This window comes from Pan troglodytes, chromosome 16 (assembly GCF_028858775.2).
Source record: "Pan troglodytes isolate AG18354 chromosome 16, NHGRI_mPanTro3-v2.0_pri, whole genome shotgun sequence".
NCBI classification, from domain to species: Eukaryota; Metazoa; Chordata; class Mammalia; order Primates; family Hominidae; genus Pan; species Pan troglodytes.
The window spans coordinates 43107047-43334267 of NC_072414.2; the positions used below are offsets into that span (position 1 = coordinate 43107047).

A 227221-nucleotide genomic window follows, 5' to 3' on the forward strand; every position below is an offset into this window, starting at 1 on the left:
ACCCAGATTCTGTTGAGCCATTTAGTTTACAGTCACAGTGGCTCTCAAGTGTGCTGTATACCTATTTAGACTATTCATCTAGTGTTTGGCACCAAAAAGATACCCTTTAAGGATCAAGGATCTGTCAATTCTTATCAAAGGCTTTATTGCAAGATATAGTATGTATAAGTGATTGCATAGAGGATGTTGTAGAAAATTCTGTTTTCCAAAGATGGTGGCAACCATATCTCCCATCCACATGCTTTTTTATAATGTGATGACATGCCTTCTACCAAGAAGTGGGGTCTACGTCCCCTTTCTTTGAATCTGGTTGGGCTTGTGACTTGCTTTGCAACCAACCAAATTCAGTGAAAGGGACTTTGGATAACTTCTGAGGGTAGGCCAGAAAATACTATCCAGCTTTTGTCTGGCTCTCTGGGACATTCACATTTGGAGCGCTTAGCTGCTACAGAAGAATTCTGATTACTGTCAACCTCCATGCAGTGAGGCAGCCTGGGTCATGTGGACAAGCCATGTGTGAGTGCCCCTGTCCCAGCCAACAGCCAGCACCAGCCGTCAGCTGTGTAAGTAAAGATGCTTCCAGATTCTGGCTTTCACATTGCCGCTATGTGAACACCAAACATCGTGGAACAGAGCAAGCTTTCCTTGTTGTTCCCTGTCCACATTACTCTTGCTCAAAATTGTAAGCAAACTAAAATAATAATTTTAAGCTACTAGGTTTTGGGGTAATTTGTTATGCACCTATAGTAACTGGAACAAATGTACATCTCACTGATTCCTCTTGCCAGGAAGATCCCACCCCTGAATCACACTAGTCCAGCAGAAACCTACCTTGCTTAGATCTTGTCTTCAGCTGCTCTTGGGTGTGGTGCCCTGGTTTGTACCAAAAGGCAGGATCAGAGGCAGCTATTCTGTAGAGATACTGTTGAGGATGGAACAGAGTTCATTTAGGCCTTACTGCAAGAAAAACTGCTTTCTTGAAGCAACTGGCATCTTGCAAATACTGTGAATCTTATCATTGCTCAGTTTTCCCTCTTTGCTTTGGCTTCTCTGATGCTTGGGACCAATTTTGGAACCAGCTTGTAATAATCTTATCTCGTTGTATCCTGCTATATTTATTTTTGTAGCCCCCTCAAAATACTTCTGGAACAACATGAGGTAAATGGATTAATGAAGGGAACAAATGTCCCTCAAATCACTATAATGTTTGAGATTATTATTAGACTGAGCTAGTTCCAACATATAACTTTATTACAACTAAAAACCAAACATAATCTATACTCTCTAAAACAAAAATGCAAGAAGCTAAAAGGGGTAGTCTAAGCCAGATGTTAAAAGAAATAATCATCACTACAAGGCAACACAATATCATGTAGTAAGCAAAATAATGAGATCCTTAGACAGGAAAAATAATATTTCTTGAGCACACACTGACTCCCAGGCACAGATTTTCTAGGTCCTTTAGGTACACAATTTTATTTAATCCTGAGAAAACAGCTCCATGGGCTTGCAGCTATCTTATTTTGCTGAAGGCATAGATCAGATCCTGTTCATGTGAACATCATGCAGATGTGATTTTCGTGGAGAGGGGGTTTCATTGTAATTAGTCATGGCCCAGAAGAAATTCAGTGCCCTGGTAGGGAAGGTGTAGTCACAAGAAGGAATAGTGACATTCCTGCAAGGGACAGTCTCTTACACAACCATTACTTTCTGAGCTCATGCTTTCAGAACAGGATGTTTCATTTTCTTTCTCCTCTTCCACATTATCACCACTGCGCCCTGACCTCCTCTGGAAAATAACACTGCTTCTTCAACGAGGCTCCCTGGAAACATCTCAGATGTCGGCTAGACTGTGGGTGAGGCTTCTGTCATTCCCAACTCTGAGAGCCTGCTTGTTTCTGGGCACTGACACACAGAGGCATGCCATTTCTCCCCACATATGGACGGGAACTGGGAAATGTGTTCTTGGTACCAAAATAATTCCTCTCAATGGATTCAGTCATGAGCAGATCAGGCAAGCATCATGACCATGGGCTTCTGGGTGGGGCTTGGACATTCTTGCATTTTGTGTCATGAATTGTTCACTGTAATGATACCCTGCTTGCTGCCTTCTTGGTGAGGCAGTGATTTTAAGCACCAGAAAGGAGAAACCCTGACCTGTGGGCAAGAATTCCATCCAAGACCTAACCACAAGCTGCTGTTTATCTGGGTAATACTGCTGAAACTATGACTTAAATTCTCAAATTTCTCTAATGGCTTGTCTGTGTAAATGATCTTTTGGTTACTACTGGAGTTATAAGTAGGTATGAAGTGACTCAAGTGGTGATTTGGGTGAGCCAAACAGCTGGACACCTTCTCCCTGCTGGCCATGGCGCCTGAAGTTCTGTCATCAGTGGTTCACATCACTGAATCAAAAGGAATTTTTCAGTGTCCAAGAGTTCCCTAATAAAAATTTTCCTGGATTGATACTTGAAGCAGGTAGATGGGAGTCAAGGTAGGCTACTGCCCTCTGTAAACTCAGCCCTCTCCTCCCCAATTCCCAACCTACTAGCAACTAGTACCTGTGACCTTCGTAAGGTCTTGGTTTTGTCCTGGCCAGTTCTGTACCAGTTCAGGATGTTAGTGTCCTTCACATGCCAGCAGATAGGGTTTGGCAGTTCACTCCTCATTATTAAGTCAGCAAATAGTTATTGGGCAGGTCCATCTCAGGGATCAGGCATTTTGGCCAGACTCTGGGCATACTGGAGTGAACAAAGTCCCTGCCTTCATGGAGCACACATTATAGTGTAGGAAGTAGAGAACAACAAGTTCACCGGTAATATACATTGGTGATATGGTGGCAAGTACTGGGGAGACAATGAGGTGGGGCTGGAGAGTGAAAGGGATGGGGAAAGATGCGAATGATATTGTATATGGCAGACAGAGAGGTTCTCTTGGCTGAGGTGACAACTGGGCAGAGAGCTATAAGCAATGAGTGAGCTATTGGGACCAGCATGCCAGGACAGGGAGTGGCTGGGACAGGGAGTGGCTGGGGCAGAGCCCCTGAGTGGGAGCCTGCTTGGTGGGGCTGAGGAACAGCAGGAGGCCCAGGTGGTTGGGTGGAGGCATGGAAAGGGTGGTAGTGAGGAAGTCAGAGAGGTGGGGTGACAGGAGCAGTTACTCCTGATTCCCCAGTTTGAGTGCCTAGAAGGTGTGGAGTAAGCCCTGGTAGAGCATTCACTCGGGGGCTCCATCCTGAGCCCTGGTGACCTGGATGAGGCCGTGGAAACTGCCTGTCGACTCTCTTAGGGCTATAATCCCATCCTTCTCTTCTGTATCAGCAAATATCATCCTGGCTACAGGGTGCTTTCCAGGGCCCTCCCTGGGATGACCTCTATAGCCTTTGATTGGCCACTTCCCACCTGCCCTGCACAAGCAGTGGGGGCAGGCATCTCGCAGGTGGCTCCCCTTTGCCCCAGCCCTATACTGTCCCAGCTTCTGTGCTACCCCATAACCGTCCCCCACAACCATCCTCCCATCCCTTTACTGAGCTTGGACCTGTTTGCGTGAAATTATCAAGAGCTGTGAGAGCAGTTGTGGGCAAACACCTTCCACCTAGCCCGCCCTGGCTAAGCCTCTCCTGCCCTGGGGAAATGTACTGAGTGCTTGCTATGTGCCAGGAACTGTGCTTTTCATATGTCAAGATTTCATTTAATCTACCCCACTTCTCAATGAGGTAATACTACTAAGTTTTAGCCCAATTTTACAGATGAGGAAATGGCTAAGTAATTTGGCCAAGGTCACACAGCTGGTAAGTGGTGAAGTTTTGGTTGAAACCTAAACCTGTCTTCCCCAGAGTCCTTCTTATTGAATGTGTGCAGGAAGAGGTTCTGAATGGAGAATGATAACAGGGACAGTTCTATTGCTCTAGGCATCAAGGAGCTGATCTATGCATCCTGCTCACATTGTTCGCCCACCAGGAATGAAGATCCTGGAAACTCTCCCATCATCCTCCACCAGTGACAGCTCTACTATTCCAGCAACAAAAACGGCTCTGCTTATCTGGCCTGGAGTTCCCTGATTCCAAAAAGAAAAAATTCTGCATTTGTAGTATTTTCCCTGATGTATAAATATTCTTTTTCCTGGCCCTAATGCCTAGCCTCCTACATCCAACTTTCATTGAATGCCTGGTGGGTAGCAAGGGCTGGGAACACAAAGCCAGTTACAGCCTGGCCCCTGCCATCATGGGGCACCCAGAGCAGAGGACCAAGTGACCTCTCGAGGTGGCTGCCCCATGACCCTGTTTTCCTGATGGAAAAACCACACTGCTGTCTTCCCCCACAATTCCCCTCAGATCTGCAGGTTCTCACTGAGCAACTATTACCTGTCAGGTATGGTCTTGGGCCTGCTGAGGACACAGTGAAAAATGAGACCCTTCCAGTCTTAAGGAGTTAATAGCTGGATTTTGGGGGACAGGAGGCAATGCAGAGCAGGTGCAAGACAAGTACCCCAAACCCTCTGCCGGCAGGCAGAATATAAGGCGTCTTGTTGCTGAGCTATGTGTTTAAAAACAAAACAAAAAGTAAATAAAGACAATGCCATTTCAACAAGATGAACCTGAAATGAGAATGGAAAAATATTTTAAAATTTTCATGACATTCAAACTGAAAATTATTTTGAATTAAACTGGTGTTTTGAAAAAGTTCCACATTTATCTCACGTGGCTTTTTGAGAGCTTTCTAGTAGATTAGGAAGCTCCTGTGCAACTGGTTAGTTCTGTTTTCACTCAGCCTCCAGATGTAGAACTCATAGGGAAAATCAACCCTGTTTCCAGGAGGAATTACAAAAACATAGATTTGAAGGCAACTTTCTTTGGCTCAGAAAGTATCATTTGTTTTCTGTTGTGGTTTCATTTGGGTCTCCTCATTCCTCAGGGAGAGCCAGGAGAAGGCCCAGTGTCCCCAGAGCTGTGAGCTACTGGGCACTGTTGGGAGATCACTTGGCACTCTGAAGTGCCAAATGTCCTCTCTGCCACCAGGCGTGTTCCTCATAATCTGCTACAGTGCCTAAAATTCTACCATGAGAGGTTTGCTGATTTATTTGACAATGTTTTCATCACACTACCTCTGGAGGCATCATCTCCAAGCAGCAAAACTTTTTTTGCAGGGGGATGATGGTAATGCAATGGAGCTTTCTGCAAATGAACTCTTGTACCAAAGGCGCTGGCATACGTAATTCAGATGCGAATTAGGGATCTCCCTCTCATTGCATTCTAGGTGAGATTCTCTAGACATCTCTCTCTCCCCAACTCTACCTACTTCCACAGGCTGATGAAGCCCCGGGGTGTGACAATCTTGTGGTCCCCTCAGCTTCTGGCTTCTGCGTCCCATTTTCTTTTCTTTCTTTCTTTTTTTTTTTTTCGAGATGGAGACTCACCTTGTCGCCCCGGCTGGAGTGCAATGGCATGATCTCAGCTCACTGCAACCTTCGCCTCCTCGGTTCAAGAGATTCTCCCATGTTCAAGAGATTCTCCCACCTCAGTCTCCTGGGATTACAGGCATGCACCACCACACCTGGCTAATTTTTTGTATCTTTAGTAGAGATGGGATTTCACCATGTTGGCCAGGCTGGTCTCGAAATCCTGATCTTGTGATCCGCCCGCCTCGGCCTCCCAAAGTGCTGGGATTACAGGCGTGAGCCACCGCGCCCGGCCCCCATTTTCTTATACATCCCCCTGATGCAGAGCTCAGGCACACTACAGTTTCCTGGGCACACATTGTGGTGAGTGTTTTGTGAGTTTTGTGGAGATCCCTGAAGATTTCAGGGATATCTCAGGAGAGTTCATTCTGTTGCCAGGCTCATCCTTTTGTCCTTTGACTTCTCACACCCAGATTCTCTTGGGGCTCCAAATTTCTCTCTCTGCACTTGGACTACCTAACTTCACCTGGCCCGAGTGAATCCCTCTTCCCCGCCAAGAAACACACTCCCTCGCCAACATCCACTCACTGCTCAAGCCTGGGACCGGTCATCCTTCTTTCCTTCTCTCTCTCTGTGTGTCTCATGTCCAAATACCAAGTCATATCTACCCTAAATACCTCTATTTCTTCAAGCTGGATACCGAATTTCAACATGGGAGTGCTCAAAGAATATCTGCTGCTGGGAGGGTTACAGGGCTGGGGGCTCATTTCCTAGCTGTAGGAGCATAGCTAAACACTGCTTTGAATTTAACTTTCTGTTTATTGAGGTGACTTTCGGAGGTGCTTTGATCGAGATTATGGGAAGTGGTTAAAGACCCCTAACCTCTCTGCCATCACTGTTCCTTCTCTCAGTCCCTGCCACCACCATACCCCTGAGGGAGGCAGGGCAACTGCACAGCCTCCCACACAGAGTCCCTGCCTTCCTGCTTCTTCTGACCCATTCTCCACACAGCCCCCAGGACTGGCTTTCTGCAAGTTGAATCCAATCCTGCTGTTTCTCAGCTTCAGTGGTCCTTGTGGCCCTTCAGCTAAAAACCCAAATCCATTACACGACCTGCAGGGCCCACCAGTCTGGGCCCACCTCTCCAGCATCAGTCCAGCCTCCCTCAGATCAGCCACGCCAACCTGTTTTCAGTGCCATGGGTGCCCCTGTGGTGTTTGCACAAACTGTTACCTCTGCCTGTAACACTCTACACTCCCCGCTACCTGGTGAAACCCTTTGGATCTCTGCTTACCCACCCAGCTAGACATCACTCCCTCTGGGATATATTCCTGATGCCCTAGGCTACCGCATAGGGTGCTGGCATGGAAAATTTTTGCTGAAGTTAATAATAATAATGGTCCCTAAGTCGAGGGCTTCCCTCGCTGACTGTATTGCCAGCCCTGCTTTCCAGACAAGCCATTTTGCCCAAAGTTCTATCCCAAGTCTCTGACACAAGCCTGGCAGATCATAGGTGCCCAGTAATTATGTGCTGAATAAATGAGTGAATGAATGAATGAACAGAATGCCAAAGGGATGTTTCCATGTGAAAACAGATCTCACGATGTTTCATCTGGAAAAGAGACAACATGCAGGGGCAGGGAGGCTGTGCATGATCACTACCTGAGGTTGCTATGAGAGATGCTGGAGGATTAGAAATGAGGTGCACAAAGCCTGGGACCCAGTAAGCTTTCATGGAAGAACACTTCCCCACCCCCGTACCCATCTCCTCATTCCTTCTCCCACTACCCTCCCTGAGTGCATTGAATGAGGGGCAGGAAACACAGAGGTCAGAGAAGCAGGTTTCTGGCCCTGAAAGAAGTTTTGAACAGACCGTTCTGGAAATGAAACTGGATCCTTGTGATGGTGACATCCCTGCCCTGCATCATATGATGTTGAAACAGGGGTGCCACGTGCCGGAAGAAGTGGGCAAGGGAAAAGACCAGATGGCCCTTAGGTTTCCTTCTCTCTCCAAGAAGATGATTCAATTATGTCATCTTTTCATAAAAATCTTCTTTTGTTGCCTTGATTTAAAATAGGTGTAGGGATGCTGCAAATTTAAATGTGAGAGAAATCTCAGGAAAATTACGTTACTAGGAAACCAAAAAGGTTTGGCATTCTTTCAAGAGGAATTTCTATTCTGTCACCATATATTGTTCCTGAGGTCCTGCCAAACCGAATTCTTTATATGCGGCAAAGTCTTCTTTGGGCTGGATTCCCTCCAAAAATGGCCAAGGCTCACATCTCTGAGCGCCAAAAGCTACTTGTTGGTTATGGCCTTTCTTGCCCTTTTAGGAATTAAAGCCTAAGGCAGGGTTTTAAAGTAAGCTTCTTATTCCAAGCAAGAGTGTGGATTTATTCTGGACATTTGGGCTCTGTCAATAAAACATATAAAATTTCTCCACGTTGGCACTATGGCATTTTGGGGCAGGTGGTTCTTTGTTGTTGGGAGCTGCCCTTTGCATTGTATGATGTTGTGGCAGCATGTTTGGCCTCTACCAACTAGATACCAGTAGTACCTCCCCACTTGTGACAACGCAAAATGTCTCCATATATTGCCAAATGTCTCCTGGGGAAGCAAAATCAACCCTGATTGGGAGCCACTGATCTAAATAAAAAGAATGGAATAAGTTGTGTAGATGTTCAGTTAGTCTAGGTAACTAACCAAATCGTACCTGGAACCCAGCTTTTCTGACCTCATAACTTGGGCCTAGGAGGTAGGACCTTGATGTGATTAAGATCAAGGACCCAAAGTCAAATGACCTGCATGCATATCCTGGGCTTACTATCTCAAATTCTCAATCTTTGTGAGCTTTAGCTTCTTCATCTGTGAGATGGGCCGATAATTGTACTTATCCTACTGGGTGGTCAAGAGAATTAAATGAGATGCTGTTTGCAAAGACTTCTCATACCACCTTAGTAAGGCTACAAGTCTTATGACCTATTATTGTTTGTGACAAAAACTCTGTAGGCCAAAAAGGATAATCTATTCTTTGACAAATAACTTAAATACCTGCATGCATTCCATATTGGACAGCATAGGCTAACTGCTATAACAAACAACCCTGATGTTTAAGCGGCTGAACACAATAAAAGTTTATTTTTCACCCACCCACTAGTCCATCACAGGTGTTTCTCATAGGGCTGCTCTCTGGGAGGCTCAGTCCCAAAAAGTGAGTCAGGAGTCCAGGCTCCTTCCATCTTGTGGCCCTGTCTCCTTTAGGATCTTTCCTAAAGCATGAATGTTCTGTGCAAATTGAAAGAATTCTGAAGTCAAATAAATTTGAGAAATAATACGCTAATGAACTCTTTCTTGGAAATTCGAAGTGCCATTAGCATATGAAGGACTCTGATAAGTTCTGCAGTAAAGAAATCTGTTGGGCTTTGTTTAACCCAGTGTTTATTAAAAAGTTAAACTTCTGGGCCAGATGTAGTGGCTCACACCTGTAATCTCAGCACTTTGGGAGGTCGAGGGGGGTGGATCATTTGAGGTCAGGAGTTCAAGACTAATTTGCCCAACATGGTGAGACCCTGTCTCTACTAAAAATACAAAAATTAGCTGGACATGGTGGCGTGCACCTGTAATCCCAGCTACTCGGGAGGTTGAGATAGGACAATCGCTTGAACCTGGGAGGTGGAGGTTGCGGTGAACCGAGATCGCGCCACCACTCCCTCCAGCCTGGGCAACAGAGTGAGACTCCATCTCAAAAAAAAAAAAAAAAAAAAAAGTTAAACTTCTGTGGGTATTGACTTCCCCTGCTAATTAAAAATGCTGTCCTATCGGCTATTAACATCTCCATGGGACAAGCACCCTGTGGGAAATCTGCATGTTGGTTTTGAGCAGAGGAATGACATGGTCAGACCTGTGTTTCAGGAAGGGAATTTCAGAGACAAATATAAAGTAGCTTGTAAAGACAAGTAATTGGACCCAGAAGGTGGCTTCTGTCACAATCTAAGCAAGTGATGGCCTGGCTGGTTCAGTACCTTTTGCACCCTGCTTTTTAAATCTTATTCTGCGCACTTTTTCATATCTATTCATATGATTAGACATCATCATTTTAATGGCTTCATGGCATTCCATTTTATGGGTATATTATAAAGAGACTAATACAGAATTATGTTCCTTACAATACATGATTTTTAAAGTTTTAAAAGCTAACTGGGGTTACATGCCCTCAGGACAAGACACATAAACACATTTTGTAGACAGAAAAAAAAAAGAAAAGAAAGCAGCTCCATGTTCTGGTGTCGTCTTGGAAAATAACTCCATTGTTCAGTTGTTTCTACTATGGTTCCTTTAGGAGCTGTTTGTTCTCCTTTTTATATCTGAACATACTTTCTGCAGAATCATTCTCTGAAAAAACACCCTGTATAATTTACTTTCAAATAAAAATACGCTTCCTCCTGATATGAGACATTGAGAAGAACCCAATGGCATTACTATGTGATGCTAAAAGGGCATAATCGGAATCTAATGATGATGAAACATCAGAGAAAGCCAAATCTGGGATATTCTACAAAATAACTAGTTATTCTTGCAACTTTTCTATAAGTCTGAAATTATGCCTAAGATAAAATAAATTTTAATGAGAATACAAACATAAACTCTTTCATTTTTATTCCTCTCAGAAGACCTAGACATGCAGCTTGAAGTGTTTGGATGTGGTTGACTGGTGACTCATTAACCTTGAGAAAAATCACAGAAATTTAGCTTTCCTTGTCAGTATTGCCAATAATTCACCATCTTTGGTGTCAGCCCTGATGACACACAATCTTTCAGCTCACCATTCTCTCATGCTTGCCCTCCTCTCACTGAACCTGTCCATCCAGCCATTGGCTCCCAGTCATAAAACACTGCGTCATGCCCATATCTACCTGACTATGGTTTTGCATGTACCTGTCTAGGATTCTGTCTGTGTTGATCGTAACAGTCAGGATTTTGGAGAATACTCAACATCTCTGGGTCAGATCAATAATTGTAGACATTTTCTTAAGACCCTATTTTTTCCTCATACCCCATCTTACAGTGATGAGATAAAATATATTTAGACTTGAATATTCCCTTCTCTCCTTTTGATTAGGAGAATGTTGTCTTTATACCTCAACTCTTGCTCCCTATATCCCATCCCTTCCCCGACTCCCCAACCCCAATTAGGAGTGCTTTCATTTGTCTGAAGGGTTCCAGGACTTTTGCGACACAGAAAGGTTGGAACAGAGAGGTTAGAGTGGAAGGGGAACAGCTTAGCCCAAAAATTGAAGTTGATTTTTAGAATAAAGTGCAGGAAGAGAGGAGAAAACGAAAGAAATGAAGGAGGCGATTAGGCATATAGCAAATAAAAGATTATGGAGTAGTGTGTTTGGAGGAGGAGGGGGAAAAACAGGGATTGAAGAAGAATTGCTGGGAGCTATGCGTTGGAGAGACGGAAGTAAAAGATAGGAATTTTTCTTCTTTTTGGTTAATTTTCACTGTTTGGATTGTGCTTTTTTATTGTAACTCCATATAAAGCCTGGACACATGGATCTGGGATTTATAGTGGTTATGTTATTCCCAATCTTTCAGTAGCTTCCTATTGCCTATAAAATAACTTGCAAGCTCTTTAATCTTGTCATTCAAGCCCCGTACTCCATGTCCAATCTGGCTCTTTGCAACCTTCCATTTCTTGTAGGAACCCTTTCCTCCAACGAAATTGGCTGACTTCCCATACTCCCAATATGCCATGTGGTGTGCTCACTCTGTGCCTCTGCTCACCTTCCCCCCATTTGCAGTCTGGCTTAGAAGTCTTTCTTCTCCTTAAAAACTCCCTTCCCTGGAAGCCTAGGCCTTTCCGGTGTCTCATTCCTTTGTACTTCTAAAGCACTTCTTGTACATCTCGCTCTGTAGTTCTCATTCCACCATCTCTTCTCATTAGTCACCTTTTCTTTGTGTGTGACTGGCCTCCCACTGGCTTGATAAGCTCCCTGAGGGCAGAAATGCCTCCCCTGTAGTGTCTAGCTCAGTGGCTGTGGCTGGTAGGCTGCAAACCCTTCTGTGATCTTAGTGGCTATGCCGTCTGACTAAACCACTTCCCACACCCTGACTTTGGTAGCCAGAGGCTTTCTTAGCTCTATTCTCCCTCTTGAGTGAGCCAAGCACTACCTACACGGCAGCCCCTTCCAGTCCTTTGATTTAGTTTAGGAAATTCTAGCAGATATTTGTAAGCAAATTCTGCTCCTCTCCCACATAGTTGTGCCATTGGCCGAGAATTTCACTCATTTTATTTGCAGATTCCACCTTTAAGAAGGTTAATATCATCTCTTCCCATGTATTAGATATGCTGGACCCAGACCACAGGGCTTCAAACACATGATCTGTACTCTAAGGCATTGTGTGCTTGAGATCTGCTTCTATTCATGACGTCTTCGGTCCTTATTTATAAATATTCTTCTTTATTAAGGCATTTGAGGTCTATTAAGTACTCCCTATATTTAAAGATAATATTTTATAGCAACTTTAAAAAAAATCAATATGTCAATATGTTGCTGTGTTATAAATTCCTCCTTCACCTCCTGGAGTCACAGCTATTCCTCGATGTCTTATTCTCCATCTTTGGGCTACTTAGCTTTAAGATTTTTCTGGACTACTTATTTCCCTGCACCAGAAGCTTCAAATGGTTTCCAAGTCAACAAAGGAAAAGTCTTAACTTTGCTTATCTCTCTCCATATCATCCCTCCCTGTTACTCCTGCCTGCCCTTCTCTTTATAATAGGAAAGAGGACAAAGTTGGTTTTTTTTGTTTGTTTGTTTTGTTTTTTTCAGAATGTATCTGTGCTGAGAACAGAACAGACTCATCCAGCTAGGATCTTTCCAATCCTGGGATATTTTCTCAGTGAATTTAGTTCCCTCCCTCCCTCCCTAACTTTTCGAGAAGCAGCCCTTCAGTTAACATGGATCCATCACCTCTATCGGCTTTGTGACCAAAACCCTTTGAGCTGCCCTCTCCTCATTGGTAAGACAGGGACACCACCTTCTTCCCTAGGTAGCTCTAAAGATTAAATGAGATATGATATAATCTAATAATCTAAACTATATAGTCAAATGCCTAGTATGGTGCTTGACATAAGGAAGGAGTTGAAGAGATGTGAGGTCTTTTCTCTGTAGGGAAGAAGAAATTTCTTTCCTCATCCATCAATAGGTTCATGCCTGAGAGCTTTATAACAAAAGGCAGATTAACAAAAGAAAAGCATACACATTTATTTAATATGAGTTTCATGTGACACTGGAGCCTTCAGAAATAAAGACTCAAAGAAACAGAGGAAACTATATTTTTATGGACAGTCATGCAGAAGTATGATTGGAGGACAGAAGCGTGTGATTTACTGGTAATAAACTGGGGGGAACTTACCATGGCCTGTTTGTTCAGATGCTTCTCTATGTCTCTGTGTGACATTTCTTTCCTCCGGGTATAAGGAGGATGTCTCTGGAATGAGGCTTTTATGACCTACTTTTAGAAGATTAGAGAATTCTTTCATGGCCTGCATCAGGAGAGGAGGGTGGGAGAAGGCCAGGGAGACCTTCCTGCCACTGCTGTTTTCTCAAATGCCAAGGTGCCATATCTTGGGGTAGTATGTCCTGAACCCCATCATCCCCCTCGTTCTACCTACACAATACCTTAGAACAGTGGCCCTTAAACTAGGGTTACAAGAAACAAATGGGGTCCTTGAACAAAATCAGATTCCAGGGTCCCATACCTAGAGAGTCTGACTTAGTGGATCTGAATGAGGCCAAGGAATCTGGCTTGTTCGTCAGGCCATGATTCTAACACAGGTGGTTAGTAGATCACGCTGTGAGAGACCCTGCTTTAGAATCATAAAAGTATACAAAGATAGAGCTGGAAGAGACTCTAAAGTATTTCATCCTACACCTACTCCCCATTCTGCTGAAGACAGACTGAGGTTAGGTGACTCACCCAAGGTCACAGAGGGAGGCAGTGCAGGGCTAAAACAGGAACTCATGTTCCCTGACTCACAGGGTGACTTGGACTACACCAGGCGATCACCTCTTCTTTATCAGGAAACAGTGCCTCTCCTGGCTCAAGCTGAGGTTGCCCTGAGCAACTCCTTGGCAGTGGCTTAAGCTCTCAGCCTTCTTAGTCAAAAGTCCTTCTAGAAACTGTTTTCTGTAAGGATTACTCCTGTATAGCAGCCTACACATCCTTTCCATAGCCTTGTTGAGTGTGTCTTCAGATTAGGAAAAAATTTCTTCAATTATTTCTTTGATTATAGTGGATACTTTTCTGCTCTTTAATATTTTCTTCCAGCATCCTTATTAATTGAAGATTGAAATAATTTTTAATGGCAAAACATTTCTTTGTTCAATTTCAATTGTTTTATTATAAAACACAAATATAGAAAATGTAACACAAAAGAAATGATAGCTTAGAGGATTGTTATAAGGCAAACATCATTCTAACCTCCTCCCAAGTGAAAAAACAGAATTCTGCCAGCTACCCTAGAAGCCCTTTCATGGGCCCTATTCCAATGATGACCTCCTCCATCCCTCCAAAAGTAACCATGATCTTGACTTTTATGGTAACCACTTCCTTGCATATCTTTACAGTTTTATCACTCCAATTGTGCATCCCTAGACACTCAAGTTTAATTTTGCTCCTTAAAGAAATCTGATATGTCTTTTAAATCTCTTTCAAACTGCAGATTCCCCTCCATCTCTTTCTTCTGACAGTTTATCTTTTGAAAAACCTGTTCCATTTGACACATGGAGATTTTCATAGTCATGGTTTTGCAAATTGCATTCTTGTGGTGAAATTCAATGTTTCTCCATCCTGTATATTTCCTACAGATTGGCAGCTGTATCCAGAAGTTTGATCAAACCTATATTTGATCCCTTTAACTGGATTGTTAGTGGTGTGTGTTTTTTCATTAGGAGGCTCATAATGTCTGTTTTTCACTTTTTTATCTTATATTAGCAGCCATTGGTGTTCGATGTCTAGATCCAGTAATTCACTGGAGGGTTGTAAGATGGTGATATACTTTTATGTCTTTTTCACTTATTTACTGGAATAATTTTATACAAAAAGACCCCCTCCTCCATCTACTATTAAGATACCTAGCAGTATAGTTTATATAAGAAAGGTAAAACAAATTCTTTAGTCTTTTATGTACCCAGTTTTCAAAATGACAAGCAGGCTCTCTGTCATCCTCTGAAGATGAGTATTATTTTTTCTTAATGTAATTAATTATGAACCATATTTGATTGGTTTCAGTCCATCGTAATGTTTATCCTTATTGAAACTCAAAATGCCCATATTTGGCCAAAGATGTTTCCTCAGTCCTTTGACATGAACCTCATAGACTTTGATAGCTTCCTTGCTGTCTGGCATGACAAGGTGTCTGGCATGACAAGGCCTTGTAAGGCTTATTGTGTATATTTTCTGCCCCAGAACAAAAACAGACCATTTCTCCAAGAAATTGGAGATGATACTTCAAGTCCGCAATTTTGGGGGCTAGATTGGCCATTGGGTCATTATTTATGTCTTTACAGTAGGCAGAGGTAGAAAAATGCACACACGCACACACACACACACACACACACTTATTTAAAGATAAAACAGCTTGTGATTTCATTTGATGTTCCAAATTCAAAACAAATTAAAGAAAAATTTAAACACATTTTTGTTTTAGGATAATTTTAGATTTATAAAAAAGTTGCAAATGTACTCTGTATGCTTATGGAATAAAATGTTGAAATGTTTGATAATAATCAGGTTTTCTTTTCCTTATAAGTCATTTGCTCTTTTGCCTAGATGCCAAAGCATTGTTTTCCTTTTTTAAAAATTAGAGTCCAGTCATTTTACTATGGTATTCTCTTCCTTTGCTTTAGTTTTTATCTTTAGGCACTTCTATTATCAATTTGTTGGATCTTCTTTGATATCTTCAATATTTGTTTTTTTCCTGTCAAATTCTTTTTGTCTGTTTTTTTAATTTAATAATTATTTTTTTCTTTTCTCCATCTATTTTTCTTGAGGAATTATTTATTGTGTCTGTTTGCTCTGGTGGTACTTGAATATATAAAAATATATTTATATAGATATGAAACCTTTCACTTTTATTTATTTATTTTAAATTTTATTTCATTTTATTTTAAGTTCTGGGATACATGTGCAGGACGTGCAGGTTGTTACACAGGTAAATGTGTGCCATGGTGGTTTGCTTCACTTATCAATCTGTCACCTGGGTATTAAGCCTAGCATGCATTAGCTATTTATCCTGATGTTCTTCCTCCTCCTGCCCCCCTGACAGGCCCCAGTGTGTGTTGTTCCCCTCCCCGTGTCCATGTGTTCTCATTGTTCAGCTCCCACTTATAAGTGAGAACATGTGGTATGTGGTTTTCTGTTCCTGTGTTAGTTTGCTGAAGATAATGGCTTCCAGCCCCATCCATGTCCCTCCGAAGCACATGAACTCATTTCTTTTTATGACTGCATAGTATTCCATAGTGCATATGTACCACATTTTCTTTATCCAGTCTATCATTGATGGGCATTTTACATATAAAATATATTTTATATTACATAACTTATGTAATATAATTATATAAATAAATACAATTACATATTTTACATATAAAATATATTATATATACAAATATTTATCCATAAATATATACTGTATAAATATGAAATGTTTTTCTTATTTTAAAAATTCTTTTACATCTGTCACTTCTTTCTTTTTTTAGAGCCAGGGTCTCACTCTCTCCCCAAGCTGGAGTTCAGTGGCACAATCATAGCTCACTACAGCTCAAACTCCTGGGCTCAAGCGATCATCCTGCCTTGGCCTCCTAAAGTGCTGGGATTACAGGTGTGAGCCTGCACTTGGCCTTAAAATTCTTATTCATGTTATTCTTTCATATCTTGTATCATTTTCTTAATGTTCCTAGTCTTGTTTTGAAATTGTATATAACAGCTCAGATATTTAAAGTACATTTTTCTGGTATGCTTTTATTTTCTAGAAAGAAGCCATTTTGCTCATCTTTTTAATATAGTATCCGTGGATGGGATTTGACATTGATACTTATCTGTTGCCCATTTTTATATGAATTTAGTTTGTCTGAACTTTGAGAAGGAGACTTGGTTCAGATAGCTTGTCTAATTTGCTTTTCTAACTTCTTTGTTTTCAGGTGGTTTTAAAACATATGGCAGCCTGCTTTCTGAGATTTACTAGCTGTGTTCCCTTCCTTGCATCTATCTGAGCTGCTCTTCAACTCTTTTGACCCTGTCCTGCTTTATTTTTACTCTACTACAAGCAGTTTCTTTTCAGTGTGGAACTGAGTTATTTTGTCCTGGAAGGAAACCCTGGCTGTCAATTTAGAGCATTCCCAGGGCCTCTGGCTGCTCCAGCCTCTTTAGTCCTTACCCCAATATATGATTGGGCACAGCCTCTCCCAATTTTTGCCTCAGTTGACCCACCAGGCTTCCCAGTGAATATCTGTTGGCTCTCTGGGGGTTCTCTCAGGTCCATCAGAAGCCCTGATGCTGCCCTCTGCTTCTTCTCTGCACATATCCATAACTCACAGATCTGTGGTTGTTGGTGGCTTGTTTCATCTGCTTATGTTTTGGGCTTCCTTGGGACCCCTTGCCACTTAGTTTTGTTGGAAATGTTGTTTATGGGTTTCAGTTTTGTTATCTATTTGCTCTATATTATGCAAGGGTTCAGGAAGATCCCCAGCCTGCCAGCCTGCCACTGCTGTTGCCAACTTTCCAGAATCTGTTAACTGGTTTTGAAGTTTGTTTTCTTGGTTCTGAAATTTCTCATATTTAAATATGTGGTGGAACCAGAATTAGCACTAATATCACTTATTAATAGACTCAGTTTCAGTTTTCTCACTTGTAAAATACATGTGTTTATAACCCTTCCCAATTTACTTCATCCATTAATTCACTTGTTCAGTCAGTGACCTTTAGTGAGCATCTAGATGCTGGTGAATGAGATAGAATGTGCCTCAAAGGAGTTCACTCGGTGGGGATTAATAATAATATTTAATATTTATAGAGTGTTTACCAGATTCTGGGTTTTATGTGAAGCATCTTGCATATATTATTTATTTATTTATTTATTTTGGAAACAGGGTCTTACTCTGTTGCCCAGGCTGGACTGCAGTGGCATGATCTCGGCTCACTGCAACCTCCACCTCCTGGGTTCAAGCAATTCTGCCTCAGCCTCCCGAGTAGCTGGGATTACAGGTGTGCACCACCATGCCTGGTTAACTTTTGTATTTTTTGGTAGAGACGAGGTTTCACTGTGTTGGCCAGGCTGGTCTTGAACTCCTGGCCTCAAGTGATCCTCCTGCCTCAGCCTCCCAAAGTGCTGGGATTACAGGCATGAGCCATTGCACCTGGTCTGCATATATTATTTAATGTAATCCTCACAACAACTCTCTAAGATAGGTACTATTATTATGTCCATTTATCAGATGGGGAAACAGAGGAGTAATTTGACTGCTCTGTCAAATATACTCAGCACATGTTCATTAAGGCATATGCATATAGTTCTGAGCAAAAATATACAAAGGTTTTGCCCATATATTTCTTATCATTTAGTTGGGGAAATAGACATAAATCCTCAAATCACTCAATTAATATGTAATCACAATAATGATAATTGCCTCATCTATTCACTTTCATTTTCTTGGTAGCACAATCCTACTTTTTAGTTGTCATTTGAGTGAAAGACACATTCTCAGCATCTCTTGCAGCTAGTTACAGGCATGTGACTAAGTTCTGGTCCATGAGCCAGAGGAATGGAACAATCGGAGTGTCTCTTTAAAGGAGAGGAGTTTTGTCTGATCTTCCTTCCTGGGGCTTAGAATGCTAATAATATGTTGGTTGGGATTTCCACAGGCATTGAGCCATAAGTGATTCTGGAAGCCTCCTGTTAGGATGGTGGAGTGGGGAGTAAGAAGGAGCCTGGCCTGGGTTTCCTACTTCTGGACTTCTGGTTATGTGAGAGGAATATACACTTCTTTCTGTTTAAACCACTGTAGGTGGGTTTCTATTAAATGCAGCCAAACCTAATCTTGACTGAGTACCCTTCACTGATACCATTGAAGAGGTGCCAGGGGAGCAGCAGTTAGGGAGAATTACCTGACCAGGTCAGAGAAAGTTTTTCTGAAGAAGTGATGGCCAAGCTGCATCTTAAGGAAGATCAGGAGGTAACTGTTTGAGTGGGAGCCTGGGATGGTGTAAAAAACCTTTTGACAAAGGAATGATTTGTACAGGGTTTTGTGGTGGGAGGGAGGGAGTGTGGCAAATTGAAAGAACTCCAAAAAGGTCAAAGAGTAGCTGGATCTCGACTGAGAGAGAGGGTGGTACTCACGGTGGCCGGAGAAATGAGTTTTATCTTTTTCCTAAGAGCAATGGAAAGCCATGAAGTATGTTGAGGAGGGATGAGAACCAATCATCCCTTGTTAAAAAAAGACTTCATTTTTGACAATGTCATTGTGGCTGCTGTGTGGAGAAAAATTGGTGGGGCAAGAATGTGTGTGGGGAGGCCAGTAGTCCAGGTGAGAGATGATAAACTAGGTTGGCAGGATGGAGCTGGAGAGAAGCGGGCAGGTTGCGGAAATATTTAGAAGACACAGTAATGTCTTCTAAAATAATGAACTGGAAATGGGGATAGGAGGGAGAGGAAGTTGCCTGCACTGCTTGTGGGTTTCTGTCTGGTGTAACAGGATGAAGGTTGTGCTAAAATCAGGGGAGAGGCTGGTTTGGATGATGAGATCATGAAATCAGATTTGGTCTTAATGGGCATGAGGTATTAGTATTCGTTTGCTCAGCCTGCTGTGACTAAGTACTACAAACAGAGTGACTTCAAACAACAGAAGTTTATTCTCTCACAGTTCTGGAGGCTAGAAGTTTGAAATCAAATGTCTGTAGGGCCGTGCTCCCTCTGAAGGCTCTAGAGGAGGACTCTTCTTTGCCTCTTCCTGGCTTTTGGCGGCTGGTGGGAATCCTTGGCATTCCTTGGCTGGCAGCTGTGTCGCTCCACTCTCAGCCTCTTTCACCACACGGTGTTCTCCCTGTGTGTTGGTGTCTTCTCCTCTTTTTATAAGGACATTGGCCCTGTTAGATTTAGGTCCCACCCTAATGAGTATGATTTCATATTCACTCGTTAGAACTACAAAGACCCTATTTCCAATTAAGGTCACATTCACAGGGACCTGAGGTTAGTACTTCAACATATCTTTTTGGGAGGCATAATTCAAGCCACAACAGTGCCTTTGCACTGTCTAAGTGGAGTGGCAAGTGGTCAGTAGTCTGTATGGAACAGTAGAGACAGGGCTATGGAGAGAAGGGAAGACAGCAAGAAACAAATGGTGACAATGCAGTGTGGAAGATGCTGAGATAGGTATATAAAGAAAATGTAAGTGGAGGACTAGGATGCGGGGCTGTGGGGGAGAGGATAGAGGGGAGCCACACATAAGATGTTCACATCAAATCCCCTGCTGAGTAGGATCCTCCCAGGAAGACAAGGAGCAATGCAGGCCTGAGCATGAAGACTTGAGCATCGTGGGTAGGCAGGGGACAGTACAGTCTCCAGTGTGGCCAGAGCATAGGGTGTGGAGTGGCAGTGGAGGGGCCCTGGGTCTTGAGGGATTTGGGGTTTGTGCTAAAGGCTCCACATGTAACCCTAAAGGCAAAGGTGAGCTGCTGAGTGGTTCCAGTGGGATCCATGAGAACAGATCTAGATTTTAAACAAAGGAGAACAGATCTGGATTTTAAACAAAGGCTAGCCAGCTCGTGTTGCAAATGGCTGATGAGGTTTTGGCAGAGGTTTGGTGTGTATGGAAGGGCACCTTATCCCACACGTTCCTGACTCTGATTCCTGACACTCACGCTCACCTCAGGCTTGCTGACCATTTGGCCTGGAGGCCATACAAGAGTTTTGGCTTTGTTTATCCATCTCACCCCTCCCCTTAGGAGGCAGAGGGTTTTCCACAGTCATGGGGTGGTGGTGGAAGTGGAAGAGGGGCCAGACATGAACAAGGTGATTCGCATGAAAGCACTCTTTAAACCAGAAGCCTTTCATTCAAATCTGGTTGTAGAGTCAGCTAGACCTGGGTGCACTTTTGTTTTTTAAAGCAGCTTTATTGATATCATTTCCATACCATAAAGTTCAGCTGTTTAAAGTGTGTAATTCAGTGGTTTTTTTGTATGCCCACATTGCACAAGCATAACCGTAAACTAATTTTAGAACATTTTCATCATCTTCAATGAAACCCCATACCTGGAGGCACATTCTGCCTCCACCCTTCCACAACTTTGTAACTATGGGCAGCTTAGCCTCTCTGAGCCTCAGTTTCCTTGTCTTGTAGGAACAAGATGTTACTGGGAACAGTATCATACAATTTTATGGGCTTATTTAAAGATTGAATGAGAGAGCAAATAATACTTTTAACACAGTGCCTGGCACGGGGTAGGCCCTCAATACACTTCATTTTCCTAAATTAATGTTGGCAGTTGCTTTTCTGTGGATTAGTCAGGAATCCCCCTGAGCAGTTATTCATGAGTCACTGTCACTGCATCCAAACCTCATCTGGAGAGCTCATAGTCCTTATGCATTTACACACACACACAGACACACATGCTAACACACCACACCTCACACATGCATGCACAAAAATGTTAATACAAGACAGATAACTAAGCAAGCTTTGAGAGAAGTTCTGGAATTATCCTATGCTTGTAAAGCTAACTGCTCTTTAAATATATCTATCTGTATCTGTATCTATATATCTCATGTAATGAATGTCTATAATTTGCATTTTGAAGTGAAAGGGCTTAGTGTCTGATGGCATCCAGCAGAGCTATCACAGGCAAAATTGTAAATTAGGCAAGGTTGTATTTTAGGTTAATATATATTTAGGGTAATATTTAGTTAAATAGTTCAAGGTTATGTTATTATCCTTGAGTTAATAATTTCTTGGGCCAGTCCCATGCACCAGGTTTAGGATGAAATATTTACATGTATCTTTATCTTTGCCTTGACCCTGAAAGCTAGGTAGGTATTCCTATCACAATGCAGGAATTATTATCACTTCCATTTTGTAGGAGAGGGGAAAGGAGGCCTAGAGAAATTAAGTTACTTACCCCAGGGCACACCTGAGGAAGTGGAGAAGACTGGGTATGGGCTCAGAACCTCCCACACAATACTGGGCTAACCCAGCTTCAGTTTAGGCTATTTCCAGGTGTCGCTAGGAATCTACTTTTAGGAGGCAGGTTAGGTTACTCCCAGAGTTGCTTCCATTGTGGCAGGGGCTGCCACTTTAATATCCTAAGCAATACTCTCCAATCCTGGGATGCAGCAGAATAACCCCAGGGAGCTTTAATAAGATCGAGATTTCCTGGCTCCACTCCAGACTGCTTGCAGCAGAATTTTCTAGGGTGGATCTTAGAATCTGTACTTGTAAACAGCTCCCCAGAAACCATTTTAGACGGAAAATATAGAGGCTATAAAATGCAGGCGTACAAGAAAATATAAACATTTTACAATTTAAATTTTACTGCAAGCACAGTCATTACACAAATGATAGTTGGCGGAAACAGTTGTAACACATATGGCAGGTGGTGGGTGTGTTACTTAGATTGGCTCTGTTGTACATATAAACCCATTACACCCTATGGTTTAGCACAATAGAATTGAATTTCTCACTCATATCAAGTCCATGATGGGTGATCCTGTTTGGCAGGCAGCCCTCCTCCAGGCAGAGATTCAGGAACCTGGGCTCTTTCTATTGTGTGCACCGCCATCTTTAATATGTGGCTTCCAAGATCCTTGTGGAAGGGAAATTAGTAGGTAGGTTCACAAGTGGGTAGTTTTGTGGGCCAGGCCTGGAAGGGTAATACTCCACTTCCACCCATGCTTCACTGACTAGAACTGAGACTATGGATATGCACAAGCGTAAGAGAGGCTGGGACATGTGGTCTGGCTGCTCCTATGAGGACAAAGAAACAGTTTAGGTCAACCACTAGCCAGTCTCTACCCCTCAAAAGTTAACATCTTACAAACTGATAAGAAAAAGGCAAAAAATTCAATTGAAAATGGGCAAAGGATAAGGGCAGGCCTCTCAAAGAAGCACAAATTCAAATGACGAATGAACATTAAAAGTTGCTCAAGTTCATTGGTAGGGAAATGCAAGAAAAGTAATAATGGGCTATCAATTTCCACCTGTCAGGTTGACAGAAGTTAAAGGATGATAACACCTACTACTGGTGGGAGGCAGGAGAGAGTTTACTTATGCACTATTGGTAGAAATGGAGATTGCTACCACATTGTGGAAAGCCATCTGGCATTAGCAATTGAAATTAAAAATGCATGTTCTTTCAACCTGGCAATTCCATTCCAGGGAATCTCTCTGATGGAATAAAAGCAGTATGTATGGATAAATAGGTCCTCAGATAGTTATTGCAACATTATGCATAGTGACAAAAATAGAACCTAAAGTTCCCTTCAAAAGGGGAATAATGTAGTGAATTGTAATTATCACCATTATGGAATATTTTAGTTTTTAAAAAGGTGACTAAGAAGTATTCCCATGAGATATTATTAAATGAGGAAATCAGGAGCCAGAGAAATGTATATTATTCCTTTTTTGAAAATGATAAATCAAGGGGTAATCTCTATTGTCTTTTTAAACTTTTGTCATCATCATCTTCATCATCATCATTCGTCTATATCTGTCTATATATCTATGTATGTTGATAAGCGTACAGAAGGTTGTTAACACTGGTGACCTGGACCAAGTTGTGTGGATGAAAGGAAACAGAGGAGGAACAAGACAGTAACCAAGGTCGCCTTCCCACCAATACTGTTTTTAAAGAGGAAACAATGAAAAAAACAGCTTGTGTGATAAGACATCATAAAAGCTATATATATATATATACACATATATATATATATACCCATGTGACCTTGGACCTGTTACTTCACCTGGCTGGGCCTGTTGCAAGGAAAGGAGATGATTCCTGTGGATGATATATATATATATATATATATATATATATATATATATATATATATATATATAAAATACATACATATATAAATATATATTATATATGAATATATAAAATATATACTCATAATGAAATACATGGATTTAGGTCATTAATGTATCAATAATGGTAATCTCAGGGTAGGATTTCAGGTGATTTTTTTCTTCCTTTTCTCTTTATATATTGTTTAAATTTTAGAATAAATATAAACAGATGGAAAAACAGTGAGTTTTTCATGATATAAAAAAAATTAAAAGCTTCCTGAATGATTCTGATAGCAACCAGGCTTCATCACCGGGGTTTGACTTAGGAAGTTCAAAAAATGGAATTTCAAGCATTGGATAGCAGAGTGGTAGAAAACCATTTCTGAGTGAGGGTTCTTGCTGGGAGCCCAGAAGCCACTCTTCATGAATCACTTCCTGCAGGGGACTGGGAAACGTGAGGAATGATTCCTAAGAGGTATCAGTTAGTTTGGGCTTCAGGTGCCGACTCTTAGCATCTGAAAGTTCTAGGTTGGGGATGGCATCTGGTGGAGAAGTTGGTGGGAGGAAAGCAGTGATGCTTGAGGGGTGGGGCAGGAGTTGAATCTGGGCTCTGCCACTCACTACCCATGTGACCTTGGACCCATTACCTCACCTGCCTGGGCCTGTTGCAAGGAGGGGAGATGATGCCTGTGGATGCTAGGGGTGGCCCGGTCAGCTTTGTGTGTTTATCAGCTTGTTGGAAATATCAGGGTCATAGTCCTGGTGAAAGCCGTTGCTCAGCTCAGTGGGCAATTGGAGGAGCAAGAAGCATCATCAAGGTGAGAAGTGGGGGCTGTCTCTTGAGGAGAGGGGCTGGGGCAAGCCTGGGCTTGAGAGGCCCTAGTCTCCCATCTCTCTTGACCTCTAGACCCAGCTTCTTGTCCTTTTCCTCCCCCATGCTTTTGGTAAATTCTTGTGAGTTGGCATTAGCTGAGTGTTATCAACTGAATGTTTATGTCTTCCTCAAATTCATATATTGAAGCCCTGGGTCACAGTGTAGTTGCATTTGGAGATGGAGTCTCTGAGGAGGTAATTAAAGTTAAATGAGGTCATAAGGGTTGGACCCTGATCCAATAGGATTACCGTCCTTGTAAGAAGAGACAGCAGAGAGTTGCCTCTCTCTGTGTGCACACACCAAGGAAAGGCCATGTGAAGATGTAGTGAGAAGGAAGCCCTCTGTAAACCAGGAAGAGAGCCCTCACCAGAAACTAAGCCCTGTTGGACCTTGATCTGGGACTTTCCAGCCTCCAGAACTGTGAGAAGTAAATTTCTGTTGTTTAAGCCATGCCATTTTTTTATGGCAGCCTGAGCAGACTAATACAGTGACGCGTTCATTGTAAATAGTAAAATTCCTTTATTTCATTGACTACCAACAATCTGCTGCTCAAGACAGGCATAGAACCCATGACCCTCAAAATGCTCTGCGTCCAGCAGGGAGACAGATGAGTAAACAGAAATGAATGCTCTGCCGGACAGAGGAAGTACAGGATGGTCCCGGAGAAAAGAGAATGGGTTAGACACCCAGTGCATGTGACTCAAGATTTGCTAACTAGGGCTCCTGAGTATGTTTTCTTTGGCCCCAGCAGTGTTTAAATAATTGGGAAACAGAACATAAAAATCTAGGTTTCTATTTTTGTTTGAAAAATCAGTTTCTGGTTGCACTGGGCCTGCATTGCCACATGGAAGCCACTGGATGGCGCAAAGGAGCAGCTGCCACCTTCAGAGACACTGTGAGCTCTCAGTTCAGCAGTGTTCCCACTGCTCCCTAATGTTTCCTTGCTCAGCCTGATGCCCTCACTTATGCCACCTGCCATTTGAGATTCCTGATGTAAACTGTTGCTTTTTTTTAAAGAGCTCGCATATGTGCCCAATTAATTGTAGATTTCCTTCCCTATGTTAGTCAGTGAACCAGGTTAACTCAAAGTACGTCCAAAGCTATGATGCCGACACTATGAAGGTCATTTGGCACCATGTTGTACCAGAGACTCTGGAAATTTCAGAGCTGGGAGGGACTTTGGGAATCACACAGTCTAAGCATCTCATTTCCCAGTGTGGAAACAGAAACCCAGAGAGGTGAATTCTCCTGCCCCAGGCCACACATCTGGATAGTGGGTAGCAGAGCCAGGAGAAGAACTCTAGTTCTCTGAACCTTGTCTGCTGCTTTCTGCTCTGAAAAATTGCTTTTTTCCTCCTATTATCTTTGTAGAAAAAGAAAAGTAGCAGTTTGCCACGTAGATTTGGGAAAATGTTGTCATGTGATATTTAATCCATGTTCAGGCACTTTTCTTCACACTGTCAGAGGAATTATCAAAAGAAAATTATTGGAAAGTATTAGTCGTGTATTATGGTTTCCAAGCTCGCAAGCACAGATGTCCACTGGCAAAATTGAAATGAAATTGGAATAAATTAAAACTCATTTTGTTTTCCAGCCCCTGGTAATAAAAAATTCTTGCTGCAGATGAGTGATCGAGCCCAGTCTCCTCCCCCTTATTATTAAGCAAAAGCAGAACACAATAAAAATAGAAACGAATGCAGAAATCTGCTCCGGTTTCCTCTTTTGTGTACCAATGTTTTTGTTGGTCAAATCACATTATGAAGCGTCCATTACAATGGCTTATCTTTAGAGGCCCCAAAGTAACTAGTGAGGATGTGAAAGATGGTCTGTTGTAAAGCAGGATTATATGATAGCCCCATCTCTTTGGGTCGCTTCATCCTCAAATTTGTGGTGGGAAGATTAATTAAGCATGAAATCCACTAAAGAATCAACAAGATGAGAAGCTGTGTCATGTGGTGGGTAAAACTATGGGTTTGACGCCAGACTTTCTGGGTTCAAATCCCAGCTCTGTTATTGGCTGGCAGTCTGACTTTGGGCAAGGTACTTAACTTGTTGGTTCCTCATTGGTGAAGTAAAGATGATGATCCTGGTCCTTGCCTTCCAGAGTATTTTGAGGACTCAGAACACCAAGTCCCAGTGTCTGGCTTCATAACTGTTATCTGGACCTTCGTGGCAAGTGACAAAAACTCTCCCTTTGACCAGACTTTAGTGAGGCTCCTATGAGCCTCTTCTCAACTAGGCCTTGACCTTGGACTTCTGTGTCTGTGTCTGTCCTTGCCCAGTCAAGTTTTAGTAAGAATCCTGCCAAGTCAGTTTAGGGAGAATCCCCCATGCTTGATATCTGATCACATTAGTTTGTGTTTAGCAAGAATCCTGTTAAGTTGATTTCACAAGAATCTCCTATCCTTGATGTCTTCTCTTAGCAACTTTCCATATCCACTAACCCTCTCACTCTGTTCTTGGCTGACAATCCCACTTGTCCTTGAATTTGAAGTTGAACCTGATCTCTCACACCTATTGCAATACTCCATTGCAATAGTCCTGAATAAAGTCTTCCTTATTGTTTTAGCAAGTGTTAGAATATGATTTTCTTTAACACAGAGAAGAGGGTCTTGTTGAGACTGAGGACCCAGGTGAGTTTGGGGGAGTTACTGAGGACCTGGTGGGAATTTTGTTTTTAGTATGATGAGAGTGAGCAGAAAACAGATGTGAGCAATTGGGGCTGACTGCTGGCTGTCCCTCACAGGATATCTGCAACCTGGTTGGGGTCACTGTGGGCCCAGAGTCTCACCCCATTTTCACACATTCAGAAGTTTGATTCATCAGAGTACTCAGGAGTCAAGGAGGTGTTAGAGTGCAGTGTATGAATCTCACAAAAATCCCTGTTTCACATACACTTGAATTCTGAGTATTCTTCTTAGTAGCTATGGGAGCTTGGCCAGTTCATTTAATTTCTAACTCTCAATTTTTCTATCTCTAAATTAGAAATAACAAAATCTTCCTTTCAGGCGTTCTGATGATTTACCACAACATGGGTTGAAAGCCTCAAATAGCTAAGCAGCTAATAAATAGTCATTATTCATTGGGCTCTGGATAACCTCATCTAATCATTAAACTCACAAGCTAAACTATGATGTGAATTAGTTAATTCACAGAAAGTGAAACACTGTCCAGGTACCAGAGACCTTGTGACTGCATTCCACCCAGGCTTTTGCTTTTCTCATCACATATCTTGGGATGCTGGATCACCAATCCAAGGCTGCACACTGAGCTGGGAGCACATGCAGCAAGGTGACCACAGTGTGGGCATCTTGCCCACACCCCACGCTCACTGTACATGCCTAAGGGCTGCCTACTGCAAATACCTGCGACTCTGCCCTGGAGCTTCTTTCTGGCCATGGGAACACCCTCTGCCCACACAAGGAACAATCTGGAAGCACCTTAGAGTTATTGCCCTTAGAGGCGGCCCCCAACCAACTAACCAATTAACCCCCTAGGTTAGCATAACTCTGAGCTTCAGTTGTCCACTGTAACTTGCTTGATAACAAGCCCCTTATTGACTTCTTTCCCCTCCCTGTCCCTTTCTCCTCCCTATTTCCCCATGCCCCTATCTATGTTGTCTGAGGTCATCTCCCAAATAAAGTACTTGCACTTGAATCCTTGCCTCAAGGACTGCTTCAGCCTAACACAAAGGGTGATGATCCTATAGGTGTTCCAAGTCGTGGTGCAACGTCTGCGGTGGGCCTGAGAGGCACATACCTACACTTCCTTTGGTATGACATCATACCAGCTTCATGTAAGAGGGTAATGACGGTCTCCTTGAAGGAGACTCAGCAGATATCCATGTGCTGTCTCCAAGGCATGGGCTGTGCAGCCGTCAACGATGTGTTCCATCTTCTACCTGCTGCGTCAAGCTTGCCTGTCAGCACTTTCTCCCATTGTCCTGAGGTTCTCTTTCAAGGGGTTCATGGCTCTTGCATTAATGAGCACAGATTTCCTGAACTTGGAAGGGGCTAACCTGGGGGATTTGGGACCTGAGGGTGTTTGAGTCAAGGAAAAGTTACTGAGGACTTTACTTGACTGGACACGCAAGGGAATCTTTGAGAATTGTGTTGAGGTAAGAAATCCAGCATGAGAGTGGAAAGGTGATCTTTGCTTCCTAAAAAGAGTGTTGAGCTGTGGAGAGCTGAGGCAAGAAAGGGAATTTATTTTGTTGAACCCAGGCAGTGTTCGGGTCTCCACCTTCACTTGCATTTAATTTTCACACAGAGCCTGTGGGCGGGCGTTAGTTCCCAATTTCACGAATGAAGGACTGGAGTCAGATGGTTAAATGACTGTCCATGGCCAACTGGCTCGTCTGTGCTGAAGCTGGGGTTGGGGCCTGGAGCCTGTTCCCTTCCCCTCTGAACTCCTGGATTCAAATGATCCTCCTGCCTCGGCCTCCCAAAGTGCTGGGATTACTGTCAGGAGCCACTGTGCCCAGCCTGAGTGACCTCTCCTGCTTGTATTCTGTGATGTCTTGGGGCTTGCTCTCAGCTGGCTGCCAGCCAAATTACCCAGGCGGCGGGGCTGCATGTCAGCTTGGTGTGGTCAGAAGGGCAGCCTGGCTGCAGAGCTGAGGAGGTCAGCCTTACTCTCATCTGTGCAGGCCCCCTTCTCCGAGGTCAGAACACAGGTGCACTGAGGCTTAGAGGAGTAGGGGCTCAGGTGGAGAACCATGAAAGGGTGCTGCATGGGGTCGGTAGCCCGAGTGCCATCAGACGTTGAAGCTGCTTTAGGGAAGCCTGGGGCTCACCCAGCAGGCCCTCCAGAGGCTAGAAGTCCCTCCTGCTTATCCCAACCAGGCCACCTGGACTTGCCTGTACCCTCTTCTCACACTGTCCCTATAGCCATTCCTCTAAGGACCAGCCTTCTTCATTCTCCCACAGGACCCACATCTCCTGCTCACTTTGCCCATTTATGAAAATGAAAGTACAGTGTCACCTGAGAGTGACACGTGAGCCCTCTCCAGGTTTCAGCACAGCCCTAGGACCAGGGGGCTCTGTCACATGCCAATAACATGAGTGTGTGGGTAATAGTGTCTTTGCCTGTTGTTGCCAAATGCATATTCCTTCATACCCACATATCTGCTTTGATGAGGTCTCCAAAAATGTTTGCATCCTATATTTTAGGATGCAGGGAACCTGTGTGTGGGGGCAGTGTTGGGGGAAGGCCACTCCTTGGTTTTCCCTGTGGAGCTATAAGATGTGAGCCCCTCTAGACTCCAGGATTGGCCATAGCCCAGGCTCTAATTTCAAGAAGATACTGGGCTTCAGACCCATCTGTAGGATAGCCCCACTGGATACCCCTGAAAACATGTTCCTTAACACCTTAAAGCTTATTTCTCTTAGCTTTGAATCCTTATGATCCCTCTTCGTAACCAGTGTCGAGCAGAGTATTTGGCATGTAGTAGGAGCTTAATAAGTGTATGTGGAACAAATGAGGTTTGGATGACTGTTAAATGTTTCAGTCATGTTTACCATAATGTAAAGGAGTATTCAATTTATTCCAGAAAATATGCAGGTGGCAAGGCTGGACAGGGTGACCGAAGAGAACCCCTGTCAGTTTGGGAGTTGGTCTGTGTCAGACTCTACTTACCCCTCCAATCAGGGATGCCAGCTGCACATGACTTAGCTTTTAGCTAGTGTCAGGAGCCCATACAAGACAGCCATAAGTGGCCCAGCTCAGAAGTTCAGGGGAGAAGGAGGTCCCCACCCTGCTGGTCTCTCAGTCACTCTGGGATCTTCTGAGGAGTCTGTACATAGTCCAGGCATCACTTTCCAGGTCGCTGCTGCTTCCCCTCCTGTAAGCAGCCTCAGAAATGGGATGGCTGCTGTCACTGGCCTCACAGGGCCTCCCAGGAAACTGGAAGGTCTGTGGATGTTTCCCTGGTGATGTGACACAATCTCCAAGACGGGAAAAATGGTTATTGGGGAACATGAATGTCCCCTGCAGAATCTTGGGTGGCAAAGAGAGGAAGGAGAGCGAGTAGGAGCTTGTTTCACTCTGCCTAAGGAATTTCTTTCTCTCTGTCTTAGAAAGAATGAGGCAAAGGCCGACAATCCCATTAGCTTCAGAAGCTGCAGGGAAAAGATTGCCGTAAAGACCACACTGCTCAGCATGAAGTGGGAATTTGGCAGATGAGGCTGTCAGACACGGAGACCATCAGACCTTGAAGGGACCCTAGAGAGCATCTGTACTGGCCTCCTCATTTCAGATGTGTGTTGCTCAATTTCCAAACAGTTGGGGATTTTCTTATCTTTTTTTTAAAAAACCATTTATTAAGATATAATTCACATAGCATACCATTTACCCATCTAAAATGTACAATTCAATGGTTTTGATGTATTACATTAATTTTTAAAAACTGTGGTAGAATATGTATAGCAAAATTTTCCATTTTAACTATTTTAAGTGTACAATTCAGTAGCATTAATTATATTCCCATTGTTGTACAACAATTACCACTATTTCCAAAACCTTTTCATCATCCCAAGCAGAAACTCTTTAACAATTAAACAATAATACCCCACGTCCCCTTCTCTCCAACTCCTGGTAACATCTATTCTACTTTCTGTCTCTACGAAATTTTTTATTTTAAGAATCTCATATAAGTGGAATCATACAATTATTTGTCCTTTGTGTCTGCCTTCTTTCACTTACCGTATTGTTTCAAAGTTCATCCATGTTGTAACATGAATCAGAACTTCATTCCTTTTTATGGCTGAGTAATATCCCATTCTATATATATGCCAGATTTTGTTTATCCACTCACCTGCTGATGAACACCTGAGTTGTTCCATCTTTTGCCTATTGTGAATAATGCTGCAATGAATATTCTCATACAAGTATCTATTTGAGTCCCTGCTTTCAATTCCTTTGAGTACATATATACCTAGGAGTAAAATTGCAGGTCAAGTGCTAATTCTGTTTAGTTTTTTGAGGAACTGTCAAACTGTTTTCCACAGCAGCTGCACCATTTTACATTCCCACAGTAATGCACAAGAATTTCAGTTTTCCACATCCTGGACAACACTTGTTGGAAACATGGAAAATAGCCATGTTTTTGGCTATGGCCATCTTAGTAGGTGGAAAGTGGTATTTCATTGTGGTTTTGGTTTTCATTTTCCTAATGATGAATGATGTTGAACATCTTTTCTTTTTTTTTTCACTGAATTCAATGTTTTTATTTTTTAATTTTTTTTTAAATTTTATTTTAAGTTCCAGGATACATGTGCAGGACATGCAAGTTTGTTACATAGGTAAACATGTACCATGGTGGTTTATTGCACCTATTAACCCATCACCTAGGTATTTAAGCCCTGCATGCATTAGCTATTTATCCTGATGCTCTCCCTCCTTCCACCCCCCAACAGGCTCCAGTGTGTGTTTTTCCCCTCCCTGTGTCCATGTGTTCTCATTGTTCAGCTCTCACTTATAAGTGAGAACATACAGTGTTTGGTTTTCCGTTCCTGTGTTAGTTTGCTGAGGATAATGGCTTCCAGCTCCATCCATATTCTTGCAAAGGACATGATCTCGTTCCTTTCTATGGCTGCATAGTATTCCATGGTGTATATGTACCACATTTTCTTTATCCAGTCCATCATTGATGGGCATTTCGGTTGATTCCATGACTTTGCTATGGTGAATAGGGCTGCAATGAACATACATGTGCATGTATCTTTATATCTTTTTAACAGAATGAGTTATATTCCTCTGGGTATATACCCAGTAATGGGATTGCTGGGTCAAATGGTATTTCTGGTTCTAGCTCCTTGAGGAATTACCACACTGTCTTCCACAATGGTTGAACTAATTTACATTTCCACCAACAGTGTAAAAGCATTCCTATTTCTACACAGCCTCACCAGCATCTATTGTTTCTTGATTTTTTAATAATTGCCATTCTCACTGGTGTGAGATGGTATCTCATTGTGGTTTTGATTTGCATTTCTCTAATGATCAGTGATGTTGAACTTTTTTTCATATGTTTGTTGGCTGCAAACAATGGACACAAACAAATGGAAAAAAGTTCCATGCTTGTGGATAGGAAGAGTCAATATTGTGAAAATGGCCATACTGCTCAAAGTAATTTATAGATTAAATGATATTCCCATTAAATTACCATTGACATTCTTCACAGAGTTAGAAAAAACTACTTTAAAATTCATATGGAACCAAAAAAGAGCCCGTATAGCCAAGACAAAGTCAAAGCAATCTTAAGCAAAAAGAACAAAGCTGGAAGCATCACCCTACCAGACTTCAAACTATGTTACAAAGCTACAGTAACCAAAACAGCATGGTACCAACAGATAGACCAATGGAACAGAGTAGAGATCTCAGAAATGAGACCACACATCTATGTCCATCTGCTCTTCAACAAACCTGACAAAGACAAGCAATGGGGAAAGAATTCCCTGTTTAATAAATGGTGCTGGGAAAATTGGCTAGCCATATGCAGAAAATTGAAACTGGACCCCTTCCTTACACCTTATACAAAAATTAACTCAAGATGGATTAAAGACTTAAATGTAAAACCCAAAACTATAAAAGCCCTAGAAGAAAATCTAGGCAATACCATTCAGGACATAGGCATGGGCAAAGATTTCATGACAAAAACATCAAAAGCAATTGCAACAAAAGCAAAAATTTACAAATGGGACCCAATTAAACTAAAGAGATTCTGCACAGCAAAATAAACTATCATTAGAGTGATGATAGTGTTTGGAATAGTTTCAGAAGGAATGGTACCAGCTCCTTCAGAAGGAATGCCAGCTGGTTATTTGTACCTCTGGTAGAATTCAGCTGTAAATCCATCTGGTCCTGGGCTTTTTTTTGGTTAATAGGCTATTTATTACTACAGGCTATTTATTACTGCCTCAATCTCAGAACTTGTTTTCGGGCAATTCAGGGACTCAACTTCTTCCTGGCCTAGGCTTGGGAGGGTGTACGTGTTCAGGAATTTATCCATTTCTTCTAGATTTTCTGGTTTATTTGTGTAGAGGTGTTTATAGTATTCTCTGGTGGTTGTTTGTATTTCTGTGGGGTTAGTGGTGATATCCCCTTTATCATTTTTTATTGTGTCTATTTGATCTCTGATTCTTCTCTCTTTTCTTCATTAGTCTAGCTAGTGGTATATCTATTTTATTAATTTTTTCAAAAAACTAGCTCCTGGATTCATTGATTTTTTGAAGGATTTTTCGTGTCTCCTTCGGTTCCACTTTCATCTTAGTTATTTCTTGTCTTCTGCTAGCTTTTGGATTTGTTTATTCTTGCTTCTCTAGTTCTTTTAGGTGTGATGTTAGGGTGTCGATTTGAGATCTTTCTAGCTTTATGATGTGGGCATTTACTGCTATAAATTTTCCTTGTAACCCTGCTTAAGCTGCGTCCCAGAGATTTTGGTACATTGTCTCTTTGTTCTCATTGGTTTCAAAGAACTTCTTGATTTCTGCCTTAATTTTATTATTTACCCAGGAGTCATTTAGGAGCAGGTTGTTCAATTTCTGTGTAGTTGTTTGGTTTTGAGTGAGTTTCTTAATCTTAGTTCTAATTTGATTGCACTGTGGTCTGAGAGACTGTTACGATTTCAGTTCTTTTATATTTGCTGAGGAGTGTTTTACTTCCAATTATGTGATAGATTTTAGAGTAAGTGCCATGTGGCACTGAAAAGCTTGTATATTCTGTTGTTTTGGGGTGGAGAGTTCTGTAGATATCTATCAGGTCCACTTGATTCAGAGCTGAGTTCAAGTCCTGAATATCTTTGTTAATTTTCTGTCTCGATGATCTGTCTAATATTGACAATGAAGTGTTAAAGTCTTCCACTACTATTGCATGGGAGTCTAAGTCTTTTTGTAGGTCTCTAAGAACTTGTGTGATTAGTCTGGGTGCTCCTGTATTGGGTGCATATATATTTAGGATTGTTAACTCTTCTTGTCGAATTAATCCCTTTACCATTATGTAATGCTCTTCTTTGTCCTTTTTTATCTTTGTTGGTTTAATGTCTGTTTTGTCAGAAACTAGGATTGCAACTGCTGCTTTTTTCTGCTTTCCATTTGCTTGGTAAATTTTTCTCCATCCCTTTATTTTGAGCCTATGTATGTCTTTGCACGTGAGATGGGTCTCCTGAATATAGCACACCTATAGGTCTTGATTCTTTATCCAGTTTGCCAGTCCGTGTCTTTTAATTGGGGCATTTAGCCCATTTACATTTAAGGTTAATATTATTACTAGTGAGTTTGATCCTGTCATCGTGATGCCAGCTGGTTATTTTGCAGACTAGTTGATGCAGTTTCTTCATAGTGTCATTGGTCTGTGTACTTCAGTGTGTTTTTGCAGTGGCTGGTATTCAGCATCTTTTCATGTGCTTATTGGACTTTTGTATATCTTCTTTGAAGAGACATCTGTTCAAGACCTTTTGCCTGTTTTTAAAATTTAATTTTTAAATTGGCAAATACAAATTGTATATAATATCATATGCAATGTAATGTTTTGAAATATGTACACATTGTGGAATGGCTAAATTGAGCTAATTAACATATGCATTACTTCACATACTTTTTTTTGTGATGAGAATACTTACAATCTTACTCTCAGCAATTTTCAAGAATACAGGTGAGGCTGAGGCAGGAGGATTGCTTGAGCCTAGAAGATCGAGGCTGCAGTGAGCCATGTTCACACCACTGCACACCAGCCTGGGCAACTGAGTGAAACTTTGTCTCAAAAAAAAAAAAAAATTACAGTACATTGTTATTAACTATAGTCACTCTGTTGTACAATGGATCTCTTAAACTTATCTTGTTATCTTTTTGTTTCTGATGCTAGCTTAATCCTACTGTACATGGTCAGAGCATGTACACTATATGATTTCAGTCCTTTGAATTGTGTTGAGACTTGCTTTATGGCCCCATGTACAATCAATTTTAGTAAATATAAAAGTTCGGAAAAACAGGAAAAAGTGTATATCATATAGTTGTTGAATGCAAATTCTTTATAAGTTAATTGGGTCAAGTTTATATATTGTAGTGTTTAAATCTTAGATATTTTTGTGATTTTTTTCTATCAATTATTGAGAGAAGCATGTTAAATCTTCCAATATGACTATTGATTGTTTATTTCTCTCTAATTCTGTCTAGTTTTGCTTCATATGTTTGAAATTGTTATTAGTTGCAGTCAAATTTAGAATTATCATGGCTTCCTGGTGGATTGGATTTTATCATTATGAATTGTTCCTCTTTATCTCTAGTAATGCTTCTTCCTCTAAGTCTACTTTGTCTGATATTAGTTCAGTTCTAGAGTTTTCCTTAGGTTTGTGTTTATATAATACATCTTTTTCCTTCCTTTACTTGACCTTCCTGCATTGTGATATTTAGATGTGTCTTTTATAAGCAGCGTATAATTGGGTTTTATGAAAATTTCTGTCTTTTGTTTGATATATTAGGGCCATTTACATTTAATGTAAATTATTGATGCACTGGATTTAATTCTACCATCTTGCTTTTACTATTTTTTTTTTTTTTTTGGTCCCATCTGTTGTGTATTTCTTTTCCTCTTTTTTTGTTGCCTTCTTTTGGAGAAATCAAGTATTTTTAACATTATTATATTTTTTATTTTTGTTGAAGTGAAATTCATCTAACATAAAATTAACCATTTTAAAGTGAACAACCCATGGCACTTCACAATGTTGTATGACCAACTCGTCTATCTAATTTCAAGACATTTTCGTCATTCCAAAAGGAAATCCCATATCCGTTAAGCAGTTGCTCCACAATTTTCCCTTTCCCCTGTCCCCAGTAACCACAAATCTGCATTTTGTCTTTTTGGATTATGGACAAATCAAGTATTTTAATAATTCCATTTCCTCCTCTAACCACTTGTTAGTCATACATTATTTTACTGTTCTTTTAGTGATTACCTCAGAAATTACAACACACATTCATGATTTCACTGTAAGTTAGTACTTTTATTGCTTCTAGGGCAAAGAAAGCATTTAGCACACACTCCAATTTTTGTCTCCTCAATTCTGTGCAGCTGCTGACAGCTAAGGTGAGCTTCCTAAACTCTGAAATACCATCCATCCACTTACAGCCAACTGCTTATGAGTCAGCAAGCACTTTGTTGGGGAAAGTGCTGGCAGATTGTTGAACTCACGTCAGTCTGGTTCCCTTCCCCCAAGGTCCTATCTCCTCAAGTCCTGGCTGACAAGGCATATCTCCAATACTTTTTGTGTGTGTGCGTGGCCTTTTGTATCGTCTAGTTTTTTAAGACATTCTCAGTGGGAGGTTGGTCTTCAACAAGCTGCTCTGCTGTTATTTTTTTATTTTGTACGTTTTATTTTTTGAGACGGAGTCTCACTCTGTCGCCCAGGCTGGAGTGCAGTGTCACGATTTCGGCTCACTGCAACCTCCGCCTCCTGGATTCAAGCGATTCTCCTACGTCAGCCTCCCAAGTAGCTGGGATTACAGGTGCATGCCACCAGGCCTGGATAATTTTTGTATTTTTAGTAGAGATGGGGTCTCATCATGTTGGCCAAGCTAGTCTTGAACTCCTGACCTCAAATTATCTGCCCAACTTGGCCTCCCAAAGTGCTGGGATTACAGGAGTGAGCCACCGTGCCCAACTGCTCTGCCATTATCAAGGGCAGAAATCTGGCTTCCTCATTTTATAGCAAGGAAACAAAGTTCTGGAGGGGAGAAGGGGCCCATCTAATTTTAGCCTGCTAATTAAGGCATAGCTGGACTTAGCACTTAGGTCTCCTGATGCCCATTCCAGTGCTGTCTACCATAGCATGCTTCACAACAATGCAATCTTAGTCTATCAAATACTCATCCAAACCATCACTTATTTACTCAAAAAATATTTCTCAAGGACCTGTTCTATGCCAAGCACTGGGCATATAAATTTGTCTTTTTTTATTTTTTTCTGACCGCTTTCAAGATTTTTCTCTTTGTCTTGGTTTTCAGCAGTTTTATTATGATGTGTGTATTATGGTTTTCTTTGTATTTATCCTGCTTTAGTTCCTACAGCTTCTTGAATCTATGGCTTGATAATTTTTTTGGTCAGTTTTGAAAAATTCTCAGTGATTGTGTTTTTAATTATTCCTTCTGCCTCACACTCTTCATTCTGTTATTTGGACATTTCAATTACATGCATGTAATACCTTCAAGAATTATACAACCTCCAGGTGGGGATCAGAGGTAGGCAAGTATATTATTTAAGAAATAGGTTTAGCTGCATGTTACAGAGACACAGAATAACAGTTGCTTAAATAAAGTGGTTTCTTTCTCTTTTACTTAACGACTACAGCTAGGCTTCCAGGGAATAGTATGGAAGCTCTTCTCCATTGGATGTTGCCCTCAGCTGCTTGAACCAACATGGTTCACCACCACCTCTCTGGTCTCCTCACAAGGATGGAGAGAGTGAAAAGATAATAAGCTTCCCCTTCAAAGTTTCTCCCTAGAAGTTGTATGCCTCACCTTCTTTCTATTCACATCCGATTGAATGAAAGTTGATCACATGGCCACAGTGAACTAGAAGGGAGACTGGAAAATTGAATCTTTCTTTTTTTTTTTAGAGATGGCCTCACTCTGTTGCCCAGGCTGCAGTACAGTGGTGCAATCACAGCTTATCACAGCCTTGAACTTTTGGGCTCAAGTGATTTTCTCACCTCAGCCTCCAGAGGAGCTGGGTCTACAGGCACAAGCCACAATACCTAACTCATTTTTAAAAAATTTTGTAGAGATGGGGTCTCACTATTTTGCCCAGGCTGGGGAAATGTAGTCTTTTTTTTTTTTTTTTTTTGAGACGGAGTCTCTGTCTCCCAGGCTGGAGTGCAGTGGCGGGATCTCTGCTCACTGCAAGCTCCGCCTCCCGGGTTCACGCCATTCTCCTGCCTCAGCCTCCCGAGTAGCTGGGACTACAGGCACCCACCACCACACCCAGCTAATTTTTTGTATTTTTAGTAGAGACGGGGTTTCACCATGTTAGCCAGGATGGTCTCGATCTCCTGACCTCGTGATCCACCCACCTCAGCCTCCCAAAGTGCTGGGATTACAGGCGTGAACCACCGCACCTGGCCGAAATGTAGTCTTTATTCTGGGAGATCACTTGTTGGGCTAAAATTTAGGGAGTCTACTGTTATGGGAGAAAAAATATAATAAATATTGGGGGACAATTAGGAGCCTCTTCCACAGCAAATAAACACAATACAAGGCAACAGTTGTTAAGCTGAGGCCTCAGAGGAAGAAGCTGGAAAAAGTGTCACAAAATAAGTCACATTTGACTGGGCATTGAAGGGTGAATAGCAGTTTATTGAGGGAAAAATCATCAAAGGCCATTCCAAACAGGAAGACTGGCATGAGCAGTTGACTCCTGAGTGCAAAGCTACCATATTGTCATCTATTTAACCCCAGTTCCTGGCACATACTATGCTACTATATAGATGTTGTCAAATAGAATCATTTTTGAGGGCAGAAGGAAAGGGAGGGTTTTACTCTGGGGGTTGGACGTCTAGAGGAATCTGAAAGGCAGTTAATAAGTGTCACTTGTGGGGCTGGGGAGAGGATTCATGCCATTGTAGACGCAATGAAATTTAAGGTGAAAATGGGCAGGCCAAGTTGAAATTGCTGTACGGGCAGTGGGGAGACAGCCTGAGCAGAAGTGGGGATTGGAAATGTGGGCTTGGGTGGGAGCTGCCTATGAAGCATGACCATTGAGGCTGTTAGAGAGGGTACTTTCTTCTAAGAGAACATATATTGAGAGTAAAGAGGATTGAACCTTCTCAAAGGAAGAAAAGAAAGCAGAAAGGACTGCCACATGGGGCAAGCTGTCCCCAGAGGGCTTTCTGAGGCCTCTTTCCTCTCTGAAGGGCTCCCCAACACTTCCCAACTTTATCCTCTCCCCTACACCTGGCCACACCTCCCTTCTTGTGTCTTGATCTTCCCTGGATCCTTGCTAGCCTTCTATTAATAAGTAATTTAATATCATGCTCATTAAACTTTGATTGGTTAGGTAATTTAACTTCATTCATAAAAGGATTTGAAGCAATATTGTGGTTTGATTTTTATTTTATTTTATTTTTTTTTGAGACAGGGTCTCACGGTCTCACTCAGTCTCCTGGGCTGGAGTGCAGTGGTGCTATCAAGGCTCCCTGCAGCCTTGACCTCCGGAGCTCAGGCGATCCTCCTGCCTTAGCCTCCTGAGTAGCTGGGACCACAGGTATGCACTACCATGCCCAGCCAATTTTAAAACTTTTTATAGTTATGGGTCCCCCCATGTTGTCCAGGCTAGTCTCAAACTCCTGGGCTCAAGCAATTCTCTCACCTTGGCCTCCAAAAGTGTTGGGATTACAGACGTGAGCCACTGCACCTGCCTTCTCACTTAATTTTTATTATAAACATAATACATATTCATTTTTTAAAATATCAGAAAATATGGTCAAACAAAATAAATAACATTAAAATCACTTATAATCTCTCTCCCAAGATTGTTAACATTTTAATACTGATGTGTCCATACTTTATGCTCTTTCTCTCTCTGAAAAAATTAATATCAACAATTGCTATTTATGAGCTCTTGCTATGTGCCAGACACTGTTCCAAGTTTTATATCTGTATTTCGTTATTGGAACCTTGTAGCAATCTACAAGGTAGTTGCTACTATTATCCCAATTTTCAGACAAGGAAACTGAAGCTCAGAGAAGGTTGGAAACTTACCTAGCGTCACTCAAATGGTGTTATTCTAACCTTTACATACATAGTGATTTGTTTTTTAACTTTTGATTATGAAAATTTTTCAAATTTATACAAAAATAGAAAGAAAAGAAAAAAATGGTGAAGTTTTGTGCAGCCAACAACCCAGCTTCAACAAGCATCAACTCATGGTTGATCTTGTTTTATCCATTCTCCTAACCAGCCCTCATCCCAATTATTCTAAAGCAAATCCCATACATTATACCACTTCATCTACAACACATGTGCCTACATAGATGAGGCCTGTTTTTAAATGTAACCACAATGCTGTTATCGCCACCTGTCCAAATGAAAAATTCCCTAAAGTCATCTTTCTACCAGTGTTCAAATCTCCCCAATTGTCTCATCAATGTTTCCCCACAGTTTGTTTGAATCAGGACCACACATGCTCTTTTATGGAGTTGGGGCTGTAATTCATACCCAGATTGGTCTTGCCCCAAACCCATGCTCTTTCCAAACACCCAGCTCACATTATGGATGGAAGAATCTGTATGCTTTATATAACAATTAACTTGATAACATATGTGTGTATGCAACCATTTATAAGTTTTAGGTATTGACTTAGGAAGTAAAACCAAGGTATTAATTTGTAATTTTTCTTCCCTAAGGAACTAGTAAAAACCATTAGTATAGTCTCTCTAATCTCTGGTGCAAATCTCTTCTTATGACCTGCAGGAATCTTTTTATTTTTTATCGCAAATGAGTTTCTATTCTATTTTTGTCCCACAGTAGATTGTTCTGAGGTTGTTATTTCCTTATATCAAGGTCTTTATTATTATTTTCATTAATCCACACAGTCATCCAACAAATCAATTGAGCATCTATTATTTGCCAGAGAGTGTAATTGACAGATAGGGTCCCTATTCCTGTGGACTTACATTTTATGGGTGAGACAAAAAATAAGTGGACAATAATTAGAATAACTTCAAATTGTGATAAATACCATATGAAAGCAAACCAGGAGTGAATGTAGAAAAATAATGGTGGAAACAACTTTCAAAGGCATTTCAAAATGATCTGCTTTTACTTGCTGGAAGTTCTTTTTAAAAGCAGCCTCCATCATTGGTATTTAAAAGATATTGCATCTTTCAATATGCTTTTTGCTAACTGCTTGCTACTAACTACTTATTACTCCCCAGTGGCTTCCCTTTCTTTATTTGTGACACTGCAGTTTTGCTCTACAGCTCTTTAATTTGAACACTCAATATTATAACTCCAACATGGCAGTGGTGGGGCCTTCATCCTTGATTTCTTTGGTTAAAAGAGTAACTTCCATATTGAGTCCAAGCAGAATGCAGATCTCCCATGAGGCAAAACATGGTTACCACAATGCTTATTGAGTCATTCCTTTTGGTGATGGTTGTTCAATTTGTGAAAATATTTTTAATTGAGTTGGTACATAGTCATTGAAAAATGCAAACAATATAAAGGTTTATACATGAAATAAAGTCCCTATCAAGCCCCCCTTCTTCCACTCCTAATCCCCAAGTGAAACCCTTAATGGCATTTCAGTGTGCCTTTTCCATCTTCTCCTATGTGTATGAGGTCAGCTAGAATAGATTGTCCAACAGGGCCACCACCAACAGATATGTCTGGATGGAGGGTGTCTGGAGGCTAGACTTATTTTGAGAACCTTCTGTGCTGAGTATCCAGAGTCTTCATGGTTATCACACTCCAGGGCACTGTGAGCTTCATTGGTGTTGGCCTACACTGTTAATGTTCTTTGGGAAGTTTGCCTTTTGAGCTGAATACAACTTAGTACAAGCTTAATCCTTGGCAATTTGGGGAGATAAAAATATAATGAAGTGTGTTTATGACCATTTTGTTACTGTAGGACTTCTGGCTATTATCCAGATTGAAATAAACCATGAAAGGAGAGGATCTGACACCAAGTCATCAAGTCTGACAAAACAGGCCATCATTGGAAGCCAATTTTAAAAGAGATGTTCAAATAATATTTCAGCAGGCACTAAAAGTGCTAGAATAATATGAACATGCAAAGGTAAATACATTGAAGAATATTAACAATGTAATTACCAATTATTAAATAAAATATATTTAATTCACTACTCCCTAAATGCTTTGATCTCATTTTGGGTATATGTGGATTTATACATAATGTTCTGCAACTTTCTGTTTTCACTCAAGAATATCCATATTCAAAACAGTCCTATCTCATTTATTGATAGAAAGCATAGTATCACATAATATGAATATTCTGTACTGTATATAACCATTCCTCTATTGGTAGACATTGAAGATGCCTCTAACTGTGCACTATTATCAATAATGCTGCAAGAAATATCTATGTACAAATATCCTTGAATGTGTGTGTATTCCCAAAGGGTAGATTCCTAAAAGTGAGTTTCTGGGTCAAAGCGTAGATGAAATGTTAATAGACTTGATCAGATTGTATTCTGAAGACATTCAGACAAAGCACAACATATGGGAATGTTCTTTTCAGCTAGAAAAGTCAAAGCAATCTTAAGCAAAAAGAACCAAGCTGGAGGCATCACATTGCCTGACTTCAAATTATACTAGAAGGCTACAGTAACCAAAACAGCATGGTACTGGTACAAAAACAAACACATAGACCAATGGAACAGAATAGAGAGCCCAGAAATAAAGCCGTACACCTACAGCCATCTAATCTTCAACAAAGCTGACAAAAATAAGTAATGGGGAAAGGACTCCCTATTCAATAAATGGTGCTGGGATAGCTGGCTAGCCATATGCAGAAGAAGGAAACTGGGCCCCTACCTTTCACCATATATAAAAATTAATGCAAGGTGGATTAAAGATTTAAATGTAAGACCTCAAAGTACAAGAATCCTAGAAGAAAACCTAGGAAACACCACTCTGGACATGGGCCTTGGGAAAGAATTTATGACTAAGTCCTCAAAAGCAATTGCAACAAAAACAAAAATTGACAAGTGGGACTGAATTAAGCTATAGAGCTTCTGCACAGCAAAATAAACTATCAAGAGTACACAGACAACCTACAGAATGGAAGAGAATATTTGCAAACTATGTATCTGACAAAGGTCTAATGTCCAGAATCTATAAGGAACTTAAACAATTGAACAAACAAACAAAAAATAACCCCATTAAAAATGGGCAAAAGTCATGAACAGATACTTCTCAAAAGAAGACATAAAAGTGGCCAACAAACATATTAAAAAAGCATTTATCATCACTAATCATCAGAGAAGTGCAAATTAAACCCACAGTGAGAAACCATCTCACACCAGTTAGAATGGCTATTATTAAAAAGTCAAAAAGCAACAACAGATGTTGGCAAGGCTGCAGAGAAAAAGGAAATGCTTATACACTTTTGGTGATAATGTAAATTAGTTCAGCCACTGTGGAAAGCAGGTGAAAATCTCTCACAGAACTTAAGATAGAGCTACCATTCGACCCAAAAGAAAATGAATCACTTGACCAAAAGGACACATGAACAGATATGTTCATTGGAGCAGTATTCACAATAGCAAAGTCATGGAGTCAACCTAGGTGCCCATTAATGGTGGATTAGATAAAGAAAATGTGGTACATATACACCATGGAGTGCTACACAGCCATAAAAAAGAGTGAAATCATGTCCTTTGCAACAACATGGATACAGCTGGAGACCATTATCCTAAGTGAACTGACACAAGAACAGAAAACCAGATATCATGTGTTCTCACTTATAGGTGAGAGCTAAACATCAGGTACTCATGGACATTAAAGATGGCAACAATAGACACTAAGAACTACTAGAGGGAGGAGGGAGGGGGATAGGTTTGAAAAACTATTGGGTACTATGCTTGTTACCTGGATGATGGGCTCATTCATACCCCAAACTTCAGCATCATGCAATATACTCATGTAACAAATCTGCACATGTACCCCCTGCATCTAAAATAAAAGTTGAAAAAGAAAAAAAAGTGCTCTTTTCTTTCAATGCTTCCACCATTGGATATTATCAGGCCTTTCATATTCCCAATATGAGGGGTCTAACATAGCACTGTGTTTTAATTTAAATTTCTCTGATAACGACTCTGATATCATCTTTTCACATGTGTATTAGCTATTTGCATTTCTTCCTCTGAAATTTTCTTGTCTATATCTTTTGTGCATTTTTCTGTTGAGCTGTTTGTTTATTTTCATATAGATTTGTAGAAGCTCTTTTTGTATGGTAGGGACACTAACTTCTATATTGTAAACATTTTCCAACTGCTTTTGTTTTCAAGTGTTGTTTAATTGTGCATTTTGCTATAAAGAAAAAAACCTTTTCATTTTAAGGAGTCAAAAGTTAAGTCTGTTTCTGGCTTCTGGCTTCTGTTTTTCCCAAGGTTAACCATCTTCCTTGGCTGTAGCTGCACCAGTGCCTCCTATTTTTCTACTTCATGCACATTAAGAGATGGGCTACAGCCAGAGATGGGAGAAATGAAGTGGGGTGGGGGAGGGGAAAGAGGAAGAAGGAAGAAGAAGGAAGAGGGAACCCAAGCCAAAGACTCTCAGCAGAACTTGCTAGAGCTCCCTTTCCTGGCGCTAACCTTTGAATGGCTTTTGTTTTCCTGGCAGATCTCAGGAAAGCTAATGGGAAGGATGGGAGAAGTTGCACTTGATCAGACTCCATTCCCTGCCACCCTGGGGGCCCTGTTTGTTGCAACCTCCCTAGAAATGCTCCAGATTTGCTTCTCAACCACAACCCCCATTTCTCAGGGCTCCTCTGGGGTGGAGGTTTGGGCTCTTTTTACAAAAACAAGACAAGCCCTGATTCTCTACCAGAGAATTTCTTTACCGAAGGACATGTTACGCTGCTGGTGTGGAGGTCATTTTAAGTGGTTCATCAACCCAATATATAATAACTTTGAATTGCAGGGTGAGAAAGTTACGCCCTTTCTAAATTGTTTCCTAATCTTTCTGATTGTATCAAGGAGTATTTATCATGGTGGTAATGTTCTCCACACCTCCCTAACTCAAGCTAGAGTCTCTTTTTAACAGACAGAAAATATGCCTCAGGCTCACATTTTTTTGGCAGACAACTATTTAGTTAGAATTTAACAACATGCTATTGTTCTCATTGTATTTATTTTCTACAGTTATATTCTATTTTTGGCAAATGATTCTGGTAGGGATTTAGAATGGATATATAAAGTTTCCTTTTAAAATATATTTAGTTTTAGAAAAACAGTCAGTAGTGGTGCAGATGGCACTTGAATATAACAAAAGTCATGCTGGCGATTCTCCTCGAGTTGGGGCTTGGGAAACCTAAATCCAAGTCTACTCGGCCTCCCAACAGCTCTAGTCTCCCTTACTGCCCCCCTTACCTAGAGGCCTCCACTGCCTTCTCTTTGCTCCCTGGATGCCTCATTCTCTCCTGGCCTCCACCCTCCCGCCCCCAGTCATATCTATACTGACCTAGTCTTGGAGCTCCCCACCTTTTTTTTTTCTTTTTTTCTTTCTTTCTTTCTTTCTTTTTTTTTTTGAGATGGAGTCTTACTCTGTTGCCCAGGCTGGAGTGCAATGTTGTAGACATGGCTCACTGCAGCCTCGACCTCCTGGAGTTCCTTTCCTAAAAAATTTTATGCTTGGGTGTTAATGGGTGCTACCTGTTCCTAGTCATGATAGGCTCATTTTAATAATGACCTTGGGGAGAGGGTTTCTTAACATGAGAGAGATAGTGGTAAGAGCATATGAGTTCAGTGCTCAGAGAGATCACAGTCTACCTCCTGCTTTAACCAAATATTAGCTGTGACCTTGGGTAAGACGATGAACCCAAAAGAGGAAGGTTAGCATTCCAGGAAATTGGGGCTCTCTATTAGAAGAGAGATGGATTGTGGCAGGATGATCCAATGCCACCCCACGAATGATACCAAATGGGACAGCTCTTCCTAGAATCTTTCAGAAGACTCCATGGTCCCAACTTTCATTGTCCTTCTAACCTGCAGGGAGGAAGACAGCTTTGTGAGGACACAGGCAGAGCCCTTAGAAAGTCTTCCCTGCATAATAGCATTATTTTTAATAGCCCAAACTGAAACAACTCACATGTCCATCAGTGGGAGGGTGGATAAATAAGAGGTACCTGTATGAGGCTGTTCTTGCATCATGGTAAAGAAGTACTCAAGACTGAGTAATTTATAAAGAAAAAAGATTTCACTGGCTCTTGGTTCTGCAGGCTGTACAGGAAACATGGTGTGGGCATCTGCTCTACTTCTGGGGAGACCTCAGGGAGCTTTTATTCATGGTAGAAGGTGAAACAGGAGCAGTCAGGTCACATGGCAAAAACAGGAGCAAGAGAGTGGAGGAGGAGGTACCACACTTTATGACAACCAGATCTTGCGAGAACTCACTCACTAAGGGGAGGACAGCACCAAGCCATGAGGGGTCCACCCATGTGACCCAAACACCTCCCACCAGGCCCCACCTCCAACATTGGGGATTACAATTCATGACATTTGGCACGGACATAGAGTCAAGCCATATCAGTACCCTAGTTTAGCAATGGAATACTATATAACAATGAGGGTGAAGAACTACAACTGCAAGAAACAGGATGGGTGAAATTCACAAGCATAATGTTGAGTGCAAGCCAGGAACAAATGAATTCTCACTGTATGACTCCTCTGAAGTACAGCATAAAACAGGCTAATGAATCGGTGCTGTTAGAAGTCAGGATAGCACTCCCCGTTGGTGGGAAGATAGTGCCTGGAAGAGGCCATGGTGGACTTCTGGAAGCTACTCACACTCTATTTCTTGACCTGGGAGCTTGTTTCACAAGGGCGTTCACTTTGTGGAAGTTCACTGAGCTGAACACATGTGATATATATACTTTTCTGGATGTCAGTTATTCTTCATTAAAAAGTTTTAAAGAATGTTATTATTATAAAAAATAAGCCCTTCTCACTATATGTGGCCACAGCTCCTTTTGGTGACAGCAAAATGGGGAAGGATTATCCTCTCAAGTCATAAAAGGGAGAGGAAAATGGATTGGGAAAAAGTGGGGGATAGTGAAGAGCAGGGCACAGAGGAGACAGCTGAGGGGCCCGCCTGGTTTGGGACTTGCTCTTAGGAGGGGTTTCCCTCATGGCTCTGGCAGACAGTAAGGTCTAGGGGTCCCCGTGAAACGGAAGTGTGACTGTTTTTCGTGGAACTGGTGCCTGCCATGGTTCCTCCTCACCTTCCTCCTCATTCCTGCGGTCCCACTTTCTCAAGGAGGATTGAGATCCAGGTGCACCAGCCAGGAATTTAAAGGTCAGTGAGTCAGAGTCCAAACACCAGAAGCTCAAGTGAAATTGCCGTGGCAGAGTGGAAATTGGCCCACGTTGGATTTCCAGGGAGCCTCTGGGTTAATTCTTCCTATGAGATTTGAAAGAATATTCGTGGCTGCTCTAGGCATCTGCTTTGTTATTTATTTTTGCTGTTGTCTCTGTGGTCTGGCAGCGCTGAGAAGCCTGAGGGCTCCCACAAAGAAGGCAAGGGTGTGCGGACTGGGGGGCCGGTTGGGCCAGGCTGGTTTTGGAGGGAGAGATGTTTGGGTCCCAAGAGGCAAGGAGTGAAAGAGCTGAGGCCGGGAGGGGAACAGGAGTGTGGGTCCTAGGGTAGGGCCGGGAAGAACAGGGTGGAGGGCCCCCTGCCAGGTTGGCTGGCCTGAAGGATGTTGTATTTCTGTCCCCAGGTGCTTTTGTTTAAAAAACAATTTAAAAAAAATTATGAAGTTTACACTGCCCCCAATATACATGCCTTACAGCCAAGCCTGTACCTCTCTCATTTGTCACTTGGCTTTGGAACCCCTTGCCTGCCTTCCATTTTAAAGAAATCAAACAGATGGACAAGTCAAGGCCCCACCACTCCCTTCCTCTCTCTGTGAGGTGGCTGATCTCCAGAACTCCATGCTCAGCCTTGCAGGATATGTTTTTAAATGTTTTCTGCATCCTCCACTGGCATCTCTGGTGGGTGTTTCCATAACCAGAGAGTCCTTTGTGCTGCAGGAGTGATGGTTTGGGCACACAGGCAGAAACAGGAGCTTCTGGGAAGGAGGGGTTGCTCAGGACCAGGCAGCTGTTGGAGGCATCAAGTGCCTGGGGAAACAAGGAGGAAGCAGACAGGTCATGAGGGCTGCAGAACAGCTGCGGGTGATGGCTGTGCAAGGACGGACATTCCCAAGGAAATGCGTGAGCCCTGTGGTGTGGTCCCTCCTGGTGACCCCATGAACCAAAGAAAGTGAAGTGCCTGGTGTGATGGATGGATTTCTCAGGGGAGCCAGTGAAGACTCTGTAGTGTGCCTATGCTGGCGGCTGTGGGGGGCACAGGGGGTGCAGGGGCACGGCTGGCTGCTTGTTACCCTTAAAATGCTGCTCTTAGCACAGGAATGTGTGCACCTGGGGCTCTCTCCCTCTTCTCCTTGTCTACAATGCTGGAACTGAAATGTAGAGGGTAGAGACTCGTACTTATCTGGAATAATTTGATAATTACTTAATGATTCCATTCATTGATCCAACAACACTCATCCAATGCTGTATCAGGCACTGGGGAGTGCATAGAGATGACCAGGATGATGTTCTTCCCTCTTCTCCTTTGGGGAGACAGGCCTGTGTTACAAACCCCAGCAAGAGGCCTGCTATGGGAGAGAGGTCCAGGCTAGCATGGAGGGACCACAGAAGTGTGATAGGCTCCCATGGATGGGATGGGAAGAACTTCCTAAAGGAGAGGGACCGTGAGAGGGGAGGATGTCTCTGGGTACAAAGGAGCTTTGAAGCTGACAGTCAGTAGGAGCGAGGGCAGGAGGGGATGAAATACACCTGGAGTAGGGGGCAGGGAGGGATGAACCAGAAGGGGAGTGAGGCCTTATTGCACACTTGGGGCTTGGCTATCATGCCAAGAAGTGTGAATGTTACCTGTGGGTATTTCTGAAGTGATGTGATTCAATCAATTGTCCCCGCCAAATTCATATGTTGAAGCCCTAACTCCCCATGTGATGATATTTGGAGATGGAGCCTTTGGGAGGTAGTTAGGTTTAGATATGGTCTCAAGGATGGAGCCTGCATGATGAGATCAGTGGCCTAATAAGAAAAAACAGCAGAGAGCTTGGTCTCTCTCCCCACCACATGAGGCCACAGTGAGAAGGCAGCTGTCTGCAAGCCAGGAAGAGAGTCCTCACCAGGACTTGACCATGCTGACACCCTGATCTTGGATTTCCAAGAACTGTGAGAAAATAAATTTCTGTTGCTTAAGCCACCCAGTTGTGTTTGGGGGGAGTCAAGTGAAGAAGCTGTTGTAATCTTGCAAGTGGGTTGCATGAGGGACTAGATAGGGAGAACGTTGGGGATTATCCAGAGCAGCCACTGCTTTGCATGTTTACCAAGGGCTCCTTGCATGCCAGGGGCAGTGCAGAGTTCTTTACTCGAGCCTTCTTATTCACTCCTCCATAGAAGGGATTGCCGTTCTGGCCATTTTACAGATGAGGAAATGCAGGCTTAGAGAGGTGTAGTAACCTGTGTGAGGGACCAGATGGGTAAGTGGCCAAACCAGGATTGGAAGGCAGATCAGGCTCCACATCCTGCTTTAACTACTCTGCCATTCTAATCTGTGCTGAATTCAGACCTCCCAAGATTCCAGCTCTCCTTGAGGAAGGAACATTCCCCAGTCTCCTAAAGGGTCAACAAAATCACAAATGTCTACCACTAGGGATCTGCATGAAGTATGTTCCCTCAAATCACAGCACCCTTTGTCATCATTGCAGGAAAATATGACCTGTGTGTCCAGGACAAAGTGGGAGGCAGGGCTGGGGCTGGCTGGGGGAGGGGTGGCAGGGTGGGTGCTCTGGGGAAAGCAGCTCGGTGAGGGCTCCTGGCTGACTCGGAAGGGAGGTGCCTGGGCGTTGGGAACCACAGACAGGTGCACTTCATTTTGAAAGGCACTGTGATCAGTGAGAGGGGGCAGGAAAGGAGGTATCAGTCCACACTCAGGAGAGCCTCCAAGGCCAGAAGCCAGCAGAGAAAGGGCTTCATGACGGTGATGGCCGACTGCCTGTCATTTGACCAGAACATCTTTGAGCCCCCACTCTTAGGGACCTCTTTGGGCTTCCTCATGGCAGAGTGTATGGGGGCAACTGCAGCCTCAGTGGCCTGAGGGAATCCATGAAACCCATTAATGGGAACTCCTGGATCTTACTACCTTGTTAGCCTCCTCCTGCTTGAGCACAGTCTTAGCAATCCTGTTAGAGTTCCTGCTTCCCTCATGGATTTCTGGACATTTTAGTAGTGTCTGATGTGGTCCTAGGCCTCTGTTGCTTCAAAATAAGGATCTCTCCCCACCTCCCACTGACTCCCAGTTTGCCCCTAGGAGTTGGAATCCTAATTAAATGCATGATTAAAATGTTTTCTCCTAAGGTTCTTAAGCTCCATGTATAACAGGCGATACAACGATGTTTGGATGTGTCACCTAACACCATGCATGAGAAGTGTATAGATCTGAATGTTGTCCCCACTGGGACCACTGACATGGAGTAAGAAATGGAGAAAGAAGGGTGTGGCACCTGCCATAATGGCAAGTCTCTTCTGGGCAGCTTAGGCATCTTGCCGATGTAGTCCAACTCTTGAGGTAGATATTAGTAGCCTCATTTTGTACATAAGGAAACTAAGGCAAAGTTTGCACAACTGGAAGGCAGCAGACCTGGCCAGGGGCACTGACTTCCTGGTCTGGAAGTCCCTTCTATCACGCCCTCTTGTCCCTCTTTTCCCCCCACCTTCTTATGCTGTAAAGAAGGAAGTACCGCCAGGAATATGGTCACCGGATTTATAGGCTGAGATTGGCATCTGGGGAGTTGGGTTGTCTAACAGGAGACCTTAGTTCTTGTTGCGACTCTACACATCCCTCTGGGCCTCAGGTCTGTCATCTGTCAAATGGGAGGGTTGCTCTACTCATCTCCAAGGTCCTTCCAGGAGTGACAACATGACATCCAAGGCCTATGGAAGGTGCAAGGACAAAGCAGCTTGCTTGACCCATTCCTCCTTGGGACTATGAGGCCTGATTTGTGGCTCTGCACCCCCTATCCTTGCCAAGGATGATGCCATCTCCAGATGGGTGAGCCTATACCATAGGCAGGTGCCCTTCACACCCTGGAGTGCCACGTACTATGCCTGAGCCCGGGAGGGAGGGCGATACTGGGGGGTCTTCTCGGGTGGGCCTAGGCTGCTTCCCTAGAAAGAGGAATCAGCAGGGGTGGCTGGAGAGTCTGGGGCTGGTAAAGGGATCTGCCCTCAGGTGTTTTCACCTTGTTCTTTGATAAAGGGGACATATTTTCTTCTTTTTATCCTGTATATAGCCGGCTTCCTAGTAGAAAGTAAACAAGCACACAACAATTAGACAAATAGATATGGTATGGTTCTGATTAGCCAAAGCAGGACGAAGCTAAATTCTAAGGACACTAGGCAGCCACTGACCAGCTGAGAGACCATAGACATGTCATTTTACCTCCGTAGGTCTCAGCTTCCTCATTTGTTCAGGATGTGTCTGGATTGGGTGATGTCTGGATTGGGTGCCTGGCATTCCTTGGCTTCATGAATGAAATGGTGAAGTTGAGTAGCAGCAGGGCTGACTTCCTGGGCGTGCAACCCTGGCAGTCACACAGGGTCTCATACTTAGAAGAGTCCTGTGCTTGGTCTAATGCTTTGCTGCCACCACTTTGAAATGCATATTTTTTGAGCAAAGGGCCTCGCATTTTAATTTTGCACCAGACCCTGCAAATTATGTAGCCGGTCCTGGGAAGCAGTGCCCACTCTCTGCTCTTAGACACTGGAGGCTGAGTGAATGTCAGGCCTGCCCCTGGCCAAGTTGTAAGGTAGAGACACTTGTCCCTGGCCCTTCGTCTGGCCTTTCTGAGTCTTCACCCATCATTTCTTGGAGCTAAGGGCTCCTGCAGACACTGGGTGCTTCTCCAGAGTGTGCCACCATATCCTCCTAGGTGTGCCTGCCTCTGGCGTCACACCATGTACCACCAAGACTTTCCCAATTCTTTGTAGTGAACCTACCTCTGTGCTTGTCCATGCTAGGGGCTTAACATTTATTCACTAAGGTGATTGACTAAATATGTGATCAAATAATAATATGCGATGAAAGCAGCTCGACAGAGTGTCCGGTGCCAAGGGCACTGGCCTAGGAATCCAGTCTGGGCTCTGATCACCTCACTTCCCTGGACCTCCTTTTCCCATGTAGTAAAAGAGGTGCTTGGTGAGATGGCTGGAGGTCTCCCCCAGCGCTCGCTCTCAGACACACCTTGCTGGTGCCTCTGAAGTGACATTGCCAGGTTCATCTCAGCTGACACGTAAGCCCTGGGTAAGATGTCTCAGCTGATCAAGTGGACCAGAGGGCACATGTGTTCTCCCTGATAGACCTCTGAGGACCCACCCTTCAGAGGGGGGCAGGGATATGGTGTGGGGGCTGAGAAGATGGATTAGGGAGGAGATAAAAGTGGTGTAGGGATGGGAGCAAGTTTCTAAATTCCATTTGAAGTCAATTTGCAAAAGCAGAGACTTGAGGAGCACTCCCCACCCAGAGAAACACCTAGACTGTGAGAGACACTAAAAGTCTATCTAGAATTCCACATTTACAGTGGAGCCCAAAGGAACCAGCTGGGCTCCTGGCCCCTGCCCTCGGGGACTGGCAGCTGCGTGGATGCCCTCCCATGGCACTGAGCCAGCTGGGCGGACACGAGTTTGACTGGCTCTTTTGTCTATAATATGTATCACTTTGCTGTTGAGGCTTTCAAGTGAAGTCATAGAGCAGTTACGGGCAATACCATCTCCTTTATTCCGAGGGGCTATTTATAGAAATTCTTGCTCTTAAGTATATTGGCAATATCTCCTCACAGGAGGGCCTTCATCTCGGCTCACCCCCGGGAGAGCTCTCAATTCCCTTAGTTGTCTTGCTTGTGAAAAAGCAATTTTAATTTCCCAAACAAATTTCCCAAACCTCTAGGGGAAAAGAAATCTATTTCCTAGTAGATTTTAACTGAGCAAGGGCTAAACTGGGGTAAACAGAATTGTTTTTCAGTTTCCTCTGAGTGAGGTCTCTGGGTCTATGTCCATCCTGTAGGATCTTGTTTGAATGGGAACCAGGCTTCTTAAGCTATCTGTTGTGAATCATTCCCTGAAAAGCAGACTCTGAGGCAGATTTGTGTGTGGAAGTTTGACTGGAGTATGCCCTTGGGATCAACATTGGGAAGACAGAGTTGGGCCGTGATGCAAATGTGACAAAGGTTTCAGCCAATCCCACTGGGGGTCTGGATCTAGGATGGTCCCTCAGAGTTTTGCTGTACGAAAACCAGGGGTCCAGGCCTTGCCCCCTGCATCTACCCATCTATTAGATGTGGATTGTCTATGGGAAGGGGTTATCTGTTGGAAGGGGACATATCTTTCGGTGAGGCAGCTCTCTGTAACTGAGAGCAAGTTGAAAGAGAGCAAGATGAAAACTCATCTAAGCCATCAGCTGCCAATGCCACAGCTGGGAAATCAATGCCTCAGTCCCACAACTCACACTGTTCAGTCCACACAGTGACTTGTAGATATGAGCCTTGCTTCCAGAGTCGGAGATGATGACAATGGCTGGGCCCAGACAACCCCAGCCAGATCAGTGCAGCGGCAGGGGAAATGAGACCCAAAGTGACTGCATGGGATTGTATTCATTTGAAACCTCATTATTAGTTCTTGTTGCCTCAGGGAACCTCAGGAATGTTAAACCCACATGATGGGGATGAACATATGGCCATCACATCCAGTGTTGTGGTTGGAATCTGGGTCATTATTGCCCTAGCTGTGCACCTCCTTTCCTGGGTGTGCAGAAGGACCAATGTCCCTGACCCCTAACTCTTCCATAACTCTGTGCTTTTTCACTTGCCATTCCCTCTGCCCAGAATGCTCTCTGCTTCACATTTCCTTCCCCCTCCTCTTGCTGATAAACTTCTATTCATCTTTCAGCATCTAGTATGAATGTCACCTTCTCTTGGGAACCTCCCCTGGCCAGCCTCTCCCTGCTGCCCAGCCGAATTGGTCTCACCCTCTCTGGCTCCCCAGACACTCATTAGCCCAGCCTTAGGCAGCTGTCTCCACACCCTGGGTCTGCTGGTCTGTCTTCTTCATGCTGAGCAATTTAAGGTCAGGAACTGAATCCCACCCCTGTTTGTATCTCTGAGCACAGGATAATGCAGACTCCTTGGATGAGCTGCATGGATGCAGGAGGGAACTTTGAAGGATTTTGAGTCAAGGAATAAAGGAGAGAAGTCAGGTTGAGGAGGCATGGTGGATTGAACTGGAAAGAGATCATGCTGCTCAAGCCCAGCGAAGAAACTATTTCTTCTTCTCCACCTGGGCTGCCTATTTAAAGCCATCTGTAAAGATGTCCTCTCCTGATTCCACTGGCCATACTGGCCTCTTCTCTCTACAGTGCTGCAGCTGCAAATAACAGCAGTCAGTGTCCAGTCAAAACGTGTCGAATAAATGAACGAATCCAGAATTCAGGCCATAAAGGTCAGGGCGTGGCCCCAGGAGGAAAAGGGGTGAAAAATATTTTTTTGGCTTTCTAGACAGGCCTAGATGACAGGCCTTAGTAGCTGGAGAAGTAGCATGGTGGCATGTCATAGGTGAAGGCAGGGTTGGAAAGCCAGAAGAAAGAACCAGTTTCAGGTTGGGACCTAGAATATGGTCAGCTCAAATGGTCCATATACTGGATTGAATGTTGAAGTCAACAAAGCAGGACTGTGGTTAAGGGGAATATATGAAAATAATGTTGGAGAACAGACAGGGATCAGGACACATGGACCAGGTGAGACCACACCTGGTCTTAATTTGTGATGCTTCACTCTAGGTACAAATGCTAAAAGCAATGTTTGAAGATCTTTTAAATGAGATGTGCTTCTAATCAGAAATGACACGCAATTGTGGGTTGGCCTGCTAAGACTGCTTTGGCCCCTCAGTGGCTGTCACATATCTGTCCTTGGTGCAATGTGACTGGGGGCTCCAAGTGCCTATGGGGAGCCTTCTCCGCTGGCTCCCATTTAGCAATGTCCACTAGGTGGCGACAGAGACTCACTTGCCTCCCCTGCAGAGAGCCTGCTTTTTTGAGATACAAAATTAGCCTCACAATATTCCAGCTCTATAAAAATAGATTCCTCTTTGAAAAAAAAAAAAATCCCATAAAACTTCATTATATAAAACAGTGGAAATCTTAGCAAAGATATCGTCAAAGAGTGGAGAAGCCATTTAGGATAAATATACAAACAAAAGATCTAATTATCTCTTTTATCTAAGCAGGCACTATGCAGCCTGATTTTCCGTTTAAGAGCTCATGACTCATTGGGTTCTGGCAGTTTCTCTTTCGGAGTTCTGTCAATCTGTCTCAGCTTCTCTCCTGTGGTTTCATGGAGTTTATTTCTGCCTTTTCCTGAGGTTTGGGACACTACACCGTTTGTCTCTTTCCTCCTACCTAGATTTCCACACAAAACAGAAGCAAAGCCTTGCTCTGCAGGTTGCTTTATCAAGCATTGGAAGATGGACAGAGGTTTTTTTAAGCTGCGTGAACAGAAGCAGACAATTTTACTTTGTTTTTTTCCCCTGTGCTACCCAGATAGCAGCAGCCACCCTGTAGGTGGCCACCCCCAGGGGCCACAGCCAATTATAGACGTTTCTGTCTCCCAGCTGTGGAACCTCAGGCAAGCCTTTGAACCTCCTTGATCTCAGCTTTCTCACCTGTAAACTAAGGATTAGCATAACACCTCCCTCTTGAAGTTATTTTAAGACTGGATAAGGAGAGGGCAAGGGAGACCGAAAATTGCAAATCACTTTACAAATGTTGTACATCAATAGATCTCTTTTAAAAAGGGGCCGCTCTTGAAGAAAAAGTTGATTAATTTTTAAAAGCATGCTAGCTTTGGAGGGTTCTTGTGGCAAATGCGACATTTGAGGAGGATCCATCTTTGCTTACTGAGTGTGGAGGGGCATGCTCTAGCCCCTCCTATGGAGTCAGGAAGCACCCCCAGTGGCCATTCTGTGAAGAAGCCAACGCGGTGCCCTGAGTGCCTTGTGCCCAGGATTATGTGCCCAACAGCTGCTTCACTGGGAGGAGGCCATTATGAAATCAGTGGTTTCCTGAAGCTGGTCATGTCCATAATTAAAGAATGTTAAAACTCCGTAGTTGATTTTCCACTTCTGTCTCTGGTGGAAAGCAGGCTATTAATTGTCCCGTTAAACCGGGGTGGTGATGGTCAGCCTAGAGTCCAGAGCTGGCTGAGGCTGGAGTCTACATGGCTTGTGCTGGGCACTACCTTAGCATGGAGAGCACTTTTCACTGCTGTGGGCTGCTGGGGTCTGCCACACAGCATGGCGGTCCAAAGTGCTGAGATTACAGGTGTGAGGCACTGTGCCTGGCCAAAAAAAGAGTTTTTTTAAGGCAGTGCAACGATTGCAAAGGCCACACCCCAAGTGGATGTATGGTTATAACTTTTGACAAGTACTGCAAAATCTTCTTCCATATGTCACCCCTCTATCTCTCTATCTCATCACTAGTATTAACTGGGGCTGATACAGTTAATACAAGTGGAAGCTGTTTTTATTTTTTCTAAGATTTACTTATTGAATAGTTATATGTACAGTCTAAAAGCCAATTTGCTGAATGTTCTATTAATATTTCATTCTATCAAGAAAAGAAAAAAGAACTGCCTGAAGTTCTTTTTGGTATGTAGCCTGAGATTCATTTTCTACCATTATGGTTGGTGATTGTTGTAAGAAAGAAATTAAATTCTCTTCCTCCCATTAAGTAATATGCTTAGAGAACCTATGAACCCATTTAACTATATACAAATAGCAATCAGGCAGAAGACAAGATTGGAGAAAAGAATCCATTTGTAATAGCGATGAAACAGATAAAATACCCCCCAAATAAATTTGTCTGCTAATGGCCACGGCTCTCTGAGGAATGGTATTGAGTTTCTCAGCATCACCAGAAGTATTGTTTTCTACTTGAAATTTGAAAGTGTAGGTGCAATAGTACATTGCTACTTTTTTTTTTTTTTTTTGAGACGAAGTTTTGCTCTTGTTGCTCAGGTTGGAGTGCAATGGTGCAATCTCAGCTCACTGCAACCTCCGCCTGCTGAGTTAAAGCGATTCTCCTGCCTCAGCCTCCCAAGTAGCTGGAATTACAGGCGCCTGACACCACGCCTGGCTGATTTTTTGTATTTTTAGTATAGATGGAGTTTCACCATGTTGGCCAGGCTGGTTGCGAACTACTGACCTCAGGTGATCCGCCTGGCTCAACCTCCCAAAGTGCTGGGATTACAGGCGTGAGCCACTGTGTCTAGCCCACATTACTATATTTTAATGAAACTTTAGTATACTCATCCTAAAACTCCACATCCATGTTGCTTTATTGTAAAAAAAAAAGTCTAGAAATGGCAACAAATGGGGGCTGGCTCTTACAGGACAGGGCAAGAAGACACAGTGGTCAGCTCTTGTGAAAAACATATTAAAATGCTCTTTTAAGCTACGCAAAGAAAGGAGACACAAAAGAAGCCTTAAGCAATGGAAAGGTCTACTGTTTGAACGTTCATACTTGGGAAGATTCAATATCATGAAGATGTCAAGTCTCCTTAAATTAGTCCAGAAGTTTTTAGGCATGTCAACTGAATCTAAAGTTCACGTGGACAAACAAGCAAGCATATTCTTGGACAGAAAAATTGTGAGAAAAAAAGAGTAATGAGGAGGGAAACATCCTACCAGATATTGAAACATATTATAAATCTATAGTAATTAGAACAATGTGGTACAAATGCATGATTAAATCAATAATACAGACTAGAAAGTCAAACCAAATACATATGGGAATTTAGTATACGATATAAACTACACCCTTAGGGAAAATGCGGACTATTCATTTAATGATATTGAGACAAGTGGATCATCTTATTAAAAAAAAGCTGGATCTCACGTCTTACACCAAAATAAATTTTAGGTAGATTAAATATATAAACATGAAAATGAAATCATACAAGTAGTATATAAAAATGGGAGATTTAACTAATAATATCAGAATGGGGAAGGCTCTTCTAAGAAACCACACCCACACACAAATTAGTAAATTCGACAAAACAGAAACAACAAAAAATTTTGTGTTAAAAGTAACACTAAATCAAAATGAAAAGATAAAAGGCAAACACAAAATTGACAAGGATGCTTGCAACTTGTGTAACTGATAAAGGGCTATTTTCCTGAATATATTTCTCTATTCTATAATTACTTTCTTTAATATATTTTAAAAACTTCTGTAAGTATGAAATAGACAAATGATAAGAACAGTTATCAGAAAATGAAATACAAAAAATGATTCAAACATGAAAAGATGCTCGAGCTCAGTCTATAATAATAGACCCTTAAAAGTATAATGAAATATCTTTTTTTAAAACCCCTATCTGATGAGCAAAGACCAGCAAGCTGGAAAAACAGAGGGCTTTTTCAAAGATCAAGCTTGTGAGCCAAACTAAAGGATTCTGTGCTTTCAAGAATTACACTGTTTAGAGTTTGGACTTTTTGAAAAAATGTACATGTCTATGAAATAAATTGGCCTTTTAAAAAAGAGTTTGCAACAATGCTGAAAGTAGTGGCCAAAAGCATGATCAAGAGATAGGATATTCATCTAATCTCAAACCGTCTCCCTACAAGCTATTTATCAATTACAAAGTGAAAAATACTAACTGCACAGTGGTGAATCCAGGTAGCCACCATCCTATCAGGAAGCCCAAACCAGCCACCTGGGGAAGGACTGGGGTTCTCGGCCACACACAACACCCAGTGCTGTCATGTGGGTAAAGGAGTCTTCAGATGATTCCAGCGTTTAGCCTTTGAGTTTTTCAACTAAGGCCCCTGACATCATGGAGCAGAGACAAGCCATCCTTGATGTTCTCTATACAAATTCCTGATCTCTAGAATCCACAAGCATAATAAATGGCTGTTTAATGGTGCTGAGTTTGGGGGTAATTTGTTATGTAGACAAAGCAAATGGAACAGGAAGTGTCTGCCAAATTTCTCCACCATGTTACCATTTTCCCTTTTGTAAGTAATAAGTAATTTGAGGGGAGATGCATTGAGACTGTAAATATTCTGTTTCTCATCAACTTTCACCATTATCAAACTAGTTTTGGCAACCACTGATGATTTTCTAATTCTATCATCCCTTCTATATTTATTAGTTGGCTTTTTTTGTTTGTTTGTTTGTTTTTTTAGACAGAGTCTCATTCTCACTGTCACCCAGGCTGGAGTGCAGTGGTGCAATCTCAGCTCACTGCAACCTCTGCCTCCCAGATTCAAGCGACTCTCCTGCCTCAGCTACCCGGTTAGCTGGGATTACAGACATGCGCCACCATGCATGGCTAATTTTTTTGTATTTTTAATGGGGACAGGGTTTCACCATGTTGGCCAGGGTGGTCTTGAACTCCTGACCTCAAGGGATCCGTGTGCCTCAGCCTCCCAAACTGCTGGGATTACAGGTGTGAGCCATGGCACCCCGCCTAGTTGGCATTTTTCTATCAGTGTGCTCTCAGGGATTCCTATTTTATTCAGTGAAATAGAATACATTATTATAATTGATGCTTAAATTGTCCCAGATATAGAAGAGTCCCTTCAGTGGCCCATGGAAGTTCCTTCAAGCTAATCCTGGGTCCTATTGAATGTTCCCCATTTCTCACTGAGCATCTTCTTAGGTTCTTGTGAAATAAGATATCCTAAACTCATCTTGTGTTTCCACACCCCAGTCCTGGAATCCAAGACTTTTCTTCAAGGACTCTTCGTTCGTTTTAGTGGAGAATGGTATTTAGAAACCAAGATCTAAGTGCTAGATGTACTCACTGCTGCAGGTGTGTCATTGCTCCCAGACACTTTTGGTGGACAGAGCTAGGAAATATATTTATCTATTCATCTATGTATCAAAAAACATAAGTTCATACTGGTACCTCTAATTCCAATCCATAACCTCAGAGAACACTCTAATTTTCCCCTTTTTACATATTTGTAACTCTTTTTTCTGACAGAAACATGGCTCCTATTTTCCTCAATGTATTTATTCATTTGCTCAAGCATAAGATACACAGAAATTAATTTCAGAATTGCTAACCCACACTGCTGAGAAAAGCAAGCCTACTAGTAGAGTACAAAATTTATATATAGTAAAATACACAAATCTTAATGTATAATCTGATATGTTAAAAAAATTTTAAGTTGACAAATAATAATTGCATTTATTTCTAGGGTACATAGGAATGTTTTGATACATGTAATGTATAGTGACCAAATCAGGGTATCAGTGTATCCATCATCTCAAACATTTACATTTCTTTGTGTTGGGACTATTCAATATCCTTCTTCTAGCTCTTTGAAACTAATAATATGTTATTATTACAGTCATCCTACAGTGGCATAGAACACTAGAACTTCTAAGGAACACATGCTCACTCCTGTTAAGGCATAAAACATTTCTACCATCCAGAAAGTTTCTTTCTCAGTCTATCCCCCCAGAGCCAACCACTTTTCTGGTTTTGTTTCACTATAGATAGTTTTGTCTTGTGTAGAACTTCATATAAATAGATTCATATAATATGCACTTTTTCATAATTGGCTTCTTTTGCTCAGCATAATGTCTATGAGACTCATCTATTACATAGAAGCAGATTTTTCCCGTTTGTTGCTAAGTAGTATTCCATATTATAAATGTACCACAGTTTGTTTATCCTTTTCCCTGGATTTGAGTTGTCTCCAGTTTGACTGTTATAAATAAAGCTGCTATAAATATTCCTGTACAAGTCTTTTTGTGGATATACATTCTCATTTCTCTTGGGTAAAAACTTAGAATTTAAGTGCTGAGTCATTGGGTAGGTCCATGTTTAACTGTAGAAGAAACAAATCTTTCCAAAATTGTTTTACCATTTTACACTCCCACCAGCAATGGATGAACATTCTGGTTGTTTCACATCCTTACCAACATTTGGTGTTTTCAGTCCTTTTATTTTTAGCCATTCTAGTAGATTTAATTTTTATTTCTTTGATGACCAGTGACTTTGAGCATTGGTCCAAGTGAAGTTTTTTAAGCATGGGCATCTCCAAGGCGTGGGTTTGGTTCTACTCTGTTCTCTCTCTTCAGTTGGATTTACTTCAGGGAGTGGGAGTAGTGCTATGGTTCTTAAGATTTTTAGAATGAAGCTTGAAGAAATGGATCAAAAAGTTCAAGAATGTTCTTTACATTCTTAATTCAGATTTATATAAGTTTTTGTTAGTAAGACAAAAATTTTGTAATTAATCACGTGCATATAATTTACTTGGGTTTGTTCTGTTTTGTAAGCTGATTTCAATTATAGATATTTATAAAGAAAATGAATATCTGGCATTGTTTACATGCTAACACTTCCAGAGTTTTTATGAAAATTATACAAGTAGAAAGATGAATTTTCATAAAATTTTCTTAGCAGCCTTTTTTATTTTTAGAAAGTAATACAAACTGTTCAAGGCTAGCATCAACATATTTCCAGACTAATTGTACTTGGTGTTTTCATACTTTTCTTTTGTGCATTCATTTATTATGCCCACCACATCCCTATTTGGTATTATCTGCATTTTACAGATGGAGAAATGGGAGTCTCAGAGAGGTGAAGCAATTTTTGCCTAAGGTCTCACAGTTGGTAGCAGATCAGGAATTAAAATGAACAGGTCTGGGTCCATGCTGATTTTATTAGGAGTTGTCTGGGTCTCCTCATGAGCCCAGTGTGTTCTTTGACCTTATGAAAGCAGCTTGTTTGTTGGCTTCCTTTAAGTAGCACCATGAAACAGCCTAGGGGGCCAGATCCAGCCAGGGATAGGGAAGGTCTACATTTGGTTACACGGAGGAGTGGAGGACCCAGAACTTTCAGGAAGGGGCAGATGTCTCTGTTGGCTTTTCATGGAGAGGGACTCTTCTACAGAGCATCAGAGGAGATCAGCAATGAGAACTGGGCCTCCTTGACTCTCCTTGGAGAAACAATTGCAGGACTGGGGGCTGGAGGAGGTCCTCTTTTATTCCCAGGTCTCAGGAATCTCTGTCAGCATGGCTAAGGTCTGGGTTGCAATGTCCCAATGGGCTGAATCTATCCTCTGCTTCTGGATGCAGCATTAACAACGTATTGACGGTCTCTTACGTGGTTCTCTGGTCAGATAATTTCAGCTCATTTCAAGGCAATTTCAGTCCATAGTTCTAGGCCCTTCACCTGGGTCCACATCCTGGTAGTAACACTCTTATTCAGCTTTTTCATTCCTTGTTTCCAATTAAAAGGGACAGCTCAGGGAACACCCTCCAGCTACAATTTGCAAATTATTTGCCCAAAGGAAATTGATATTGGTATGTCTAATAATATACTTGTCCAGTATAGGTGTTTCTCAGACCATGGAACAACTTTGACTGGAATTATAGCACAGAGAGACAAAATAATTTGTGAGGAAAAACTCTAGAAAGTATTGCAAAGAGATGTGACTATATCATTTGTTAGTACAGACTTTTGTAAAATATAAATCTAAGGATAGCTGCATGGATATCATTAAAATACAGTATCATTTGATGATGTAAATTAGTCTGCACTTATAGGCATGAAGTATAAGAGCAGTTATGCTGAAGTACATAAGAAATTGTTAAAGAGAATTTGGCTACAAATTGAGAATAAAAATGAAAACACTTAAAAATTATTTTGTTAGAAATGAAATCCCACTTTGTACAGTAAAATCTCAGTTATGTGACAAATATAACCCTGAAAAACATAATACTTGAAAGCATTTTCTTAGACACATAAAGTCTATGGGAAGTTGGGAAATGGAAGTGTGATTTGATGCTTGTCTTTCATGTGTTGGAAGTCTGAGTAGTGTAGTGAAGCCAACAGTGATACTAACACCTTCGTTGGTAGATGCAAAAGGGCGTCTCAGGCAGTGGGAGTTACTGGTCTTAGAGACCAGATAGAAATAAGGGCCAGGATGAGGTTTGGACCTAAGAAGTCCGGAGGGACAGGGTGGGGCAGTCTCAGGCCTGGGGCTTCGATAGGGAGAGAGAGGGAGCAGAGCTATTGTGGAAGTCAGCATTCTGGGCAGACAGGCCTGGGTACAAATACCAGTGTGGGGACCCTAGCACAGTATGGGAGCTCTGGAGCTTGGGGGCTAGTGAAGGAAGCCTGGAAGCAGGAGCTGGGACAGGGAGGCCTGTCTCACCTCTCTCCTGCTCCTCCTTTCCTTCCTCCTCTGGAGCTGGTTGTTTAAACATCACAGGGAAATTTGCACAGCCTGGTGGGTTCTCCCTACAAAGTTTCCAGCTTACAGACTTAGTACAGACAGAAACAGCTCCATGATGTTGAGCCTGTTGCTTGTCACAGAATGGGACTTAGTACACTGGTGACTATGATTAAAAGGGAAAGAGCTTTAAAAGGAACCCTGTAAGAGGGTTTGTTCTGTCCTGGGCAGTGTCGTCTCTGTGACCCCAGCGTGGGTGTTGGGAAACATGCCATTCAAAATGAATAGCGGTGAGCTACTTAGCAGGATTACAATCAATACACACAGGGCTGTTTGCTCTCCTTTCTTGTCTGAGACAAGCCTCAGAGCATCAGGAGGAGGCATTTGCCAAGGGTGAGGACCCAGGTGGGCAGAGCCAGTGGCTGTCATGGTGGACCACTGTCGTCCTGGCCTATTCAGAGCACCCTCACCCCACCCATGGCTTCCACTGGGGATTTGCTCACCCTTGCCCCAAACATGCAGTACTCACGGGGTACCACATAGAGCCTATCTCCCTGCCGTTCCCCAGCTCCAAGAGATCTGGTCTAGAACTGAGATAGAGAATCTTTCCTGGGGCCAGGACTTTAAAGGGAAAGACTTTCTTAGAGCCAGAGGAGACTATTTGCAGCAGGGTCTTCTCAAATATGCCCCTGTGCTATTGGTTTTGGTAAGATCTAGTAGGTCACATCAGTAGTCAGAGAGCTAATGGTGTTTACACATTTTGATCTTCCCTCAGCCAGGGCTAAAGGACTACTAATAGCTACAGGATGTCAAATCCTGCTAGAATAAGAATGTGGATAGTAGAAAGGGAAATTTTAACTGCCGTTAGAATCGTAAAATTTAATCAAGTCCAGAAATTAAACAGCTGAGAGAAGGCCAAGTTTGGGGAAGTGGAATACAGTGAGTTATTCTCCTCACCTGGCCTCTGAAGACACAAGATCAGAGAGTGTTAGTGGAGGCACTGGCAAAGTCTAAGAGAGAGTTAAGGAAAATATGTGGAATGTGGTTGAGTTCCTCTCTCCCTCCCTCCCTTCGGGGAAAGGAAATGAAAGTTGGCAGCAGGGTGTATATATTTTTGTACTACTTGAATTCTTTATCATGCCAGAGTGCTGGTTTTCTATAAATAAAAAGTAACGCTGTAACAGTAACATTCAGTATGACTGAGTTGGGCTGAGATAGCCTTTCTTAAATATTGGCAAACAATGCTAGAAAGTAATTTGGCAACATGTTTCAAAAGCCATAAAAAATACATATCCCTTTACTCTGGTTTTACTTTTAGGAATTTATCATAAGGAAATCATCCTTGCAGGATTTTTCTAAATGGAAAAATTGAAAACCACTTTGGAAATATCCAACAATAGGGAAATGAAAAATCAGATCAGATACCAAAATGTGAATGTTGGTCATCTTTGCATGTGGTACAGGACCACAACCTCTAACTTAAGACTTTTTGGGCATCCTGGCTAACATGGTGAAACCCTGTCTCTACCAAAAATACAAAAAAATTAGCCGGGCATGTTGGTGGGCGCCTGTAGTCCCAGCTATTCGGGAGGCTGAGGCAGGCGAATGGCGTGAACCCGGGAGGCGGAGCTTGCAGTGAGCAGAGATCGTGCCAGTGCACTCCAGCCTGGAGCCTGGGCGGCAGAATGAGACTCCATCCAAAAAAAAAAATAAATAAAAATAAAAGACTTTTTGGGTCAGATGGTGTTAGAATCCAGAATCTTTTGGAGTTCAGAAAGGTTAACATAGACCACTGGGGCTAGGAGAAGTGCCCTGTTTTCAAACTCATTAATAGTTCTGCCTTAAAATATAGGATATTCACACTAAGTGGAATAAATGAAAGCTATGAACATTTTCCATCAGTTCAGCTCAAGTTTCGTCACCAAATTTTCCATCTTCAGAGTTCTCACATTTCCCACTTCTGCATAGAGAGTGCCCCAAGGCAAGGCTACCTTCAAGGGGCTGGTGGCCACTGAGCACCCCAGAGGCTCCTCTGCTAGTGAGCAGGTGAACCAGGGACTGTGGCTGTGTTCTGCAGACCTGCCTTTCAGGTTTAAGGGAGCCATGTGACGGGGAAGTAGAAAACCATTTTATTTCACATTTAGCATTTTCTCTGTGCAAACAGCTCTCTTAGCAGCAAACTCCAGAGGGGAGAATCTGGGCATCCATCCTAAACTCTCAACAGACCTTTGAGTTAATATTTTATCAAGGCACATGTTGGATATTTGCCCAATATAAGTTGTTGGTCTTTTCATCAGATCACTGTCTGAAAACACCAGCTCTCTTGCGCCTTCTCTTGTTTATGTACACGTTGGCTCTAGCGTCACTGTTACAATCTCTCTTTATTGTCCTTTCTTCACTAGGTCACACTGCCCTGCATGTGCTCCCCTGCTGCATATACACATTGTGACTAAATATCATTTAGTCTTGTTTTCACATCTGTCTTAAATGTCTAAATCCCCAACTTAACTCTTTCTCATTTAACCTTTTTATAGGTAGAATTGTTTCCAGTATAGAGTTCACTTTTCTTCTCTAGGGGAAGGTAACTTTTTTGAGCTTCCTATTTATAGTCATTAAGGTTCAAAATTTATAGCATTAGATGCTAGCTTGCAGAAAAACGGAAGGGAGGTGAATGATTTTTGCCTGGTTGAAGTGAAAATGCTTCTGTCTGGTAGAGGAGGGAACCCCAAGAGTGATGGTTTTATTGCTATGTAGGGCATTAACTAGTTTCGTATCTAATTTAGCAATCTCATTCCCCTGTTCTCTTTTTATCACTGACTCTCTCTATATATCATTTCCTTGTGTCATCCTTTGAGCCAGTTTTTTTCATCCTGCCTTCTCTCATTAATGAATTATGTAAATCTTTTGACACATGCTCCTTATATATTTATATGAAAGTTACATTTTTAGCATTTTGAAATTATACTTTGACACCCCCAAATGTGACTGAGATTGAGTTTCTCACCACTCCGGAGAGTCATCAAAGCTGGATTATTTTGAGTTAGAAAAATGAAGTAGTCTGGAATTCTTGCTCCTGAGTGTGGTGGTTTAAGGACCTGTTTTAAGAGTGGGAAATTATCGGGCCAGGGAGCAGCCCCTAAATCTCTCTCAAGGGCAATGTTTAAAGCTTAAAAAAATAAAATGGAGTGGGTGGGATGGTGTTCCACTGTGCAGTGCATATTACATATTTATTCATTTATCCAATCAATTTACTCACCCATCACACATTTATTGAGCATCTACTATTTGCTAGGCACCGTTCTAGAATCTAAACGATGGTTTTGGGAAGACAGAAGTGAAAGTTCTGTTCTCCAGAAATCCCCAGAGTAATGTGGTGGGTAGAGGCCTAAGAGGTCAGTGATGTAAGCATGGTGGTCAGTGCATAGAGGGTTATGAGAACAACATGGTGTGGGTGAGAGCATGGGGATCATGGGAGCCTGCAGCACTGGCTCCTGACACATCCTGAGAGGTGGCTCCAACTGAGTCTTAATGTAGGAGTAGGACTTAGCCACATATGAAACTGAGAAAAGACCATTCTGGGCAGAAAAGCATTGAAGAAAGGACGGAAGAGAAAACATCTTTGGATGTGTGGATGTGTACGGAGGTCCTTGTCCCCAGAGCATCAGGTGTGATCAAGGAGTGGCATGTGCTCCATAAATAAGCTTTTATTTATGGTTAATTTTAGGTGTCAACTTGACAGGGCCTGGAATGCCCAGATAGCCAGTTAAACATTATTTCTGGGTGTGTTTTGAGAGTGTTTTCAGATGAGAGTAACATCTGAATTGGTGGGCTGAATAAAGCAGATCATACTTCCCAAGGTGGGTGGGCCTTATCCAACCCCTTGAAGGCCTAAGTAGAACAGAATGGCAGAGGAAGGTCGCATTCTTTCTCTTTGCCTAACTGCTGAGCTGACACATTTGTCTTCTCCTACCCTTAGGCTGGGACTTGCACCATCAGAGTGGCTGGTTCTCAGGTCTTTTGACTAAAGTTTACACCCTTGGCTTTCCTGGGTAAGGAGGAAAACTTGCAGATGGCAGACCATGGAACTTCTTAGTCTTTATCATCATGTGAACCAATTCCTTATAATAAATCTCATTTGAGAATCTATCTATCTATCCTCCTTCCTATTGGTTCTGTTTCTTTGGAGAACTCCAACTAATACAACTTGTATTCTTAATTGATGTTCTCCTCTACCTCTACCATGTGCTCTTTTTTTTTTTTCCTTCTATCTTGTGGACATTCCTCTCTGCCAATGGAAGGGAGGGAATGAGAACAATTCTTCTCTTTTCTAATGGCAATTAGGGAAGAGTTAGCATCTTGTTTGAGGGAAAAGAATCAGAGAACAAGCAGCAGCACATTTCTGGTTTCACCTTCAAAGGTCTCTTACACAGAAGAAGAGTTTTCAAGGATTACATGAGCATATTTCCCAGCCCCTCATATTGGAAATAATTTTCATGACTTTGGGGAAAATAACTTGAGTTTCCAGCTCAATTCTCTAGTTCCAGAAATCACAAGGGAACCAGTTTCAATTAACATGTCTAGTTGTCTACTGAGGAGGCCAATGAGGACTGCCGCCAAGAGGCAGTTGGCTGCAGGGACTCCGTTCCCCCAAACTTGGCTCAGCATCCAGCTGACACCCATGGACAACCCACTTTCAATGGCCCAGAACTCTGGAGGCCCACTATATAACAGATGGTGGGGCTGGGGTGGTGAGGGGTGAGGTGGTGTGAGGCTGAGAACTCCTGCACCTGGGCAAGTTGGGAGGAGAAAGAGCCGGCTGAGATCACTCAAGTGGAATAGGATGGACTGACTTCTTTGATTACAGCTAGCACCAGTGTCTGCAGTCTACAGGAAGGGTGCTGCATGTCTCCCACATGTCCAGACGGAGGCAGTGAGAGGAGGAGGGAAGCTGTGCCTCTCTGGATGGGATTTCAGCAGGTTGGAGAGTGCAGGTCTTTTGGGTGTCGTGTGTGGTCATTCCAAGTTGCCTCTTTAGGTTCCGTATCAGTTGGGAATTGAGTATGTCTATGTATTAGTTATTTATGACTGTATAATAAATTTAGTGCCTTAAAACAACAATAAACATTTATTATCTCACACAGTTATTATGAATCAAAAGTTTGGGAGCAGCTTACTTGGTGGTTCTAACTCGAGGTCTCCAGTGGGATTGTGCTCAAGATGTTACTGGGGTTTCAGTTGTCTGAGAGCTTCATGAGCCAGGGGCTCTGCTTCCAAGTGTTCATTCACAGTGCTGGCAAGTTGATGCTGACTATTGGCAGGAGGCCTTGATTCTTGGCCATGTGGACTTTTCTGTAGGGCTGCTTGCGTGTCCTCATGACCTGGCAGTTGCCTTCCCCTAGAGTGAGTGATCCAGGAGAAAGCAAGGCAGAACCCACCATGTCTTTTATGACCTAGAAATCACAAATTGTCATTTTCTTAATATCCTATTGGTTACACAGGTCAGTTCTATTCAACATATGGAAGGGCTATACAAGAGCACAAATCCTCCCAGTGGTCCCAGTGAGGACCACTGGGAGCCACCTTGGAGGCTGGCTACCAAACTCCCCTAATAACAGGCCTGAAACAAGTGATAGGGCTTTATTTTTCTCCTACATAAAATAAGTCTGGAGGTGGAGATCACCACCACAGGCACCTTTTATCTCTCTGTGCTCTCATCCTTAGGGTTGCCTCATGCCTCCAAGATGGCCTCAGCAGCTCCTGTCCTCATGTCTGAGTTCCAATTAGCAAAGGAAGGAGGAAATGCAAAAGGGCTTCCCAGATGAATCTGCTGTTTCTTTAAGGAGCTTTCCCAAATGCCTCATTCAATAGCTTATGCCTATGTATTATTGGCCAGAATTTAGTTCTGTGGCCATCCTTATCTATAGGGTAGGCTGCAGAATATAGTTTTTCTTCTGGTCACATTGAAACCCTGAGTACCAGGCTTTTGTTGGTGAGGAAGAAAGGGAAAATGGATTTGGGGAAGGCTCCCATTCTGCTCCCACCCCTTATCTAGGTCTTAAGACATCATGAGTCCCCTCCCACTGACATCCCTCCCACCCTTACGGTCCCTGCTACAGACTTGGAGCCCAAAAATGCTCACTCAGCTCCCTACGTTCATTCAGCTGGCTATGGTTTGGTTGTGACCTGGCAAGGAGGTTGTCTTCTAGAATCATCTATGGTTAGGCTTCTAAGCTGTAAAACCTGGGGGTTAGAAGTTACATCATTTAATCCTCATGACATCTCCATAATGTAGGTAGTATTATCCTCATTCTCCAAATTAGGAAAGAGATCCACAACTGGTAAGTATGAACCAGGGCTTGAACCCGGTCCTGTCTGGCTCCAGAATAAGTGCTGTTTCCACGACAGTACTTCCCATGGACTGGGAGGGCTATTTCAGGCGAGGTAATGGCAGTAATAAAAGGACCTTAACAAGCTGTTGATAAAGGGTGTGGTGTTCTTGTTCAGAGTGGAGTTCATCAGTTAAGTAGACTTTTACGATAGTCTATTTTTCCAGGATGTAATATATTTATACTAGGCTTTTGCACAGATTCCCCTTGCTCCTTCTTTAAGGGAAATCCATTGGTTTGCTCTGATTATGTTGCAGGCCCATAAAACAAGGTAGATTCACGTGATAGACCGAGATCAAACCCTGATGGCACAGTCATGATCAGTGTGGCGAGTGGATTCCAGAGGTAGCCTTGTTGTTGTCGGGGCTTCAGGGCAGAAGGCAGTACTATATTATTTATCATTCAGTCATCCATCAAAATGTGGGATTTGCTCTGTGTGTTGTGTGCATGGAGGACGGAGCAAAAGAAGAGAAGTTGTATTTCTGGAATAAATACATGAAAAATTAATGGTTTTTTATAATTTAACCAATATAAATTAGTTGATATGTGGATTGGAAATGGTTCCTGGCCTCAAGGAGCTCATGGTGGCATATCTTCCACCCTCTGGGTGCTCACTGGTGGTCCAGGCTCCTCTCGGTGCTTCTCAGCTCCAGGGAGGTGTATATCAGCATATCCTTGGAGGGAAGCTCTTCCATACTGTCCCCCCGCAACATCTTTATCTATTTTCACTCTTTCCTCAAAGAAGCCACCCACTCTGGAGTTTGCTTACAAAGTGTTGCTTCCCAGCTGTGCATGGTCATCCTGTTGTCTGAAAAGTGTGGAGGGGAAAGGGCATGGTATTATTGAATAACATTCAGATCGATGCTTTAGAAACATGAATTCCAATGGAGGACGCTCTAGGACCCGTCCCCGGGGGCACTTACATTGCTCTTTCAGAAGCTTCCTTAGCCTCTGAGTTTCGGCACTGACGTTGGCACATCCAGCTGTGTGCATACCTCGCTGCCCAGCTCCTGCACCTCCTCCCAGCTAAGTCGGGAAGGCCCAGCCTGGTGAGGACACTCGGTATGAAACAGAGATGGCTTTGCTGTGGTCTTAACCTCCTTTCTCCTCGGATAGCCTCAACTTATGTAAAATCTCTTTCTCATGACTTTGTGGTCAATAAACCTGCACATGCCAGGTCTGCTCCAAGGCTCGCAGAGTTTTTCCTCTGGCTCCTGCATCCGTGTCATGCTGAGTGGGCTACTCCCCTGGAAAGTCCTCCTGATGGCAGCCGGGCCTTCTGGTAACTTTCCCCATGCTTTCTGGCTGTCCTCGCCATCCACTCCATGGCCTGCACACGACTCTTTTCCTTAATATCATTAGTTCTCTAATGTGAAATCTCAGTTGGGTTCTCTAACAGTCATCCCGGGTTCTCAGACCCGCAGTTGGAATCATGTTAACAGCTCCTAAAACTTACAACTGTGGAAACAGCTGTTATTAGTCCATACTTGCTTACAGTGTTATAAACCACAGTCGAATGCCCACAGTGGTAATAAGAGTTGCCGTTTATAGAGAGCTGATGATGTGTCCGGCACTAGCATTTTATATGCTTTTAAACTTCAAGATAACCCTGTGAAGTAGGAGCTACTATTTACAGTTGGAGAGACTGAAGGTCAGGGAGGTTAAGTACACTCCTGAGTGTCACACAGTTAAGTGTCTGTCTGAGTGTGGGGCTCAATACTCCCTGACTGCTGCCAGGGCAGCCATGCTGCATAATATCCCCCTGCTGCAGCAGCTGTGACCTGTTGCCGTCTTCTGAGCACGCCACACCCAGAATGGCTGTGGGTGGAGGGTGGGGGTCCAGCTAAGATCAGTCCAGGTAAAATTAATGTTAAGACTCCTCCTCACAGGACCCAGAACACCAGTCCTGACTTGAGCATCTTTTCACACTGCCATCTTTTTTCTCCCATGTTGGCTATTAGGAGAAGGAATGGCAGGGAGGAAGTCATGGCCAGGAGTTACTTGTGACTGAAAGTTGGCATATTGCTGAAGGTTTTCAACCCTTGGTATAGGCAAAATCATGGTGTGTTTGATGGTGGAGTCGGGGAGAGGGGAAAGCAGTTTGGTTTTCTTGATTTCCTCAAGGGCAGGAGGTGATGTTTGTCTCAGCCTCAGAAACAGCCGCTATCTTTCTTGTTTTCATATCAGCCTGGCTTTGCAGCCAGTCAGTGGCTAAGGGTGTTGCTAAGGCTCTTGAGAACATAAGAAAGAACGTTATCTGTCCAAATAAGATATGGGCCAACTGTAAGGCATTATTGCAAGAGAAACTTGCCTGTGCTTTATAATTCAACATATATGGTAATTCTAGTAGCTGTTGTTCTGTCCTAGGAGGAAGAGGAAGGTTTGTCAAACTTTCTCAAGAAGTGAATTGCAGCACAGAATTCTGTTGACCTGTGTTCAGTTCTCTCTTGAAAATTCTAGGCTGTCAAAAGCAGACAGCTTTTCCAACACAGCTGCATTATCCACAACAGCAAGACAACAATAACTCCCGCTGCCCTGGCTATATTGCTTGGGGAGTTTGTGTGTGTGTGTGTTTCTTATTCTATTTTTCCATCTGGTGACTTTTGTTTTCTTATAAACGGTGCTGTTTAAATGCTTTCCACAAATGCAATCTTGAAAATAAACACATTGAGTGAACAAGAACAAAAGAAGATCCATTCTCGATGCTGATCACTGCTGAGAGGTTTCCTCAGATGCAGGGAGATAGGAGATGAGCGGATGAGCAGATCATCAGTGTGAAATGCTGCTCACGGGTGCTGTTGGGATTGGATCCAATCAGAATGGCATTAATGGTGCCCTGGCCCCTGTACATACAGAAGGCTCAACAACTGGGTACCCGTGAGCTACCAGCGGGCCTTGAAAATTTAGGAGGCTCATCTCCCAGTTGGCAAGTCAAAAAAAGCCCTGGTTTCATGACTTCTGGAGCTTCCTAGTAAAAGAACCCTGTGGCTCGATTGTCACTTCATCCTGCAGAGATTTTCGTCAATCTTTTCCCATCTTGTTCAACCAACCACCTCCTTTTGATCACTGCCTTAGTTTGGGCCCCCCCGGAAGTAGATGCTGAGACAGATTTGAGCATAGGCAATTTATCTGGGAGGGGCAGAGAATGTCAGTAGGGGAGGGGGAAATGGGGAAGTGATTCAGGAAGGAAGGCAGCCAACAAAGGATGCAGTTCCACCAGCTCTCATAGCAGGCAGATGGAGCTTAGTCCTGTGGGGAAGCTCTGGAAACCAATATCAAACACACACCTCAGAATATTACCACCCGAGGGAGAGGACGGGGGTGTTTATACAGCAGCTTCCAGGTGCATTGGTAGAAGTCTGCTCCCTAGGGGTGTTAATTCTCCCCCACTTCTGGCTTTCGTTGCATGTGAGTTGAGGGGTTTTCCACAGTTTTGGAAAAAGTCCCAGGCACAGGCATAGAGACACACAGTTTGAAGTTGGCTGAAGTCCACTGAAAGGTCTGAGGGATGTGTCTGGGACACTAACAGCCTCTTTTTTCACCATACGCACGGCTTCAGGTGAGCAACTCCCTGGGAGTTAGAGTGATGGGGCCATGTCTGAACGGTTTTCTCCTCCTAGTATTTTCCATTTTTTTGTTTCACCACCATCAAGTTACCACACATCAGAACTACTCCCCACACACCCCCACCTCCATTCCCTGGGTGTGAGTTCTTGAGAACTGCAAAGAATTGATTCCTTGCCTTTATGGGGGAAGATGCCGAGAATCATGTCTTGACAGCTCATGCATGAACCACCATAGGGACCCCTGATCCCAGCTGCCCCAGGAAGCAGCAGCTATCTGCTGGCAGCAGGACATCAGTTGTTGTGGGTGGTGATGCTCCAACCCTGGCTTCTTTCTCCGGAGTATGCAGCCCACCAGAGACGTGGCAGATCAAGAGTGCTGTATCAGTTATGCTGCCTTTAGCGGCAATAACAGAAAACCCCAACTTGAACTGGTTTAAGCAATACAGAAAATGTATTTGATTTCACCAAACAGGAAATTTGAGGTAGAGTGCCCCAGGTTAATTCAGGGCCCCTAGTACTTTCCACCTCCTCATCTTGCTATCTGCAGCATGGCAACTTTGTTTTCTGGTATCTCCATTGTTTGCCAGGTGGCTGCTGCAGGGTCAGGTCTCATGCACATAACACAGGCCTTCCAGACCCAGCTACTGTGGCGTGGAGGAAGCCCACACCACCCTATACAAGGAGACCATAGGGAGAGGCCAAGTGTAGATGTTCTGCCCAGTAGCCAGCTGAGATCCCAGCCGACAGCCAGAACGTGAGCAAGGACAGCTCCAGGTGATGCCAGCCCCTGTCATCCGTCAGTCACCCCCAGCCATTGAGCTTTCCCAGTGGAGGGTCCAGACATAATGGGGCAGAGACAAGCCACCCCCATGGTACCCTCTCAGAGTTACTGACCCACAGAATCTGAGAGCTTAAGAACATAGTGCTTTATGTCGTAAAGTTTTACGGTGTTTTTAAAGCAACAATAGAAACTGGAACATTGCTCCTGGTGGCATTTGCTTTGTTTCTGAGGAAAATCTGAGGGGAAGTTAAGGGGCTTTCGATGTTCATTACCTGCCACTGTTCATGTCTTAGAGAGGGGCCCAGAATCACTGGCGGATAGAGAAAAAGCTGGCCCGGTGCCCAGACACGTGGTAGGGGCCAGAAAGGCTTCTTTTTCATGGGTAATGTGTTCCATTATCCTGGAGACACCAGGAGAGGGCTTTCCAAGAAAGGTTATTGGGATCAGGCCACATGTTGGAATACCCCTCAAAGGATAGTCTCAAAGGTTTCTGAAGACTCCCAAATCCCAGAATCTCATTACTTCTCCCGAAGCCCTTGCCATTCTGTTCCAACTACCACCGTCTCCTGTCTGAGCTACTGTAAGTGGCTGCTGAGTGATTTCCTGCGTCACCCCTGCCCCACTAGACTTCATTGTCCATGAAGTGACCAGAATAGTTCTTTTACCTAAGCCAGCCCATGTATTTGGTCTGCTCAGGACCACCCTCGAGTCACTCAGCATAGAAGGCCCCTCTGGGTCTGCACCTCCTGCCTCTCTCCAACACGTCTCTAACATGCGTGCCCTCATCCACTTTGGTCCAGCCACAATGGCTTCCTGTTGCTCCTCAAACATGCCAAGTGTCCTCTCACCTTAGGGCCTTTGCACCGCTGTTCCCGCCATCCAGAATGTTCTTCTCCCAAAGAGCTGCATGGCTTATTCCCTCACCTCCTTCAGGTTTTACACAAATGCCCCTAAATGAGGCCTTCCCCGACCACCCTAAGTACACTTGCACACTCTACCCCCACCCCTGGCTCTCTGTATCCTTTCTGTCTTTAATTTTCTCCACCAATCTTATCCCTAGCTAACATACTATATGTTTTACTTATTTATGATGTTTAGTATCTAAATGCTCCGCTGAAATTATAGCCCTATGGAAGCAGGGATTTTTGCCTGTTTTATTCAGCCTAGAACAGTGCCTGACACATAATAGGCCCTCCATTAATATATGCTAAATGAATAACATGTCTGACCTCTCCTTAGCATCAGTCCTACATTTCAACTTCTGGCTGGACAGTGCTGCCTGAGCTCCTGCCAGCATGTCAGATCCACCCTCACATCCTAGCATCTAGGATCAGGCCTCTCAGCCTCCTCCACACACAGTGGGGCTGATTGGCTTAGCCTGGGTTTAAATCCAGCTCCTTGTCACTTCCCAACTAGAAAGACGCAGTAACATGCACCCCCTCATGCGGTTGCCTTTAGCATGTGATAAATGAGGAATGAAACGACAGGACACGCTGCTCCCTGAGCATCCTGCCTGGCAGAGAACAAATGCTTAATAAATGCCAGCCATTACGACTGCCATCACTAGCTACTTTTTCTCTTAAAAGAAATTCCTGTGCAGGAATGGTGGCTCACACCTGTAATCTCAGCACTTTGGGAGGCCAAGGTGGGCGGATTGCTTTAGCCCAGGAGTTCACAACCAGCCTGGTCAACATAGAGAAACCCTGCCTCTACAAAAAATACAAAATTAGCTGGGCCTGCTGGTCCCAGCTACTGAGGAGGCTGAGGTGGGAGAATTGCTTGAGCCCAGGGGGTGGAGGTTGCAGTGAGCCAAGATCATGCCACTGTATTCCAGCCTGGGTGACAGAGAGAGACCCTGTCTCAAAAAAAAAAAAAAAAAAAAGAAAGAAAGAAAGAGATTCCTTATGCATCTTTGTTCCTGTGGTTAAGAATTGTAAAATACTTACTTTTTGCTTTGGTAAATTAATGATAACTTGACTTATTTTTAGTTTTGTTCTATACTTCACCTTGGGAGGGTTACAATGTGTTTTTTAGGTCATGGGAAAATAATAATGATGAATAGTGCTCTGTAGATCAAAAAACCCAAGAGCCACAAGCACTTACTCAATGCACCCTCCACCAGAAGCTGCAGTCTCTCGTGGGCAATAACAATGAAAATAGCTGCCATTTATCACGTGTTCAGGGCAGAGGTGGTACCAAGAGCCTCACGTATATCACCTTGCTTAATTTTCACACTGCCCTTTCCCAACCCAGGAAATAGGTACTGTGGTATCATTGACATTTTAAAGAGGAAGAAATGAAACTTGGGGAATTTGTTAATTTGCCCAGACCACAGAACTAGAAAAGGGACCTAGTTCCCTTTCCTAGGAGAACCTCTATTAATATATGCTAAATGAATAACATATTTGACCTCTCCTTAGCATCAGCCCTACGTTTCAACTTCTGGCTGGACAGTACTGCCTGGAGGTCCTGCCAGCACGTCAGATCCACCCTCACATCCTAGCATCTAGGATCAGGCCTCTCAGCCTGCTCCACACACAGTGGGGCTGATTGGCTTAGCCTGGGTTTAAATCCCAGCTCCTTGTCACTTCCCAGCTAGAAAGAGGCAGTAACATGCACCCCCTCATACGGTTGCCTTTAGCATGTGATAAATGAGGAATGAAATGACAGGACATGCTGCTCCCTGGGCATCCTGCCTGGCAAAGAACAAATGCTTAATAAATGCCAGCCATTACAACTGCCATCACTAGCTACTTCTTCTCTTAAAAGAAATTCCTGTACAGGCGTGGTGGGACAGGGAAAGAAGAACCTAAACCTCAGTCCTTCAGGATCCTGTGTTTGCGCCTCCCCAGTTAGCCACATTGTTTTCTTTTTTTGCACCACCAAATTCCAGCAATCCAGTTTGGTCCCTCAGCCCCTGGGCAGCCCATGATGGGGCCCGCAGCTCTGGCCTTGCCACAATCCTTCCCTGCTCACTGTTTATTGCCTTTGGGCCAGGCAGAGCTCCTTCCAAAATCCACTCTGCCTTCCGCTGTCCATGCCAACCCTAGCCAGGAAGTGGAGGACAAGGCCAACCTGGGCCCTGGCCTCACACCTGCCCTATGAGGTCCACTGGGCCTCCTGCCAGCAGATCATGGTACAGTGAAGAGGGGGCCTTCCTCAGGAAACCCAGGGGCCACGCATCTGAACCTGACCTCTTCCCATGTGATAGAGGATAGTCTTTTTAAATAAGTAAAATCATGGTTCTCATGGAAATGTACAATGAACACATATCAAAGATTTTATTTAACTCCCTAGTTGAACGAGGGAACTGGTAAGATGTTACAACTGGTTCAAAGAAGTCAAAACAACTGCAAGTTTATATGGCGTAAAGAAATGTTGGAACAATTTTATGTATATATTTGAAACTTGCTTTATTACTGGGAGGGGGCACAGAAACCAAAACGTTCTGCTGTGAGATTCAGCCACATTGTTGTATGTAGTTGAAGTTTGTCATTCTCATTGCTGTCTCAAAATACAATGTATTCACCCATTCTGCAATTGGCAGACATTGGGGGCAGTTTCCAATGTATGGTTCCAGCACATACCTTTTGGCCCACAGAGGTGCACATTTTTATGGGGTCTTCTTAGTCTTTAAAAGAAAAGTGGTGAGTTGTTTGGCCAAGACATTTTCTTGACCCAGGCTTAACAGATGAATCAGCCTGTTTTCTCCTTTGCCATAATCAGCAATTTTTCTTTTGTACTTTCTCTTCCTTGAAGTGCACCATTCCATCTGCAGGATTCTTCAACATTGCTGAGCAAGGCCAGTGGCTGTCCTGTTATATTTTTAACATATGCAGGTGACTTATTTACATCCTGGCTACAGACTGGCTCAGGGGTGAGGGGACGAAAGCAGCTGCCCGAGCTGGCCGGTGAACCTGGACACTCAGCTGTCCAGCCAGCTGACGCTGTGACTTTCTCCCTTCAGACACTCAGTTGTGTTTTTCCACTCCGGAAACAGTGATTTCTACCTCCTGCCCTTCTCTGTCTCTTGATGGGAAATCTATCGCTAGTTGGCCTCGCTGTCCCTTGCTCTGCTCCTGAAATGGATACTAAAAGCAACTTATTTCTGAACCTGTGCTTTTCAGCTCACACTTCCACATCGTCCCTTTCTTTTGTCCCTTTCTTTTCTTCTCTGCCCGCATGATGGGCTGGCCCTTGGCAAGGTCTTTACTTTCACTGTGTTTTCTTTCTTTCCCCAGAGTCTCCGATCCTGTCTTTCTCAGAGGTGTTTTCATTGTTGCTGTTTCTCCTCCGTCTCTCATCCCCTCAGGCCTCGTTAGTCACTTCCTTACCTGTAAATATATATATATATATTTTTTGCCAGTGGTTGGGGGGGAGGTGGGGGAGGGGGGTTAGTGGCCTTCCTTTCCCCAAAGTGCTCCGCTCTGACTCCCATCAGTAAGGCAGCAAGCCCAGACCCTGGCATGGAGCAGGTCAGGCAAGAGATGTATGCAGTGACTTAATAAATAAAATAGAATGGAATACGAGAACCAACAGAAAAGAAGCATGTAGAGCCGCTGGTCCTGAGGATCAAAAGAGCAGCAAAGATAGGCCTTCAGCTTTGGTGCTGAGCTTCCTCATAACAGGGGCAATCAAAGAAATAAGAGATTACAGTGTTGATAATAGATAAATGATAGAAAATAATTGTAACATTTTTGAAGGAGCGTCTTATTAATTTTTCTGTCTTCTAAACGCTTGTTTGGGTCAGGGCCTTAAGCATAGTAGATGCTCAATAAATACTTATTTAAAGGATGAGTTAATAAAGTAAAATCACATATTATTGCTGGCTAATATGTATTGAGTACTTACTACATAGCAGGAAATTTCTAATTTGTTTCACCCAACAACCCCAGTAGGTGGGCACTCTGGTTCTCCGCTTTTTCAAATGTGGAAACCACAGAGTAACTTCCCCAAGGTCACAGCTCTTCAGCGACCAGGTTATGATGTAAACTCAAGTGCCCGGATTGGAGCCAGCCACTAGGGAATCTGAAATGATGGAGCAAATGAGCATTTAGGGGTATTTTCATTTTACCAGACAGTAATACCAACCTGACTGGCTTTTTACTGCTGGCCCCTGGCAGGCAGCCCAGTTCAGTGAGCAGCCCTGCTAGAAACCAAGGGAGGCAGGCTCCCCTCTACTGGGAGCTGCCCGGCTTCAAAGCCGGTAAACCTTTTCCCTATCTGCCCCCTGCTGGCGGATGTGAGCATAGCAGGGCTCTCTCCCGACTCCTTCCAAGAGCACCCTGGAAAAGAGAGCGAGGCTGAGTGAAACCCCGGCTGCTGCTTGGGCTTCCGTAATTGTAGGGGATTGGTGAATTGCCATAACCCCAAACTGGGACCTGGGCTCTGACATATAGGAATGTCTTAGGATGGGCTGGTTAAAATTGGTTGCTCTCCTGGCAAAGCTAGTTTGTGTAGTCACTGGATGTGGGGTGGAAACAGTGGGGCTTGGGGAAGGACGGTGGGGAATTAGAGATCATCTTTAAAAGCATTGGAACACCATTCAGGGGGCTCTGGGTTCTTGTCCAAGGGTCACCTACTCCAGCGGCAGGTATCCTGTCTGAAGCTGTGTCCTAATTTGTAAAAGGAGGCATTAGACTACATGACGTCTAATGGTCCTTCGATCTGAAATCTCTACCTGTAAGCTCTTTAAAGATTCCTCTAAGCAGGTCTCCTCGCTGCATCTCACATTCTCTCCCCAAAGGTCTTCCCCAGTGCCCATACTACATCTCCAGCCCTGCTCACCTGCATCCCCCTGTGGTCAGACAACTTGCTAACTCCAGCTGCCCACCCTGACCCCCAACCTGAGCCAGCTTTGTATGAGGTCCCCAGGCCCTGTTCACTAAGAATGGGAATCTTATGGTTCAGAAAGAAACTAGCCTGTGCTTCTTGGTCTTGAGGCCAGTTTGCCTCTCACTTCCTGACAAGTCCAAACCCAGGACAGCTGAGACAGCGAGAGCTATCAAGAAATGAGGGGAAGGGAGCTGCCGGCACTTTCTGTTGAGCAAATGGCTGAAGTTCCCAGAAAAGCTGGAGCGGAGGAACTCTGGGGAGGCACATAAAGTTGTTGCGGTCCAGGAATGGATGCCTGAGGAGCCCAGAAATTCCCAAGGGAAATGTTGTAGGGGTCGGAGTTCCTGTGCCAGCAGGGGTGGGAGGTACAGCCAGCCGTACGTGGCTATTGCTATTAATGTGACCTCATGTTCAACCCTGGTGTTTTCTAAAGAAACAAGACTTTCCAGAGAATTTTTGTATTTATTTTGGAGCACCCATATATACACATATATTGAGCCTCAGCAGAGCCTAAGGCAGGGTTCCTGGGGTGAAGGACAAATTATTTTTCTTAGTTTTCAACCCATAGGGACTGACACTTTAAAAAATGCGATAAAACTAAATTATTAGAAAATGAAATGAAGACCACCAAAACTAGTCTCCACTCTTCCTTCCCTTCCCTTTTTCTTTCTTTCTTTCTTTTTCTTTCTTTCTTTCTTTCTCTTTCTTTCTTTCTTTTCTTTCCTTCTTTCTTTCTTTTCTCTCTCTGTTTTTCTCTTTCTTTCCCTTTCTCTCTCTCTTTCTTTCTCTTTCTTTCTTTCTTTCTTTTTCTTTCTTTCTCTCTCTCTCTTTTCTTTTCTTTTTTCTTTCTTTTCGACAGAGTCTTGTTCTGTCACCCAGGCTAGAGTGCAGTGGTGTGATCTCAGCTCACTACAACCTTCACCTCCCAGGTGCAAGCGATTCTCCTGCCTCAGCCTCCCAAGTAACTGGGATTACAGGCGTATGCCACCAGTCCAGCTAAATTTTGTACTTTTAGTAGGGTTGGGACTTCACCATGTTGGCTAGGATGGTCTCAAACTCCTGACCTCAAGTGATCCACCCCTGGCTTGGCCTCCCAAAGTGCTGGGATTAGAGGTGTGAGCCACCATGCCCAGCCTCTACTCTTTTTCATGAGGCAAATCCTCTGGTGATGTGCTTAATGATGTGGCTGTTGTCAAATTGCTGTAAATTTTCTAGACACCGATTTCGTATCTATGTTTATCTCACCAGGAACCCTCAAACAGTTTGCAGACTAGCCCCAGCCTATGGGTACACTTTGAGAAGACCTGGTCTAAGCCACTCTTACTTCTGTATTCTCTGGAGATGAAGGACATCAGTGGGGATAATAATTTTTAACAAATAGACAGTTTCCACAAAGAGGAGAGGAGTATTCATAGCACTTCGTCAACTTTACAAATTACACAGTCACATTAAAGATACATTTTGTGTGCAGATGACCATGGCATTCTGAGGAATAATTGAGTTTCTCGGCATCACTAGGACTATTGTTTTCCTACTTTAAACTTGAACATGCTTCATGCTTAGGATACCAGACAGTAAAAAGTACGGGAACAATAGCACATTACAAAATTTTTATAAAACTGTACTTTACTCACCCTAAAAGCCCACATCCATGTTACTTTATTGAGAAAAACATGTCCAGAAATGGCCACAAACAGGGGCTGGCTCTTATGGGACAGTAGTCAACTCATCACCTATCTTTCCTATTTTCCACTTATTTTCAGCTTTGAATTTTGATAACTGCGTTTCATCCGTTTCTGTTTTGATTTCAGCTACAAAGTGAATTACATTTTTTAAATTAGAAAATAAGGATTTCACATTATATGTAATGTTTTAGGTACATTAGCAATCTGGCTTCAAAATGATCCTCTTGTTTGGAAACACCCTGAAAATATGAAGGAAAAGACAGTCCTAACCCCCTGAATGAAGTGTGATTTTAATGGAATAATATTGATTTTCAGTAGACATACCAGAACTTCTACATTAAATTTAGGGATCATACTTTATTCTAATGATGCTGCCACTGCTTGAAAGAATTTTGGAATGGCTTTTTTTTTGGAATTGCCTTCAGTGGACAATTTTGAAGAGAGATGAATAAGAAATAGTGTTGGGCTGTGCACGGCAGAGGCCACTGGCCTAAAGGGCTCCATGTGAGCCAATGATTTCCTAACTTCCTGTGTTCACAGTGCACTTCATGCTACTACTGCCTTTATTAAAGTAATCAAGGACCCCAAACACGGCTAAAGACAGTGAAAGTTATGATGAAATTAAAGTGTAGTCACAGTGTAGTTACAACTACATGATGAGGTTGTCTCAGAGGGTTTCCAAAGGCACACATAGTTGTGGCTCTATTCATTTAGTCACCTGGGTCACAATTTGAAAAGAGTCCTTGCTGTCCTGATCAGGCTCGCTTTTTTTTTTTTTAATCAAAGACGAAGTTCCTGCATGTCCCCTGGGTGTCCTTGGCATAGCTGCCCTGTGTTCCTGCCCCTTCCTCTTAGGAGTCACAACCCCTAAACACTATACCACATCACACCTCGCACTTAGCTCAACTCCAAAATCATATGTAATAAAATTCATTTCACACGTGGGTCACATGTGGATCAAGTGTGATTGCACCACGGCGAGGGATTTGCGGTACCAGTAGCTGCAGCATAGGAACTGAGCAGCACTAGTCCCAGGTAGCTGGAGACACAGCCTTAGATAGGAGTCTTCCTCAGCATAGCGAACAGGGACACACGTTTCTTTATTGTAAAGCACCAAAATTATAGATACCAGCCAAGCATTAGAGGATTAACTACAACAGAGATATCATCAAGGTACCATGTCCAGCACCCTGGGAAGACAATAATCAACTCCTGAAAGAATGTGAGGCCGGGTAGCTGGTGGTGGGAACCTTTGATATACATTAATAAACTTTATCATTACAGTGATATGTAATGATCATATTACATTAATGATTACATTTAATCATTTGAGACTTACGGAAAGAATTGTAGTGGAATCTTTTAGATATGTGTAAACTAACAACATAATTTTAGGATTATACTATGTCAATTCAGGTGTAGGTAAGACAGCCAGTGAAAAATTATGTGAAGCAAATAATTGGAAAACTTTATATATATGTTTCAAAATCTAGCTGAGACCTCCAAGGATAACTGGGCTCCTAAATAATGCCATTTTGCCTTTGATGTTGGGGCAGCCCTGTGGTTTAGGATCTGGCATCCATGGGTTTGTCTGTGTCGTGCAGACGATCCAGTGGTCTAGAAGTTCTGGCCAACATGCCAAGTCTCTGGCACACATGCTTCAGAGGGTCCTGGTGTGAATCTACTTTAGTTTCTTGTCCCTCCTCTGTCCCATCATGTAACCCACTTTCTTCCTCTCGCCTGCTTTCCCTATGTGACATGCCCTCCAGGTTCTTCAGCCCACATCCTCCAGCTTCATCCAGCCATTTTCCCCACCTTGGTCATTCCACATCTGCTGCCCTGTCTAAACCATGGGAAGAGACAAATCTGGAGGAGAGGTAAGGGATGATGGAGGCACAGATCACAGATCTAGGAACTGGGGGTAGAGAGGGGAGAGCCAGTGGCAGAGGGGCCAGAGACAGGAACGGGCAAGAGTGTGAGCTGGGCACTTGAAACAGGGCTTCCTCTCACTTTATAATCTTCCCTGTGCTTCCCAGGGTCTATGCATTTGCACCTGCACCTGCATTTGTGGCCAGGTTCAGGGCACCTTTCCTAATCCATCCCTCAATCACAGCAAAACACCCTCAACTGTTGGCTCCACTTTGTCTCTATAAATGGTACCTCAGTAATATAAACTGAAACAAGTTATTTAAGACCATGGGTTAACGAATAAAGGGTTTTAGCCAGATGATAACAAAATTACTTTGCAGACATATTCCATTTTCCAAGAAACCACACAATATATGTACACCACTCATAAAGAATTTCTTACTTAAAATAAATGTAAATGAACTTGGCTTCTGGGACAATAAACTATTTAGAGCTGTGGTTAATCCCCAGCGTTTAAAGGATGTGGGGTAAAAGATGGAGTCCTGACAGTGGCTGTGGGAAGTAGCTTTTCAAGCCCAAGTTGAGGCTACAGGATCAGTTGTTTGGACAAGAGAGACAGAAGCCAGGCTGTGTAGCCAGGTCTGAGGAGTCCAGCTAAGGAAGGCAAGGGTTTGGCTATAACAGGGACATCTCATCAGCTTCTTGCCTAGTCTGGCTGCTGGGCATAGCTACCACTATCTAGATCAGCCTGGGCAACAGGAGACACTGTCTGTACAATTTTTTTTTAAATTAGCTGGACATGGTGACTCGTACCTGTATTTCTAGCTACTTTGGAGGCTGAGGTGGGAGAATAGCTTGAGCCCAGGAGTTTGTGGCTGCAGTGAACTATGACTGCACCACTGCAGTCCAGACTGAGTGTCAGAGCGAGCCCTCGTCTCTTAAAAAAAGAAAAAAGTCAGTTTTCAACCACCTCACACCCATCAGGCTGGCTACTATTTAAGAAAACAAAAACAAACAGAAAATTGCACTGTTGGTGGGAATATAAATTGGTATAGCCATTATGGAAAACAGTATGGTAGTTCCTCAAAAAAAAATGAAAAAGAGAATTAGCGTATGATCTAGCAATTCCACTTCTGGCTATATATCTAAAATAACTGAAAGCAGGGACTTGAAGAGATGTTTGTACATGAATGTTTGTAGCAGCATTATTCACAATATCCCAAGTGCCTATAGACAGATCAATGGATAATAAAATGTAGTATATGTATACAATGAAACATTATTCAGCCTTAAAAAGAAAGGCTATTTGGACACATGTCACAACATGGATGAAACTTGAGGACATTGTGCTAAGTGAAATAAGCCAATAAGGACAAATCCTATGTGATTATACTTACGTGAGGTATCTGGAGTCATGAAATTCATAGAGACAGAAAATAGAATGGTGGTTGTCAGGGGTTTGGGAGGAAGGAAAAATGAAAATGTTTGCTGGGTACAGAATTTTAGTTTTGCAAGATGAAAAAGTTCTGCTGTGAGTGGTATACAACAAGGTGAATGTACAAGTACCACTGAGCTGTATAAAAAATGGTTAAGATGGTACATTTTATGTTATGTATATTTTATCACAATTAAAAAGTTTTTAGAAAGGGAAAAAAAAAGAGGGTTACGTCTTCCCATCTGTGCATCTCACGACTGTGTTATTACTGAGAGCTCGATGCCAGTCCCTTAGAAACACAAGGATGACTTGAAAACTTATGTACCAATTCATTTCCTCCAATTTCCCCCCTAATGAATAGAACCATAGTTCATCAGGAAAAAAAAAAAAGTAACTTTAATATAGGCCAACTAGACCAAGGCTGGCCCACGTCCAGACCTCAGAGGAGGGAAGTGCTAAAAAAATCAGCTTCATTCATCAATGGGCAAGGCATCTTTTGCCATTTCTGCCTTGCCTTGCACAGGCAGGCTGAGATATGGTCTTGCTTTATGGTTCAGGAGAGAGGGCCAGAACCAGGCTGGCAGGGCCCTCTGCTGGGAGGCGGCCTCCAGGGCTGAACTGAGATTTAAACTCCATCCCTGGGGTGGTGGCACCACTGCAGAGGCAGCAAACAGCCCTACAGCTGGCAGCCAGTAGCCTGAGCTTCCTGGCAGGGAAAGCTAGACTTTACTGAGCACAGCCTGGACTGAGAATAGGGAGGCCGAGCTTCCAGTCCTTCCAGCTATTGCCCTAAATAGCTGTGTGGCCATACACAAAACGTTCTTAACTTCTAATACCTCAGGGTTTGTAGATGGTGGATTGTGCCCACTCTAGCCAGAAATTTCCATTAAGCTATGAACGTAGTAAAATCATATAAAGAATTTCCCCGAGACCCTGAGATACGATTAATTTCCAACAAGAAAAGGTGCCGTTCTTTCATCCTAAAGAAATTTAGTCATTTTTATTTCCAGAATCTGTATGAGGGTCTTTGAGGCTCTGACTCATTTGAGACATTCAGATGTGAAGTCTGGTCTGATGGTAATTTTAAGTGAGGAAGAAAGCTGGTTATAGAGCAAAAGTTTAAAGAGGAAAAGAATACTAAGTGCGGGCATCAGTTATGTCTGTCTTGAGTGATAGTAAAATAAACACAGGACTTCAAGTCAGAAAAGCTTTGTTCAAGTCTCTCTTATTGCCCCTCCCACACCCGCCCCAGCTGTCCTCTCATCCTCCAGGAGCCATTCTCCGTGCAGCAGCCAGAGGGATTATTTTAAAACATATTAGGTCATAACATCCTCCGGCTTAAACCCTCTAGTGAGTTCCGACTGCACTTAAATGGCACATACACCAGTGGTGTTCTGGTAAGTATTTAACAACTGGCTCTCTTGGAGGAGAGATCTGGGAGAAGAAACTGGGTGTGTTGTATTTGCCAATTATCATGGTGTAAATACTCCCACTATGGCCAATTTCAAGCTATCAATTTGACATTAATCAGCTCTTAAAACCCTGAAAACTTAACAAGTGGCTCTCATGAGCTAGAATGAGCCAGATCCAGCAACTCTTTCTATTTAAAATCCAGCTTCCTTCTGAGACCCTCACGACCCAGTGTGGTTGTCCATCTTGCCAGCTTCACCTTGTTTCATGTTCCCTCTGATCATGACACTGCAGCCACTCTGCCTGTGTCAAATATTCTGTCTCAAATATACACCCTCAAATATTCCAAGCTTGATCTCACATGAGAGCCTTCTCACTTGCTGTTCCCTCCACCTGGAACTTTCTTCTCTAGATCTTGACTGGTTATTCTTTGTCAGTTTGATCTTAACTTCAATATGTCAGGGAGGCCTTACCTGAGCATCTAATTCCAAAATAGAGCCCCGTCCCCCATTACTATCTCATTACCCAGTTTATTTGCTTCATAGCCCTTGCCACTATCTGAAATGATGTGTTTCATTATTTGTTACCTTATTTGTTAGTTCTGTTTTGACATATAGAGTGCAAAGTTATAGGCACTAAGAACAAGGTCCAGCACATAGTATGTGGCAATAAATGTTTGTTGAAGAAATAAATGATTAATAGGTCAAAAATAAATTATTTCTGATATAAGATGGAGTTATTTAAGCAGTAGAAAATTCCCAAATTCATTCTGACAATTTATAAAACTGGTTTCAAAGTTGTTTTTTTTTTTTCAGTTGACATAGTTTTCTTTTGATGTGGAGAAAAGTATACACGCACTTTTAAAGACCAGATCAGGGACAGTCTTCTCTTCAAAATGAATGATTTGAAAGACCTCTAGGCCAGGGAGAAGGAGGAGGAGGAAGAAAACAAAAATATGTAATTGGCGTATTCATTTTCCTAAGAGCCATGTGAAGAGAAGAGGACCAAAGGAAGAGCAAAGAAAGGAAACAGACATTCTCTGAACATCGTTGCTGCCCCTTACATGCTGGGTTCTAATACTCAAGATCTGCCTAATGGAAGAATCCTGTGGGGCATGTGTTTCACAGATGAGTAAAACTAGGCTGTAGGAGGTTAAGCAACTTGCCCCAGGACACACAGCTGGTAAACAGTAGAATTTAATTCTAAGTTGACCAAGTTCAAACTTTTCCTGATTATGTATCTCCTATATAATAGGAGGTAGGGTGGCAGGAGGGTCTCCTCCAGAGGAAATTCTATGAACAAAGAAACCACATGAGTAATGATGTCAGATACCTAACAGAAGATTTTAATTATGGTAATATCCATTCTTAATTCACTGGGATGAAAGAAGAGACACATTTTCATAGTTTGAATCCTTATGAGTAAAGAGTTTGATGGGAACTTCAGAAGAGTGGAAAAAGCACTTTTTTTTTTTTTTGAGACAGAGTCTCACCCAGGCTGGAGTGTGGTGGTGCGATCACAGCTCACTGCAACCTCTGCCTCCCAGGTTCAAGCAATTCTCCTGCCTCAGCCTCCCGTGTAGCTGGGATTACAGGCACCTGCCACCACATCCAGCTAATTTTTGTATTTTTAGTAGAGATGGGGTTTCACCGTGTTGGCCAGGCTGGTCTTGAACTGCTGACCTCAGGTGATCTGCCCGCTTCGGCCTCCCAAAGTGCTGGGATTATAGGCGCGAGCCACCATGCCCGGCTGGAAAAAGCACTTTTAGTTGATCACTGTATCAAAAAAAAAAAAAAAAAAAAAAAAAAAAACCAGGATTACAGTGATAATTTTCTAGTGATTTGTTTGAGCAGGATAAAATCCTGTTTGGTAGCTTCCATATTTGTCACAGCTGTTGTGGCTTGATGGACTTAACAGTCTTGGGACACATGGCTACTTGGGTTGGGGTGTAGGTTGGGGACATTTATGCAATAGAACAGTGTGCAAGGGAAGACATTAATTGTCTTCCAAGTGCTTCCACTTAGGGGCACAGAGGAGTTATAATCTGTGCAGGGCTGCAGAAGACCTGCTCCAATGAGGCTGAAGACTCCACGAAGATAGGGTGCAGAATGTGATCAAGAGGGGTCTTGGGTATAAAGCATGAAGATAAAAAAACCTTCTAGACTAGATCAGCGCTTCTCAGCCTTTAACATGCAACCAGAGCGCGTGAGGATCTTGTTGCAGTGCAGATTTGGACTCAGCAGGTCCAGGTGGGGCCTGGGCATTCCTATTACAACAAACTCCCAGGCGGTGCTGCTGCGACTGCTCTGGGGATCACACAGCTACACATTTTGGCTCACCTTGCTACTCAAAATGTGGGCCACCTACCTCAGCATCAGTATGACCTGGGAGCTTGTTAGAAATGCAGAACCTCAGGCGCTACTCACACCCAGAGTCAGAACTTGAATTGTATCAAAATCACTAGGTGATTCACACATTAATGCTTAGACATTACTGCTCTAAAAATTGAGAAGTGCCAGTCTATTCTGGGGGTGCAGTGGGTCAAATGGGGGCCCCCAAAAGATAAGTTCACATCCAAATCCTTGAACCCATGAATCTGACCTGATTTGGACAAAAGGATCTTTGCAGATGTAGATTAAAAGCCTTGAGATAAAATCATCCTAGAATACTTGGGTGGGCCCTATATCAAATGCTGTGTCCTTAGGAGAGAAGGTGGAGGGAAATTTGAGACAGAAGAGGGAAAGATACAGACAGAAGAGGAGGAGGCAATGTGACCACAGAGGCAGAGATTAGAGTGATGCAGCCACAAGCCAAGGAAGCCAAAGATGGCCTACAGCCACCAGAAGCTCAAAGAGGCAAGGAAGGATTCTCCCACCGAATTCCTCTCCAAGGGAGCGTGGCCATGCCGACACCTTGATTTCAGGCTTCTGGCTTTCAGAATTATAAGAGAATACATTTCTGCTGTTTGAAGCCACCCAGTTTGTGGTAATTTGTTGCAGCAGTTTTAGGAAACAAATATAAGGAGGAAGGACTATATGTCATCCACACAAAACTTTGTCGTGATAAAAGGACGGTGGCTGCCTCCACTTCACCAGCTCAGAATAAAAGGGTGACCTCAGCCTGAGCAATTCAGGATGGTGAGTGCAGATGGTAAGAGAAAGGGGAAGTGGATAACAGGAGGCTCAGGAGGGAATGAGGGAAATATGCAAGATGGATCCGCAGAGGTAGAAGAAAGAGAAGGACAAAAAGCAAACACACCCCAGGTTTGCTGGGGTGGCATTCAACAACAGGGGAAAGATGGCAAGCCTGGGGCTGGGAGACAGGCTGGGGTTTCCCCAGAGCACAGTCCTCAGAGCTGGTCCTGAGACAGGCTGAGGGGAACTGCAGAAGGAAAGAACTACTGAGAGGATTCATTATGCAAGGAGCCGCAAAAGACCTGCGAGAAGTAGAAATACAGGCTGTTGAGAGAGGTTAGAATGAGACTCAAGAAGGAGAACCAGGAACAATTGCATTAAAATAGGATGAAATGTGCTTTTTTGATTCATTTGGAAATGAGTTAGTCTTGTAAATAGGCATAGTGTTACCTATCCTGGCAACCAATGGGCATCAAATGTGATTATTAAACACAAAATACCATATATTTGTGATCCTTATGAGTATCAGCTGATTATTAAGCTAAGAGAGATTCTTCTGAAAGATGTCCCCTTTGAGACTATGTGTTCCCAAAAGCCAGCTTTTTGGCTTAACTTAGAAAATGTGTAAATCCTCACCAGTTGGTTGTAGAGAGGGGCACAAACCCATGGACTTGTGGAATCTTCAGTTGCAGGAATCCTAAAGTTCATCTCCTCCAATTTCGCAATGAGCGGGAATATCTACCCCCAACTGCTAGTACCCCTGACCAAGATGTATCTGGCTTCCCCCACCTGGCCATGTTTTTCTTGCTTAAGTGTGTAGATTGATCATTCACTGTCTTTCAGTGGCACTTAGTAGACTGCAAAGGCCGCATTTTAGAATGTGTACATGTGGTGCCTATTCTTAGGAATTTAATAGTACTAACTTCTCTTACTGGTTTAAAGATTCACTCTCTCATTCAACAGAAATGTACTGAGAGCATGCTGTGTGCCAGACATGGAGATGAGTAAAACGTGGATGACTAGAGAACACATATGGATCACTTTACTTTGGTTGCTTAATATAGCTGAATCAATAGAATTGGTTTGACTCACCCCTAGCTGTTGGTTGGAAAGACAGGGCAAAGTCTCAAGTCACTGTTCTTGGACTTATTCCCATGGTAGAGTGGCTGGTGTGAGTTATGATAGGAGCCAGAATTCCCTAGTTTCCTCAATACCTCAATTCCTCCAATATTAATACCTAAATTGTTGACCAATTAAACCCTACACACATTTATTGTTATACTATATTTGATTTCCAAAAGGACAAAAGCACACTTTTAGTGTAGCATACAGGAAAGATTATCATAGACTTTGGAATAAGCCAAGAAGTTAAAATTCCTAGCTGAGTGAGTGTAGGCAAGTTACTCTGGGAATCAGTTTTATCAGCTGCAAAATGGGAAATAATCCATACTTTGCATAATTGTTGTGAGGTTTAAATAAGATAACATGGTCTATGGTCTGACTGATTTATAATAATTCTTTCCCCTTCACACTTGCCCCAGGATCACACGCAAAGATGTGTCAACCATTCCTGCATCATCATGGGCAGGTATTTCTCTGAAGCAAGAGTTCATTTCTCCTTGCCTGTTTTTTGGTTGTTTTTGGAGCCACATGAGTAGTAAAAGCAGCTGCTGCATTATGAGAAGGTGTAAGCATGCCAGAGGCATTGGTGCCCAGAGAAAGTGGTCATTTCAGCAGGGAAGGGAGGTATTATTGAGCTCTTAGTGCTTCAGTTGGTTTGAGTATAAAACCAATGCCACTTAGAAAAAAATTATTTGCTTCAGCAAACCCGTTGGCTTGCTCAAAAGTTGCAATAGGAATAAAGTAATTATTTGTGAGTGAAATGTGTTCCATCAACATCTCCATCCCCCTGCAGCAGCAAGTTAGGGATACATGCAGACATACTAGTGTTTGGGGGCTTGCAGTCAGCCAGCTGGTGCACACTGGATGCCCAAATCATCCTTTCAATGGCCAAATTGCATGCTTGACCTGAGAGTGCCGTATATACTCAATTTGCTATTAGGGCTTAGATACAAAGTGGAAAAGATGCTATTATGTTTATGAAGCAAAATAGTAACTTAACTTAATGAAGGCATCGGAAACGACTGTAGAGCTCCTCTGGTGTAATCCATATTTACAGAGATAGCTACTGATATTCAAATTGGTGAAAGGGCATTGAAATCATCGTGAGAACGTGCACAGCTATGAAGGGAAGTCAGCCAGGTGAAATCAAACAGCCCTGGACTTGGAGCTGGGATCCCCAGAGGAGTCCTGGATCTGTCGCTTAGTGGGTGGCTTTGGACAAACCACTTGGGCTCTCTGGTCTTTAGTTTTCACTTCAGTGAAATGGGACTTCTCTGCCTTTCTCACTAGGTGAAGACAGGGTGCAAACAAAATGTTGGATATGAACAGGAATGATGTTAAAGACCTTAAACCATGGGCCCAATCCAGCTCACAGATGAGTTTGGTTTGGCTGGCACTGTGTTTGGTTTGGCTGGGACTGGCATTCAGCAACACGGAACCTGAATGCCTTTAGGTGAGGCATGTTCCTTGTCTCCCACAGGCTCTACTTATAGCTGGTCTGATTGTCCAATTTATGTTGCCTGCCTGGCTCCTATAGGCATTCTGATTTGGGAACCCTTGCAACCTAAACACCACATTATAGTGGACCAGCTTCATGTGTGGGTGAAGTAGGTAGTATCATTTTAGGGCTATCTGGAAAGTACCATCTCCTTTCCCTCCTCCTCTCCTCTCACAAGCCCAGCTTGCAGATGCCTATCAAGCTTTTGTGCAATTCCCTAGAAAACCAAAAGCTTCTACTGTAAGGGAGGATGACATTTTGAAACTTAGCTATGCTTTATAACTTAGGTAGACACATTTAGCAATTTATTTATTTATTTATTTATTTATTTTTATTTTTTGAGATAGGGTCTCGCTTTGTCACCCAGGCTGGAGTGCAGTGGTACTATCACAGCTCACTTTGATCTCGAACTTCTGAGCTCAACCAATCCTCCCACCTCAGCCTCTCAAGGAGTTTTTAAAAAATGTTTTGGGAGTAGTTTTTGATCATAGAACCTGAGACACTGGCCATATGTGTTAGGGTATATGTGGGTAGGGGAGGGAAACTCTACCAAGCAGGTAGCAAAGGAATAAAAATGGATGGATTGGGGGGAATAATAACCACCTCACAGTATTGTTGAGAGAAGTAAATGACATGACTGTTAAAAGGGCTTAATGTAGTAAGAAAGTACCTACAGTTACTGTTTTCCTGGCCTGAAAGAATGAATGCACTTTCACAACCCTTAGTTCTTCATCTATCCAGGCTTAACTAGGCTAGAAGAGGAAGACTTTGTGCACATGTGTCTGGCTTTGCCTCCTCCACACCAAACCCCTAGCTTATCTCCATTGGAAATAACTATGTGAGGGACTGAATATTTCAATCATATATGGAAACCTTGCCCGAAGAAGAAATTGCATAATAGCTGTCAATCATAATAGACTTATTAGCATTTGCCAATTTGGCCAAAATGTAGGCAATTATATGGCCATGATGCAGTCTGCCTTGCACACTATGTGTTTATAGAAAATGACTATTTTTTAAATCCACTCCTTATTTTTTAATGCAGTGACAAATCTGAAATGAACTGAAATTGTGCGAAGCTAGAAATGTTCCTGATGGTCAGGTAATGGCCAAATGGAATCTGATAATTTCCTATTGAGGCAACTGTTGGAATACACTCATTAGTACTACTACCACTTTATACTAACTAAACTTTTACAGCACTTTCCCCTATCTCTTTTGAGAAAGCACCTTGAAACACATTTGGGAAGTAGGGAAGGCAGGTAAAATCATCCATATTTCATAGATGAAGAAACTGAGATATTCCTTGCTTCAAATTCCTTGGGCAATGAGATGGGGAATGAGCAGCCCTTAAAAGGAGTTTACCCAGCATCACAATGGCAAGAGAGCTGGGGAAGTGGAATGAGACTCCTCAGCCTCTCAGCAGGTTAGTCCTGCTGCAAAAAGGTGGCGTGAGAGAGGGGACAAGGGCTTTGGAATGAGAGGTGGACTCAAATCCAGGTTGCTCCTTTACTAGCTGAGTGCTTGGGTGCAAGTCCCCAAACCTCCTGGGACTCCGTCTTATCAATAGGCTGCAGGGATTACTGAGGCATTCATACTGATGGGAAAGTTGTCGTGAAACCTAATATGAGATAATAGAAGCATCTGGCACATCATCTCCTGCCGCCCTCTACTGCACAAGAAGAGGTTTGAGGAGATCATGATTCAGCCTAATTACTGAACTTGTCATTATCATGCCCTATGCTCAGTGAGAGGCTGCTGTGTACCAGCACTGTGCTAAAGGGCTTCACAGAAATTTCTTGCAATCTTCACAGCAATGCTTATGAGATAATTATTATCCCCATTGGATTGATGAGAAAACTGTGATATGGAGAGATGAAACAGCTTGTCCAAAGCATATTCTTACAAAAAGGCAGGGCTCCACTGCCTCCCTATTCATGGAGTCGCAGAGCTGAAAGGAACTTTAAAAATTACCTGGACTACAGGCACTCAGCTGCCATGCCTTGTAATTAAGACCTTCTTTGCAAGAAATGTTTTGCTAACAAATTAAAATACTGAGGTTTGTGAAACATTTGCTTTTGGTTATAAATCACAGTGGATTCAAAGTTATTCTTATGATAATTATCATTTTCTTATGACTCTCATTTGTTTTGCACTTCGAAATGTTTTCTTGATGGGAGAGAGCGGGGTGTACTTAATGGGCTGGACTTGATGAATGGGGGTTGCCCTGTCTAAATACATTCCATTGTCTTGTTGACCTGGTAGAAACAGGGTTATGGCCATTGACTTCCTAGAATAGGCCAATACCTGCTAAAAGCTGCAGAAAGGAAATGAGGAAGTTGAAACAGGTAAGCCCTGACAGGATTGATCCCTGAAGGGTTAATCCCTTGACTTTGTTCTTTGAGCTAAGAGCAACTGAAAACATCATACACTCCATTTGACTTACTACTTTGACAAGGTTTAATTAGTATGTCTTTCTGCAAGAATAGGTGATTCAGTCCCAGAGCCCAGCTGATATAGATTGAAAAGGGTCCCTCTATCCTTCAGTGGGCCAATGGCACATGCTTTTGTGGAATATTAGCATCATGAACAGTGAAAGGTGCTGCTTAGGAATAAAAAGTGGCAATTTCCAAATGGTATTTCTCAATAATGAGAGAGCTTGCTGGATGTGATTATTTTCCACTTGAGAGGGGGAAAATGGGATCTCAATGAAGGCATGGGGGTGTCTAGCATGCCCAAAGATATAGAAGGGTACAATTGTCCTTACAATTTGATAATGATAGAGCCCTTATATGCATGCATTTCACTGATAATTTACACATTGCAGTTCTTTCAGAACTGATGAAAATGGAATCCACAGCACATTGCACATTCAAGAGTGACAGTTAAGCACTTAACAATGGGGCAAAATTCTGAAGATAATAGAATTTTCAAATATATGTTCATCAGCCTACTGAAAAGCCAATGGTATTCCAGAATTCCAAGGCCAAGCCTCTACAAACATATGGGGTTTGTCTATACAGGCTAAGCAGAGTGAAAAGTTGAACAACTACCCAGGTAATTTGATTCTGGGAGAGTTTGCTTGGATCGTTCAAACCAACACTTCTCCTCTTCCTGTCCCTCCCCCATGTCCCTCACTCCCACCCCCCACCCTTCCACTCCCAGTTTTCCCCCAGGATATTTTTGTACCTGCAAAATAGATATCTATGTACAGCTATATCAAACATGCATTTCACTTTGACTGTGTAGACATAGACATTGGCTTCATATATACAGATAAAATACACATAAATGTCCCAAGAGTATTGGATGGGTGAAGTACATGGATCCAAAGTTGGGCTTCTTCCACCATGCAGCTCCAGCCAGAGGCAACGTAAACAGAGTGTTACTAATTTTCAAGTGAATTAATTGGGACACATTAAATTGCAAATCTTGGCCTTGCTTTTAGGGGTCTAAGTTATTTGGATGATTGTCTTGACCTGACTACATACGTATTCAGGTACACAGGCATAGTCCATATATTTTTAGGCCATATAGATGATCCAAATAATTCCAAGCTCAAATAAATGTTTTATTCTTTACTAATGTCCATTCTTGAATTCTTGGAATACCTACCTCTTTATTTGGTTTCTGCATCAGTTGGGAGTATCTCTGAGCAGGAATGTCTATTCAGAACTGAGCTTGGGAGTGAATACAGGGAGACAGGACAGGGAAATGGGGATGGAAATAGATTACAAAAGAAAGAAAGTAGCTCCTGCTTTCAGGGAGATTACACTGTCATCTTATACTCAGCTTATTACTAGACAGTAGGATGAAAAGAACAGTCAAATGGGATGGCAATGGATTCAATGACAAATATTTACCTATTTGTAAATAAGTTTAATTTTTTAGTTTTTCAATGACATTCAGTAGAGATAGTTATATTGGCTATATAACACAAGTAAAGTGGTGTTTGGAAAGTTCTCCATTCATTTGATTTCCTTTAGAAAGCGAATTCCAAGGTGTGCAATTTATCCATGACCACATACAATGATTCAATGAACTAGATAATGTTAAATCTCTCAGGTAACTGTTAAATTTTGAGGTAGGATTAAAAAATACTTCAGGGGTTCTACTCTGACCACGTTCTTTACTGATCTGTTGCCCTTGGCTTTGGGGTCATGGGAAGAAAGAGGGAGAAAATGTCGAGGGAGAAGGATAAGGGGATGAGAGGCGTACCCCTTAGAAGTTTGAGCCCATTGGGTTGGGACTTTTCCTCCCCCAATCACTGAAGCTGTAGTAAGAGCAAATCAATGTCACATTTACAGTTATCTCTTGGTTAGCCACACTAATTGAGCTAAGCAAAAATGGGAACATGCCAAAAGGATTTTTATTTGAATTTGAAGTGCATCATGTGAATTTTTTTTTCTACAGCAGACACAGGGCCCTAATAATACTTAACCCAGGCTATTACTAAATTAGTTTGTATTACTTGATGATTATATATAGTTTGTATTACCTGAATCTACAGGTAATACAATGAATTGTAGCACAGGCAAGTGGCTGAGGCATAAATCGACAGACTGGGAAAGAATTTCCTCTGATTAAACTTTTGCCACAGACAGATCATATGTGGACAAACAGGAATTAATTGGGCTTAATTCACAGCAAGGGTCAAATGCTGAATTTCTAAGCATTTCTCCAAAGACTATGAATGTTGCTTTTCCACCTCCACAGAAAACAAAATTAAAGTACTTTAATTCACACTAGCAGGTGGGTTTGGCCCCAGGTACCCTGACATTGGCCTGGTCTTTCTAATCAACTTGAGTGTTTCTGCCCCAGACATAAAAATCCCCTTGGGTTGAGGCAGTAGAGCTCTACTGGGGAACCAGACATACATTTTGTTAATGAAGGCCTATCCTTCTCAAAGCACATTTGGTGGAATCAGGTCTTTATGGATACGGTTTCTTCACCGACTATTTCTCCCTCAAACTCTTGGCCTCTGCTTTTTCTCTTGTAGCCTGGTTCTCTGGTGTGAACAGGAGCAGATGACCAATAGCACCTAGCTTGGTGACAACCCATAGGAGGTATGCCTATAAAATGCCATGGGCCACTGAGTGTTCACTGTGAGGATGACACTATTGGCAAGGATGGATGATTTGTATGTGAACTACTGATGAGAAATGCTCCAGAGTGGGTACTGACCAGCCTTCTCTAGTGTTCCAGACACCTGTCTGAGTTTCTTGGGGTAAAGATCATTTCCAGCATGTTTTTAGTCTCATCTGGGTGCAAGGACAAGTCGTGTATCTTCTGTATGCTCTCAACACACTGTCCTTGCAATGTCTTCACGTGGAATCGTCTCAGAAGTGTAACGAGGATGGCTTTCATCATCACCATGGCGATGTACTTTCCTGCACAGCCACGGGGCCCAAAGCCAAATGGCTGAAAGTACCTATAAGGAACCTATGAAAATGATCAGACAGTTAGCCAGAATATTAAAGGCTAGAGTCACTCAGTCTCTGTTTGATTCATTCTGAAAACATGGGTCAGTCAGAACACTGTTTTGGGGTTATCGGCTACAATGCCCTCCATCCCCTCAGATGAACAACTGGAACTCAAGCCCTTTCTATGTCCTATTTCACTCACCCCTTGTGATCTGACCCAACCTCAGAGAGTCCCCAGTTTTGCCTTTCATGTGCTGGGGTAAAGCAATGCAAACCAAATCTTATTACAGCAAGTGTTAGTATAATCAGGTAGCTCTGTGGAATAGCCACAGATTTACTATTGTTTTATAAGTCACTAAGGCAAAGATTATTTTTGTGTGACACCATATAAGAGATAAAGGCAAGCAAGGATGTAGATTCCTGGCCTATTCAGTGCCAAGCATCTAACTATTTTTAGTTATGCAGAAAATTAATGAGGACCACAGCTGTCTTGTCCACATCTGGACTTAGTGCCTGGCATATAGTAGATGTTCAATAAATTTTTGTTGATCAGTTGACTGATTTACATAGCATTATCTGGATTGCCCGTGTAGAAACAAAATGAATTAGAGTACTGAATTATTTAGCATCATGTTTCTACACCATATGCAAATTGAAAAAAGGGCACTTAGGGAACTGTGTACGTAATTCAGATTGAAAAACATATTGCCTAAAATTTGACATAATGAAGGTGGAATCTGTAGTACACATCAATTATAAAAAAAGAAAAACTGTCTCTCTTCTAATTATTAAGTCCTATTTAGAATGGGACCTACTGCTCATGGGGCAATTTGATGAGCCAAAGGCACTTTGCAAAAACCAAATCTTTTGGTCTCATTTGATTTTCATCTGAAGCATTAGTGGACTTTCCTTTGCTCAGATGGTGCTATAGCTGAATGTGATGACATGATGACAAAGTTTAAATGGAAAAGTAGGTTGGTTGGGTTAAACAAAAATCACTTCATTTTAGCCAAATGAAGGGCCCAGCTTTTTCACATTTTGACCTATTTTGTGGCCACCATGTAGATACTTCTTAGAGCTGGAGACCCAACATCCTTGAAGGCTTGAGGATGAATACGGGAGCCCTGCTCCAAGCTAGGGGACATGTGTGCTCCTGGTGAGGTGGCAGAGGGAATGAGTAAGAAAAATGAAGTATTTATGGTGCAAACACAAAGAACCAGAGAGGATTTAACAGTTGACATTTTCAAGAGTGGCACACTCAGTTTTAAGGAAGGGCTCTTACATTCTTTGCAAAATTTTCAAGAGTAAATTCATTGGGTTTGGGGAAAAACTCGAGTCTGTGCATCCTTCCAATATTCAGGATAATGTTTGTCCCCTTTTTCACTGGGTAGCCATCGATTACATCATCTTCTAAGGCTTTGCGCATGACCAAGTCCACGACAGGCTGGTACCGCATGCTCTCATAAATGAAGTTTTCCATCACTTTTAATTTTTGTATATCATCAATCTTTATGTCTCTCTCACCTGTGGAAACAGATAAAAGGGACAAAGAAGGTAATGTTAGTTTCCATCTGTGATTGGTATTAAAGCTTCTATTTTTTTCCACAGAACCGTTTGCTCTTGGTTGAAAAAAATTGTGGCTCTAATTCTAACGCACACCAGCAACCAGGGCCAAATATGTTATGCTTGGGCCACAGAGTGTTTTATAAAAATTCAGATATGAAGCCAATTACCTTAAAAACTGGTGGAGTTTATAGAAAAGTCTGAATGTCCAGAAAATTTGGTGATGCTGAACTTACATTCCCACAAAGCAATAATGGGCTGATGCTGAGTGGCCAATTACCTGTTTAGAGGGGGCATACATCATACAGTTCCATCTAGACCACACCCAATCTGCTTCAAACATTCATCTCATGTGCCTGCTTTCTGAAATCTTTGAGTTTTTGTTCCTTACTCTAAATTGTAGGGGACATTCATTTCCTCTCTTCACTTACGAGCAAACTGGCACCACAACCATCCCAGAGATGATGCACAGGCTGCTGCAGAGTCAAAGTGAGATGGCAGATTTGATCTATTTCAATGAAATTTTCTCTTCTGGCTACCTGTGCAGTCATCTGCCCATACATGTCACTGATAGTCCCTCTGCATCTCATCAAGAAAGACCTGCAGTAGAGTGACAAGGATGTTCTCCCCACCACGACAAAATAGGTGCCTCAGATCAGCCCTGGGTGAGCTGGGGATAGATGGACACCCTCACTGTCTCAGATTAGCCTGACACTGGTCAAAGAGGCTTAGATTATTCCCAGACATGGTAAAGCTTCAGAGATGCCACTTTTGCAGGATGAAAAATAGCCCAGGGTCCTGAGGCAGCCCTGTCTCATATACAACGAAGCCACTGAGGAAAGGTCTAGTTTGGTCAGAGTCTTCTCATGGCCCTTCCTCTTACATACTGCCCTTGGCACACTCAAGGGTCTAATGGGGCCTGTATAGCTGGGGTTGGGAGGTAGAAAAGAAGATGATGGAGAAGGTGACCAAAGGTGCTCACTAGGAAGTAGTTAGCGAGTCTGTGTGTGGCACACAGGAGGGAGCATGGACGCTTGCAAATGGCTCTGCTGCTTTTCCATCTTTGCAGAGGCCTTTTGAAGTGTCAGGGGAACATTAACATGTACACGTACATTTCACCTCTCAAATAAATGGTATTCAATATGTATTAAAGGCTTATGGTTTCCCTGAATGCCCTCCTTCGGTCTCTCTTTACTGTATTGAGCTTGCTTTCTTTTTCCCACCAGACCATGAGCCCCGTGAGTGCAGGGGTGGTGTTGGCTTGTTCAAGGCTGTAGCCCTGCACCTGGCACAGAACCTGAGAACCTGCTAGGAGGCACTCAAGAAAACATGCTGGAATTTGGATTCCAGATGTTATTCTGTATCCTTGCTATCTACCTTGCCTGGAAACTTCCCACCTGTGTGAGGCATCTGCAGATCCTTTCTCTCCCATATTTAACCCTTCGATGAAATTTTCCCTTACGTTTAACTATTTCAAGGAGCACTCCAATGGTTTGAAAAAGATGGTGCCCTTCTACCACGAAATAACTTGTTTTGCAGGGTCTGTGTAAAGTCAAGAGAGGGAAGTCCACATTCTGTGATATCTCTTCACATCTGTAAGAAATGTGTTCCTAAAAGATTACTTATGTGAAGGAAGTGTCAAATGAGGAATTCTGCTTTCTCCCAGAAAGCAAGTTTGATTTCTTTCAAAGATGGCCTTGTTTCTGTAGAAGAGTGGAGCAGGATGAAATTGAAGCGGAGACAGAGTAGTGAGGCGGTAGAGTTGGAGAAGACCTGAGTGTGGACCTGGAAGCTCCCCTGCAGAGGGCAGGGGAGAGGAAGGGGCTAGCATCACTGGATTGGAGTGGAGAGGGAAATGTATCACCCCCCTGTCTTTGCTGTCATCCTCTCCTCTTCCTTCTGCCACAAACTGGAAGTTCATTTGTGAAGGGGCTGCTTGAAGCCCAGAAACAGTGCTATAAATAATAGACGATCACTTCCCTGGGACGATAATTTCCCTGGGAGAGTCCACAAAAGTCTTTTGTAACTGACAAGGTAGGCAGAACATTGTATATGATCCCATGTTTTTGTAAAATGGACAAATCCAACCATAAATATGTGTTTGTGGGCAAATAGAAAAAGATTTTAGCAAATACACAGCAAACTATTAACAATGGTTGCCACTGGAGAGGGGAGATGAGGCTGGAGAGGAGAGCGGAAAGGATTGGGGGATGTCACTTACTGCTTTACACATCATTCTGTGATTTAAATTCCTCCCAATGAGCATGCATCATTTTTATGATTAAGAACACAGAAAGAGCTATCTTTTCAGTCTATCTGGTGTAATCAAATGTGACAGAATGTCTTGCTTTATTGTTTGGAGCAAATTATTAAAAAATTTCATGTTTGATATCAGATTCTTAGGACATAAGAAATGGACATTCAGAAGAAATTGTTTTTAAGATGTATTATTTATTTGATAAATTCTTACCAATAACAGTCTGGATTTCCTTTATTATTGCCTCTTCAACATTAGGGTGCTTTGCAATGAGAAATAGCATGAAGAACAAAGAGACAGACATGGTGTCAGGAGCTGCGATCAGCATTTCCAATATGCACTGGTTCACATTCTCTCTTGTCAGGTCACCACGTTTCTGAACAATTGGAAGATGGGAAACATTTGGAAAAGTGAATCAAAGTTTCAAAAAATGAGGGGAGGTGACACTCAAGGATCAACAACCTCAACAAAATGAAATCATAGAAACCACATGTCTCTGTGATTGACTGTGGACATTTTACATGACAATCTTTAGCTGAAAGATGAACAATTAGGCCGACTGTCTATGTATATGTAGTGTCTTTGGCCTCCTCCAACTTGTTTTCATATTTTATACTGTTACACAGAAGAGTCACAATCTTAGCAGTCAGTCTTACTAGAATGTTCCAATCTTAAAAGCCTTACTGAAATATCTAATGTGTGGGCTATTTGGATTGGGATTACAGAACTGCTAGAGAAAGTATTTAAAAGCAGAAATATGCAACAGTTACAAAAGGGGATCTTTACACACCTCTACACAATCATAACATATGTGGCATGGGAATTACAGTTAGTTCAGGTCAGTACCTCTGCTAAAATCAACTCAGTGGCAAAGTCCATACATTCTTCCAGTTTCTCTTCTGTGGAAATCCTGCGTCTTTTTTCTGCTATCAGAACTTCCATGGCATCTTTCAAATCCTTGCTGGAAAAAAAGTCAAAATATTGTCTATTTTTACTCAGTTTAGACATCTAGCGAAACAGATTTATTTGCCATGTATTTAGGTAAAATGATCTGCTTTAATTGAAACCATTGGTGCTTATGAGTAAGTGAATTACTATTTTATTTCTTCATAAATACCCTTAAATTACATAGACCCTATACTTCATGTTAAGGTGCCAGAGTTAGCTAAGATTTCTGGATACTGGTAGCGAAATCAAGCCTGTGACTTCTAGTTAAGGGTTAAAAATTGATATCAAAAGGCAAAATCTAACAATGTTTTCCAATTTCTGATTTGGCAGGCACAATGTTTAAATTAAAAAAACAAAAACAAAAAAACCTGTGAGTGCTGTCAGGTGCTCTTCAGTTTGCCACAGAAACCTCCATTCCCTTGTCTTACATTCCCATAGCCTGCTTTTTCTTTTTTTCTTTTAATTGAGACAAAGTCTCAATCTGTCACCCAGGCTGTAGTGCAGTGGCATGATCTCAGCCCACTGCAGCCTCTGCCTCCTGGGTTCAAGCCATTCTCCTGCCTCAGCCTCCCGAGTAGTTGGGATTACAGGCACCTGCCACCACGCCCAGCTAATTTTTTGTATTTTTAGTAAAGACAGAGTTTCACCATGTTGGTCAGGTTGGTCTCAAACTCCTGACCTCAGGTGATCCGCCCGCCTCGGCCTCCCAAAGTGCTGGGATTGCAGGCATGAGCCATTGCACCTGGCCCCCATAGTCTGCTTTTATTTGCCTAGTCCTGAAGACAGTTGAGTTTGAGATTCCTGTTCTAAACAGTAAACTCCAGTGACTAGGTATCATTCTTGATATTTATTTTCATGCCTTGTTAGTTTCTGCCACATTGTAAACACTAATATGTGTTGAATGAATTACCAGCTGCATAAATATGTATAGGCATTTTGGCAGTGTGGTTGAAAGAACACTTGGACGGGGTGGGGTCAGGTCCTAGTTCAGGTTGTTCTCTTTCTATGTAAGATACTTTAAGTCTCTGGGCCCTACATCCTTTTAAAGTGAAGGGATCAGACTGGATGAAAAATAAAGTCACCTTAATCTAAATTCAATTTTTCTTATCTCTGTCCTTAAGTGTACGTGTTCTTTGTAAGTGTATTGTTCCCTTATCTCAGGGAACAATGTTCTGTATTACGTTAAATGTACAATAAATTCATCTTCCAAATTCTAATTGACATGTTCACCTATATACTTAAATACCCTCCTGATCCACGCATTCATCAAATGTTTGCTGAGCATCTCTTATATACAAAGAACAGATATTCACTCAGCTGGGCTGTGGTGCCCTCTTCCTAGTAGGCTGAGAATGCTGATAGCATTCCCATCTGGGCACTAGCCCCAAATGGTCTGGGAGGTGTTGGAATGCCCCAGCCTCTAAATTCATAGAGAGCTCCTTGAGGGAACTGCAGAAACCTAAGAGAATCCATTATACAGACTCATACAATAAATTTCTATGGGTCCAATGGCCAAGACCAAGGCTAAACTAATGACTGAGAACTATGTAATGAACTCTTCAGACCACCACTACTGCCAACAACTCTGATCACAGGGAAGAGATGAATCTTTTATCTATTTGTTTTCAAGTCACAATAAGCTCTAGTGGAAATGAAATGTATAAAGAACCAAGAGTCTAAAACATTCACCTAGTACTTATCAACCATGAGAGAATAAACAAAACAACATCAAGTCGGCTTCTCCTCTAGAAACTAATATTATCGAATTTCAAAATCCACAGGTAGAATAAAGTCAGGTCTTCAGACAAGCTTGGGGACATTTAGAGATGGAGAACTTGAGATGGTTAGGAACATCTGAGGAAGATATGAACACAGGAAAGGGAGAAACTAACATATTTAGTACCATCTATGTGCCATGCTCTATGCTAATTGCCTTACTTATATGATCTCATTAACCTATGCCCCTACTCTAGAAGATAGGTTATATCTTATTTTAAATAACTTCCCAAGGCCATTAGAAACAGGACACAAAACAGGAGTTCCTGTTTCTAGATTCCACAGGCTTTCCACTGGTGGTTAGAGGTAGCAGTGTTTAGTGACTGGCTACCTGTACTCTACAAGCCCATTGATTAGCCTGTAGGCCACTGGGCATTTGTCCAGTTTTCTGCTGGACGATTCTAAGACCAAAACAAAGTCATTTAATGACAATTTCAGGACCCCCAAAACACAAGATACATAATTTCAAAAACCCACACACATTTTATTGAAGTTAATTGTACTCATTAAGAAAAAATTCTATTGAGACTATTGTCAGTTCTTACAAGTTGAATTATGTTAAATTCATTCAAAAACAACACAACTATAAATTGATTCTGTAGTTCCAGTTTTTTAGTTGTGCAAAGATAATTTTGACAGATATTAATGACAGGATCAGTCGACCCTTCTCTTCAACTCAAAATACACTAGTGTCCTAGTTCCCAAGCTGAAGCTCCCAGACCACACACTCAGCCCCCTTGCCGAGAAGCTGCCCAGCCAAAGGCTTCATTTACTCTCTGGTCTGGCCAAATGCAGCCAAATTGCTGTAAAAAGTGTTTCATCAGCAACTTAATCAACAGCTCCCTTGTGGGCTCTAGAGAGCAGAAAAGTTACCTGAGAGGCCAAGAAAAACAGCAAAGACACAAGGGAAAAAAACCAATCCAATTGTACTCATAAATCTTCCAAAGTTGTATTACTTACACAGACTTCTCATACTTTTTGTATAGCCAAGAAATCTTAAAGAAGATGTCTGGTTTGATGAGGAGAGCTTGCCATGCATCAAAATAACCTTGGATTTTAACCACGATAGCACTTTCTGTAGGAAAAAAAAACACACATACACAAGAAAGAGCAGTTGAGCAAAATGTGAGCCTAAGAAGGTTGCTCTGAGCAGAAAACATTCCCTGCAGATTCTCCTAACAGTCTGGGGGTTCTAAGCTCAGCAAGATTCCATCTTCAGTAGGAGTTTTAGCCACGTGAATACCACTAGACAAATCAAGCACTGACTTGTTCTCCTTGCCATCCAAATTGGCCTACTTAACCAGTGAGTTGCCAGTTTTCAAGTTTGTGTTTTCAAGTTTTCAGCCTAGAATTTCACATATTCTCCTTGGGCTGAGCTTTCAACTAGCTCCTGTTTCTCTGTACAAATGGAACTAGTAATTATGGCTGTTATGGCCTTCACTCTGGTACCCGGGAGTGTAAAAAGCAGAGCCTGTTAGGTGGCTAACAACCACATTTTAACTTAATTTGGTGCTGGGTAAGCAGAGCCATGAAGTGGACAGTTTATCTGGATTATACACTTAATAGCTTCTAATCATGTTCTCATGGTGCTTTATTCATTTTTCCCCCATAACACTCATCACATAGCTTTCATAGTTATTTATATTCAGTCCAGAGTGTAGAATTCATCTTGTGTTCTTTAATGCCTTGTCCTAAGCCTCACATACAATCAGCTCTTAATAAATGCTCTTTAATTAAATTGAATACTAGAGGAAATAAACCCTTATTTTTTCAAATTATACCAGATAATATACAAAAGGGAAGAGAACAGACATATATTTCCAACTGCTAAATACCAGTCACCATGCTAGGCGCTTTGTGAAAGAGATTTTTAATTTCATCTTCATATTCTTGCCATGGGCGTTGTGGTGTCATCCTTTTGCAGTTGAAGAAATTGCAATTCATAGAAATTCGGAAGCTTGCCCAAAACCATACAGCCAGTGTGGCTGACAGGCAGGCCCTGAGGCTGGAGCTGCTTCTGTCTGACCTCAGGACCATGTCCTTTTCTCTTTTCTTGCACTGGGTCCCTTAGGCAAATTGAAAGTTTAACAAGGACCCCTGTGAAAAGGGATTATGTAACTCTGTGGGTTGCACAGGTTTGCCAGCATCATAGTCTGCATCCAAAAATGAATGGAGAGATTTACAATTCCTTTTATATGATCCTTCCTAATGAGGCAAGGCTACAGGGGGACCTGGAAGCCTAGACTTTTAAAATACCCGCCTGTTTCACTTTAGAAGTGATGTCTGTAGAACAGGCACCCTGGGAGTGGCATCCCTGCCTGAAAAGAGATCAGGTGAGAAAGTGTGACTAAAACTTCTTCAAGTGATTGTGGGCTCCCATCCAAATGGCCATCAGATGAAGTGTCTCCAGCTCTTGTATGGAGTAGCTGGAGTAGGGGAGATGCGGCAATAGGGAGGGCTTACAGCTTGTCTATGTGCCCAAGTGTGGTATACCAGGTAGCATGTGTTCCAGTTCAGCTGGTTGGGGCAAGTGTTAAAAGTACGCATTGTTCCTCCGCCTGGAGTGTTCTTCCCCCATATCTGCCTGTGGCTTGTGGCCTCACTAAATTCGAGCTATGGTCAAACGTCTTCTCTGCAGAGGCCTTTTCTAACCACCCTCTCCATGACATCTGTGCCCACACCCACTGTTGCCCTCCTTCACTTCCTGTCCTCTTGCCCTGCTTCATTTTGCCTTCAAGGCACTTATTATTGCCTAATATTTTATTAGATATCTATTTCTTTTCCTGTCCACATCACTCACTGGAATGTAAGCCCCTTGAAGGCAAGAATTTTATCTGTCTTGCTCACTGTTATGTCCCCAGAACCTAGAACAGTGCCTGGCATAAAATAGGCAATCAATAAATGTTTGATGAATGAATGTATGAATCAATGAACACTGGTGTAAGTTAATTCAGGAAAAGTCACATTGAGTTGTACATACTTAATGCCAACAGTAGAATGGAATTAATCCAAATGATTAATTTTCTATTGATACATAATGGATATACATATTTAGGGGTACCTGTAATATTTTGATAGATTTGTATAATGTGTAATAACCAAATCAGGGTAATGAGGATATTCATCACCTTAAACATTTATCTTTTCTTTATGCTGAGAACATTCAAATTTTCTCTACTAGCTACTTGGTTGTACATAGATTATTATTTATTTTCTTCACTACACTGATTTTTTGAACACTAGGTCTTGTTTCTTCTATCTGCCTGTATTTTTGTACCCATTAATCAACTTCTCTTCATCTCTTCTCTCCCCACTACCCTTCCCATCCTCTGGTAACCACCAAACTACTCAAATGATTAATGTTTGTTTTTTGGTGGTGGTAGAGTTGCATGCACGTGTTTTTTTTTTCATCAGTAGAGTGATTTGGGGGGATTTATAGGTTTTTAGGGTATATTCACTACTAGGGTTACAAAATGTATGAAGTCACAATATGAGTTATGGATTTAAGAATCCTATTTAATAATAAATTCTGTTCCTCTTGAGGCAATATAAGGCCAATGCTTATGGATAAGAAGTAAAAACAAAACAAATTCTATTATTCAAGGGCATAATAAGCATTATGTCAACTGTATAAATATTTAGTGGTAAATAATGTTCTAAAAGACACCTGAATGGGCTTGTGAATTTTTCTTTGTGTACATGTATTACTACCTTATGCACAGACTACTAAAATGGAGACTAAAACATTCTTTAAGAGTAATACATAATATAAATGACTGTAAGAAGAAAACAAAAAGGGTGTGTCAGAAAGAATGCCAATTCTTTAATTCCTATACTTTCCAGGTTAGTGTGTGGATAAAGGTCACAATGGCAATAAAAAATGTAACCCATAGAAAACAGTGTAAAACAATTAGATACAAGTCCAGTGAATTCCATTCCTGTCAGGTGTTTGATCATTAGGTTAAAAAGTTATCAAATAATTCAAGGACTTTTGCACAATGGCACAACTTTTCAAGAACTAGCTGAAATATTGGCAGTTGTACTCAAGTTGCAAATTGGTTTAATCCTGCCAAAATAAAATCAAGTTCTATGAGTTTGACATGAGCATGCACATGTTTTAATATTCATTTCTGTATCATAGTGCGGAAAGTAGCCTTATGAGTGAGACATCTTGTTAAGGTTATAAATAATAAATGGCAAACATGTATATACAGCAATTTTTAATATTGTTTGGCACACATTAGATACTACGTTAATGGCAGCTAATATCGTCATTTCCATCAGCATCAGTATCACCAGCAATATTGACATTTTTATCATATAGGCACAATGTTTTCATGTTTAGTAGCTTTGAGGGAGGAGTGTGTGTATATATGTGTGGGTATGTATGTATATATGTATGTATATATCATGCCCAAAAGAACAATTGGAAATGGTTAAATATATAAAGTTGATTGGTGGTAGGATATGTTAATAACCAAACGAACTAATCACATTTGTTAAGTTTCAACTGTGGGTAGAATTCTATTTCCTAGAGTAATGAGGAAAGATACAAAAGGCTAGTAGATGCTGGCCCCTACTTTATGGAAATTTATATTTTATAAGTGAACAAAGCAGAAACACTAGGGAAAAAAACGAGGAGTACTTAGAAATGTTTAAACAAGAGCAATGTAGAAAATGGCATGTGATTCCTTTGGTCTGTTATCCCTCCTAGCTCCTTGTTCAATAAAGGACAGATGGTCAAGATGTGAGAGTGAAAATTTCAGTACCGTCCAAAGGGATCCTCAAGAAGAGCGTGTTAGAGGTGTCCAGCATGACACGACGCAGAAGGGTCAACACGTCCACATAGCCCGATTCATTGGTCACCTCCTCCAACCTGTCCAGATGTGTTTTGAGGGATTCAGCACAGACTGTGACCATACGAACAAGGCCGGGGCCTGACAGAGCTGCAGAGTACACATCAGAGAATCAGCCATCACGAACTCCAGGGCACACACACAATCATGTCATTTTGGCTTTTTATGTTGGAGCTTAATTGTCCACAATTTTTAATTTAATAATTGGGTGGAAGTTTTCATAATATTTTCCTATGCTCTTCTGTGGTCTCCTAATTTTACATAAGCATGTACTATCCTATGGTTAAGAATGAATGAACGGAAGGAGATAGGGACAAATATTATTTTAAACAAACTATTAAAAATTAAACTTTTTTTCATGCTCTAGCCAGCCATTTATGAGATTGCAAATGAAACATTTAGTACTTGTGGTCATAAATCACAAATCAGTGATTTTTTCATATTTATTGCATACATTTCCCTCCAAAGATGATTTGGATTTGCCTAGGGTCATATTTATTTTGCGTTTCAACAGGTGGCAGGATATTATTGGAAAACTGGTCAAATTGGATCCTATTTGATCTAAGGTGCTTCCTGTTTAAGTGTAAAAGGCTAATTGTAAAAATCCCCCAAAGTGCCCTTCTCTTAATTTTGATTTCTCTTCAAACTACTTCCAGGTTTATTTTACTCAGCCAATGGCATGACAGCTAAGCAATTCCTTGCTTGCTTACCAGTCTTCCCTCACTGAACTGAGAGCTCTTTAAGGACAGTGACAGCCGCTCATTAGCATTGCACTTCAAGCTGATGGTCCATGGGGGCCTTCATACATATTTTTTCAATAGAGGAATGAATGAATGAATGAATGAAAATAGAGTAAACTGGCTTTGATCTTACTCTTGCCCTGTTCATATCTGAGCAGTGGCTGGTGGGTCCTGATGGTAGGTGGCCTACACAGGAGGGTTTAACCCTTAAAATGCCCCTTTCTCTCTTTGTGTTACGTTTCTTTAAGCATCTTTTAGGAGTAATCTCTTTTTAAGTCTTTTATTATTCAGGTTTGCTGTTAACATCAGAGTCTTTGAAATGAGATGAAAAATATTGGGAAACTTTGTAGACGTAACTCCAGAAGGAGACTATCCTCTCTCTCTCTCTCTCTTGCTCTCTCTCTCTCTCTCTCACACACACACACACACACACACACACACACACACACACACACTGGGTTAAGCTGCGGAATCCCCATGCCTAAAGGTATACTTTGCAAATAAGAAAGGAGGCCTGAGGACTGGTCCTAGACTTTTGAGATTTCCATACATCTTGGAAGGAAGGTTGAGGAAGGAGCAGGCTTTCTGACCATAGGAAGGACTTGGCAGATATGAAAGGCCAGGATGTTGTTCTCTGGGTGACTGCCACTTCAGCAAGCAGGACAAATGACTCAACCCTTTGTGTGGAAGGGTTGGCTTAGAATGTCACTTGTGGTTTTCTCCCAGGCCGATGCATGATTTGCCTCTGTGTTTAAAGAGCTTGAAGCCACATGCCAAATTTATGGGCAAAAATGTAATAACATGGCTTATAGGCAGTGGTATGATGTAGATATGATTTAATTTTTAAAATGTGCTAAAAAGTATTGACTCTATCTAGTGAAAAGAAAATTGGGCAACAATCAGCAAATACCATCAATATGGACACATTTCTTGGCAGTTTTGGGAAACACATGCTATTTCTTCACCCCTTGCCACCACCCTTCCCTACCTCCCAAGATGGGTCATTGCCTAAGTTGCACTTAACTATTTCTCTACAGACTCACCCAGTAAGTCAATACTTTCATTAATGTTACTGATTTAGATACTAAAACTTGTGCCAAACTTTCCACTATATCAGGAAAACCAATAGGGAGTCTAACTCCAAAAGAGATTCACTGAAAAATGCTTAGGACCCTCATTGATTATAGAAATGTCAGACACCACAGTGAACTTTCCAATAAGCAATTATCCCCCTATTTCCTGAGATTATGAATTTGGGTCCAGTTATGTAGCACTTTTTGTAGAAACCTTGATCTTGCCTATAGAAGGCTGTCTAAAAAAAAATCACAAAGATGTTTTGCTTAATTTCCAAGTACTATAGGCTCTACTACTGTAGGGTCTACCCTTTTGACATCTCTTGAAACCACAGCCTCCCCTCCACCCTTCCTGCATCACTGCAGTAGCTCCTAAATGTTCTCACTGCTCACAATCCTGCTTCCTTCCAATTAGTCATTCTCTCTGCTACCAGAGGGATTTTTATAAAATACAAATATGTTTATGTTATTCTGCTTAAAATCTTTAGTGATTCTCCATAGTTTTTGAGATAAGCTCAATTCCTTGCCTTAACTGAGAGGTCTTTGGTGATCTGGCCCTGCCCTCCCCTTGGCCACGTCCCTGCACGTATCTGCACCAGGCACAAGGACTTACCGACAGGGCCCTGGATGCATCATGTCTATCTATTCGTCTGTGCCTTTGGTTATCCTATTCTTTACTCCTAGAATATTTGTCTTTTGTTTTCTTAATTAGCTTCTACCTTCATTTAAAACTCATTATAAGCATCCATTCCTCTGAAAAGTCTCCCCTGCCCCTCAATGTGCTTTAGATGGCCTGTTCATCTGTACTTGGCATCACTCTGGGCACACCGCCAGCATTACCATCACCTAGGGTAGTATTTGGTGATGTGCTGGGCTGCCCCTTCCTAATTCAAACCTCTCTCCCCCTTTATAAGTTCCTGGAGGGCAGGAACCACATCTTGTTTGTCATTGTATCTTGGTACCTAGTTCAAAGATGAGAACGGTGGGGTGTTAAACAAATGGATGAACTTAGAGATTCTTTTAATTAGCTCTTGCATGTCAGGGTAGAGGATATTGGTATGTGAAAGTTAACTACTACTAAATACTAGTTCACATATTCCTAATACACCTGAGCCAAATGAAAAAGTCAAATGTACATTTCTACGGGATCTTACAGCATTATTTCATTTGTTCTTCACAACAGCCCTAGAGTGCAAGTTTCATAACATTTATCACCTTTTGTGGATAGGGGAACTGAAGCTCAGAAAGGCGAAGTGACTTGCCTAAGGTCAGATAGGTAGCAAGTGGCAGTGCTGGGACGCAAACCCACAACCTGTAATACTAAGTCCTATACGTTTTCCATTAATTCATTCCATAGTTTTATAAGGTATAAGGAGATTTATCTCCCCCAACATGAGTGATAGGCAGAATAATAGCATCCTAAATTTGTCTGGGTCATAATCCCCAGAACCTACTAACATGTTACTTTACATGAAAAGGGGGACTTAGCAGATATGACTAAGGTTAAGGACCTTGAGATGGGGTGGGCCAAACCTAATCATGAGTTCTTAAAGGCAAAGATTATAGGCTGATGTCTGTGATCCCAGCACTTTGGGAGGCTGAGGTGGGCAAATCACGAGGTCAGGAGATTGAGACCATCCTGGCTAACACGGTGAAACCCCATCTCTACTAAAAATACAAAAAATTAGCTGGGCGTGGTGGTGGGCACCTGTGGTCCCAGCTACTCAGGAGGCTGACACAGGAGAATGGTGTGAACCCAGGAGGTGGAGCTTGCAGTGAGCCAAGATGGGGCCACTGCACTCCAGCCTGGGTGACAGAGCAAGACTCTGTCTCAGAAAAAAAAAAAAAAAAAAAAAGCAAAGAACCTTTCCAAGCCGAGGTCAAAGCCAGAGAGAGATGGGATGACAGAAGGTGGGTCAGAGAGATGTAATGTACAAAGGACTCAACCCACTGTTGATGGCTTTGAAGCTGGAAGAAAGGGCCACAAGCCAAGGAATGTGGCTGGCCTCTAGAGCTGGAAAAGACAAAGAAAGAGAGTCTCTCCTAGAGCCCCCAGAAAGGCACATAGCCTTGCCTATGCCTTGGTTTTCAGCTCATTGAGATCCATGTCAGACTTCTGACCTACAGAACTGTGAGATAAATGTGTTCTTTTAAGCCACTTAGTTTGTGGCAATTTGTTACAGCAGCAATAGGAAAGTGATACACTGGGGTCTACAGCAAGAGTTGTGCTGAGTCCTGGTGAGGGAGGGCAGCTCTGAAGGCTGGGCTCAACACCCAGTGGGCAGAGGTACTGGCATAGCTCCCCCCATCTTAGCAGGCACATGGAAGGCGGCTACCTAGGTTCACAGCACGGGCTGCTGGAGGGAAGGCTGTGAATAGACAGGGCCAGACCTAAAATCATCTAGCCCCAGATTCCACCACTGACAAGGTTTCCAGGGTATGATTATCTTTCTTTATGCTTGATAGTAATGTCAAGGGTTAGTCCTGTGTATTCCCCAACAGTTTCATTTCCAGCATGATGAGGTTAAGGGGGAAAACCACTGGATAAGGAAGCTTGCAACTGGGTCTCAGCTCATTCATTACTCCCTATTTTGCCTGGGTGAAAATCATAGCTTCGTTGGAACTTTATTTCCTCAACTGTTAAAATCAGAGGCTAGATGACAGATATGGTCCCTCTCAGTTCTAAAATTATCTAATTTCATTCACAAATTGCTTCCTGCTAAATCATCTGGGCTGTCAGTCAAGCACTCAGCAAACACATTGTTTGGCCATGTTTAAATCAAACATATGGGTGACATGCTAAATTCTTAACTGAAATGACTCTAAATATATAGCTACATCTCTTCTTTTGCCTATAAAATTGCTTTGCACATCAATAAGAAGAAAAGAATTTGTGGTGATTAAGAAATATAGGCTTCAGGGCTATATTCCGGGCTATCATTTACTAATGTTTGGACCTTGGGCGAGTTACTTAACCTCATTTTCTGTGAATTGTAGGTGATAACAACATTTACCACATGGGGCTGCCATTCAAGTGTTTAGAACAATGGCTACAACAGAGTAAAGGTATAATGAATGTTAGCTCTTCCTCCTTTATTGCAGTGGAATTCAAAATATGATTTCAGACTAGGAATGATAGCTCATGCCTGTAATCCCAGAACTTTGGGAGGCCGAGGCAGGTCAATCGTTTGACTCCGTGAGTTTGAGCCCAGCCTGGTCTCAAATATGGCGAAACCCCATCGCTACAAAAAATACAAAAATTAGCCAGGCATGGTGGTGCACATCTGTAGTCCCAGCTACTCGCGAGGCTGAGGTGGGAGAATCGCCTGAGCCTGGGAGGCAGAGGTTACAGTGAGCCAAGGTTGTGAGCCAAGGTCACTCCTGCCTGGGTGATAGAGTCAGAGCCTGTCTCAATAAATAAATAAATAAATAAATAAAATATTTTAAAAATATGATTTCAAAAAAGGCACATTCATAGACAAAAAAGAAGATTGTAGCTAACTAAGTACCTGCTTACCTTTCATAAAGAAGGGTCGAGTTGTTTTCCAGAGCTCTGGATTGTTGTTAAATATGATGCCTTTCTCATGCATACCGATGCACTGCAGCCCAAGTTTGCTGCCGAATCGAGAGCTGTAATGATTGTGCTTCATTATGTGGAACATACTTGAGGACCTGAAAAGACAGGAAACTTTGGTGTCAATTTTTAAGGGTCAGGAGAACTCCTGGTGGTACATTTTGACTAGGAGGTAGCTCTCTTAGCAAATGCATGTTGCTCCAAATGCAATGTGCGTGATTTCTAGTATTCGGGTTGAATAAGCACTTCTGTTAGCATGAGGACATCCTTCTCCAGTTGAATCATTTCTACCTACTGACTCCCTGTTTCAACATCACCAAAGATAGAAAACACACACACACACCCATATACCATTCCTTACTTCTCTTTCTTCTCTAACCTCACCAAAATACTACCCACTACTGGAGTCAGAGCTGCAAGGCTGTTAAGAAGCTGAACCCTCCATACCACCAGAGCCAGAAGAACCTCCAGCCTCCCAGGTATCATCCAGCCTCACTCCACAAAGTGCCACCCACTACAAGAGTGAGCCACAGAATCAGAAGTTTGTGGAATTACTAAAGTCTTGTTTTCCTATTTTGGAACCAGCAGTTTTGCCTAGTACCACCCAACTCCAGTCTCTAATCAGGCCTGCCCCCTCCAGTGGAGTATCAGTCAGGGCTTGAAAAATATCTCCTTGGGCACTTCTTCTAGCCCTGAGCTTGGCCAGCGCCTGGCTGGACTGGCATGCAAAGTTCACTGTGGTAGTAAAGGAAGCTATTTTGGGGCTCTGCATTCCATCATGACTCATCAAAGTCTCCAGGGTCACAGAGTTCTCCCACGACACAGGATGTGATGAGTCATGAGATAGGGCAATTTGCATGATGCTCAATTATGCAAATTCAAGATGCATTAGATGTCATTGGTATTATCTTGATTTTAGATGTTGTTGTTACTTTCTTGGTGAACTTAATATTTATACAAAATTTCATGTATTAATTGCAACTTTGGTCCTCCCTCTCCTCTGGTCTCCCGAAATTTTGTTTCACAGCCGCAAATTCTCCCACTATGGAGGTTTTCAGAACAAATAACCCTCAAAGATTGCAAGTGGTTACTATAATATCTGCAATTGGTTCTCAGGTTGGAGAGACTCTTGCTCCTCCATCTCCTAGTTGACACTTGGCTCCTAAAAGGATACTTTTGCCTTAATGAGGTTGTTCAGTTAATGCCTGTTGAAATACGTTCCTAGAGGACTCTAGACCAAAAAAGCGCTGCTCTGGTTCAATGTATTAGGTTGTGGGCTAAGTATTAATCCAGCTCTCACAACTGCGATGTGTTCCATAGTCCTATTTAAGCTTTAAAAGTAAGCCCCTGAAATAATGGTAGTGTCAAGAAATTAGAAGAGGATTATTATTGTATAATAATATATAATATATAAGGTGTGGTAGTGTGTGCCTGTAGTCCCAACTACTTGGTGGGCTGAGGCAGTAGGATAGCTCGAGCCCTGGAGGTTGAGGCTGCAGTGAGCCATGATCATGCCATTGCACTCCAACCTGGGTGACAGAGCAAGATCCTATCTCAAAAAAAAAAAAAAGCAGAGTTATTATATAAATAACTTATTAATATTTATTTCAGGAAAAACCACCCATTTTCAAATAAAAACACTATTAAATATTCTCTTGATCTGATTCCAGATAATATTCATCAAATAATCCTAAGTTTTGGACATGTTTGCCTCTCCCTAGCAAAAATAAATAAATAAATAAATAAATAAAAATCCAGATGCTTCCGTTTGTATTCTGGGGAATTACTTTGTCTGACGTTTCAAATTTTGTCATATATAGAAAAATTATGCTATAGGAAGGAATGAAATTCTTACTAATTAAAATATTTGAAAACTCTAGCTTTACTTACCTTCCCCTCCATCATTCTATAATTAAAGCAGAAATTAAGTAATTTATATATTCTTTATTCACAAACTAATATTTAAAAATTTTAAGCACTTAAAGGACAAACACTATTTTTCTGCTCTGACCCTGGGGCTTTTGCATACTGCATTAATCATATTGGCCTGTCCATTTCATTTAAGAACTTGCTAATCAGTTTTAAAAAGAGAGTAAGAAACTCCAAACATAAAACAAACCCAATGAAATATTTGCTAGTTATTAGTAATAAAGAGCCAACCTTTAAAATTCTTGTGTCCTTTAGGGGGCACCAACATCTCAGCTATTTTGAATCCAAAGCTCAGGCTTGTCAGGGACAAAGCTAATCAGGCCGATGTGATAAAGCAAGGGATGTGTGACTGTCCACAGATGAGCAATTTAAAACAAGGTCACTTACTAAAAGTAGGCTGGATTTATCTAACCAGAGTAAATCAGAAAAGTGAAGAGAAGGTCAGTGATGAACTAAGGACCAGCCCAGAGCTCCTCCTGGCAGTCAAGACAGGCCTGGCTCTGGCTTGTGGGCCAGCCTGCAATACTGCCAGAGGCAAGTGTTATACTGATTATTTGGGAGAGTGAGGATTTCTTAGCACTGAGGAGAGTCCAGCTGAGTCCCCAGCCTCAGCAGGGACAGTGCACAGCGTTGGGTGTCTGATCACTAGGGTTATTATCCCTCATTAAGCATGATTGAAGATAAAAGACATCTCCAAAGATGGCAAACCTATTGTCTGTTCAAAATGAAAAGTAGTCAGGGAGTAAGCTCTTAGGTGATGAGAAGAAAGCCACCTGAGTTCTGGGATTAAACAATTCACACACTTGTGGGCAGATTCAACAGTGATGAGGAGGCAATTAATGGAATAATTGGTGCCTTCTTTTTTTTTTTTTTTTTTTTTTTGAGACAGAGTCTCACTCTATCGCCCAGGCTGGAGTGCAGTGGCGCAATCTCAGCTAATTGCAAACTCCACCTCCCAGGTTCAAGCAATTCTCATGCCACAGCCCCCTGAGTAGCTGGGATTACAGGCACCCGCCACCACACCCGGCTAATTTTTTGTGCATTTTTAGTAGAGACAGGGTTTCACCATGTTGGCCAGGCTGGTCTCAAACTCTTGACTTCAAGTAATACACCCACCTTCACCTCCCAAAGTGCTGGCATTACAGGTGTGAGCCACTGCACCCGGCAGGTAACAAACATTTAAAAACACTTGCCTCATGTAGATCTGTTCCATCAATCCTATCACCTTTTCACTGTCCTTCACTTCTCTAATATCCTCACTTACCCAGCTTAAATTCTAGGTGACTACAAGAGATAAACAATCTTTATAACAGAGGAATCTCACTGTAACCACCTAACCAGTGATCAAATTTAACATCAGTGCTAGTGGGACAACCTGTTACTCATCTTCTGATGTGATGTGATATGAAGTTCCTAGTACTACTGAAGTGTTATTGCAAAAATGTGCAACCTTAATCTAATTGAGCCTTTAGACCCAATTTTCAGTTTATAAGAAATACAGAGAATAGATGAATATAGTAAATGACACCCTGATGAAACAGTGAGAGAAATTCAGAATGTGGGATATGTTATAGCTGACCTGGTCTCTTCAAAATGTCAATGTCACAGGGGGAAAAGTGTGGCAGGGGGATGGCTCTTTCAATTTTCCTACTCATTTGACAATTTTCTTAACAGAAAGTTGGGAAAAAATTACTGTCAATCATTAAAATTAAAATACCCTTCCCTGAATCCTCAACTCCCTTGACCCTCTTCTTACTTTGTCATGGTTGTCTGATAAGACCACACTCTAGCTAAATCCAACTCTTAGCTTATTCTGTGCTTGCACCTGGCAGTTGAAGTGGGCTGGGAAAAAAAGAAAAACCACACATGTGCACACATGTGTGCGCATGTGTGTACGTTAGCGCACACGTGCCTGCTGTCAGGTCTCGGTTAAATTCAAGTGGGCCCTTAGTGTCGCTGGCAATGCTACTGCATGTCCCCAGCCCATTCACTCTCTCACTCTTCTAGATGACTATTATATTCTCCCTACTCAGCCCCAGCTGAAGACTTTATTTCCAATTTTCCCAAGAAAGTGGAAGCAACTACAAGAGAATTTCCACAATCCCCAATGACCCGGACCTGTGCCCATATATTCCACCTTCCCTCCTATTACTATGGAAATTCCATGTCCCTATTCAAGGCCAACCCATCCACTTGTCCCCAGGGACCTCTTCACATCTCACCTAGCACACTCTTTCTTTCTCTTCCATCAACAATCATTTGATTTTCCTCCATAACTGACCAGTCCCCCTACAACTCACATGCTGTAATTTCTCCTATTTTAAAAATCAAAATTCCTTTGCCCGCACATCTCACTCATCTACTGGCCCATTTCCTGCCTTCTTTATGGCAAACTCCTTGGAAGACTTGTCTACACTTGCTGCCTCTGATTCTTCTCCCCCGATTCTCTTCTCTGGTCAGACTTTTGCCCCCACTAGTCCATTGAAACTGCTCTTGTCAAGGTCACCTGTGACCTCCCTGTTGCTAAATGCAGTACTGAAATCTCCATGCATTCCCTTGCCCCATCAGTGGTATTTGACATGGTTCACAATTTTCTACTCCCTGATATGGATTCTTCACCTGGTTTTCAGACATTACACTTTCCTGGTTTTCTCTTCTCGGTCTAGCTGCTCCTTCTCAGTCTCTGTTGCTAGTTTCTGACCTATTTACACTATAGGGTCTCAAGGTTCAGTTCTCTCTACTCAATCATCCCACTCAGATGTCAACTGGGCATGTCAAATCTAACATGTCTGGAATGGAACCCTAATCTCTCCCCTTCCCAAACTTGCTCCACCTATCTCAGGACACGATGTCCCCATTCAATGCAAAACTGGACAGCACTTTGACTCTTTTTTTTTCTCTCACACCCTACATCCAATCTGTCAGCAAGTCTGTTGGCTTTGCCTTCAAAATATGTCCAGAATTTTCCCTCATCTCTTATCACCTCTACTGCTACCACCTGGACCAGCCACCATCACCTCTTGCCTAACTGGTCTGTCTGTCCCCATCCCTTGTCCTCTTGCACCTATTCTCAACAGAGCAGCCAGAATGATTCTGCTGAAACATAAATGAGTCATATGTGTCAGTCCTCTCTCAAATTCTTCAGTGGCTTCCTTTCTTGCAGGGGGTAAAAGCCGGAATTGTTACAATGGCCTGCAAGGCCTGACGTGATTTGGTACCCTATTGCCTCTCTCATCTCCTGTATTCTTCCACTCAGGTTCTCGCCTTAGAATATTGGCACTTGCTGTTCCTTCTGTCTAGAATGCTTTCCCGCCAGGTCTCTTCATGGGCTACTTGCTCATTTCCTTTAGGTCTTTATTTAAATGCTGTCTTCTCAGTGACGGCTGCCTGAACCACCTGTTTACAATCACACCTGCGTCTCTACAACTGGTCCTCCCCCATCCTCCTTCCCTATTCTTTTTCTATGTAACACCTATCTGCCTGATAACAGTGTGACCAACTATCCTGGTTTGCCTGGGACTATGCCAGTTTCAGCACTGAAAGTCCCACATCCTGGGAAAGGCCCTGGTCCCAGGCAAACTGAAACAATTGGTCACTCTACTGATACACTATATATTTTACTTGTTTATTGTTGACCTAGTGACGACATATTGCTCCATGAGGTAAAGGAATTTTGGCTGGTTTGTCCACTGCTGTATTCCCAGAGTTTAGAACAATACCTGCTGCTATACATAGTAAGTTTTCAAGAAATATTTAATGGATGAAGAGCCAATAATGACTATTACAACTTAGAATCATTCAGTGCTTAGTATATAATAAATTCTCAGTAAATGTATATTCACAGAATAAATGAAGGAAGCCCCTGTAAATGATGTGTAAATTTGCACATCATTAAGACAGATGTAAAAATATAACCCTAATTAGTATGTTAATTGCTAACAGATATGCAAATATAACCCAAATTAGCATGCTAATTGCTAATTTCCCTTTATGAGTGCTACATAAATTTTTTTTGTATTCATGACAAAAACTAATCTAGGGACATATAATGGACATATAGTGTCATACGCAGCACCTACAGACCTTCATTAATTTAGAGTACAGCTGCCTGGGTAGCTGCCTGGGGAACGGTGCACACATCATCTACAGCTCACCAGATGGACCGTGCCTCCACGCCCCCAGTGGCACACGCGGCATCTCAGCAGCGCACATGCCTGACTTCTCCCCTCAAGTTCTGCAGCCCCTACTACTTTGGGACGAAGCTGGTTGGAAAAGTTGGACCATAATTTCTACACAGTTGTAATGACTACAGACCTCAAACTTTTCAAAAGAAAAAAAAAATCTGGCAAACTATTCAAATAAAAATAAAAATCTTTCTGAGGTCCAATGGGGTCTTTTCAAGAGGTACGGGGAGTGCTGGAAGGGACTTGAAGAGCAGGCAAGGAAAGGAGATGGGGACAAACATGTCCTATTCCCGCGGGGAGCTCAGCCTTTAACAACAAAATTGAACTGCTCTGAGGCAATTAAAGAGAACACAAAGACTCCAACAAGTGAAAAGCCTGAGAGGGCAGGAAAAGGAAAGAACTGGGAGAGCTGGGGGTAGTGTGGGTGGGTTGTGGCTGCGTCTCAGCGTGCACCAGCGCCTCAGTCGGTCGGGGTTGTTGGAGTCAGTTTCCTAGTTAAGACTAGCGGAGTGGTCAGATGCCACCCCCACTGTAACGAGCAAGCACTTCAGGAATTGTCTTTGGAAATTCACGGAGTTTTTCTGGAGATTTAAGAATCTAGCATCGAAATATCTAGTATCTCAGAATGATTTCTGTCCTGGTACTGTGGTCCTTTCTCAAGTCTCTCATTCTTTACTCCAGTTCTAGTCTTAAACCTCCACCACCTTAGCATAAGACAAAACCAGTCCTGCATCGCTGTTTCCTGTAACCCCGGGGAGAGGCCCTCCTGCCCCAGGAGCTTCCTCCTCCACCCCCTCTCTAGATGGAATGTTCTCAAACTCCCAGGGGAGTATTAAACACCACTGATGCCTGAGTCCTACCCCCAGAGGTTCTGATCTAAAAGTGGGGGTGTGGCCTGGGCAGTGGGGCTTTGAAAAGCTCCCTGGGTGACTCTAAGGTACAGCTAGGGTGAGAGGCACGGCACTGTGCTAGATCCTGGGCAGCAGGTAGATATCCTTCTAGATAAATATCCTGGGGGTCACTTCACCTGTCTGCTGAGGGAAAGAGGTGGTGGGGAAGGCAGACCCTGGGCTGGGTAGAGCTGAAAGGCAGGTGGCTGTGCGGGGAAATGAAAGAGCAGCAGCAAATGTCCCTACCCCCAAACCCAAACACCAGTGCTTCCAGGATATTTGTGAGACCATAGCCAGTTGTAAAAGTGACTCAAGTACTGATTTTTAAAATGAGAACATATCAAGAACGTATCATAGTCACTTAAATTTGGCTGACTAGAGCCTAATAGACCAGGAGAATTAAAATAAAAAAGTAATTATGATCTAGTTCTTAGAGCAGTGGTTCTCAAACTCAAGTGTGCAGCAGAATCACCTGCAGGCTTTGTTAAAACACGGATTGCGGGTCCTACCCCAGACTGTCTCATTTAGTAGGTCAGGGTGGGGCCCAAGAACGTGCATTGCTAACAAGTTCCCAGGCTTGTTGATGCTGCTTGTTGAAGGACCACACTTTGAAAACTACTGCATTAGAGTACTTCACAATGAACCCAATGAAATGATGTTTCCACCTGAAGCCATTTCTGTTTAGTTGTGTGAGGTCTGCCTCAGCTACTCTTAAAAGTGCTACAACACAAAACTGAATGAAACAAACAAACAAAAATCCCAGGTCAAAAAAATTCTTTTTGGATAGTTTGAAATATTTAGAAGTATTAAAATAATACCAATTTCTCCCCTGCTCCCTTCTTTCAATATCTGCTTCAAATATTTGGGCTTTGAGGATACCGTGGTATTTTATGAGATGATGTATGTAATCTTGACCTGAAAAAATTATGTAGTTTAGAAAAGCTTCACTTACTTTTGAGCTATAGTCTTTGTATCTGAATGAATAATTCTAACAAATTGGTAAAACACCCTGGTCAGCTTTAATTTGTGGGTAAAGCGCTATCAGGGATTACGAATATAAACATGTGTTAATGAGACAATGTTTGCAGATAGCTTTGCTAAAAGTCTACTAAAGCTGGCTGAAAGTCTAGGGAAATACGCCATCTTTGAAATTCTCCATTTTCTAAGATCAATAAACAAGAAAACAAGTATTTCACCAAACTAGTTCCTTATAGTCAATTCCTATTTAGTTAACCATAGAGCTAATTCAATCTGCTAGTTATCCACAAAATATAATAATGCAGAGAGGGAGGACACTATTTTTTTAAATGGGTAATATTGTTCCTGATTTATGTAAGATCACTCCACCGGGATACTCGCATAAAGTCATAAATGGGAAAGCAGCATGTGAATTACTTCTTTTTCTACTGTCTTGTTCTTTTATTTTCTTTATTCTTTACTTTAATCGGATTCAGCCAAGGTCGGCTTACCATCTGCTCTTTTAGAGGTGCTCAGTTGCTTGGCAGGAGAATAAATTAGCAAATTGCTAATCAGATACCTCTGCCTCAGGTTTGTTTTATTTTTTAAAAGACAGGGTCTTGCTCTGTCACCCAGACTATAGTGCAGTGATGTCTCGGGTTTTATTTTTGTTTTCTGTGGGTTTTTTCTTTGTTTGTTTGGCTTGGTTCTTTTTAATGTTTATTTGTCGTTAAGACCAAAAAACTTGGGAAAGCAGAAAAGATAACACCTCTCCCTAAAGTATGTTTTGTCAAAATCAAATTATCTGGCTTCTAAGTTTCCACATTCACTGCTCACAGAGATTGTAAATAATTTCCCAACTTTCCAGAGTTAGTTATTTATGTACTGCTGGCTTCAATTCAAGCAAAACCCAATTATTCTGTTTGCAATGTTAGATTTCTGGGGATTGCTCACTTCATTTCAGTGGTAAAAATATAGCGTTAGAAACAAAGACATCAAGATTCAAAATAAAGTTGTCTTAAGTGGAAAAAACTCCAGCCTCGATTTAAAAAGTATGTCTTCGATTATGAACAGACTCACTTGCTGATAATGAGTGTTTCCTCTCCAGAGATCCAGACTCGCATGAATTCTCCATACACCCGGTTGTAGTAGTTGCAGGCACTGCCAATCCCCATCCACAGGAATCTGCCGTGGGAGATGAGGGGTCCAATTCCCATGCAGTAGCCAGGACCTAGGACAGGTGTCAGAGCATAAGCAACATCTTAGTTACACCAAAAATTGCAACTGTTTTGTGTTACTCCTGTTTTAGTTCTTTTATAGCTAAGTGTTCTTTACATGTGATGTATATCTGTGAATCACGAATAAAGTGATTTGAAACAAAACAAAACAAAAGCCTCACGCTTAACATGAGGCTCTTCACTTCTCCATGAGTAAAAAGGAGTTCAGTATCCACACCACACTAGTTTTATTTGGTCTCAATCATTTCAGTCTGAATGAACTGGGGTGTGTGTGCTAATTTCTTCCCAGGTTAACTGGTATCAGTGAGTTTCTAATACAAGTCAATTGGTGCATTTGGTAGCAAACATGGAAACGCTGATGAGTGACGATCTGGCAGATCTGTTTGGCGCCTAGTTTTTTCTGGAAACTTTTGGTTTGAGTGCCCCGGTTGACACAATGGGTGGGTTAAAACTGGTCTGTAGTTTTGTAGGAAATCTTTCAACTGAAAGAAACAAGATCTACAAGGAGAATGTCCAATCCAAGAACATCTATTTCTTTTGTTACCCTCAAAAAAGACTCCGTTTAAGAAAAGGCTCTTAAGCTAAATCTAATTAGGCAAAATAAAGCTAAGAGATGAGGAGTCAGGCAATGGGTCTTTGAGTCTCTAGATTGGAGTTTGAGTCCCATGATCTGGTTTTAGCCGAGAGTAGTGGCTGCTTACAATCTTGCTTATGCAGAGGATGGCAGAATTGTAAAGAACATGCGTCCAGGGAACAACTGGGGAATTTGGTGCTGCTTATATCAGAGAACAACCTTGGTAGCTTGATTTTACTGGTGTTGGTAAAACGTTAGATTAAAAAGTTTTAGAATGTTTTCAGGAGTTGACAAGTAGCAGTTTTTCTAAATCTTTCTCCTTTAATTCCATTCTGTCAGTGAAATCATTCTGAAGCCAAAACATGCCTAACTACGTGAGACAGCATTCTCACCTTATGGGCAAAAGTTGTGTAATAATATACATAGTGTAAGCTTTTGCTTGAATCATCTGAATTGGATGTTTAATCCCAAACACAGCAAACAGTGTTTAGTCTTTTACTTTGTAATAGCTGAGTTAATATGAGCAAGACTGTCAACTCTTTTTTCCCTTTAAATAAAAGATCTTTGTTAATACCTATAGAACCAAAATATGGTCTAAGGTTATTAATCTTGTGATTATTTTAGTAACACTACATTATACAGTAGATGACTGACTTTGTATTAAAATAATTTCATTAAGCTCTTTAAAAGATTTCCATAGCAGATTTGATTGAATATGTATTTCCTTAAACTGTCATTAGATATATTAACTTTTAATCAATTAATATATGCATAATATAATATCTCACTGGATATTTATAGCTTGGCACATTGTAGATGCTCAACGAATGTTTCCTGAATAAATTTTAAAAATTAATTAGGCATGTGTATCTAATATAAAGGATGAAGTTTTAAATGCCATCCTTTTTTTTGAGACAGAGTCTCGCTCTGTTGCCCAGGCTGTAGTGCAGGGACATGATCTCAGCTCACTGCAGCCTCCACCTCCCGGGTTCAAGCGATTCTTTTGCCTCAGCCTCCCGAGTAGCTGGGATTACAGGCTTGTGCCACCACACCCAGCCCGCCATGTAAAAATCTTAATATTTGGGACCTGCCATTCAAATGTAAGCTGTGACGCAGGAGAGATGCATCTACTGAAAAAGGGAGATTGAACCTCGTGCTTAGATTAAGAACCTGAGTGTTCTAACCAGAAGAGAACCAGAGTTTTGAGTCCCTAGCGATCAATTGTATATCAGCTTAATTCATCCAACAAACAATTACTGGTATAGATACTACTGGTATAGACACTAAAATTAGGGACTGGAGATGTTATAAGCATAATGGTCCCCATCAGAGTCTAGGGGCAAGAGAGGAGAGTATGTGAAAAATAATTACTAAATAAAAGAATGTTAACACAGTGTGACCTTTTCATTTACGTGTATATCTTAGGCCTTCTACCCACCCTCCAGCTGGAGAGAAGAATGCTGGAGGAAGGTAGAAACTTTGGCAAAATATTAGGGAAATATTCTGGTTGTAGCCACATTAAGCTGATCGTTGCTTCTCAGATTTGGGAATGCTTATCTAGGCATGCAATGATGGTGGGAGCCTCTTTCACACCCTAAAAGAAGCAGTGAATACTTTGCTGCATTTTTGTACAGAGACAGCCTCCTTGGAGCCAACAGCTGGGACCTCTCCCCAGCTGTCCTAATCAACAAGCTGTTGCTTTCCACGCCTTACAGATGTACACCATAGAGAAACCTGTGTGCACATATACATTCAGAACAGCCCTGTTCACAATAGCCCCAAACTAAAGACACCTCAAGTGTCCCTCAACAGTGGAACTGGCAGTTAAACCATGAGATATTTATATAACTCAATACCCTATGGCAATGAAAATGAACTACACCTGCATGCCACGATGTGGATGGATCTTAGAAACATACTATTGAGCAAAAGAAGCAAGATAGAAGAATACATAATGTATGAATTGACTGCTAAAACCTTTAAAACAAGGCAAAATTAACCTGTATTCTCTGGGATGTGAAATTATGTGGTAAAATGATAAAAAAAAAAAAAAAAAAAGCAAGGGAGTGACTGTCACAAAATCAAAGACAGTGTTTTGCTCTGGAGTGAGAGAGAGAGAGTGATTGCAAAGGCACACGAGGAGCTTCTGGAACAAGGGTAACATCCGCTTTGTCAGGCTGCATTGTGCTGGCAAATTTGTCACCGCACTGTCCAGTTTTCTGTGAAATATTATCTTAACAAGAAAAAGAGGAATGTCAGTTGCCATGCTTTTTTCCCCCCTAGTTCCCTTCTCTGGGATGTGGTACCCAGGGCAGAGCATGGCATCTGGAGGGAGAGGACCCTTGTTTAGAGCTGGGGATGGCTATACGTCCTGGGGGAAGGGAGAGCAGCCAGTGCCAGGTGACTGTGAGTCCTGACCCAGATCAATGGTCTGGGAGCAATTTTTCAGAACTGAAGCTTCCAACCCCGCCCCCCTCCCCCGGCCACTCCCCCTCCTCCGCAAGAATGACCCTTTCCTCAGGACTTTCATAGCCCCTACCTGGCACTAAGTCAACCACCTATGTGTGTGCCCCTGACTGTCTTTACTACTTTTATATAATCCCCTCGGGGCAGAAACCACATCTCTTTAATCTTTTCACACATCCTCCTGCCCCTAAGCAGGAAAACAGGGCAGCCTGTTTACTTAGCAGTAAATACGGCTAGAATAAGCTTACATATGAGCCCCAGTTTCATCATTACTAGTTGTGTGACTCTTTGAGTCTCAGTTTTGCCAACTACAAAACAGACACAAACACACCAACCTCACCAGAGAAAATGGGCACGAAACTGCCTTGTAAATTATAACTCATTTAAGGGCTTTAAATCATTATAAGTCCCTCCAGCTTTTACTGTTCCTGAGCTTTCCTGACTCTGTGCTTCCCCTAAACCTCTAAAACCAAGAACCTAGAGAGCCACTGATTAAAGGGAGCTGGCAGGAGCTCAGGAGTATTGATCAGCAAAAGCCACCCCAAACAAGGCCAATTTTCTTATCTTCCCTCCCCCAACCAGAAACCATAGGATCTCACAGTCTATGCTACTAGTGGATTCTAACTAGACCTTCTGCTTTCAAAAGGAAAGTGTGAAACTAGAAACTACCTGTCTAGCAAAATGATCATCAACCTGGGCTTTAGGACTTCCTGGTGGTCCCCCTACATTCCCACTTTCTGTCCAGCTGGGGAGATGACAAGCCATTTCCCTTCTCTGGGCTTTAACCATTCACTTGTAAAATGACGAGTTTGAACTCCATGGCTTCTCATGCTTGTCATAGCATTTTGTCTGGGCAAGGCAGATTAACTCCCTGGGTCTCAGTTTCCCCTTCTGTCAAATGAAGGAGTTAGGCTCATATTTGTGGCTCTCAACCTTGGCTGCTCATAAAAAATCAGGAAGGGAGATTTTTTAAAAAATAGCAACCCCAAACTAGCTGAGCTCCTACCTCAGACAGTGCTGAGAATCACTGTGCTACTTGATCTGACTGTCAGTGGATCAGCATGATGGCCCTGGCCCAGAAATGGTGGACAGAGTGAGGTGCTGCCTACTCTCCCACTGATCCAGAGCTTCAGGGCTGCTGGTTCTCAGGCTTGTCCTAACAGGCTGACCTCCTTGGTCAAGGGTCCAAGGAAATTCCACCAGTGCTGATTAACATAAGCATCTGGGGGGACTTTTTAAAAATGCATGTTTCTAGGCCTGAAGAGTCTGAGTCAAAAAGTCAGGAGCAGGGTCCAGGAACAGAAATGTTAGCAAGCTCCTACCTGCTGGGTGTTCTTACATAGACTTAAAAGCTTGAGAACCTGTGGCTCACTGGATGGGCAATGCTGCGTGGGCAGTGCTGGACTCTCCTGGCCTGATTGTCTGCTAACACAGACAAATTGGAATTTAGCACCTGAGCCTATGAAGGGAAGAAGAGGAAAAAAAGGCTTTCCACCCCCACCACTTACTCACCCCACCCCGACCATTCACTGACCCTGACCTAGAAGCCCCCATGGGAGAGGAGAAATCCAGTGAGGAAGGGCCACAGTGGGGAACAGAGTTCAAGTTAAAGACCATGAAACAGTTGTCCCTTAGCTCTGAGCCTCTCTTCTCTAGAATTGACCCTGTCAGGGAGCAGAGAACAAAATTAACTAAATGTTCCTTTAAACTGGGCATTAAAGTAATCTAAAATATCAGGCTGAATCAGGCAGAGAGACAGGCAATTATCTGGAATGTTAAAAAGAATCCAGACACAGAGCATTTTGTGCCAGCCCCATGCTCCCACTTCTGATCCTACTGAGACGAGGCCCACCACACTTACCAGTGTGTAACTATGCTCTTAAAGTCTCATTGGATATCTTATGGAATTGGGAACAGATGTGCCTGCAATGAAGCATTTTCACTGAAACCTAAAGAAGCAGTCTGAAATTTCAAGTCATTCTGAATTAATCTGATATCTGATCATTGCGGCTTTAAGGGTGGAAGGGTGGGGTTTTCTATTGGGATTATCTGAATAATTATATTATTCTCTGCTTTTGATTGACCCACAGATCTTGTTGAAGATTCTCTCGGGGTATGATGTTCCAAGAGCACTGGAGTGGTCCCCATTTTTCTCCCACTACCAGGCTCCCATAAGGGTCGAATGGGATCCAGACAGTGGGAGGAAAATGGGGACCACTATCACCACATTCCCAAGAATAAGAGAAAATGATGAGTGGAATAAAGAGAAGGGATAAATACAAGACAAAGAGGGGGCATGGAGGAAACAAAGTGAAAGGGAGAAGAAAAGCAGTGAAGAAGGTGTTCCAGAGACATTTTCACCTTCAGAGCAAAATTGCAATCTATTTTTTAAAAGTTAACCAGAAAACCCTGGAATTTTACTTTACTCCACCCCATCTTGAGCTTGTTTAAAGGGTACTTGTGCCAAGTCTACTTTACGAAAGCACAGCACAGAGTGGAAGCGTTTATCTAAGATATTTTTTAAGTGCTTTCATTTAAAATGTGCAGATAATTGGTCTGAAAATTTTCTCCCAAGTCCTCATTTGCTAACGCAGACATAGTCTTCAGAGATCTTTCCAGGTTTGCTTTTTGTCCTTTTGCAAAATTTTCTTTACCATCATGGACCAAAATCCCAAGTAAATAATCTCCTTAGATACAGAAATAAATGACTGACTTACCTGGTATTGAGGATGTGCCCTCATAATTCCACACCAAGAGAAAAAGGCCAGTGAGGAGCAGGACTGGCATGGTGGCAGCAGGCATGGCTTCAGGCACGATGCTGGTGATGTTATAATGTATCGGGTTCAGCATTTCCAAAACCATCTTGTGTTCCTTGACCTCAGAGGGGGCAATTTAGAGTCCTGTGGAAATCAAAGGGACAGAAAAATTACAGAATCCCCTAAAAGGTTCATCTATAGCTCCTGTTGCTTCAGAGGGTGCTGTACAGTACAGATTCACTTACTGTTTTATAATGTGATCAGACATTTAGGCAAGACTAATTTATGGTTACAAGTCAAAACAAGGAAGCCCAAGAAAGATCTTTTGGCTTGAATTGCAGCATTTCTGACCTTGGTAGAGTCTCAGGTTCCTTTAGACGCTTGGTCTGATAGAACCTTATCATCTTGCCCTTGAGTGGGTAGAGTGACGTGCATTCCCAATTGAAAGCCAAATTTCTTGCCAAATTATAAGAAAATAAAGCTCATTCCAGAGGTGGAGTCATTTTGTGACTTCATCAGCAGGTTTTGTTTAGGCAATCTTCTTCCCTTGAAGCCAAATCAATTTAAAAACAAAAAAAGCAATCCCCCAACTCCCCTTTTTGACCAAAATGACTTTTTTGATCAAAATAGTAAGTTTCTACAGTAAGAACACATTTCTTGGGCATCGTTGAGGTCTTCTCAGAGCCTTCCATCAGTTTGTCTATTGAATTCAAAGTGACTCACTCAGGCCATCTCTAGTGACTTCAATGAAGATCTAAAATCTCTTGTACCATGGGCCAGATTAAACAGTGTCCCTAGGGACCGGCCAACGGTAGTGTGGAAAAAAAGAATTGCAGAGGAAGAATAAGGGAGAAGAGAAAGAAAGGAATGGGGAAGGAGGAAGAAAGAGAGAACAGGCAGAATAGGATGCCACCAGCAATAGGCTCAGGTGCCACTCAGGAACCTCATTCGAAGAGCAGCTAACATCTTGTGCAAGACAATCAATTTACAGTTTGATGTGCTGGTTCTGCTGTGTTTTTCAACATGCCATTGAATCTGTCTTTTCAGCCAGGTTTTGTAATCCCTTTACTCTCAGAACAGAGTTTCAGGGATGGTAGGTAGTCTGTAGCTGAAGAGGTGTAGGTTGAACAAACTTGTATAGTGAGGAAAGAGTGAGTCATCACTAAATGCATTTTCAGTGGCAGATGACATACTCCAAGGTTTGCCTTTACTTAGACAGGGCCTAGAGTTTCTGTGACTTGCAATGGCTCTCAATCAGACTTGTGCTGGGTTTCACCTGTAATAAAATTCTGGATTCACAGCCAGGGCTTCTAACTGGATATTGGGGGCTCTGTGTATTCCTTGAAACACTGCATAAAATATTGTATCGGCTCATGTGCACATTCTAATGGAGAAAGGCCATAACTTTCATCAGATTCTTAAGGAGTATGTCATTATATTTCTCCTCTGATCTATATGAGATCTTAAAGTCCAAAGACTGATTTCTGTCAACTACAAAATTTTTACAACATAGTTGAATTTATCCAGTTGCTTCATCATTTTATGTTATTCTACCATTTAAATAATCATTAATGCTTGGGTGCAGGGCACTGAAAATGCACTGGAAAGGTCCTTTGAGATTCTCTCCTGAAAGCACATTGTGCTTATGTTGAGCAGTTTTGTGGTTGTTTTTTTTTTAATATATATAAGTCGAAACTAAAAAGTCAGCCTTGTGTCTGTTATCATCTGGTTCCTTTGTTGATGACAAGCTATTTTTAACAGGGTGAGGTTTTAAATTTCTAGAGTGGAATTTGACATCATTCTGAGTAAGTTCTATGTGACTTTCTGACAGTTGGGACCCTTGAAGTTTCGATTTATATTGATGAAACCTGAAACCATTGTTCAAAGCATAAATGAGGAAAGTGGTTGCAACAAAAAGGATGAAGATGTCCCACAGGAGGTGATCCCAGCAAAAAACTTCACATTATAGGAACTTTCAGAGGTATTTCACAACATTGAAAGCAAAGAGATAAGATGTTGCAAGCTGATGCAAATTTATAAAGGACTATGGCAATTCACTGGCATAGAAAAGATGTTCCCTCAGTATCGTAAGTTATGCAAAGAGAAGAAGGCAAGCACTTTTAAAAAACCTCTTAGTAAGTTTATTTTCACAAAGAAAGAAAACACTTAAAATGTTGCATTGTTTCTAATGTTTCAAATTACTGTGTCCTAAAATATTTTACTATTTTTGTTTGTTTGTTCCCCTACACACTTATAACCTATGGTAAGAGTTTCTAATGCTTTGACAACAAATTTTAAAGGTCACAGAACAGTTGTAATTTTTCTCTTGATTTTTAGGATTGCTTTGCACGGTTTTAGCTTGCATGGTCATTTTTACAGCCCCATACTGCCATGCAAAGTGAGGACTGTTTGTGTGTCTAAAATGTTTAACAGAGTTAAGAAGCCTGGTTTCTCATCTTCCTCAAAAGTATGTCATAAAGATCCCCGACAAGAGCATCACTTAAAAATCCAGCAGGGTAAGAATATATTTTATTTTATTTTATTTTATTTTTATTATTATACTTTAAGTTTTAGGGTACATGTGCACATTGTGCAGGTTAGTTACATACGTATACATGTGCCATGCTGGTGTGCTGCACCCACTAACTCGTCATCTGCATGGGCAAGGACTTCATGTCTAAAACACCAAAAGCAATGGCAACAAAAGACAAAATTGACAAATGGGATCTAATTAAACTAAAGAGCTTCTGCACAGCAAAAGAAACTACCATCAGAGTGAACAGGCAACCTACAAAATGGGAGAAAATTTTCGCAACCTACTCATCTGACAAAGGGCTAATATCCAGAATCTACAATGAACTCAAATTTACAAGAAAAAAACAAACAACCCCATCAAAAAGAATATTTTTTAACACCTAGAAAACATGTGCTATGTGTCAGATATTGGTCTAAGCACTTTAGAAATATTAAGCCATTCATCTTCATGACAAGCCTGAGAGCTAAGTCTAATTATCCCCATTTTACAGATGGAGAAACTGAGGCCTGGGGCAGTTAAGCAGCTTGCCCTAGGGCACCCAGCTCATATGTGACAGAGCTGGAATTGGGGCCTAGGTGGTCTGTCTCCAGAGCCCATGCTCTTTATCATGCCATTTTGCTACCTATTATGGGATTCAGTCCCCACATTCATGGACTTTTCATTCATTTATGTTCACTCCTGGGCTATTTAGAATGATTCCTTTTAAAGGATTAAGCTTTATGGACCTCTGAATGCCACAGCTGGAAAGGTCCTTTGAGATTCTCTCCTAAATGCACATTGGTTTTCCTGTTCAGTGGAACATTCTAATGGGCCACGTGGGTAGGTTAAACAGAAGCCTTCAAATAGTGGTACAGGAATATAGGAAGGTCCTAGAACTTGCACAGAGGTTGTTTACATGTCCCCTCGGCCAGTAATACCCTCCCCTCACCCCCAAACATACACGTACATGCCCATGGCCCTCAGGTGCTATGCATTTGCCAGGCCGTCTCAAATGCCTGGGTCTCCACTGCCCTCTCAGGGTCATTTTCTTGGGTCGCACCATTGTTATTTGCAGAGTGGTCTCTGCCTGCTCAGCATCCCACGTTGGCCTGGCACCAAGCAGGGACTCTGGCCACTTGATGCACTAGGCCTGTGTGCCTGTGCTACGTGGAGCCTACTAACAACTTCATTCAACGCCCCACCAACCTCTGCGTAAGAAAACGCGAGTCCTACACCCAAAGTCCTCAGCCTGAGTCAGGGCAAAAACCTCTGGGGACACAGCAGAGCCCAGGTGTCCTGGTGACCTGGGGGTCTGAACACATTCAGGGTCCCACAGTGCCACGAAGGACTCCCAGATCCCCTAGTACAGCTATAGCTCTAACCCTAGCCTGCCACAGGGAGGGGAGGCAGGCCCTGGCCTTGTGGAAGTTCTGCCTAGCATGACCAGACCCTGCTAAATCCTTTTAGCATGGGGGCTACTGGCCCAGCAGGGAAACAGACCCAGCCACGCTGGATCTGAGGGCTGGGTGCCAAGCTTGCACTCCCTCTTATTCTCTCCAGCAAACCTGGCCCATCCCTCTTTCACACCCCAGCTCCTGGAGAAATGCATTTTTTTCTCTATCCATTTCCTCATCTCCTGACTTCTGCCTGATCGCACCAAAACCTGTCTCTGAGAGCTGACACGTGACCTTACTACTGCCTGATCTGTACCTCTTCCCTGTCTATGTTTGTTCTTGATCTCATTCTGTGGCGTTGGACCCATTTGGCCATTCCTCCTTCTTGTATCTGTTCTCCAGTGATGGTTGTGGCAGGCTTCTCTCATTGTTTCTATTCCTCTACAGCTGTTCTTATTCCTCCGTCAGCCGCCATGCCCATGAGAGATCATGAGCATCTCTCCAGCCTAAAGCGTTTGCCCTCTCTGCTTTATTCTCCTTTTGAGAACTCATTATTTTCCTCTCTTAAGCTCTTACTTCTGTGAAGGCACCTCCCCCTATTCCCTTCTTGCCTCTGTCTTCCCCATGTCTGAAGCACTGACTGCCTAGTGAACTCCACTATGCAGATATTTCACCATTACTCCATAGTTACGTCTAAAACCCAATCTGTCAACCTCCTCCTGACCTTCTCCCCTTGTCCTTACTTTTTTATTTTTATTTTTATTTATTTATTTATTGAGACAGAGTCTTGCTCTGTTGCCCAGGCTGACATGCAGTGGTGACACAATCTCAGCTCACTGCAACGTCTTCCTCCCAGGTTCCAGCGATTCTCTTGCCTCAGTTCCCAAGTAGCTAGGATTATAGGTATGCACCACCATGCCCAGTTAATTTTTGTATTTTTAGTAGGGAGGATAGGGTTTCACCATGTTGATCAGGCTAGTCTGGAACTCCTGACCTCAAGTGATCCGAGTCCTAACCTTCTTATACATCATTACCCCATCATCCAGCTTCAAAATATTGGTGTTTTGTACTTCCCTTTTCCCTTTACTTTCCTACCATATCCCTTCCCATCCCAGCCTAACCATATCCAGTCACAAAGTTCTAGGCATAGTCCCTAATAATGTCGTGTCCCTGTATCTCAAGATACGTCCCTGTATTTTTTAATCTTCTGGCTTATATGTTAATTTTTATAATGGGCCTTAACCCTACCCTCTGCTCTATTCAAGATCAAAGCATATCTCAGTGGTCAGTTGAAGGCAAATTCCTGGCTTCCTTCTTTGCCAAAAATTACCCTACCTCAAACTCTCTAAGATTAATTGCTCTCAAAAGCCTCTGTTGTGAAAAATCTACTGAGAATTCCTGGTGGACCTTCAATCCTCTCTTGGCAGTCCCAAGCTCTAGTGTCTTCAAGGGCAACACAGGTGACATGAATGTGGAGGGTGGGGAATGGACTGCAGCACAGCCCTCCTCTCAAAGGACCAGGCATGATGTCAAACAAACCATCTCTCCATGAGCCCAGTGGAGACTCCAGCCCATTTGCCGCCATTACTTAGTATCTGAACCAACTGTCACAACCTTCACGGAGCTACACACTGGGAGCTAGTCACTTGTGTTCTTTTTGCAACTACCTTTGTCTAGCCATGCTTTGGTGCCAGGCCATAAGCTACCTCTGAGTGACTTTGTAATGTCAGCCATAGGGAACTCACCATTTTATCTAGTGAAAGGATGTTGTCAAAGACAATAGGTAAAATCACTTATTTTTATTATTCTGAGTGGATGTATGTTTGTAAATTTCCTCACACCTCTTACAGAGTAAAATGAGGCATTAATTCTTGAAAAGTCAAATTCTTCCATCTGTTTCCTCTCCTTCTAGAAGGTGAATTCCCAAAGGACAGGGATCTGTGTCTCTCTCTTTCAGAACTGTATTCCACTTCTAGAACAGTGTCCAGGCCTTCATACGTGCTTGTTACAAACCTGTTGCCTGAGTTTGCACTGTCTCCAGCTTTGTCCGGCTTTTATTTCCCATTGTAAACTCTCCAAGACCCTCCTTCTCAGACCTTCTCTTTCACTCTGTTCTGCACATTGCTGCCAGATTTGCTTTTTGACTCAGCTTACATCACGTCAATCCTCTGCTAAAAACCCTTCTTTGCTTCCAGTTGTCTGCAAGACTTTCAAATTCATCTTTTTTTTTTTTTTTTTTTGGACAGAGTCTTGCTCTCTCACCCAGGCTGGAGTGCTGGAGTGCAGTGATGCGATCTTGACTCACTGCAACCTCCGCCTCCCAGGTTCAAACGATTCTCCTGCCTTGGCCTCCCGAGTAGCTGGGATTACAGGCACCCACTACCATGCCCGTCTAATTTTTGTATTTTTAGTAGAGACAGAGTTATCATCATGTTGGCCAAGCTGGTCTTGAACTCCTGACCTCAGGTGATTCACCTGCCATGGCCTCCCAAAGAGCTGGGATTACAGGTGTGAGCCACCATGTCCGACCCCAAATTCATCTTGACCCAGCCTTATTTCTTGGTTCTCTCCACTCAAAGTCTGACTCCTGCTTTACCACAACATCTTACCTGCTGAGTTCTTCCTCCTCCATGTTTCCCTGCTCATCCAGTTCTGCCCCACTGGTTTCCCGAGACAAGCCTGCTTCTTCTTCTCCTTGCCTGAGCCATCTCTTACCTGGTATAAATACTCCTCCTCTTTTTCTCTCCGACATGGGTCTTGGACTACTACTGATTTTGACTGCCAAGGCACTATATAAATCAGAGCCTTGGAGGGTTTCATTAAATAAACATTTATTAGGAAGCTTGTCTGAGCAGGGTACTACATTCAGACATTCAGTTTTCTTTCTAGACGTGGGAGGCAGTAAGACAAGCAAACTGAAGGTGCTGCTAGCTAGGACATCTTATGAGAATCACAGTTCTCTAGGAAGACATGTAGAGCTGCCCATGAACTTCTACATCAAGGAGACACAGAGTATCAGGACTGGAAAGAAATGCTGTGATCTTCTAATAATACAGTTCTCTTCCTTTAAAAATGAACCACTTACATGAGATCCAGGGAAGGTCACTTGTCAATAGTTACTTAAAAGCAGGGAAGGTTCACCCAAGTGCACATTCAGTGATATGATTTCCATCCCCTGGCACTGGGGTCATGACACTTGAGGTTCCAGTTATTCTTCCTAGCAAGCTTCCAGTGATTCCCTGGGACATTCTTCTTCTGGAGCAGGAGCAAGACAATAGGAACCAACAGGAAAAATGCAGCTAGATACACATGGTGTGGACTACCTTCAGGGAAAATGCCTTGTCCACCCTATAGTTCCCATCCCTGCTGTGGTCTCTGACTGACCATTTGTGTGGAATGAGCAAAAAGCCCTGAAGGCACCAATGGGAGACCTCAGCCCCTAGGGTTTTACCCACATAGGGAAGACTATTGACGGTGTATGAAGGGTACCTGCTGCTAAAACCCACATTTCACATGTGTGTGCAGACCCAAGGCTCTTGGGCATCCATCAGGCAGGACCATGGCTTTCTCACTCACCTCTGAGGTTCCGTGACTTCTAGCACAACACCTCCCCAGGAGGTGCTCCATGTGGGTTTGTAGAATCACTCCTTTCTTCACAATGACTTATTGGCTGACTACCAGCAAGCCTGGGACTTGGGAACATTGGCAGTCAAAAGCAATAGTAGTCCAAGAGTGCCCTTATCTCAGCTAGCCTACTTGCCTGTCTGATGGTGCTTCTGGTTCCTCAGATACCTAATCTATTGTCTTCCCAGTGGGCTGCATCTGATAGAGTCTCCCAGAGAAGTTTTTTTGAAACACAGTGAGAAATGACTGTTTTAAAAGACTTCTTGATTATCTAAGGCATTTCAGGCCATGAGACAAAGTGGGGGCAGTATTTGGGGAGCCTATTGAATTGGGGTTGATCCCCCAGATCCTATTGCATTGGGGTTGCCTGACACCCAAACCATAGTTTTTCTCACGAGGAGTCTGACCTCGCCTTATGGAGGAAGCAGAAAGGGCCAGTTGGGGATTGTTCCAGGAACAGCAGTCATTTTTCTAAGAGGTTTCCCATGACTTCACTTTTCAATTCAATTTTGTAAGACCTAACAGGTTACCTGGCCCCAGAGTAGATAAGGTAGTGGAATTTTCCAGCCAAAATTGGGCTTTTAACCTGAGGAAGGAAAAGGCAGAAGTGACAACAGCACAAGAGCAGGCTTTAGGGTCAGATGAGCTGAGTACAAGACCCAGAGACCACATCACAAGAACAGGCTTTGGGGCCAGATGAGCTGAGTACGAGTCTCAGAGACCTGTTCACTTCCCAGGCCTGCCACGCCCGGGCTGAGGGGGAGCACTGAAACTGCCTCAGGACACTGAGATGAGGGCGAAAGGGAAGCCTCCGGAGCCAAGTGCCAGTGGTGGTGTTTGTCGTTCCTCCGGCTTTAAGGTCTCTGTGGCACATGGAGTTGTGGGATTCCTTGCCTCTGGTAGCAAAGACGGAAAGTCCCCAAGTGGATACACAATCCTTAGGGCAGCCCAGGTGCCGCCAGCCAGAGAGGCCCCCTGAACCTCTTTCTGTGGTGAGATCCAGAGCCATGCCTGAGTCTTGGCATCCAAGATTTGTCACACTGCGGTCCCAAGTGGCCTTGCTTCCTTCTGCGCATCTACCTGGATATGATAAGTTCTTGTAACGGCAGAAACAGGGAATGTCTGTCAATATTTCCACAACATAAGTTCCTCCAGAGCAAGGACTCACACCTCGCTTTTCTATCTAGCTCCCGGGGGCTACCACAAGTGCTTCACACCCAGTAAGTGCTCAGTAAATGTTTGTGAAGTGAAGTGAACCAATGGTTAGCCTCTTAAGCCTTTTAGGCCTGGGGTCATCAAAGAATGATACATTCACATATCCTCAGAGGGATGTTTGCCTTCTGCACATCTTAGCAGTGATTCCAAATGCCAAGTCCCAGCAACTCAGTGGCCCATAGCTACCACCCAAACAGTCAGATAGCAGCAGCACTGCTGGCCTTTCCTTGAGAGCTTATCTGTTGTTTAATGAACAGACTGTGAGGCCATAGAGATGTCCTAGAGCAGGGACACTCTGGCAAGGAAGCCCCTAGCTGACCCCAGAGTGCTGGGGCCACCTAGCCTCTCTGGACGTCCATTTCCTTATCTATAAAATGAGGGGGTTGAGCCACAGGGCCCCTCTTATCTCTGTATCTCTGTGTCTGCTGCCCAGCATTCTTACCCTTTGTCTTAGCTGCCCCTCCCCAGCCCTTCCCTGTGCCTTTGCCCTGCCGCCTTCCTTGGTTCTTTTCTTCCACGTTGTCTTAGGCCGGCCAGTGGTGCCTGTAGGCCCAGGTATGCAGAGATACACTGAGACGTCAGGGAGGCTGGGGTGCATGTGGCCCACTTTGGCCAACTTCTCTAGCTCTTCTCATTTCTTTTAGAGTCCCAGACCCATTCTAAGGATCCAGTGAACGTGGTGGAATCTTGCTCTGGAAAAACACACTCGGGAATCAACATGCAAAGTTTCAGTACAATTCTGGGATCCCAGACCCCCTAAAGCTCAATCCAAAGACCTCAAATGAACAACTCCTGGGCCCAGTTCCTTTCTCAACCTTCTGCCTCAGGTGTCCAATGTCCCAGAGGCTCTTTCCTGATTAAAACCACCTTCACTGACTGATAGAAAGTTGTTTCCAGGTTATAAGTGAATACAATTTCTCTTGAAGATTTTTCATTTTAACTAGACCCCAAATTACAGTTGATAATGGGGTGTTACATTTTTCGGTCCACAGAATCAGTGAGAAATGTTTAAGGGGAAAGTGAGGGGCACAATTGGTACCCTGATATCCCATCTGTGGGCCCTCAGACTGACAGACTCACACTGTGGCCCTGAAGAGGGCATCAAGGCTCATGGAATCTCCAGGGTTCTGCCAAGGAGGGTTCCAGTGCATGGAGGGCACACGGAGTGTGCGCCTGTGGAGGCCACTGTCTTCACCTCCAACACTGAGTAAATCTACAATATCCTAGCCACTGTTTTAGGCTCTAGGCTGTAGGAATATGGGGAAATGAGGTTGTTGCTCTTACGGAGTTAATCTGGGGAAGACAGATTGCACAAGTGTTCAACCAGAGGCATAAACAGCTATGAAAAGAGAGGAGAAAGTGACTACCCTAGGAAGGTCACGTATGGCTTTATGAGCAGGTCTTGAAAGAAAAGCATTACTCTGCAAGATACCAAGCTGAGGAAGGGCATTGCAGGTAAAGAGAATGAGAAACGAATTGGCTGGGGAAACTCAAAGCTGCTTCTGCATTCCTCCCCACACCATTCACATTCCTGTGTCCAGGGGGACCCTCTATCACTATGTCCACTCCTAGATCTCTACCTTAGTTTCTTCATTAGAAAAAAATGGGGGAAATAGTGGTATTTCTTGATGTGGTTACTAGGAGGAAGAAATGAGATAAAGCCTGTTAGGGCCTTATCAGGTGTCTAGCATATAGCAAAACCTCGATAAACTTATTATGATTCAGTCTCCAGCAACAGCAGAAATAATAATGGACAGTCCCTGGGGTAGCTGGAAGGAACAGTTTGGACTGGAGTTGTGCCCTCAGGGGTCCCTAAAGAGCTGTATGCCTTTGAAAAGGTTACTATATCTGTCTTGAGAACATGGAGCAGGGTGGGGAGTGGGGTAGTCGTGTAGCTCCCAATACATCCCTCTTGTCACGGCTATATTAGGGGATCATGTGAGAGCCACGAGGTCACTGAACACACTTGTGGGATTCTCAACATTTGCCTCCAGTGCCCCTTCCCACCCACACTTCCTTTTATGTGTCATTTCCCCACATTTTCTATCCACCTACTATCCTCTGCCCAGTCAGAGGATATTACCTCATCAAAATAATTCATATCCAGGGGCTAATCCTTCAACTTGTTCTCCCTCCTGGGATATTTTCATTGTAACATGTACCTGGAGAAGTTCCTAATTATCATTAAGAAAATGTTTGGCACACTCTCAGCTCTAGGGAAGCCTGCAGTCTACTATTGGGAGAGAAAACTAAGAAGCTTGGTACTGTTGACAAGTACAAAGAGATATTAGCATACAGACGAAAGGAGGCTTCACGTGAATGATGGGACTTGTTCTGGACCTTGAAATGTGGTTGACATTTTGATGGCAAGTAGAGGAGAGGTATTTGCAATGCTGGAGGTAGGAGTGCATAAAGCAGTTGGGGGATAACAAAAATGAAGAGGCTAGATTTGTGTTAGGAAGCAATAATATCTATTGTGGAAATATAAGTAGAAAGGCAGTTGATGAGGGACAATACAGGAGAGGCAGTGCTCTCTTAGTCGACCCCGGTTTCTAATTTGTTCATTACCTCCCATTCAGTGATACAAGGAAAGTAAAGGAGGTTTTGAGAAAAACAGAGCAAACTCAACTAGCTAAACTGCCTGTGGGTGCTGATAGCAGAGGCCAGGCATCTTCAGAAGTCTATTATGAGCCTTGCAAATAATTTTAAAAATTTTCATCTAATTTAACTTACGTCTCATAGTCGACAAGAACTAGGTTTGATTATCCATCTTTTCTACCACACTTGGTTGCAAATGACCTTTGACTGCTTCCAAAATTAAGTCTATCTTCAGTGATTGATTGAAGGATTGGCCCCAGTGAGATATCTGTATGTGACTTTTTACTTCTGAGACTTCAAGCAGTCTTCAGTTCTTCCTTAATATTTGACTGTGGCCCCATCCCCCTCCATTTTTGCCATTTTTGCTTCTTAGAATACCAATTAGACAAACATTCAGTCTCATGGATCCATCCTTCATATTTCTTGCCTGGTTTCTCATATTTTTCATCTCTTTTCTCTTTGTGCTACATTCTGGGATAATTCCTTGATTGACTCTCTCAATCCAGTTTGTCATCTGTTTGTCCTTTCGGGTCGTCCATTCACATTTTTATTTCAAAAACTAAAATATTAATGTCCACTATCTGTTTATGTTTTTATGGATGCAATATCTGTTTGTGTCTCTGATGCTAACAATTCAATATATACTTGAATATATTGAATGTTTTGAATGATCAGTAAGTCTCCTCAGGTATAAACTCTGTTTACAACTTGCGGCTTCCTTTCAAGGTGTTGGCATTCCTCAAATGTACAGTGATTACTTAATATGTGCTCATTCGTGGCTGAAATTTCCTGTTAGTTGGCTAACAGGAAAAATGAGATGAGATGGATCGAAGGGAGCTGTGGGGTCCTATGGGAGGATGTAACAGAAAACCTTCCAGAACCTCAAACAGGGTCATGGGCTCCCTTAAGCTGAGTCTTAAGGGTGAGTGAGTGTTTGCCAGGAGAAGAAATGGCCAAGGGGTGACTTATTCCAGGGAGAGAGAACAGTGTGTTCAAAGGCCCTGATGGTGAGGGAGGCAATGTTCTTACCCAAAGTAGGAAATCTCCCTCTTTCCAAATTATGTAGGCATTATTCAGTAATTGGGGGCAAACGCTATTTGTTCTAAGGGTCTCTGGAACAGCTGATCAGTAAATTCCCACATGGTTTCTACCCAACAGGGTATGGGGAGTTGAAGGGAGGGTAGCCCCAGTGCAGGTGGGCTTGCCCTAATTGATGTTTTCACCATTTCTCATTAAAGTCATTTATGACATGGGAAACAGAGAACGGTCCCTTGTCTCTACAAAAACCCAGTTAAAGTAATTAAAAGGAATCTTTACTCAACAGAATATTTGAAAGCAGATTACATTTTCAGTTTGTTATGCTTACAAGTGGCTGAGGAGGGGAGGCTCTCTGATGTTCCACTCTTCAGAACTGGGATCGGCACCACTGTTGAAAGTCAGGAAGCCCTTAACTCCTGGAATGGAAACTGTCCATGATGCCCAAGTTCAGTGGAGACAAAATCCATGGCTTGCTTGATATTAATCCCAATTTCCACATGAAAGCTGTTATCAGCGGTCCTGAGAAATCAGCAGGTGGGGCAGGTGGGGAACTCAGGGAGCTTTTCCACATGCTAGAATATGATTTAAGTAATGAGATTACTTCTGAACAAGCACCCTGGAGGTGACAAGCTTTTTAAGGATGGATAAATAATGTGTTTGCTAAAGAGCTCTCTTTTCACACTCTTGACAGTACTATAGGAAGCAGTCATTTTCTCACACTGTGGGAACTATCCTGAAAATGATGGCCCCAGAAGTGACAAAGTTGCCCAAACAGTTCAGCTGAATTCAGAGTATCATTGCCCAATTTTATGGGAGCCCTAGCTTTGCTCACATAGAACCAGACATTTATTTAAAGGTAATGTTTTCCACCAACAAATGCTTAATGGGAAAGGCAGAGTATCTCTATCACCACAGCAGAATCAGAAGTGCACATTCCTGGAAGAAGTGTGTCTGTACAGCTTATTAATAAACAGCATTGGCTCTAGAGATCCTGCTCTTCAACACCACCCCCTCTACCTAACCTTGGGAATATCTGAAATGGAAAAAATAAGGACGAATTCTTCAGCAGGCTTAGCTGTACAATCTTTAGGTCTTATGGAAACTATACAAGATTCCTTTTACAAAGAAACTCAAACCAGGTTTAACAGCCTATATTTAAGAAGCTTCCATTTCTGCAGAAATCTGAGGGCAGCCAATGGTTATTCAGCCCACTGCTATGACCTGAGAATTGGGGAATTGGTGGATGTATGACAGGAAGATATACACCCTGACACCTACCCCATGAGTGTAGCAGGGGAGAGGTGGGAGTGGGGGTCCTGCACAAGTCATTCTGGGGTCACCGCTAAACATTCTGATCCGCAAAGGCCAATAAAATGCTGTTAAAATGGCAAGTGGTAAATACCAAATATACCATTTAATAGACCTGTAACCTTGGCTGGGCAAGTGACTTAACCTCCCTAAGCCTCACATTCTATAACCGGGTAATGGAAGTAGCACCTGCCTCCCAAGTTTGCTGCAAGGATTTTAGAGCTCATTTCCATAAAACACCTAACACAAAGGCAAACACATGTTTGCTCCTCAGTAAGTGATAGCTAATGTTAATGGCAGAATCATATCCTTCAAAAACAAAGCGATCATACCCTTCAAAAAACAAAGCGATCAGGAAGAAGAAAAATATCCCACTGAGATCTATGCTTTGAAGAAAGAGGTGTAGTCAGATGATGGGTGGGCAGCGGGTAAGGAATCATGGGCAAGTCTGCCTAAGACTGTCCCAATTTATGCCTGTTGTCCTGGCACCATTATTAATTGCACCCCCTCCAATCTTAAGTGTCTCCTTTTGGATAATAAATTGTATGGTCACCTAATTACATGTGAGTGGCAAGGGTGCTTTAGGCAGCAGCCTCCCCCTTTCTCTCTGCCTGCAGCATCAATACTGCCCTCGTTGCTGCTAGTAAGAATGAGCACAGCTACCTTTTATTGAGTGCCAAACTTCACCTTATTACATCTAAACCTCACAATCAGACCCATGAAGGAGATTCTGTTCTCATATCCACTTTACAGATGTGGCTTGGCAATATTAGGTAACTTGCCCAAGAGTTCATATTCCACCAAGTAACCAAGTGTAAACCTTGTGGTCATGGCCCCAATTCGCTACACTTCTGGGTTGGAAGTAATAGCAGGCCTAGGTAGGCCCTCCAGGCTGGGGCAGGACACAGGAAGGTGAAGGGTAGTGATTCGGTAAGGACAAGAAGAGCCATTCTGGGATTTTCCCTTAGCAATCAAACTGGTCTCCCACAGCCTCGAGGGCCCAGACCACAAACAGCCCTAGGAAGGGTGAAGCTCACAGGACTGTGAGCTCTTGGGTTGGCAGCCAAGAGGAGCTTTGCCTCCATGTCATGGCGTAAGGAATCCAAACAGGCCTTGGCTTCCTGGACATTGTGCTCCAGCGCCTGAGCCCAGGTCTCCAGGATCAATCCCACACAGCGCTGCTTCCATTGCAATGCTTTCCTCCAAATGTTATTTCAAAGCGCTGAGCCACTTAAAAACAGCAACAACACATGAAGGTCAAGTTTTTTTTTTCCCCTAACTTTTCAAGGTGGCCTGTGAAATATAATAACTTTTAATTTTTGGATCCTAGTGCTACTTGCAGATCACAATGGGCATTTTGTGTGTGCAAATGTGTACATACTGGTAAATGTACATGCATGCATATACTTCTATGCATGTATTATCACAATAACAGCTAACACTTATTAAGTGCTTACTCTGTGCTAGGCACTATTCTAAGCACCTTTTAGCCAATAGTCTTATTTAATCCTCGTATTGACTCTGTGAGTTAGCTGTTACCAATGAAGTCCAGAATAGAAGCAACTTGCTCAAGGTCATCCAGGGATTGAGTGGTAAAACAGGACTCAGAACTAGGCTCTGTCCCTTTGACTGCCTCTTGCTTTCTTTTCTCCCCTCTCCTTTGTGCTGGGCAGATAACATTATATTTATACCCTACCTACTTGCAAAGGACCAGAGGCAGTAGGTAGGACTCTGGGATGCTGCCAGTGGCTGTAACCATTTTCTCTCCTTTTAGTTTGGGTTGCACACTTTCAAATCACAGTTCCTAGCCCACAGCGCTTGTCGTTCTCTCCAGCCTGCCGACACCTCTCCTACCATTGCTCTCCTTCATTGTATATGACTACATTTGGCATTTGGTATATATCCTTGGTGACATTTCTAGCATATCTTTATTCCAACAAAGCCCAAGTGCTTGTTTAATTTTAATGCATGCGACTTGACTCTCCTATAAACTATCCTGTATGTGCCTCAGCCTCGTTCCAGCAGGACTCCTACTAGCCAATGCTGCACATTTATGTGTTCTAGAAGAGCCTCTGCCTTCAGGAGGATCCACTTTGGAAAAGGCCCTCCTTCAGCAGAGCTTGGACTGGAGTCTAGGCCCCCTGCTCCACATTCCTTCCCCCATCTATTCCCTCCCATCTCCAACCCCTGCGCCAGTCTCTGGAAGAACTAACAGAGGTGTACGATATGTACCTATTGCCTGGAATTCTAAGGTAAGGTCTGTTGAAATTATTACAAAGATTTACAAAAATGAAGGAGTCTTTTAGAGAAGACTTTTCTTTTAAAATGTAAATCTGATTTATTTAATTTGAAGAGTTTAAATCCAAAAAAATGGGGAGCCAGCATAAGTGGATGACTAAATATCCAAGGAACCAAAGTTGACCAAAGTGAATGCCACTCATGACACATTCGACAAAAGCTTGAGAAAGTGGGAAAGTCTTAGGAAGCTGGAGGTTCAGTGTTGCCCCCATCCCTCCATCATCATTGACAAACTGTGGCAGTTTAGGCAAATCAGGAAATCTCTCTCCCAGTCCCAGAATGAGCATGTGTAAAATGAGACTAATGATCCTTGCCCTCCCGCCATTCAGGATATGATACGTCATTACAGGAGACAACAAGTAGGAAAGCACTGAGAGAATTGTGAAGTACTGGGTAGAGTTGGGACTTACTGTGATTATTATCACCAAGGACATCTGTCTAGTAATCATCAAAGCCCAAAATATTTTTTTTCCTTGAAAAATAATGGTGTATCCGTTACACACAGTGATCAGTTCCTGGCATACACTACATTTATAAATAATTGTAACAACCACATTATTCTGTCTATATGCAAGAAAACATGGTATAATGAAAGAACCCAGAGAGAAACCAGATTGTTTTCGATTCTCCAGTTTCAAGGGGGATTTGGGGGAGTGAATCGGACACTGCACCTAGCTTCCTTTGGCTCCAAGTCAACCAGCTCTTTTGCCAAGGAAGACTTTGTAAGCTTTTCTTGTTGAGTTGCCATAGGTTGGATGAGGTGGCTAAGGACGGGTCAGGGGAAGGGAGGGTGAAGATGGCATAGTCTTATCAGGGCTGAAGAAACCAGGCATGGTAAGACAGTTCTCTAAATGCAAACGGTAAACCTTGGAGCTAGCCTTCCTCAACATCTTTAACAATGAGTCCAAAGAAGGTGCTAGGGCTGCACCAGACTGATATTCTTCAGAGGTAGAGAGAAATGCTAGACAGATGGGGAGAAGCCACAGAAAGCCAGTATGAGTGGGCAGAGAAAAGACAAAGATAGGTGACACATTTTGTGAAAAAATTGCCCCAAATTACATTTATGATTCATCCATTTACCAGCTTTCCTAGAACCCTGAACACCAAAAAAGTGCAATGCATGGTGTTAGGATTCCAGTATTGGGGAGAGAAGGACAGGTAAGAAGAACACTAAATGAATATTGTTTTTGCCTTTAATGATACATCTAGAGAGAAAGACACGAACACAGATAAAAACAGCAAAGCTTTATGTGATAAAATGCCGCAGGAAAGGCATATGCCAATTATCAAAGTAGAACAGTGAAGGGCAACAGGAATCAGCAACTGTCTCGCAGTGAGGCAATCTTTCTTGTCTGGTGGAATCACTAGGATTTTGCTGAAACTAGATGGTGGCATGCTCTAGGTGATGATATACGACACAGATTCAGATGTATTTTGAGTGTTTTCCCAGAAATACTGGTCCTAAAGGGCTGCTGAAGCCTTAGTGATGTTGGGAAATTTTTGGAAAAGCATTAAATGTGAAGTCAGGGGAAAGCATTAAATATAAGAAAGCCTATAGAAGCTAACCCACAGCATATCTGAGGTAAACCATGCTATCATATGCATCCATTGTGACTAAAAACGTCTGGTTCCTTTTAAAAGGCTAAAGCAGGCCCACACAGATAGCTTGGAAAGAGGTTAATTGGAACCAGCTGAGACGGACTGAGATTACCACGGGTTTTCAGGATATTGAGTCATTTAGAAGTCAGAGGTGGTGTCTCAGGCTATCCCAAAGTTAAGAGATTGTTTACTTCAAAATCAAAGGAAGTGAGAGACAGAACTAGATGGATTTCCTAGGCTGACTAAGAATTCCTAAGCCTAGCTGGGGAAGGTGACCGCACCTACCTTTAAACACAGGGCTTGTAACTCAGCTCACACCCGGCCAATCAGGTAGTAAAGAGGGCTCACTAAAATACAAATTGGGCTAAAAGCAGGAGGTAAAGAAATAGTCAAATCATATATTGCCTGAGAGCACAGAGGGAGGGACAATGATCAGGCTATAAACCCCAGGCATTCGAGCCAGGTGTGGGCAACCCTGTTTGGGTCCTCTCTCCTTGTATGGGAGCCCTGTTTTCACTCTATTAAATCTTGCAACTGCACACTCTTCTGGTCCGTGTTTGTTCTGGCTCGAGCTGAGCTTTCATTCACAGTCCACCACTGCTGAATGCCACCATCACAGACCCACCATTGACTCCCACCTCTCCAGATCCAGCAGGGTGTCCACTGACCTTCTGATCCAGCGAGGTGCCCATCGCCACTCCCGATCGGGCTAGAGGCTCGCCATTGTTCCTGCATGGCTAAGTGCTCAGGTTCAGCCTAATCGAGCTGAACACTAGTTGCTGGGTTCCACGGTTCTCTTCCATGACCCACGGCTTCTAATAGAGCTACAACACTCACCGCATGGCCCAAGGTTCCATTCCTTGGAATCTGTGAGGCCAAGAACCCCAGGTCAGAGAACAAAAGGCTTGCCACCATCTTGGGAGTGGCCCACGACCATCTTGGGAGTGGCCCACGACCATCTTGGGAGTGGCCAACCACCATCTTGGGAGCTCTAAGAACAAAGACCCACCCGTAACAGAAGGAGTAGGCCAATGTCATCCAAGACCTTGGAGTTCTATAATCTTATCAGAGAAATGAGTAATGGGTATTATTAACACGACCTACCAAAACTTCATAAAAAAGCAAAAAGAGGAAGATAATGCTTTTGGTCAGTTAATACTAACTGCAAGTCAAGGAAATAAAGAAAGCAAGTGTGTTTCTTCAAATGTATGGGTTTTTTAGCCATTTCATTACAGATGGCACAATGCCTTGATATAGCTAACTGCACAAGCACTCGTGTTGCATACAACTGGAAATAAAACTGACCACTTGACAAGTGCTGTGGGGGTAAAGAGGACAGAAAGAGTTACTTTCGCGGGGTAGTCAAGGAGAGTTTCAGAGAGGTCATGGTGGAGGAATAGAATTCCAAGGAGAGAAGTGTGGGGCAGGTCCTCCCAGGGAGTAAGAATAGCATGCAAGTGAGGGCCCATTGGAGAGGACGATGGGTGAAGCAGTAGAGTCTTCAGGTTCTGGGCCACTTCTCACTGCCCACCATCTCTCCCCCAATCAATTGTTATTTCATCTCTGAAAGTCTCTCCTTTCCCCTTTCCTCTCTGTTGGGAACAGGCCCCCAAATCTGGCCATAAACTGGCCCCAAAACTGGCCATAAACAAAATCTCTGCAGCATTGTGACATGTTGGTCATGGCCATAATGCCCATGCTGAAGGTTGTGGGTTTACTGAAATGAGGGCAAGGAACACCTGGCCCACCCAGGGCAGAAAACCACTTAAAGGCGTTCCTAAGCCACAAACAATAGCTGAGCAATCTGTGCCTTAAGGACATGTTCCTGCTGCAGATAACTAGCCAGAGCCCATCCCTTTGTTTCTGTAAGGAATACTTTTAGTAAATCTATATTCTATAGAAACAATACTTATCACTGGCTTGCTGTCAATAAATATGTGGGTAAATCTCTGTTCAGGGCTCTCAGCTCTGAAGGCTGTGAGACCCCTGATTTCCCACTCCACATGCTATATTTCTGTGTGTGTGTCTTTAATTCCTCTAGCGCACTGGGTTAGGGTTTCCCCAGCTGAGGTGGTCTCAGCACTCTCTATTCTCAAGGCTTTCCATGAGCAAAGGCTTTCATCAGCCCTCTCTTGAAACAGAATCACAACAAATAACCCTGCCCCTATTCTCTCCTCCTACCAATTTTTCTTCCTTACTGCTGACAGTTAGTCTTCCAAAATCTATAGAGTTTGCCATGTCATGCCTGGACTCACAGACTTGAGGCCTCCTCACTCCCCCAGTGCTAGGGTTATTAATATAAGATTTCCCCATTTCTGGCAAAAGAAACTACTTGACTTCCTGTTCTGCAATAAAGAAAATATAGTTGCACACTTAAATTTGGAGAAAAGGCTGCAGTGACATGTCCTAGCTCTTAGAAAATTTCATGATACTTGCTTTGGCCTTTGGCAGACAGAGCATGAACCCATTGGGTAGGAATTGACATTGAAGCTGACTCAATGGATTATGGAAGTGGTGAATAAAAAAAAGACATTGCTTGCACTCCTGGAGCCTATAGTCTAGGAGGGGAGACAAGCAAAATATAGATAATCACCCAAATAAGTACTTAATTTCAGTTCTGTAATGGAAAAGTTAAGATTTCAAGAAAGATTAAACCAGGGACCTAAATTTGGCCACTGTAGAGATGGTATTTAAGGTCTTGAGAGAAGCTGAAATTGCAAGGCAGAATATGTTGTGATATGAACTCCCAAAGAACTCAAGAATTTAGAATTTGGTAGGAAAAGGAACAGACAAAAAAAAAATCCTCAGAAAGAACTGTCATAAGGTGTAAATAAAACAAACAAAAAACCCCTATTTTATCACTGAAGCAGAAGAGAGAGTGTTTCAAGAAGGAAGATATGGTTAACTGTATAAAGGGCTGCTGAGTGGTCAAGTCAGATGCAGGCAGAACATTGACATTGGATAAACTGGTGACCACGACAAGAGCAGTTTCTGCAATGTGGTGAAGCAGGAAGCCAGAATGGAAAGGAGAGGAGGAGATAAAGTAGAGGCAGTGCCTATGCATAATGGTCAAAAAGCGTGGCTGTAAAAGGAGAATAGACAGAATGGGTGATAACTTGACAGAGGTGTGGAGTTAGGGAAGTTTTCACTTGCTTGGCTTTGTTTGTGAGGGTGGATTCTTGCATATATTTGAGTGCTGAAGGGAAAAATCCAGTAGTGAGGAAGAGGTCAAAGATTTGGAAAAGAGAGGGTATAGCTGACAGAACAAGAGCCCTGACCAGGGAGGAAGGCATGAGATCCAGGCACCTGTGGAGGGACTGTACTTTGCTGGAGGCAGTGATGAAAGGAGAGGACAGGAGCAAATCCAATGGACCCATCCAATCCTCCAAGGCTGCTGCTCTGGGAATAAAGGGGTTGCAAGCATTCCAACTCTGAGAGGAAGAAATGAAATTGTGATTGTGAACATGGAGGGAGCTTCTAGAAAAGCACAGTAAACCTGCTAGGCAGTGTGGAGGTCCCAGCTGAGTTTGGAGAGCATGAAGTTGGAGCCATGCCAAAATGCCCAGTTGTGTCACATTCTCCAGTAATTCTGATCTGTTCAGGCAACAGGCATGAGTAAATCTGGGAACAACTGAGAGGTCAACAAAGGATTTAGTGGTATTTTTAGGACACTGTAGGAAGAACCATGGCCTCTGAGCTAGATACAAAAGAAAATGAAGATAGCAGGAGATTTATGGACATAGGCAAAGTGGAGGGACCATTGGCTTGGAAATCTCATTGAGGCTGGAGAACTGCTGTAGAGAAGGGACTTGAGCAAGGGAGCTGGAGGGTGGTGGCAAGAGAATGAGATTTCAGAGGAGGCACAGTTTCTGATGATGACAGGTTCACCGCTGTGGCCATGTGAGTGTGCTGAGGTGAAAGGGCAAATAACATCACTGAAGGTGCAGTCATCATGGAACTGGGCAGTCAGGGCATTGGTTGGATCAGCCACAAGGACATTCAGTTACTTAGAATGATGGCAGGAGTCCGGGGGGAGGGTAAGACCCCGAGAAAGATACCAAAGCCTTTGGTTAGTAGGGGAGACAAGGTGAATTGGTGGATAGTGTGAAGTGAACCTTACAGGAGATTTCAGTCTTTTAGAAGGAAAGAGTAACGGTCAAGGGACAGCAGTGAGTTGCCTGGAAGACACTAACACCAGCTCCTAGCACTGAAATTATAGAATTTATTATTGAAAACGCAGGGCAGCAGGAAAAAATGGAGTCTTCAGGGGCCAGCCCCAATATAGTGAAGAGAAAGAGTTGGAAGGATCACCGGGGAACAAGAAGAGTTGGATGCAGCTGGGGAAACAGGGAATAGGAACTGGGGTGGGGTGCAGGCAGAAAGTAGTAGCAGTCCCTTGGTTACAGCCGTGGCACACCTCTCAGTGAAGTCTGATGTTATTTGATATCCTCAAATGAGTCCAATCAGTATCAGTTTGGATACTTCATAGAGATCAAGACCACCCCCAAATTAGGATAGATGTGGTTTCCAGGTCATGGTTTCTGACACTCTGAAGGTTCTTCAATGTATGTCACTTCAAAGTGCACAGATGTTAAATTATACAAAACCAATGTAGGGTTGGGTCACCAGCTTTACAAAAATAACACATAAGTAATCGGACATTTGAGCCAATTACACTTTCTTATGTTACATAAATCCTATTTCATCCACTTTTCCAGTCTCATCCCCTGCCACTTGCCCTGCGCTCCACGCAGCTCTATCAAACTGGGCCTAACTTCCCAAGCACACTGCCCCGTTTGGGCCTCCAAGGCTATGTGTGTGGCATTCCTCTACCCAGTATAGCCTGCCATCCTGGATCCCACCTCCCCTGGGCTGCGGGCAGGTCAGACAGCGTTCCATGTCCTCCCTTCCCTCTGAGATGTTGACCTGTTTGCCCTTTACTCCCTCCCCACATTAAGTCAGCTGAGCATTTTTCATTGCCTAAGGGAAGCAGAAAGCAGATGGAAAAAATAAATATTTTGAGTTTCAAAATCCAGATCCCATAAAAGTTAGGCAAGGATTGGCCACAATATTGGCTTGAACCAAAGGGATGGGGACAGATAGAAAGTCTCCTCAGCCCGGAGGGAGGAAGACAGGCTGAGGGAGGCGGGGTGCTCCTGTTAGGGCTCTCGGTGGGAACCCAGGCAAAAGTGCATTGCTCTCAGATTTCCCAGTCCTGACTGCAGTTTCCTATCATTCATTCACCCACTCGACCTGCTCACCTGTCTTCTTTTGGCTTATACTGAGTTTTACATTTGCTTTCGTTGTCTTTATTTAAAATTTTGGATATCTTAAAGTCCAGATTACAGGCCTCTTTTAAGAAAAAAATCAGATCTGGCTCTAGAGGAATCACATTACCTTGTAGCAACAACCAGCTGTCCCTAAGCAAGGACTGCCCTCTTTCCACAGGGCAGGGGCTCTCCGCTCTCCTCAGTGCCAACGGTTCCCCCACAGTTTATTATACTCTGGTCGTTATCTGCCTGCCCTTTTTAGCTGTTTGAGCTTCATTCGGATCCCTGGATGCCCACTGAGCCAGTCAGGCTACAGGCTAGAGGATATGCCTGGTCTGGATAAATCTAGTGATAGCTCCAGAAACATAGCAAATCTAGCTTCCGCCAACCTTGAGGGAAATGGCTGGCTTCCTTTGCACAAAGGTAAAAGAAGCTTCTGTTCTCTCCCAAAGTCTCCCCAGCTGTGCAGCCCAGAGCCAACTGAGGAAAGATTTTGCTCTCACCTCACAAAAAGCTTCCAGATCCAATCAACCCTACTCTGCCAGGCTGGGAGAAGAGCAAAGAGAAATGAACACATGAGGATGTGTGCCTACAAATCACATTATGTACATGACACATTCCTCTCCTTGCAAGGCACTTGCATCTCCACGGACAGAGCAGGGCAAGCACTGGAGCATCCTAAGAGGTTAAACTATGTACCCAAGGTCCCACAGCTAATTAGTGACAGAGTTTGGAGCCCAGGCCACCTGTCTCTCATTCCAACCAGTGCCCCCTAAAGATGCGATTGCTTCGTCCTGCCTATGGAAGGAGGACTGAGTGGGAAGCCTCCCCTGTGGCAGGAAGAGAAGCACCTCCCTCCTCGTCTAGACGAAGGTGGACAAGCTTCTGCCAGTCCTTCTTCAAACCTCGGAGTCAAGGATTCCTGCACAATTTCTATCAGGCCCTAAGCCTTTTAGTGGAACTTTCCAAGTTTATTTTTATTTTGAAATTCCATGTGTTTACTTCATTTGTAGCACATGTTTCCTAAAAACAGCTCATCTCTGCTCTTGCCCTTTTAGTATAAGCTCTCGAAAGCAGCCCCGGACCGTGTGAGAAAGCTGGAGGCAAAGAGCTGACAAATCACGGAGGTCCCCTAATCTGTGGAAGGCCCCAGGGCAGGGCACGGAAAGCCTTCCCTGGTCTGGTCTTCCCTTCCGCTCTTTTGGTGCCGTTGAGTCGTTGTCTGACTAGAGGAGCTTTCAATCTGGAAGGGAAGGCATTGCCAGTGAGCTTTACACATTTTACTATGCTCTCCACGATGTGACTGTTGTCATGGTTACTTTTTTCACCAAATTGAGACCCTCAGCCTTATTCCACACTGGAGAGGAAGTCAAAGAACAGGGCAGTCTACATCCAGAAGAAAATCTGAGGTGGGCAGGAACTTTCCCTGCTTCTACCCAGACACATTCCCTGCTCTGGAGAGCAAAGCTGCCCTCCCGTTTCCGGCTTTTCATGACAAAGATTGGGTCTCTGTCACTCCCAAGCAGGGCGAATCGAGCCAGATTTTTGTTGGACGCTTTCAGGAGCAAAACCAGCTCCTCGTATTGTGTCCCATTCACAGCTGGAGCAGCTCGGGCACTAGGCGAGGCAGGGGGTGCGGCGAGCGGTCTCCAGCCGGCTGCCTGCGGTCGGTGCCGCCCACAGAATCTGCGCGGCCCAGTGCAAAATAAAAACGCGTTCAAAAAGCAGGAAAAAGCCTTTCCCTTTCTCCCGTGGTCTTTCTGTCCACCTGTCTCGTCAGGGTTTATTTGCTAGTTAAGTTGCGCTGGCTTGAGCACAGGGACGCTGGCGGGCCAAAGGCCGACCCTCACAGGCGACCCAGCGTGGCGGCGAGGTCCCTTGGCTATACGCCGAGGTCTGCGCCGCCCCCACGTCCGTGGCCGGCCGCTGCCCAGGGCGGAGGGCAGCGGTGTTCGCCGGGTGGGGGCCCAGAACCTGTCCCAGGAAGACGCAGGAGACGCGACCGGGGTGAGACAAGAGTCCAAGCTCTCAAGCATCCACTGTGTTATTGCACTTCACTTACAATACACGAATTTGAAGAAAAAATGATTAAGAATTTCATATGGTGACTGCAGAGCATTCATTAGATTCCAAGCGGGACCCCTTCTGAGCGCGGGACCCTATGGCGGATTGCCATTGAAACCAGCCCTGCCGGCTCCCCATGCCCCGGGGAAGGGTCTTCCCTGTGCCCACCCCAGCTTAGCAGGCGAGAGCACTGGAAGGAGCCTGAACGCCACAACTGGTTGGCACTAGGCATTGCTCCGCCTTCGCCCCTCCCCACCCTGGGGAAGAAGCAGATACTAAGTAGATAAATATGAAAGCAAAGTACCATATCACTTTCCCCTAGGTTTCCTCCAGAGCACATGTCAAATCTTTTTACTGTAGAGGTGGGGTTGCTTTCCTTCCATCAGACCCACCCTCCCCCATCCCATTTAAAGGACTTCGCCAAAGCATAAGTAACATGCAATAAACCTCAAATATTTAAAGTGTACTATTTTATGAGCTCTAACATATACACATGCACTTGTGAAACCATTACAAAATCAAGGTGGCATTTAATTTCCATCACCCACTTGTCACCCTTCCTTCCTCCACACCCATCCCCTGATAACCACTGATTTGCTCCCTGTCATTATTGATCAGTTCGTGCTTTCTGGAATTCTATTGTCATAATCAAACAGTCTGTACTCTTTTTCGTCTGGCTTCTTTTACTTAGCATATTGATTTTGAGTTTCATTCTTATTGTTCATATCAATAGTTTGTTCCTTAACATTGCTGAGCAGTACTCAAGTGCATAGCTATGCCACAGTTTACCCATTCACTTCTTAAGGAGCATTTCCATCGTTTCCTTCCCCGCCCCCCCTTTTTTTTTGGCTGTTTCAAGCAAGGCTATGATGGATGTCAGTGCACAAGTCTTTGTGTGGACATATATTTCACTTCTCTTGAGTAAAAATCTAACAGTGGCTGTATAGCAGGTGTATATTTAACTTTTTAAGAAACTGCCAAATTATCTTCCGAGGTTCCACTGCATTCCCATCAGCAGTATATGAGAGTTACAGTTGCTTCACATTCTCAGTCTTTGAATTTTAGCCATTCTAGAGGTATCTGATTGCGATCTTAATTTGCATTTTCCTGATTATTAATAATTTTGAGCATTTTCAAATGAACTTACTGGCCATTCATATATCTTTTATGAAGCATCTGGCCAAATCTTTTTTCCCATTTAAAAAAATGGGGTTGTCTTATTGACTTTTTAAATATATATATATTCTGGATTCGAGTTGTCTGATACGTGTGTTTTGAATACTTTATCTTAGTCTGTGCTCTGCTTTATTTTCTTTGTGTCTATTGAGGATTAAGTTTTAAATTTTTGATCAAGTTTGTCAAGTGTCTTTATGGCTCCTACTTTTTTTGTGTTCTGAGAGACCTTTGTCTACTCCAAGGTCACCTCCTCTTTTCTTCTGTAAGTGTAATAGTTTTAGGTTTTATATGTAGGTCTATGATCCATTTTGAGTTAAATTTTGTATATGGTATGAGGTAAGGGTTAATAGGGTTATTATTTTTTCTTTCTTATGGATATATCCAGCACCATTTTTTGAAAAGGCCCTTTTTTCCCCCTCAAATTGAATTGTCTTAGTACTTTTATTAAAAATTGGCAATATATGCATGGGTCTATTTCTGGATTTTCTGTTCTGTTCCATTAATCTATATGTTTATTTTTTGCCAACACAAAACTGTTTTGATTACTATAGCTATAGTAGGTCTTGAAATATAAAAGCAAGATTAGTAAATTGGAGGATGAGCTCTCCAACTTGGTTCTTTTTTTTTTTTGATTACTTTATGGGGTTGCCATGGAGGTGCACTGCTCAAATCTCCTTAAAACAACAACAACTACCACTACTACTACTATTTGGAGCATAGTTGACAGTTCCACCCTATGGATTCACCACCATGTTCACAGAAAGGCCATATTTCTCTGGGTAGCTCCTAAACAATGACAAGCATGCTAAGGGTACTAGTGGTAGCCCATTCCAGCCAAGGCAGGACTCTTCCAACAGGCAATCTTTGCTTGGGGGTTCCCTACTGCTGACTAAAACTGTCTCAGAGCTATACTGTGGTCTGAAGCCCTTTTCACACAACTCGCCCTTCCCTCTCTTCTTTCACAGATTCCAGACTACACTGGGGACTGAAAGCTTTTTGGCCTACTCCCGCTCCCTCCCTTTTTATCTTTCCCAGTCATTTGCCCCTGTAAACCTCTTGTATGTTTAATGCAGTCTTGCCACCTGCTTCTTAAAGGTTCCTAACAAACACACACATTGGTTATTCTAGGTCTTTGGCATTTCTGTACACATTTTAGAAATCAGCTTCTGAAATTCTACCCCAAAAAGTCTGCTGAAATTTTAAATGGAAGTTTACTGGCTCTATAGATCAATACAGCCAATTATCCACGAACGTGATATATCTCACCATATATTTAGGTCCTTTACAATTTCTCTCAGTAATGTTTTGTAATTTCTGGTGTAGAGGTCTTAGACATCTTTCTTTAGATTTATTCCTAAGTATTCTTTGGTTTTTTTTTTTGGTACTACTGTGTTGAAATTGTTTTAAATTTTTTATGTTCCAATTGACTGCTGAGAGTATATAAGAATACAATTGGATTTTGTATGCTAACCTTGTATCCTGAACTGAAACCTCGCTGAATTCATTACTAGTCCCAGTAGTTTGGTCTCTGCTTCCTCCCCTACCGCCTTAAGCAAAAGCTTTTGGGGGATCCCGGTGCTCTGGTAAGACTGGGATGTGGGTAGCTGGAGCTCCTCCAATCAGTATCCCTATCGCTACCTGGAACCCCTTCACCCTAAAAACAGCTTCTAGAAGTTGCTGAAGAAATCTCATACTCCAAGTAACACAGTATAACCAGCCACTGTTCTAGGGAAATTGGTATTTACTGAACACCTCCCCCATATTTTATAGGCATCTTATCTCATTTGAGTCTTTAAAATTAAAAAAGGAAACCACTGTGTGAGATAAGTAGAAGTAGCTCCATTTTAAAGATGAAGAAGTAGAGATTAAATCTCTTTGACAGGGTCTCAACAGTTGGTTTCTTTCTGAGGAAAGACCAAAATCCATCCGTCTGACTCTAGAGTTCATGCTCTTTCCTCCCACCGCAAGCTGACTATCCCCAGGCTACACAGGCAGACAGATTCCAAAATGGGTCTCTGCTGAGGCCCAAGTCTTTAGACCGACTGTCTTGTGTTCATTCAGCACGTGGCCCTGTGGGTCTGGAGGCCTGACTAGGCTCTGGGATTCCACCCCCACAACTGCCACCCAGTCTGGTTTCCTAGGTTCCTGTTCCTCCCAAATTGCTTTCTGAGGGTATCAGTGGCCTCCCTCTCACCCTGTCTGATGAACTATGTGCAAGTCTAAGCATTTTTTTTTTTTTTACTTCTCTGCTGCCTTTGCAGAGAACGTCTCCTTGGAACCACGTGGCTCAGTTTGTTTCTGGTTCTCTTCTCACATCTCTGTTCACTTCTTCTTTTTTTTTTTTTTTTTTTTTTTTGAGACGGAGTCTCGCTCTGTCGCCCAGGCTGGAGTGCAGTGGCGCGATCTCGGCTCACTGCAAGCTCCGCCTCCCGGGTTCACGCCATTCTCCTGCCTCAGCCTCCCGAGTAGCTGGGACTACAGGCGCCCGCTACCACGCCCGGCTAATTTTTTGTATTTTTAGTAGAGACGGGGTTTCACCGTGTTAGCCAGGATGGTCTCGATCTCCTGACCTCGTGATCCGCCCGCCTCGGCCTCCCAAAGTGCTGGGATTACAGGCGTGAGCCACCGCGCCCGGCCTCTGTTCACTTCTTATTCATACTCTGTCCTGATTCTTTTTTATCGCCCTCTTCTTAATCACCCAGGTCATACAGTCTGTGGTCTCCAGATCTTCTGTTCTGTCCCTCTCTCATTCTTAGAGATGCTCTTTCAAGCACCTGTAGGAGCAAGATCCCTCTAACCAGGCCTGCGAGTCACCTAAAGTTCTGACTACCCAGTTAACCCTAATGTACCCATAAAAAATTATAACACCTTGAAATTTCTAATAGTTTAGCATCCAAATGATGTTTTCCAGATCGTTCCCCTGTCTTCCTGTACTCTCAGAAGAGTACATCTTTTCTGAGACCCAACGTGTCTTGATTTATAGTTTGGGTGACATATTTAACATCTCCAAGGAATACTCTCACTTGGGTGGACAATTTACAAGATCTAAACCTTGTTGACAAACTAGCTCCACCACAGTTCTACCCAACCAGGTAGCTAAGCCTTAGACTTCTCTTTAGTTCTAGGGATCCCACCATCCTTTTGGTTTTCTTTCCTTCTTCTCTTCTCCCATATCTACTCACTGAGTCAAGCCCATTGTTTTCTCTGAATTAGTCTGAGGTCAGGCTGTATCCTCTGTGGCTACTGCCACTCTTTGATTGATTAGTCCAAGGATTTCCAAAGACTGATCTTCTAGTTCATATTATCCCCCCATCAGGGTCAATGTTACTTTGACAAAAATCTTTTCCTCTGGCACTTTTTACATAATAGGTGTTCACAATCTGGTGATATTAAAAAGCCAGCAGTGTTTGCATCAGCAGATTTTGTACCAGTTCTTTGTTATCTGTTCACTACATCCAAACTCCTTTGCTTGGTTTTTAGGATTTTCTACTATTGTCCTATATCACCAAGTTCATTGTTTATATTGTGCCTCAATGTGGAACTCCTTCATCCAAGAGAGAAACACCAGGCTGGCTGACACTTTTGCACAACCCAGCACTCTCTCATCCATGCTTGTGCCCATTGTATTCTACACACCGTGAGTGCCAACTTTCTGTCCATCTTCGATTTTTCCCTTCAGTTTTAACCTCAGCCATATCTTTTCCTATCCTCGTATTTCTTCTCCAACCCTTCCCAACCTTCAAGATACGTGTTCCTGAGTAAATCTCTTATGTGCTATTAGACTGGCCCCAAAGAGCAGAAGTTCCCAAATGTAACTGGAAATGAGCTTCATTAGGCTATGAGCTTCTTCAAGACAAGGATCATGTCTTATTTAACTTTATAGCACCAGCATCTAGACCAGTGCCAGGTACATCATTTGAGTGCAATAAAATATACATTTTATAAACAAACACCACTCTGTGGTGTTGGCCTCATTGGCAGAAGAGTTTGAGCTTCCTCATCTGGAAAATGGTGCTCAGAATATCGACATCATAGGTAGTGAACACTAAATAAGAAAAGCTACATGAAGGTCTTAGCACAGAACCTGGCACAGAGAACTGTATATTAATGAGTTCGTACCTTCACATTATGTTTTTAGAACTGTCATCAGAATTGCAGAGTTCCTATAATTGCTCCTCTACAGCAGGGTAGTTTTGCTAGAGCCTCCTCTAGAGTAGTACCAAACTCATGTATGAAGTTTGTAATTATTATAGGGGAAAAAACTGGCCCAGCAGGAGAAAAATCCACAAGGACCACTGCTTACAATGCCCCTGGTTATGATTTTTGGTGTGGAGTTTGGCTGTGACAGTTGAGATAGACAGATATGCAGATATACACTGATTCGTCTTTTTCAGGGATTCCATAAATGCATACTTGGTTAGGACAACAGGCTTCATAATGGGAGGGACCATTTTTCCATTCCTTTCCTCACTTTTTTTTTGAGATGGAGTTTCACTCTTTCGCCCAGGCTAGAGTGCAGTGGCGTGATCTCGGCTCACTGCAACCTCCGCCCTTCCGGTTTCAAGCAGTTCTCCTGCCTCAGCCTCCTGAGTAGCTGGGACTACAGGTGCACGTTACCACACCCAGCTAATTTTTGTAGAGACAGGGTTTCACCATGTTGGCCAGGCTGGTCTCGAACTCTGGACCTCCTGATCCACCCACCTCGGCCTCCCAAAATGCTGGGATTACAAGCATGAGCCACCTCACCCGACCCCCTTCCTCACTTTTTATACAGGAGAGAAACTATGTGATCAACAGGCAGAATAGTGTTTGGACACTCTGATGTGTTCATTTTAACACTGAACCTTGCATGTTTATATTCAGCAGGCAAAATAAAAATTTTTAATCCAGGGAAGCAGTTAGTTAAATCACTCTCATAGATTTAATAACTTTCATAGTTTTGGAGTTGCAGTTATCCCTAATCTAACTATGCCTTTAGTTTTTCTATCTGTAAAGTAAGGGTAATAGTCTACTCTCACCCTCTTCTTAGGAATAGCAACTATTATGGTACAGAGGAAAGAGCACTGGAATGGGAGTCAAGAGAACTGAGCTCTATCCCACCTTTGCCTAGCTGCACAGCCCTTGGGAAAATCACTTCAACTCAGGCCCCTCACCTCCGAGAAGTCCAAACTAAGCAACCTCTAAGTCAGTTCCCAGAGTAAGAATGCTATGCTTTTTAAAAAATGACAGCCGGCTGCAATGGCTCATGCCTGTAATCCCAGCACTTTGGGAGGCCAAGGTGGGTGGATCACCTGAGGTCAGGAATTTGAGAATAGCCTGGCCAACATAGCGAAACCCCATCTCTATTAAAAATACAAAAAATTAGCCGGGCATGGTGGCAGGCGCCTGTAATCCCTGCTACTTGGGAGGCTGAGGCTGGAGAATTGCTTGAACCCGAGAGATGGAGGTTGCAGTAAGCCAAGATCATGCCATTGCACTCCAGCCTGGGCCACAGAGTGAAACTTTGTCACACACACACACAAAAAAAGACATAAGTGGCCCTCTTCTTCTACCCAGAATTGCCAGATAAAAGGAGACTTCCTTTGCACCAGGTAGAGAGTGGGACTGGGCAAGTGCTGTCCACGGCAGGTGTGTGGTGTCAATGTGCCAGCCATATACATCAATAGTACCACACACCAGGCAGGAACTCAAGCAGGGTGAACATGTCTGTTTGGAGACAAGGACCCTAGGGAAGTAGAGGCATGAAGATTACTTGCACAAGGATTATTACCGATTTTTGTACAAAAGTTGAACCTATTACTGGGCATTCTTTTCAGACTTCCTGAGCTGCCCATCAGCCCTCTGGCTCATGACTAGAGGAATTACCCATAGATATCCCTGAGTGGGGAGGGAATGGAAAAAGAAATGGGAGGTTGCCTCTTATGCCTCTTGGGAGCATTATTCCCTCCTCTGGGGATGAACTGAAGTGTAACAGGTGAAGAGCTCTCTTCCTATTCACTTAATGGTCATGCCAAATGCAAGGCAGACCACCTCAGAATCTGTATCTGCCTACAAATACCATCATATTTCCCAGTTGTATGAAAGAGCCACAGTGTTTCTAGCCAAAAGACTTGAGTTTAAATCCCACCTACATGAACTGTCTGGCTTTAGGCACGATGCTCCAGGTGTCTGAGTGATGGAAGGATCACAAGAAATAGAGATGCACAGAGTGTTTATTCTAGGACTGGCTACAGTCTCCCTGGCCCTCGCTCCTGTATACATCATCTCCTGCCCAAATACTATTTAGAAGAAGATTTTTTTTTTTAAATAAACTCTCTAAGATTGATCCCTTTGTCAGGGGTATTTGAAGAAGAAAGAAGGGGAAACACCATAAGCCAGAGGGGACAGCATACCGAAATCCTGCAACGCTGGGGAGAAAGCTCTGCTTTCTCTATTGTCATCTCACCCCCACTCTCAGGCCTGCCCCAGCCACACCTGGGCTCTCCCTCCTTCACCTTAACTTGGTGACATGTCACTTGGCCCATTCTGGATTTGGCTTCCGCTCCGCTTGTGGTTTGGCTTCCACTCTGCTTGTGCAATCCCTAACTGTTGTGGCCCGTGTCAGGGTGGGAGGGGACATCCAGGAAGCCCTGTTCTCAGAACTGTTCACACAGAAAGGGAACCTCAAAGAGTCCTACCCCACTTCACTTGGGATGTGCATCATGGCAAGAAATGGTTCCATGGCCTGTGGCCACCACGGCCACAGCCTAACTGAGCACCCACCTCTGGCTCATAGCCAATGGCAGCCTTGAAAACACAGGACCTGAGTCACTCCAACCAACAGAACCAGTGGTTAAGGAGTCTCTTCTGTGAAAAGATGCCTAAATCTTCACCTCCAGCCCTACTCAGAGCTTTTGCTTTACTAAGACCAGAGGGACTATTTAGTGTCAGTTTTAAATTGCTACTTGTGCCATTCTGACACAAGGAAAATGCACAGGCTTGGGAGTCAGACTGTCCTGGGTTGAAATCCCAACTTTGCCATTTACTGTTTAGGTAACATCTGGCAAACTGCTGGATCTGGCTTAGGCATGTGTGAAATGGGGACACGGAGACTTCTGGACAGTTGCTGTAAAGGTTAAGCAAAACTGCACGTTGTAAATTGCCCAGTCCTCGTCAAGCACCTAACTCAAGAGTGACTGCTCACATTTTTTTTTCTTGTTTCCTTCTCACCAGAGAAAGACTAAATTATCCCAAGTATGGTTTATTTATAAGAGTTCAAAAATTCTGCTGAAAGGCCAACCATGTAGTTATTGAACAAGTTCCTGCCTGATTGTTTCCGTTCAGGTAGTAAAGTGTCCAAAGTAAATGGATTCATTCGTAACATAGATCGCCCCTACAGCAGGACTGCTTGACAGTGTGCCTGCTAGCTGCTGTGTCCCCCCGGCCCGCCCCACACCAGATTCCAGCCTGAGGTTTGAAGGAAAAGGGCCGTCAAGTTTGTCTAGGACTTTTAGACGCTAAATGAAGATTATGATGGAAACTGTCCTTCACAAAATTAAAACTATCCTTTTTCCTAGGAAGCTCTCACTGATAGAGAGGCTTGTTTTGATTTCCAGATTTATATTGAGACCATTTATATGCACGCATGTGTGTGAATGTAAGTGTGTGTCTCAGAAATAACTAATCCTAACACAGCAGAATGATTTGGCTTAGTCTATAGCAGCCAGTCTAATCAGAGTATTTCATAGTCTATCTCATATCTTGCAGGAGTTTGTCCATCTTCATCAGACGGCTCATTATGCCAGCCAAAATGACAAGCTCTACAGGCCCACTGACCGCCTTGTTTCCTCATGTATAGATAAAACTCAGAACACATGAACTCGAAAGACACAGTGACTCGATTTGCAAAGTCCCAAAGAACCACTGCAAAAACTTAGCTGCCACTTGCAATATAAATGTTACCATACCTTTGCTTTCATGTTAACTACCCTTCATATTTTAGGAAACTACAGTACAGTTAAAACTGAAAACATATCCAGACATAGCAAACACAAGTTACATCTTGTAATTATTTATGCAAGTTCCTTAACTTTAAAGCCACAAACCATTTCTACAGTAATTACCACACTGCAAGTACATACAATTTTAGTTCTGAAGGACAAACCTATATGCTTCTCTGTGATTTCATAGTGCATTGCTTTAAAAAATTTCTGCAATTCAATCTAAAACACCCAACTTTCTAACTTCAAGCCAAGTCACCACAAAAATGAATTCTTCCTGCCTGAAGTCGGTAGCAGTAACAGAAATACAAGTCATAAACAGCTTTTAAAATCAAATGTAATCATAATGTGCTATTGAGGTGCCTTTGCTTAGAGGAGCAACTGTAAGTCCCAAAATTTGTGGGATTGTGTTGGTTTTGAATGCCCTGACCCATTACCAAGCTTTGTATTCAGACAAAGCATCCCATTTTCTGGTTCCAAGAGAATGTCAGCATACAGTTCAATTTAAAGAGGTATTTGCACCTCTGAAAGGGCACAAAAAAAAAGAGAGAGAGAGAGAGAAAGAGAAAGAAAGAAAAAAGAAATAAAGAAAAAGTGGTACAAGCAGTTCTTATAAAAAATAAAACGATGTGTCACTATTTCAACTTGTCTTTATTGAAACTGCAATTTTCTAGTCTGTTTTCTTAGATCTGCAGTATCTCTGTGTAACACTGTTTCCAAGCTCAATTAGGAGGATTTTTATTTCATCCCCATAAAATATCTCCTTTTTTATGCCCTTTGAGTGCCCCAAGTGGGTTTATAATTACACAATCTTTATTGAAGGAGTACAGATGAAGTAACAATTCTCATTTCTAATTCCAATTTTCTGGAAAGACATTTAAGTCTTCAATCCCTGGGTACCTGAAAAAAGCAAACAAGGTACAGATGCCTGTAATTTTTCCTATTTTTAGTTTTGGAACGAATCTTTTCTTACGGCAATGAAAGCAAATGAAAAAACCAGTCCTTGAACACTTGCAACAAAAGACTATCACTTTCTACTGGAATTGACATTGGATTAAAAAGCTAAAGTTTGAAAGTAAAATTATTTTGCTACTCTTTAAATATTTAAGCAGTTTGAAAATAAATTAGAAAATAAATACGCGTATTTCCCTAATAGTGCACACCACTTGGGTGACATTCTGTATACTCCTATTTTTGCCATGATGTGGATTTTTTTCCTATCAAATGAAAACCTACAGAAATAAATTCTGAAACAGATAGATTGTTCCCCTCCTTCCATTCTCATGCCAATGAAATATTTCAAGTGAACTGTTTTCTGATCACAAATATCATGTTTTTTTAAAAAAATAAAAAAGCAGTTATTTAAAAGAATACATACTATTATTAAAAGTTAGTCAAGACCAACTAATAAGACCTCAAAAATGAACATATTTCAAAGAATTTTGTTCTCTTCAATAGTTGCATGAGTTTTTTTTTTTTTTTTTTTTCCAGGAAAATGTGCAAATATCAAGGTTACCTGGGTCTGCTGGTCACTTCTAGTTTTTGGACTCTTGAAGATGGTGAGTTTTGCTAATGATGCGCGGCTGTTTAAGAACCGGGTGGCTTTTCTGGCAATCACTCTTCGTGTGCCATCTTTTATAAAGGTGCTTCTTGTTGCTAAGAGATCAGTTGCTTAGAGACCAAACCATTAAAAAAATATATATGTCAGGGGCCAACATAAATTATAGCCAAATTTTGTCATTTCAGCTCGTCCCCTGAATGTTTGGCTTTTGTAATAGATCGTAGCGTACCAAGAGAAGCTAATTACTAATCACAAATAGAAAACTGACCATGAGGAGGAGAAAAGATCTGTGCGTACGCTCCTGTGAACAGAGAGTAATATCATGCATCCCTTCCATGGAGTTACATAGTTGCTGGGCTCTCTGAAACTTTGGCTCCTCGTGGGGGGTCCTAGACATATGCCGTAAAAATAGATTCATGCACACACATAGATACCTGTCCCAGGAAAACTTGAATGCAGGGTGGAGTATGAAGATGTGGGAATTGTGGAGCTACTTTACAGTCTTTTTCTAAGGAAAATTAAAGAAAAATGCACTGCTTAGGAAAATGTATGTCGGAAATCCGAAGTGATCTTAGCCTTTCGCCAGATGTTTTATGTGTGAACATGATTGTCACTGCATCAGGTTCAGTTGTGTACACCTGGGGGTCAGGGGGTGCTTGGGTAAAAGTCTCTCTACCTTTTATTTTCTCTCCTGTACTGAGATATGGCATCCTCTGAGGGAGGAAATACAATCGGTTAAGTAAGGTAAGGTTTGACTTGGGGAGAGGAGCCTTTCTCTCTTTTCCTGGTGACACTGCTCCTTGAGACCCTCCTCTCAAATTTACTGTCGGCTAAATACTGTCCCACATAGGGACATTTACATTTTAGGAACACATTTTTAAATGAAAGACTCAAGTTCCTTTAAGATTTAATGGAATAGTGGCATTCCAAGCTTCTTAACAGGTAGGATGCAAGATCTTTGGAGGCAAAATAAAGCTGGATGTGAGCCTCCACTGGATAACTCCATAACACACCTCCTTCCTGCATTTCTCCTTTTTCTACCTCCTCCATTCTTCAAGGTCTCTGTGACTCTGTCCTGGGTGAGAAGAAAGCAAGCAAGTAAGAGACCAAAGACTTGGATTAAAAGCAAGATGAGAAGTAAAAAGAGTACCTAGTGATTTAAAGATTTGTTCCCTTCCTAGCCTCCAAAGTGCTTGCCATCCAAGAAGCCTTCATGCCCTCAGCTTTATTGGGAGGGCATCCTGGAATGAACCCCACTGTGCAGGAGAGGCAAGGTGAGGCCTGGGGGCTGGGATGGGAGCCCAATGGGAAGATGAGAAGGTTCCCATTCCACTCTGTAGTGCTGGTCACTGTCAGATTGGCATCAACCCCCACATCTCCATCTACAAAGTAGGTGGAAGACCCACAACCAACTTGAATTTGAAGTAGAGATATATGCCAGAAAAAAAGAAAAGAATGAAGACCTGGGCAAGTGGGATGTGGCTAAGGCTCAGAAGAAATTTCCTCAGCAAGAGGAAAAAAACACTGACTTCCCCCAAACCAAGCTATGAGTGAAAACTGACACATGCACCGATGACATATACATTTCCTTAAAGTCTCTTCCTTCTAATTCCCCAAATTTCTCTTTGTGGCTTATATTTTGGGATAGAAATGGAAGCAGAAAGGGCTAAGAGGGAATTAAAGGTGGAAAAGGCAAGAGAAATAATAATGTCTGGGTATACAGTTGCTGCCTAGCACCTGCTAGGTGAAGGAATGAGAGAGAGAAGAGGAGGCTGAAAGAGAAAGAGGCTGTGAACTCACTTTATGTTCCTTGAGGGCAGAAACTGTTGTATTCTCCTCTTTTCCCAATTCCAAGTGTTTGCATGGGGCTTTTGCATTTAGAATGCGATTAAATGTTTTTGTTAACTTCGAAGTCAAAGGAGAAACAGAGAGAGAAGGGATGGGTCTAAGGGGGTTGAACTGTTACTCCATCCTAGACCCCATGTGACTGGCTCCCTCCATAAGAGCCCGCTCTGCTCACATTTGTACTTTGGACTTAGATCTAAAACTAAAAGCCTGCCCTTCTTCTTTTTTTTTTTTTTGAGACGGAGTCTCGCTCTGTCGCCCAGGCTGGAGTGCAGTGGCACGATCTCGGCTCACTGCAACCTCTGCCTCTGCCTCCAGAGTAGCTGGGACTACAGGCGCCCGCCACCACGCCCGGCTAATTTTTTTTGTATTTTTTAGTAGAGACGGGGTTTCACAGTCTTAGCCAGGATGGTCTTGATCTCCTGACCTCGTGATCCACCCCCCCTCGGCCTCCCAAAGTGCTGGGATTACAGGTGTGAGCCACCACGCCCAGCCAAAGCCTGCCCTTCTTCTTATCTATCCATCCTGGTCTCCCCATTTTAGGGGGGCTCTGGTTTGGCTCTTTCTGCCTTGTGGCCATTTGCCTTGGACTCTTAGCTTTGACCTCTAGGACATGAGGTCCTACACCTCATTTTGGCCACTTCCTACCTATCAGGAGGTGACTTGGGCACCATTCTGGACACTAGTCCTTGGCAGGCTCCAGGTTCTCATCTACATGGGTGGAGGTGGGGAGATGCTGTGGTCTGTAATGAGCCACTGCCCTCACTCAGTGTGGTGTGGTGAAGAAAATAGGCTTGGACCCATGAGGGCTTGGCTTACAAATGTTCCAACTTGAACCTTGGAAAAAAAATTTTGGTACAGCTTTAACTGTGTCAAGGAATGTAGTCCAGTGTCATTTTGGGTCTTGCAGTGTGGCAGGTCACTTGTCCACAGGTACCTGGACCACAGCGCTCTCACATCCTGACCAACCACTGTTGGGAAGCTGCCCAGCCCACATGAGCTCCATATTCCAGTCTCAGGAATGGGAAGACAGCACAGTGAGAGATGCCAAGCTCCGGGGCATCCTCTGTGGAATTGACTGCCACTGCAGGCCCAGGCGCCCGTTACTGGGGAAACCAGTGTTCCCTGATGCCACCCCCACTGAGCATCCAGAGACCCTGATGCTATCTATTGCCTACTGCCCAGCTGCTGCTAACTCCACCAGGACTTGCTCTTTCCCAGTGGAAAATTCAGCAGACAACATTTCTAGAAATGCTCACACAGCCCCCTTGCTACACAGCCCCTTCTATTTTAGAAAGGACCCACTCCTACCCCAGGAAGACTCCAGTGTAGTGACCACAACTCTATTCTATTTCTCCAGGAAACTGTTCTTAGAAGAGGCCTGAAGAGAAACATGACTGACTAGGTAAGATTAGAGGCTATACCAGATGTTTGGGGCACTCTCTGGAGGTTCCTGGGGCAGCAAGTAGAAGCTCAGCCAGTACTACGCAAGGGGGCTTTTTCCAAGCCCTTTCAGGGGCCATGTCCTGGACAGAAACCTACCCTGAGGAGCCAGAGCCCTGCGGGCAGGAGAGGAGGACCTGCCTGGAGAAGTCACATCCAGACATACAGCCCGGCAGCTCCTATGGAAAAGCAGGACTTGAGCAACAGGGGGCAGCAAAGCACAACCGCCTTCTTCAGTTGAGCCCTAGGGCAGCCTTGGGAGGCAGGCAGTGAAGGGCAGGAGAGTTGGCCCCCCTCTCAGGGGACAGCTGCTTGGCTGGCCAGAGGTAATGGCCAAGTTTGAATCTGAAGTAGAGATATATGCCAGAAAAAAAAAAGAAAAGAATAATGCCCTGTGCAAGTGGGATGTGGCTAAGGCTCAGAAGAAATTTCCTCAGCAAGAGTAAAGGGTACACTGACTTCCCCCAACCCAAGTTATGACTGAAAACTGACACATACACCAATGACATATACATTTTCCCTTAAGTCTCTTCCTTCTAATTCCCCAAATTTCTCTTTGTGGCTCATATTTTGGGATAGAAATGGAAGCAGAAAGGGAAGGGCTAAGAAGGAATTAGAGGTGGAAAAGGCAAGAAAAATAATAATGAGAATAAACCAAATAAAGAGAAATAAACCAAGCTTGCCCCTTGTTGGTTCCCTCTCTGAATTCTGAAAAATCTTTGTCACAGTCCACAGGGACCTCTGGAATGAGAAGAACTGAGACAGAGAGGCTGGAGTAAAGGAGCAGCAGACCTCCAGACACATGATGATAGTTACCCTTGCTGATTTCACCCCTTTCTCCGGTCTTACTTCATCCTTGTAGATGGAGCCCCTAAGATACAACACTTCATCTTCTTGTTGGGAAAAAGCTGAGTGTTGGGAAAAAAGCTGAGGCAGGGCTTGCATGTCTGACATAATGTCCAGGGCTCAGTGCATAAAACCCCTCGTGGCCTCTGGAATGAGTCTAGACTTGCTGGCTCCTTGCTTCTAGCTTAAACTGGAAGAACATGCTCCCTATTATCTCAAGTAGCAGAATATGTTCCATATGCTTCAAAGGAAATGCTAAACTATCACAGCTGTAGATCATGTGCTTGCCCTTTTGACCCACACATTCTCACCACCTGTTTCTTTGTTTGACCACCAATAAATAGTCTGGGCTTCCAGCGCTCAGGGCCTTCACAGCCTCCATACTTGCATTGGCCACCTGGACCCACTTTCTCTCTCAAACTGTCTTTTCTCTTTCCTTTGACTCTGCCAGACTTCCTTGCCCCAAGGCCTGGTGTTGGATCTGATCACCCCAACATTCCTGGCTGCCCAACGTGGGGCGACAAAGGCCCTGGTGAAGGAACACTAGAGCATGTGAAAGCAGGGGATGCATTGTCAAAGGACACCCAAGGATGACTAAAGGAAGCTTGGTGGGAAAGCTGAGGGCTCGGAAGAACCAGGGTAACAACAGGACAAAGTGAAAGCAAATATTCTGCTTATTTAAGTTTCTTAAGGCATTTATTATGAAGAGCGGGGGTGAAAGTTAGTACTCAGAATTTGTTATCACTCTTTAGTACGGTAAAGGAGTTTTGCCCATGGTTCCTGGAACAAGGGACTATGGAGTTGGATGAATGGGAGAGAACTGGCAGAGATTTTTAAAAGGCATATAAAGATGGAGCAAAAATTCCAGTTTTTTTTTGTCAATGTGGGTGATAATAAAGGCAGCTTTTGAGCCATTTCAAACAGATGATGAGGTAGATTCAGATGAGGAAGAGGAGGACGAGTGTAAAGAACTAATTTCAGATTCTGAATGTGAGGAACAGAAAACAGAGGAAATTAAAGAAAAGAAAGGGAAACTGAAAGAAGTATGTTTTACTAGCCCGTTGGCTCCACCTGCTGAATTAAGTGAATGGCCACCTCTTCTCTCTCCCATTAATGGGCGAGAAAATGAATTAGCTGAAAAACACCGCTCCTGTAGTTGCAACATTAAAACCTGGAGCAATTGGTGGTGCTATACAAAATTCTATTCAAAAAGCTAGAGCCGAGGGAGACCTTGAAGTATGGCAATTTCCCATTACTATAATCCAGCAAGGAGGAAAGGAATTCAAGCAAGCCATTACTCTGAATACGTTAAGGCTTGCGATGGCATTGGAGGTAACTTACATAAGGCTACTCTTTCAGCTCAGGCTATGGCTGGATTAAGAGTAGGAAAGAATATGCCCCATTTCTCAGGCTCTTGTTCCAATTGTCAGCAATTTGGACACAAAAAAGGAATGGAGAAAAGGAAATCAAAAGGCAAGAACTGCTACTGTCAATCAACAGAAAAGCCTTGGTGTATGCCCCCATTGTAAAAAAGGCAATCACTGGGCAAATCAGTGTCGTTCTAAAGATGGACAACCTCTTTCAGGAAATGGGAAGAGTGGCCCACCTCAGGCCCCTCAACAAACCGAGGCATACCCAGCACAGCCAGTGCCCTCACAAGCGTACAACAATTGTCCCCTGCCACAGCAGGCAGTGTTGCCATAGACCTTTGCAGCACAATTACCATCTCCCTATTTCCTGGGGAGCTGCCAAAAAAGCTCCCTACGGGAGTTAGAGGACGCTTACCCTCAGGAACAGTTGATCTATTACTTGGAAGGTCTAGTCTAAATTTGAAAGGTGTTGCTGTGCATACAGGAATAATTGACTCTGATTATACCAGAGAAATTCAATTAGTTATTAGTTCCTCAACTCTGTGGTCTGCCTCCCCAGGAGAAAGAATTGCTCAGTTGCTGCTGCTACCCTAAACAAAACTAGGAAGCCGCACAGTGAAAGAACAGGCGGCTTTGGTAGTACTAATCCTGCAGGAAAGGCTGTATATTGGGTTAATCAAGTGTCTGACAAAAGACCTATTTGCATAGTGACTATTTAGGGAAAGGATTTTGAAGGACTAGTAGATACTGGAGCTGATGTCTCTATTATTGCTCTAAATCAATGACCCCGACACTGGCCCAAACAAAAAGCTTCCATGGGTATCATTGGCGTAGGAACCGCCTCAGAGGTTTTTCACAGTTCCTTGATTTTACCATGTCAAGGGCTGGATGGCTAGGAAGGGACAATTCAGTCTATTATTACACCTATTCCTGTCAATTTATGGGGAAGAGACTTATTGCAACAATGGGATGCTGAAATATCTATTCCTATGGATCAATATAGTAATAATAGTAGACAAATGATGAGAAATATGGGATATCGACTTGGAGAAGGACCAGGAATATAAGACACTGCATATGTAATTGCATTTAGCTTTATTAACATTAAAATTTTTAAATTTACAAAAAGATCAACCCATAACTGCAGTGAAACAACACCTAACAGGACAAAAGGAAAATAAAAAGGCTGGACAAGATATATGGTGGAGGAATGCACATACAAAGAGCTGGGAAAAAGGAAAGATAATTATATGGGGAAGAAGATTTGCTTGTGTCTCTCCAGGTGACAATCAGGTGCGTGTGTGGGTGCCCACCAAACATCTGAAGATCTATCATGAGCCACAGCATCTAGCGGACCCACCTGTACAGTGCAAATTGAAGGTTTGAGAAGCCTCCATTTGCTTTCTCTGTGCCTTCTATTAGAAGGGGCCTGTTTCTCATTATCAGTGGAAAGTTCTACCTCATGGAGATGAACGAACCGTGTGGGTGCAATCCCCATAACATGGGGACAGATCAAGAAAACCGCACAGGAAGCTGAGAAACTGCTGGAGCGCCAGGGTTTTACCTACAGATGCTTAATGGACCAATGCTTTCTGACTGAGTGCCTCTCTACCCTGAATACAAGAGACCCTAATAGTTAGGCAGGAGTATCATTGCCCCCATTCAGCATGGACCTTCATCCTGAAACCCCTAGGATTAAGGGTCCTCTTGTAAAAGGGAAAGGGGAGATACGTGGGAAGCATTCAAACCAGAGCGACTCCATTTTGAATAAGGGCTAAGAACAATGAAGTTGGATCACCAACTGGCAATCAAAGGCTGCACAGCCTGCAATTGCCTTGCTCAATTAATTAAAAACAAAAAGAGCCACCTTTTATGCTAGTAATAATGATAGCTGTGGCGGTTTTACAAAAAGAGAAGGGGGAAATGTTGGGAAAAAGCTGAGTGTTGGGAAAAAAGCTGAGGCAGGGTTTGCATGTCTGACATAATGTCCAGGGCTCGGCGCATAAAACCCCTCGTGGCCTCTGGAATGGGTCTAGACTTGCTGGCTCCTTGCTTCTAGCTTAAACTGGAAGAACATGCTCCCCATTATCTCAAGTAGGAGAATATATTCCATATGCTTCAAAGGAAATGCTAAACTTTCACAGCTGTAGATCATGCACTTGCCCTTTCGACCCCCACATTCTCACCACCTGTTTCTTTGATCGCCAATAAATAGTCTGGGCTTCCAGAGCTCAGGGCCTTCACAGCCTCCATACTTGCGTTAGCCCACTTGATCCATTTTCTCTCTCAAACCGTCTTTTCTCATTCCTTTGACTCCGCCAGACTTCATCACCACCAAGGCCTGGTGTTGGATCTGATCACCCCAACATTCTTTTTTTGGCACCAGTCACCACAGTCTCACTCCTAAACACCTTACTTGCCCCCCCGTCCAGACGGCACCAGCTTTGTCAGGCATCTGCATCTCCACATGCATACCCACCAGTTCTCCAATAACCACCTAAAGGGAAGGCCAGACCCATTCTACCACTTGGGTTCTTGGGAAAGATTTGCCCTCTCACCCGCAATGGGCCTGATCCAACTCTCCAGGAGAAGTCATCTATAACAACTCTACTCCTCTCTCCTGCTGGATCACCCCTTCTCTCCCTTGCTCTCCCTTTTTACCCCTGCCACAGAAAACCTGGCTTCCTTCCTCACCCAAATCCCCAGAGTTCTGGTCAACACCTCTTATTTGCATATAAATATTCTCTCTTCTACCTCTCCACACATCATAGCTCAAATCTGGGACAGATGCACATCTTTAGATGAGGGGGGCTAAAATAAAAGCCAGGAAGCACTCAATTAAATTTCTGTCTTCAGGCACTTGTTTGTCTGTTTCGTTTGTTTGTTCTTTTTCCCTGGAAGGTTGATTCCTATCTGACCCACAGTATGGTACCATCAGCCAGTATGGTACAAAGTGCTTATTCCACTTAGCTCGTTGCATTTCAAAGCCAAGTGTGCCCTGACTACCAAGCATGTCCAAAGCCCATGGTGTAAGGAAGTCTCCTTGGATAGCAAAAAGGGAATCCTCCCCAAGAAAAACGAAGACCCTTCCACCATGAGTACCCCCTTAAGAAGATACCACCACCTCCTCCATTCTACTCTCACCCCACTCAGGGTTCCCCAGCTGTTTTCATTCTGCAGATCTGTTGCTTTGTACCTGTGCAGCAAGGCAATCAGATGAAAATCACCCATAAGGAAATAAAAGGCAGGGACCCAAGCATAGGAGGATACATTGGCTGAAGTACAGGTGAGAAGTTGACCCCTGACCCAGGAGATCTTGAGAGAAGTGAGCCACAGCAGATTCAGAATATACCTCTAGATGGCCTCTAGAGGGGACAGGAGGTCACTCTAGTCTTGCTGAGGCTGATTCTAAAAGAAAGAGCTTTTGGCTGAACCTACCCAGCACATTCATCTGTGAGGTGGGTGGCATCAATAGAGGGCAGGGTTGGCAAGAGTGGAGCCGCCACCAGGTGTCCCACCTGGACATGACTTATCCAATGACAACTAGTGCACATAGTGATGAGCTCAAGATCTAAAAATCTAATCTAAAAATAGGACTTTAGGAATGAGCAAGAAAATTTATTAGTCCTTCCCTTCTTGCCTATCTTGTTCTTCCCAGCACCCCTGGACAAGCCCAGTCAAAACAGTGGAAAATATATCCTTTAAGAAAAAACAACCGAGGCTCCTCAGTCAAGGGAGAAGAAAGCTAAACATTGCTGCGGGGTTCACCCTATTGTCTCCCACAGGCATTACTAACGCAATGCGAACCTTGATACCTGTGTTCTCTGGCATATCAGGCAGGTCTGTTTGGAATTGGCCCGGAAACAGAGCCCACTTGAATTTGGGGCTTCTTCACACCAGGCTGTCTCACATGCTACAAGTGCCACTTCTGAAGCTGTGTGGGCCTCGTCGGCACTCCTGGGCAGCCATAGCTCAGACATTGGTATCGCTGCTGTGCAGAAGGCAGCCTCTCCCATGCAGGCTTTGTCTCCTGGGCCCAAATACCTTTCCCCCTCACTCTGCCCTGGCCAGGTCTCCATCCTACCCTCAAAAGCCCTCACCTTCCCTCATGCCCTCCAACCAGTTGTTCAGTTAAGACCCCCAAAGTAATTATTCAACTGAGTCCTGGTTTTCTTCAATGGTCTGGGGCTAACACTATAAAATGAAACAGAACTACCACCTCCTTGGTGTCTGACCTGAAGCAGTCCCAGGACGCCAGCCAATTTTATTGGCAACTAAAGTCTATGTGCATCTTACAGCTGAGTTGAAGGTGGAATGTTCAAAAGCTCAATGCCTCAGTGGAAAAATCAATGGGTAAATAAATCTGATATGCATAAGCTAAGGAGTATTACTGGAGTAAAATATGAGAACAGAGAGCTGCTTTTGTCTAATACTTTCAAAGCACCATGAGTTTGACTAAATTTCTTAAGACACTAGAGTCTCTATTTTCCCCAGTCTAGACCTCCTACAGCAATCACAAACCTCTCAAGAGTAAGGACCATGTCTTACTCATCTTCCTATCCCTGGCCTGCTGGTGTTGGTAGCGCTCAGCAGTTGTGCAGTGATTTTTGAATGAATGAAACCACTTACCCTTTGCCTCCTGTCCCCAGCCCCTACCATCCCTGGCCCTCATCAGGTCCTGACAGCTGAGTTACCTGTGTGCTCAATCCTGCCATACTCCCAGCCCAATCTGGAGACAGGAATTCTTGTTCAAGCTGCCACCGCTCTGCCCACTGTCCAAAGCAACTCACCGCCCACCCCCCATAGTCCACCCCTGGGTTGGCCACTAGTGTTCCACAGCTGCTACTTGAGTCACAGCTTCTCCACCATCCCACACCCTTTGGGGGATGCTGAAACCTGGAGTCTTGCACCTCAGGTTTCACCACTGCGTTCCTGCTTTATCTAAGGGAGTTTCCTCATTTCAGATAAGCAGTCTGGTAAGTGCTCCATCCTCTCACCCTTTGGCATGCTCCTGTGGCCCACTACAGAGAAACTCTCCTCTCAGCCTCCTCCTTTGTTCTTGTCCCCACTCACTCTCCCATCCTTGCTTTTTCCTAAAAATCAGAGTCCAGATCTGACCTTCTGGCCCCACAAGCCTGCTCCTTGTTAAACGCAGACTGTTCTCAGGCATGACAGCTGTGATCTGGGCTCTGCCTTGCTCCTCTGGTGAGACACCCTTCCCCCATATCCTACTGTCCATTACAGAATTGCATGGGGGATGGCTGTGCCCTTTGCCCTCCCAGCCGGCCCCACCCATAGCGGCTAAACCAACACCGATGAGAGAGCTCTGCCGTCTCCCAGCCTAACTTGCCAAGCTTCATTATGAGCAAAAGATCTGCAATGTGGCAGTGACCTCCCCGCAACATAACTGCATTCTGACCTCCTTCTTGCAGTGCCAAGAGAAATGATGGTGAACTAAGTGCGGGGTGTGGGGTCGTTCTCAAATGCGGTCATTGCTACAGAACTAGGGTTTTTGGTTAGTTACATTCTTTGTGGAAGGACAGGGTGGTGGGTACAGGTCCCTGACAAGCAGACATGCGGAATTGTTTGAGACAGTCCTACTCCCTGTGGTACTCTCTCTATGTATATATTTCAATGAAGCTAATTTACCTCATGCTTTCCTAAATACATAAATCTTTACATTTCAAATGCCTTGTTAGACTGTACTCAAGATTCCAGAGACATTTTAAAATAATTGATTTTCAAATCATAAATTTGGGAAAAGGGGGCCTGGGATAAGCAAGTTGACTGGGCCACTGCTTATGCCATTCCCTGCACAATTCTGGGCATGGAGCAGCTCTCCTAGAGCCCCTGCCCCTGACTCCCGCTCCAGGCTTCACATTCCCAGACCCACACTCTCATCCACAGGGACGTGAACTTGGCTCTGCTTGTCATCATTCTGGGTTTCTTCCCATGGGAGGCTTTTAAACCAACCTGTCTCACATTGGCTGGGTCCTTTGGGGCCTTCTGCAATGCTACAATGGCAGGTGTTTGCCTGCAGCTTCCCACTGTGCCCCCTTTTCTCCCCACTCTCCAGCTAGCCAGGGTTCCTGGGCATCCTCTCCCCACCCCTTGCCAAATAATTTGAGGCAACCTTGTTAACCTTCTCTACAGCTATTTGCATTTGAAGCCTGTTTGGAGTGAATCAAGGACTGAAAGCTCACCCCGTGAAGGGAATTTTTAATATTTAACCTTGAAGGGTGGGGAGATGAGAGGGGAATGGGATAGAGAGGGAGGGGCTGTGGAAGAGTCTTCTTCCAGCTCCCCAGCATCCTACACAGCATTCATGCTACCAGTCCCAGCAGAGGCTGGTGAGGGCCAAGCCTGAACAGCACCCCCAACTTCCCACCATGCCTCTGTCCCCCACTAAATGCCAAGCCTACTACTGAGTGAGTGGAAGTGATATAGCAGGCCTGAAACTGAGGTTGAGTTGCAAAACCATCTTTTGAGTGTGGTCTCCCCTGGGGTCGCAGCCCCAGTGAGCCCTCACTTCCCTAACTCCTTAGAGTTTCTATTTAAGATTCTGTTCAGTTTCCCAGGAACTACCTGGGACTGAGGCATTGTGTTTCCCTTTGCACAGTGCCTGGCATATAGTAAGCACTCAGTAAATGTTAGCTATTAATAATAAAAAGAAGAAACCCTGGATAGCATCCATGGGGTGCTTGCATAGATGCTGTTAGGAGCAGCCATGGTGGTGAACAGCAAAGTTCGCAGCACATGGTGGGCCATTCATTTACTGTTTCTGAACTGGAGGAAGTTTTGGTTCTTTAAAGTGGAAAAAGAATGCCTTCTGACCACATGATAACAGTAAGAGTCTTTTTTTATTCCTAAGTCTTCAGAAGAGTGAAAAAGGTCTTCCATGAACTGGCTACACATCCTGTTCAATGCCTAAGATGGAGATTGACAACCAAACCTCACCTGTTTTCTGCCTTGGCTGTGAAAATTCCAATTGGCCAGGTGATATAGGGAGCTTTCAGAGGACCTGGCACTTTGTATGGAAAGGGGTAAGTGTAGGGAGGTGTGTCAAATCAATTAAGCAAGTGCTATTTGCAAGATACATGCCTAAAGCCAGGGAAGAGAAAGATGAAGAGTTGCGGGGCCACCCTCAGAATTAACGTAGAAGCCCAGGACCACTGCATTGCCTTCTTCCTTCCCTCCGAGCGTCATGTTGCTCTATACATAGGGGTTGAGATTTTGCCTCCTTTTCCCAAGACTCTGGACTTCCAACTGGTCCTCTAGTGCTGCCCTGGCTTTTAAGCAGCTTGGCTGGGGCCCAGTCATTGATCCTCTTGCCTAGGATCTTTGCCCTGAGGACCAGAGCCCAACGCCCAAGTACAGGTGAAGCCCCATTTCACGTTGAGCATCATTATGGCCCTAAAGCATTGCCCCAACCTCCAGATTGGAGGCTTTGGGATAGACACGGGCTACCCTGGTTACCCCATCCCATTGGATTCTGTCACTGAGGTCCCAGCATGCCATGTGATTGAGCCATCCTAAGTTTGGCAGAAAACTAGGTTTGAGGCAGATCATTAAAAACCTTGAAAGTAAAGGTATGGAACTGAGAGTGGGGGCACTGGCAGTTTTTGGGTGGGAATATGATCTGAAACATGCTTCAGGCAGTAGTGGCGGGCAGAGAGGATCGGGTAGGCAGAGACACTGGTTGCATGGGCCCAGATGACATCCCTTAATATTGAAAGGAGAGGACCAACGTGAGAGGTGTTTCCAGAGAAATGGGCTTGCGGAGGTGTAGAGGAGGAGAACGTACATTATTACAATGAAAAACTAGATGATTCCAAGCCCACTAGAGAGGGGAAATGTTCATGCTAATAAAAAATGGGGAAGGAGACCAGCATTTGACAAGTGCTTATTGTATAATGAGCATTGGTAGCATTCACAGAACATGAGAAAAAAGGACTTCATTTCAAAGGCCACACAGAAAAGTGTACAACTAGGATTCCAACCTAGGTGTATGACTCCAAAGTCTTGATAATTTCTCTAAAGAAGCCGCAGCAAGACTGATGTAGAGAGGGAAGATGACAGCCTTGAACATGTTGAAATGTGGGCATTGAGGACTGGACATAGATGAGACTGGCTGAGATGACTCTGGGAGTCTGTTGCAGAGTCGTTATCATGGAAACCCCACGAGTGGGTCAAATCTCCAACACAGAAGATAATCAGGGAAAAAAGCTCAGGCTAGAACCATGAGCAATACACTCAGCTTAGGCACTAATGAAGAAGCAGAAAAGCAGCCACGAGGGTAGAGGTAACTTGGAGAGGGTCATTTAACTGGAGTCCAAGGAAGAAAGTAGAAAAAAAGGAAAGAGAAGCCATCAGCTTAGAACACTTTACACTGACAAATAGGGTGGGAAAACAAGAAAAGGCTGGCTACTTTAGCAGTCCAACACACTGTGACCTCTCGTCAGTCAGTCACTCAGTCAGTCAGATGCAAGGCAGAGAAAAGAAGCTATTGAGACAGCAAGTCTGGACTCTTCTTTCAAGAAATTTGGCAGTAAAAGAAAGAGGAGAGACCCAATAAAGGTGGATGAAGGTGAAGGAACTCTCCTTTGGACCACCCTAGCAATCAAATTGGACAGGCAGAGTCACTCGGCTCTCAACCCTGGTGATAGTCAAAGAGAGAAATCATCTCCAACTAGGGTTAATTATTGGCCCTGAACAGACTACACTTTAGTGGCAACCGTTTTATAATGTTTCTCCTTTCAGCCCCAACTCCTTGCTGGTAGTGAGTTTATAACCACCACCAGCCTGCAGAATAATTTATTTCAACACAGTGCTAGGCTCCTGGCCATCATCCAGTCCAGTCCTCCACTCCCCACTGCAATGGGATTGACCCAGCATGTGACGACAAGGTGCCTTGTGGATCCCAAATTTATGGAAAGCTTTCAGCATTTTCGCAAACTGGCAATCATCTCTGTCACAGGTTTAGTCTGTCCCTTGGCATATGCTTTTCAACGGTCTTGAGCCTTTGAATTGGGAAGGCAGCTGTCTGGGGAGAACAATGTCAAATAAACCTCAGGGGAAAGCTTCCTTCACTTGCACGGGGGCCAAGGGAGCTGAAATCCTGCCCCTGCTTTCCTGCCAAGCTTTGTATCCATCCAGATGGGCCACCTTTTCCTCAACTGCACAAAGGAGCACAGGGTAGTGGGGGTCCTGCCTATACATTTACACTGGGGGAAGGTCAGGGTCCTTCTTCATGGGCAGAAAGTAGCTTTTTTTTTTTTTTTTCAAGAGATGCCATTTCCTTTGACTGGGGTCCTTTAGTGGACACAGGTCTGGTCCCCAAACACCAGGTGCTCTGATTCTCTGCTTGGCATTGAGAGGCATGTCTGGGAGAATATGGATTGAGTGCTCCACTGCCCATGGTGTCTTGGGTAGAAAAGGCCAGCCTCCAGAGGAAGTGACTAAATAAAGCAGGGGAAAGGACCAACACAATTGGCCGAGCTGTGGGAACAAGGAACAAGGCTTAAGAGTTCAGTGCCTTATAATGGACTTTGGGGATTTGGGGGAAAGGGTGGGAGGGGATGAGGGACAAAATAAAACACATTGGGTACGGTGCACACTGCTTGGGTGATAGGTGCGCCAAAATATCAGAAATCACCACTAAAGAACTTGTTCATGTAACCAAACACCACCTGTTCCCCAAAAACCTATTAAAATATTAATAAGTAAAAGAGTTCAATGCCTGGTAAACAATATTGCCAACTGTAGAATTTGCACAATTGTAAACAAAATATTAGCAAGTGTGAGCTAAGAACTCCCTGGAATGAGCCAGTTGAGACCAGACTACAAGAGGTTAACTCTTATTTTTAAATGGAACTACATTTAGTCAAGAACCACTTGTGTAGGGTATGTCTTCAAATCAGACACTGTTGCCATTTGCCAGAGAAAATGTGCTTTAATTCCTTGACGCCAAAGAATGCCTGATATGCTCTTGCTCTCCCTCTCCCTCTCCCCACGGTCTCCCTCTCCCTCTCTTTCCATGGTCTCCCTCTGATGCCGAGCCAAAGCTGGACTGTACTGCTGCCATCTCGGCTCACTGCAACCTCCCTGCCTGATTCTCCTGCCTCAGCCTGCCGAGTGCCTGCGACTGCAGGCGCGCGCCGCCACGCCTGACTGTTTTTCGTATTTTTTTGGTGGAGACGGGGTTTCGCTGTGTTGGCCGGGCTGGTCTCCAGCTCCTAACCGCGAGTGATCCACCAGCCTTGGCCTCACGAGGTGCCGGGATTGCAGACGGAGTCTCGTTCACTTAGTGCTCAATGGTGCCCAGGCTGGGGTGCAGTGGCGTAATCTCGGCTCGCTACAACCTCCACCTCCCAGCCGCCTGCCTTGGCCTCCCAATGTGCCAAGACTGCAGCCTCTGCCCGGCCGCCACCCCGTCTGGGAAGTGAGGAGCGTCTCTGCCTGGCCGCCCATCGTCTGGGATGTGAGGAGCCCCTCTGCCTGGCTGCCCAGTCTGGAAAGTGAGGAGCGTCTCTGCCCGGCCGCCATCCTGTCTAGGAAGTGAGGAGCGTCTCTGCCCGGCTGCCCATCGTCTGGGATGTGAGGAGCCCCTCTGCCTGGCTGCCCAGTCTGGAAAGTGAGGAGCGTCTCTGCCCGGCCGCCATCCCATCTAGGAAGTGATGAGCGCCTCTTCCCGGGCACCATCCCATCTAGGAAGTGAGGAGCGTCTCTGCCTGGCCGCCCATCATCTGGGATGTGAGGAGCGCCTCTGCCCGGCCGCGACCCCATCTGGGAGGTGAGGAGCGCCTCTGCCCAGCCGTGACCCCATCTGGGAGGTGAGGAGTGTCTCTGCCCGGCCGCCCCGTCTGAGAAGTAAGGAGCCCCCTCCGCCCAGCAGCTGCCCCGTCTGAGAAGTGAGGAGCCCCTCCGCCCGGCAGCCGCCACGTCTGGGAAATGAGGAGTGTCTCCGCCCGGCAGCCACCCCGTCCGGGAGGGAGGTGGGGGGGTCAGCCCCCCACCCAGCCAGCCGCCCCGTCTGGGAGGTGAGGGGCGCCTCTGCCCGGCTGCCCCTACTGGGAAGTGAGGAGCCCCTCTGCCTGGCCACCACCCCGTCTGGGAGGTGTACCCAACAGCTCATTGAGAACGGGCCATGATGACAATGGCGGTTTTGTGGAATAGAAAAGGGGGAAAGGTGGGGAAAAGATTGAGAAATCGGATGGTTGCTGTGTCTGTGTAGAAAGAGGTAGACATGGGAGACTTTTCATTTTGTTCTGTACTAAGAAAAATTCTTCTGCCTTGGGGAAAAAAAAAAAAAGAATGCCTGATACATTGTATAATGAAACCAGAATAATTGAGCTACTTGTTCATTACAAATATCTCTAGCTGAATACTCAAAATTCTTCAGCAGCTGAGTGGGCTTGGAGCGAATTAACAACGTGGTTTTTTTTTTTTTTTAATTAATTTGAGGTAGGACACAAAATTTACAATAGAATTTTTTGTGAAGCACTGCTGAAGGCTTTTTACTCCAAGAAGGATCATACATTATTCTTTGTTGACAATGCCAGGGTGATTCAGAAGGACAAGTAAAATGTTAGCCAAGGCAATGCACAGGAGCGCAGACCAGCCCCACTCCAGCCCCTCTTCTCTCAGTTTCCTTAGGATCCTCTATTACCCGCTCCCCTCCATTCCTAGGCCCAGCCTGTCATTCCTCTCTATGGAGTTACTGCCAGATTGCCTTGCCTCACTGTAACTGGAACATCAATTTTCCCCATGAATCTGTGAGCCCTGCAAAGTCAGAGACTGTGCCTTGCTAACACCCTAGTCCTCAAATGCACACAACAGAGTACTTGACACCCAGGAGGCTCTCAGGAGGCATTGCTGTTGAGTATAGAAAGCTAGAGTTAGGTAAGACATTGTGGAATATCATGGAAAAATCAGTTGAATGGAATATAATGGAAAAACCAAGTCTAAACTCAGAAAGACAGATGCGGGACAGCACTGAAGCATGGTCTCAGCATCTTCCCATCTCCTGGGCAGATAAAAGGACATTCAAGTTGAGCTGGGTCCCTCGGGTCCAGTTCTGGATGGCTTCGGGGAGCCAGCCAAGCCCTTCCGTTAGGAAGTCCTGGCAGCACGGAGGTCTGTGGAGGGCAGAGAAGAGTGAGAAAAGAGAGAAGTGACACAGTCAAATGTGGCCAGACCAGGAAAGGCAGACAAAAAGAATGTTTCTGGGAGCACATGAACGTTCTCAAGAACACAGACAGGTTGAAGATGACCATGACCAAGGACAGACTCCTGGATTTCCAGAAGCTGCTTGATGATTCTTCCATAGATTCCAGAGAGGGGAGGCTAGAAGCTGGATGGCAGGGAGGCCAGAGAGGCTGGGGCCTGGGAAAAAGATTGCATCTTTCTAGAGCCAGCATGAAGGGGAATAGGCAGGGACAGCAGCAAGCAGAGGCAGGCAAGTCAGTTGGGGGCCAGGGAAGGGGACAGACATGGGAGCTTTATTTTAGCAGTAACCCTCTGGGCAGGGGTTTTTGTAGAAGAGGCCTTGAGAGAAAGAGTGCGGGGAGAAGAGAAAAGTTCCCTGAGACCTGAGGGAAAGAGAAAGAAATGGATGTCGATTTGACATGCTTTTGTGAGTGTCCCTCTCCCAAGTCAAGGTGGCCGGTGGGGGCATGACAGGGTTGGAGACCTTCACAATCACTTCTCTGCAGTGTGGGCCCGTCTCTAAAAAGAACAGACAGGCAGTCATATGGATCCATGGGCCTTTGTCAGAAGGCACTGGCACCTCTAAACTGGTGATCCCCAGCGCCTATCCATGGGGCCAGTGTACATCCGCGGGAAACTCGCTAAAATTACAGAAAATGAGGTACATTTTTCATAGTGCTAAATTCAGTTTAAAAAGTTGTTCCTTTATGCTGAGATTTATTCTCCTCACTTTTTTTGGTATTAAAATGCTTCATGTTTGCTGAACATTAAACAATGATGGTAGATCAGAGTTTGAGTTTTTTCCCTCAATGTCCTTACTTATCAAAATTTAAAAATGGTGTTCTTAGTGGGTCCTTCCTCCTACCACCATTTATTTTTCATATTCCTGTTTGTAAAATAAATTATTGGGGAGCAATTGTTCTAAAACTAATGTTTACAGACCTTTACAGTTTTAAAAAGACAATTTTAAGAAAAATGAAATATTTTTGAACACCCAAGGGTAGAAGTTTCTGGTTTGCTTTCCCAGATAGGATTTACAACCTCATGCCAGTGTACCAGTTGGATTGCGAACTGTTTTCTGTGAGGCCCTGGTTAAAAATGAGCAGGAGGCCAAGACTTTTTGACTCAACTGTTTCCAAAAGGGCCAAGTGACGACTTTTGTGTCCATCTCTCTCCAGAGACACCAATGAACAGGTTTGAGGTGGGAACAGGTTCGCGCAGCCCTAGGATCCCAGACCTTTAGACCTGGAAGAACATGAGAATTTATCTTGCCCACATTATTCTGATGGAGCAGATTTACTCAAAGCCATGCAACCAACTAGTGGCAGAGCTGAGACAGGCCCAGACTCCAAACAGCCCGGCCAGCCCTCTCCCTCATCTCCACATGCCCCCATGCTTAGGTTTACACCAGCCTCCTCTTTAACAGATGAGCCTCAAGCCAAACGATAGCTGCTTTTGCCCAGCATGCTAGGTCCACCGGGGGAGACAGAGTCCCATGGAGTAAAGTGCATTTTCTCCTTTGTCATAATGGCTGTTTGCCTCAAGCGTTCAATGCCTCAGAGCTGCTTGCTGCAGCCTCTCATTCCCCTCCAAGAGGGGCTTCTCTTTCAATGACCCAGGGGTCAGTTCTAAGACCCAGGCTCCCATAAGCTACCTCAGCTTCCATGATTTCAATAAGGCTTTCCTGCAGACACCCCCAGTGCTCTGCTCTGCTCCCTCCCCTGTCTCCCTCCCTGCTCAATGCCTACTGCAGTAGGGGTATCTTGTTTCTAGTAAACTCTACCTGGTGTGGGTCCCAAATCTCCTATATTGGCAATAAAATTCTCATTGTAGTCTCCTTGTAGTCAAACCTGTTCATTGGTGTTTCTGGAGAGATTCACTGTAGGCATCACACACACACACACACACACACACACACACACACACACACAAAACTCTAGGCCTGATGGGGGCCTAACACAGTAACCTTACAATGTGACTGTAGGGGTATTATAAAGAGGGGCATTAGGAGAGGATTTAGGCTACTCTGAGGAATGGGGGAAGATGTAGGAAGGCTTCACAGAGAAGACGTTGGAGCTGGGTGTTGAAGCAGGAGTTAGATGTGGGGAGAGGACCTTCCAAGTCTGGCTCCCTGCCCCTGGATATTGAATTAACCCCAGAGAGCAAAGCAGCAGCTGAAGGGGAGTACTGCATCAAGAGGCCAGGAAGACTCACCAGCTGGAATGCCGCCACTGTTCAGGTGGCATAAAAACCAAATGGTCCTTCCTTACTGATTTGGATATGCCACCAGCTGATATTTCAGAGTTATCTGTCCACTGACTATAAACTGAGATTTAGCACCCTGATGTCATTTAAGTTACTCTGCGTCTGGTGCTTGTTTAATTAACTTATTTAGATTTTGTACAATAATTTAGTTTTATGGAGCCCATGCTAAGAAAAATAAAGTGTGATAATCGAAGCTCATTGAAACAAGGAAATCCAGAAACATTCTACTGATCTTTGTGGAAAGAGCATTCACATAGGAATCAGGAAGAGTTGGCTTCCACCTCTAGATCAGCTAAGTGCCTCAGCCCTAAACCATCATCCACTTTACTTTCTCATCTGTAGAAATTTTCTAGGGAGGGAAAAAGCAGACTAGATGGTTTCTAAGGACTCTTCTAGCTTGGCCATTTTTAGGATTAAATTCAAGGGATTCCTTTTGTGAACAGCAGTCCAAAACATTCCCTTCCATGCCCATCAATCATGTTTAGCATTTGCTTCTGAGGCTCCGAATTCCCTGGCTTTCTGAGGAACTCTTAGCATTGGTAGTTTGTTGACTTAAAAATAGCTCAACTGCTGCTGATCATCATCCCACATTAGCTACTGCTGAGGAGAAGCCAGCAGGGCTGAAGGAAGTTAGAAAAAAGGAGCTGCGTCTGGGGCAAAGAATCACCCCTGGGATAATGGGATCACTGCTTTTCCTTAAATGAGCAAAGCAGGCCTGAGCTCATTGCTAATGTGAGCTTGCCCACATGGCTAGTGGGAAGTTGGGAGAGGAGTGGCTGGGACCAGGCACCCCATCTGCCACCCCCACGCTCCATGAAGTTTTGCTGGAACCGGCAAGGCCTTTTTCTGCCCCAGAGGGCTTCACAAAGAGGTGAGGGGCCTTCCGCCAAGACAGAGGACCCTTCCTTCCAAGGTCCTGTGTACTCCTTTCCACTGTTGATGGGCATCTTCTGTCTGAAGGGCTACTGGGCTTCTTGCCACCACCAGAGCTTCCATCTGATCCCAGGTTTACATGGCTTTCTGTTGAGCAAATAAATTCACACTCATCCCCGCCTCCAACAAGACAAAGGCGATTCATTCACAGGAGCTGCTGCTCAGCTGACAGATGTTTTGGCCTTCTGGTCCTGAAGTCAGACATGCTGCTGACCCCAAAGGTGAAAGGCTCTGTCACCCATTCTCATCCCCCTTGGCCAGTTGCTACCCAGGATCATCCAATAATTTTGACATTTGTCTTTCCTCCTCTACTCCTGCCTCCACAGCTCTTAGTGGCTCTTAGAGCTGTTTCCAGCGTGGCCTTTGGTCAGGACAGCTGGAGAATGGAAAAGATGGGCCATGTGATCAGGGCTGCTTTGCCACAGCTGCTCAAATTCTGTGTTTGCAGACCTAACTGTGCCTTTGCAAATAAAAGGCCATGAGGAGTGTTTTCATGCAGTTCCCCACACACAGAATGAGCACCCTCAATGAGAAGTTCCTTTACAGGAATTTAATGGCAGCTGAAAAAACAAGTGCCACCTTTCTGGCTTATCCTAGCTTCGATGCTCAGCAACCTTCTACTCACTTGTTCACAGCCCAGCAGGGGAGATAAGACCTTTGCTAAACACCCTCATTTTAGAGTGTAGGGGAGCACCCAACCAAATGGTTGTTGAGTCCAGAAGAGGGAACACTGACCTCCCACTGGACACTCATTGAAGGTTCTACAGAGGAGGCGACATTTGAGCTGAGCCAAGAGGAGAGGTAGGATTTCACTGGGCAGAAATGGGGATGGGAGTGCTTTCATTCATGCAGTTACATTTGTTTGAAAGCAAGAGAATGCACAGCCAATCTGAGCAACAGGAAGAGTGAAACGGCAACCGGTAGGCAGGACCAAACCATTGTCAGTGTGCTTCCACAGCGTGTCTATCAGCTCCCCTCAGAGTCCTGAGCCACCAGGAAGTACTGACCCCAGTTTGAGTAAAACTCTTATTTAGATGATTTTCTTCATAGAAATCCATTAAAAGGGTTTTGAGGAGGAAGTGACTCCTAAGGAGCCTTTAAAAAGAGAAGGCAGATCCATGATATCAACTTCTTGTCTAGGCTCTGTGGAGTCTTTCAACATTTTTCTACACAATTTACTGGGTTTTATGCTCATGACCTAAGCTACAACTCACGAGAGGGCCGCACGCAGCCTATTAGCTTCTCAGTGAGGAATAAGACTCTCAAGAAATCACTTTGGTGCATTTCAACTGCTTTCATAGGAGAGATCATCTCTGGGGCAGATGATTGGGTGTGATAGAGGTTTGAGTCACCTATAGGAGAATTGAGTGAAACTGACCCCTTGTTCCCCAATCAGTTGTCAAGGCAGAGAGTTTCAAAAAGAAGACCACAGAGGTGCTGCTCCTCCCACCACGCCTGCCAGGCCTGGAGCTCCAGAACCCCCTGTGCCAGCAGCCTGAATGCAGCATGTGAGCAGTACCAGCAGCAGCTCCTCCTCCAACCCTATACTGGGAACCAGCCTCTCCGCTGCCTTTCCCTCCTACGGCAAACACGCTTGCCCCCAAATTACACCGCCATTCTATGCCTTTCTTATTGTATCAAATGCTTGAGGATCCTTGTTCATGCAAACTATTTAGTTTAAAAATATATGGTAATGAGGACATTCCTCAAAGAAAATTGTTACCCACAGAGACATAAAACGGTGGTAGGCCCCAAACTGAATTCGGACACCAATATTATTGAAGGCCAGCAAAATGTTTTAGGAGAAACAGCAGGAAGGAAAAAGAGGCCAACAGAAGTGAATAGGAGGCTAAGAAAGGGAACTACTTTTCCAGGGAAGACAATGGAACCAGTTCACAGGGTGGTGAACTGTCAGAAGGGAAGTCAGATCCAAAGGTGACTGCCACATTAAGCATTAAAGAGGTATTTCGCTGGGGCTTGGAATGATCAAAGGAAAACTGGGCTTTTGAGGCAACCTACTGGGGGCAGACAGAAGCTGGAGAGACCAGCTGAAAGAACAGCTATATGAAGAAATCCCCAGAAGGCAGGTTTCTCATACTGGACTTGGCTATGTTGCCTCCTCTCTCTGATACCCTGAGATTCTTTGTTCTCCTGTGTGGCTGTTCTTGCCCCTCAAAGGCAGACATTGAGCATAAAACTGAGATAGCACAAAGCTTCCTTTCCAAGTTAGATCGACTTAGCCTTTCTGGTCCTAACTTGACCAGAGGCAGGCTTCATCTCATTTGGGATGCCGGGGCTACACCTCCAAGACCAAGGCTCCTTCTGCCAAGGCAAGTACATAAAAAGTGAAGTAGAAAATGAATGCTTTTCCCCTCCCAAGGGGTCTTAGGATTGGAGGCCAGAGCCCTGCATACTGACCCCTATTTGGGCTGACCCCCCGCATGCCTTCCTTCCCTACTTTTTCTGGCCATCCAAGACGTGCTAGTGCTCTCTCTGGCCTGGGTCTTCTGCTCGTCATCCTTTGATTGACTAGACCTGATTTGTCTGTCAGCTTCTATTTTATCAAATATCACTGGTTGCTTTGTCTTTGCAAGGCTAGGGTTACTGCTGGCTAAATTCAGCCCACTGGGAATGATTAGAATCCTTGGAAAATACTGGTTATGCTGGGATTTAAAAACAAAAGTCCAAAGCATGTGGTGCCACCAAAGATAAAACAAAACTTATTCTTGAAATTTGCACAAATATTATAAAAGTTAAGATTTTCATAATTATTTCCCTGTCAGAGAAAAAATATTCACAAGATTCCTTCTGTAACCTCCACAAAATGTAGAGCTGCAATTCTAAAATAGCAACAGTGGGGAAAAAAAGAACTGGGTATAATAAAGTGTAGGCTTCTTAATCTCCCCCTTTATCACTCAGTTACCCCTTCTTGATCATTTTTGGGGGGTTCTCATCAAGTACCTCACTGTCATGTTCTTGCCATCTAAAGTCACATTCAGTCTTTTTTTTCACCTCTACCTGCCATCATACTCTTCAAAGTATGTGTCCATTCAGGCTCTGCTGACAGGCATGAGCTAGTCAATAATCTGGAACTATTGTAAATTCAATTGAGCAGTCCTGGGCATATTCACTTTTTGGGGTTTTTCCATCTGCCATTCTCCTGTGAAGGAGCATTATTCCCCTGAGGGAATTCGCTGACCAAGAGGCCTTGCCTAGTCCCAAAGGTGTGTCATTGGCTCCACCTGTGAATCACAGACTCATAGAATCATGGGGCTGAGAGTTGGTTTAACTGCCCTCAGAGGGCCCTTATCAAATCCAAGTCTGAGTTCTCAACTTTTAGCTAATTCAAAACAGCGGCCTATTTTCATCAGGGCAATGGTAGGCAAGATGTTAAAGCAGGCAAAGCATGATCCTTGGTGTCCTCTTACTAGAGAAGGTGGCCAGGGTTTCCTCAGCCTTTTACCCTTCTCTGGCTTTCCTCTCTCCCCACTGTCCTCACAGATCACAGCCTCAAACTAAAGATGTCTGGCTTCATAACTAGCACCACCTCCAATCTCTGCCTGTGGAAAGTCCCCTGCCATCTTTTGAGGTCCAGCTCAAATGCGACCTCCTCTGGCAGGCCTTCTTTGATGTCCAGCCCACATCTTTCTCTCTTCTGAAGTCCCACAACCCTTGAAATTGCCCTGGGTTGAAACTGTACTCGGCACTTTTTGCCAGTAGACAGTAAGCTCCTCAAAGGCAGGATCCATGTCTGATTCATCTCTGGGTCCCTTGTAGGGCTATGCCCTGTAAACCCTCAAGGAGGCTTGCAGGCATGACTTGGGGAGGAGTAGGCTGTGAGGAGCTCAGGCTGGGAGTCTGCTTCTTCCTGAGGCTAGTAATTTCCCTTCCCTCTTGGTCTCCCAACCCTGAAGGACCGCTCTTTCTCTTTCACAGTCTTCAGCCAACTGTCACTGGGGGGCAGAATCCTTTGGAAGGCTTCAGCTGTTAACAGTTTAGAATGTCGCTGTTCCCAGGAGCCTTTGCACTGAATAGTGGAGATGGGGTGGGCAGATGTGGAGGGGTGAAAGAGGTGAGGTTGAGAATCTTCACTCCCCAGTGACCTGCACTCTGATTAGAGAATTTAGGCAGGACAGGCTGGGCCAGGGAGGCCTTTTGAGGGTGAGAGAGCTAGTTCTTGACACCCTTCCAATCATAGCCCCTTAGTACTCTGAACTGCTTTTCCTCTCCTTCTGCCTATGCCCTTTAAAAAAAAAAAAGATATATGTCCTGGAACATGCTAGTCCTTAAATAAGTAGTAATTAGTATTGTCATCACTATAAAGTCAAGAATGAAAACAACATAAACATGTGAAAATACACACAGCCCAGGCTAAACACACAAGTGCTTAGAGATGCCAAGTAGGAGATGTAGGTGGGTTTTTTTTTTAGGCAGAGCTTCTGAAAGGCAGTGTCCATCTGGGTTTTGAGGCATCTGCCTTCCTAGTGGAAAAAACTGTCTGAGCAAATACAAGGAAGTGAAAACCAGCAGGTTGTGTGTACACAAGAATGGCTAATAACTGAAGAGATGGTCCCTCTAAGGGGCAGATAAGTAGAGCTGATTAGATGGCAGGAGGCAGTGAGAGGGCAGAGAGGAGCCAAGTTGAAGGAACACCTGACAACCAATTCACCTTTGGCTGCAATTGCACGTGTCCATGCCTCAGTAAGAGGAAATGTCTTCTAGGAGCCTGAAAATCCCGGACTGAGGATGATACATGGGACCTCATCCAAAGCAGCAAGTATAAAGGAAGAGGCAAGGTGCAGGATGCAGCAGGGTGTTCAAATGCAGAGAGGAGGGCAGTAATAGTGGTGATAATAGTGGTTTCAGCCTTTGACGCTCAACAATTGCAGCAAAAAAGTTCAGAAAGATAAGACCAGGGAGAAAAATAGACGATCAGGGAGGAGGAAGTCATTAGAAACAACTGTGCTCTCAGGGCAATTTGGTTTAAAATATTGACCTTGTATTTAGTATTTTGCTAGTGATTTCAAAAATTAACATTTTTATTGTTTTTCTGGGTTGGAAGGTATACTGAGGGCTTGACAAATGTTGAGTTGAAGTTCTGGGCTGGCCCCACTCCCTGGTGCTAAATTTGCACAAGTGATACCCCTTATCTTGGGGGTGTTGTGGAAACCATTGCTTCCACCCTACTCATCTCTTTTTAGCCCCTAGCTAGTCAGTAAATCTTGACAAATTAAGTCCTCTTTACATGGCTTGTGCTTCTCCCTACAGTGTCACTAAGCTAATACGTGCTGTAAAGTGTGGAAGGGAGCCAGCAATGCTTTCCAGAGATAAAACTCTCTCCCTATTTTTTTCCAACCCAAGCCCACTCCCATGTCAAGTTAACCATGGTTTTCAGTGGATGGTAAGATTATGGGAAATGTTTATTTCCTTTAAGCTTTCTTCATTTTCCAAATATTAATTCCATAGCTAACTTTGTCTGTTTCAATGAAAGAAAAGTAGGTTGCAGATTATTGGAGATTATTGAAGTTATTCTTAGAAAGTCTTCTGAGAGAATCCTCCTAAGTCATGAAATTCCCAGTGACTTGACCATGTCTCTGTGTCTCTTTCAAGAGAAAATCCTCAGCCTAATATTCAAGGTTTTTAATTTATTTTTTTAAATGATGCATGACAAGAAACCCTACAAGGTGAGCTTTAAAAATGCGTTTCTAAATAGAACATTTGCCATTCATCCCTCAGGTAATTGTGTCTCTTCCTTTTTTTTTTTTTTTTTTTTTTGAGACAGGGTTTCACTCTTGTCACCCAGGCTGGAGTGCAGTGGCACGATCTCGGCTTACTGGAACCTCCGCCTTCCAGGTTCAAGCGATTCTCCTGCCTCAGCCTCCCGAGCAGCTGGCATTACAGGCGCCTGCCACCACACCCAGCTAATTTTTATATTTTTAGTAGAGACAGGGTTTCACCATATTGGCCAGGCTAGTCTCAAACTCCTGACCTCAAGTTATCCGCCCACCTTGGCCTCCCAAAGTGCTGGGATCACAGGTGTGATCCATCGCGCCCGGCCACGTCTCTTCCTTTCAATGTAGGATGTCACTCATGAGCATCAATTCTTCACTGCATTAAGGAATGTGTGATTTTAGAAAGTGCCTGAGTATAGAATTGTGAGGGTGTGGCCTATGTCTTAGGCCTTGGAGAAACTCAGCTAGCAGAGAAGAATGGAGAAAGTGGTCATAACGTTATGATTGTCTCAAAACTGAATGCAGATAATATGACCTTGAGCTGTGAAGCACAAGATGCCACAGAGACAGGGATGTGGGATGATGGCAGTGATAGACAGGGACACAGGATGAAAAGGGCTTTGGGCCTAGTGAGACCCTGAGCAGAGGAGCCAGCTGGTACCATGAGATAATAAATTTGTGTGTGTGTTTTCGTTTGTTTGTTTTGAGACAGAGTCGCACTCTGTCGCCCAGGATGGAGTGCAATGGTGCAATCTTGGCTTACTGCAACCTCTGCCTCCTGGGTTCAAGCAATTCTCCTGCCTCAGCCTCCTGAGTAGCTGGAACTACAGGCATGCATCACCACACTGGGCTAATTTTTGTATTTTTAGTAGAAACGGGGTTTCACTATGTTGGCCAGGCTGGTCTCGAACTCCTGACCTCAGGTGATCCGCCCTCCTTGGTCTCCCAAAGTGTTGGGGTTACAAGCATAAGCCACTGCGTGCCACCTTGTATTGCTTTAAATTAATAAGCTTTGGTAATTACATAGCAACAGAAAACTAATACAGTGAGTAAAGAGGGAAGTAAATGTTGAGGACCGAAAGGATGCTACATCTGCGGCGCTATGAGAAGCTGGGAAGCAAAAAAGCACCCTGGCTGGCTGGAGTCATTCTGTCAGAGGTGTTGAAATATAGTCAAGCAAAGAAAACCTGCTCTCCTCCTTAGGAGAGCAGCACTTGAATCCCCCTGGCAGGGATTAAACCCAAAGTCTCCTTTATGAGAGGAGTGCTCAGGTGACTGGTGCTGGATATGGCTCCATGACTTCTACCCAAGAAAAGCTTGGTAGGGAGAGTGGACTCAAGACAGAGGTGAGGTGTACACACTCGGGTACACACAAGCACTGCCATTTTGTGGTGCATTCCCAGTTCTTTCAGAATATTGGAGAAATAAAAGCACAGCCAGTTTATTTTTCCTCCAAAAGAGCCAATATTTGGGTTTTCTTTCTTCTTTTTTACATTTTTGGCAGGGTGACAGCAGTTTTTGTTTTTTGTTTTTTGTTTTTTTCTAAAAACTAGTGAATCATTTTAATGTTTAAATCATAAAGGATTCAGAGGGACTATTTCTTTAACGTTGGAAATAATTGGAAGTTATGTAATTTGCACAGGAAGAACAAATAGCTTAAAAAAAACCCTTTATCTCCTTTTCTTGCACCATCTCAAGGGCCCTAAATCCCCACTGGAAACATTTTTAATGACAAAGTTATCTTTATGAAATTGCAAAGTTCTAGTAAATTAAATAATAGAATATTAAGTACCTATTCTGTGAAAAACACGGCACTGTGCCATGATGATGTCTATAACACAGAAGCAAGTTACAGACATAGAAAGACAATTAACAATACAGGATAATTGTACATGGCACAAGGAGTCCAGACAATCAAAGGTGGAATTGCTAGGGAGGAGGGAAATTATCTAGAGTCCAGGCAACCAGACTTAAGCCCTTCTTGGAAGGAAGGATGACTGTCCATCAGTGGTGAGGAATGAGAAGAAGAGAACTGAAAAGGCACGGGTAAAGTTGGGAAGATCAGAAGGGTCTAGACATATTGATGTACCAATAATAAGTAAACCAGATAATGGCAAGCCAGAGATAATAAGTAAACCAGGTGGTATTCACAACAGGAAGTAGGGGAGATGTTTGGAAAAGCAATCAGTGGTGGAAGTTTTGATCGCTGAGTCTAGACCTTTCCAATCTGCAATGGAAAGCCACTGGAGGCTTTTGGAGCCAACGAAAGAAAACGTGCCATGAAGATCCATGACTAGTAGTGTTTGGTTTTGTTTGGATTGGTGGCAGGGAGCCTGGTGAGAGTTTATGGCACTGATGAGGACCTAGCCAGGGCAGTGGCAATGGAAAGGAGAGGAGAAGGTGGCATTCGAACTACTATATACAGAAAAATCAAAAGGACATGATGCCACCCTAGAAAATCTATTGATGTCACAAGGCTTCAAAGATTTTGGCTGAGACCTTGCTTCTTTGAGGGGGGACAAGTGGTCTCAGGTAATCTTCTTTCTCTTTGCAGAAGAATATAATTTTAGTGTGCTTACTCTAACATTCTTACAGAATTAGCTCATGACTAATTGAGAATGTCAGAGATTTAAAAAATTAGTCATGTCTGACACAGAGCATGGTAGTGGTGTGAAAGAGCTGCCCGGAGCAAGTATGTGACAACTTTTAAAGATGCTCTTTGGGTGCAGGTTGGTGCCAAAAGTGCTGCTCGAGCTGTGAGATTCCATGGGCTCCCGTATATCATCATCTTTGGTTCCCAGCTAAGCTGTCAGCTTCTGGGTTTGCCTCAATTTCCTTCTCATGGAAATAGGGCCTCAAAAGAGGAGCACCCTGAGAAATGTATGTGATTAGCCCTAATGCCAGTTTCATTTTCCCCCACCCAACCACTTGACATTGTTCTTTCCTCCTCTCTGCAGCAGTTGTGAAACTGAGCCATCAACTGTGCCTAGAGATCACTGAAGTGAAGGACCGGAGACACTAAAGCTAAGAGTTAACGTTTATTGAGCATCTACAGTATACCAAGCCCTCTTCTAGAAACAAATGAACACAAAGTTCTTGGCACAGTGCCTGGCACAGTCAGGCTCCATCAAGTTTCATTTCCTTTCTCCCTGCTATTAAATGAGAAAGAGGGCATGAGGAGGTGGGAGTAAAGGAGCCAGAAAGGGAAGGTAGGAGACTGGCAAGAAGAAGCTCTGGCTGCTCTGGGATGCAACATGCAGGTTCCCCCAACCCTCCTGGAGTAGGAGGAGAAGCTGCCCCTCACTGACCACTCAGGAAGGAGAGAAGCTTCCCATGTCAACGCCCCCAGCTCTCGTCTGGGTCAGAGCCAGCAATGAGGACAGGTGGGAGAGTAGAAGGAATGACTCTTCTCCCTTGGGCTGCCTCTGATCCCCACCAAGTCGGTCCTCTGTCCCCAACTTACCCTCCTGGTCAGAGGAAAATGTCCTGGGAAATAATCCCTGCCTTCTCTTGTTTTTTCTTCCTTTGTTTCATAGTTAGTTTCTGCATCATTTTAGTTTTTTTAAAGAGGGGAATAAGCACTTGATTGAATTATACCCCAGGGAGGTATAGGTCTGAAGAACCTGAGATCTGGCTTCCCAGTGGGCATCTTCCTCTCTTATGAGCCCCCAGACTCTGCTGTCGGTGGTAAGGTCTCCTTTCCCCAAACTCCTCCCCAGTATGGCTCACATGTCACTTAGAAGACTGCTGGGGCTCTAGTGGTATGAAGAGGTACATATTCAGACCCCAAAGTCTTAGAGGCCGGCGCAGTAGGTAAACTAGATAAACAGAACCCACACTCAGGAGACCTGGATTCTAGTCTACAATTTGCCAGCTAATACCTTGAGAAAAATCACGTCACTTCTGAGTCTCAGTCTCCTCGTCTACCACACAGGAAACACAACACTTATCACACAGGCCTGCTGGATTGCTGTAAGGGTGGTAAAATAACTCATGCACAGGGTACCCTTGCTGACACATGGCACCTACTTGTGCTCGCTAAATGGCTGAACCCTGATTCTTCCCTCCCACCTTTACTTCCTTTCCCAGATCCAATCCCCTGGCATTACATCAATGCAGAAAGAGAAGGTAAGTGCTTTCAAAGAGAAAAGGCAGCAGAGGTGGGCTGGGGGAGTGTTATGGACTGAGTGTTTGTGTTCCCCCAAAATTCACATGTTGAAATTGAATCCCCAGTGTGATGGTATTATGTGGTGGGACCTTTTGAGGTGATTAGGTCATGAGGGTGGAGCCCACATGAATTGGATTGGTGCCTCTGTAAGAAGAGGTACCAGACGGCTTTTTAGCTCTCTTTCTGCTATGTGAGAATACAGCAAAAGTTGGCAAAGACCCTTGCCAGAACCTGTCTCTGCTAGCACCCTGATCTCAGATTTCTAGCCTCCAGAACAATGAGAAATAAATGTTTGTTGGTTAAGCTACCCAGTCTATGGTAATTTGTTATAGTGATTTGAACTAAGACAAAGATATGGTTAATCTGCTTTATGAAGGATTATCTCCTTGGCAGATGGCCCCCAACTCCCCCACTCTTTATTTTTAAATATCAGATTCTATCTACTAAAAGTGCTATCTGAACACTCTCCATTGTCTTCACTTCCCTTTTGAGTTCTGGAGCCCCAAAACAGACTGTGTTCTCTAAGTCTATGTTTAGTAGGCAAGAAGACTGTTAAAAACAGGTAATCTAGGCATTTGTAGAGTTCACAAAACAAAAGGAGCATTTTATATACTGTTTTTTAATATATAGTGCTTTACTGTTGGTTCCGCTCAGAGGAGAGAAACAATGATAGAAGTTTCTAGAAGGGCAAAGCTCCAGAATCAGGCTAGAAATTGCTCTCTGACAAGGTGTTGTGGTTCTCAGATTCACAAGATGTCTTGGGAAAGAAGCTTTCAAGCTTGGATCTTAAATTTTTACTGAAAATCCCTTTATTCCACTCGCCCATGAGCTACTTGAGGGTGGGCACTATGTCTTAGTCATTTTTGTGTCTCCAGGATATAGCATATGGTGGGCACCCACTACGTCTTTGTTGAATGAGCATTGTTTTAAGTGTCTACCCAAATAAGGTAGAAAACTTGGAGCCATAGACTCCTGGGACCTGCCACCACCAGGCCAGGGAATATAGGATTCCCAAATACAGGTTCTATTTTGGGATTCTGTCCGTGAAAGTCCTGGGGGAAGCACTAACCAAAAAAGATGAATTCCAACTGTGTTGCTCAACTTCTAGTTCCAACCAAATGGAAGGCATGCATTGCACACTATCTCCCTCACTGATTACAACCAAACACTCTTAACAAAATACAAAAAAAAAAAACAATTAACTGAGGTCTCTGAAAAGTCCTCTAAAAGCAGCTAGATTGCGAAAAGAAGTCAAAATTTGCTGAATGACCAATATGGTGATGGTGAATTTCCTGGAATTTGTTTTCTCCTGGCTTTGGCCCAAGGGTGAGCTGAATCATGAGACCTCCCAGCAGTCATAGACAGCAACAACCCCAAGAAATGGCCCATCTTTCTGGATAGATAATCTGGAAAAGGGGCCTCTGCAAGACAAAAAGTGTGGGGAAAATCTTTGTCTTTTTTTCTCTCTCAGCTTGGACACACAGTCAGATGCAGCCCCCAAACTGTACCGCCATCACCTTGGCAGCAGCTTGAGCACTAAAATCTCAAGAGAAAACCTGTCCCTTTGGGTACAGAAATTCAGAAAAGGGGTCCCTGTTATGTCAAAAGTATCAGGGGAGTCCTCACTTTTTTCCCCTTGCACTTTGCTCTAAGGTCTGACCAAGTGGCATGAAACTTTGTGACATCATCAGCGGCTCCAGCTCTGAGAGAAATCCATCCTTCTAGCCAGAGGACCAGGAAAAGGAGCTGGTCCTTTTCCGGCAAGACGGAACTGTTGCAGAGGAAAGAGGGGGAGAAAGGGATTCCATGTAGGAGCCAGCACAAGTCCTGACCTCACCTCCAAGATGTGCATGTGTGGAACACAAACAGCATTAACAAAGGCTTTGAAAACTGAGCTGACGTTGAGACCACTGCCTACACAAGATGAGACAGAGCTTGCTGTTGAACTTAACGGGGTTGATTACCTGCTAAAACAAAACAAAACTCAACATGCTTTATGATTTTAACAGGACCCAGAGTCTCATAGTATACTATATGAAATGTCCAGGAAACAATTTAAAACTACCCAAAGTGATAAGGACCAGGAAAACATGACCAGTTCTCAAGGGAAAACATAAGACAATGTTGGAACTGGAAAAAAAAAAAAAAAACTCCGAAGCATCTATTATAATCATCCTGCGTGACATAAAGGTGAATGCTCTTACAATTAATGGAAAAATAGAAATTCTCAGTCAAGCAATAGAAATTATATAAAAGAAGAACCAAATGGCATATATTAGAACTGAGAAACGCAATATCTGAAATAAATTCACTGGATGGGCCCAATAGCAGAATGCAAATGACAGAGGTAATGTCAGTAGACTGGAAGGTAGATCATCAGAAATTATCCAATCTGAAAGATAGAAAAGTGTTTGAAAAATAATGAATAAAGCCTCGAGGATCTGTGGGACAATACCAAATGGTCTAATGTTCATGTCATTGGAATCCGTAAAGGCAAGGAGAAAGAGATTGTTATAGAAAAAAATATTTGAAAAAACAATGGCTGAAAACTTCCCAGATTTGATGACTGACATAAATTTAAGATTCAAGTAGCTCGTTAAACCTCTAACAGGATAAATATAAACAAAACTGAACGTCCCACAACTCCCTACCTTCCTACCCGCCAATGCCCTCCTCCTCACTTATCTGGACTCTGAAAGCATCTGAGCTTTTGACCCTGGGGTAAGGGAAGTAGCACATGAATAGGAGTCAGACCTCTGGGGATTTTAACCCTGGCTCACTGACATGTGTGAGAGCTGGAGAAAACCAGTCTTTCTGCCTGGGCCTCAGTTCCTCGCCTGAAAAAAATCTCAGGGTTGAACTAGACAGTCTTCTAAGCCCCTTCAGCTCTAAAATACCACCCTTTATGAACTCTTATGTGAAATTTTTCTGTTCAAAAATATTATATATCAAACCCTAATGCTATGAAACAAAAAACTGCTTTTCTGCCAAGAGTCTTTTCAATCCTTATAATGGTGCAAGTGACTGAAATGAAGATGGTCACAGAACAGAACCAAAAATGGAGTTCATAGCAACCAGAATGGAAGTCAGCTTTCCCAGCAGCTTCCGGCAGAGCCCTGCAAGCACCATGGGAAGCCTGGAATTCATTGGAAAGGACAGGAAGCTCTGTAGAAAACTTTTCATTTTCAATAAATGCATTTCCAATTTCATCATGTTTTCCAGATGCTAAGGCACAGAATATAATGCCCCATTGCCTTGGACTCTGAGTTTGGCGTCCAGTCTGTCAGACTATGTTAACTCACCCATATATGTAAACACATTGACAAGCACTGTTTGCATAGCATTTTACAGTTTACAGAGCAGCTCCAGATGCATTACATCATTTCATCCTCCCAACCTCTGAGGTTGCAATCATCTGTTTCCTCAGAAAAAACAGTCTGAGAGAAGTGGAGGTTTTCCTCCAGACCATCCAGCCCTAGCTTCTCTGGCTTCCAAATTTGTCCTCTTCCCCATCACCAAGAACCAAAGTCCTGGGTAATGCCAGAGCCACGCTGTGAGCACCAGCCTTTGGGCCAGGGGCCGATTATCCCACATTTGCAGAACAGACTGGAGAAGATTCAGATCTTCTCAGCTCATTTCTCCAGATAGAAACATGTTGCTGAGAGCTGGCTCCAAACCCTTCTCTCCCGCTTCCATTCCCTCCTTTGCCCTGAGGCAGATGGCTTGGCTTGGAGAGGCTCTCTGGTGTTAGACGCAGCAAGTTTTTCTTTCCCACACCCCATATATGATGGCTCTTTTGAAAATATCTTTCCTCCCCTCCCTCCAGCTGCTTGTGAGGGTGCAGGGCTTTAACTCAAGCAGACTTGGGGATGGATGGGACTCCTTCAGGTTTCACCGTTGACTGGCCTTGAAGAGCTTTGTGGCTTGGCCCCCACTTGCTCTCCTCTCTGCCAAGGCGTTGTGGTTCCCTCCCACTCTTGCACCTTCATGTGGCCCCCACTCTGCCCTGGTGTGCTGGAGGTCATCTTCCCTCCCTTCATGAGCCATTTTCAGCTCATTTTTTGGGCATATTGTCTCTTCATTTGCAAGAAAAAATACAAAGTAGTCTCTGTGAGTGTGATGATTCTGAGTCATTGCATACTGTCATCATTCTAGAACAAAAAGATGTCAAAAGGTGGGTGGATTGATTTCATCTGCAAGGGAATAGGCCTTCTCTTCTTTGTTTTATTCTCTTCTTTGTTTTACCCTTGATGACTCATTCAACCTGAATCAAAGCTGAGTAGTCTTGGCCTTCAAATAGGAGGCTGGGGTGGTGGGGAGCAGAGCAGAGGCACCACCTAAACTGGGGCCATAGCCTGAACCTTAGGAGCCATGTTCTTATGGCATGGAGCCTGCAGAAGGGGCTGAGAAAATAGAGAGGTAGCATGCAGAGCCCTTGCTCACGTTTGGACCTCGGTTTTCCCATCTATAAAAAACTTAAGGCCAGGCACAGTGGCTCATGCCTGTAATCCCAGCACTTTGGGAGGCTGAGGTGGGGGGATCACTTGAGGTCAGGAGTTCAAGACCAGCCTGGCCAACATGGTGAAATCCCATCTCTACTAAAAATACAAAAATTAGCTGGGCATGGTGGCGGGCATCTATAATCCCAGCTACTCAGGAGGCTGAGGCAGGAGAATCACTTGAACCTGGGAGGCAGAGGTTGCAGTGAGCTGAGATCATACCACTGCAGTCCAGCCTGGGCGACAGAGTGAGACTCTATCTCAAAACAAACAAAAAACCTCAAAAGGATCACACAAGAGCAGGTTGGGAAAGGGCTGGGGTGCGTGGTCTCAGTGTAAATATTTCCCTGACTCACTGTGCTTTCCTACCTTGGAATTGGAACCTTGATTCAAGAAAGGTTCAACGCTCATCTGGCTTAGGAACCTGGAGAGATGGAGAGAACAGGCTTTGCTGTCAGACAGACTTAGGTTTGGATACTCCCTCTCCTCCTTCCTCGCTGTGTGACCCTAGAATAATTACCCAACATCTCTGAGTCTCGGTTTTGAGAGGGTAATTATTCTAGGGTCACACAGCCAGGAGGGAGCAGAGGGAATATCCAAACCTAAGTCTTCCACGGCCTTGGATTCATGTAGTCTCCCTGATGGGTTTGCTGGCCTCACTCACCAGTGCGGCCTATGAGGCAGGACTCTGCAGGAGCCTAGAAGTAGTGAAGCAACACCCTGGGACAGCAGCTCTCAACATGGGGACTGGACCACAGCAGGAGGCCTATGAGAATAAAAGTATTGATTTTGGGAAAGAGGGACTTTTTGCCTTTATCATGGTGGAAGCCAGTATCTGTGGAGTCTCAGGCATGTTGGGCTTTTAGTGGTCCACAGACCCACTGAGGTTCCTACATAGGTGGCCCGGGGGTCCATGAAAAGCTCTGTGCCATTCTGGGAGAGTGATGAGATTCATCTCTGTAGTCCCTCCTTTCAATAAGAGTTTTAGTAACACCCCCTGGAGAATCAGTTCTTTGGGACTCTCCCAAGAAAACCATGACCAAATCATGCTAAACAAATCACACACTGTTCTGCCTTAGAACTCTAACTTGCATCATTGTTTAGCCTGGAATGTCCTCTCTACCCACCAAAATCCTACCCATGTCGGAGACCCAGCTCCAATTCTAACTCTTCTAGAAAGTCCTTCAAAATCTCTCTAGCCCATTGCAATTTTTCCTTACTCAAAACACATGGTCATGCCACCATTTTCTTCCTGGAGAATGGCTATTGCTTTTGTTTGTCAGCCTCTGTCTTTGTTTCTTCGTAAGTGTTGGTTTCCTCCATCTTCCTCATTTCCTACTTCCGACCCAGTCTCCAAACCTGTTGGTTGTACCTCTTAAAGATGTCTCAAATTCCTCAACCTCTCTGTACCTCTCTGGGCTGTTTCCTGGTTCAAGCCACCGTCCCTGGCAACAGCTCCTAATTGACCTCTCTGAATCTGATCCTGCTTGCTTTCATCCACTCTCTACCCCGAGGCCAGAGGACTCTAACATACAAATCTGCTGCTTCAAGCCCTTTATCTCACTGGCCTTGAGATAACACAGAAACTCTCCAACAGGCCTTTCAAAGTCCTTCACTTACGGGCCCCTGCCTACCTTGCTGGTTGTGTTTCTCAACACTCCCCACCTTCACCACCACCGTCACCCAGGCCTGCCGCAGTCCGGTCAGAAGGTTATGCATGCTCCTGCACATTCTCTCCATGGGGAGTACACTTCTGTCCCAACTGCCAGACCCCTCATGGTGCATGCTTAGCTCACACATACTCAGTCTTCGGGTTTCCACTGTAATGATATCTCACCCACTCAGCCTTGCCCACCCTACCCCAGTCTACACCCAGAGTACCCCCTCCCCTCCCCATCACTGCAATCTTCATTTCATTTTGTAGTTGCTTGTTTACTTGCCTCTGTCCTTCACTAGACTACAAGCAATTTTAGAGCAAGAACCATATCTGCACAGTTTACTGTTGTATACCCAGTTATATGGTTCTTGCTCTAAACCCAGTGCCAGGCTCAGTGTCTGCTGTTGGTAGAGGCTCAAGAAATAATTCTTGAATAAATGAATGAAAAGTAGAATGAACCTATACATCCAGGCCCTCAAGGGCAGTGACTATTCCTCATGCTTCCCTGGATCTCCCTTCAGTGCCTAATTCAGGGCCCTGCAGATTCTGGGTGCCAAGGAAAGGAAGTGATTGTTTGCTCTTAGCAAAAAGGCCTCGTTATTTTAATAGCACACTCCTCTATTTCTTCATGTTTCCCTCTCTTCAGATGGAAACTTTTTGAACTACGTGCTGGCAAGAATGTGGCTGACAACACGGTGACCTGGATCTGCCTCCAGGGGTGCTGGCAGAGCAGGGCTCTCACGCAGGGTTAGGAGATGCACAGAATTCAAGGCCTCCGAGTGACAGTTAGCAGAACCTGAATGGGCTGCTCATCGAGGAAAAAGCCCTGATGGAGTCCAGGAACTCAAGTCCCAGTTCTGGTTCCTTCGCCATTCAGCTGTGCCATCATGGGCACATCACTTAGCCTCACTGGAGTTCAGTTTCCTCAGTAGTAAAATGTGGTAAGGTAAGGGGAAGGACCAATAATTTATCTTCACTTACAACTCTGAGTTATTATTCTATGAAAAAAATATGTTGGCTGGGCATGTTGGCTCATGTCTCTAATCCCAGCACTTTGGGAGTCTGAGACAGGAGGATTGCTTGAGCCAGGAGTTCAAGACCAGCCTGGGCAACATAGCGAGACCCTGTCTCTACAAAAAATAAAAAAGAAAAAACATGTCATCATATTTCCACTAGAGGTGAAGAAAAATTGGGCTGTTTTCAACCTAAAAGTCAGGACAATGAACTTATCTAAAATGAGTTAAGTGTTTTGTAATAATAATCTCATATATTAGATAGGGCTTTAAACTTCTTAGTGAGTTTTTGTATTTTTGGTTCTTTCAGTAGCTGTGGCAGAGGCACTGTATGGGTTGTGAATATCTGTTCTCCCAGTCTCCCCTATCAATTTTATTAGAAATGGCAATATGGCCAGGTATGGTGGCTCACCCCTGTAATCCCAACTCTTTGGAAGGCCGAAGTGGGTGCATTGCTTGAGCCCAGGAGTTGGAGAGCAGCCTGGGCAACATGGGGAGACCTCTGTCTCTTAAAAAAAAAAAAAAAGAAAGAAAAGAAAGAAAGAAGGAATGGCAATATGTGCAGTTAAAAACTATATTCCCCAGCCTCTCTTGCAGCTAGATATGACCATGTGACTAAGTTCTAGCCAAAAAGCTATAAGCAAAAGTGTCATGTGCAGCATTTAGGAAGCCTCCCTTAAGGAAGAGAATGCATGCTTTGCCCTTTTCATCCTTTGCTGGCTAAATGAGAATAAGATGTCTGAAACCCAGGCAGCCATATGGGACTATGAGGTAAGGTGCCAAGAGTGCTGGTGTGGCAAGACAGAGGGAGCATGGGTCCCTAACACAAGGAGCCACCTTCCCAGTCCTGGGCTACCCTCCTTTTAGGATTCTTTTGGCATAAGAGAAAAATCACTTCTTTTTTTTTTGACAGAGTCTCGCTCTATCGCCCAGGCTGGAGTGCAATAGCGCATTCTCAGCTCACTGCAAGCTCTGCCTCCCAGGTTCACGCCATTCTCCTGTCTCAGCCTCCCGAGTAGCTGGGACTACAGGCCTCCACCACCATGCCTGGCTAATTATTATTTTTTTTTGTATTTTTAGTAGAGACAGGGTTTCACCATGTTAGCCAGGATGGTCTTGATCTCCTGACCTCGTGATCGGCCTGCCTTGGCCTCCCAAAGTGCTGGGATTACAGGTGTGAGCCACTGCGCCCGGCAAGAGAAAAATCACTTCTAACTTGCTAAATAAATATTATTTTTGTTTTCCTGCCCCAAACCTAATCCTAACTGAGAAAACAATGATCTGCTTTATGCAAGCCCCTGTGCGAGATGCTGCAGGGGATGCAAAGGTATATGGGCTTTAGATACACAGAGATTTGGGCAAGAACATTCACCCCCACACAGAATGCAAGAACATTCTGTCTAGGGGTGAAAGAAGGGCCCAGAAGAGTTTGATATGGCAGAACCATGTGGGCATGAAGAGGACTCACGGGAGCTGTGGTGAGGGAATATGATGGAAGGTTCTTGAATGCCAGGCTAATGAGGCTGGAGTTCATCCTGTGACAGAGCAGATAATCTTGTTCCAATGTACAAATGAAGAAGCCCAGACCTCAATAGGTTGAAGGACTTGTCCAAGGTCACCCAGCCAGGGAGTGGCAGAGCCCATCTCTATTCTCCTGACACTTGGTCCAGTGCTATCCTTCAATTCTGTGCTCTTTGAGAGAATCTGGGGCAGACGGAGTATAAAGATTTCACACTTTGACACAGCCAGGGAACACGACTGTATCTCCCCACCCCCATCACACCCCAACATGTTCAAGAGGGGGCTTTGGATGTTGCTAGAAGTGTAGGATCTGGACCTATCCTTAACTCAGAGCACCCTCCCTGGGCCTCCTGTGTAGCTCCCCTCACAAGGCTGTCACAGCTGGGGTGCTATCCCACTGTGTAGTAAGTACCAATGTGTCTAGCACAGTGCTCGGTGCTTTATGTACATGATCTAATTTACTGCCCTCAGCAGTCTAAAAATGTAAAAAAAAATTTTACAGGTGAATATGAAGAAACTGAGGATCTAAGAAATGAAGCCACTTAATCAAAGCCACTCAGTTGATAGCAAAGTGGAGATGCAAAGCCATGTTTGTTCAGCTCCAAAGATAAGTTCCAACAACCACATTCTAACATCTTCCTGATCCCTGCCAAAGCACAGAACAGTCTCTTGTCCCTACTCAGACTCCAAGGACTTACCTGGTTTGATGGGCTGACCAGTGCCAGGGACCTCCTGTCAGGCTCCAGTTGGTCACGTTCTACCTGGAGCCAGGAGCCAGTTTCCCATCACATCACTCATGCCCCGCCCATGACCCCACATGGGTCAGGGATCTCCTGGAGAGGGGGCAGGCCTCTGCCTTCTGTGACCTCAATCTTCCTGGGACTCTTAGTCTTGGTTGGTCATGGGGCAGGGGTGTCAGAGTTTTCCCAATCTAGTTTCTAGATTTCACAGACTCCAGAGGGCTGTTTCCTGGGATCAAGGACACTTTGTTTTTTGTGTCCTGACTGTGGCTGTCATGGTTAGAATGCATTCATTATGAATCGAGCTGACATTCTTTCAGGAAACAACTGGTCATTAGAACAGAATCTTCTCTCATTACCAGCATTTGGAAAGTTGAGTTTCATTTTGTCGGTCATTCAATGTGCATCTTTCCAATAATGTGGTATGTCCAGCATTCCAGCATGAACCACATATTTCCCCAAGCTGACCATACAGCTTTCTTCTGGAACTTTCACAGGAAACACCCTGAGATGTAGCCTGCAGAGCTGAAGGCGACAGATGAACCTCAGCCCCTCTGCATTCATTGCGCAACTATGAGGGGACAAGCACTTTGCCCTCAGTTGTCGTCAGCCCACACTATTCCTGTCTGGCACAGCCTCCCTTCCCATTGGCCAAACTCTCACCATTCCTTTTCAAGCTCCGCCTAAGTGTCTCACCCCTACACCCTTTCCCTTAATCAGGCTGAAGTTGGAATGTGTTCACCCAATTTTATTACAACTAAATATATTCAGCTTAGCCTAAGCTTTAGCAGATTTTAATAGTTATTAATGGAATATTCATCTATTTCCCTATACGCACTGTAATCAACATTCCCATTCTCAAATGCACTACTTAAAGTATCTAAGATCAGACACTTTAAGTAATTTAAATTTATGACAAAGTTTTCTGAAGATATAAGCAGATCCTGTTAGATACAGATGCACATACAATTCTTATGAACAATTTCATGCACTGTAGCATGATCAAAATATCTGACCAGAGCCTGTCACTGCACCTTGTAGACATTCTTACAAACAGCTCTTATCTAATCCTCATAACCCATCACCTGTCACCCATAAGGGACAATTAAACCATGGATCCATATGATTACTGAAGGCTTGTTTCTTCATTGGCTGCAGGAATCTCATGAAAATCATGTCTTCATATATAGCAAAACTTTGGGCTTATGCATCCTTCTAGGAAGAATAAGCAGTTAATGGGCATGAAAGGCCTTTGAACCCTATGTAGCCCTGCACGTGTGCAAGCTGCTCTTTTAAGTGGACAGCAAAAGACAGTGGCAGACGTCAGGCTGGGCTCCAGATCCAGCTCTACCTTAATAGTCAGGTGATCTCTATCAGGTCATTTGTATTCTCTGAACCTCAGGTTTCTTGTCTGCCAATGGAAATTATAATAATGCCTGCCCTGCTGTGAAGTTCAGATGAGCTCATGGATGTGAACACCTTCTGAGGGTCACAGAGCGACACTTGAATGCCAGCCATCATTTGTTCACGTATATTAACTCTTACTTTCTACAACACTAGGAGATAGATATCATCCCCTCCTTTCACAGATGTGGAGACTCCAATGATTAGACCTTTGAGGATCTGACCTTCCAACTCAAATCTCCCATCCAATGCTCTTCCCCTCTGTGCTCAGGCACCATCCTCGGCTCCCATCCCTGCTCACAGCTGCATCATGTGTACACTGTGAGCATCACATTGTATAGTCTTACCTTAAGTCTGGGGTCCAATCAGTTGTCAAGAGCCACACACTGGGAAGAGGGAGATCAAGGAAAACCAGCCAAGCTCCTCCCAATATGAGGATGTTTGCCAAGTTCCAGGGAGCACCTGCTACCCCTAGCCCTGGGTGAAGTAAGCACTGGAGAGAACAGACAGGATACAATGGCATTGCCCTGAGAAGGCTTTTCATCTGGCTGAGGCAAGGACTTAGAGACACAGGTAAGCAACAGTCAAGTACAAAACAGCACATGGTTAGGTGCCAGGTGAGTGAGGAGACCAGATAGACATTTCAGGTACTCCATGTAAAGACACTGGCAATTTCTGAAGCTCCTTGTGGCCCCAAGAGGCCCAAAAGCTGTCTCAATCTGGAAAGACACCAAATCTGTATGATCTCTCCTTTTTCCTTAACCCCACTTCTCAGGTCCTCCTCTCAGCCCTGTTCCTTCCTGTCCCCAAAGCTCTGCCTTATCCTCTTCCCCTCTAACCCAGTGCTGTCCAATGGAGATAGAATGTGAGCCATGTAAGTAATCTTAAATTGTGTAACACACATATTAAAAAGAGAAACAGGTGAAATTAATCTTAATATATTTAATTCAACCCAGCATATTCTAAATGAAATTATTTCATCATGTAATCAATATTTTAAAAATGATTGAGAATTGTACATTCTTCACATCAAGCTTTCAAAATCTGGTGTGTGTTTTATCCTTACAGCACATCTCAATTCAGACCAGCCACACTCCAGTGCTCGACAGCCACCTGTGGCTCACGGCCTGTACTGGACAGTGCAGCTGGAACCCAATGGGTGGGTTCTCTCCACCCTGTGCCTTCAACCCATTCCTGTCTCCCCACTCCAGCCAGCTTACTTTATCCAGGGCCTTGCTGTCTCTTGCCCACACCCAAGCTACAGCCTTTGAACTTCCCAACCACCCTGCACACTGCTGGCCAAGCCCCCCATAGAAGTCATCTGTGACCCACCAGTTCCTCTCCATTGCACACATAATTCAGGCCCTTCACAATCATCACTGATGGACCCTGTGAGCACCCCTCCCCATCCACCCACCATGCCCCTAGATCCCCCATGACTGCCTACTGTTGGGGGAGCCCACCACACTTTCCTTCCCAGCCTGTGCTCACCCTGCTCCCTCTGCCACAATCCAATTTCCCTCATGATGCCCTGCCCAGTGGCCACCTTCTCCAGGAGCTCCTTCCCCATCTTTCGATTCGAAATCACTTACGCCATCCTTAGAGTCCTCAAACCAGTTCATCCACCCCCTCTGGCCCTAATTTCGTCTGCACATCTAGGGGTAGATTATCTCTGGGTTCTTTAAGAAAAGACCTTCTAACTTGATCATATCTCTCTCTGTCTTGTAGATGATTTTTTAAGGTCCCACTTGTGTCCCTCACTCATCTACAGGCTCCATGAAGTCAGATATCAAACATTTCCATTGCTACATTCTCCAGGCCTAATCTGGATCCTCCCGGAGTGGCTCTTCAGTGAACATCTACTGAATTGAACAGACATGCACAGAGCAGATGGACAGCACTAGGGACTTGTCCTCTGGCCCCAGAGGCCCATGAAAGAGTATCCAGGCAGGCTGGACTATGCTGGGAAGGGGGAAGGCCTGGGCCCTCATTGAAAGGGAAGGACCCCAAAAGGAAGAGAAACCCATCAACATCCTGTTAACTAAATGGAGAGAAATGCTGTTTAGGGGAAAAAAAAAATGATAAATAAAATTCCTGAGAGAAGCTGCTAAGTCAGGGAGCACCACACTCATCCCCTTCTGCAAGAGAATGAGAAGATGGAGCTACAGCTCCCGTCCCACATCTGCATCTGGTGTGGCCTTCCCGCCACGGGCCATGGGTCAGACCTGGCTCCACAGACAAAGGGGCTGCTTAGGCTGGGCTTGAAATAGGCTGAGTGAAAACCTGCGAGCCCCTGGCTCCTTCCCTGTGCATGGAAAGGAGCTGTTGGTGAGTATGGAGATCTCTGCCCTTGTCAGAGGAAGGCTTCCTCATCACAAGGCAGGGCAGGTGTCTGTGCCCAAGAGCTGAGCAGAGAACAAGCAGCCAGTGGAGGCTTTCGCCTGAACTGTGCAATCCTTACCTGATTGGGAAGTGCAAGTGACAATTAATAAATTAATAGCGAGTCACTTTATGTAAATACCTCTCTTTTTGTACACTATATTTAGAGAAACAAACTGCTTTGGCATTTAGAGATAAATTTTATGTAAGAGTTTATTGCTGCTTCTGCTGTTGTTACTGTTCATCATCCAGATAATAAAAGCAAACTAGAAATACTCAAATGCCAGTACCACCTCCAATATATAAAATATATCCTAGGCCCCTTTCAGTCATCACATTCTTAACTTTTAGGAAGAGCCCTTGTCATAATCTGATGCTGGACAAAATGTTTTCCATCCTTGCATCACCCCCACCCCCGCTTCCGCACTAGGATTTTGCAAGTGCATTTAACTGTAACAATCTTGAGGAAACACTAACTCACTGGGTGGCATTGGGCCAGCCTCTACTGTGCTGGGTCTCACCAGCTGGATTCAGCACCTCTCAGTTTCTGTCCCATTGTGGAGACTTTTTCAGCTCCATGAGTCCATAGCCTGTGATCCCATTAGGAAACAATGCAGTTGCTAGAATTTCATGTCTGTAGGGAACACATCCACTTCTGGCTGAACTGTCCCTAAAATGCTGCTAACACAGAGCTTCCAAACTTTCAAGCCTCAATAATGGCTCCAAGGAATTCAGTGTTTTCTTCTGCACCAAATGAATGCTGGAGCTACAGGAAGGGGCCTGGACAAGCCTTAGTTGGCTTGGTTTAAAGAAGGAACTTGACCTACTGCCTTCTTCCTGTTTTCCCTTGCAGTGGCCTCCAGGGCCACTGTCTCTGGGCCTCTCCCCAAACCCCTACCACTATGTTATCACCACCCTGAGAGTCCAGGCCCTTGGGTGGCCCACAATTGCTCACCATGCCTGGCCTTTCTCCAGCCCTCTCTCTCCTTGCCTGCTGAGAAGCTCCTTCTTATAGGAAGCTGCTCTCAGGTAGGGAGTAGCCACACTCAGGCATAATACTTCCTAAAGAATTTAAGTGCAGATGTCCTATAGAAGGAAAAAATCAACTAAGCTTCCGAAGAAAGTAAAGTAAATAGTAGAACTTGTGGGATCAACGATAAACGGAGATGGAACTGTTTTATGGCATGAAAACCTTCCAGCACAAAATTTTTGGATTTGGGTGTGTCTCTACTTTTTTTTTTTCCAACCATGTGGTCTTGGGAAATTTATTTAACCACTGTGAAATTCAGTGTCTATGCCTATAAAATGGCTATGGAGTCACTGATCTACCCCCACAAGATAACATGAAAGTGCTTGCAAACTGTAAAGCTCAGCACAGACCTCAATGTCCATGACCTGCCCCCAGCACCCTGCCTCCTCCTCTGCCAGGGTGTCATCTTCATCTCAACCCTGACACTCAGAGCTCTGGAAAGAAGAGGGAGGGATGTACACCGGCGCTTTCCCTTCCAGCCTTCCCACACTGCATCCCCTCCCCACCTCCCAACTCACCACAGGGATTTCCAAATGTTGCTTTGTGTGTGCAGATTTTTCCCCCCAAGAACACTCCAAATTTCTGGAATCCACAGGCTGAATTTCACCACAGGGTTTCTGACACCGCCTATGAAAGGACAACGGGACTCTGTGCCAGGGCGGAAGGGAGGAGGGTCTGTGTGGAGTTTTCTACGTCATGGTTAAAATCAGGGGACCTGGGGATCTTGCTTTTTTTCCCTCCCTATCCAAAAACGTGTCCCTTCTGACAATATTCACAGAATCTCTCAGCTCCCCCTACCCAAAGACTGGGCAGTGTGATGACAGGCTTGGTCCAATTTTACAATCAAGCAGCACTTGGAATGGGGCTATTCCCACACATGAAGGCCAGTCAGAAGACACCCCACCAGCCCCAAAAAGAGTGGACACACTAATTTATGTAAAGGTAGACATTTCTGGTCATTGCCAAAGATGAATATTTTATAAAGGCATAACTTCTTGGGAATTATTCTAGTTATTTCTAGGTACCATTAGCCTCATATAATAACAATTTGTTCCCAAATAAGTTTAGGAATTTTTCCAAAGATGCTAACATAGAAATAAGAGTGAATAAAACAAAGCCGATTTATAGGCTACCAGAACATTGTAAAGAGAGGGGCCATCACACTGATTGAGCCCCACTCTGATGAATTAAGTAATGTACCCTGTGTGACAACATAACAGACCAATGAGGTTAGAACCAGTTCTTCTAATCCAGGCCAGCTCCTGGCTGGTTGAGAATGAAATGGCAATAAAATAATATAAACTAAAACATAATTATTAGCCAAAAATAAAAGGCAACTTTAAAACTGGTTAAAAACGAAATGTCTACTTAAATCCAACTAGCAAACAAACACATAGAAATTAAAATTGAGAAAAAGCAATGGAAGATGCAAATTTTAGACAGGTAGAGTAAATGTTAACAGGAAATCCTTTAAGTTGTCCACTGATCTAGAATTTTTACTATCAGCTCTAGGGACCCTAGGGGTTATAATTCTGAGGTGGAAGTGATTTTATGTTGGGAAAACAAAAGTCAGAGGCAAAACAATAATAAAATTCTGGGGTGTGTTACAAATTAAAGTCAGAAGTAGATCTGTAACCTCATTTTTGGTGAAAATGAGAAAGCAGGATAAATAAAGAAAATACTTCCTTTCCCCTCCTCACAAAGGGAACAAAATACCAGTTACAAGAAAAACAAAATAATTAAGAGAATTTCTGAACCAGATAAAATTTCCAAGTTTAGGGCACACGGTTATGTGCCTGTAGTCCCAGCTGCTTGGGAGGCCAGAAGATTGCTTGAGCCCAGGAGGCTGAGGCCAGCTTGGGCAACAAGCAAGAGACCCTATCTCAAAAAACATTCCCTGTTTGCCTAGGGTCAGTGTCTAAGCCAAGTTGCTACAGGGTGAAGCCCTTATAGTGGATCTGAATGGCAAGCTGAAGACAGATGTCCTGTGGGTGTTCTTCACTGGCAGGGTGTAGGAGTGGTGAGGACTGAGAAGTCTGGGAGGAAAGATCCCATTGTAAGGACTTGCAGCCCATAGATATTCGCCTCCCCTGCCACCCACTTTTTCTGCTCTAGCCTCTTGGGCTAGCAGAGTATGACACTAACCATGGGGATTGAGCCTCATACTTATCCAACAAGTACAGATGCTCCTCAACTTACCATGGAGCTACATCCCTATATGCCCATTGTACGTTGGAAATATTGAAAAGTTGAAAGTGCAGGCCAGGCGCCATGGCTCATGCCTGTAATCCCAGCACTTTGGGAGGCTGAGGTGGGCGGATCACGAGGTCAGTAGATCAAGACCATCCTGGCTAACACGGTGAAACCCCGTCTCTACTAAAAATACAAAAATTAGCTGGGCGTGGTGGCGCATGCCTGTAATCCCAGCTACTTGGGATACTGAGGCAGGAGAATCGCTTGAACCCAGGAGTCAGAGGTTGCGGTGAGCCAAGATGGCGCCACTGCACTCCAGCCTGGTGACAGAGTGAGACTCCGTCTCAAAAAAAAAAAAAAAAAAAAAAAAAAAAAAAAAAAAAAAAAAAAAGGCATTGAGTCCACCTAACCTACCAAATATCATAGCTTAGCCCAGCCTACCTTAAATGTGCTCAGAACACTTACGTTAGCATACAATTAGGCAAAATCAAAGCCCATTTTATAATAAAGTGTTGAATAGCTCTTGTTATTTATTGAATATTGTACTGAAAGTGAGAAACAGAATGGTTGTATGGGTACTTGAAGTACAGTTTCTACTGAAAGTGAACTTCACATCATTATAAAACTGAAAAATCATAAGTTGACTTATAATGATAAGTCAGAGGTGTCTATAATTAAGATAATTCCTGAGTCCTCCCCAAGTGTTCCCAGTTTGATTAGGGTAGGTGTCCAAACCAGATTGCCACAGAGTAAAGATTTGTCTTACTGAGCACTGTCAGCTTAATGCACAGTTTACCCCTGGACCTCCCAAGGCCCAGCTTCCAAGTGGCCAGAGGCGAAGCTCTTCTAGAAAAAGAAAGGAAGAAAATTGCATGGGCTGCCTCAGATGTCCAGAACTCCAGAACAATGAAAATGAGACTGAAATGAAACTCATAGTAACCCAACACAGATCTTACAGTTAAAGAATTCTTGCTGTAGAATTTTCAACTACGATAAAGTTGAGAATGTGGCTCAACTTTAAGCATTATAGTAGTAAATCCCAGGGATCTAGACTTTCAATTTTCTTTATCAGATTTGTCCAAAATCATGCTAAGTACCTAAAGAAAAGAACAATGTGTATATGACATAGTGGTGTCCTTGAAACTAAAAAATTACAAGTTATGGAATAGAATGGAGTTGTATAACAGAAAGTGTTCTTTTTTAAATTCATTGGCCAGTAACATAGAATTTTGAACCTGGAAGAAACCTTAATATGAGACCCAGGTTTAGGATAATGATACCATCTAACAAAATGAGACACAGGGCTTTGGAAGGGGCCAGGGTAATGAGAGACCTGAAAGTACAAGTGTTTTTAACTTTGTGGTGTATCTACTATAAACACATCGCTGTGTAATTCCTTTGAATCGTTGTTTACTGCATTTCATTGAACCATAGGCTTTTAAACCTGGAAATATGAACTAGCTTCCCCATGACCATACAGGTAGATGTGGGGAAAGTCTGGGGTCAAGCTCAGTCTTTTGAATCCAAACCCAGAACTGTTTTCCCTACTCCCACTACATTTCCAATGACTCTGCATGCACCACTAATCATCCAAAAGCAGCTCGTTATTTTTGGTTTCAGGTAGTCAGGTCTTAATCATCTAGCATCTTGAAAGAATAAACATGAGTAACATTTAGAAGTAAAGTCACCTAGGACTTAGCCCAGCCCTAAGGCCAATGGGTGATCCATGGTGACATATGCCAGGCTTGTTACTGCCCAGATCTCTCCTGTTTGTGTTCATCACTGCTCTCCATTTCTTTCAGAATCAAGCGCCAGGGCTAATTAAACTCCTGAGTAAAGCCAAGGCACCATTAGGGGCTCAGTTGGTGAGCTGGCTGGTAGAAAACACAAAGCAGTCTCCTGTGTTTGATTTCCACAGACACTGGGATTAAATGAGTAGAGCCATCTAATGTTCCCACCCCCCAAATCATGCATGCATGCATTCACTCATCCATCCATTCACTAATTCATTTGACATTCTTCTTTTTTTTTTTCCTTTGAGGCAGAATCTTGCTCTGTCATATAGTGGCATGATCTCAGCTCACTGCAACCTCTGCCTCCGGGGTTCAAGCGATTCTCAAGGATCCAGTGTCTTCAGGATCCAGTGTCCACAGGTCCCTTGGGGCCAGGCTCAGCCCAACAGACAGATGCGTGTTCTTCACAGGCACTAGTTCAGTTGAAATAGTGGCTCTCCGCCACATCAGACTCAGTGTCCCTTCTTATAACACAAGACTCCATCTCAGAAAAAACAAACAAATGAAAACAAACCAACAACACATAACTTGTAACTCTCCTTTTGTTATGCTCAAATGAAACCCATAGATAATATATCTACCTACACATAAAATTTCCTCCCAAAATTCATAATATAAAACAAAATGTCATACACTCACTGGGTTATAATCAAGAAAGAACAAAAAGCAATTTTATAGAAAAATAAGTATTTCAGTATCTAAAACATCTTGTACATGACTACACTGGAAAACCTACTAAGTAGTTAGATGTCTGCACCTATGTGTAGAGTCGCCATGAATGCAATAGATTTAAATGCACACAGATTTACATGTGTTTTTAGTATGGCTCAAACACTGTGATTACCATTGCCATTTGTAACATGATTTTCCAAAATGGTGAACAATCTTCATAAAGTCCTGAACAAATATGTACCATCTTCACTCTATGCTGCATTCCTGAAAAATTCAGTGTATTTTAAAACTGCAAAAAATAAATCCTGTGTGTTTATATATAAAATGGGGTTGGATGCTAGATCCACCTATGTATAAACAAGTTTTCATGGACATAAACATTGAGCGGGACATTTGAAAGTCATGAGGGACAGTCACTTGTGATGTGGATGGTCCTGACCACTGCAGAGCATCTGACATCCCCCCCTACCCATCCACTAAATGTCAATGGCATCCCACATTCACCGTCGTAACAAACAGTGATAGTAACAAATGCCTCCACAAATTTCCAAAGATAGCTCTTAATGGGTGGAACCACTCTCACTGGGAATCCTGAGTTACAGGGCAGGGGTGTGTGTGTGTGTGTGTGTGTACATGTGTGTGTACGTTAAGTGTGCCTTCCAACAGCTGGAGTTGAGAGTCATCTGATCCCCCTATTGCTCCCTGTGATGGTTAATTTTATGTGTCAACTTGACGGGGTCATAGGGTGCCCAGATATTTGGTCAAACATTTTTCTGGGTGTGTTGGGGAGGGTGTTTCTGGATGTGATTCACATCTAAATGGAATGAGTTGGAGTAAAGCAGATTGCCCTCACCAATGCAAGTGGCCTCAAAGAATCAGCTGAAGGCCTGAATAGAGCAAAAAGTTTACTGTCCCACAAGTAAGAGAATTGCTGCTGCCTGACTGGCTTCAAGCTAGGATGCTGGCTTCTTCCTGCCTTCAGATACAAACTGAAACATTGGCTCTTCCTGGGTTGTGAGCTTGCTGGTCCTCAGACCAGGCCTACACTCTCGTAGGTCTCCGGCTTGCCAACTTACCCTGCAGAATTTGGGATTTGTCAGCCTACATAATTGCATGAGCCAATTCCTTATAATAAATCTCTTTCTGTATACACCCTATTGGTTCTGCTTCTCTAAAAAACCCCGACTGATACACTCCCACACAAGTCTGAGCCATGTTCTTGCCCTGGCCTGCCTCCTCCCTTCTTGTCACTGACTCTGGGATGCCGAGCTCTTGGCCACAACAGCCCTTGGTTCACACTGAGATGGTCTGGAGCACTCTAACAGGAGGCTACTGCTTCACACATAGGGCCCCACTCCAGACTCGGCAGGAGCCAGGCAATGGCAAACCAGAGGGGCAGGAGACACTAAAAAGGCACCCTCTGAGAGCTGACTGCCCCCAGGATTTCCACCCCTTTTCAGTGTCTATTTGGATAGTAAGGCTAGGGGCCTTTTGAGAAACAGCAGAAGACATGGGTATTAGTAGTGCCCCCCAAGAGGTATAATGGGAAGGCCAGCAAGGCCAGGGCCACTGACGGAGGGAAATTTTACAAGGTAAAGATGTATAGAGAACTCCCTTCAAATACCACCGGGGATGAAGAAAGTTTCCCAGTGGAGAACCATCTGTCAGTGGGCAGAGGGTGCTGCTGGTATGAAACTGATCACTCCTCTTCAGCAAGTGAATCCTGTGGTCAGGAAGAGAGATCTCAGAAAGAAATTGTAAGGGCACTGCCCTCTATCACACTTTCACTCATTCAAAAATGTATTGAACATCTACTACATGCCAGGTATGCATGAGGTTCTGGGAGTATTAGATGAGCAAGATACAGGAGTGTTCCCAAGGAGTTCACAGCCTAACAGGGAGACAGACAGGGAGCAACAGGCCATTGTGAAATGACCAGATGTACACCAGGATGGGTAAATACAATTACAGTGGGAGCACACAGTCGGAGCAGCTAGCCCTCCCTGGGATGTGGGGCTGGAGGGCTCCCCAGAAGGGACATCAGATGTGTGTTTTAAAGAATAAAGTCAGCCAGTCAGAGAAGGGGAGAAGAGGAAAACAGGCAGAGAAATGAGCATGATAGTGGCAAGGAGCAGGGAGGGAGCATGCACCTCCCGGAAGCTGGAAGAAGGAACGTGAGGCACAAGGGCGGAATGGTGAGAAATAGGGCAGAGAGAGAGTAGGCAGGGGTGGGGTTGTGGAGAGCCCTGTGTATGAACATACCACATGGACCGAAGAATCGAGTCTGGGCTCACAAACTAGCAGACTGGGAGTAGAAGGTGCACTTGGAGAAGTGGCACAGCGACATCGTTGAGGTGTGTTGTGGACCCAAACTAAGGTGCAGGACAGAAAGGAAGAGGAGGAGAGAAGGGGCATAAGAAATGTCAAGTGAGGAAAGGATTTATACACATACACCTGTAAACATGCACAACTGATCAGTAAAATATGAAAAAAATCTTGCTATCATTAATAAAGCAATAAAAAATAAAATGATATGGTACCTTCTTCTGTCATACATGGAGTTACACCACTGGTACTTGGCCCTTTGAGTCTAGAGCTCCAAAGAGAGCCCTGGGCAACAGGCAGGGTTTGGGTATGTGGTGGTCAGAAGCCTCGGCAGTGGATAAAATCACCAAGGAAGAGTCAACAGAGTGAGGATGTAGGGCACAACCATGGAGAACACTAGCAGTTGGGTGCACAGAAGTTGAAGAACAGTTCAAGGAGGCTGAGAAGGAACAGTCGGAGAAGTAGGAGGAAAACCAAGAGAAAGTAATGTCATGGAAGCTCAGAGAGGAAGGAATGTCAAGGAGGAGGAAGTGATGAAGAGCTTTGAAAGTTGCAGAGACTTCAAGTAAGATTGACCTTCAGACTGAAAAGTTTTCATTGTATTTTGCAAATAAGTCATCAGCGACCTTGGCAGGATGGGTTCAATGTTTGGTGGGAGAAGAAGCTACATGGCCGTGACTTGGCGAATGAATGAGGGGTGAGGAAGTGCAGATGAGGAGTATAGCCACATTAAAGATGGCTGGTTGACTTTGGGAAGAATAAGGTGGTTTTGGAGTTGTAAGGAGACCCCCAGAATTGAGTTCCTGTTTTCTCCACCACAATTCTAAACCAATCGGGTGGTAGGATGAGAGCAAGGCAGATGGAGATCAAAACGTCAGCTTTATTAGGGATAAAGCTGACATTGGAAATGGTAACATTAAATGTTCAGCAACATTTTTTCCAAATGAGAAAGACAGACCCACTGATCACAGGCAGCACTGAACACCCGAGGCCTTCCTGCAGAGAGGCTGCCCCTGGAGAGCTGGAGCCACGTGAGAGTAGACTAGAATGAGAGCTTGCTGACAAGGCTGGCTACGAAAAGGAAAGAGGAGAGGTGAAGAAGATGAGTCAGCCAAGACATTCCTCCTCTCTGGGGAGAAGAAAAGGAGAAGCGGAAAGAGGACAAGGGGCATTTTAGGGAAATCTCTCCTCATGGAAATAAGGAATGGGGGCAAACCTGTAAATACTGACCCAGAAGGAGATAAGTATAGTTAGCATCTTTTTTTGCATCTTTGCAAGAGCATATGTATTTGTATGACCCAGAATGGTTATTTATGTGGTAGGACTGGATAGAATGGGGGCGAGTTCAGGGGGGCGCGACTTCTTGCTGTCTGTAAAGAAAAAAGGTACTGGAATCACACATGGCTTTACTATTTTTCACATTTGATTTTTAACACATACTGGTTAGTGACTTTTTGCAAATTATTATCATTACATAGCAACTCTATCTTATTCAGTGCTCTTTACATTTCATTTTGCTGGGTATTAACAGAGTAATTCTTTCCTGCTTTGTTATTTGCATTTGCCTGGTATTTTTTCTTGACTTTTTATTCTCAACTTTTATCACATTTGTTAAATGTGTTTATTTCTTGTATGTGTGTATATATATATATATATATACACATACACACACACACATACATATATATATATATACAAGAAAGCATATAACTGTCTGCTTTTTATTTTACCAAATCTAATAGTCTCTTTTAAGAATAATTCTATTCACATTTAATAATACATTGAATTTTATTCCTTCTATTTTACTTAATATTTATTACTCATTTAAGCCCCCTTGATGTTCTTTATATTAATTAGTTATCAAGTTGCTGTTCAATTATTTTCTTTCTCTTCTTAATTTGGGAGCTCTAGTCTAGTTTTTCATTCTACCAGCTCCTTCTCCTTTTTGTCACTGGTAGTCAAACTCATTCTTTTATTCCATTATACCAACATAAGGGTCCAACTATTTCCCCAGATTCTCTCCTCTCCTGCTGTTCCTCCTCCCCCAGCATGAGGCCCTTAGGACTCTTTCACTTCCCACTCTCACACACCAATGTGAGACCTGTGGAAACTTCACTTCCCCTCTTTCTCCTTTAGAACTTTTTGTTCCAGGCTATTGTTAACATTTCCCTTGAAATATGTCTCTTCTATTTTCAGCAATTATATTACACATTCCTGAACTGTCTATTATTATCTGTCTGAATTTAACTGACGATGTGTTGTAAGGCTCCTTGCTCACCACTAATTTTTTTCTCCCTTTTCCTCCTCTTTCCATCCTGTAGCCTTTAAGCTGATTCATCTATTGTTTGGTTAGATCTTAACACCCTTTTATCTGGTGGAAGATATGGGTGACAGGTCTTTTCCTTGCATATTCTCAACTATGTTTCCTTGACCCTGACAGAGGAGTGGGGTCTTGCTACAGGATTCTTAGTGTGCATGTTTTTCTCTCAGTAATCTTCACACAATTGGCCTCAATCATCCCTACTTCAGGTGTCATAGAAGAGAAAGTTGATGCCCCCGTGATCCTTCTTCCCCTGTAAGTCACTTGTACTTTCTTTCTGGAAGATTGTAAGATTTTCTTTTCATCCTTAGACTTCTGGAATTTCTCAACCTATGAATCATTTGTCTTGCCCATAACTTGCCAAAACCTTCCAATAGGCAGACTCAGGCCCTTTCTTAACTTGGGAAATTTACTTCCTATTAACTACTACCTTTCTTTCCTTCAGCTACTGAATTTGTCTGCAGATCTTGTCATTTGGTTCCGGAAAGTCTTTTTGTGCTCTACTGGAATGTTTATGTCCTAACGTTAATATTTTAAATGTATTACTGTTCCCTAGTGGCTTGGTTTCATGTGAGCCTCTTCTAAGAGCATTGCTGTGCCCCTTAAGTATAAGGGTAATGTTTTCTTTTGTCTGCTCTCTGGGCTCAGGGCCAGCAGCTGAGGTGCCTTCTCAGAAGGGACAAAAATGGTGGTTCTCAATCCCCTATCAAGTCACTGGCGGGGAGACTCTCATTTTCCTGTTTTCTCACATCTCCCAGGCTCAGGAGTAGAGATAGATTCAGCACACCTGTACAACTCCCTTACCTCATCCAGCCAGATCCATCTGCCAGGATACTCACTGATGCCCAGATACTGGTGCCCTCTTATGATTACAGAATCGGGGGTGGTTTGGAGACCATGTGTTTACTCACACAGCTTTAAGAAAGTAGCACATGTTTAGGGTCCACAGTTTGACCTAAAAAGTCACATTTTCTAGAACTCAGCACTTTCTTATTTCATTTGGAAAGGTGGTTTTAAAGGCTGAAGTTGGCCTTGGTGGAGGTCAGAGATCATACGTGGTTTCCATAGTGACAGAAGCCAATGCAAGTCTTGGCAATAAAAGGTAAGCTTCTCTTAGCCGGGGCCACTCCTCTGGTCCCTGGCTTGAGTCTCCAGGCTCAGCAGATGGGGTGTCATCTTCTCCAGGCTTAATATTGGCAGGAATCCCTTTTGGTCACTCCCAACCAGTCTCTCTGGAGAGGTAAGGCATATCTATTCTAGCTTGTTACTCTGCCTTTGCAACCCAGGAATGAAAGGTCTTAGGCTATCAGGCCCCAAATTCACTTTTTTTTTAGGACCTATATGCACCTATTCACTGCAGAGATGACAGTTCCCCTACATGGTTTTTAGGAAATCATGTTCTTACATCATTGATCTCTTAAAACCCTCCTTAATCTGCTAGACCAGGCTTGGCTTTCTTTCCTGACTAGCTTACACATTCTAGCATTCAGTGTCTGCTCCAGGTTTGTTTTTAAGCCTTGGAGCCAAGTGCCAGTCTGAGCCGTTTTCCACTCCATCACTTTGAATCATTTCCCTGCTCTATTGTTTCACTTCCTGTCCATCATTTTGAGCATTCCTCAGTGGCCCAAGATGGGGGCCAAAAAGTTCCTACTTTTGATAAACAGGGCATGGGTGAACGTTGATGAGGTTTCAACAATGTGACCTTGGGCAGATCACTTAAACCTCCTGAGCCCTGACTTCCTCATCTGTGAAATGCTTATAAAACCTGCCCTGCCCCGTTCACAGGCTTATTATGGAACTCAAATGACATGAGAAAGCACTTTGAAAACTGAAGTGCTCTACACATGTAAGGCTTTGTTTTATCCTTTCAAAAACAGTGGCTCGAGTTCCATAAGTGGAGCTTTGCAGTATTAACTTACTTCTGTGGATTTTGCAGTTTCAAATTCATGAGCCATTCTCATGATTGCACAGAATCCACTCTTAGAGCTTCCTTTACATTTTCATTGTTTCTGAAAACAATCACTTTTTCATTTATTCAAAGGCCATCACTCCAGGTGAAAAAGGAAAAGATTTCTTTCTACAGCCTGTCACGGTTACAATTTAAAGCCTACTAATGTTGGAATGGCAGATTCAGGTGGTTGATGTGGTAGATGTGGAGATGTGGGGACCTGAGGGTCCCCCTTCAAGAAAGGACTGACTGCCTGGCTGCAGAGATTAAGATTAAAGCATGCTTCAGCTGCAGAGAGCCACCTGGCCCCAGGTCATACCTTCCCAGGGCATCCCACATCTGTCCTGTGACTGAGTGAGGTAGGTAAAACCCAGTCACTCTGGCCTGACACAGGACACTCTGATGAGCAATACACAATCCAGAGCTTCCCAGTGGGTTGGCTGAGGCTTTGCAGGGTTGGACTGTGCTGGATTTCTCCCTCTGCCCAATCCTGCTTCTCCTTCTTTCCTTCATAGGTGCTGATCCCTAATAACCATTTTGTACTCCAAATTCCATCTCAGCACTTGTTTCCAGAGAATCTAATCTGTGACAATCGGGTACACTACACTAGAAAGGTGGAGTGGGGTGGGGTGGGAGGGCATGTTTGTTGCAAAGAAGGAGAGAAAACAATGGGAAGTGGGGATTTGAAATGGCATCACCTTCACAACCACAGACAGCTCCACGTCAAACAATGAGTGGGCAACTCAAAGGTCTAAGACACTGCTACTACGATAGGTGGAAATCTGTTGTTACCAGCCCGACTTGGACCAAAATCTCACAACGGAAGCAATGTCATCTATTCTTATTCCCAACCCTAGAGATAAGCAGATTTGGTGCTCTTACCTGGAAGCACCAAAGGCTAACTTCCAAGAAAATGCTAACAACACACTGTGTTTTATACAAAAACCCCTACTAGTATCAAGATTGGCTAAATGATCTAAATTTAGTCACGGTTCTGTTTTTCAACTACCTTTTTACATACAGATGAAAGAGAAAGTGACATTTTCTAGAACTCAGCACTTCCTTATTTCCAGGTGGTTTTAAAGGCTGAAGTTGGCCCTGGTGGAGGTCAGAGATCATACATGGTTTCCATAGTGACAGAAGCCACTGCAAGTCTTGGCAATAAAAGGTAATCTTTTAAAATGAAAATCTGTCATCCATCTACCGACTCCTCCCCATCCCACACACACGTAAAACTCCTCATTTGTTTCCCATTGCTTTTACAGTAAAGGCCTCAGCCCTACAAGGAAGGTCCCACCCACAGAGTCTGGTCCCTGCCTTGGTTACAGCCTCATTTCACTCCCTCCTCCTTGCTCCTGACGCTCCATGCGGCACCGCATTGGCTTCTTATGGTTCCTCAAATAAGCCATGCCATCTCCTGCCATAGGGCCTTGAACGTGTTGTTCCTCCTCTCTGCAATTCTCCTCACCCCTATCTTCGCCTAGTTTACAACTCAGCTTCAGGTGCCAACACAAGCATCCTTTTCTCAGGGAAGCCTTCCCTGAACCACACATCCAACTCTGGGACAGGCTCTTCAGTGATATGATCTCAAGGAACTGCATTCCTTTCTTCCAGAGCACTTGTCTCGTGGCTGCATTTAGAATTGCACCCTCATGTCTAATATTGCTTGGTAAATCTGTCTCCCCACTCCAGGCTTCAGGAATGGTGCCTGGCTTTGCTCTCCATGCTATTCCTGGCTTCTAGCACAGTTCCTGGCAGATAGTAGGCACCCAATTACCATTTGCTGAGTAAATGAATACATGAAAGAATAAAAGAAAGAAAAAAGGGAGAATTGCTGACTTTGGTTGGATGGTGTGAGGTTTCTTGGGGTTTAACAGTAGGAATGGGGAGTTAAAACCATAAGAGGCTGAGTGGAAGACGCATGTGGTGACAACTTTTAGGGTGGTTCTCTCCCTAATCACCAGTGGGGTGGAAGGGTGGTGGGGCAGTAAAACCATCAAAAGTCACAGTGTAGCTGTCAGTCTCATCACTGAAGACAAGAATACCCAAGTGCCAGGCCAGGAAAATTATTTACTTCACAATCAGGAAGAAATGCTGTGGAACTAAAGTTGGGGTATATTCTTGAATTTGATTTTATTCTCCAGAGCCCTAAAGTTAACCAGCTGGAATCATTTTTAAGGACCATTCTATTTAACTTTTGGAAATGAAGCATCTGCCTTTTAATGGAAAAACTACTTCTCATTGTAAAGATAGCACACAATGTTCTTGGCTGCTTTGGTCTCCAAAAAAAGGAAATTGAGATATCTCCCTGTGTCCCCATTATATCTTGAGCCTCCTGTGTCAACAAAACAGGCCAGATTGATAGCTGACTTTTTTTTTTTTAATAATAAGTAAAAAGTAGCAGCCCATTCTGTGAAGTATCAGGCAGGGCAGGCTATGCAGGCATATCTGCCTCTCAAGAAATCTCAAGAGGCTTAGGGATCCACACTGAAAGGCTCCATATAACCAACCTCAAAGCCATCGTATTCAGACGAGAACCCAAGTTTATCGTGCATTCAAAAGTTCTGTTCCTCAAAAAGCATCTACAAAGTGTGATTAGCTAATGAATCCATTAATCAAATATTCCTACTTGGCACAAGTCCCTGCTGTGAGAGGACAGTTAAGATAGGTCCCTGCCTTAAGAATACTGTAACCCAACTGAAGAAATAGGATGTGGAAGAACTAAGATGTCGATTAACAGCACAAGGCACAGAAGAACTAAAGTGTCAACTAACAGCACAAGGCACACACAGTGTAAGTCTCAGCCAGTTCATATGGCCCATATCCAACAATACCAACCCGTGTTGAACATTTATTATACAACAAGTGCTTTACAAGTATTTTCTTATTAAAGCTTCACAACCCTATGAAATAGATACAATTACAGTCTCTTTAAAGAACTTGAGTAGCATATCTAAAGTCATGCAGTTAAAAAACAGTTTCAAGGTCAGGTCTGATTCCAAAGCCCAGGTGCATAACCACAGAGCCCCTGCAGCTTGTAGAGCTCACAGTGCTTGGGACTGGCCTAGGAAGTCAAGGCTAGATGAGGAAGGGGACTCGGAGCTAGGCCTTAAAGTGGGCAACACTGAAATAGGCCAGTGATGGAGATAGGTCACTGTGTGGCACTGCGGTGGAAAGAGGCTTGGAGAGAGAAGATAGAGGAGAAGAGGAAAGAGGGCAGAGCATGGCAGCTGCTTGGGCACAGCCACTTTAGGGTGAGAGATGAGTGAAGATATCAACATGTCCCCCTTCTTCTGTGAAAAATGCCATCATCCCACACAGGAAGAGTTGGAGAGGGATCTGACAGTGGAGTCTGGTAGGAAAGGAGTCTGGCTTTTCATTTGCCCTTCCTTCTGCCCCTCTTGCCCCAGAGCAATATCCCAGGCTTTCCACCAACCCAGCCCACGGGGTGGCCATGCTACAAGCCTTTTAAGTACTGCATCCCAAGAGGGGCAGCTCCTTGGCCTGAAGTTGTCTAATAGAGCCTGCCTGGCTCCAAGCAGGCCTCATCTCTGCTCTGTCTACTGGATCTGGGCTCTGAACTGGGGTGGGAGGTGGGGAAATGGGGAGGCTGGTTCAGGCTACCACTTCCTCTCCTCACCATTGGATAGCCAGCCTTTCAAGGAAAGTAGGGGGCCAGTTCTGTGGCATAGAACACTATAGTTCTTAGGCCCTCCTATTTCAGAAAAACACTCAAGCAGTGTTTTCCCTCTGCTCTCACACCACGACAACAGTCATCAACACAGAAGACTTCTGCGACCAAATGTGTGGGGATTTTCCCCCACACACCAAGCAGCGGGCACCAGCTGGGTGTCCTCCAACTCAGTTCCAACACTATCTACCTGGAAAGAGTGTCTGATCCCACAGGTTGAGGGCTCAGTCCGATTAAGAGATACATACGCGACGTCTGGAAGATCCCGAGCACAGGATCTTCCGTCCTGATAGGATAAGTTCTTCTTCACCTTCCTGTTTGCCTCCACGTGTTCAGCCCTCCAGAAACTCCCTGAACCCTGTCCTTTGGGCCTTTTATGGAGATTTCATTTGTTGTCCATGACTGAAGCATGTGATTGAACAAAATGTGATTGGACAAAAAGGGTGTGATCTAATCTCAGCAAGGTCTGTCTGTCCAGATTCTTCTTCCTCTCTTTGTGCAGCATTCCTTCCTCCAGGGTGTGGGGCATGACCTCCTCTGGAATGAGGGTCTTATGACCCACAATCAGATTACAGAGTCCCGCCTTGGGTGGATGAAAGGAGGGCAAAGAAGGCCAGAGAAATATTCTGTTTCCTGAGGCCTAAAGCACCTCTACATTATAGCAAAAGACCTCAGCAAGTGTCATGGGAGTTATGGACAAGAACCATGGACAAAAATCTATATACATGTAATCATAAGATCACACCCCCCACCACACACCACACTGTTCTACATAGAAGTGCCTTCACTATACAGCTTTTCATTTATTCATTCGTTCATTCACTCATTTATTCAATGGGTAATAGTGAATTCCAAACCAGGAACTGTGCTATGTGTTGGGGGTGACATGGCCCCTAGCCTCAGGAGGCTTCTATTCCATGGTTAGTGGTGGGTATTGCTGAGAGATGATCAGTCAACAGTAACTGTAATGAATGTTAGGATAAAGAGAAGCCCAGAAGGCTCCACGGTGTTCCAGCTGCTCACAGGGTAATCTGCTTGTCTTTTTTACTTCTGTATCTCCAATGCCCATTATCATACCAGGCACAGGAAGTGCTCAGTTAAGTGTTTACTGAATTAAATGAAGATCTGAATGATGCTGAGTGTCAACCCTCCCTCTCAGTGGCTCCTCCCCATTGGCCCTAAACCTGATACCTGGATGAAAAGAGATAAGGATACATGACAGTTCTTCAAGTAGGTCACAGAACGTTTGAGTTGGGAGGAAATGGACAAAGCTTTTTACATCACTGCCATCCCCTCCCAGTCATCATATCCCCACAGTGGGGGTACTTTATGAAACGCTTGGACCTTCATGCTTTCCTAATTTCTTCTTATCCTGTATGCTCTTCTAAGAATACTGAAGTTGGTCAATGTTCCTATTAAAACTCAGGAATCTAAACTTTGACCCAGAATTTCTGATTGAGATGTCACTTCAGTTTCCTTGTGCATTCTCAGAGGCTCTACCCTGGCTCACCCTGGAGAGTAGGGGACAAGAAGTCTGATACTACTCAGCTTTCTCTCCTGTGCCAAAAAATCCTACCTGCAAGAATTGGTATGTGTATTAGTCCATTCTTGCCTTGCTATAAAGAAAAGCCCGAGACTGGGTAACTTACAAGAAAAGAAGTTTAATTGGCTCATGGTTCCACAGGCTGAACAGGAAGCATGGCAGCACCTGCATCTGGGGAGGCCTCAGGGAGCTTTTACTCATGGAGGAAGGCAAAGCAGGAGCAGGAACATCTCACATGGTGGGAGCAGGAGGAAGAGGGGCCAGGAGAGATGCTACACACTTTTAAACAACCAGATCTCACGATAACTCACTATCATGAGAACAGCACTGAGGGGATGGTGCTAAACCATTCATGAAGGACCACTCCCATGAACCAATCACCTCCCATTGGGCTCCACCACCAACACTGGGAATCGCAATTCAACATGAGATTTGGGTGGGGACACAGATCCAAACCACATCAGAATGTGAATCTTTGGGGAGTAGATGGTTACAGAGCTCCTACCATTAAGTCGAAAGGAGCTTGCTCTCCGATCATTTTACTGGTCTCCCTCAGGTGCTGAAACAGTGTGGTCTCTGATAGAGGAAGTCCTTTCTCTATAACTGCTCCAGCTGGCTCATTGGCGGGGAGGCACCTCTTCCTTGAGTTATTGGGCTATGGAAACAGCAATCCTGCCTTCTGGTTGGGTCTCGCAAATGGGAGACATCCAAACAGAGTGATTTTTTTTTTTCTT

The 227221-nt window shown here is 43.6% G+C and overlaps 1 protein-coding gene and 2 long non-coding RNA genes across 12 annotated transcripts; 2 read left to right on the top strand and 1 right to left on the bottom strand.

Moving 5' to 3' along the window:
- Positions 1-94553: 94553 nt before the first annotated feature.
- CYP19A1 (cytochrome P450 family 19 subfamily A member 1) lies at positions 94554-205241 on the bottom strand. 2 transcript variants are annotated; one of them, XM_063794949.1, is made up of 10 exons: positions 205148-205241; positions 129273-129455; positions 123358-123508; positions 114261-114415; positions 108844-109020; positions 105035-105149; positions 102197-102311; positions 101564-101726; positions 98813-99054; positions 94554-97549 (listed from the first exon to the last, which is right to left on the bottom strand). In XM_063794949.1, the coding sequence occupies exons 2-10, from the start codon at positions 129415-129417 to the stop codon at positions 97301-97303; spliced, it is 1512 nt and encodes a 503-aa protein (XP_063651019.1). In that variant the 5' UTR covers positions 129418-129455; positions 205148-205241; the 3' UTR covers positions 94554-97300. The 2 variants fall into 2 exon arrangements, with proteins under 2 accessions (XP_063651019.1, XP_009427400.1); XM_009429125.5 differs by lacking the exon at positions 205148-205241 and adding an exon at positions 164906-165058.
- LOC104002304 (uncharacterized) lies at positions 164027-172295 on the top strand. Its single transcript, XR_674522.5, has 4 exons — positions 164027-164948; positions 166009-166224; positions 168156-168200; positions 168967-172295. It is a non-coding gene; the product is annotated as an uncharacterized LOC104002304 (long non-coding RNA).
- Positions 189816-209253, top strand: LOC107968624 (uncharacterized). Of its 9 annotated transcripts, none has more exons than XR_010151689.1 (7): positions 189884-190020; positions 194549-194974; positions 195681-195719; positions 202562-202861; positions 204952-207166; positions 207662-207752; positions 208322-209253. It is a non-coding gene; the product is annotated as an uncharacterized LOC107968624 (long non-coding RNA). The 9 variants fall into 9 exon arrangements; XR_010151690.1 differs by having other exon boundaries at positions 189884-189931; XR_010151693.1 differs by having other exon boundaries at positions 189907-189931; positions 194552-194974.
- The last annotated feature ends 17968 nt before the right edge of the window (positions 209254-227221 follow it).

Bases quoted from the DNA above. Each gene is read 5' to 3' on its own strand.
- CYP19A1 (XM_063794949.1), bottom strand. From the start codon at position 129,417: ATGGTTTTGGAAATGCTGAACCCGATACATTATAACATCACCAGCATC. The intron at 101,727-102,196 runs GTACTGACCTGA...CCAATTGTTCAG, and splicing joins CTGAGTTGATTTTAGCAGAG to AAACGTGGTGACCTGACAAG. The intron at 99,055-101,563 runs GTAAGAATTTAT...CTGTTTCCACAG, and splicing joins GGAAATCCAGACTGTTATTG to GTGAGAGAGACATAAAGATT.